Source organism: Salvelinus alpinus, chromosome 5 (assembly GCF_045679555.1).
Source record: "Salvelinus alpinus chromosome 5, SLU_Salpinus.1, whole genome shotgun sequence".
In the NCBI taxonomy this organism is placed as follows: domain Eukaryota; kingdom Metazoa; phylum Chordata; class Actinopteri; order Salmoniformes; family Salmonidae; genus Salvelinus; species Salvelinus alpinus.
Window position 1 is genome coordinate 15,851,617 of NC_092090.1, and position 251,874 is coordinate 16,103,490.

Consider the following 251,874-nt stretch of genomic DNA (forward strand, 5'->3'; position numbering starts at 1 on the left):
GGCTAGTAGTTACATGGTAACTACTTTACAATAGTGTCCTTAATGCCCATGTATTTACATGGCTAGTAGTTACATGGTAACTACTTTACAATAGTGTCCTTAATGCCTATGTATTTACATGGCTAGTAGTTACATGGTAACTACTTTACTGTAGTGTCCTTAATGCCTATGTATTTACATGGCTAGTAGTTACATGGTAACTACTTTACAGTAGTGTCCTTAATGCCTATGTATTTAAATGGCTAGTAGTTACATGGTAATTACTTTACAGTAGTGTCCTTAATGCCTATGTATTTACATGGCAGTAGTTACATGGTAACTACTTTACATTAGTGTCCTTAATGCCTATGTATTTACATGGCTAGTAGTTACATGGTAACTCCTTTACAGTAGTGTCCTTAATGCCTATGTATTTACATGGCAGTAGTTACATGGTAACTACTTTACAATAGTGTCCTTAATGCCTATGTATTTACATGGCAGTAGTTACATGGTAACTACTTTACAATAGTGTCCTTAATGCCTATGTATTTAAATGGCAGTAGTTAGCATCATGATTTTGATGTAACCCTCTGTGTTCTCCAGATGGATGATGGGAAGAGTATCCGCTATAAGGACCTGTACGCCCTGTTCGAGCAGATCCTGGAGAAGACCATGCGCTTGGAGCAGAGGGACTGGAGCGAGTCGCCCGTCAAGGTCTGGGTCAACACCTTCAAGATCTTTCTGGATGAGTTCATGACCGAGTACAAGCCCATGGACAGCACCATCAGCAAGGTACCACCTCCACCGCTGACCTTCTGTCTGGTGCAATTGATTGTTATTGTAGCCATTGGCTATGTAGCTAAGCATCACACTGTGTACTGTATGCAATCTGAGCTAAAACCATGGTTTAGGTGGGCTGGCAGTAATGTTGGAAGCTGGTGGCTAATTCAAACACTGTACTGGTCACATGAAGCCCTTGGCTACTATACTAAGCCCCTCTGGAAGAGAGTGTTGCTGGAAAAGAGCATTGTGGTCTTTACGATCTTAGTAATTGGTAAGCTACCAGGGTATTACAGTATTTGTTGTTGTCAGAGCTCTGTTATATTTGGTTGTCTTTCCCAGCAGGTCCCCAAAACCGAGCGAAAAAAGAGGAGGAAAAAGGATGCAGATATTGTGAGTGCCTGCTCTTACTGTTTTTTAAAACTAGTAGTCAACCATTTTGGTATGAGACTGAAGCCAGACTGATCTTAAAGGTATAGTCAGTGGGGGCCTCCCGAGTGGAGCAGTGGTCTAAGGCACTGCATCGTAGTGCTAGCTGTGCCACTAGAGATTCTGGGATCGAGTCCAGACTCTGTCGCAGCCGGCCACGACCAGGAGACCCATGGGGTAGCGCACAATTGACCCAGTGTCGTCCGGGTTAGGGGAGGGTTTGGCCGGCAGGGATGTCCTTGTCCCATCGCGCACTAGCGACTCCTGTGGCGGGCCGGGCGCAGTGCACGCTGACACGGTCACCAGGTGTACGGTGTTTCCTCCAACACATTGGTGTGGCTGGCTTCCGGGTTAAGTGGGCATTGTGTCAAGAAGCAGTGCGGCTTGGTTGGGTTGTGTTTCGGAGGACGCACGGCTCTCGACCTTCGCCTCTCCAGAGTCCGTGCGGGAGTTGCAGCGATGAGACAAGACCGTAACTACCAATTGGGGAGAAAAAGGGCTAAAAATAATTGCTATAATAAAAATACAAAATTACAATTACATTTAAAAAAGGTATAGTCAGTGATGCACGAGGTAAACAGAAATATCGGGCCAATTTCCACACAACTAAAATCATTGAAGCACGAGGCGAAAGTTCTCCGCTGTTTTGTTCCCGCAGCTATCACACTGTTGCAGATTGAACTGCATCCGTGGACATGCGCAGATACTCTGTGATACTCTGATATTCTGTGAGTGCATCGTCTTGCATTGCACTACTATGCAACATCTGCGTTGCTGCTCGTCTCCATTTAAAACATATTAACCGCCTGTCAGCCATGCTTCTATCTGTCGTAACTAGAATACACAGGCGAGTCGGAGACTATAGAAAGAATTCATGTCAACATAAACTCTCCTTGGCTCTTTTCTCACCTGCTCTCTGCTGCCACCTACAGGTAGAGGAACACAATGGCCACATCTTCAAGGCCACCCAGTACAGTATCCCCACCTACTGCGAGTACTGCTCCTCTCTCATCTGGATGATGGACAGGGCCTGCGTCTGCAAATGTGAGTACTTGTGCGCACACACACACACACACAGGCACGCAAGCACACACACACACGTTATTACTGTGCATGTCCTCAGCGGCCCTTTGGCCAAGCCTTGAGCTGTGGCCCCTCCTAACCCCTCCTACTAATCAGATTGTGTTCAACTGGACTCATGTGGTCTGCAGCTCCTCATCCTCCACAGTTTTCTCAAGCAGCAGTCAGAAAGGATGTTTTCTTCTCCCTGGTCAATGCTGCATCTGTCTCTTAGACCTGTAGGCAGTTAGTTAGCGGCCATAACCTTTTGTTTTTCATCCCATGTTAACAATGCGGAGGCACTGTCTTTCCGTGGAAAATGGCGCTGACTTGCATTTCTCTGGCTGTGTTTATCCAGTGTGTCGCTACGCCTGCCACAGAAAGTGCTGCCTGAAGTTGACCACCAAATGCAGCAAAAAGGTAAGGCTACAACGACTAGATCAACGTACATTGATATTTATTCGGTAGAAGCTGTGTGTGTGTGTGTGTGTGTGTGTGTGTGTGTGTGTGTGTGTGTGTGTGTGTGTGTGTGTGTGTGTGTGTGTGTGTGTGTGTGTGTGTGTGTGTGTGTGTGTGTGTGTGTGTGTGTGTGTGTGTGTGTCCACATGCGCTCCTACATCTCTTTTTGTGTCTGTGTGTGCGCAGTACGACCCAGAGCTGTCGTCCAGGCAGTTTGGGGTGGAGGTGTCCCGTCTGACCAACGAGGAGAGGACAGTGCCCCTGGTGGTGGAGAAGCTCATCAACTACATTGAGATGCACGGCCTCTACACCGAGGGCATCTACAGGAAGTCTGGCTCGACCAATAAGATCAAAGAGCTCAAGCAGGGACTGGACACAGGTACTGTATACATGCTAACAGAGACCAGGGTGAGGCACCTAGTTACGCTAATGGCTATTTGCAAATGAAAATGTCAACGCTATGGCTAAAGGCTAACGCTAACTTCAACCCGGGATGCTTGTTTCATTCTGACATTTTGGCCATTTGTCCACACAGACGTGAACAACATGAACCTGGATGACTACAACATCCACGTTATCGCTAGTGTCTTCAAGCAGTGGCTCCGGGACTTACCCAATCCGCTTATGACCTTTGAACTATACGAGGAGTTCCTCCGCGCCATGTGTAAATACTCCTACCTTCCTGTCATTTTAATTTCTGATAAATGTATACTCCTTACTTATTTTATTTATGTATGTAGTTCAACATCATTGTTGGACATTGAAAATAACTTCTCTCACTGACCTACAACAGGAGATTTTTATTTCAGATGAATATATCAAAAACGGATTCAAAACCCCATGAAAAATGTCATCAATATGTTTGGTGGTGAATGTGTTTACAGGCCTGCAGGACAAGAAGGAGGTGATTCGAGGGGTCTACTCTATTATCGACCAGCTCAGTAGAACTCACCTCAACACTCTGGAACGGCTCTTCTTCCACCTAGTTAGGTAACAGACTTTCTCCTCCCTCTATTGCACTAGTATCTGCTGTAGCATTTGTACGTCAGGTCAAATCAAAAGGCAAATGCAAGAGAGAAGATTCATCCAATAACAGAACATTTCTGTAATGTCCTAACTCTTAAGCCTATCACCTTTAGTAAGAAGTTGGAACCAAACTTCACACATGTATTATACTGCAGTGCCTTCACAAAGTATTCACCCCTTGACTTTTTCCACATTTTGTTGTTACAGCCTGAATTCAAAATGGTATAAATATTTTTTTACGCATCCATCTACACACACTACCCCATAATGAAAAAGTGAAAACATGTTTTTATTTTTTTATTTTAGCAAATGTATTGAAAATGAAATACTCATATGTAATTTACATACAGGACCAGTCAAAAGTTTGGACACACCTACTCATTCAAGGGTTTTCTTTATTTTTACTATTTTCTACGTTGTAGAATAATAGTGAAGACATCCAAACGATTAAATAACACATATGGAATCATGTAATAACCCAAAAAGTGTTAAACAAATTCTTTGAAGTAGTCACCCTTTGCCTTGATGACAGCTTTGCACACTCTTGGCATTCTCTCAGCCAGCTTCATGAGGTAGTCACCTGGAATGCTTTTCCAACAGTCTTGAAGGAGTTCCCACATATGCTGAGCACTTGTTGGCTGCTTTTTCTTCACTCTGCGGTCCAACTCATTCCAAACCATCTCAATTGGGTTGAGGTTGGGTGATTGTGGAGGCCAGGTCATCTGATGCAGCACTCCATCCTCCATCCTTCTATCCTTCTTGGTCAAATAGCCCTTACACAGCCTGGAGGTGTGTGTTGGGTCATTGTCCTGTTGAAAAGTAAATGACAGTCCCACTAAGAGCAAATCAGAGGGGATGACATCGCTTCAGAATTCTGTGGTAGACATGCTGGTTAAGTGTGCCTTGAATTCTAAATAAATCACTGACAGACTCACCAGCAAAGCACCCCCACAGCATCACACCTCCTCCTCCATGCTTCACGGTGGGAACCACACATGCGAAGATGATCCGTTCACCTACTCTGCATCTCACAAAGACACAGCAAAAATGTAACATTTGGACTCATCAGACCAAAGGACAGATTTCCAACAGTCTAATGTCCATTGCTCGTGTTTCTTGGCCCAAGCAAGTCTCTTCTTATTATTGGTGTCCTTTAGTAGTGGTTTCTTTGCAGCAATTCGACCATGGAGGCCTGATTCACACAGTCTCCTCTGAACAGTTGATGTTGATGTCTGTTACTTGAACTCTGTGAAGCATTTATTTGGGCTGCAATCTGTGGTGCAGTTAACTCTAATGAAGTTATCCTCTGCAGCAGAGGTAACTCTGGGTAATCCTATCCTGTGGCGGTCCTCATGAGAACCAGTTTCATCATAGCGCTTGATGGTTTTTGCGACTGCACTTGAAGAAATGTTTAAAGTTCTTGACATTTTCCGTATTTTCTTTTTTTTCTTTTTTTCTTTAACCTTTATTGAACCAGGTAGGCCAGTTGAGAACAAGTTCTCATTTGCAACTGCGACACGGCCAAGATAAAGCAAAGCAGTGCGACAAAAAACAACACAGAGTTACACGTGGGATGAACAAAAGTACAGTCAATAACACAATAGAAAAATATACAGTGTGTGCAAATGGAGTAAGGAGGTAAGGCAATAAATATGCCATAGTAGCGAAGTAATTACAATTTAGCAAATGAACACTGGAGTGATATATGTGCAGATGATGATGTGCAAGTTGAAATACTGGTGTGCAAAAGAGCAAAAAAAGTTAATAAAAACAATATTGGGTTGAGGTAGGTAGTTGGATGGGCTATTTACAGATGGGCTATGTACAGCTGCAGCGATCGGTTAGCTGCTCAGATAGCTGATAATTCAAGTTAGTGAGGGAGATACAAGTCTCCAACTTCAGTGATTTTCCCAATTCGTTCCAGTCATTGGCAGCAGAGAACTGGAAGGAAAGGGTACCAGAGGGGGTGACCAGAGAAATATACCTGCTGGAGAGCGTGCTACGGGTGGGTGTTGTTATGGTGACCAGTGAGCTGAGATAAGGCGGGGCTTTACCTAGCAAAGACTTATAGATGACTTGGAGCAAGCGGGTATATGTAGCGGGCGCCAGCCGACGAGGGCACACAGGTCGCAGTGGTGGGTGGTATATGGGGCTTTGGTGACAAAACGGATGGCACTGTGATAGACTGTATTGACTGACGTTCATGTCTTTTAGTAATGGTGTACTGTCGTTTCTCTTTGCTTATTTGAGTTGTTCTTGCCATAATATGGACTTAGCCCTATTTGGTAAAAGACTATCTTCTGTATACCACCCCTGCCTTATCACAACACAACTGATTGACTCGCATTAAGAAGGAAATAAATTCCACAAATGAACTTTTAACAAGGCACAACTGTTAATTAAAATGCATTGGTGGTGAAGGTTGAGAAGGTTGAGAGAATGCCAAGAGTGTGCAAAGCTGTCATCAAGGCAAAGGGTGGCTACTTTGAAGAATCTCAAATATAAAACATATTTTTGATTTATTTAACACTTTTTGGGTTACTACAGGATTCCATATGCTATTTAATAGTTTTGATGTCTTCACTATTATTCTACAATGTAGAAAATAGTAAAAAATAAATGAAAAACCCTGGAATGACTAGGTGTGTCCAAACTTTAGACTGGTACTGTAAGTATTCACACCCCTGAGTCAATACATGTTAGAATCACCTTTGGCAGAGATTACAGCTGTGAGTCTTTCTGGGCAAGTCTCTTAAAGATAATTGTATGTGTGGGGTACAGAGATTAGGTAGTCATTCAAAAATCATGTTAAACACTATTATTGCACACAGACTCCATGCGACTTATTATTTTTCTCCTGCATTTATTTATTCTTACCATAACAAAGGGGTTGAATAGTTATTGACTCAAATGTTCAGCTTTTCATTTTTAATACATTTTTAAAAAATGTATCTAAAAACATAATTCCACTTGACATGATGGGGTATTGTGTGTAGGCCAGTGACTCAATCTCAATTCAATCTAATTTTAAATTCAGGCTCTAAACCAACAGCATGTGGAACAAGTCATGAGGTGTGATGAATACTTTCTGAAGGCACTGTTTTTGTTTGGTGTATTCTCCAGGATCGCAGGGCAGGAGGACACCAACCGTATGTCGGCCAACGCTCTGGCCATTGTCTTCGCCCCCTGCATCCTCCGCTGCCCCGACACCATCGACCCCCTGCAGAGTGTCCAGGACATCGGCAAGACCACAGCGTGAGACCACAATCCTGCTGCTGCTACTATAGTATCCTGCTGCTGCTGCTACTATAGTATCCTGCTGCTGCTGCTACAATAGTATCCTGCTGCTGCTGCTACTATAGTATCCTGCTGCTGCTATAGCATCCTGCTGCTACTATAGTTTCCTGCAGCTGCTGCTACTATAGTTTCCTGCAGCTGCTGCTACTATAGTTTCCTGCAGCTGCTGCTACTATAGTATCCTGCAGCTGCTGCTACTATAGTATCCTGCAGCTGCTGCTACTATAGTATCCTGCTGCTGCTGCTACTATAGTATCCTGCAGCTGCTGCTACTATAGTATCCTGCTGCCGCTGCTACTATAGTATCCTGCTGCCGCTGCTACTATAGTATCCTGCTGCTGCTGCTACTATAGTATCCTGCTGCTGCTGCTACTATAGTTTCCTGTAGCTTCTGCTACTATAGTATCCTGCTGCTGCTATAGCATCCTGCAGCTGCTGCTACTATAGTTTCCTGCAGCTGCTGCTACTATAGTTTCCTGCTGCTGCTACTATAGTATTACATAGATGTAGTACTAGACTGTAATGTGACCATGGCTCTTCCTGTTCTAGGTGTGTGGAGCTCATCATCGGAGAGCAGATGAATAAGTACTGCGCCCGGCTGAAGGACATCAACAGTCTGGAGTTTGCCGAGAACAAAGCCAAGTGCAGGTTGACCCTCATTCGGAGATCAATGGTAAAGTCAAAAGTTATAGCTGTTCATCACCACTATCCACAGACTGTATTTGACAAGACATCAACTCCCATCAACTAGCTAACCTATCCTGTTAAAACACTGTTCTTAAATTAAACCCTCCAACTAGCTAACTTATCCTGTTAAAACACTGTTCTTAAATTAAACCCTCCAACTAGCTAACTTATCCTGTTAAAACACCCTTCTTAAGTCAGCCTACCTTGAACTACCTCCTCTTCACACTAACTCTGTTTTCTCCCATTTTAATCCTGCCATTCCCCTTCCTGTCTTTCCTTCCTAATCCAGAAACCTGTACTAATTGCTGTTAGATTTATGACCATATCCCGCAGTACTGTCCCGGTATGTATCCACTCACTGTTACCAAGCCCAGGCTCGCCTAATCATAGTCAGCTGTTAGCTATTTTGTTGTGGCATTGATCACTGCTCATCGTGCCCACCTTGTCCTAATGCCTAGGTCTGCCCGGTGTCCTCCATCCTCACAACATGGCGCCACCTCACTTTGTCCATGTCTGGCTGACCTATCTCTCACTTTCTCTCTGGCTCTCCTCTCTCGCTCCTCTCTTGATCCATCTCTCGATCCATCTCTCGCCCCCTCTCTCCTCTCTCGCTTTTTCCTCTCTCACTTTTTCCTCTCTCTCTCCTCTCGCTTTTTCCTCTCTCTATTTCTTTGTGTGAGCCTGACTGTATAATATAACGGTCTCTTGTGGATGAAAGTTCAAGACATTGACATACTGTAATTTAATCATGCAAATGTTTGTTCATTAGATTTTGACTATGCTGTACTCTGACAGGATTTTCTGTATTTGAAAGTGTTCCAACTCAAATACGTTATAATGATTTCATAACCTATAGTTCCATATTTTAATGACATATTTTATGTTTGTCATCGTCTGGTTTACTATCTACTAAACCCACGTTGGGTTGTTATTTTTATTGTATTTGTAAGTTTATAGAGTATATTGTATAAAGTATAAAGTGTATCATCACACTTAATCAGTTTCATCCTAAAATACACATTTGAGAAATGTGATTATTTACTCCATTTCCTCCTGACCTTGGGGTTAAAATTTGGGAAATGATGTCCTACAGTAGATGACTTATGATGTAATATAACCTATTCATAATAGAATTGCTTAGATTTGCTGCCTCTTGTCCCATGACTACGGTTAACCAAGATGACTTATTATGTAATATCATGTATTATAACCTATTCATAATAGCATTTCTTAGATTTTTCTGCCTCTTGCCCCATGATCCAATCAAAGATCGTCCCAATTACATGTGCTGTAGACCGTAGCAGCTCTTTGGTATTAAAGCAATTCCAGGAGAAATGTCCTGGTGTATCATCACAAGGTAACATTATGGAGGACTTTGTAAGAGGTTAGGGACCATATACTGTCCAGTGACTTTGGCCTCATTTTCACTTTTATATTCTCTTTTGCTTCTCAATTGTTTGTACCACGCAGCCAAACGCAGCCAAAAAGGTAACCCATGCTGCACAGCATCCAACATGATATCTGCTGTGACTGCTGGTTGCTAGACTGCATGTGTGGGGAGCATGAGTCTTGGGGTCGTTATGGGTTTAAAAGGCGAACTATGAAACATTGATGTTTCAAGTATTACAAAGTGTCTTTTGCATGTGATTGATGGTCTGTCGTCCCGTCAATGTAACTTGGTGGAAGGGCCCTCCTAGGTAGTAGGAGTAACGGTTGCTGGCTATACAACCTGAAATAGAATTTGCTGCCAGACGCTGTCATTTTCCGCTGCTTTGCTATTCTTGTCATGAATCAGAACAATCCTACACCAAGACAAACGCTGGCATTAGCCTAAGCTAACATAAGCTAACACTAACTTCTCCCTGACTGACTGTTTTGTGCTTTGTTTCGCAGGGCAAGGGCCACGTACGGCGGTTCAGCTACCACACGCCCTCGCCCCCGGTTAGCCCACGCCTGCCGTCCGTGACGGGTGCAGTAATGCAGGAGAGCGGCGGTGAGGAGGTGGGGGCAGGGCTGGAGCCTGAGGTATCGGAGCACCAGCAGTTGGCCATGCAGCAGGAGGAGAGGGTGCTGACGGAGCAGATCGAGAGCCTGCAGAAAGAGAAGTACCTTATAGCATTACACCTACAGTAGCATTTAGGGGGCGCCCTCAGTCAATGTGCAACTGATATTGTTGTACAATGAAAAGCATGTTATAAAATAAATGTAGAAATACAGTATTATACCTTTACCTACAGGATATTTGAGGAATCTTAAATGAATGGCAAAGTGTACCTAAAATGAGGAAAATGAATGACTAAAACTGTCAGTGTGTTTTCCTTCTGCATTGACCTGAACCAATGTTTGTCACCCCAGGGAGGAGCTAACCTTTGAGATGCTGACTTTGGAGCAGCGAGCATCAGACGATGAGACCCTGGAGTCGGAGGCGTCCATCGGCACGGCCGACAGCTCTGAGAACCTCAACGTGGACTCTGAAGGAGCCACCTCCGACTTCTCCGGTATGCCATGATATTAAACAGTACCATGGTCAACCTGTTTGGAAAATGCTTGTTAAAACTTGTGGTTATATTTTAAGTTTCTCTCTACAATTCTGTGTAGCACAAAGAGACATGAGTAAAACATTAGTTCTATTTAGTTGAAACATATAGTTTTCTACTGCTGCTACTATAGTATCCTACATCATGGTCTGACCGCCGACCTTTTTAGGTCCCTCAGAGAGAGAACCCACGCTGGCCCCCGTCGCCCGAACCAAGAGGTCGGAGGGGAAGAGCCACCGACGCCGCAACCTACGCAGGCAACCAGACTCCCAGGATTCAGTGGAATCCTGTTCCACCATCTCCTCCCTCTCCTCCTCCTCCCACTTCCACCCGTCCTCTTCCTCCTCTGTGGCCACAGCTCGCCACTTTCGCTACCGCTCCAAGTCGCCCTCTTCTGGCTCTGGCTCTGCCCAGGGCTTGTACCTGACCCAACCTCCCCGCCGCGACAGCATGGACTGTCCCCCCCCGGCCAAACAGGAGGGGGCGTTCGAAGAGAGGTCACAGTTCACCAGCCGAGGCACCTTCAACCCGGAAAAGGGCAAACAGAAACTGAAAGGATCCAAGAACTCACCCTTGAGGCACTCCCATGACAGTGGGGGCCGCAGCAGGGATCCGCCTGACTTACCCCAGCAGCGGGTTTTGTATGGCAGCAATGAGTTCATGGTATGAAGGACAGTGGGAACACCTCCTTCGTCACAGCCCACTCTCCCTAAGAGCATGCGATCTGACCCCCTTCCTCAAACACTCCAGCTCACCCTTTCTCAGTCCACGTCCGCAACGATGCAGCACTGTCCCCCCAAGTGCCATGTACACACAGTACTGTGTACAGTACACCTCAAAGAGACAGGAGAGGGACAGGCTGGGAGTGGGAGAGGAGGAACCAGTAGAAGGGTTGATCTCCTGTGGCCTTAACTGCCAACCACACTCCCCATGGTCCCTCTGCAGGTTTGGGCCTCCCTCAGCCCAGGGGAGAGGGGACGTGTGGAGCAGGAAGGCAGAGAAAAGGGAATGCTGGGACACTGGGAGAGGACTACTCAGCATCCGGGAGATCTCCCGAGCTGACGTCCCAATGCAAACTAGGAGGTGGAACGAAAAAAATAAAGGCTACCGAGCCATTGACAGTGCTGCCGTGTCCATGAACTTGAGATCTCAATCATTGGCTGCTTTAAAGTTTACAGTTAAAAACAATCAATGTAAGCAGTGGTTCCTCTATTATTACAAATGTATTTTTCCCTTAAGCCTATTTAATAAATTTTTTATTTCATGGAAACTATAAATCTATATAACTATATTATAAAGGTATAAATACTGTACAAAGCCGGAACACCAGTAACTGCTGGGTAGTTGAAGTCAAATATTTATCTTTTTCTTGAGTATCTTGGGCAGAGATGTATGGTATTGGACAAAGGCTGTGTGCGTGTTTGAGTGTCAATTTGTGTGTATGAGAAGACCACTTCATGTGTTTTTAAGTTTGTGCTGCTTTATTCCTCTCCTGAGGGAAATACGGCCATGAAACGGACCAAGTTAGCTGGTGTGTATTCCAGCCAAGGGGATCCCAGCTCTGTAAAGAATGTCGGATGTGTATAAAATCACTGCATTCACAGCTTAACAGCCATACAACAATTAGAATGTACAGTACAATATGTATTGGACAAATGCCATTCTCCTAGCTCTGGATACATGTTACCCCCAAATCCTTGTCTTCCTGAGATATCAGTGTTGGACTCAATAGCAACCAAACAAGGACATGCACTTTCTTGTCTTCTGTCATTATTCGTACCATTTCTTGTTTTTTTCTGGGTGTATTAGTTTAACATTTTTATTGGGATAGTTTTGTGGAGCTGTCATGTTGGACAGTCAGCTGTTTTTCAGGCAACAGTCAAAAGACTCCTTTCAGTTTAAAACATGCTTTTTGTAACACTATCAGTGTTGAAATATAAATTCCTTATCAGCTATCAGAGACTCAAAGATAAAAAATAAAAATAAAAAACACGATATTCAAACACCTCACAGTTCTAAGTGTTTGAGGGGGAAAATGTCAAAAGGCCTCATACCTACAGTGTAAGAAAAAGTTGTTAGTTATATACCAGTCAAAAGTTTGGACACACCTATTCATTCAAGGGTTTTTTCTTTATTTTTACTATTTTCTACATTGTAGAATAATAGTGAAGACAAACTATGAAATAACACAATCATGTAGTCACTAAAAAAGTGTTAAACAAATCAAAATATATTTTAGATTCTTCAAAGTAGCCACCCTTTGCCTTAATGACAGATTTGCGCACTCTTGGTATTCTCTCAACCAACTTCATGAGGAAGTCACCTGGAATGCATTTCAATTAACAGGTGTGCCTTGTTAAAAGTTCATTTGTGGAATTTCTTTCCTTCTTAAGCCAATCAGTTGTGTTGTGACAAGGTAGTGATGGTATACAGAAGATAGCGCTATTTGGTAAAAGACCAAGTCCATATTATGACAAGAACAGCTCAAATAAGCAAAGAGAAACGACGGTCCATCATTACTTTAAGACATGAAGGTCGGTCAATCCGGAAAATGTCAATAACGTGTTATTTCATAGTTTTGATGTCTTCACTATTATTTTACAATATAGAAAATAGTACAAATAAAAGAACAACCCTGGATGAGTAGGTGTGTCCAGACATTTGACTGGTACTGTAGTTGTACCATACAATATTTTTCTTATGCATGGTACTGGCATGAGCTTTAATTCAGAGGTTCAGAATCAGATTTGCATTTGTCATACAAGAGGAAGACCTTGGCACAGCTCACACATTGCATACACAAAACATATTATTATTAATTAGGTTGATTACACTAGTGCAGTGTACATGATCACCGAGCAGTAGAATAAAGTATTGTTATTAATAAATATAATATATGCCATTTAGCAGACGCTTTTATCGAAAGTGACTTAAAGACATTTTACTTATGGGTAGTCCTGTAATTATTATTAATAATACTTTACAATAATTACTGTATTGATCAATCAGTTGGGATGGAATATCTCCACCAGATGCGATATGAGTGCTTCACAGATGCTTAATGTTGATGGGTCTTATTTGTTCTTCTTTCTCTAACCATAACAGTACTTGTCCTAGTATATACACTTCCTGACAAAGCTCTAACCATAACAGTACATGTCCTAGTATATACACTTCCTGACAAAGCTCTAACCATAACAGTACATGTCCTAGTATATACACTTCCTGACAAAGCACTAACCATAACAGTACATGTCCTACTATACACTTTAAGGCAAAGCTCCAAATAGTTTTGACATTTGCAAACTGTCCATTCCAGCCATGTAAGTAAATAACACAGTCCCTCTACCCAAATCCATTGACTTGTACATCAATTATGATACAGAATAATACGTCTGTTGGCTGTTGAAAACTGGGGGCCTACTGGTCAGTGTGACAGACAAATAGACATGTACACTAAACATATACTGTCTGTGTCTACTTTCATTTTCCATGTGTAGTGAGACACACATCTGCAGTATATTTTCCCATACATATATACATACATACTTATGTGTTGCATTAAAATTATCTCAAACTCTTAATATCAAACACCTTGATTCATCTGCAAGGTAGGTTAGTTCCTTTTTATCTTTGTCAGTCAGCGTGGTCCACAATTCTGTGCTCTGGTCTGAACTCTCTGGAAGAAGATACTGGGACAGTGTCCTGTCTGTGCTCCTCCGATCTCTGCATAGTACTTGGTGTTCTCCATCTCTCCACTGGTCCGAAGAGTGACTCTGATGGTTCAACCCTGAGCTGACCACTGGACTGCACTGAACAGGACAACTGCCAGGCTGATTTGTCAAGATACAAATTTACCAAAGCGATATGTTTAGACTTTAAAAAGCCTAAGATAATTAATGAATTTACAGAGCTGTGTAACAACTCTTGTTACATCCATGTATAGAGTGGGTGTCTGTTAATGTGATTTAGTTTTAAATCCTGACTCTTAGGTAGATATGAGCCACGTTACAATTCCCACCAAGTGGGTTACCCTTATTGGCGTGATGCGTAGGATGTTTGCCTTCTGCTTCCCTGTCCCTCCGTTCTCTACATCGGTGTCTAAAAATGGGATGGTAGCCGTGAGGCCATCGGAACGTATGGCCGTACGTGTGAGGGGCTAATGTGGTCGATGCACGGGACTTGCCATCCCGTTTAGAGGGGGCAGTGTAGCGATCCTCACTAATATGAACAACATTACATGTACCACCAAATGGTTTAACCCTATCGGCATGATGCGTAGGATGTTTGCCATTTACGCCAGCGACACAGGTTCGCTTCAATATCAAACCATTTGACATTACTTAAATAGAACCATCAAGCTTCATGTCAGATTACAGTCCAGATAATGTATGCAGTGCAATATAATTAAGGCATGTTTCGTTTAAACTAATACTTAAAAAAAAAAATGTATTTATGGTTACAAGCCTACCATAGCCTACAAATACTTTTCTGAACTGGTTTCAAGACATGCTTTGGTAAATGACTCCCTAATAAAATAAAGGTTAAATACAATATCAATGAAATGGAATCTTCACTGTACAGCTCTGAGACATAGGAGTAGGATTTAGGAAGTCACGAGAATGTCACACATTTGAAACCAATTGTACCCTATTTTCTAAAAATAAAGATAATTGATTTTAAATGAACGCTCGAGACTGCCCCAGATCAGCTGACGCAGTGTGCGTATCCTGCAACGCCTGCGCACATGAGCACTGTCAAACAGCACCATCAACAGACTGAGGGACAAACAGCCAGAGGAGAGGCACAAGCTGGCGTTTTGTTTACCTCCAAAAGAAGATAAAATTATCTCAACATGTCGGGATTTGACGAGAACCCCTTTGTAGATGCAGTGGATGTCAATCCTTTCCAGGTGAGCAATTTATTTAGACCTAACTGCAAGCTCTAACTTGCGTTGTCCTTATGTTCCCAGCTAAACGCTGTAAAAGATATGCCGTAACAGAAACCAGTTTGGTTGGTTGCTGGGTTGGGCATGGGTCTACTTCCTTGTTCAGATGAGAGAACGTAGCATGATTGACAATGTTGTGTGCCAGTTATTTCAGTCAATATATTTGGTAGGCCAATAAGGACACGTATAAGGTGTTCTATTAGCCTTTACCTAAGCAGGTAGCTAGGCCCCATTGACTTGTATAGGCCCATAGATGGCTGGCTATCAACAACCTGTCCTGTCATCCCCTCAATTAAAACGACTACTGGGAGGAAGTTGTTTTAATAGACGAGTATATGCCATTTATTGGCTTACGCATGTAAGAAGGTCAGGACTAATTTCCTGCCAATAATGATTGTTATGCACCCGTAGTAAGTGTACCTGTCAATGGCAGCAACTCTGCCAACGAATATAGCCCCCTGCTATTCTCTGTTTTCACATATTGTAATTCTAGCCTAATGAACTATCCCCTATAGGTTTGCGTGGGATTTTATACCTGAAAGAACCAACTATCAGTCAAATAACCCGAGGGAAGTTGTTATTTCGTGTTTTTACTGTAAGAAAATATATTGTTGTCTCTAATACAGGATGCCTCAGTCACACAAATCACCAGCGGTGGGATTGAAACCGTTGAGGAATTCAACCCATTCTCAGCCAGTGCTATGGTAAGATGAGCCAGGAGAAGTGGTGTAAAAATACTTTAAAGTACTACATAAGTCGTTTTTGGGGGTATTTGTATATTTATATGTTGGACAACTTTTACTCCGTCACATTCCTTAAGAAAATAAGTGTACTTTTTACTCCATACATTTTTACTCCATACATTTTCCCTGACACCCAATAGGACTCGTTATATTTCAAATGCTTAGCAGGACAGGAAAATGGTCCAATTAACACACTTATCAAGAGAACATATGTGGTCATCCCTACTGCCTCTGATCTGGCAGACTCACTAAACACAAATGATTTGTTTGTAAATTATGTCAGTGTTGGAGTGTGCTGCTGGCTATCCGAGAATTTAAAAAATAAAGAAGAAAATTGTGCTGCCTGGTTTGCTTAATATAAGGAATGTTAAATGATTTATACTAAGTATATTTTAGCAATTACATTTACTTTCATTCATTTAATGTGGGCACAGTGATGTAATCATCTTCCTGAAAAGAAGCAAATGCATCTGACAAACATCCAGAGGAAATATGTTGTTAAAGAATGTTGATTTGGGAGCGTCTTATGATGTGAATGAGGCTTAATTTCATTTCGGACAAGAGTATATGTACATGTGGTTTTCTATATCTACATGCAGATTTCTTTTTATTTGTGATTTTGACGTGTGTGTGTTTGTTTGTTTCAGGGCACCCACACTGGGACCACCATCCCTATCTCTGCTGCCTCCTCCCAACCAGCTGTCCTACAGGCTTCTGCTGTGGAGCCCACCCCACAAGTGAGTAACAGAGACCTGGAGGAGGGAGGTTGGCAGTGTGGTACACTGACAATTTTAGACACAACAAGGACATCCTTTTGACTCTATCTATTGCTCAAAGCTGAATACAACACTCTTGAATTTACTGAACTCCTGAATTGTTTGTGATGACTAAGTGTCTAAGCGAGGCCACATGAAGGCAAATCATTTCAGCTTGTTTCATCTTGTTCTTAATACTATGTCTTGTTTTGACTGATTTCATGTCGACGCTAATATGGCAAATTTGCTAGTTAGCTAACCAACATTATAACGATGTATTTGAGAGAAAAGTACTCATTGTGCAAATATATTTATACTTTCAATAAATATTGGAGATGAAATATAGTTGACATGTTGTCAATAATCTAAACCAACACCACCTCTTTCGCCCCATAGTTGTGCCTCGGTTTTGTTGCTAAATAACCAACCCATCTGTGCATTGATCTGAATAGGCTCATTAAAACAAAGGTCAGAGAGAACTGGAAAAGCATCCTGACTTGGTCATACTATTCAAGGCTTTTTACAAGGGCCCTGGTTTTGGTCCTACTTTACCTTAAGTGGACAAAGTAGTATTTACATAAGCCAGTACTGTGTAATGACAGTGTAGTTTAGGTACACATTCTTCCAATTGTTGTTTGAGACTTCACATGTCCCATTTCCAAGTTACCTCACAATATAGAGATGAGAAAACAATTGCCCTAGGGTTATGGGAGGTTTAGTTTGTTTAATCGAATGCATATGAAAATGCAACCGTGTAATAAACAAATTGCACGAGTTGGTATGAATTTTCTCTGCAAATGGGCAGAGAAGGAACTTCTAATTAAATGCATTGTACCCACCAACTTGATGCCTTGCAACCATTTTGTGCCAGAACACTCCATCTTGGTTCAAGATGGTTTGTAACACAGCTCTTTCCCATTGTCCACCAGGCGACTGCGGCTGCTGCCCAGGCTAACCTGCTCAGGCAACAGGAGGAGCTGGAGAAGAAAGCTGCTGAACTGGATCGGAAAGAGCAGGAGCTCCAGAACAGGCCTGGAGGCCACATTAGTAAGTTATAGATTGTCACTTGATTATGTTCAATTGAAATCTGTCTTGACCAAATTATAAATACAAAAGTTGATTCAACTTCTGTTAAAAAGTAAAATCTTTTTGCAATGAGGAATTGAGACCAAAAGCTCAAGAGAAGTTTCAAGTGTTTAATACCAAGGATGCCATCAGCTGAGTGCATACATTTAGAAAGCTCACCACATCTTATGCTCTTCCCTTGTACGTGTCACCTCCCCAGCTGTACATTTTATGACCTCAATGAGTTTCCCTCCTTTCTCCTGTGGAATGTCCATGATCCTCTTGTTTACCTAGATGTCAGAATCACACCCCGTCCATCTTCATCCTGGGCCTGACCCTGCTCTCTAATCCTAGGCAATTTCCTTTTATCTAATTAGGTCAACCTTCCTAAATTAGCATACACACAGTTTCATGGCCTGAACTCCATTAATACTCACAGTAATCATTCACTAAACAGGATACTAACAAACTGCAGTTTAACTTGAAACATGTTACATTTTAACAGAATCCATCACTGCCTTTTAAGTTGACTCCCTACTGTAGTGTTTTATCTTTCTAAGTTACGTTGTACTTGTATTGCTTCGTCTAATTATGTACCCGTGTAACTCTTCATGGCAGTAAACTCTTTATTTGGCAGCAAAAGAAAACAACTGGCCGCCACTTCCCAAGTTTTCCCCCATAAAGCCTTGTTTCTACCAGGACTTCAACGAAGACATCCCTGAAGAGTACCAGAAGATATGCAAGAGGATGTACTACCTTTGGATGTGTACGTACACCTTGCATCTTAAAGCTGCACTATGTAACTTTTTGGGCAACCCACCAAATTCACATAGAAATGTGAGTTATAGATTTCTCATTCTCATTCAAGAAAGTCTAAGAAGCAGTAGATCTGTTCGATCTGTGATATTTCTATGTTCCCGGTTCTTAAGTTTTGTTTTTGCCTCTTTTACTTTCGGGTTTCCACACCAGCTTCAAACAGCTGAAAATACAATATTTTTGGTTCTGGAAAAGATATAAAACTGGTTTAAATGCTACAATGATTCTCTACACTGTACTTGTTTTGTCACAAACTGAAATTAGGCGAACTATTCAAATTTTAGCAACCAGGGATTGGTGGAGTGATTTCTGCATATTGCACCTTTAATTGAGTAAGACTTTGTACAAGTTTTTTATGATATTACATGCTTGTCAATGACAACAGTCAACAATCCCAAAGTACTAGTCATAAGATATTAGTCCCCAAGCTCCTCTCCAACACTGCACCAGTTTCTTCTAGTCTCATATTCATTTGTTTTGTCTCTCCAGTTCACAGCATCACACTCTTCCTGAACCTTCTGGCCTGCCTGGCCTACTTCACGGCCGATCCAAACGCGGGGGTGGACTTTGGTCTTTCCATCCTCTGGTTCGTCCTCTTCACCCCCGTCTCTTTCGTCTGTTGGTACAGGCCAGTGTACAAAGCCTTCAGGCAAGTTCTTTGCTCAAATATTGTTCTACTTTTTTCTTTTGAATAAAAGTGTTTATATAAGTAAAGTCCCTTGTGACGACGATGAAGGAGTTGCTAAAGTCAAAACAGACTGGAACCTACTTAACACTGTAGAATGTCTTAATTCATTACCTAATTAGTTTTATTGTGAAGTCCATATGATATGTGCGGGTGATTGTTAACCCTTTGTCCTGGTTTCTTCTTCAGGTCGGACAGTTCCTTCAGCTTCTTCTTCTTCTTCTTTGTTTTCTTCTTCCAAGTGTCTGTCTACATCATCCAGTGTGTTGGGATCCCCAAGTGGGGGAACAGGTCAGTGAAACAACATGATACACTAGATAGCACCTCAGGGAATTTTCTTTGCGTGTGAGAGTGAGATAAAGTGTGTGAGTGCGGTATGTTTGTGTATGTATTTGCGCACACAAGTACAGGTGTGTGTGTAATATGTACTGTGTGTTTGGGAGTGTAATATGTACTGTGTTTGGGTGGGTGTAGGTCTCCCTTCACATCTTTGTGTGTGGGTGTGTACGTGTGTGTGTGCATCTGGTCCTGCATCTTCTCTCTCGCATCTCTTTGACAGATCTCCTGCTGGCTAATCTGTTGCTGTGCTCTTTGTCCTGGGGGCTGCTTTGTAAGTGTGTGACAATCGGCTCATCTCTCTTACCTTATTTCACACTGTCGTGTTGACCCAAACCAAATTGTGTTGGTGCAGATATTTTATTTTCACATTGTCATTTTCAACATGATTCCAGTAACCAGGCCAGCTCAGTAGTTTGGTTCGGCTTAGTAGTGGGAAAAGCCCTTCTGGCTCCTCAAACCTTTGGTCTTGCTTCTTTTGTGAAGTAGGCTTCACTGTCCCGTGTCATCCTAAATTATCATTCTAATAAACTTTGCCTGTCTGTTGGTCATCGTGTGGGTTTGTGACTGTTTGCTAAAAAATAATTCTGTCGACAAAGGGTTTTGTATGCCTCATGGATTTATTTTCTGAAGGTGTAAATGAGGCTGTGTTATTTGTCTTGTTTTCCAGTGGATGGATTTCGTCCATCACCATGATAAGAAGCAACATGGCTGTAGCTGTGGTCATGATAGTTGTGGCCGGCTGCTTCACTGTGAACGCTGTCCTCGCCATCATCCTACTCAAAATGGTACATTTTGCGCTATCTCAATCCTTCAGAACTGATTCAAACTTTATTGCAAAGTGTTGAGGTCATACATCCACCCACCAAGGTCAATACAGCCTGAAAAGATTCAGAAGGGAACTCCATTCCCTTCAATAATCCACTATCTATCGTGCCTGACCCCTGCCTTCTCCCCCTTGTCAGGTCCACTCCAAGTATCGTCGGACGGGGGCCAACTTCACCAAGGCCCAGCAGGAGTTCTCTTCGGGGGTCCTCACCAACCAGACCTTTCAGAGCGCCGCGGCCAGCGCCGCCTCCTCAGCCGCCCAGGGGGCCTTCCAAGGACGCTAGTGATCCTAAAGCTACAGGGCCAGGTTCCTCCTAACCTTCCTAGGCACCTCTCACTCACTCAAAGCCCCGTTTTGTCTCATGGCAACAGAAATGGCTGACAGGACAGAAACTAGACTGGTATACAGGAACATTACAATTTACTGCTGTATCATGGACATTCTCTAACCACGGCCATTGATGCATAAACCCAATTCAACCTCTAGCCCCGTGTATTCAATGTGGTGGAAACTCTGCTTAGCTGATCAGAGGGTATAAATGGAGCTATTACCATGTTGATTGGACTTATCCAAGTGTCTGGGGGGTTGGTTTGGGGTGTCTAGCTGGTAAGGGGGTTTGGATTGGGGTGTCTAGCTGGTAGGGGGCTAAGGTTGGTTTGGGATTGGGCACCAGAGTTTGGCAAAGTGTCCTCCATGTTGGTACCAAACATTCCATGACAATAATGTAAACTTTAATTCTAAGTAGAATGTGATACGTTAAGAATGCGAATGCGTAATCCGTCTTGCTCGTCTCCTGTAGGTTTTAATGCTATTACACTATGCTCCTAGTGAATGAGGAATGCTCTTCCTAGAATACTTTACATTGTCATTTTAATCCTCACTAGAATGAAATAGTTTGGTACCAGCATGGCGCTTATTATCATAAAAATACAATCTCAAATTAAGTTGTGTTCAGTATATCAATTGCGATGTCCCATAGTCTAGTCTTTACCTCGTTATGTTCTCTTCCTCACTGTACTGCCCTATCCAGACACTCAAGTCCTCTTCTCAGGACATACTGTACCTTTTAACGCAGAGATCTCCAACTCTAGTTGTGAAGAGCCACTGTTAGTGCAGGAGTCTGTTCTTTCCTAACACTAAAAGGGTTTGGGTACAAAAACATTACTGAAGTGGGTATCTGAGGGAAAAACACTGAAATGTCTACTGAAGGAATTACATTTTGTGAAGTTTACATTGTTGTTGAGGTTTATTTTTGCTCTGATGATATATTGAAGGGATGAATGGTTTTATTTTCCTTAGATTTTTTGTTGTGATTTCATATTTTACTGTTCTTCAATCCCTCAGTAGGATTGGACTTGCTGAAGTATGTTAAGGCAACTGCTGTGTTTTTGTAGATACGATAATGAAGATATTGGGTGACGGTTTAACTAAATGGGAATTACTGTATACTCAGATGTTAGTGCACCACCCCCTGTATCCTTCCTACTGTACTTTAAAGTAACTGTCCAGTGAAAATCTCACTTTTAAAAGTTCATGTTTTGTTAACTCCTACCCAAATAATGTTGTTGACTCATCCTATACTCATATTTTTGTCAAAACCATAAATTGGAGAAAAAACACTTAAAAACCCACCTCAAACAGTTTAAAAAATGCTTGCTATTTCCTCAGAGGAGGATGAGCTGGCCAATCAGTGGTCTACTCGCAGTCATATTTTTAATAACCGGTATACGCCCACACCATTCCAACACAGAATAGCTGTTTTGTTTATCGTACTTATTTATTTTAATTGGAAGGAAAACTATTTGTCATATTGTGAATAATAATAGGTCATATTTCATAGAAATATTGAAACACGGGACAGTTTCTTTAATGAACATAGAACTACATTTTGGAGGTGGTGGCTTTGGTATTATGACGTCAGGACAGGTGGGATCTTTTCTTACAAACCAGACAAAGGACTCTAGTTAGTCTTAAATTGACACTTAATTCTTCTTTCTCTATGAATGAGATACAGACCAGTCAATGTGGGTACTGTGGCATGCTCATAGACATTTTTGGAAGATTGAATGTATTTAGTGCATGAATGAACAGGTGAATGTAATTATAGGTACAGCCATGTGAGAATGAGTGCGTGGATAGAATGAGCTGACAGGACAAATGAATGAATGATTTGACTAATTACATGATGATTTAAATGTATTAATGAATAGTTAGTTATTGATTGTGGATATGTGCCTCAAGTAAAGTTCAGTACAATAACCCTAAAGATTGCAGTAAACCAAGTCACGACTTCTAATACAGCAACGTTCAAAAAATAGATTTACATTCTTGATTTTAGTTGTTGGGTAGTAGTTACAACACCGGGCATATTATTATTTTTATGTACGGTTACTTTCTGAAATGTCACTATGCTGTCTACTGGACATTTGCTACACTACCGCTGTTGGTTCCTGATATGTCAACTCTGATGTTATGTAGCTGACACTGGTTTACTGGGATTTCTTTTTGAGCCTAAAACTCACTGAGACATGACTTTAAATGAGCCTCACCTTCTGCCTATTAACTACCATTATGATCCATCTGTGTTCTGAATGTTTGTCCAGATACTTCTGTATTTATCTGATCCTTCTATTGGGTAGTGTACTGTTACTGGGTGTTATCTAGCACAGGGGTGTCCAACCCTTCTTCTGGAGAGCATCTAGCACAGGGGTGTCCAACCCTTCTTCTGGAGAGCATCTAGCACAGGGGTGTCCAACCCTTCTTCTGGAGAGCTACTGGGTGTGCAGGCTTTTGTTTTAGCCCTGCTCTAACACCTAATTCAACTGCTCATCAGGGCCTTGCATGATTAGCTGATAGCTTCTGATTTGGTCGAATCAAGTAGGGATGGAATGGAAGCCTGCACAGTGCACACCCAGTAGCTCTCCAGGATGGCTGTCCTTCTGGAGATCAAGGGTCAAATCTGTTTGTCACTGTACATGTCTGACATGTTACAAAGCTGTTATTTTGTCTGAGGGATTTTTACGACTTATCTCTGAAGTAATTTATAGATCTATTGTTACCGCTATTATTCAATAAATGGATGCATTTCTTTTCTCTCGAACGTCAAATATTTTTTAAATATGTTTTTTTTATAACAAAAAAGGTACATGCCCAGGCTTTCTGTCTGCTTGTGGGGTGTTCAAGTGCTGTTGGAACTAGGAAAGTCATTGTAGAAAGATGCTACCCAACTTTTTCACTTGGAAAGTATCAGAATCAACCAATAGGAAGCTCTACGTATATAACGTACGTTAATTTTAACTCTGAGCCGGCGGTTCCTAGTTTCCGACTTGTTATGAATGTGCCAACAGCCCTACATGTCGTAGGGGGGATGATGTCTCCCCGCTTTCCTCTCGCTCGCGAGAGGGGATGGACGGCACTTGGATCCTGATTCAACCATTTGTATCTTCTTAGGGGTTTTACAGCAACATGCAGCCTGGCTTCTATCATGCAGCATTACTGCAGCCTATTGTAGCTAAACTAGCTGACCCATCAACAGTCCCATTTAGTCACAGATAATTAGTTATCTAAAAACATCTATACAATTAATGAGCTATCTGACAGCACAACGAAGGGAAAAATAAATAAATATGACAGCGAACTCTAAAATACAGATCATTTGAGAAATTGACTATGGGTTATTAAATTTGATTTTATCTAATCAGATTCTTTTTTTAAGAAGTGTTTTATTGTTTATTGTGACAGATATGAATAAAGGGGAGATACAGGGGGCGGAATTCGATCCCACACAGGCAGGGGGACCATATGAATGTCGAACCACAAGGAGCTATATCAAGTTACCATTTAACTATTAAATCGACCGCTTTTCATGGACTAAGAACTGGAGTGGTTTATCTTTAGAGATGTGAGTTAAAATCCCCCGTCTACTAACACACCAACCACCCCAAAAACAACACACTAACCACCAAAAAACACTATTGCCAATTACAATGACATTACAGTCTTGGTGGAAACAACAAAAACTAGTAGTAAACAAACAAAAGTTAGTACTAAAAACTATTTTTAAAAGCAAACAACCAAGAGCTCAAAAGTTGTGCAGGTTATAACCAAAAATATGAACGTGATTCAAGTGTTGCAATAGAAAAACGTAGTCCCACATCATTTTAGCATTCAAACATGTTGATTATAACAGTCAGGAGGAACGTTTGGACTGATCTCGAAAAGCTATTTTCAACTGCCGTTTCATGCCAGCATGATAGCTGTACTGTTCGTTTATGGTTGACCTCGGTACCTAGGTTGACCTTGGTTCAAGGTACGTGAATGCATGCAACATGATGCACCGAGTTTACACGTCTTATTTCCGAACACTCTGAGAGGTCGAGAACAATGCATTACATCCAACAAAGCTGTGGGCCTCCAGGGACACGCTGCTGCAATGCTTTCTGGGTGATGTAGTCCCTCTTCACAAATCAGTCTGTTTCCTGTGACCTCACTTCTACTGTGTCTGGTGAAGTCTGTTCTGGTTAAGATCCAGGTCAATCATCCCATGGTGTGGAGTTGAAAGACAACCAGTACCTCCCTCTAGTATGGCAAGCAGGAAATCTGTTCATGAAATAAGAACACACCTCTGCTCCTGTCATACTATAGATGGTCTCCTTCTCTGGGTGAACACACCTCTGCTCCTGTCATACTGTAGATGGCCTCCTTCACCCCCACTATATGGGAATAACAGTAATATAAGCAGGGATGAAATGAGCAAAACAATAAGTATTTAATCAATTATTTGACTAAACTGTGACTAAAAAGATTGACAACACTCCTTTAGGGCTTTGAGGTATTCACTTAAGAGTTGAACATGAAGAAGGAACGATAAGACCCTGCAGCTTCAGGGACACTGCTGCTGGAAACATATATTAGCATCACCTGTGAAAACACGTGTATGACGTTATCAGAACAAGCAATTACAATTAGCCTACATTAATTACAAGTTTAAGTCGATGTTATTGGAACTTCAGTCTGAATAGGACATGAATAAATAAAATAACAATTACTGTATAAATTTAAAGAATTTGATTAGCATTATTAGCTACAATAACTAACAGCACACAGATGGGTCATGAACACACTGCATTACCTTTTGATCCAGTGAAACTCATCCTTTTCAAGAATATCTTCTTCTTTACTTTGAAATCGTGGATTAAAGAAGTGTACTTCCTTAGGTCAAAAATGGATGAATATAGACTTGATGAAAACTTGATAACTTATTGATCCCTCCAACAAAAATATGAAAAGATAAAACAGCCTGTCCCAGTCCAGTAAAAATCTATAATAAAATAAAGCAATTCAACTTTTTTGCCTTTCAGTCTCCAACTTCGACTTTTCATTTTCTTCTTGACTGATCTTAAGTTATGAATTATATTTTCAAGGAGATCTATTTTTTGGGAGAAATCAAGATCAAAATTGTACTCGAGAACAGCAGAGACTATCTGCCTGTAGGTTCCACACACATCGGCCGCAAACTTTGCAACTTCGAGCATTACACCTCTAGTCAATAAACGGAAGTCAAGTTTTTCTTTTCCCTCGCCTTTTGATTTCACGTCAAGGTCTAAACCTATTTTCTTACAAAGGGGGTAGAGGTCCGTTGTTTTATCTTCTGTTGCAGATGTCATAAAAGATTGGTCCCTTGTAGGTCTGTGTACTGCTTCCTCATCAGATAGTGATACATCTGTGTCAGTAGAGATGGTCTCAATCTTAACATGCTGAGTTGATACGAGGTCCAGATTGGGTTCATCCTTAATACAGATGTTAGTAGGTCCATTCTTGAGGGCAAGTGTTGCTGTTTCAACATCTGTTTCATTAAACATGGTCTCTTTGACATGATGAGGAGATACCTTGCTGGCATCAAGGTCAAAGTTCATCAGAGAGACAGTGTTGTCCTTTTGGGCCTTTTCATACTCAACCAACCCATCTTCTTCAAAGGACATTATAGAGACACATTCCTCCTCCTCCTTCTTTATAACCAATTGCTGTATTTCTACATCTTTATTCAATCTCAGACTAAATGACACATTGTCATTTAAAAGGTTGGAGCTTACATGTGTTTTTGATACAGGTATTGCCCTTGGATCAGGAAGTTCGAAGACTTTTGTTATCAAGTCAGGTCTTTGCAGTCTGGACTTCCCCATCAAGTACTTTACTTTCGCCATAGTCCGAATTGCGAATTCATGGCGTTGATCATTTTGCAAACCAAGATCAATGTTGTAATCTAAAATATCACAGATGACATGTGCGTGAGATCGATTCATCTCTTCGGCAAAATGTGAAACCTCAGTCATTACCCCATTAGTCAGTAGACCTATGTCAAGTTTCTGTTTTGCTCCAGATCCAACATGGAAATCTACACCTATTTTCTTGCAGTTGGGGTATGGGTCCTCAACCTTCCCTCCAGCGGAGGGCTGCTTTAATTCTGTTATTTTTGAGTCATTTACTGAGCAGATGTCATTGGCCATCGTCTGATATTTCACTTCCTTTATGTTATTTGCTTTCTGTATCCTGTTAGAAACTAATTTTCCTTGACCTGACTTTTTACGCCTGACATTTCTTTCAGATTTCCCAGGTAGGGCAGCTGTTTTTTTCCACTGTGGAGACCATTAAGGATTGGTTCATAATACGTCTGTGCACTGCTTCAGCATTACACTGTATTACATCGGTCTCTGTGTTGATGGTCTCCATCTTAACATCCTGAAGAGATATAAAGTCCAGATCAGTCTCTTCCTTTATGCAGATGTCAGCAGATCCATTCTCATGGTCAAGTATTGCAGTCTCATCTGAAAACTGTGTTGAATCAGTCACAGTAAAGACACTCTCTGTCTTAACACACTGAGAAACTTGTCTGGCTCTTTCAAATTGGTCTGTCTTCATCTTCCTTGCTGTGAAACTTTCTCTTTCTTCCTTTTTCCTCATTAAATCTAGTCGTCTTCTTTTTGTTACTTCTTTAAGTCTTTGATCTTTTGACACAGCCGATGCCCTAGTGACCTCCATGTCACCTGAAATTACTGCATATTTCCTTTTTTTGGGAGGCACAATTGTTAAAGTTTCCTGTAACAATTCATGTTTTTCTTTACTTAACATGCCTTTCAAATTCGGCCTTGTTTTCTTTTCGACTAATCGTAAGTTGAGGAGAATGTTTTCAAGAAGATCTTTATCCTTTTGCAAATCAATATCAAAATTGTACTCGAGGACATCCATGATAATCTGCCTGTAAGTTCCATACACTTTTTTGGCAAAATGGCCCACTTCAATCATTGCACCTTTGGTCAATAAACACAAGTCAAGCTTTTCTTTTGCCTCACCTATTGATTTCACATCAAGATCTAAACCTATTTTCTTACAGACGGGGTAGAGGTCCATCGTTTTACCTTCTGTTGCAGATGACATAAAAGATTGGTCCCTTGTAGGTCTGTGTACTGCTTCCTCATCAAACAGAGATACATCTGTATCAGTAGAGATGGTCTCCATTTTAACATGCTGAGTTGATACAAGGTCCAGATTAGGTTCATCCTTAATACAGATGTTTGTAGGTCCATTCTTGAGGGCAAGTGTTGCTGTTTCAACAGCACTCTGTGGTACATCTGTTTCATTAGACATGGTCTCTTTGACATGATGAGATACCTGGCTGGCATCAAGGTCAAAGTTCATCAGAGAGACAGTGTTGTCCTGTTCAGCCTTTTCATACTCAACCAACCAACAAAATCTTCCTCAAAGGACATTATAGGGACACATTCCTCCTCCTCCTCTATAACCAATTGCTGTATTTCTACATCTTTATTCAATCTCTGGTTAGCTGACACAATGTCATTTGAGTACTTTACATATGAGTAGCGTGTTTTTGATACTGTCATTGTCATAGGAAGTTCAAAGACTTGAGTTAACAATCCAGGTTTTGAGACTTTGGACTTTGTCAATGTCATTAAGTACATTACTTTTTGGTTAGTCCTACTTGTGAAGTCACGACGTTGATCACTTTGAAGACAAAGATCAAAGTTGTATTCTAGAATATCACAGATGACATGCTGAGAGGTCCTAAAGTATTTGGCTAAATCTGAGATCTCAATCATTACACCATTAGTGAGTAGCTTTAAGTCAAGTTTCTGTTTTTCTCCAGATCCAACATTGAAATCAATACCTACTTTATTGCAGTGTTCCAAATGGATTCGTTTTGAGGCATTTACAAAAAACTGCCAGTTAGTTTTTTTACTCTTTGGATTGTAGTCCTCTAACTGTGCAGTTGGTTCGATTTGATCTCCAGAACAAGCACTTTCTGCAGCTGACAGTGGTGATTGAGACAGTGTAGGTCTAAATACATTTCCAATTTGAGTTTCACTGGGTTCAAAACATGATTCGTCTTTGATAGAGGTGCTGGGGTTATCTTGCTCTGTATGGACAAGCACATGTTTACCTTCAACGTTTGTAATCAGAATGACTCTCTTTACACCTACGGCCTGTGACACAGAGTTGATACTCGATACAAGCACATTATCTGTAATCTCCCCGTCTTGAGCACCAATATTGGTCAGGCCTATTGATTCTGCTTTAATCTCCACATCTCTTGCTCTACTATCTTTTGACAAAACACCACATGTTTGCTGTGATGTCATTTCATGAGGATTTATATCATATCCATAACCTGCTTGTGTATCAAAAAGATCAGCCTTAATAACAGATGGGGATATAGGAATATCCGTCTCATCCACCTCAAGCTTTAGTTCCACATCCATCTCACTCCAAACTAGGCTAAATAACGTTAGTTGGTGACAGGGTTATTTCTAAGGAAATGGAGTAGACTTGGTCATTCTTATTCCTTGTTCCACTTCTTATCAATACCATTCAAGTGAGTTTTAGTGGCATTAGAGGTCGCAGATCAAGTAAATTCAATTGAAAATGAATGGGGGTCTAATAGAGCTAAAGCTATTTTGATCATGTAAAATCAAACGTTGTTGCAGTGTGGTTCTCACATGTTTTTCTCGAATTAAGTCCTGGTTGCAATAAAAACATGTTATTTTTGCGCAACACTATTGGAAAAAGTATTTGTTACTGCAACAGTCGACACTTCGCTGACACCACGTGACTAAAACAATGAAACCAAAACCAGTTGGATAGGTAGATAGCGACATGTTCTTAGGTCCTTGCTAATATGCTAACGTTACCATTCCAAATTTGTAGATTACACCTATACATGGAAGGTCTGTTGACTACATACAAAGCAGCTTATATTATACTACATTATAGTCCATGAAATAGATAGCTGTTTATGGCGAGTGTAGAGAGTATAGAGATATTGTTATCCACGTCGGCACCAACGATGTTAGGATGAAACAGTCAGAGGTCACCAAGCGCAACATAGCTTCAGCATGTAAATCAGCTAGAAAGATGTGTCGGCATCGAGTAATTGTCTCTGGCCCCTTCCCAGTTAGGGGGAGTGATGAGCTCTACAGCAGAGTCTCACAACTCAATCGCTGGTTGAAAACTGTTTTCTGCCCCTCCCAAAAGATAGAATTTGTAGATAATTGGCCCTCTTTCTGGGACTCACCCACAAACAGGACCAAGCCTGGCCTGCTGAGGAGTGACGGACTCCATCCTAGCTGGAGGGGTGCTCTCATCTTATCTACCAACATAGACAGGGCTCTAACTCCTCTAGCTCCACAATGAAATAGGGTGCAGGCCAGGCAGCAGGCTGTTAGCCAGCCTGCCAGCTTAGTGGAGTCTGCCACTAGCATAGTCAGTGTAGTCAGCTCAGCTATCCCCATTGAGACTGTGTCTGTGCCTCGACCTAGGTTGGGCAAAACTAAACATGGCGGTGTTCGCCTTAGCAATCTCACTAGGATAAAGACCTCCTCCATTCCTGACATTATTGAAAGAGATCGTGATACCTCACATCTCAAAATAGGGCTACTTAATGTTAGATCCCTCACTTCAAAGGCAGTTATAGTCAATGAACTAATCACTGATCATAATGTTGATGTGATTGGCCTGACTGAAACATGGCTTAAGCCTGATGAATTTACTGTGTTAAATGAGGCCTCACCTCCTGGTTACACTAGTGACCATATCCCCTGTGCATCCCGCAAAGGCGGAGGTGTTGCTAACATTTACGATAGCAAATTTCAATTTACAAAAAAAAAAATGACGTTTTCGTCTTTTGAGCTTCTAGTCATGAAATCTATGCAGCCTACTCAATCACTTTTTATAGCTACTGTTTACAGGCCTCCTGGGCCATATACAGCGTTCCTCACTGAGTTCCCTGAATTCCTATCGGACCTTGTAGTCATAGCAGATAATATTCTAATTTTTGGTGATTTTAATATTCATATGGAAAAGTCCACAGACCCACTCCAAAAGGCTTTTGGAGCCATCATCGACTCAGTGGGTTTTGTCCAACATGTCCCTGGACCTACTCACTGCCACAGTCATACTCTGGACCTAGTTTTGTCCCCTGGAATAAATGTTGTGGATCTTAATGTTTTTCCTCATAATCCTGGACTATCGGACCACCATTTTATTACGTTTGCAATCGCAACAAATAATCTGCTCAGACCCCAACCAAGGAGCATCAAAAGTCGTGCTATAAATTCTCAGACAACACAAAGATTTCTTGATGCCCTTCCAGACTCATTCTGCCTACCCAAGGACGTCAGAGGACAAAAATCAGTTAACCACCTAACTGAGGAACTCAATTTAACCTTGCGCAATACCCTAGATGCAGTTGCACCCCTAAAAACTAAAAACATTTGTCATAAGAAACTAGCTCCCTGGTATACAGAAAATACCCGAGCTCTGAAGCAAGCTTCCAGAAAATTGGAACGGAAATGGAACGGAAATAGCTAATTTAAGAGATTGGGTTATTAAATCAGATTTGATTTAATCAGATAAAAAAATATATATTGTAATGAAACCATGCAGGGAGCAGGTCTCGAACCTTCGACCTTCTAGACCGAAGTCCAGTGTGACCAACATGAATAAAAGGGGAGATACAGGAGTGCCGGGAATCAATCTCACACAGGCAGGGGGACCATATGAATGTCGAATTATGGTAATTTATCACGAAGTAGTTTGTGTTGTGAACTACTACTCCTGTAGTCAACTATATTTTTCTTAAGGGTAGATTTAGTGCAGTTTAACTTTTAGTGTTTAGTAATTGGTAGCTTGGTAAACTATATTTTCAGAGTAACTTCCCCAACCCTGCAGTGCCAGAGACAATAGAAACAGAAGTCCTTCATAATCTCTGGTAAGGCTTTTTGAAACAGAGCTCAAAAGTACCCCGTTCTAGCGTAACCATGGCAACAGCCTCCTGTGCTGTCAAGATGGCGGACGAAGAAAACACACTAACTGTGAGGATAATTTACTTGCTATGAATTACAATGGTAAACCGAATAAAATGTGCAATGTCTTGGATATAACTAGCTGGGATATTTGTTGTTAGCAGTGTAATATGTCTACAAACGTTTTGCTGAGCATTCTCCAGCTCTAGGTAGCTGAAAACATAGCAACTAGCTAACGACTAGCTTGTTAATGCTAGCAAAGTCGTTACAGCAGTGATTGTTGACGTTACAGCTCCGTATGGGGCCATGGCTAAAAGGGATCCAGCTTTGGTCAAATTAACGTCAAAAGTTGGAAGGTTTTGCATTTTAACTAACCCTAACCCTTTTCCTAATCTTAACCTAATTATCACAAAATGCTACATTAACACGTTTTGCTTAGCTACATAATTAGCTAAACTCACGAAATTAATGTCATAACGTTATTTTTCGAAATCAAGGGGTATGCCTTTATTCCAAATGTCGATAATTAGTGTACATTCAATTCAAATAGTTCAATGATTTATCTTGCGTTATTAATGACGCCCAATATTACTGGACGCCACAAGCAGATGTAAAGTCGTCATTACTAGTCGGCGACACGTTGTTATTGTTGGACAGCAAACATGGCGGATGAAAGTGTTGCTGGAGCCAGCCTTCTTAAGGTACTTTCGTTCATACATTTGGTAAATAATGCTGTAGTAAAGTTGCAATAGAGCATGCTGAGTCTACTTTCTAGTAGTCAGAATAATCTCACTCAAAATATACGCCTGAGCAGACAACGATATGACGTTGAACGACAGCACAGACGACGACAGTTTTTGCGTTTACGCGCTACAACCACTATATGTACTGACGAAAGAAGCAGCAATCGATGGAACATGCGAGGTGTGTTGAAGCGGGATCGAAGACGCGGTGAAGATGTTTGCAGTATGACGTTGGATGATTTTGACGACGATCAATGGCGCAAACAGTTCCGCATGACTCAGACCACATTTGAACACCTTGCACAGTTAGTAGAGTCTGAGATAACTAAACGGACCACCAATGTCTGAAACACAATTGAATACCGTCGAAGGCTTGCTCTATTTTTGTGGTGGTGTGCAACACCAAGCGAGTACCACTTTATTTGAAGTCGGTGTCTCCACTGTTTGCATCATTCTAAGACAGGTGACTGCAGCTGTCGTGTAGACAAGTACAACCGCTTTATTTCGCTACCCGGTGGTGAATGCATCCTAGCCACCATCTGTGGGTTTAAGCAGCTTGGGTATCCGGTGACCATCGGTGAGACACACATCCCCATCACTGCTACCAAAATAATATCCAAAGGGCAGCATTATTCTGTGTTGCAGGCCGTTGCTGATCACAACCTCTGGTAAGTGTTCTGCTGCTCATCTCATTTCTGTTTTGACAAACAAATAGAGGCCATGTTACCACTTGGTGATATAAGCCACATTTGAGCAGTTTGTCTTTTTCTAGCTTCACTGATGTCTATATGGGGTGTCTAGATCGTACAGGGGGTGAGAGTATTGGCCAACTCTGATCATTTCAGACTGGCAGGGGGGCCATCTTTTCCCCAGGAAGTATCTGATTAAACATCTGATTTTGATTCAGTTATAGAGAATAAGCACATAACTAAAACCTCTGCAAGCATAGTAATGACATATTTACTGCATGTATACAATTGTTTCTGAATCTACAATTATTATCCTCTTCCACAGAGTTCAGGATTTGTCATTGGTGTAGAGATGCCAGTTCATCCGGTAGGAGACCCAGCGTACCCACTGAAGAGGTGGTTAATGACAGGCTTTTCCCAGGACACATCTCTGAATAACCACCAACAGAAGTTTAATGACCACCCGAGTTCTGCCAGGGTGGCTGTTGACGACTTCTTAGGACTCTTAAAATGTTTGGTGAAGTGCATCAACATTGACGTTAAGTTGACGACAGACACTGTAACAGCGTGTTGCATACTGCACAATGTGTGCGAACTGAAGAAAGAACCGTTTCTGGCATGAATGGAACCGGGACATCATTGGTCAGGATCATCAGCAGACAGAGGCTAAGCTCACAGAGCAAGACCATAGTTTACTACAAGGGCCAGTGGAGGAAAGTGTTGTTACTGTACGGGATGCAATTATGACCTCTTTACATGATGTAACGGATGTTACACCATCATAACTGTGCACTGATGTTTTAGCTTTGTGGTGCAAGCTGTTTGTGATTAGTGTTAAGTACCGCGGTGCTCAAGTTGTGGCTATGCCAACAAAGAACATTTTGTAACAACGTTGTGAATTTGCAGTGCAACACTTTTTTGTTGTTGCTTGAATGCTATTTACTTTTGCACAGTACGTTTTCAAGATGTTCGTGAATGTTATGTTAGACTTTGTATTTGTAAGATTTTTTTTTACGTGAACGTTATGTTACATTACTTTGTACTTTTAAGATGTTTTTATGTGAACGCTTTGTTCTTGGAAGAGATCCTCAATAAATGTGTTTTATGAACATGTGTAGAACAAAGTCTTCGCAATGCAATTTAGTCCAACCAAATCAACACTCAATGAAATGAATAACATTTTTTAGACTTAATTGAATATTTTAAACCCATACAAAAAACCTATCGGTAATAGAAAATGTAAAAATAAACTTGGCAACAAAGCACAGACAAATCTTGCATTTTAACAAATACCAAACACATTATTTTGTATTTGTGTTTATTCCGGATCCCCATTGGCTGCAGCTACTCTTCCTGGGCTCCAATCACAATTACATAGAATAGTGTGTAACAATGTGTTATTGTTACACACTACTCTACTGTTGATGTTGCTGTATTATTGATTTTGTATTGTAGATATGTTATGTTAAAGTGAGTTATAAGGGAAGCGAAAGCCCCACAACAAAAGGTGGTGAAAGAGGTAATGAGTGTATTAAAGCTCCTACATAAAAGGACACAGGCATGTCATCTCTAGATCCATGCCTAGTAAAGGGCCTGCTAGCTGCATCAAACTCACTTTAAGTGTTCTAGTCTACCAAAGATCGCTGTCTGACCAAAAAAGTTTGATGGTCCAGGTGTAGTGTATTATGGCTGTCTGTGACTGAAAGAGTCTGATGGTCCAGGTGTAGTGTACAATGCATCCTCAGAGGGGAATGGTGAAGAAGGTGGCAGGATGCAGGCCAGGAGTTGCTCCAAAATTGAGACTCCCTGACCACATCCCAATTTGTTGCCTCATGGATCTCCCTCTTTTTCAGCTCCCAGTGGCCCCTGAGACGAAGAAACGCCAGGCTCCAAAAGGTAAATGTCTAATTACACAACAGTGACTCTACAGTTTTCCATTGAAATGTCACATACACCTGTGTTTTAACATGACAGTGGAGGGCATTAGTTATACAAAAAAAAACACATGATGCTATAGGCCTATTTATTAAGGGGAAATGGTTTGGCTAACTGACAGCATTTACTAAGGTCACGATAGTCAAAATTACTCTTGACATCCAGGTTCCCTCCAGCAATTAAAAAATGCTCCGGCATAACAGCGTCTGTACGTAATAGAACGTCAGTTTGACATAGAGGAACTACGTCACTGCCTACCAGTGGAGACTGCTGAGCGGAGGATGGCTCAAAATAATGGCTGGAATTCAGTCATTGGAATGGCATCAAACACATGGAAACTACTTGTTTGATGTCTTTGATAGCATTCCATTGACTCCATTCCAGCCATTATTATGAGCCGTCCTCTCCTCACTACCTTTTCCGCTTGAATAAAATACAAAATAGTAGCTAGCAAGGTGAAGATCACGTAGGTTATTTTTTATGAGTGCATTTCGCAAGTGGCTAGTTTGCATTAACTACTTGAACTAAAACCACTGTAAATGTTTTGCATGCAAACTTTGGTTTCGAATCACGACATTCTGGCATGTCTGCTTCGTGATCTGTCTGAAGAGGACCCACCGCGGAGAAATTTTTTCCCAGTTATCGTAGTTGCCTAAACAGTCCGTCATTGAAACCTGACCCTCAGTGTTGCATAGGGACGAGACTAAGTCAAAATGTCAGAATTGAATTAATGCTCGCTGCAGTGTGTTACAGACTTTAAACAAATAGTTTATTTGACTAAAGAGGGCGCCCTTACCCTTCTTCCAATGTTTAAGCTGACAAACGTACAACCATATTCCAGAACACAGTAAAAATATATAGGCCTAGCATTCGTATAGAATAGCTTGTAAATATTGTTTTCATCCATCCCACAGAAGTTAACCTTTTAATAAATAAAAAAAAGGCCATGATATCACCCTTAGGCCCCCTCATACATCACCCACTGTATTTTGTGTGCCAACTCATATTGTTGTGCAGCCCACTACAGAAATCATGTTATTGATACAAAGCAATTGTAGGAGAAACACTAACGCACAGTTCTTACACTTGACCTCAATTTCCGAAGAGGTGACAAGTTGAAGAGTGAACTTGATCCGCTTCAGGGGTCTTTTGATCTCGACAGGCTTTTCTTCAAGCATTCTCCTCCAACTTATCCTCTTTGCTCAGCTGGACTTTTTTTTATAGCGAACAGAATAATACAAAGCTGTCTCTTCTCTCTCTACACATTACTGAGATCATGCGTACAATGAGAGGATTTTTTTTTGGGGGGATGAAATCTTTTCGCTGGCTATATTTGGACGGTTCCATGCTGGGTTCCTCTTCCTATTGCTGCTTCTCTCTTTATTGTCCCATGAAGACATGTCACAGACGAACCCCTCCCTCCTCAAAATCTTCCCAGCTTTAGTAAGAGTGGACTTAAAGTGCCACAGGGCCGCAGCTGAAACCCAGAGACAAGAATATTATTGCTGTCTCGGCAGGAGCCAAAGCGGATTAAGCCCACAAATAAGGCCACTCCAAATCTGATGCGGCAAATATGAGAGGGGGATGCAGTCTCCATACACTGCAGTCTACCACTCAGCGAACAGGGGAAAAGGGAAGGCTTTCTCTGTGGGGTTAGAGTGGGGTTCCAGTCGAGGTTCTTGCTGTGAGACACTGGAGCTCCGACTTAACAATTGGCGAGATAAAACAGAGGGGAGCTTTGGTGTAAATCACAGTTTTTCCTCAGGCACTAACCTAACAACATCCACCCAATACCCTGTAGTGTAGTCTCAGTCAGCTTCATTTCATATAGCCCGTGTCCTATTGCTGCCTCACAGGTAGGTACAAGATAAAAGGATTACTGAAATCAAAGAAGTCACTCTATTTGGAATTACAATGGCAGCTATCTTGAATACAATTGTGTTCTGCTAGAGGAAAGGTTTCCAGTACTGTTATACAGAAGCTTGGTTGGCATGGCCATCTTAGCTCACCAAATATATCCTACTGTATTGAATTTCATGTTCCCCATTGTCTGTCTGTCTGTAGCATGTGCTGCTTGTCATTCCTGTCAGGAACACTGAGCTTGTTAAAGACATGGTTGCCTGGGCAACAAGGATAATATCTTAATGGCAGAGGTGTAATAAAACAACATAATTGTCTGTAACTAACATTTAGCAGTATTGTAACTATTATCTAACTTACTGAGGTATTATGTCTGAGGAAAGTAGCCTGAAGGGTTTTTGTTGGAAAATGTTGCATCAGTCCTTGTCTTATTAAAGACTGATGCAGAGCACTGTAGTTTCAGGTAATAAAATGACCATACATTTTAAAGAGAGAGTCTCTTCTGAATTATCATTGAAAATGCTATAAATATTTCTTAATTTAATTACATATCTTATTGATATTTCTACATTTTTCTTTTTACTTTTTTGTTAGATATTACTGCACTGTTGTAGCTAGAAGCACAAGCATTTCCCTGCACCTGCGATAACATCTGCAAATCTGTGTACGCGACCAATAAACTTTGATTTGAGATAGTATAACATGAAATGGCCATTCACTGGCAGCATGACTCAACTCATATACAGCAATGTTAGCTTCAGTTGTTCTGAGAGGGCAGAATGAGACCGTTTTTGCTGTACTTGATTTCTGACCACGTCATGGATTGTTCTATTAAATCTATTCTTATTAGTGCGGGTCAACAAGGGCCTTAAATGGGAAAGGGTGGAGGGGTTTGTTTGGTATCGAGCCAATATGCCGTCTCCTCATCACCCCTGAATGTCTACTCTGCCTCTCCTCCTCAGCTCCGGAACTTCCCATTCTGGAGAGGAGGAACTGGCTCATCCACCTGCACTACATCCGCAAAGACTATGAGACTTGCAAGGTATGCTCCCCCCGCCGCGCTGTCTCTCCCGGTGGTCCGGTCCAGTCCCTGACTGTCATTCATTCCCCCTTGTTTAATGTGCATTGGTGTCACACTGACCTTTGTCAGCCTAGACAGCATGCAGTTAATGAATGAAGGCATCAAGGGCTCCCTCCCCCTCACTTTGTCTTAGTGTCTTCTGCTGAGAAGATAGTGATGTAATCTTCTGTTTCAAGCTGTGTTCCGTCTGGAAATGTGAAAATGCTACTAGCGCATGCTATTTTCTCCTACCCTGCATGCGTAGATAAATAAATAAAATAATGAATGAATGAACCCACTACACAATCTCAGAAGTACAGTTTTGTAACAACAGCTGTTATAACACTTGTTGTGGGTGAAAATGGGAATGAACCAAGAATGTTGGTTTACTACAGGTAACTGCCAAAATAAAGGAAACACTTAAGTAAATGAGAGATACAAAGTATATTGAAATGGGTGATTCCACACAGGGGTGGTTCCTGAGTTAATTAAGCAATTAACATCCCATCATGCTTAGGGTCATGTATCAAATGTTTTGGCTACCATGGCCATGCCCCCATAGGATGACAATGGCCCCATCCACAGGGCACGAGTGGTCACTGAATGGTTTGATGAGCATAAACCATATACCATGGCCGTCTCAGCCACCAGATCTCAACCTAATTGAACACTTACACTTATTGGAGATTCTGGAGCGGCGCCTGAGACAGCGTTTTCCACCACCATCAACAAAACACCAAATTATGGAATTTCTTGTGGAAGAATGGTGTCGCATCCCTCCAATAGAGTTCCAAACAATTCTAGAATCTATGCCAAGGTGCATTGAAGCTGTTCTGGCCCTAGGGCCTAACGCCCTATTAAATCAAATTTTATTGGTCACTTACACATGGTTAGCAGATGTTAATGCGAGTGTAGCGAAATGCTTGTGCTTCTAGTTCCGACCGTGCAGCAATATCTAACAAGTAATCTAACAATTTCACAACAACTACCTTATATACACAAGTGTAAAGGATTGAATAAGAATATGTACATATAAATATATGGATGAGCGATGAGCGATGGCCGAACGGCATAGGCAAGATGCAGTAGATGGTATAGAGTACAGTATATACAAATGAGATGAGTAATGTAGGGTATGTAAACATTACATAAAGTGGCATTGTTTAAAGTGACTAGTGATACATTTATTACATCCAATTTTTAATTATTAAAGTGGCTAGAGATTTGAGTCAGTATGTTGGCAGCAGCCACTCAATGTTAGTGATGGCTGTTTAACAGTCTGATGGCCTTGAGATAGAAGCTGTTTTTCGGTCTCTCGGTCCCAGCTATGATGCACCTGTACTGACCTCGCCTTCTGGATGATAGTGGGGTGAACAGGCAGTGGCTCGGGTGGTTGTTCTCCTTGAATTTTTTTTGGGCCTTCCTGTGACATCAGGTGGTGTAAGGTGTCCTGGAGGGCAGGTAGTTTGCCCCCAGTGATGCATTGTGAAGACCTCACTACCCTCTGGAGAGCCTTATGGTTGTGGGCGGAGCAGTTGCCATACCAGGTGGTGATACAGCCCGAAAGGATGCTCTCCTGTACATCTGTAAAAGTTGGTGAGTGTTTTTGGTGACAAGCCAAATTTCTTCAGCGTCCTGAGGTTGAAGAGGTGCTGTTGAGCCTTTATCACCACGCTGTCTGTGTGGCTGGACCATTTCCGTTTGTCTGTGATGTTTACGCAGAGGAACTTAACTGTCCACCTGCTCCACTACTGTCCCGTCGATGTGGATAGGGGGGTGCTCCCTCTGCTGTTTCCTGAAGTCCACGATCATCTCCTTTGTTTTGGTGAGGTTATTTTCCTGACACAACACTCCGAGGGCCCTCACCTCCTCCCTGTAGTGCGTCTCGTCGTTGTTGGTAATCAAGCCTACCACTGTAGTGTCGTCTGCAAACTTGATGATTGAGTTGGAGGATTGCATGGCCACACAGTCATGGGTGAACAGGGAGTACAGGAGAGGGCTGAGAACGCACCCTTGTGGGGCCCCAGTGTAGAAGATCAGCGGGGTGGAGATGTTGTTTCCTACCCTCACCACCTGGGGGCGGCCCGTCAGAAAGTCCAGGACCCAGTTGCACAGGGCGGGGTTGAGACCCAGGGTCTCAAGCTTAATGACGAGTTTGGAGGTTACTATGGTGTAAAATGCTGAGCTGTAATTGATGAACAGCATTCTTACATAGGTATTCCTCTTGTCCAGATGGGTTAGGGCAGTGTGCAGTGTGATTGCGTCGTCTGTGGACCTATTGGGGCGGTAAGCAAATTGGAGTGGGTCTAGGGTGTCAGGTAGGGTGGAGGTGATATGATCCTTGACTAGTCTCTGAAAGCACTTCATGATGACGGAAGTGAGTACTACGGGGCGCTAGTCGTTTAGCTCAGTTACCTTAGCTTTCTTGGGAACAGGAACAATGGTGGCCCTCTTGAAGCATGTGTGAACAGCAGACTGTGATAGGGCTTGATTGAATATGTCCGTAAACACACCAGCCAGCTGGTCTGCGCATGCTCTGAGGACGTGGCTAGGGATGCCGTCTGGGCCGGCAGCCTTGCGAGGGTTAACACGCTTAAATGTTTTACTCACGTTGGCTGCGTTGAAGGAGAGTCCGCAGGTTTTGGTAACGGGCCGTGTCAGTGGCACTGTATTGTCCTCAAAGCAAGTAAAGACACTTTTTAAAAAGGTATTTTTTACATTATTTTGCCAGTTACCTGTATGTCTGTCTTAGTTGTCATAGGAATGCTTTTATCTGTCAATCACAAAACTGAGTGTAGCCAATGTATTAGTCTTCCTTGCCAGACTCATGGCACTCCACCCCAGTGTGTTGGAGATAGCGGCTGTGGGAAGAGACTACCAACTTAGGAAATACTGTCGATATTCAGTTCTTGCAATATTCTTGTAACATCAGTTTGCTCTAGGAGCAGAGATCATGTTTGTTGTTTCCCAAAGGCAATGATCAAAGAGCAGCTACAGGAGACCCAGGGAATGTGTGAATATGCCATATACGTACAAGGTAAGAAGCCATACTACATAACGTAACGTTCCACATCCTTCATGTGTTCATCACGTTCAAATAGTTTATCCCAACCACAACAGAGCTTTAGTCTATTCCAGTCAAAACCAAGCTTTAGATGTAACATTTCCTCCCCCAAAAAAGGCTTCTACCCCCTACTGCGCCTTAGATTTGAATGTGTCGGTTTAACGCCTTTTCACGCTAACATAAAAGCCTCTTTTCTTGCAATGAAGCGCTAATCTTGCGTCTGGAGGGGCAGATCCAGCCATCCCTGGAGCTGTTCCAGAGTTGTGCCATCCTCAATCCCACCAGCCCCGACAACCTCAAACAAGTGGCCCGATCGCTGTGAGTAGAGAGTACCCCTGCCTCAGCCCTGAGCCTGCCTGGGGGAGACACTGCCGTTGATCAGATCACTCTACAGGCCCAGGCCAGGAACGGGTCATACAGAATATAATAATGATATAAGATTGTGTTAGTGCAGGGTTCCTTACAAGATCAAAGTAGTTTATATGGTATGAGGGATGGGAACTGTTCGGCATTTGCCTTGGAGATGCACGTCTACCATTTTGCAGCAGAATACCCACCGGGCATTAGCTGATTTAGGAGATGTTGAATTTAGGGTTACTCTGTGCGTGTACTTCCATTTATAGTTGTTTATGCATCTTTTTTCCCTTCAGTTTTCTGCTGGGGAAACACAAGGCAGCCATTGAGGTTTATCATGAAGCTGGGAAGCTCAATGAAAAAGACTGGGTAAGAGAAAAGATTGTGGTTTCCTCTACTCAGTAGAGTTGCTTATCTTTGGCCTGTACCCGTAACCATTGGCACCGGGGGATTTATCCATCAGCATTGCTCTTCCTGGATTTACACACTGCTTCTCAGCTATAGGGTTGAACAATGAACTATATGCATAGTCAGGCGTTTTGATTTGTGTTGTAGCTCCATATAGCCACTCTGATATTTTCCTCACTCCAGGAGATCAACCATAATCTGGGTGTATGCTATTCCTTCATAAAAGACTTCCAAAATGTAAGTATGAGCTGGATTTTGACACACTGTTCATAAGGAAGTAATTAGACTAAAGGGTTATTTTATAATTCAAATTTCAATATGAAATGGTGTCTCAGCCAGTGTACAAGTATCTGACGGTGGATGATAGAGTAGAGATACTGTATCTGTTGTTTTCCAGTCTGAAGAGCAGTTGAATGCAGCCTTGCAGTTGAAAAAACACGACAGGACATTCATGACACTGGGAAAGGTCCATTTGTTGGCGGGAGACACGGACAAAGCCATCGAAGTGTACAAAAGTGCAGTGGAGTAAGTTTGGATGTAGAGATTGTTAAAACAAACTGTTCTAAAAGTTGGGGAACTTTGCACCACTTCTAATATGCCCTAGAAAATATCCTAAGGGACATTTGTTTTTTAAAGAATTGTGAATAGGTGACATTTACGGAGAACATTCACTGTTATTAAGTTTTGTTTAAAAGAAGTTCATCCTCATGGAAGAAAATTTAGATTTTTTGAAAGGTTGCTTTGTTATTAAAAACCCAAATGTGTAGGTTTTTAATACTAGAGGAACAACTTTCACTGAACTTACATTATTCAAAAAACTGGAAGCACTAAAGCCTTCATTAGGGAATTGTTTTTTAATAATAGAGCAATGATAATATATACGAGTTTTAGACAACCTTTTCACAGTAATGATTATGCAGCAGAAGGGTAATTTTCCCTACATAGCTATTAATGATGTTCATTGGAATAAAAGAGGAGTAAAAAAATCCCTAAAGACGAAGAAAACATGCTGTGCTTTGAACAGTGGGATCTGTTCCTGGTTGTAATCACACTAGTTTAACATTTTCCGCTCTGGAATTGTTGAGTTCAATCATCTAAACAACTGAATCAAGCTCACTTATCATCTCTGACTGAAGGCCACCCATGGCATTGTTCAACGTACTGTACAAGTCCAAATCGGTTTCAATATCCTCACTAGCATATTACTTAGAACGAAGCAATACATGTGTGTGCATCCATACTAGCAAATGGTATTTTAGTATGAGTAAGTGTTATGTCAGTATGGATATTAGTATGGATGTAGGATCAAAGCCCAAATAACCATTAAATAATCGTCCTATCCAGGGCAGCGGAGGAAATAAGGTAATGACAAAAGTCAGTGTATATATGGGGTCGCCTTGCCGTGTTCATTATTACTACTGCCTATTGGGTAAATTAATTAATCAAGTTGCCCAGCTACTCGGTTTGCTTTTAATTAGACTAACTCAAGGCTCCTTCTTTAAGTCTTTTCTTCCCCCCAGTCATAATTAATACTCTGCAATTATGCTGAAACGAAGTCATTAAATAATCAGCAAATTCCAAGCTCTGTTCTTCTATTTGCATTAGACATTATTATGTGTAATTACATGCGTAAAGGTGATATTAGAGGTGTCTTTCCCTCCGTGTAGGTTCTCTCCAGAGAATGCAGAGTTGCTGACCACTCTGGGGCTCCTGTATCTGCAGGTGGGTCTGCAATCAACTCTGAACACACTCTTAAGAGTGGAATGTTTTTTTTATTAGGAAATGGGTTAGTATATTATGTTGTGTCCCAAAAAAATGTAAATTAAGTTTTTCCAGAATGGTGATGTTTGTTCGCACTGATTGTTGATATTCTTTCACAGTTGGGAAAATACCAAAAAGCATTTGAACATCTCGGGAATGCACTTACTTATGACCCTAATAACTATAAGGTAAGTGGCCACAATTTTATGAGCTTGTTTCGTTTTTTATAAACCCCTGACACCAATGTACTGTATAACCGCAACATTGAATCTGATGTACTGTATGTGTAAAATGTACTGTAGGGTTCCCCAACTGGCGGCCCAAATCGATTTTATTTGGCCGCCCAAATAAAAAGTGTTTTCCCACAAAAAAATTATACATTATATATATATTAGTTCCAGTCAAAAGTTTGGACACACCTACTTATTCCAGGGTTTTTCTTTATTTTTACTATTTTCTACATTGTAGAATAATAGTGAAGATATCAAAACTATGAAATAACACATATGGAATTATGTAGTAACCAAAACAGTGTTAAACAAATCTAAATATATTTTATATTTGAGATTCAAAGTAACCACCCTTTTCCTTGATGACAGCTTTGCACACTCTTGGCATTCTCTCAACCAGCTTCATGAGGTAGTCACCTGGAATGCATTTCAATTAACAGGTGTGCCTTGTTAAAAGTTAATTTGTGGAATTTCTTTCCTTACTCCGTTTGAGCCAATCAGTTGTGTTGTGACAAGGTAGGGGTGGTATACAGAAGATAGTCCTATTTGGTAAAAGACCAAGTCCATATTATGGCAAGAATAGCTCAAATGGTAAGTCAACCCGGAAAATGTCAAGAACATTTACAATTTATTCAAGTGCAGTCGCAAAAACCATCAAGTGCAATGATGAAACTGGCTCTCATGAGGTCCGCCACAGGAAAGGAAGACCCAGAGTTACCTTTGCTGCAGAGGATAAGTTCATTAGAGTTACCAGCCTCAGAAATTGCAGCCCAAATAAATGCTTCACATAGTTCAAGTAACAGACACATCTCAACATCAACTGTTCAGAGGAGACTGCGTGAATCAGGCCTTCATGGTTGAATTGCTGCAAAGAAACCACTACTAAAGGACACCAATAAGAAGAAAAGACTTGCTTGGGCCAAGAAACACGAGGAATGGACATTAGACCGGTGGAAATCTGTCTTTTGGACTGATGAGTCCAAATGTGAGATTTTTGGTTCCAACTGCCATGTCTTTGTGAGACATAGAGTAGGTGAACGGATGATCTCTGCATGTGTGGTTCCCACCGAGAAGCATGGAGGAGGTGTGATGTGTGGGGTGCTTTGCTGGTGACACGGTCAGTGATTTATTTACAATTCAAAAGGCACACTTAACCAGCATGGCTACCATAGCATTCTGGAGCTATACGCCATCCCATCTGGTTTGCCATTAGTGGGACTATCATTTGTTTTTCAACAGGACAATGACCCAACACACCTCCAGGCTGTGTAAGGGCTATTTGACCAAGAAGCAGAGTGATGGAGTGCTGCATCAGATGACCTGGCCTCCACAATCACCCGACCTCAACCCAATTGAGATGGTTTAGGATGAGTTGGACCGCAGAGTGAAGGAAAAGCAGCCAACAAGTGCTCAGCATATGTGGGAACTCCTTCAAGACTGTTGGAAAAGCATTCTAGGTGAAGCTGGTTGAGAGAATGCCAAGAGTGTGCAAAGCTGTCATCAAGGCAAAGGGTGGCTACTTTGAAGAATCTAAAATGTTTATTTGTTTAACACTTTTTTGGTTATTACATGATTCCATATGTGTTATTTCATAGTGTTGATGTCTTCACTATTATTCTACAATGTAGAAAATCATAAAAATAAAGAAAAACCATTGAACGAGTAGGTGTGTCCAAACTTTTGACTGGTACTGTAGTTGATGATCCCTGCAGCTGAATCTAGTTGGTGATCCCTGCAGCTGGATCTAGTTGGTGATCACTGCAGCTGAATCTAGTTGGTGATTCCTGCAGCTGAATCTAATTGGTGATCCCTGATGTACAGTATGCCAGTTATGTGTATGCGTCCCTACTAGGCCATCCTGGCAGCAGGCAGTATGATGCAGACCCATGGGGACTTTGATGTGGCCATGAACAAGTACCGCGTGGCAGCGTGCATGGTCCCCGAGAGCCCCCCGCTTTGGAACAACATCGGCATGTGCTTCTTTGGCAAGAAGAAATATGTAGCAGTGAGTATTCTCATACTTCATGTACTGTACATATAAAATGGCGTCAAGGACAGATGTATGTCATATGATAGATCAAATATGACAGATGTCATCTCTTTCCATGGCATCAAAGGGGGCATACTAAGACTACAGTACCTCAAATTACATTTTAAGGACAGTTGATGTTTCGTTGTCTAGCCATGTTAAACCCCTCTCCTTTCCTGTGTCCTTTCTGTGTGAACCAGGCCATCAGCTGTCTGAAGCGGGCCCACTACCTGTCTCCGTTTGACTGGAAGGTGCTGTACAATCTGGGCCTGGTGCACCTCACCATGCAGCAGTATGCCTCTGCCTTCCACTTCCTCAGCGCTGCCACCAACCTGCAGCCCCGCCTGGGAGAACTCTACATGCTACTAGCAGGTAATACTAGCCTGGCCTGGGAGAACTCTACATGCTACTAGCAGGTAACACTAGCCTGGCCTGGGAGAACTCTACATGCTACTAGCAGGTAACACTAGCCTGGCCTGGGAGAACTCTACATGCTACTAGCAGGTAACACTCGCCTGGCCTGGGAGAACTCTACATGCTACTAGCAGGTAACACTAGCCTGGCCTGGGAGAACTCTACATGCTACTAGTGTTAGTAAAACGTTTACTGTTGACAGGAGAACAAGAGGAGACAATAGGACGAGGTGGATAATTTTATAATAAGGCCGTTTAATTACGTGTAAAGATATCTTAGTAAAATCTTGCAGCAAGGCTCTTTCAGTCTGACTCCTAGTGAATCGTCCGGAAAAGAGACCAGTTTCCAGAAATGTACAGTACTATATAGACAACAAGCAAAGTAGGTAGATCTGCGAGTCCGGCCTTCCGATTGGTCGATCTGGGTCTTGGGTAGTCCTGATCAGGCCTGGTGTCCACGTTCCATTGGTTCCTGAGAGTTCTTTGTCCTGAGGTCCAACCATGGGTTGGGTGTGTCTGTGTGATTGTCATGGGGGAGGGGAATTGTGGGTGCCGTGTATATGTCCTATGTGTCCAGCATATGTCCAAGAGAAAGAGGGGGTGTGTATGTTGTGTCAACTTATAGGTAATGTTGAGAAGTTGTTAAAACAAGTTACCAATATCTAATACAATTTCTTACACTAGTAGGTAACACTAGCCTGGCCTGGGAGAACTCTACATGCTAGCCTGGCCTGGGAGAACTCTATATGCTACTAGCAGGTAACACTAGCCTGGCCTGGGAGAACTCTATATGCTAGCTTGGCCTGGGAGAACTCTATATGCTACTAGCAGGTTACACTAGCCTGGCCTGGGAGAGCTCTACATGCTACTAGCAGGTAACACTAGCCTGGCCTGGGAGAACTCTACATGCTACTAGCAGGTTACATTAGCCTGGCCTGGGAGAACTCTACATGCTACTAGCAGGTAACACTAGCCTGGCCTGGGAGAACTCTACATGCTACTAGCAGGTAACACTAGCCTGGCCTGGGAGAACTCTACATGCTACTAACAGGTCACACTAGCCTGGCCTGGGAGAACTCTACATGCTACTAGCAGGTAACACTAGCCTGGCCTGGGAGAACTCTACATGCTACAAGCAGGTAATGCTAGCCTGGCCTGGGAGAACTCTACATGCTACTAGCAGGTAACACTAGCCTGGCCTGGGAGAACTCTACATGCTACTAACAGGTCACACTAGCCTGGCCTGGGAGAACTCTACATGCTACTAGCAGGTAACACTAGCCTGGCCTGGGAGAACTCTACATGCTACAAGCAGGTAATGCTAGCCTGGCCCGGCCTGCTCCCATCTGGATTGGCTTTATGTGTCACTTTCCCCAGATACAGATCCAGCCTAGTCCTTTAAGTCCAAGACCAGGCTAAATCTGTGCCTAGGGCATTATGAGTACTAGGTAACGTGCAACCTTAAATACTTGGTTCAAGGTACCACATTGCGTTCCCTTATATTTACCATGGAATAGTGTTCATGTAATGGGATCTGTTTTATAATGTGTTTATGGATGTTTTACAGGTTTCTATAGGTTTTATAGGTTTAGTTTTTGTAGTTAACACTGAACTGACCACTCTCCTCTTTCAGTTGCACTGACCAATCTGGAGGACGTGGACAATGCCAGGAGATCCTATGAACAAGCTGTGGCTTTAGACCAGTAAGTTCCTCTCAATCAAACTTCCGTACAGTTTGAACTTATGTCCTGAGTCAATCCACGAAGTTCAAATTGTGTTGAATGTAATTCATTTCAAATGAGACTGAGAGATATGACATTTTCACGAGCAGCACCGCAGGCCGAGGGGGAGGAGCGGAATCTGTGGATTGGCACATTATTATGTGCCATCCTCCCCTCAGCAGCCTCCTGTGATCAGAGTACCTCACACTTTAATGCTCTTAGTTGTTGCAGACATCAACCCAATATTGCTGTTTACTTCGTACATCGCTGCCTCTACCTTTGATTACTGATCTACCTATGACGTATCAAGTCCATCTGTTTTGACTGGCTCCTTGTTCCTCACAGGTCCAACCCTCTGGTCAACCTGAACTTTGCCATTCTGCTGTACAACCACGGGGACAAGAAGGGAGCCCTGCAACAGTACCAGGAGATGGAAAGTAAAGTCAACATACTGAAGGACAGCAACACTGAGTTTGACCCTGAGGTACAATACAGTAGCTTCCTCTATACTCTGACATGGCACATACAGTGTAGGTCAAACACAGGAGGTTGTTGGCACCTTAATCGGGGAGAACGGGCTTGTGGTATTGACTGGAGTGGAATAAGTGGAATGGTATGAAATACATCAAATACATGGTTTGATGCCATTCCATTTGCTCTGTTTCCGGCCATTAATATGAGCCGTCCTCCCTTCAGCAGCCTCTTGTGAGGTCAAACTACTGATGGAAGAGACAAACGTTTGCCAATGTTGCATTAACGTGATGTTGATGTTAATATGACGCAATTAATGTAATACAATATGGTCAGTATATTGTACCACATTCTCACGTCGGCTTAATAACATCAACAACAATAAATGCCCTCTTCAATTTCTTGACTTTTCCTAATACAGCCATTTTGTTTCCTTAGCTAATGGACATGGCTCAGAAGATGGCTGCTGCCTTGCAGGTGGGAGAGAGCCTGGAGTGGACCAAGCCGGTCAAAGACCCCAAGTCTAAGCAGCGCTCGGCTGGGGCCCCCAGTAAAACCCCTGGCAGCTCCCAGCAGCCCCTAGGCACCAACCAGGCCCTGGAGCAGGCCATGTCCTCCGCCGCAGGCTACAACAAGAGCATCACACTCCCCACAGGTAAAACATCACACCATCCTTATATTTTTTTATGCATTTTCCGTGATATTTGGGTAAACGCTCGCTTAACATAGTGTTTACCACTGGCAATTAACTAGGGTATATGGATGAGATAGAGACGTGTCCAGTTAACATAATAATATGATCTTGTCAGTAGACTGTTAACTTGACTCACATCTCTCTGAGAGCTCCTTGAAGTGTAACACCAATACAAAATGAACTGTTTACAGAACACTGCGTATATTTAGTAAAATGTTCAATTTCTAATACCTGTCTCTCAGGAGTGTCCCCCCACAGCCAGCCCACACCCCCCTCCCTGGCCTTGGAGGAGGAGCCTGATGTGGAGACCACCCCCACCTCCCGAGCCCCTCAGCCAGACGAGTCAGACCCCTCCACCACCCTGCCCCCTCTGGCAGCCAAGCCCAAAGTCAAGAAGAGCAAGTTGAAGCAAGAGCTGAACTAGACAGGGGCCCCTATCTAGTCCACAGGCTGGTAGTGTATCATCACTCCCAGAATGTCACTCAGCCGATCTAGTCCACAGGCCGGTAGTGTATTATCACTCCCAGAATGTCACTCAGCCTATCTAGTCCACAGGCCGGTAGTGTATCATCACTCCCAGAATGTCACTCAGCCTATCTAGTCCACAGGCCGGTAGTGTATCATCACTCCCAGAATGTCACTCAGCCTATCTAGTCCACAGGCCTGCAGTGTATCATCACTCCCAGAATGTCACTCAGCCTATCTAGTCCACAGGCTGGTAGTGTATCATCACTCCCAGAATGTCACTCAGCCTATCTAGTCCACAGGCTGGTAGTGTATCATCACTCCCAGAATGTCACTCAGCCTATCTAGTCCACAGGCCTGCAGTGTATCATCACTCCCAGAATGTCACTCAGCCTATCTAGTCCGCAGGCCTGCAGTGTATCATGACTCCCAGAATGTCACTCGGTCTCTATCCGTTTTGGTTTTCATCAAGAATAGTTAGTCGAAGGCCACAAGGCGTTCACTTGCTTTTTGATTTAGCTTGTTACAAAGTGCTTTATGTTGCTCTTTCTTAATGGTCTTACTAACCAAGGTGAGCCAGCCTAGTGACAGAGGTGTCATAATGAGTTGACTTCCTGATCATCAAAGGCCTTGACATGATCTCTTTTCAGTACGTTTCAGATACTTCCTCTGTTCAACTTTCTCTATCGGGCAGTGTCAAATGCAGCATATGATTTTTTACTTAGCCTTGGTCAGTGGCAGGTCTGGATTGTTGTTTATAATGACACTAAATATACATTCCTCCATTTTAAGTAACCTCTAAGATATGACAATCATGAATGAGATGAGGGAAATAAAGATTGTAGTGTTTTATACCTAATATGAGATGGATTTATTAAGGGCCTTTTTTTTAACTATTGTTGAATTTTAAGATGTTTCGAAATTGTGATGTTTGCCTTGACAGAATAGATGTGTATTTATTGTTGCAAAATCCAAAGTGTCATGAATGTGATTGATAGTGTTCTGCTCTTTATTTTAGTCACAGTAGTGTTAGGCTAAACGACACGGTTGGTTGGGTAAACCATGCTAGCGGGATGAGTAGCCTTGTCTGAGACGAAAGACTTGACTTAGCTCCCCAAGCTAAGGCCTAGACTTTAGCTCAGCGGCTAACAGTTGTGTAAGTGTGCGTGAACATGCACGTGATATACAGGTAACTGACAAAATAAACGATACATCAAATCAAATGTTTTTGTCACATGCGCCGAATACAACAGGTGTAAACCTTACCGTGAAGTGCTTACTTACAAGCCCTACCAACAATGCAGTTCAAGAAATAGTTAATAAAATATTTAAAGTTTTTTAAAAATCGAATCAAAAAGTAACACAAGAAATGTACATAACAATAACGAGGCTATATACAGGGGTTACCGGTTAGTCGAGGTAATCTGTAAAGTGACTATGCATAGATAATAAACAGCGAGTAGCAGCAGTGTAAAAACAAAGGGGAGGGTCAATGTAAATAGTCCGGGTGCAGTGTCGCTATATTTAGCGAGTATTCAGACCCCTCTAGCGACACATTTTCCCCCAAAAAATCGACGAGCAACAAATCTAGCGACTTTTTCTGGTGTTATTGGAGACTCTGACGTGAAAGCACGTATCGTTCTTACACGAGCAGCGGGTGATGCCGTGGCCCCCACCCCCGGGCCCCCATCCCCACCCCCGGGCCCCCACCCCCGGGCCCCATCCCCACCCCCGGGCCCCCATCCCCACCCCCGGGCCCCCATCCCCAAGCACTCACGGGCGGCCCAGTCCTCGCGCAGCAGTCCCTCCTAGCTGCAGTCAGAGCAGGAGATGTTCACCCCTCCGCGTCCAGACTGCAAATGAATCGCGCATGTGGGAAGCCGCCGCTGGCTGATCCCGCCCTGGCTTACATTCAGGGCGGGATGTAAATGTAAAATGTTCTTTATCTAAAATAAATCAATGTATTTGACTCACACAGCCTTACTCACCTTGTCCACTGTGTGTGTGCCTCTGTGACATAAGCTAAACATCTAGCTGGCTAGCTCATCATGGCTCAGTCTAAACTGTACACTCAAAAATACAGAAAGGAGTGGGAATGAAACTCTGAATTCAAAGGCTGGTTGAAGCCGTTTATTGGAGATGATACATGGGCATACTGCCTGTATTCTAAGGCTGATTTCTACGCCAAACTTAGTGATGTAAAAATACACATGACAACTCAAAAACATACTCAAAAGGCAAAGCCTTATAACAGTTCCACCCAAAACAAGCAGCCATTTATGGTTAAAAGAATTGACTGCAAAAAAGGCTGAGGCCACCATGGCATGAGCGAAGCATGTAGAGCTGCTTTCTCAGACTCCACTGCTGCTACCCACTTCAAAATGCACAGGACAAAGTGCACAGAAATGATTAATGGTGTTCTAGCACCATACTTTCTGAAAAAGTTGGTCGCAGATGTGGGTGACCAGCGTTTCAGCCTCCTCCTTGATGAGTAGTACCTGGGGGTTGTGATAAGGTACTTTAGTGACACCAAGCAGACAATTGTATCAACATTTATGGGGCTTGTTGAGTTGGAGGGAGGAGATGCCAAATCTATAGCCCGTGCTGTTGTGGCTTTCCTCGAGAAGTGTTGTCTTAAAAAAGAGAAGCTCCTGGGGATAGGGACTGACAATGCCTCTGTTATGACGGGAATTAACAATGGGGTCCATAAAGTGCTGAAGGAGGAGTATGGCCTCAAATATCTGGTTCTTATTTGCTGTGTGTGCCACTCTCTGCAGCGTAAGTCATGCTTCCAATGACACCATCCCCCGTAGTGTGGAGTACTTGGTACGAGAGACTTATAACTGGTTTTCAGTGTCTCCAAAGCGCAGGGAGGCCTACAAGGCCATATATGAGACCATCAACTGTGGGGAGAAACCTTTACAGATAACCAAGGTGTGTGCCACACGTTGGCTCTCCATTGAACCCGCGATTTCATGCAGTTTGGACCGGTGGGAGGAGCTTAGGCTGCATTTCGCAGTCACCAAGTCCAGTGAACACTGCTACATGGCTGAGATTTTATACTCCATGTACAGTGATCCTCAAAACATATTGTATCTGACTTTTTTGAAGTCAGTGCTGGGTGAGGTACAGTTGGCCATCAAGGCTTTTGAGGGAGAGCAAGTAGATCCTCTTAAGCTACTCGACAGCTTAGTTAGCCTGATCAAGTCTGTGAGCAGCAAGGTGCTGAATCTACTGGCAAATGTTGATGTACTCAAAGGGCCAATAGATGGATACATCAGTCCCAAACCGTACCTTGGTTACCTTTTTGAATCAAAGGCAGCTGAGCTCCACCTTGTGCCTGAGGATGAAAACGATGTCCGAAAGCGGTGTGTAGCCTTCACCATCTCCCTCACTAATGAGTTGAGGGTGAGACTGTCGGACAACATCGAAGCATTGCAGTACATGTCAGTTTTCAATGTGGAGGAAACTCTAAAGCACAATAATAGCCCTGGAGAAATAGAAACAATAGCCAAGCTCCTTGGCTACTCCCCTGCAGAGATAGACAAGATTGTCCAGCAATGGCGTGCCATCCATCTTAGTAAACGGAATGAGACAAAAAACACACTGGGCTTCTGGAGTGAGATTTGGAAGTTCAGGGATGCAGCTGATATCAACCCGTTTCAAGAACTTGCCATGGCTGCTGTGTCTGTGTTGTCCTTGCCACACTCGAATGCTGAAGTCGAGAGAGTATTCAGCCAGATGAGTGTGGTAAAAAGCAAACTTAGAAATCGGATGTCCTTGCAGACCCTTAACTCCATCCTGTACATTCGATATGGACTGAAGCTGTCTGGTGAGGCTTGCTATGAGCACCAGCTGCCTGATAATGTTTTGCAGCTTTTTGGCACATCAGCTGCTTAGTTATTTAAGTCAGCTCCCTCAGTTGCTGAACCTGCCATAGAGAGCCTTGACCAGTCTTTCTGTGAGCCAGCACAGCCTGTGTGTGTGTGGAGGGGGGGTCTGGAAGAAGAAAATAATTAACCTGAATTAGGGTCAGACTAGTTACCATAATTTTCTCACATTGCCATTGACAATTTTTTCTATTGTCTCTTTTTGGTCCATTTAGATTGTATACAATTTTTTTTTTTAAATTATGGTTAAAAATGTTAATGTTTTACTGTGACTTGTTGTAGGCTCCTAAGTGGACCATAAGGTTAAAAACGAAACCAAATTAAGAAAACCAAAATTTTAAATTAAAAAACTAAGTAACTCCGCCAGAGTGTCTCTTTTGGGTCACTTTTGGCGGTCCCAAGCACGGATAAAGGAGGAGGGTTGGAATTGTGACATAAAAAAAAAAAAAAAAAGAATCGACAGAAGAAAGTTCATTTGTAGTTCTAAACATATTTAGGGTGTTATTTACTCACTTTTTGACTCTCCTACAGCGTCCATCACAATTACGTGCACATGGCCAATTATGCAAATTGTGTGATGACGCCATTTAGAGACTTTTAGGACAGCCAATAGCTACTTTGCTTACTGAGGAGTTGGCAACACTACCGGGTGGCCATTTGTGTCTTGGTGTCTTAATAGGGCGTTTGGCCACCAAGAGCCGACAGAACAGCTGCAATCTACCTATGTGTCTGGAACTCTATCGGAGGGATGCGACACCATTCTTCCACGAGAAATTAATCAGTTGTTGTTTTATTGGTGAAAAACGCTGTCTCGGGCGCCACTACAGAATCTCTCATAAGTGTTCTATTGGGTTGAGATCTGCATCAAGGCCCAGTTTTTCTAAAGTTATCTATCCCGATTTTGGCTATTTGACAGGATTAAATGCATAGAAATAGAACGAGAGTCCCCATTCAGATCAATGATTTGTCCGTTCTATTCATTATTTATATGCATTTAATCCTATCCGATAACATTTGAAAAACGGCCCCGGTGACAGACGGCCATGGCATATGTGGTTGGGGGCATTGTCATCCTATGGGGACATGGCCATAGTAGCACAAATAATGTAATGCCCATCATTTTTATACGTGACCCTAAGCCTGATGGGATGTTAATTGATTAATTAACTCCCCCCAAAAGTATTGGTCACATACTCATGGTTAGCAGGTGTTGGCTTGTAAGGACCACACGTGTGAAAACACCGGATTTCAATATACATTGGCCTATTATGAATTTGATTTGCTCACCTCGTCCTATCGCGGCTCCTTCTGAAAAAGTGTCAATGAATGTTAATCGAGGAGAGTGAACGTGGATGGAATGCGCTTGCTTACATTTTAGACGGTCCTTCTCCACTCGTGCGTCATTAGGCAAGTGACGTTTACAGGGGTGGATCCCAAAATAATTGAAGTTGTACAATACATTTTATAGATAAAACAATAAGTAGCATATGGTTTTTAAACGTGTGCATATTTTTCCTCATCGGACAAAACAAAAGCTAATTCAAAGGGGGTGTGGCAGATTTTAAAACTCTTCCGTGATAGGATACACATGAGTATCCTTGATGGAAGCTTTCTATTGAGGGGGGGAGGACATTCTTACGTACGTTTGCCTACTAACAAAGAGGATGGATCTTCCTCTCTGCTACTAACTAATTGACACACTCCTCGACTACTTATCTGTTTCTGGGTCACGGAGGAGAGAGGAAGGAGGACGGTATTTTGCCTAAACGAGAAACCCCCTTTGTATCCCTAATTTACTCAAGTGTTTCCATTATTTTGACAGTTACCTGTACATTCGTTATACCTTACCTCAGAGACACAGCTTCTGCAGTGTTTTGACTTGCCAGTAGGGAGCAGTGTTGGATCAGGACGGCATACAGTATCTACACTGAGTGTACAAAACAACTCAATATTAGGAAGTTGTTCTTAATGTTTTGTACACTCAGTGTATGTCTGTATGAATAGTACTACCTATTACAAAGACAACTGGCATTTGCTCTGTTTTTCATCTGGTTAAGGAGGTATACTGCAGTCTAGAACCAGCACAATCCTAACAAATGCCACACTTGGAATGTCTGACTGAGGAATGAGAATGTTGTCTTGTTCGATTAGGAGAGAGCTAGTATGGGAGTGTTTGGAATGAGTTAGTAAATGCCTGGCTCGGTAAAGGACTGTAAATGCCAAACCTCATGGATATTGGAAAACAGTAATGAATGTAAATCATGTGTACGTATTGACTAAGGGTACCACACACTGGCAAATTGAATCCTTGAGGAGCGTGGGATGGGGATGTTAAGGCCATTCAGAGTATTCATAATTCAATCTCTGTTTTGCTTATACTGAATTTATACTAAATACTCATATATCCAAAAATCATAACGACGATCAAACCACATCACTTACCAACTCTAAAATGACCAGTCTGGAAGGTCTCTCAGAGAGACCAAAGCAGCCAGTTGTTGTCTTGTGTCTGCACGTCATCGCCAGGGACAAGGTATAATAGAAAACGAAGGTTACGTATGTAACCACGGTTATGTGAGCTATATGGATCACTCCAATATATTGGTATCACCCTGTGGCTGAGGGATACATCCGAGGTGAGGATTTACAGATTTATTTCCGTGTACACCTGTGTCACGGCTGGGGTCCGCCCCTATATATAGACCCCATGGCCGCGACACACGTTCTCAACATTTTTTGAGGCGCCTCTAGCACCGTAGAGGATTGGAGTGATCCATATAGCTCACATAACCATGGTTACATACGTAACCTTCGTTATGTTTCCCTATATTGGATCACTCCAATATATTGGTATACCGGTACCAGATTAGTCAGTGGTAGAGGGACCTGGCCAGCCAGCGGCACAGTCCCAACGCGGGACCAAGATGCAGGGGCCGTCAATGTGGAAGGGGGGTCCCGGCACAGTCCCCGGAAGGGGAGGCAACGTCCAGGACCTCTGAACCAACTGCAGAGGGAGGTGCCACATTTACCCGACAGTACCTAGGAAAGGTGCAAGAGGAAGCCCAGCTAGCCGCAGAACAGATATCAGCGAGTGGCACACATCTCAGTATTGCCCAGGACGCAGCCACACCTCGTGTTGAATGTGCCACCACAGATCCCAGCACTGGCCTCCCAGCCAGGTGGTATGCTGTCGTAATCATGTCTGCGATCCAGTGAGGGAGCCTCTGCTTTAATAGCCCAGCCCCCAGGACTCTCTCACCATAGCAGACAAAGAGCTCGTCTGTTGTTCTCATTGACTGTGTCTGCTCCACATAGGCAGCCAGTGCCCGCACAGGGCACAGCATGCCGGAGGGAGGCCCAGACTCCCCTGTCACTGCCGGGGGGTCGTAAGCAGAACCTTCGGGATGAATGAAGGGTTGGGGCGGAGAGATATACTCCTCCCACCGGGATCCATCTGGTAGCCCTCAGAACTTACCAAAAAGCATGGCGCTCACCCACCCTCTTCGTGGAAGTAAACGCTACCAAGAAAACCACCTTCATAGAGAGGTGTTTCAGGGAGGCAGACTCCAACGTTTTGAAAGGCAGCTTTGCCAAAGCTGCCTTTCAGTTGTCTCAGTATGTAAAAAAGAAAAGAAAAATGTAATAAAATGTATGCACTCTACTGTAAGTCGCTCTGGATAAGAGCGTCTGCTAAATGACTAAAATGTAAAATGTAAATGTAAGACCACATCCAGATCCCGGCCCGCCATTGAGCGGGTCCTAGCTGGACGCAGGCAACGAACCCCCTTCATAAACCTGGAGAGCAAGGGATAGCGCCCCACCAGCCTGTCCATCCACCCCACATGTCAGGCAGATATAGCGGCCAAATACCCTCTCAGTGTAGAGGCTGCCAAGTCATCATCCAAGCGAGACTGTAGGTATTAGAGGACATACTGCACCCCGCATGACTCAGGGAGGCACAACCTCGATACCAGTGCACCAAGAGCAGAACAACTGGTATGCCGCGGATGTAGCCTGTGCCCTTGCGCTCTGCATGGTGTTCATTACACCCTCCTGTAGTCCTAACATGGACCATTGGTGCCGTTCAGCGGCCAAGCCCACAGACTAAGGCGGTGAGGTCTCGGACGCCACAGAGTTCCCCCGGCAAGTCAGGTCTCAGGGGCAGTTGCCAAGGTGTCCCAGACAACAGGGACAGGAGAAGGCTGAACCAGGGTCGTCTGGGCCAGTATGGGGCCACCAGCAGCAGACGATGCTCCGCCATCCTGGTCCTGTCCAGCACAGCCTGGATTAGGGGAAAAAGAGGGGGGAATGCGTAAAGCTCCAGCCCTGGCCAATCGTGAGCCAGAGCATCCAAGCCCAGAGGCCCTGATGGACCTGACATGGAGTACCACAGGGGGCAGTGTGCATTGCCCAGGGAGGCAAACCGGTCCACCTGCGCCCTCCCAAACTTGTCCCACAGGTGCTGCACGACCTGGGGATGTAGGCTCCAGTCCCAAGGTGGCGGGCCCTCCCTCGAGAGCATATCTGCTGCCACATTCAGGATACCAAGTACGTGTGCTGTGCGTAGAGACGCTAGATGTCCCTGAGCCCAGAGAAGGAGCTCCCGTGCCGTAAGATGGAGGCGGTAGGACCTCAAGCCACCCTGATGGTTAATGTAAGCCACCACTGTGGTGTTGTCCGTTCTTACCAGGACATATCTTCCCTTCAGATGTGGAAGGAAAGACCGCAGAGCCAGCAGTACAGCTCGGAGCTGTAGTGTATTGAAGTGCCTGCCGCTCCAAGGGGGTAGCCAACAGCCGCTGGCTAGACCTGCCCTTGGTCACACCCTCCCAGCCGATCTGGGAGGCGTCTGTGCTGACCAGCTCCCGGCGGCACTTCAAGGGACGGCTCAAGGTGACGGTGGCGCTTCGGGTGCAGCCGGTGGGAGTTGAGCCGCCGCTGAAGAGGCCGGAGATGGAGCAGACCCAGGGGAAACGAGGTCGCCGTTGCAACGAGGCGTTGGCAGGTCAGGGCGGATACCACCCACTCCTGCCAAAAGTGGTTGAGGCAAGATAAGATCACCTGAAACCTTCTGGTGGGCAGGCGTGCTCTCATGAGGACTGAGTCCAGTTTGGCCACCCTCTGGGTGGGCATCAGACGACTCTTCTTGTTGTTTACAGTAATGCCCAGCCCACCGATGTGGGTCAGGAGCATGTCTCTGTCTGACAGGATCTTGGTCCTGGTCAGGGTACAAATCAGCCAATCGTTCAGCTAATTGACGATCAACAATCCTCGAGACATGAGAGGTGCCAGGACAGCATCCATGCACTTTGTGAAAGTGTGGGGTGCCAATGAGAAGCCAAAGGGAAGAACCATGAATTAGTAAGCCGTCCCTTCGAAAGCAAATCGGAAGTACTGCAAATGAGCTGGGTCGACAGAAACATGGAAGTACGCATCCCTCAGGTCCAGTGTCACAAACCACGGCCTGCAACACGCGGGCTGGGGAAAGCATGTGGAACCTCAGTACCTTCAAGTACCCATTGAGGTTGCAGAGATCCAGAATAGGTCAAAACCCTCCGTCTCTTTTTGGGACCACAAAATAAGTGGAGTAGAACCCACCTAGCCGTTCTGATGTCAAGATCCTGCGGATGGCACCCTTGTCCAGGAGTGAGTAGATCTCCATCTGCAGGATTTTCTTCAGGGGGTCGGCCCCTGAAGGACGGTGGCCGGCACCGAAATTGGAGTCGGTACCCCTCGAGCATTATGGACAACAACCATGGGTACTCCACACCCTCCTCCCACTTTACCCTTTGATACCGGGAGAAGCGGCCAGGGAAGGGTGTGTAATGGGTCCTGCCGGGGCCCGCCTCTCCTCTGGCACCCTGTCACGTCCTTATGGCGGTGACAGTTGACACCATCACACCTGTCACAAAGGGAAGCCATAAGCTCAGCCAAGCCAACAAGGCCACAGAGCAGAGGTCCGACGCCCTGGGAGAGCTTATGTCGTGACCCGCTTGGAGGAATAGGAACCCGGTAACTCTGCAAAAACCGGGGAAGACCCGTGTGGGAAAAACAGGCAGCCAAAAAAAACAGCAACCAGGTAATGGATTTGATTTATGTATTTTTTATTTTTTACTGTAATATTACCTTTAATATCCAAGCAGTAAAAGCAGCACCATATGATGGAGTAACTCAATTAAGGAACTCCAAAGTTAATGTCTCAACGTAGTGGAAGTCCACCACGATACTCTTACACTCTGCAAGGGTAAGAACAAGAAAAACCCCTGCAGGATAATTAGCTGAGAATGTAGTTTCGGGGAGCTTCATGTTAAAGCAATTCACAACACACACATAGAACAAGCCAGTGGGCAAGTTGTGTAAGGTAAATTACTGTTTGTGGCAGCAAGAGCCACCATACTAATGGATGCACACGGACTCGTAGTGTAACACTAACAAAACACAAGTAGGACAAACCACAGGCGGAAGAAAACAGAACAACCACGCTCAGCGAGTGGAGCACTCAAGAGGAGGGGCTGGCCATGTGGCCAGCTGCTCCAGGTGGCAAACAGCCAGTGAGTATACTTCCATGCAAGATATTACAATTACCAGTGACTGACCAAGCAAACTTCAGAAAGTTTGTACCTCAAACCATATAGATGTCCGCCGAGAAAATTAAAGAGAACGTGTGTCAGACAGTAGACAATGGACCTGATCGGACAGCGCAGAGCTTCTGCTCTTTTCTGTCCATAAAAAACAAATGGATTGGTGGAAGAGGCAGGGCAGGCCAGGAGCAAGGAAGGAGGGTGTGGTCAAGCAAGGCATCCCCCGAGGCTAAATGCCCTAAGGTTTTTATCAGAACAGGCGTAGATTAGTTTCACCTTTTTCTTTTCCCGACTTGAGTTTGTGGTGTTTAAAAAATGTAAAAATATAAAAAATAAATTTTAAAAATGTAATTAAAGTTATAGCTCACAACTGTGCGGGGGGAGAGGGGTGGGGACGCTAAGGAGTGCATTCACATATATCTACACACTTTCATACACACACAATTTTTGTATTTTTTGTATTTTGTAAAAAAATGTTTAAAAAAATAAATAATCCCTTCTCCCTTTTCCTCTCTTCTTGGTCAGTTTCAGCATTATGGACATGGGTGTATCTGTGGTCCATTCGGCCTGTCCCACAGCTTCCTTCAGTGATGGGTTGTGAGTGGCTCTGTTGATGAACTTCTGGCCAATGATTGACTGTCTATTGTTGATGGATGTCAGTCCAGATATGCTGTTAACGTTGTGATTGCTGATGTATCTTGGTAGTCTGTAAGCCATTTTTATTGTCATGTTTTGGATTATCTGTAGCCGATTCATCTGCTGTGGTGAAGCTGTTATCCAGGCTGGTAGGGCGTATTCAAAGAGGGATCGGATGTAGCTGATGTAGACTTTCAGCACTGTCTGAGGTGAGGCTCCATATTTTCTTCCGCACAGCGTTTTTAGGTGGTTTAGTCTTTTTCGTCCCTCTCTCTCTATGAACGTGTGGGTCTATATATAGGGGCGTACCCCAGCCGTGACACCGGTGTACATGGGAGTAAATCTGTAAATCCTCACCTCGGATGTATCCCTCCGCCGCAGAGTGATACCAATATATTGGAGTGATCCAATATAGTGAAACATAACAGCTTGATATGAAGCTCACGTAGGATGTGGTTTCTCTGTTATTAGTTGGACTGGGTGGTTGGGTTGTGGCTGGACTCTGTTATCTGCTAATAATGTCTGAATGCAGTGTTTCCTGTATCATTACAATTCACTTTGTTGCCCCAAGGCCAAAATGTTTGGTGTGCCATGAATGTTGCTTGAAGGAACTCTGTAGCCCTTCACAGAAAACCTACGGACCAAACACTTGAATGATCCTGAATTTTGAAGGATTTTCTTCTTGTACTTAATGTACTCTTGTCTTATTTCATCTGATATAATGGATGACCAACTATCACATTACACATAAACTCTCCTTGTTCCAACTACACCCACCACCACGAAATTTGATTGGATTAAATCTAACAGGCTTTAACTTTTGACCCAGGCTAAGTTTATTCTCCAAAACGACTGAGTTAGTTATTCTGTCTCCAAGTAAATAAAAGACTCCACTGATTAACTGTTCAACCTCTCCAATTTCTGATTAAATTGTGTTTCTGTTAATAATTCCGATTTAATTGCTGATTGCTACGATTGCCTCGTTTCAACTGGATTTCATTGCATTACAAAATACCTCGGTGTGTTTTTCCTGGGTCCAGGCCCAGAGCTCTGGTTTATGAACTAAATCTCCCAAATTGAAGCTGAAGTCTCGGGTGGAGAGATGTCCATTTCAGAGCGTGACTTTGTGCTTGATTGGAGCCAAAACCCCCAAGACCCTTTGGGTCCTCTTTAATGAGATTGATGACCTTGCCTGAGATGAGCTTTCCACCACAGCCCTGTGTTTACTGCCTGCTAAAAAAAAACGGATGAGGAAAGGCTAAGCTGCCCATGTGTGTTTCACACGTCATGGGCAACAACTTTTACTTGCTGTCACGTTCAACCAATGAAAGGTGGTGAAATCTTCAAAAGCTATAGATGGAAACTACGTATATTTCTTCTCTAGGCTATCTATTTGGTTTGGAAGGAAGCACTTTCACACCTGTGTATTGATAATCAGTGGCCCACAACCTTGTTCCTGAAGAACTAAAGGATATGCAGGGTTTTGTTCCAACACAGCAGTAACACACCTGGGTCGCGTTCAGGATCCATGTTGCAGAGGAGTAATGCCATCTGTTCGAAGACAATGACTTACGACTGCGTACAACACAACTTTTTAAGCTAATTTGACACACTCACGTCAAATTGAGTAGTTGTGTGTAATGTCTTGGCTCGAATATTCAAGAGCATTGAATGATCTGTACAAAGTGTCTTTGAGAATTTTTTTAATCAAATGTACCAATAGATGTATTGCTACAAGCGCAAAAAGCTCTAAGGAAATTCTCAATATCCCAAGGCTGTAGTCGTCGTAATATTGCCAACGTCGCTATGATCCATGACGATGGGTCATGTTTATTGCTTAGATTAAATAGTTTACATTCCATGGCGGAATACTGTACACCATATCATGATCAGGAACTACAATGATAAGCTGCTTCCTCTCCAAGACAATGTTGATCAGTGGTGCTGTAAAAAAACACAACCAGTCGGCTCGTGAAATGGATCTCTTGGCTTCAATCAAGATTTTGTGTGTAAATAAGGATTTTGATGGTAACGTATATTTTTCTCTATGTGGAATACAATATAGGCCTGTATTTTGTCTTTTACCCCATGTCTTATGATGAGTCATTCACAACAGCCTTCCTACTCTCCTTATCAAATGATCCTCCTCTCGTTGCCCTAACCTGGGCTCGAACCAGGGCCCTCTGACCTCATCGACTCATGATGTCAACCATGAAGTAGCGCTACAAAAGTCTCAACCAAAGGAAACGACTGGGTTGTTTCACCAATTCGGTGCCTTTTTGAGATGTGTAACTTGGTTAATTCTCATAATTTGAAGATGCTGTCATAAAGAGCACATGTTCAACTTAGTCCCTATAAAGGCAGGAACCTAGGAAGAAACCTAGAGAGGAACCAGGCTCTGAGGTGTGACCGTCACAGGGTTGACGATTTCATCTTAAATCAGCCATAATCCCCTTGTGACAGGGGAAATGGAAGCTTTTTGTTTACAACAGGGAGGGGCAATTGAATGCAAGCATTACAAAACTAATTACATTTAAAATGAATGTCTACCCTGTCTATCTATGGGTAACAGGGGTGATGTGTTATGCTCAACCCACTCCGTTTTCCACAACAAAACACCAGAAAATGGCCAAAAAAAGTAGAACCAGCTCACCTGTTTTTACTCGATGATTTGACTATTAGATGTTCAATGTTTAAAATATATATATATTTATAAAGAAATAGTTTCACCATATTTAAACAAGTTCACGTTACAGGGGTCACCTTAAAATGAGGAACATGTTGTTTTTTTACTTTAAACTGGGAGGTCTCCCGAGTGGCGCAGTGGTCTAAGACACTGCATCGCAGTACTAGCTGGGCCACTAGAGATTCTGGGTTCGCGACCGGGAGACCCATGGGGCGACGCACAATTGGCCCAGCATCGTCCGGGTTAGGGGACGGTTTGGCCGGCAGGAATGTCCTTGTCCCATTGCGCACTAGGGACTCCTGTGGCGGGCCAGGCGCAGTGCACGCTGAGACTGTTGCCAGGTGTACGGTGTTTCCTCCGACACATTAGTGCGACTGGCTTCCGGGTTAAGTGGGCATTGTGTTAAGAGTGTAACTACCAAATGGATACCACGAAATTGGGGAGAAAAAGGGGGGGGGAAATAACAATAACTTTGAAATGAATCACTAATCACATTAAATAAATAATAATCGGTAACACTTCATTTTGAAGGGTCTTATTAGTGTAATTGCATGTGTAAATAGCAAGTAGCAAGTATTGCATTTAACTGCAACAACCAGTGGTGGAAAAAGTACTCCATTTCATATAAGGTAAAGATACCTTTATAGAAAATGATTCAAGTATATTTAAAACCAAATACTTATAGACTTTTACTCAAGTATTTTTTTACTGGGTGATTTTTACTTTTACTTAAGTATCTAAAAGTAAATGTAATTGCAAAAATATACTTAAGTATCAAAAATAAAAGTATAAATAATTTCACATTCCTTATTTTAAGCAAACCATACAGCACCATTTTCTTGTTTAAAAAAAAATATATATATATAAATAGTATAGTACAGATACCCCCAAAAAACGACTTAAGTAGTACTTTAGTTTAAAGTATTTTTACTTAAGTACTTTACACCCCTGGTAACAACCAATAGTTACAGAGTAATAACAACATGTAACTGGTAGTAATTGCAGTCTGTAATTACAGAGGTGTATCAATGAATGCTTGTTATCATGCTTATTGCAAATAGGCAAGTTCCCACCACATTCACAAACTGTGTTTTGTTTGTTCTCAGCTGCATTCCGATTCAGTAACAACTATCACAAAGGTTTATTTTGGGGGCAAGCGCTAGCAACAACACTGAGTGGAGATATAGTTTGAACAGTGCACATTCAAGGGTAAGTAATCAGAGCCTATTGAGCATCTCTCAGACACTCAGCGCATCCGCAAGGGATCACAACCTGTGTGACAGTTGTTACTGTACGCAGCCGAGAAGAAGTGAAACACTTAAGTTGTTGAATGTAGTGGAAACCTGCCTATTTGTTACAAGCATGGTAACAAGCATTCATTGTTACACCTCTGTAATTACATACCGCAATTACTACCAGTTACATGTTGTTATTACACTGTAACTATGCGTTGTTACAGTTAACTACAATACTTACACATGCAGTTACACTGTATTAAGGTCCCATTAAAATGAAGTACTACCCAATCATTTCCACAAATGACTTTGTAAAGGCCCAAAAATAACTAGGGCTTTAAAAGGATGGTGAAAACTTGGAGAAATTGTAGGGATGAGTGTGTTAAACTCTTCCTGGAAGTCACAGAGGGTGCACGAAGGGACGTGTCAAAATCCTGAATTTAATATAACAGGCTTTTAAAAATCTATGTCGGTGCACAATTTGTAAATAGATGTAGCAATTAAGGATTCTACCCTTTAACTGCTAAAACACATTTAGTCCCTCAAGTCGCTGTCTTTTAAGTTTAGTCACAAACCTGTGTTTTGGATTAGGCAGAAAACTGATGTATTCAAACCTTGGGTTGGAATACAAAACGTCAAGTAGCCTAAACCTCATATCGGCACAGTGCACTTCCACATAATTAATCCGCCTAGCTTCAGTGGCTTTATCTCATATTTCATGATGACACTAATAATGCCTAATTTTATAATGTTGCAAAATCTTGGCTGGTGTTTAAACATGTCATTTAGCTAGTGTAATGATGCGTATAATGTATTTTCATTTTAATCGCCTCGTTTTTTCGTCAGGGAAACCGAGAAGCTAGTCTTTGCATCTTATTAACGAAGCTTTCTTGATTAAGGGACTGTTGTTGTTGTTGTTTTTAAGAGATACTGTTTACTTCTCGGCTCTGCCTCCCAAACTCACCCCCCGTCTCGCAGAGTAGACCTAGACTCACAGAACCCCTGCTGGCTGCTCATCGGAGTGGCTTTATCAGTGTGAGTTCTCTCCTCTCCCCCTCGTCCTGATCGTCTTGAAGTGTCAGCCGCAGGCTACGAGTGACAGTCAGAAATAACAACCTACCAGAGTCTCTGAGATGAAAGACCCAATTCATTAGAGCTCTACTGCTCACTCTCAACAGAATGGTTCACTTGTTTATTTGTTTACTGATAGAACCACTTTAGTCTGTATTTTGTCATTGTCTGTGTAGGTGTGGCTGTATGGGTATAGCAACAGGAAAGGGAGAGCTATACAGGTTCATGCACTTTGCTGGAAACAATACCTGCAAATATTCAAAGTTCCGTCCTGCATACATCTCAACCAAGGTGATAACAATATAATACACTTCAGTTTAGTTCAGTTTCCCCTACAGCCCTATATCCCCTGCAGCCCATCTAGCATCTCCAAACATCCCGTGAGAAATCCAACTCTCTGATTCATAGGCCCATTATGACTTCAATGTCACCTTCAAGTTTCTAGTGTATATTTGGATCCCATGTCTCCAACGTGGCCAAAGAATCCCGCTGCTTAAAAGAGCGGATTATCCCCTTTGGCAGTTTGAACAGGGAGCCTGAAGTTCCATTTGATGGTAGTTTAAGCAGTACTTAGATTACAATGATATCACAAAGCCTGCTGACTCTGAAGAACACGATCACAGGAAAGGCAGGGGTTCCTTTTCTGCAGTTTACAGGAAAACTTTATTTGAACTCCCAGTCATACAGCCTACAAAGTATGAAGCGTGACATTGCAGATGTTATGAGCTGTCGTGAGAGTTGTTTGTTGATTTTGGAAATGGCTGTCATGCCATGTCAGTATGTCTCGAGTCTCTCCACAGTGTTACATGACTTGTTATAAAGCGTTCTTGTAACAGTATGATTTGAAATGACCTGGCATGATGCGTGAAGGCTATTACGTGCCTGGCCGATGACTCCACACACTTCCAATTGAAGATGGCTTACATCTGCAGCTGATTGAGTTCATCACCAGCAGCTGCCAGAGAATGTCACAAGAGACTGAGTTGGTGAGGAGAAAGGTCATGACTTGTGTGACATGACTAACCTGTGGCCAACGTACTTGTGAAATATGTACCTGTATGACCCCCGCCCGGAAGAAAATCTGCTGTGAGCAACGACCCTGGAAGCTTACAGGATAAAAGTATACCAGCCTCCTTTTGTATGAACTTGTTCTTTAAGGTAACTACCAGTAGTTCAGTATCTGAGTGGGACTTTCAGTTAGGCTAGGTTAGGAGCTACATTTATCTTTATGCTATCCAATCCTTTCAGATCTATACAAGTGTCTAAGGGGTAAGGGGCTGGTTTGAGATCTATACAAGTGTCTAGGGTGTTGGGGGCTGGTTTGAGATCTATACAGGTGTCTAGGGTGTTAGGGGCTGGTTTCAGATCTATACAAGTGTCTAGGGTGTTGGGGGCTGGTTTCAGATCTATACAAGTGTCTAGGGGGTTAGGGGCTGGTTTGAGATCTATACAAGTGTCTAGGAGGTTAGGGGCTGGTTTGAGATCTATACAGGTGTCTAGGGTGTTGGGGGCTGGTTTCAGATCTATACAAGTGTCTAGGAGGTTAGGGGCTGGTTTGAGATCTATACAAGTGTCTAGGGTGTTGGGGGCTGGTTTCAGATCTATACAAGTGTCTAAGGGGTTAGGGGCTGGTTTGAGATCTATACAAGTGTCTAGGGCACAGGTGTCAAACTCATTCCACGGGGGGCCGAGTGTCTGCGGGTTTTCGCTCCTCCCTTGTACTTGATTGATGAATTAACATCACTAATTAGTTAGGAACTCCCCACACCTGGTTGTCTAGGGCTTTATTGAAAGGAAAAACCAAACACCTGCAGACACTAGGCCCTCCGTGGAATGAGTTTGACACCCCTGGTCTAGGGTGTTAGGGGCTGGTTTCAGATCTATACAAGTGTCTAGGGTGTTGGGGGCTGGTTTCAGATCTATACAGGTGTCTAGGGTGTTGGGGGCTGGTTTGAGATCTATACAAGTGTCTAGGGTGTTAGGGGCTGGTTTGAGATCTATACAAGTGTCTAGGGTGTTAGGGGCTGGTTTGAGATCTATACAAGTGTCTAGGGTGTTGGGGGCTGGTTTCAGATCTATACAGGTGTCTAGGGTGTTGGGGGCTGGTTTGAGATCTATACAAGTGTCTAGGGTGTTAGGGGCTGGTTTCAGATCTATACAAGTGTCTAGGGTGTTAGGGGCTGGTTTGAGATCTATACAGGTGTCTAGGGTGTTGGGGGCTGGTTTGAGATCTATACAAGTGTCTAAGGTGTTAGGGGCTGGTTTCAGATCTATACAAGTGTCTAGGGGGTTAGGGACTTGGGCTGGTTTCTGGACAGGGCCAGAGTTTCATAGGAAGCAAACATATCCAATCCCCCTCCCTGCCACTCCTCAGATTCCTATAGATTTGTATGAGTTATGATATCAATAACAACAGGCCTCTCTCTCTCGCTATCTATCCACTTGAATATCTCTCTTTCTGTTATCAGTCTCAGAATAAAACCTGTGTTCTATTTCTCTTTTCAGATTCTATTCATCTCTCTCAGCCCTGTAGAGAAATATAGTGTGTTGTCTCAGACCGGAGGAGGGCAGAGGCGTGGCAGTGTAAACCAGCATGTCAGCCATGTTGACTGAGCTGTCGGTCAACAACATGGAGGCAATGAGGCAGGGCCGCTAAGCTTAACAGGAAGATCAGGTCAACAACATGGAGGCAATGAGGCAGGGCCGCTAAGCTTAACAGGAAGATCAGGTCAACAACATGGAGGCAATGAGGCAGGGCCGCTAAGCTTAACAGGAAGATCAGGTCAACAACATGGAGGCAATGAGGCAGGGCCGCTAAGCTTAACAGGAAGATCAGGTCAACAACATGGAGGCAATGAGGCAGGGCCGCTAAGCTTAACAGGAAGATCAGGTCAACAACATGGAGGCAATGAGGCAGGGCCGCTAAGCTTAACAGGAAGATCAGGTCAACAACATGGAGGCAATGAGGCAGGGCCGCTAAGCTTAACAGGAAGATCAGGTCAACAACATGGAGGCAATGAGTCAGGGCCGCTAAGCTTAACAGGAAGATCAGGTCAACAACATGGAGGCAATGAGGCAGGGCCGCTAAGCTTAACAGGAAGATCAGGTCAACAACATGGAGGCAATGAGGCAGGGCCGCTAAGCTTAACAGGAAGATCAGGTCAACAACATGGAGGCAATGAGGCAGGGCCGCTTAACATTGAGATGTTTTCCTTCCTAATCATAGGAAGCCTGGACTTCCAAGACTACTTGCTTCGTTATTTCCCTTTCACTGGTCTGATAGAAACATATTTCGAAGTAAGGTTTCCACTTCAACAAGACAATATAGTATACATGCATACCTATAATACATTACTAAACAGGTGGCTCATGGAAAGTGCTATTGATGCTTTTTGTAAATAAAAGATCCCATTACTGGTTGGACAATAATGTCACATTTCATTACCATTGCTAGTGCCCATCGCAGCAATATATAGTCCTTAGCTGTTGACAGTTTTCATCTGGACTTTGATGGTCCTTTGATTGGGTCAGTTTGAGATTGAATGAATCTGTGTTTATGGCCATATGACTATGTACATCATTTACCCCGGAGAAGAAGTCAATATCACAACACACCAGTAATGATGGACCAGTGGTTAGAGCACTGACATGTACACTGTATGGTAGGAGTATTGATATTCAGATATCAGTTTGAGTTGCGACAAGAATACTAGATGTGCTGCATGTTTTTCCAGTACTTTATGGTCAAGAGGAATAATAATGGTATTAATACACAACCGTAATGTTTGTCTTTATGGTCTCGATAAAAACTAATCCCAACAAGGCCCCACAATGCATTATCAATGACCTGAACATAACAGAATATGACACTGTTCTATCATCATATTCTGATAGGCAACATAACACCACCATTTCTTTATTTGCAAATACATTAAAGACCGACACACTAATTGTGTTTCAGAGTAGAGTAGAAACACTAACAGTGGAGAATTCATACAATTCATCTTTCTCCACAGTTCTGTCCCTGGCAATGGTCTCTAAGAGCAGATATCTCCATCTTGGATATGACTTGACAGTTTCCTGCTGATACTGTGCAATTAGGAGAAATTGACAAGTTCCTTTTTTTCCAGAGGATACCAGAAATGGCCAATTTTGTATTTAGCATGTTATTCTTCTTGTATTTTGTCTTCTCTCCACTGGGCTGTTCTTAATGGTGTTTCTTATTAGGCTTGTTGTTTGGCCAATTTGAGTGGAGAACAAGTGTTGTCATAATGAGTCTGTCAGTTGCAGACAGCAGCTATCTCAAACACCAGCGGAACAGACACCATCTATTCTACAAGACACCAATATGTACAGTACATGTCTGAACACTGCATAACAGAAGCTACAACAACATAGTGACATTTTGTCATAAATAGGCTACTACAGATTTCAGAGACATGCGCATCATATTCAACAAAATGATTGAAAGGAATGAAGAAACTCAATGATTTATTTAAGTCACATTGATCTGACTGGCTATAAGAATCAACCAACAACCAGGTATTGCTTCGTCTGAAGACACTCAATTATCAGCTTAATTGCATCTTAATTAGGCTAGATGTGTCTCTAAGTCAACGATATGTCAGACCGTGACTTGTGCATGCTGTATTATGTTATAAATGTGCCAAGAGAGGCACTGATAATTCCTAGCTTGATCTCTACCAATTACTCCAAATCCAAAGTCACTTTGGCTACTTCCCAAAATGGTGGCTGCAGACAGTAGTACTGACTCATAAAATATCCAAGCTCAGCGAGCTCAGTGCTTGTGGGTGAGGTGAGGTATAGGACAGGACAGAGGACATTGCAGCTCGTGCTCTGAATGGTGAGAACACTTGAGGTAAGGAAGAAGTTGACTTCTCCGGGGTGTGTTTTTATTTATGGATGCAGTGAGTGAGTAGAGAGATGTGGTCGTCTGACCTTGGAGCACCAAGCGGTGAATAATGGAAAACTGGCCTGGCTGTTTTCTTGTCTCTGGATCAATGGGACAATGACATCACTGGCTCAGGAATGTGATACAGCCAGGTCTCATTTTAGATGTCCAGGTGATAGATGACAGACGTGTCAACAGCCTGGAGCCCTGACATTGTTGAGACAAGGCAACCTGCAGCAGTAGATTGTGTGTGTATCAGTACAGCAATGATTCACTACAGACATAGTAGGAGGTAAGGATGTTGTTTATTATTGTGAGAAGCCTTGTATCTGGTGTGTGTACATGAAAAAGTGCATGGGTAGCGTACATGTTTGTGTGTTTCTGTGTGTACATGTTTGTACACATTTATGTGCATGAACATGCACACCACGGGTTCTTGTGTGTGTCCTAGCGTGTGTGTGTGTAGTGTGTGTGTCCTGGCGTGTGTGTTGCAATAGGTCATCAATCAGGACTAACCCATGGCGTTAATTGCTCCCAGAGCAGTCATTGCATTGTTTTAAACTTCCTGTTACAGCGTTTAAAGACGAGCCAGTAACAAATGCCGGTTTGGGGCGGAATAACATTGCTGGGGCAGAGCTAGATGACCAAGCATGTCATTACAGTTCTTCATGGAATCTATTTCTTTCCAACAAACATTATCTGAATTAAGCATGGGCCACTTTTATCACACTAAGGTGGTCAAATGTTTATTCATCTGCATTGGCTGTTTGTGTGGTAGGCAACAATCAATACACAGAGATTAAAAGAGAACCTTTTAATGAAGACTGTCTTTTCTGGCCTGAAAATCTTTGCTTTCATAAAGAACCGTGACATCCTCCAGTACCGTTGTATGCTCAAACCGCATATCTACAAAAATGTCTGGTTACACAGTTCCATTTAAGGAAACCTTTAAGTTACAAGCATATTATGTCCCACACAGCTGACTGAGCTATGAATAACCATGACAACCATGTATGAAGTCACTCCCAGCGTAGATGACTGTATAGAAGTGCTGTAGCAGGTTCCATGCACAAAGCCAACCAGGGCCTTTCTCCTCTGTCCTCCTCCTTCCTCCAGGAGCTCACAGCTAGGATGAGCTGTACAGATGGAGCAAATGATAGTGTGTGTGTCCCCTTCCACTCATCTCCTCTAATGCAGCTCTCAGTGGAGCTCTGGACAGTCCTCTTCCTGGCAAATCTATTCCACATCCTATTTCACTTCAGGCTAATAAGAAATCTGGCGCAAGCTTCTCTTCTCCCTCCCTTAGTTTCCTTCTCTCGCTTTCTCCCTTTCTCTCTCTCTCTCTCTCTCTCTCTCTCTCTCTCTCTCTCTCTCTCTCTCCCTCTCTCTCTGAATAAGCTATCCCCCTCCATTTACTTGTGTGGCTGTGAAATGAGAGAGTAGGAGCTGCGAACCAGCGGCAGTCCTTTATTGGTTAATTAGGATGCAGCCGGATGAGGGGCTCGGGGCTTTATTGAAACAGATGACCTCTGATGCAGGTTTCATACATCATTATCATTCCACCTCTCTCTCTCTCTAACACATACAGTATATACATACAAACACACACAATAACACATGCATGTGCTTACAACACACACACACACAACCTCTCTCCTCTCTGCCCTCTCTCTCTTCTCTCTCCCAACTCTCTTTTCTCTCCCCTCGCTCTCTTCTCTCTCCCCTCCTCTCTCCTCTCTCTCCTCTCTCTCCTCTTTCCCCTCTCCGCTCTCTCTCTGACTAAGCTTCATAAGGATATAGAGTTGGACTGCACTTAGAGGCCTAACAGCCATTACCCAGCGGGCTGCAAGACGGCATGTGGAGAGAGTCCTGGGGAGATCCATCAACATTATGCTGGCCTGGTGAGCCAGTAATGAACTAGCATGCTGCTGCACACAGAACACCACAGCCAGTAGACTAGCATGCTGCTGCACACAGAACACCACAGCCAGTAGACCAGCATGCTGCTGCACACAGAACACCACAGCCAGTAGACCAGCATGCTGCTGCACATAGAACACCACAGCCAGTAGACCCGCATGCTGCTGCACACAGAACACCACAGCCAGTAGACCAGCATGCTGCTGCACACAGAACACCACAGCCAGTAGACTAGCATGCTGCTACACACAGAACACCACAGCCAGTATACTAGCATGCTGCTACACACAGAACACCACAGCCAGTAATGAACTAGCATGCTGCTGCACACAGAACACCACAGCCAGTAATGAACTAGCTTGCTGCTGCACACAGAACACCACAGCCAGTAGACTAGCATGCTGCTGAACACAGAACACCACAGCCAGTGGACCAGCATTCTGCTACACACAGAACACCACAGCCAGTAGACTAGCATGCTGCTACACACAGAACACCACAGCCAGTAATGAACTAGCATGCTGCTTCACACAGAACACCACAGCCAGTAGACTAGCATGCTGCTGCACACAGAACACCACAGCCAGTGGACCAGCATTCTGCTGCACACAGAACACCACAGCCAGTAGACTAGCATGCTGCTGCACACAGAACACCACAGCCAGTAGACCAGCATGCTGCTGCACACAGAACACCACAGCCAGTAGACCAGCATGCTGCTGCACACAGAACACCATAGCCAGTAGACCAGCATGCTGCTGCACACAGAACACCACAGCCAGTAGACCAGCATGCTGCTGCACACAGAACACCACAGCCAGTAGACCAGCATGCTGCTGCACACAGAACACCACAGCCAGTAGACCAGCATGCTGCTGCACACAGAACACCACAGCCAGTAGACTAGCATGCTGCTGCACACAGAACACCACAGCCAGTAGACTAGCATGCTGCTACACACAGACCACCACAGCCAGTAGACTAGCATGCTGCTACACACAGAACACCACAGCCAGTATACTAGCATGCTGCTACACACAGAACACCACAGCCAGTAGACTAGCATGCTGCTGCACACAGAACACCACAGCCAGTAGACTATCATGCTGCTGATAAATACTTTGAGGGAAAATGTACCTGATACGATTGTGATGTGGGGTTGTCTCACCTAGTTATCTTAAGATTAATGCACTAATTGTAAGTCGCTCTGGATAAGAGCATCTGCTAATTGACTAAAGTGTAATGATCCGAGGCCAAGAGAGGTCTAAAGGCCCATGTGTATATTATGAGACAAGGTTACTCTTTAGTTAAGGGGAGCTGTATTTAAGAGTTGTATGACATTAGCAGTGCAAAATAGGTATATCTAGAAATGCTTAATAAGTGCATATTTCAACAGGTTATCTATTCCACAGGTTGGAATGGGGTATGTCATATACCCCTCAAACTCACCGCTGGACCTGGAAGCCAGTTCCAATGTAGTTGTTCATTGTTCCCCTCTAATCAGAGACTGATTTAGACCAGGGACACCAGGTGGGTGTAATTAATGATCAGGTAGAACAGGATAGCAGCAGGCTCCAGACCTGCAAGGGTCAGAGTTGAATATCCCTGTCATATACTAACGGGTGGTAGTTGGTGTGATCATGACCCATTACTGTGATAAATGTGACACGTAGTAGTCAATGATAGTAATAGGGAGTAGTAGTCAATGATGGTAATAGGAAGTAGTAGCCAATGATAGTAATAGGGAGCAGTAGTCAATGATAGTAATAGGAAGTAGTAGTCAGTGATAGTAATAGGAAGTAGTAGTCAATGAAAGTAATAGGAAGTAGTAGTCAATGATAGTAATAGGAAGTAGTAGTCAATGATAGTAATAGGGAGTAGTAGTCAATGATAGTAATAGGAAGCAGTAGTCAATGATAGTAATAGGGAGTAGTAGCCAATGATAGTAATAGGAAGTAGTAGTCAATGATAGTAATAGGAAGTAGTAGTCAGTGATGGTAATAGGAAGTAGTAGTCAATGATAGTAATAGGAAGTAGTAGTCAGTGATGGTAATAGGAAGTAGTAGTCAATGATAGTAATAGGAAGTAGTAGTCAATGATAGTAATAGGGAGTAGTAGTCAATGATAGTAATAGGGAGTAGTAGTCAATGATAGTAATAGGGAGTAGTAGTCAGTGATAGTAATAGGAAGTAGTAGTCAGTGATAGTAATAGGGAGTAGTAGTCAATGATAGTAATAGGGAGCAGTAGTCAATGATAGTAATAGGAAGTAGTAATCAATGATAGTAATAGGAAGTAGTAGTCAGTGATGGTAATAGGAAGTAGTAGTCAATGATAGTAATAGGAAGTAGTAGTCAATGATAGTAATAGGGAGTAGTAGTCAATGATAGTAATAGGAAGTAGTAGTCAGTGATAGTAATAGGAAGTAGTAGTCAGTGATGGTAATAGGAAGTAGTAGTCAATGATAGTAATAGGAAGTAGTAGTCAGTGATGGTAATAGGAAGTAGTAGTCAATGATAGTAATAGGAAGTAGTAGTCAATGATAGTAATAGGGAGTAGTAGTCAATGATAGTAATAGGAAGTAGTAGTCAGTGATGGTAATAGGAAGTAGTAGTCAATGATAGTAATAGGGAGCAGGAAGAGCATGTGACGTCTTGTTATGCAGCTAAGACAGCTGTCCATTCTAAAGCTCAGACACGTTTTGCTTGTTGTCATTGCATTAACGATTATCTTTTCAAATGGATAAGTCATCCTATCGTCTTTTTTTTTTTTTACCAAACATGATGTGACTTTCTCTCATTTAATGGATCAAAGTTAAGGCAATAACGTATTTAAAAATCAGAACCATCGATGCTATACTTTCCAGGCAAAACGTCTCTGGGTTTTAGAATTGAGAGCTGTCCACGAGATTTACTTCCTCCTTCGGCTCCCAATTACACATGTATTACATGTGTGGATGTATTTGGGGAGCCAGTCCCATTTTTGTTAAGTCTAGACTCATTCTATGTTCTCTTGTCATATTGTGTGCAGAGAAGTATGTCATCAGATGTGTATACATTTACTTTCATGACGCGATGTCAGCTTTGTATCTGTGATATAGCCTTCACAACAGATAGACAGACAAAACACTCAGATTACGTCTAAGGATCAAACTACTGAGTTACTGATCGTACAACTTTATTTCATCAACATTTTCATAAGTCCCTTTTTTTGACAGCAGAGCCAATCTAATCCAGAGGGAAATTCAGCCGATTCATTTTCTCTCCCATGTTGCCATTGTGGTATTACCCAGAAGGCATTGTGTTGCATTGAACCAATTAGCATCTCTGTTTTCCATCAGCCAGAGCTAATGGGGTCCACATTGACTGGATATGATAATCTGTGGTTCACCTGTCAATCAACTTCTTGTCAGAAGCCCTGGTGGGGAAAGGCTGGACAATACAGGCTTGACAAGATTGGAAGCGGCAAGGTTATTCAACTTACCTTTCCTCAACTCCGTCATAGTAAGAGAGTGGTGTGTGTAACTTGATCTATCACAAAGTACCATCCAGTTTATTTACTGTGCGTGTTTGACAATGAAAACTACTTAGTGCTGACATACACCGTAAGATGGATCCACTTAAAACAGATCATTCTGACTCTTTTTGGCATATCGCCAGCAATAACATCTTACCAAATCACATTGTATTTGTCACATGCTTGGTAAACAACAGGTGTAGACTCACAGTGAAATGCTTACTGACGGGCCCTTCCCAACAATCCAGAGAAAATATTGAAAAAAATAAATAACACGAGGAATAAATGTACAATGAGTAACGATGGACTGTAATTTCACTTCAGACTAGAACAAATAAGGGCCTGCTTGAATGCACCAGCCAGGCATTCAACAAATTCAATCAGTCAGGGGGAGATTATATTTCCCCATTACAAATATAGGCCACCTATCATTTTCACAACACATTTGCCCTAAGAATTTTATTTCAATAGATTTGTTTCACTGAGATTTACTTGGGACTTGGTATTGCAGGCCAAAGCGGGACTATGGGCCATGATGGTGAGTTGTTAAATGGACACATGGCAGAGCCAGTGTGAGTCCCGCCTCCTTGTGTGCCTGTGGGTTATCGATGGTGGACGGGGCAGGTGGAAGGGGATTGTGGGATGCTGGAGGGCAGAGGGAGAGGCGCTGAGCCCTGGCTGGAGTCTGAGGGAACCAACGTCTGGTCTCTGAAACACACACACACACACACACACACACACACACACACACACACACACACACACACACACACACACACACACACACACACACACACACACACACACACACACACACACACACACACACACACACACACACACACACTAGGCACTCTTTCTTTCCCTCTCTCTCTCAAACACACCACATACACACGTCCACTCTCCCTAACACACACACACACAGGGCGCTCGGGGGCTCAGAGGGTAGTGGGGAAGGCAGATGGGGTAGGCCATGACCTGTATCTGCAGGGACAGCTGTAGACGTCTCCTCCTCTCTCACCCATACACCTGTTACACATCATGTCTGCTACAATACACAGGGCCCAGGGCGCACCCCAGCATGATCCCATACACAGGGCTCAGGGTGTTAACACACACACACACACACACACACACACACACACACACACACACACACACACACACACACACACACACACACACACACACACACACACACACACACACACACACACACACACACACACACACACACACACACACACACACACACACAGGGAGAGGACGTGACTTCTGATATTGTGCTCTATTAGAACAAGGCTTGTCATGGTTGTGCTTACAAACTAATTACCTGCATGTTTATCACATTCACATGTCATTGTTTACAGGTTTCATGATGGAGGCTTCCAGTGTTTACAGACAAATGGTCTGACTGTTACAGCTGATTGTCTTCTCTCCGTTTAGATCACGTGTCACCTTCATTGAAACGCTGCCCGCATATTAATTGCATGGATTTGAAAGATCCCTCTTTTGCAGTAGGATAAACATATTTCTTTATGTCACTGAGATATTGATGTTAGCCACTTTTATCTTTTTGCAAATTTCCCTGAATGATTTCAACTGAACTTTTCTCCCTTATCTTTGCAGTACTATTCACCACAGGTCCAATGATGCATATCTTGGGATCTCTCTGTAATGTCATATTGCTTACATTTTCTGAAGATGATAGGGAGAAACTGGGCAGAAACTGGTAGAATCTATGTTTTTTCGATGTAATTTGTTAACTTTTTGTGACGTGGAAAATACGTTAGATTTGAAAAAAGTCAAAGTTGTTTTGAGGGTGAAATTTCCATCACAGGATTATGTCATTATGGTAACCAAATTTCAACAGACAAACCTTGTATAATATATATAATATTTATACCTTTAAAACAACATCAGATTTTCAATGCTATATCCACTTTAAGGAATAAAACTATAGGCTGGGCAGCACCTCCTACTGGAGAGTTGATCTATCTACAGTTATCCCTTTGGTCTCCTATCCAGGGTTTTAACCAAGCGCAGCCCTGCTTAGCTATGATGTCACTGACTATTACCAATATGCTATCATGAGAATGATTGTTGAGAAATCTCCACTTAAACATGTAATGATATTTAGTGATATTGAATTGCGTTTGTTTGTCCTTGTAACCAAATATGACCATTTGAAGGAGATGTACCTTCTGCTTGGATAGTTTCATCTGTACCACTAACGTAGTCTGGCTTTAATTCCAGTTTGTCTACAAATTAATAATTTAAAGTTTAATTTGATTTAGTCCTATTCTATAACTTTTGGTTGAGATGGAGACGTGACTCCAACATATCACTTATTAATTTCTAAACTGGAATTGTTTTATTCAAACAATTGCTACTTTTGAAATACAATAAATAGCCTATTAACTTTTCAACAAGTTAGGAAATTATATGTTGGATTCATGTCTCCAACTCAAACAAAAATAAACAGTTAAGGAATGTGATTAAGCCAGTGGCTCAGATGGAACTAGCCGCAGTCTCCTTTGAATGATAGTATTTGTTTTCATTGTCAACCAAACACAATTCCATATTACTTTTGTAAGACAGTAAATAGCCTAAAGTTAAGGCTATCTTACAAACTAATGTAACATTCAACTTTAAAATGAGTAACACATCTACGGCCAAATTTTGAAGTTAGTGTAACTATAAATGTCTTCTTATGTTATCATATAAAGTGTGTATGTTCAAGATAGCATGAATAGGTCATCGCAGGTCTGTGGAAATCTTCACAATTCCTGTAATAATCTGACCAGAATCTCCAACAGTATTGATCACTTGCACCATGTACCTTTTAATGTAATCTCAACTGCAATCCAGATCATTTGGTTCTGCTATTCGATCATGGTTTCCTAAACTCGGTCCTCGGGACCCCAAGAGGTACACGTTTAGGCTTTTGCCCTAGCACTACACACCTGATTCAACTAATCATCACGCTTTGTAGTGATAGGATAAACTGTGTAGTGATAGGACAAAAATAAAAGGTGCACCCCTTGTGGTCCAGAGGACCGAGGTTGGGAAACCTTGTATTAGATGAAGCACAGCGATTTCAAACCACAGGAGGTTTGGGGCACCTTAATTGGGGTGGACAGACTCGTGGTAATAGCTGGAGTGGAATTAGTGGAATGGAATAAAATACATCAAACACATGGTTCGATGCCATTCCATTTGCTCCGTTCCAGCCATTATTATGAACCGTCCTCCCCTCAGCAGCCACCTATGGATATCACATTAATCTGTTGTACACAGTAAATAAACTAAATTATTCCCATTTGAACTTTGCTGTGCTTTTAAATGGTTGAACGCGCATTGATAGACATTTGGGTGACAACTAAACCCAAAATCAGACATTGTTTTTCCATTGGTTGTGCTTTAAGATGGTTGAAAGCATAGTGATAACACATGGGAAATTCAACTAACTTTTGACTGCGTTTTTGAGTGGGTAAATATAGGTAGTGATCTCATTGATCAACGTCTCAACCAAATATTACCCAATTATCCATGTTTAAATGACGTAGTGTGCCCAGTGGGTTTGGCCTTGCTGCCTCTTACAGACGCTGCCTTTCAGTATTGAATGTTATGTGAATGGTATGTGAAAGGGCGAGTGATAGTCAATAATGCTGCTCCTAATGTTTCCCTCTGTAGCATGCATGCCCATTCATTACTCTGTGGGAGTGAAAGTGGAGGAAACTGAACATTAGTTCCTGTAATGCCTTGGAAGGTTAACATAGTGAGGGGACAAGATTACATTTAACCATGTCCTTGAGAGGATTTTCTTGGAAGATGTTCTACCTGCACTCCTCTGTATGACTAACACCTTATTGAAACCTTCCAGAGAATCATTTCAGAGGGAAATTTGATTTTGTTCGTTTTTGTCACACTGTTATAAAGGGTCGGGAGACAGGCGCATGAATGCGTAATAGGGGTTTTTATTTACCCAAATTACAGTGTACCATGTACAGACACGGGGACGTGACCAAACAAACACGTACACAAAACACAGGGTAGAAACCCCCCAAAAAGATAGAGGAGTACCTTGAATAAATACACAACTGCACAATGATTATCACACGGGACGAGACCCGTAATCATCTGCACAATACACATGGCACGAAAGCCAAAACAACATAGCACAGGTACTCACACGACCAACGGACATTGGAACAATAATCGACAGGACAATGGTAAACAAAGGGCACACTTATACAATTACTAATAAATGGGAAATAGGGACCAGGTGTGCGTAATCACACAGTTCCGGAGGGATCCGTGACAGTTTTAGATTTTCGTTCAGAGTTACCATAACAACTGTAAACACCTCCAGGGTTTGCTGGCACTTATCCCATCAGCATCTAACAAATCAATGTATGAATGTTCACTTGTTCAGAGTCGCTAAATTACTGTTCCCTATATGTGAGAAGATTGCACATTATTGAAAACATTCAGACACTCACCTTCTAAGGAAATATGGTTTTTAGAAATAAATACCTCTGCAGACATTTACCCAGTTTAAGAAACTTAAAAGCACTGCTTAAAACCTTGCTGGGATATTCAACAACAGCCAGTGAAATTGCAGGGCGCCAAATTCAAAACAACAGAAATCCCATAATTAAATTCTTCAAACACACAAGTATTTTACACTATTTTAAAGATAAACTTGTTGTAAATCCAGCCACAGTGTCCGATTTCAAAAAGGCTTTACGACAAAAGCATACCATGCGATTATGTTAGGTCAGCACCTAGTCACAGAAAAACACAGCCATTTTTCCAGCCAAAGAGAGGAGTCACAAAAAGCAGAAATAGAGATAAAATGAATCACTAACCTTTGATGATCTTCATCAGATGACACTCATAGGACTTCATGTTACACAATAAATGTATGTTTTGTTCGATAAAGTTCATATTTCTATCCAAAAATCTTAGTTTACATTGGCGCGTTATGTTCAGTAATGTTTTGCCTCCAAAACATCCGGTGATTTTGCAGAGAGCCACATCAATTTACAGAAATACTCATAATAAACATTGCTAAAAGATACAATTGTTATGCATGGAATTATAGATAAACTTCTCCTTAATGCAACCGCTGTGTCAGATTTCAAAAACACTTTTCGGAAAAAGCACACCATGCAATAATCTGAGTACGGCACCCAGACACAAAAACAAGCCATACAGATACCCGCCATGTTGTGGAATCAACAGAAGTCAGAAATAACATTCGAAATATTCACTTACCTTTGATGATCTTCATCGGAATGCACTCCCAGGAATCCCAGTTCCACAATAAATGTTTGTTTTGTTTGATAAAGTCCATCATTTATGTCCAAATACCACCTTTTTGTTCGCGTGTTTAGTACACAAATCCAAACTCAGGAGGCGCGGGCAAGTCCAGGCAAAAGTTCAGACGAAAAGTCATATTACAGTTCGTAGAAACATGTCAAACGAAGTATAGAATCAATCTTTAGGATGTTGTTATCATAAATCTTCAATAATATTTCAACCGGAGAATTCCTTTGTCTGTAGAAATGCAATGGAACGCAGCTAACTCTCACGGGAGCGCGCGAGACTGAGCTCGTGGCACTCTGCCAGACCCCTGACTCAATCAGCTCTCATTCCCCCCTCCTTCACAGTAGAAGCATCAAACAAGTTTCTAAAGACTGTTGACATCTAGTAGAAGCCTTAGGAAGTGCAATATGACCCCATAGACACTGTATATTCAATAGGTAATGACTTGAAAAACTACAAACCTCAGATTTCCCACTTCCTGGTTGGATTTTTTCTCAGGTTTTTGCCTGCCATATGAGTTCTGTTATACTCACAGACATCATTCAAACAGTTTTAGAAACTTCAGAGTGTTTTCTATCCAAATCTACCAATTATATGCATATTCTAGCTTTTAGGACTGAGTAGCAGGCAGTTTACTCTGGGCACCTTTTTTTCCAAGCTACTCAATACTGCCCCCCAGTCCCAAAGAAGTTGTTAAGAAACTGATTTGGAAAAGTAGAGACCGTTTGAAAGCTGCCTTTCATTAACGGGTTAGGACATGGTGTAAACATTACTGAGGAGAGGAGGGTAATCGGGTCAGATAGGGGTCAAGGAGAGGTGGAGAGGGCCAGAGAGTCTAGTGGAGAAGAGGTTCTGAATTAGAGCTTCAGGCTGGAGTTTATGATCACCTGAGGGTGCCTCATCTGGAAACACCCTAATGAATGACGGAGTTATTCCGTCTTTACTGCAACACGTGGGTGACGACAGTTAAAAAGACAGCATTGGTTTCTTCTGAACATCTCCCATTTGAAATAAGTGCTCAGAACAGCTGTGACCCATATCACATTTCCAAAGGGCTGTATGGAATAGATCATGGAATCGATATCAGTCATCCTAATTGTTAATGACAGTACAGTATTAGTAGATAACCTGTTCAATTCTGAGATAAAACATAGAAAGGCATTGTTTAGCTTTTTTGTCCAGTTGCTGTGCCACATCTGGATATGGAAAGAATAGCGAGAGAAAACAATACAGTTTGCTGCTCTTCCAAGTGACCTTTACACTCCACAGTGTTGTGACCAGCATGTTCTTCGTCAGTTCAGGAGATATACAAAACTGTCCAGCCTCCAACCAACAGAACAGTATCAGGTGGACCTTGAGTTGACTCCGACAGCTGCCTGGCGGGGCGGTTAGTGGTTAGCCAGGCAGGAGAGCTCACTGTGACATTAAGCTGTGATCTCAGCGTTCACCTTCGTAAATCTTTGTCCACTCAACAGGTATTAAACCCCAGGCAGTGAGTCTTTACACAGGGTGCCCAACACATCTATTTCTCCCCACAGATAAGATTCTGCAGCACCGCCACCCTATCTAACTGGGCCAATTGTAGGCTTACAGAGAAAAACAGAATTGTCGAGAAAGCTCAAGTCAACCTGTAAGTTATCCAAAGGGCGGACAACTGCTGTTGGTCAGGAGAAGTCATGTAAACACTGGTGTTTTTCACAGCTTGGCTGCTTGGCTGTCAAGCAATTCAGTTCGGCATGTAAACAAGGATGTTTTCGAAAGCTCCTTCCTCTTCAAAAGCTAAACATTCCTTATTATTTTTCTGTCGTAACTTGCCGTGTGTGTGTGTATGGGGGGGTGGGGGGAATCATAGTTTTGACCACTTGAAAGTGACCTAATTCTATCCACGGGAGGATAATGTAAACTATGCATTTTGAATGGTTTTGATTATGGGGAGATCCGTCATGCTGCTGGCAGGGTTCACAGTGAACGTCCCCCTAACATCCTGCTGGAGAGATCTGTTACACCGCTGGCAGGGTTCACAGTGAACGTACCCCTAACATCCTGCTGGAGAGATCTGTTACACCGCTGGCAGGGTTCACAGAGAACGTCCCCCTAACATCCTGCTGGAGAGATCTGTTACACCGCTGGCAGGGTTCACAGTGAACTTACCCTAACATCCTGCTGGAGAGATCTGTTACACCGCTGGCAGGGTTCACAGTGAACGTACCCACTTACGTTCTGCCATACACCAAGCAAACAAACCTGGAAGTCAATACACTTCTTTAACCAATCCAACAGACACACTTCTTTAACCAATCAAACAGAGGGCCAAATCTATCTTTTGGCTGTTGTTTATCTGTAAAAAGTATCTCTAATTTATCACTGGTCTTTTAAATAGAGGTGTCCATGTTTTCTTTTTTTTAGGAGAAACCCTTTGGTCCCGAGGCAGTTTTTTCAGGCTGGGAATAATTTTTTACCCTGGGGTGGGTTGAGTAAGTAACTGAATACACCTGGCCTAAGATCCACCTGGTGTGTGGTATAAAACATATGTACATATGATTGATATTAGAGCCAAATCTTTTCAGGCTAAATTTAAGCATTGCTTTTGCAATCCAACAAACCTTAAATCTGGTTTGTATAAAGTAATGCTGCATTATTGCACTTGGTATCAAACAGCATCAAAGCTCTCTGTCAGCTGCACCGTATTTCACAGCCTCATCTCCTTCATCTCACTTCACCTCTCCCCCTCCATCACCCCCATCCCTCTTTCATCCACATAGGAACATCGATTAACCATCCGTCAGCCAGAGAGGATGCTGGGTAATGGAGCGCTTGGTAGTGTACAGCAGCCATGATGAAAGGAGGTGAAGGTGGCGAGGGTCACTCCAGTGTTTCTCTCCCTGGCTCTATTCATTCTCCCCCCCCCCCCGTGTACAGCATACCATAATGACTGCACTCCCACCAAGGTCTGAACTTGAATTAATATTCTATATTACCTTCAAAACAGAACAATTTGAGGAGGACTGGGCATATGGTCAAAGGAGAGGGAAGATGCTCTGAAGATGAGCTGGGATGATGAGAGGGATTTGGTAGGGAGGTGTTCAGTGTAGAGTTCCCTGTCAAGGGGGAATGAGGTGGCATGGTAATGAATTGCCTGGTTGAGTCCTCTGTTTTTTCCATTCATGTTTTGGGTGGTTAGGCAGAGAAGGAAAGCTAAAATAACACCCACATTATTTTTGATAGAGACTAAACTCTATTGATCAAAACTGTTCAAGTCAAGTCAAATACAATGAAGTTATGTAAATGTGTTGCCCTTGAGACGAGGCATGTGCAGGTATGTATCTCTGATGGTGTACTGACTGCATATATCGCCCACAATTCTAAATGTGGTGTATTTCACGTTTTTATGCACTCTGGTATGTTACAGGCCCAAATGCTTAGTGGAATGGTTGGATGAGACAGCCACTACATCTCTGCTACAGCTAGCCTGAGGGGCTGGCCCTTTGACACAGGCTTTGTAATCTGAGCAGAGCAGGTACTCTAACTGGCAGAGAGAGGAACAGGGGGAGGGAGAGAGAGAAAGGGAGAGAGGTAGGTAGGGGGAACTGATGTGTCAATGTCCCCTGATATGACTATCTAGGAATAGCACATTTGTGCCACTGTGAACCTCACATCATTCAGTGGAAAATGTTCCTGTTGTAGATGTATGGAAGATGACACTTCCATGTTGAATGTCATTGAGAATAGCCTATGTTCCATGTTGAATGGGAGTAGCCTATGTTCCATGTTGAATGGGAGTAGCCTATGTTCCATGTTGAATGGGAGTAGCCTATGTTCCATGTTGAATGGGAGTAGCCTATGTTCCATGTTGAATGTCATTGAGAATAGCCTATGTTCCATGTTGAATGGGAGTAGCCTATGTTCCATGTTGAATGGGAGTAGCCTATGTTCCATTTAGAATGGGAGTAGCCTATGTTCCATGTTGAATGGGAGTAGCCTATGTTCCATGTTGAATGGGAGTAGCCTATGTTCCATGTTGAATGGGAGTAGCCTATGTTCCATGTTGAATGGAAGTAGCCTATGTTCCATGTTGAATGGGAGTAGCCTATGTTCCATGTTGAATGGGAGTAGCCTATGTTCCATGTTGAATGGGAGTAGCCTATGTTCCATGTTGAATGGGAGTAGCCTATGTTCCATGTTGAATGGGAGTAGCCTATGTTCCATGTTGAATGGGAGTAGCCTATGTTCCATGTTGAATGGGAGTAGCCTATGTTCCATGTTGAATGGGAGTAGCCTATGTTCCATGTTGAATGGGAGTAGCCTATGTTCCATGTTGAATGGGAGTAGCCTATGTTCCATGTTGAATGTCATTGAGAATAGCCTATGTTCCATGTTGAATGGGAGTAGCCTATGTTCCATGTTGAATGGGAGTAGCCTATGTTCCATTTAGAATGGGAGTAGCCTATGTTCCATGTTGAATGGGAGTAGCCTATGTTCCATGTTGAATGGGAGTAGCCTATGTTCCATGTTGAATGGGAGTAGCCTATGTTCCATGTTGAATGGGAGTAGCCTATGTTCCATGTTGAATGTCATTGAGAATAGCCTATGTTCCATGTTGAATGGGAGTAGCCTATGTTCCATGTTGAATGGGAGTAGCCTATGTTCCATGTTGAATGGGAGTAGCCTATGTTCCATGTTGAATGGGAGTAGCCTATGTTTCCACAGCATGTTCACCCCGCTGCCATCTAGAAGGTGGAGACAGTACAGGTGAATCAAAGCTGGAATCTAGAGACTGGTAAACAGCTTCTATCTCCAGGACATCCGACTGTTAAACAGTCACCAATGGCCGGCTACCACCCGGTACTCTACCCTCAACCTTAGAGACTGCTGCCCTATGTACATAGTCATTGAATTCTGGTCACTTTAATAATGGTTACATACTGTTTTACCCACTTTGTACACTGAGTGTACAAAACATTAGGAACACCTGCTCTTTCCATGACGTAGACAGACCAGGTGAATCCAGGTGAAAGATATGATCCCTTATTGATGTCCCTTGTTAAATCCACGTCAATCAGTGTAGATGAAGGGGAGGAGACAGGTAAAAATATTTTTAAGCCTTGAGACAATTGAGACATGGATTGTGTATGTGTGCTATTCAGAGGTGAAAGGGCAAGACAAAATAACGAAGTGCCTTTGAATGGAGTATGGTAGTAGGTGCCAGATGTAACCAGTGTGAAATGGCTAGCTAGTTAGTGGTGCGTGCTTGTAGCGTTTCAATCGGTGACGTCACTCGCTCTGAGACCTTCAAGTAGTTCTTTCCCTTGCTCTAAGGTTTTTGTGGAGCGATAGGTAATGATGCTTCGAGGGTGACTGTTGTCGACGTGTGATGAGGGTCCCTGGTTCAAGCCCAATTTGGGGCGAGGAAGCAGTACTACATTTACATTTAAGTCATTTAGCAGACGCTCTTATCCAGAGCGACTTACAAATTGGAGTACTGTTACACAGGAGCAACGGTTTGAGTGTGTCAAGAACTGAAACGCTGCTGGGGTTTTCACACTCAAGTTTCCCATCTGTATCAAGAATGGTCCACCATCCAAAGGACATTCAGCCAACGGCAAGCCAGTGGTCAAAAATGGGCCATTGATGAAAGAGGACAAAGGAGGCTGACGTGAATTGTGCAGAGCAACTGATAGGTTATAGTTAGTCAACTGACAGGTTATAGTTAGTCAACTGACAGGTTGTAGTTAGTCAACTGACAGGTTGTAGTTAGTCAACTGACAGGTTATAGTTAGTCAACTGACAGGTTGTAGTTAGTCAACTGACAGTCCAGTACAACATAGGTGCCCAAAGACCCATAAGAAGAGTGCACAACTCATCGTACCTTGACACTAATGGGGTATGTCAGCCAACGACCTTACAGAGTTCCACTTCTTTCACCATAAAACAAGAAACTGTGGTTGTTGTAGGCTAATGAATGAGAACATTGGACACTGGAAAAACATTGCCTGGTCTGATGAATCCTGGTTCCTGCTGTTTCACGCTGATGGGAGGACTATGGTATGGAGAAAACCACATGAGTAGATGCATCCATAATGCCGCTTGTCAACATTGCAGGCTGGAGGTGGTGTGATGGTGTGGGGTGTGTGTTTTTGCACACATTGGGCCCCTTGATAAAAGTGGAGCAACGCTTGAATGCCACAGGATAGCTGAACATCATTGCCAACCTGGTGCATCCCTTCATGGCAGCAGTGTATCCAACAGTGAATTGATTTTTTCAGCAGGATAATGCCCCATGCCACGGGGATAGAATTGTCCAGGAATGGTTCCACGAACATGACTGTGAATTCAGCTTACTGCAGTGGCCTGCCCAGTCACCAGATCTCAATCTAATTGAGCGTCTGTGGGAGGAGATGGAACAAGCTATTTGGAGTAGAGATCCACTACCAGCCAACTTGACACAACTGTGGGAAGCATTGGAGTCAACATGGGCCAGCATCCCTGTGGAACGCTTCTAGATTCTTAGTGTCCTACTGATTTTAACACTCAGTGTATGTAAATAGTGTATTCTAGTCAAGGCTCATCCTATATAACTACTGCTGTACACACTTGTTCTATCATATACTGTCCATAATATCTATACACACCATTCACCTTCCTAATATTGAGTTGTGCCCCCCCCCCCCCTTTTTGCCCTCAGAACAGCCTCAATTCGTCAGGGCATGGACTCCACAAGGTGTCGTTCCACAGGGATGCTGGCCCATGTTGACTCCAATGCATCCCACAGTTATGTTAAGTTGGCTGGATGTCCTTTGGGTGGAGGACCATTCTTAATACACACAGGAAACTGTTGAGCGTGAAAAACCCAGCAGCGTTGCAGTTCTTGACACAAACTGCACCTGGCACCTGGCACCTGCTACCATACCCCGTTCAAAGGCACTTACATTTTTTGTCTTGCCCATTCACCCTCTGAATGGCACACACACAACCCATGTCTCAATTGTTCCAAGGCTTAAAAATGCTTCTTTAACCTGTATCCTCCCCTTCATCTACACTGATTATATATATATATTGCAGACTGACATTGCTCGTTCTGACATGTCTTAATTTCTTGTTATTTTTTTACTTTTGGGCTGTGTGTGCATTGTTATTGTATTGCTAGATATTACTGCACTGTTGGAGCTAGAAACATAAGCATTTTGCTGCACCTGCGATAACTGTAATGCAAAACGAATACAATTTGATTTGATTTTCATTGAATAGCCTGTGTTCCATGATTCATTTCATTGAGAGTAGCCTGTGTTCCATGTTGAATTTCATTGAGAACAGGCTGTGTTCCATGTTGAATTGTGTTGAGAGCAGCCTGTGTTCCATGTTGAATGTCATTGAGAGCAGGCTGTGTTCCATGTTGAATTTCATTGAGAGCAGGCTGTGTTCCATGATTAATTTCATTGAGAGCAGGCTGTGTTCCATGATTAATTGTGTTGAGAGCAGCCTGTGTTCCATGTTCAATTTCATTGAGAGTAGCTTATGTTTGTGAAATGAACTACATTCCAATCTGTCAAATCGCTTAACAGATTCTTCACCTTTGAGACTGCCTACAGACTACTGAAGACAAACCTACAGGGGTTTGGTTCAGTATTGAAAAGAGTCTTTACAACTCCCCCAGAGACAGAACAGCGTTCATGTTTTCACGCAGAGGAATTCCTGCAAAAGCAAACAACAGTGCTGTCAACATATGACATTAGACATTCCGGACGGGTAGCTGAAATAATTAGCCGCTGAGTGATGATGATGATGATGATAACAGAGTCGCAGAGGGGGGTAGATGTTACATTGTGTTCGTAGCGCCATTAAGACTGCGTTGTCGTTCAGCGGAGTGTTTTGCAGTCTACTCCTCTCTCAGACATCCATCTCATTGAAGCAGCCACCTGTTAGCTGTCATGCTGACGGAGAAGACTGATGCAGCCCAGCAGCGGGAGAGTCCCACCTGGGTCGATCTTCAGACCTCTTTGTTTCTGCCAGCTTCTATAACAGAGCAGCCAGAAAAAGAGACACATTTATGGAGTATCTCCCGGCCGTGTTGCATTCAGTGTGCTCATTAATCATTCTCTGTCTATCACACAGAAGAATCTTCAGCCAGAGCCAGTCATCGACTAGCTGGAGCGATCTGCTTCATCTCACTGCACCACAGGTTGCTCTCATTAAGATGGTGAGGAAGTGTGAGGATAGACAGAGTAGGGAGAGTCTCTATAGATGGACCCTGCCAGGAATGTTGGGATATGTAAGTTGTTGATCTGAGTGATGGATGCAGTCGTAATGTGACACTAATCAGGGCACGTTTATAACCCAATGGGTTTTTTTGCTCTCCGAGTCAAATCGCTCCCATTCTCCCACCGGATTAACCAAAACCAGAAAACTGTTACTCACAGACAGGCCTCATTCAAATTCCCTCCTCGAATTCCCCACGAGAGGGAGAGGCAGACCTTAATGCATTTTACTGTAAAGCCTTTTTATCAGTTTAGAGCAGCCGCTGCAAAGCTCTCCCCAACTTTATGATATAGATGTGTCAATCTAATCATTGATTTGTGGCTAGGTAATCCATCCCGCGCAGAGATTAGTGGGTCTGCGCAGCACATGCTCTGGGCTGATGCCCATGAACAAGATGGCTGTGTTAATCTGTATAGGATGGAAGTCTCGTAAATGGAATCAAGCACAGGAAGTCTTAAGTCCTCTGTAAAATGTCTTTACATTGTTTTAATAGCAGGCTAAACAGCAATTCTGAAAGAAGGACCTTACTTTAAACCCCGCTTTGTATCACTGCATGACCTCTGACTACATAACCTCTGACTACATGACCACTGACTACATGACCACTGACAACATGACTTCTGATGACATGACCTCTGACTACATGACCTCTGACGACATGACCTCCGCCTACCTTCTTCTTTTACCCATTGTCCTAGAGTGGAACCTTGGTGTCAGAGTGAAAGACTCAAGACTGGAAAGGGGGGGTGGGCGAAGTACTTGTGACTATTTAAGCTGGGCTTGCAAGGTAACTCAACCCAGCTACAGTGGAGCCATCACTAAGGACTGGGTGAACCGAGGTGTGCAAAGGATCATGGGTTATCAACTATGGAGGCCTGGGAAAAAAAGAGTCCAGATGGCAAACACATCATAGATGCTTGAATGACTTTCTACTGGTAACCGAATTCGGATCAACTCTCCATCACTCCCAGTCGGGTTCTGAGCCAATCAAGAAATCACTGCCATAGCCTAGTTGTTAGGGGCATAAAGCTGGCCAATGGGAGAACAGCTGACTGCTTGTCTGACCACTTTAAAACACCAACAAACATTAGCAGTCATTAGTCAGCAAACCATAGCTTCCCCATGTCATCCTGGAGATCTGGAGTCAAGCCATGGCTTCCCCATGTCATCCTGGAGACCCGGAGTCAAACCATGGCTTCCCAATGACATCCTGGAGATCCGGAGTTAAACCATGGCTTCCCCATGTCATCCTGGAGATCCGGAGTCAAACCATGGCTTCCCCATGTCATCCTGGAGATCCGGAGTCAAACCATGGCTTCCCCATGTCATCCTGGAGATCCGGAGTCAAACCATGGCTTCCCCATGTCATCCTGGAGATCCGGAGTCAAACCATGGCTTCCCCATGTCATCCTGAAGATCCGGAGTCAAACCATGGCTTCCCCATGTCATCCTGGAGATCCGGAGTCAAACCATGGCTTCCCCATGTCGTCCTGGAGATCCGGAGTCAAACCATGGCTTCCCCATGTCATCCTGAAGATCCGGAGTCAAACTATGGCTTCCCCATGTCATCCTGGAGATCCGGAGTCAAACCATGGCTTCCCCATGTCATCCTGGAGATCCGGAGTCAAACCATGACTTCCCCATGTCATCCTGGAGACCCGGAGTCAAACTATGGCTTCCCCATGTCATCCTGGAGACCCGGAGTCAAACTATGGCTTCCCCATGTCATCCTGAAGATCCGGAGTCAAACCATGGCTTCCCCATGTCATCCTGGAGATCCGGAGTCAAACCATGGCTTCCCCATGTCATCCTGGAGATCAGGAGTCAAACCATGGCTTCCCCATGTCATCCTGGAGATCCGGAGTCAAGTCTATCGGGTTATATCAGTGCCTTCCAAATGTCCCTTTTTTACAGCTCCTGCGTTTCATTATGGGCCCCATAGCTTGCATACAACAGGCCCTCACTGTGGAATGCACTCCCTCCACCCCTTCCACCCTACACACCCCCAACCACAGCCTTTGTGAAAAGTGACATGTTGTGTAATGGAGACAGTTGTATCGGGTGACAATGTTATTTGGCATCGTGGACGTGTTCGTACGAGTGTGTGTTGTTATTGGAAGGAGAGAGAGCTGAGTAGGGTCATGGCCATTGCGTAGCACCTAATCAGTCAGCCCCCAGTCCATAGGAGGGTTTGTTTAAATGTGGCTCTGCGCTGTCTTGAGTTACACACCCAGATGGTTGACGGGACGTCGAGAGACAGGCCCCATTCCGTTGCTCGGAGCGGTCCTCGATTTCACAAAGGCAAAGTCACTTCACATGACAGCCAATAAGGTTCCCTTTGAAAACAGGGAGGAGGAGAAAAACCTCGGCTGGTTCTCATATGAAGGTAATGCATTGTTTGAGTTCTCTGCACAAGGTCAGAGAGATGTGGTCTAGCTTGATTCCCTCAGCCTAGTGCTGTTCTACCTCACTCCATATGGCCACCGGGGCCAGACAACTGTATGGTTTGCCTTGAAGGCAATTGGACATTGAGGCTAAACCGACTCGTAAAAAAAACTGCTGGCACAATATGCTGGTACTGTTCGGCTGCTTAGCATTCAGGGAATGTTACCCATATGCTTTTTGTTTGGGATCACACTGTTTATGTGTTGTTCTGTTTGTGTTGTTTTGTTTATGTGTTGTTCTGTTTGTGTTGTTTTGTTTGTGTTGTTTTGTTTATGTGTTGTTCTGTTTGTGTTGTTTTGTTTATGTGTTGCTCTGTTTGTGTTGTTTTGTTTGTGATGTTTTGTTTGTGTTGTTCTGTTTGTGTTGTTTTATTTATGTGTTGTTCTGTTTGTGTTGTTCTGTTTGTGTTGTTTGTTTATGTGTTGTTCTGTTTGTGTTGTTTTGTTTGTGTTGTTTTGTTTATGTGCTGTTCTGTTTATGTGTTGTTCTGTTTGTGTTGTTTTGTTTATGTGTTGTTCTGTTTGTGTTGTTCTGTTTATGTGTTGTTCTGTTTATGCCTATGATTGTTTATGACTCCTCCAGACCTCAGCTGTTGAGCTTAGCCAGTTGTACTGCGCTTGCTCCAATAGTAACTATTCCCCTGTAACTGTGTGTCAGTCAATGTCACGTTATGAACGGTTTTGAATGAATGCTTACTTGCGAAAGTCAACAATGTAAAATTACTTTTAGTTCCAGTGAATCAACATCTATTTCTATGGCAACCGCTTACTCCCTAAAGCACCTTGAAGAGTACAATGACTCGGCTCTGAGCTCGCATGTTGGAGGGTGACTTTTACGTTTCTCTTTTCTTTCACTCTCATAGATAGGCCTACTACCACATTAAGTAGCATACATGGACTATAAACTGCTGAACAGAATAATTGTCTTCAAAACAGGTCACCTTGAAAAGTTATTGCATTAGATACAGTAATAGTCTTGGCTTTGCTCAAAGTGTTTTTGAAACTAAGATTCCCTTTCCCTAGAGAAAATAATATCAGATGAAGTATCATGATGGACAGCACTGTTTCACCTGGACTCCATCACCTCCTTGATTACCTGCCCTATATATCTCACTCCCTTTGGTTCCTTCCCCAGGCGTCATTGTTTCTATTTCAGTTTCATGTCTGTGTGCTGTTTGTGTTGTTTTGTATTATGTTTTTATTTATTTATTAAATGATTCACTTGCTTCCTGACTCCCACGTTACAGCTTCATTAGATTGTAAAATTGAAAATTGGTCAGAAACAAGAAAGAGCATCATTTCACTCTTACTTTTGACTGTTGACTCTCCCACATAATATTCGCTGGACCTCCCATGGTCAAGGTAAAGTCTCACAATGTATACTTCATATGATTGTTCACAGTATTGAATCAGTACTTAAGTCACTCCTTGTACACATCAAAGACACATGGCGACCGGCCGCTAGTGTACAATCTTCATTCACACGCTGACAGAGTATTACACTGGTTTCGCACAGCCCAATCCATCATGGCTTTCTCTCGTGGGCTGTAGTGCGTCTTCCTATCTGGGGGAGCACACAGTTCTGCACTGTCCACAAGATGAACAGCAGGCTACACAGCCAGCTCAGTCTAAGCTACCTAGAGGGGTATACTACAAAGCAAGATCCGGGACTTAGCCAGTTAACTTATCTAAATATTCTGAAATAACGTTTTAAATTTTTTAGAAAGATAAGCTTGAAACGGGCATGGTCTGATTGACCCAACAACCAAAAGTACAGTACATATCTTAGTTTAGCATTCCTAATGAACGAGAAAATCTCTAGTTATTTCAGTTTGTTTATCAAAGTTTGCGGGCTAACTCATTGAGCCTGCTTTGTAGTATACCTCTCAGCTCTGTCTCACTCATAGAAATATAATGTACAGACTGGACATTCTCTTTGAAGTCCACGTTCTGTGATGGGTGGACCGGTGGGCATATTGAGTGAGTCATTCTATTTCTATGGTCCCACTCCTTCACAGATGCATCATTCTCTGAAGTGCACTGGCATCTCTGCAGTGATGAAAGGTTGCCAGCTTGAGAAACCCACCAATCATCCAGGCATGTTCTGGCAACGTGACTGTGGTTTGTGGTTTGGAGACTGTTCAATAGAAATCTGAAGAATCGACACGTGGCTTGACATTTTCTCTCTGCATTCCCTTTACAGTAGAGGCAGATTATAGTAGCGTATAATTGTCCTTTTGAGAGTTTATGACATTAAGGTTCTATCTGCTTTTGAGTCTAAATGTAGTTATTGACATTTAGCCTTGTTATGTTCAATGTTCTCTCCCTATATAGTACTCTAAATTACCTAGTTCATGTTGTTAAGTTCAAAAGAATACAATATAAAAATAGCTGACACCATTCAAACCAATGACAGTTCGACACATTAAAGCCAATTATCTCAGAATCATCTTTTTGCAGATTGAACCTTATATTCCTAAACTCTCACTTTGTCAATTCTATGTTTTCTATGCTCTTCTAGGTAATCAAACTTCATTAAACCATACAATGGTGCTAAAGCCCTTAACAGTAAGTAGCCTGTATATCAGCACTATGTTGTTAGCCATGCTGGCTTGGTTGGTTGGAGCCATTTCCTGTTGTTTTGGCAGACCAATGACAATAGAGCCGGGCCAATTCTGAGCACGAAAATCTTTTATCCGAAAGAGCTCCTTCTCAATTATCTGAATAATTGGATCAATTAGATAATCACGATCATTTAAGTTGATTACGATAATTAGTCACAATCATTTCAGTTACACCAACAGCTTTGGATTATTGTATCTAAGTTCCCTTAGTTCTGAATAAGTTTATTAAGAAATATCAGTGCATTTATAGTTTTTCAGATGGAGCATTATTCTAGTATGTTCTGTATCTGAATGTAGCTTCTTCCTTGTTGTTAGCGTTGGTAGGGTACAGGTGGATGTGTACGTGCATGTCTGTGTATCCTAGAGGTGTCTGTGCTAATACAGGCATGTATATTTATGTCTGTTTGTGTGCGTGTGTGTGTCCATGTAAGTATGCATGTCTGTCTCTCTGCTATTATGTCGGTGTGTGTGTGCACATACATATGCAAGTATGCGTGTTTGTACTGTATGTTAATGTTCATTCACGTCTGTGTGTGTGTGTGTGTGTGTGTGTGTGTGTGTGTGTGTGTGTGTGTGTGTGTGTGTGTGTGTGTGTGTGTGTGTGTGTGTGTGTGTGTGTGTGTGTGTGTGTGTGTGTGTGTGTGTGTGTGCAGGTGTGTGTGTGTGCAGGTGTGTGTGCAGGTGTGTGTGTGTGTGTTGCTGTGGGCCTCAGAGCTACGAGGTGATGAATAACACATTATGGTGATGTATCCAAGGCTGTTCCCTGCAATCACTCAGGATAACTGGGCCTGTGAATCCAAGCAGGCCTTCTCTGTAATGGCTTTTCTCTACTCTCATACAGAAGGAACACAAGGGCCTCCTGGACCCAATAAATCTTACCAAAGAAGATACAAGTACCAGATGAACTGATTTCAGAGGATTTCATTACGCAGTCCTTTCATGCACTCAAATGACCTAGTGGCCTCATGGGTGGAATGTTATTAATATTTTTCTGTATTATTTCAAAAAAGCTGCCGAAAATCGGTTTTGTTATATTTCAGTCTTCTGTAATGTATAGAAAGTGTGATATTGGAACGCAAACTCAAAATGTAATACATTTCAACTCTATATCTGACATTATTTTTTATGAAGGCCAAGACCATGTGTGTGAGGTGTATACATTTGTTTGAAAGTAGATTTGTTTAAGAATACCAAGAAGCACTCTGTGTGACCCTGATTTAGCCCACCGCAGTAAAAGGTTTAAAAGATTGGATAATACAAATACGTGGGTGGTTAAAACATTTTCTCAGTTCTGCTGTTCCGACCTTCATCGTCAACGTAATCTCAACATGATGTTCATCTGCTCTTTTCCTTGGGTTATTAACCATTGTGCTGGTGTCCTTGGTACAAATGTGCTTGTAAGTACTGTATTATAAAATGGAATACAGATGTAGGATCTTAATTTGATCGCACTGTTGCAGGATATTTTAAACGTGTAGTGTATTTGAGGTTTAAAAGGCTTCTGAGGGGGCCTCCCGAGTGGCGCGGTGGTCTAAGGCACTGCATCGCAGTGATAGAGGCATCACTGCAGACCCGGGTTCGATCCCAGGCTGTATCACAACCGGCCGTAATCGGGAGTCCCATAGGGTGGCGCACAATTGACCCAGCGTCGTCTGGGTTAGGGGAGAGTTTGGCCAGGGGCTTTACTTGGCTCATCGCCCTCTAGCGACTCCGTGTGGCGAGCTGGGCGCCTGCAGGCTCACCTCGGTCATCAGGTGAACGGTGTTTCCTCCGGCTGGCTTCCGGTTAAGTGACCGGGTGTTAAGAAGCACGGTTTGCCGGATCATGTTTCGGAGAACACTCGACCTTCGCCTCCCGAGCCCGTTGGGGAGTTCCAACAATGAGACAAGATCGAAATTGGGGAGATATTTTTGTTGTTGAAAAAAAAGGCTTCTGAAGTTCCACTTTGAAATTTCAGACTTGATTTTCTCTTACAATTTTTTTTATCAAACAAAAAAAATGTCCATTAATTATAATCCACATGACAATTCACATTTCCTGTTGCTGCAGGATTTTTTCCCTGATGGAATTATACATATAAACATTATAGCCACTGACATACATTTCTTCCCTGCTGCCCAAAAAATAACAGATATAAATATCCTTTCCTTTGTTACTAGAGACCCTATGAGTGCACCAAATGACTGTCGTGTTAATTAGCGTATGATTGAGTTGTTGAGCATAAATCCTCCTTAAATAGCGTAATTTGCCATCCTATTGGATAAGTGACTGAGGTCGGCATGGGCAACATATTTTTGATTAGCAAATGGTTGAGGGTTTTGATTGATGGCAGCTGAAATGTCAATCTTAAGTGCTGGGTGGTAGAACCAGGCTGCTTCGTGTCCCCCCCCCCCCCCCCCCCCTCCATGATGTGTATGGGCTTACACAGGGAATTATAAAACAATGACTGTAATGTGTTGATGACGGCAGTCACCTGTGGGTGAAATGGCATGTGAGTGATGTATGGATATTTGATGTATGGATTTCTGGGTATAGATATATATGGATATGCTATACGATGACAGGAACTAAAGGCTCTATTTTCCCATATATCTTGTAGTGTAGTGCATTGAATAATGAAAAGAACATTCAGTACGATGACTGCCTTTTAGTAACTACATGTAATTACATTATGATAAGTCAGTAAGTACATGGGGTTATATACTATACTACATAAGTATACTAACCTCTTTCTCAATATTAGCCTATTGCATTTTCTTGAGAAACACAATGGCCTCTTCGTACATAGATACAGGGTAACTTTAATTCTTCCAAGGACTAATGTCTGTCATTTTCAGTGTTTTCGGGGACCATTTTCAGTCTAAGTGTGTACTGTGTATGAACTTTTGTCCTGTGTCTTTTTTGCCTTCCGTGTGGAGACCATGTTCCACATGAGGGCTTTATTCCAATGTTTCAGGCTGTGTTGTGTGTATTCATGCGGCCTCTACTGATGGTCCCTCTAACAACGGTGTCGACTGAAAGGATAGACACACACCGCTACGTCTCCGAGGGCTCCACCCCCCCTTCTCTGGCACAGTTGTCGGTAGCGTAGCTGTATGCCTTGGCATGCCGCTCGGCATCTCCCTGGCACGTCTCTGGGCGCACAGCGAGATGCAGCCAGTGGGGGCTCTTCCGATTATTGAAGTCACCCCCCTCTGAAAAAGGCTGTTCCACCTGTTCTGTAGGGCCGGGGGGGGCTTCACCAGTGGGTCCCCATATGTCACCCAGATTCTGACCATCCACAATTGGTTCTAATCTGACATGTTATTCTGCTTCAATAACACTTTACTTAGCTTGGCTTAGTAATAGACTACATATCGCCATATTATTCAATAGAGAAATAGGGAGACTGAGCATGTGTTTGAATGGATTATACATGGCAGTGAATGATGCAACATTGTATTCATCGTTGCAGTGACATACTGCATATGTCTGGATCCCAATAACAGATATATTGTATGGTTCTTGTAATATAATAATAATAATTATTATTATTATTTGGTGGATGCTTATATTTGTCCTAATTTATACATGTACAAGTGTGTATTAATACGCATGTGTGAATTGGAAATGTGTTTTGTGCATATCAAAATTACCCCTGAGACTAATTGTCTTGTCATGTTGTCATGTCATGTGTACTCAAGCTTTCAAAGTACTGAACTCTATTGGTACTCGGTGTGATATCACAATATTGATACATTCAACCCCATCATACATTTTGGAACAGGCAAAAAACTTAAATATTCTCTTTCTGGTTCCCATTAAAGTCTAAACTGAATTTCAATGGTCTCTTTTATAGTGACTCATCCTTGGAACTCTCTGTGGGACTTTAATAATTGAAAACATGACGGGTATGAATTAACCATAATAAATGTGAAATATGCATATTGTTTTCATAACGCAGCTTCTCTTTTCTAGTTGTGATGTGATATTCCAGTCCTAGGGAGTTGTTTAGTCACGATCAGAGCCACACTAATGTTTAACAGAGGGAATGGTATTACTTTAAAGACTGCAATTCATAAGGAAACTGTCTCGGCATCATCTGACTTGCATTCATTGCCGGAATGTAAAGTAAATCTTCTTAATTTATGAATGCCTTAATTGGCAGGGGATCAAAAAAGGATAAAGAACTCATAGAGCCGCAGAAAAGATGAAACCAAACCCAAACAGACGATTGAGAGCGTTGAACTATAAAATATGGAGTTGGATTGTAAGGATGGAGACAAGTGAGGGCACGAGCGTTTAAAGCTGTCTGCTCTGATTTCCTTTCTGATGCAAACAGTGACAGTATTGGCTTCCCAATCTTACCAACAACGTTTCACTTTACTGAATGAGCTAACAATTGAGGTGAACTATACTGTCCTTACCAAGAGTGAACTATACTGTCCTTACCAAGAGTGAACTATACTGTCCTTACCAAGAGTGAACTATACTGTCCTTACCAAGAGTGAACTATACTGTCCTTACCAAGAGTGAACTATACTGTCCTTACCAAGAGTGAACAATACTGTCCTTACCAAGAGTGAACTATACTGTTCTTACCAAGGGTTAACTATACTGTCCTTACCAAGGGTTAACTATACTGTCCTGACCAAAAGTGAACTATACTGTCCTTACCAAGAGTGAACTATACTGTTCTTACCAAGGGTTAACTATACTGTCCTTACCAAGGGTTAACTATACTGTCCTGACCAAAAGTGAACTATACTGTCCTTACCAAAAGTGAACTATACTGTTCTTACCAAGGGATAACTATACTGTCCTTACCAAGGGTTAACTATACTGTCCTGACCAAAAGTGAACTATACTGTCCTTACCAAAAGTGAACTATACTGTCCTTACCAAGAGTGAACTATACTGTCCTTACCAAGAGTAAACTATACTGTCCTTACCAAGAGTGAACTATACTGTCCTTACCAAGGGTGGACTATACTGTCCTTACCAAGGGTTAACTATACTGTCCTTACCAAGGGTTAACTATACTGTCCTGACCAAAAGTGAACTATACTGTCCTTACCAAAAGTGAACTATACTGTCCTGACCAAGAGTGAACTATACTGTCCTTACCAAGAGTGAACTATACTGTCCTTACCAAGAGTGAACTATACTGTCCTTACCAAGAGTGAACTATACTGTCCTTACCAAGGGTGAACTATACTGTCCTTACCAAGGGGGAACTATACTGTCCTTACCAAGAGTGAACTATACTGTCCTTACCAAGAGTGATCTATACTGTCCTTACCAAGAGTGAACTATACTGTCCTTACCAAGAGTGAACTATACTGTCCTTACCAAGAGTGAACTATACTGTCCTTACCAAGAGTGAACTATACTGTCCTTACCAAGAGTGAACTATACTGTCCTTACCAAGAGTGAACTATACTGTCCTTACCAAGAGTGAACTATACTGTCCTTACCAAGGGTGGACTATACTGTCCTTACCAAGGGTTAACTATACTGTCCTTACCAAGAGTGAACAATACTGTCCTTACCAAGAGTGAACTATACTGTTCTTACCAAGGGTTAACTATACTGTCCTTACCAAGGGTTAACTATACTGTCCTGACCAAAAGTGAACTATACTGTCCTTACCAAGAGTGAACTATACTGTTCTTACCAAGGGTTAACTATACTGTCCTTACCAAGGGTTAACTATACTGTCCTGACCAAAAGTGAACTATACTGTCCTTACCAAAAGTGAACTATACTGTTCTTACCAAGGGTTAACTATACTGTCCTTACCAAGAGTGAACTATACTGTCCTTACCAAGAGTGAACTATACTGTCCTTACCAAGGGTGGACTATACTGTCCTTACCAAGGGTTAACTATACTGTCCTTACCAAGGGTTAACTATACTGTCCTGACCAAAAGTGAACTATACTGTCCTTACCAAAAGTGAACTATACTGTCCTGACCAAGAGTGAACTATACTGTCCTTACCAAGAGTGAACTATACTGTCCTTACCAAGAGTGAACTATACTGTCCTTACCAAGAGTGAACTATACTGTCCTTACCAAGGGTGAACTATACTGTCCTTACCAAGGGGGAACTATACTGTCCTTACCAAGAGTGAACTATACTGTCCTTACCAAGAGTGATCTATACTGTCCTTACCAAGAGTGAACTATACTGTCCTTACCAAGAGTGAACTATACTGTCCTTACCAAGAGTGAACTATACTGTCCTTACCAAGGGGGAACTATACTGTCCTGACCAAAAGTGAACTATACTGTCCTTACCAAAAGTGAACTATACTGTCCTTACCAAGAGTGAACTATACTGTCCTTACCAAGAGTGAACTATACTGTCCTTACCAAGAGTGAACTATACTGTCCTTACCAAGGGTGGACTATACTGTCCTTACCAAGAGTGAACTATACTGTCCTTACCAAGGGTGAACTATACTGTCCTTACCAAGGGGGAACTATACTGTCCTTACCAAGAGTGAACTATACTGTCCTTACCAAGAGTGATCTATACTGTCCTTACCAAGAGTGAACTATACTGTCCTTACCAAGAGTGAACTATACTGTCCTTACCAAGGGGGAACTATACTGTCCTGACCAAAAGTGAACTATACTGTCCTTACCAAGGGTGGACAATACTGTCATTACCAAGAGTGAACTATACTGTTCTTTCCAAGGGTTAACTATACTGTCCTTACTAAGGGTTAACTATACTGTCCTGACCAAAAGTGAACTATACTGTCCTTACCAAGGGTGGACTATACTGTCCTTACCAAGGGTTAACTATACTGTCCTTACCAAGGGTTAACTATACTGTCCTGACCAAAAATGAACTATACTGTCCTTACCAAAAGTGAACTATACTGTCCTGACCAAGAGTGAACTATACTGTCCTTACCAAGAGTGAACTATACTGTCCTTACCAAGGGTGAACTATACTGTCCTTACCAAGGGGGAACTATACTGTCCTTACCAAGAGTGAACTATACTGTCCTTACCAAGAGTGAACTATACTGTCCTTACCAAGAGTGAACTATACTGTCCTTACCAAGGGTGAACTATACTGTCCTTACCAAGGGGGAACTATACTGTCCTTACCAAGAGTTAACTATACTGTCTTGTGACGGCCCTTCCCTGCTCTGTCTACTGGGTTTTGCTGTGCTTACTTCCTGCAGGAGATTGGTGGGCGGAGTAGGAGAGGTGGGCGGAGCTGGGAGGGTCGTCAGTGCTGATGGGGCACACCTCTGGAAGCTTGGCTGTGGCATAAAGCCACTGTTTCCCCATTCAGATTCCTCTCTCCATGCATACCTTTGGTTGTTTCGTTGTGTCTTTGGCAATTGACACCTAATTTACGGACCTTCATGCCTCATCTGATTGTTTACTTTATTCATGGTATAAATCATTTTTGTTATTCCTTTACTCAGTGTGTGGTGTCCCATTGTTTGTTACAATCTTGAGCCAGGTTGTAACAGTCTTTACCAAGGGTTTAGTGGTAAAAGCAAGAGAAACGCTAAACATAGGTGGAGATGAAGGGTGTTGAGTTCACGGACCTCACACTGTCACGGACCTCACACTGCTTGCTTAGTGGCTTCATTAATAAGTGCATCAACAACGTTGTTCCCACAGTGACCGTACGTACACTACCATTCAAAAGTTTGGGGTCACTTAGAAATGTCCTTGTTTTTTAAAGAAAATCACTTTTATTTTGTCCATTAAAATAACATCAAATTGATCAGACACTGTTAATGTTGTAAATGACTATTGTAGCTGGAAACGACAGATTGTTTATGGAATATCTATATAGGCGTACAGAGGCCCATTATCAGTAACCATCACTCCTGTGTTGCAATGGCATGTTGTGTTGGCTAATCCTGTTAGTTTATCATTTTAAAAGGCTAATTGATCATTAGAAAACCCTTTTGCAATTATGTTAGCACAGCTGAAAAGAGTTTAGCTGATTAAAGAAGCAATAAAACTGGACTTCTTTAGACTAGTTGAGTATTTGGAGCATCAGCGTTTGTGGGTTCGATTACAGGCTCAAAATGGCTAGAAACAAAGACCTTATGTAAGTCTATTCTTGCTCTGAGAAAGGAATGCTATTCCATGCGAGAAATTGCCAAGCAACTGAAGATCCCGTACAACGCTGTGTACTACTCCCTTCAAAGAACAGCGCAAACTGGCGCTAACCAGAATAGAAAGAGCAGTGGGAGGCTCCGGTGCACAACTGAGCAAGAGGACAAGTACATTAGTGTCTAGTTTTAGAAACAGACGCCTTACAAGTCCTCAACTGGCAGCTTCATTGAATAGTAACCGCAAAACACCAGTTGTCACGAATACTACCGAAGGTGACTCCCCTTCCCGTTCGGGTGGCGCTCGGCGGTCGTCGTCGCCGGTCTACTAGCTGCCACCGATCCCTTTTTCCTTTTCGTTTATGTCATTCTAATTGTTTTCACCTGTTTCTTGTTGGGGTTTTGGGAGGTGTACTATTTAGGTTAGTTTCGCCCGCTAGTGTTTGTGCGGGCTTATTTGTGTGTTCATGTTACGTCGGGAGTGGATTATTTGATTGTGGGTTTTTCGCTGTCCAGTTTATTTTAAACAGTGGTCTGTGGGTTGTGTTTGCGCCTGTGTTTTGGCGTCACCCCTTTTGTACCTGTTCCTGTTTTCACTGTGGACATTAAAGCGTTTTGTTCCCGTAAAACTTTTGCTCTCTCTGCGCCTGACTCTACACCCATCATTCACCTGACGTTACACTCGTCAACAGCGAAGAGTTGACTCTGGGATGCTGGCCTTCTAGGCAGAGTTGCAAAGAAAAAGTCATATCTCAGACTGGCCAATAAAAATAAAATATTAAGATGGGCAAAAGAACACAGACACTGTACAGAGGAACTCAAGGCTCAAACCCAGGACCTCTGCCTTGCAAAACAAACGTGACCGCCCTCCGGAAGCCTCTTACTCGTCACGCCACAGAAAAGCTAGCTATTCGGCAGCTCAAGTGGAGACACTTCAGGCTGAGTAGTGAGTTCACATCCCAATGTGTTACATTTACCTCTCAAACTCACTCCACAGCGACCCCAGAGCTCAGCTGAGTGCAACTGCAGATCTGGGTCATGACACTGTCTGTAATGGACGTCACGCTGCTTTGCCTAGCGAGTACCACTTCCTCCTTGAATAAAAAGATGCATAAACAATGTTTATGTCACACCCTGATCTGTTTCACCTGTCTTGTGTTTGTCTCCACCCCCCACCAGGTGTCTGCCATCTTCCCCCATTATCCCCTGAGTACTTATACCTGTGTTTTCTGTTGGTCTGTTGCCATCTTGTCTTGTCAAGTCTTACCAGCGTTTTTTCCAGTATCTCTCGTTTCTGTTTTTTAGTCCTCCCGCTTCTGACCATTCTGCCTGCCCTGAGCCTGCCTGCTGTTCTGTCCCTTATTGACGCCGCTTTGGATTACCGACCTCTACCTGCCCTGACCCTGAACCTGCCTGCCGTCCTGTCCCTTATTGACGCCGCTTTGGATTACCGACCTCTACCTGCCCTGACCCTGAACCTGCCTGCCGTCCTGTCCCTTATTGACGCCGCTTTGGATTACCGACCTCTACCTGCCCTGACCCTGAACCTGCCTGCCGTCCTGTCCCTTATTGACGCCGCTTTGGATTACCGACCTCTACCTGCCCTGACCCTGAACCTGCCTGCCGTCCTGTCCCTTATTGACGCCGCTTTGGATTACCGACCTCTACCTGCCCTGACCCTGAACCTGCCTGCCGTCCTGTCCCTTATTGACGCCGCTTTGGATTACCGACCTCTACCTGCCCTGACCCTGAACCTGCCTGCCGTCCTGTACCTGTCGGACTCTGACCAGGTTACCGACCTCTACCTGCCCTGACCCTGAACCTGCCTGCCGTCCTGTACCTGTCGGACTCTGACCTGGTTACGAACCTCTGCCTGTCCGCGACCTGCCCTTTGCCCCATGTTATAATACATTATTGAGAATTGTACTATCCGTCTCCTGTTTCTGCATCTGAGTCATATCCTGAGTCGTGATAGTTTATGCTCCACTACACACCTAATACTGAACATTTATACCTCCATAGCCGACTTCTCTATTGTACAGTTAAATAAGCAGACGGTCAAGCATTTATTAGAAAATAAAGTCGGTCGTTGTAAGTTACTTACAGCAGCTAGGGTACGCTAACAGTGTGTGGGTCTAGCACCGACAAAAAAAAACTGATCTATGCAGCTGGTGCTGTAAATGCACTGTATTTGCATAATCACACACGGATTCAAGTGCAGTGTAGTGTCACACACCAAACCCATTCATTCACAGGCCATGTGATAATGATGTGCGGCGCGTTGGTGCCATGTTCCTCCCCACAATTGATATTCACCGTGGTTAGCACTCTCAATGTCAGTCATTGAAGAATGCCTCCCATGATGCTCGGTTGGTGGGGCCTGTGGCAATGAGCTCACTGAGCTCTGCCTTCTGATTGGGTGTCGGTGGCATTCGCCTCGGTAGTCATAATGACCCAGTGAAGGAGGTGTTAGGAGGAGCAGATTCGGAGGCGCTACTTTGTTAACAAGGAGACATGTCGAGACAAGCTGCGATCAGCGGAATTCTGGGATGTGTGATCTCAAGCAGGGGCTGTCAGTGCCAGAGACAGTTGGTTCATCTGCATTTGGCTTCTTCTCTGTAACACGTGTAAAGACGAAGCTCTTACTTCAGCAGACAGTGGAATAACACTCATTACTGTTTCCTCTGTATTTAAACGTGTGTCTCACTGTCTGTAGCCTACACACTGCCAGTGGTTAAACAGCGGACAAGCACAACCTGGCACGGTGTTAGGACTTCTTTTTCTGTCTCCTTACACGAGGAGTAGGCCTAGTGACCGTATCTCCTTTTTGCAGGCACAACCTTACACCGACATGCCCGATGCTTCTGCTGGTGAGCATCAATTGAATGGCGACCTACTCTTAGTATATACAGGCCGTGAGGCGTTGGTCATCGAGATCTAACATTTCTAAGTCTAGGAATGAAGCTGGAGTGGATGAACACTAGACTCCATTGATTAGACTCCAGTGACATACAGATGAAGGATCTTCATTTGAGCCAGTTTGCTACAGCAGGAATATAATCCTGCAGCAACAGGAAATGTGGATTATAATGAATGGACTTTTTTTGTAGAGGTTGATCCATTTTTCGTTAGAGCAAATCAAGACTGACATTTTAAATTGAAATTGCAAACTTTAGAAGCCTTACTAAACCTCAAATACATTACAAGTTTGCATTTTCTGCTGTGCAGGAAAGTTCTCAGCAACAGAAGTGATCAAATTAAGATCCTACATCTGTACATTGCAATTAGATGTGGTGGGAGGAGGCGCGTCACAGACTTGAATTGATCCACAATGCCTAAATCGGCAGATCTATTGACCTCTGTCTCCGTGTCATCACAATACGTCACCCACTGAAACCGTAGGCATACTTAGTATGACCTTTAGTGATGCTAACATTACAATCATGGGCTGGTAGTACACAACCATAAAGGTCATAGTTCATTCACACTTTCACTCACACTGCATTTAAATGTGCAAGGAACCATCTGCATTTCACCCATTGACACCATGGATCATTTCAAGGGAGGGTGCCAATTGTCATGAGCAAACAATGGCAGTCTGGGCGAATTAGAATTCTGTTGGTTGTTGTCTAATACTCTGTTGATGATCGTGATGATGTCATCTTGTACCTTTAACAGATATTAATCCCCATAGATATTTATGAAAATAGAGGGCTCTATAGTCCCAACCACAGTAGTCCTTATGACCTTATGACATTTCTCTGACTGAATGAATGAGTGAATGAATGAATAACATTTTATTTTCGTGTCAAATCACCCGTTGGCAACCCATCCCTTACGGGATTAATTAACACATTAACAAACATTACAATAATTCACTGGGATAATTCAGTGATACAGTGAGTTATAAGTGAAATAATCTGTCTGTAAACAATTGTTGGAAAAATTACTTGTGTCATGCACAAAGTAGATGTCCTAACCGACTTGCCAAAACTATAGTTTGTTAACAAGAAATTTGTGGAGTCGTTGAAAAATGAATTTTAATGACATAAGTGTATGTAAACTTCCGACTTCAACTGTATATATTTAATTAGTCACGCTTTTTTTAAATTCCAGGCTTTATCTAAAAATTCCGCAAATGGAAATACACAAAGGACAAAAAAACATTTAAGTTTCTCCTCATGGCTCAGCCACATAATTCCAGGGTGTATCTGGTGGGCTTTCTGGAATAAGGTAGAATAAGGTAAAAACGGCAATAGATAAAAAAAAAAAATGTAATTCTCTGTTTCTTTAAGGTCACAATAGTTACATAGTCTATCCTCTTCCATTTCACCATTATACCGTACTGTTTCAATACACAGGGGCAATATCCCTGATCTTACCTGTGCACATAGCGATCTGCAGCTTTAAGGTAGGTTATACATAATGTATCTCTCACACACCAATTCACCCTTAATCAAATAAAAAGTTCTCAATTTGGGTTTATGATTTATCTCCTCCACCCATTTCTTTTGATATTGCATCCTCAGTTGTTTGTTAGTTGTGTCTATGTCTCCCTTCGTTTGATCACAACTGTTCACAGTCAGACTGTTGGAAAGTCTCCCCCTATGGAGAGGTACCATTGAAAAACTTTGCGGGCTATTTTGGCAATTGGCATATCCAACAGTCTCATCATACAGTACACACCGTCCATCTCACCTCACAGGGTTCCCAGCCCATGTCCCCAATTATTGTCAGTAGAGGTGCAAACTTGTGGGTACCTAAAAAACATTACGTACACTCAACCCTCAGGTGTTCTGACTGGAAGCCCGCACTATATTCAAATATCACAGGTACTGTACATGCAAATGAGCATGACTGTGACGTGCAAAGGCTTGACGGATTCGGTAGTATGAAGAGAGGGAACCTTAAAAAGAAAAAAGCGGGAGCTACCTATCACGGTGGAAGCTGAAAACAACCTCTTGGGGCCGCTCCATGCCTACATGCAGTAATTCCTCTTGGGGCCGCTCTCTGCCTACATGCAGTAAATCCTCTTGGGGCCTCTCTCTGCCTACATGCAGTAAATCCTCTTGGGGCCTCTCTCTGCCTGCTGCAGTAATCCCTCTTGGGGCCTCTCTCTGCCTACATGCAGTAATCCCTCTTGGGGCCGCTCTCTGCCTGCTGCAGTAATTCCTCTTGGGGCCGCTCCATGCCTGCTGCAGTAATTCCTCTTGGGGCCTCTCTCTGCCTACATGCAGTAAATCCTCTTGGGGCCTCTCTCTGCCTGCTGCAGTAATCCCTCTTGGGGCCTCTCTCTGCCTATATGCAGTAATTCCTCTTGGGGCCTCTCTCTGCCTGCTGCAGTAATCCCTCTTGGGGCCTCTCTCTGCCTACATGCAGTAATCCCTCTTGGGGCCGCTCCATGCCTACATGCAGTAATTCCTCTTGGGGCCTCTCTCTGCCTACATGCAGTAATCCCTCTTGGGGCCGCTCCATGCCTGCTGCAGTAATTCCTCTTGGGGCCTCTCTCTGCCTACATGCAGTAAATCCTCTTGGGGCCTCTCTCTGCCTGCTGCAGTAATTCCTCTTGGGGCCTCTCTCTGCCTACATGCAGTAATCCCTCTTGGGGCCGCTCTCTGCCTGCTGCAGTAATTCCTCTTGGGGCCGCTCCATGCCTGCTGCAGTAATTCCTCTTGGGGCCTCTCTCTGCCTACATGCAGTAAATCCTCTTGGGGCCTCTCTCTGCCTGCTGCAGTAATCCCTCTTGGGGCCTCTCTCTGCCTACATGCAGTAATCCCTCTTGGGGCCGCTCCATGCCTACATGCAGTAATTCCTCTTGGGGCCTCTCTCTGCCTACATGCAGTAATCCCTCTTGGGGCCGCTCCATGCCTGCTGCAGTAATTCCTCTTGGGGCCTCTCTCTGCCTACATGCAGTAAATCCTCTTGGGGCCTCTCTCTGCCTGCTGCAGTAATTCTTCTTGGGGCCTCTCTCTGCCTACATGCAGTAAATCCTCTTGGGGCCGCTCTCTGCCTACATGCAGTAAAGCCTCTTGGGGCCGCTCTCTGCCTACATGCAGTAAATCCTCTTGGGGCCGCTCTCTGCCTACATGCAGTAAATCCTCTTGGGGCCGCTCTCTGCCTGCTGCAGTAATGCCTCTTGGGGCCGCTCTCTGCCTGCTGCAGTAATTCCTCTTGGGGCCGCTCTCTGCCTACATGCAGTAAATCCTCTTGGGTCCGCTCTCTGCCTACATACAGTAAAGCCTCTTGGGGCCGCTCTCTGCCTACATGCAGTAATTCCTCTTGGGGCCGTTCTCTGCCTGCTGCAGTAATTCCTCTTGGGGCCGCTCTCTGCCTACATGCAGTAATCCCTCTTGGGGCCGCTCCATGCCTGCTGCAGTAATTCCTCTTGGGGCCTCTCTCTGCCTACATGCAGTAAATCCTCTTGGGGCCTCTCTCTGCCTGCTGCAGTAATTCCTCTTGGGGCCTCTCTCTGCCTACATGCAGTAATCCCTCTTGGGGCCGCTCTCTGCCTGCTGCAGTAATTCCTCTTGGGGCCGCTCCATGCCTGCTGCAGTAATTCCTCTTGGGGCCTCTCTCTGCCTACATGCAGTAAATCCTCTTGGGGCCTCTCTCTGCCTGCTGCAGTAATCCCTCTTGGGGCCTCTCTCTGCCTACATGCAGTAATCCCTCTTGGGGCCGCTCCATGCCTACATGCAGTAATTCCTCTTGGGGCCTCTCTCTGCCTACATGCAGTAATCCCTCTTGGGGCCGCTCCATGCCTGCTGCAGTAATTCCTCTTGGGGCCTCTCTCTGCCTACATGCAGTAAATCCTCTTGGGGCCTCTCTCTGCCTGCTGCAGTAATTCTTCTTGGGGCCTCTCTCTGCCTACATGCAGTAAATCCTCTTGGGGCCGCTCTCTGCCTACATGCAGTAAACCCTCTTGGGGCCGCTCTCTGCCTACATGCAGTAAATCCTCTTGGGGCCGCTCTCTGCCTACATGCAGTAAATCCTCTTGGGGCCGCTCTCTGCCTGCTGCAGTAATGCCTCTTGGGGCCGCTCTCTGCCTGCTGCAGTAATTCCTCTTGGGGCCGCTCTCTGCCTACATGCAGTAAATCCTCTTGGGTCCGCTCTCTGCCTACATACAGTAAAGCCTCTTGGGGCCGCTCTCTGCCTACATGCAGTAATTCCTCTTGGGGCCGTTCTCTGCCTGCTGCAGTAATTCCTCTTGGGGCCGCTCTCTGCCTACATGCAGTAATCCCTCTTGGGGCCGCTCCATGCCTGCTGCAGTAATTCCTCTTGGGGCCTCTCTCTGCCTACATGCAGTAAATCCTCTTGGGGCCTCTCTCTGCCTGCTGCAGTAATTCCTCTTGGGGCCTCTCTCTGCCTACATGCAGTAAATCCTCTTGGGGCCGCTCTCTGCCTACATGCAGTAATTCCTCTTGGGGCCGCTCTCTGCCTACATGCAGTAAATCCTCTTGGGGCCGCTCTCTGCCTACATGCAGTAAATCCTCTTGGGGCCGCTCTCTGCCTGCTGCAGTAATGCCTCTTGGGGCCGCTCTCTGCCTGCTGCAGTAATTCCTCTTGGGGCTGTTCTCTGCCTACATGCAGTAATGCCTCTTGGGGCCGCTCTCTGCCTGCTGCAGTAATGCCTCTTGGGGCCGCTCTCTGCCTACATGCAGTAAATCCTCTTGGGGCCGTTCTCTGCCTGCTGCAGTAATGCCTCTTGGGGCCGCTCTCTTCCTACATGCAGTAATTCCTCTTGGGGCCGCTCTCTGCCTACATGCAGTAATTCCTCTTGGGGCCTCTCTCTGCCTGCTGCAGTAATTCCTCTTGGGGCCTCTCTCTGCCTACATGCAGTAATGCCTCTTGGTGCCGCTCTCTGCCTACATGCAGTAAATCCTCTTGGGGCCGCTCTCTGCCTACATGCAGTAAATCCTCTTGGGGCCGCTCTCTGCCTACATGCAGTAATGCCTCTTGGGGCCGCTCTCTGCCTGCTGCAGTAATGCTTCTTGGGGCCGCTCTCTGCCTGCTGCAGTAATGCCTCTTGGGGCCGCTCTCTGCCTGCTGCAGTAATGCCTCTTGGGGCCGCTCTCTGCCTACATGCAGTAAATCCTCTTGGGGCCGCTCTCTGCCTGCTGCAGTAAATCCTCTTGGGGCCTCTCTCTGCCTACATGCAGTAATCCCTCTTGGGGCCTCTCTCTGCCTACATGCAGTAATTCCTCTTGGGGCTGCTCTCTGCCTACATGCAGTAATTCCTCTTGGGGCCGCTCTCTGCCTATATGCAGGAATGCCTCTTGGGGCCTCTCTCTGCCTACATGCAGTAAATCCTCTTGGGGCTGCTCTCTGCCTACATGCAGTAATGCCTCTTGGGGCCGCTCTCTGCCTACATGCAGTAATGCCTCTTGGGGCCGCTCTCTGCCTACATGCAGTAAATCCTCTTGGGGCCGCTCTCTGCATGCTGCAGTAATGCCTCTTGGGGCCGCTCTCTGCCTGCTGCAGTAATGCCTCTTGGGGCCGCTCTCTGCCTGCTGCAGTAATGCCTCTTGGGGCCGCTCTCTGCCTGCTGCAGTAATTCCTCTTGGGGCTGCTCTCTGCCTATATGCAGTAATTCCTCTTGGGGCTGCTCTCTGCCTGCTGCAGTAATTCCTCTTGGGGCCGCTCTCTGCCTACATGCAGTAAATCCTCTTGGGGCCTCTCTCTGCCTACATGCAGTAATTCCCGGGGGAACATATTCAAGACATAACAAGATATAACGTCAGGGTAAACAAATTGGCTTCTTATGCAGGCGGACCTAATTAGAGGGCAGGAAATAAATAACGTTTTGAGAAAAGACGGCACACCAGCAGTAATGCATTGTAATGTACGACAGGGGATTAATGCTTCATTTCTCTGCCTGACATGTTACTCCAGCCGTAGCATGTTGAATGGGGCTGGGAACAAAGCAAGGTTGTTTGGGCTGTGTAGCCTAAATGATCCACGTCTGTGTGGGGGGGCTAAAGAGTTGAGTTGTTCCACCTCTGTGTGATATGGAATGGTTTTAGTTCTCCTAAACTGATCCATTGGCTAATTCCAAGAGTTTGGACACAGCGTTAGACTAAACGGTTGATATTCTCACTGAGGTAATGGACAGTCTACCTCTGGGTGGTTCAGTCATATGAATGACTCACATATTGTTCATGTAGGCCTAGGGACTGAAAGAGGTGATAAGCCAGTGGGATGTATTGAGGGACAGCAGTAGCATAGGGACACACTGGGGCACTGGATGGCCATTGACCTCTTGACTGGCGACACAGATGACAATGAACAAAAAGAAAGGAGAGGAGGATATGACCTGAGGGATCCAGTTCATCCCTAACCCTGTCACAATCCCTAACCCTGTCCCTATCCCTAACTCTGTCCCTATCCCTAACCCTGTCCCTATCCCTAACCCTGTCCCTATCCCTGTCCCTGTCCCTGTCCCTGTCCCTGTCCCTGTCCCTGTCCCTAACCCTGTCCCTGTCCCTATCCCTAACCCTGTCCCTATCCCTAACCCTGTCCCAACCCTAACCTTGTCCCTGTCCCTGTCACCCTGTCACGATCCCTAACCCTGTCACGATCCCTAACCCTGTCATTATCCCTAACCCTGTAGATCAATGGTTCATCTCTAACCCTGGCACTATCCCCAGCCCTGTCACTATCCCTAACCCTGTCATTATCCCCAACCTTGTAGATCAATGGTTCATCTCTAACCCTGTCACTATCCCTGACTCTGTAGCTCTGGGCAAACTGTCCATGCATTACTAGACAGATGCAGCAGGTTAAGATGAATTAATATTCCCCCCAGAGTAATTGTTCCAGTCTGTTCCGCCAGAGCAGATTGCGATATTTTACTTCTCTGTTGGAGCTCTCTGTGTTTTATATTTTCTCTCTCTCTCTCTCTCTCTCTCTCTCTCTCTCTCTCTCTCTCTCTCTCTCTCTCTCTCTCTCTCTCTCTCTCTCTCTCTCTCTCTCTCTCTCTCTCTCTCTCTCTCTCTCTCTCTCTCTCTCTCTCTCTCTCTCTCTCTCTCTCTCTCACACTCTCTCTCACACACACTCTCAAACTCTCTGTCTGTCTGTGTGTGTCTCTCTCTCTGTCTGCGTGTCTCTCTCTCTGTCTGTGTGTGTCTTTCTCTCTCTCTCTCTCACTCTCTCTCTCTGTCTGTGTGTGTCTCTCTCTCTCTCTCTCTCTCTCTCTCTCTCTCTCTCTCTCTCTCTCTCTCTCTCTCTCTCTCTCTCTCTCTCTCTCTCTCTCTCTCTCCTCCATTACTGCAACATGTCAGGCTCCATTTCATTGTCTGTCTGGACAACTCTGCTCTGCTGTGCTCTGACTCGTCTCATTGTGTCGACGAGATCCCGCTGACCGGCTCCCCGTTGGAAAGGTATGATCCTCCATCAGAAACATTACAGTCCAACCTCCATCAGGGATAAAACATTACAGTCCAACCTCCATCAGGGATAAAACATTACAGTCCAAACTCCATCAGGGATAAAACATTACAGTCCAACCTCCATCAGGGATAAAACATTACAGTCCAACCTCCATCAGGGATAAAACATTACAGTCCAACCTCCATCAGGGATAAAACATTACAGTCCAACCTCCATCAGGGATAAAACATTACAGTCCAACCTCCATCAGGGATAAAACATTACAGTCCAACCTCCATCAGGGATAAAACATTACAGTCCAACCTCGTGGCCAGGAAAACCCGCTCAGTCTCAGAATGGAAGATAAGAGAGGCGAATGGATAAGGGTGAGGCATATGTGGTAGGGAATTTACTTCCCCTATCAGAATCAAACACTTATGGAAAATCCGTTTTGTATTTATCAGGGTTGAAATGGGTTGTGATTGGGTCTTGTAGATTTGTTTCGGAGGCCGGGAGATGCGCCAGGCGTTTACGAATACGTATTACTTCTCATTTCATATTCCCTCGCTGTCCCCGCCGAGTCCCTTTAAGGAAATGCAGTCACTGTTGATTGAGAGTGCCCCTTTAAGTGGTCGTAGTGATTCCAACAACAACAGCCAACCTCCTCTGGCAGGAAGAAAGCCCTTAACCACAAGAGCTGCCGGGGCCGGGAGCAAGAGGAAGGGGAGCGTGTGGTCACACGTCTCAGGCTGTTAGTGTTAGAGGGCTCCATGTGTCCCCCTGAAAACCTCTTGAGTGATTTTACCTTATATCAACTGCTACTAATTACAACCTATATAGAAACCCATCCATTCAGCCCTGGCTTGTGTCATGAACTCAAAACCACCTCATCTGGACAAAGGACAAAGAGAATGTGTCAGTTGGATTGGGATTTGAATTTGTGAAGTTATTCCTTATGATGAGGTCACTGTCTCAGAAGCGACTTCTATCAATCGTTGACTTATCCTTTGTATCCCTTGAACTTCCCAGCTTCACAGATTTTGCACTGTGCTTTAACAGTGCTGCACTGTATCAACACTGACACCCGAGAGACTCCTAATATTTGCTCGTTACAGAAATAAATTCAGAGGCCCACACAGCTGGTCTCCGTAAACATATTTCAGTAGCTAATTCAAAGAAGGCCAGCGGCTGAAACATGTAAACAGCACTGAGTATTCGTTTTGAAGCCCAGTGTTTACGCTGCTCGGTTTGTTAGCATAGCTAGTGGAAGAGCTAGCCTCCTGCTGGGATGTTAAAGAAGCCTGCCTTCACAGCGTTCCACGGCAAGGAGGCTAGAGAGGGGCCGAACACTTTCAAGACTGCATTATCGTTCCCACTCAAACTCTTTGAAATGTCATTTTTGACAAATTACACCTCTCACCCTTATCTTCCCTTTAAATGCCCTTTTTCCCTTCAAGAATTGCCGAGCCGAGAAGTAACAGCGGTCTTTGAAGTGCAGGGGAGTGGCCATCTTTCATAAATGAGTCGGAGATTAACTACTCTCTTGCCAGTGAAATAGCTATACTTATACAAATGCAGTTCTACTCCATTTTAGAGGGTGAAAGGATACATGCGGCTGTGTACTGGTTGGTTTAATGAGGGCCAATTGAATTGAATTTCCTTTTATTTCAAACCATTGACATTTCAGTTGGACCTGCCCTTCGTCTGTCACTCACAGTCCTTTCACAGTGTGAGTTGTAACTTGCTACCTTTTGTACCATCCACACACTAACAGCAGGTGAAGGAAGGATTGCATTCCTGTATGCTCTTTGTTCTGCATTGTCCAACTGTATTCCAGCTGTTCTACTATGCACTCCATCCAGAGCTACAGCCAACCTGTATCATCCAGAGCTGCCTTGTACTGTTCAGCCACTAGGATTTTCTATTGAAGGTGTACAGAATGTAAATAACGTAAACAACATGTTTCTTGGATGACCTCCTCCAGCACACCAAATCAAAACTCTGTTCTGCAAGTCTGTTTTGAAATGAAAGCAGGTTTGATGTCTGTGTGTTTTACTGTATGTGCATTTATTATTTGATCCCCAGCTATTGAAAGCATTGTAAAATAAACCTGAAGGAAAACCATGAAAGGTGCCATACAATGCACTGTATCTTTAAGGTATTCTCAAATGATGAACAGTTTACACAACATGCATGAAAAATGCATCAGACTTGTTGTGAAAAGGTCTCAGGCCACCAAACCACTAGACTAGAGTAATCCTCCAATGTCCAATTTAATAATATAATATATACCACAGACCCTTTTATCCAAAGTGACTTACAGTCATGCATGCATACACCTAGTTCTAAATTGTACTTTTTGTCCTTTATAGCTTTGTTGGCAAAGCATTGCGCTTGTAACGCCAGCGTAGTAGTGGGTTCTATTCCCGGATCCACTATCCTGGCACTACAAGCGTGTTAAATCACCATGCTAGAGTGAACTACAAAGGACCATGAATACAACCTAGAAGTAGATGTTGTGAGTCATTTTTTAGTATTTTTTTATTACCCCTTTTTCTCCCCAATTTCGTGCTATCAAATTGGTAGTTACAGTCTTGTCTCATTGCTGAAACTCTTGTATGGACTCGGGAGAGGCGAAGTCGAGAGCCGTGCATCCTCCAAAACACAACCCAGCCAAGCTGTACTGCTTCTTGACACAACGCCCGTTTAACCCGGAAGCCAGCTGCACCAATGTGTTGTGTCGGAGGAAACACCGTACACCTGGCGACTGTGTCAGCGTGCATTGTGCCCGGCCCGCCACAGGAGTCGCTAGTGCGCGATGGGACAGGAACATCCCTGCCAGCCAAGTCCTCCCCTAACCCGGACGACGCTGGGCCAATTGTGTGCCGCCCCATGGGTCTTCCGGTCGCGGCCGGCTGCGACAGAGCCTGGACTCGAACCAGGATCTCTAGTGGCACAGCTAGCACTGTGATGCAGTACCTTAGACCACTGAGACAGAGCCTGGACTCGAACCAGGATCTCTAGTGGCACAGCTAGCACTGTGATGCAGTGCCTTAGACCACTGAGACAGAGCCTGGACTCGAACAAGGATCTCTAGTGGCACAGCTAGCACTGTGATGCAGTGCCTTAGACCACTGAGACAGAGCCTGGACTCGAACCAGGATCTCTAGTGGCACAGTGAGCACTGTGATGCAGTGCCTTAGACCACTGAGACAGAGCCTGGACTCGAACCAGGATCTCTAGTGGCACAGCTAGCACTGTGATGCAGTGCCTTAGACCACTGCGCCACTCGGGAGGCCCTCATTAATTTTAAATTCAGTCATTGAATTTCAAATCATTACCTAAATTGACCCAAACGCAAATGGAATTGACTTATTGGAGTGATCGTACCAGTTGAAGGTCTGTCACGTCCTCTGCTCTGTCTCCATCTGTGGGATCCAGAGGTGAGGTTTTACACTGGCCCAGGTTTGATGCTGCAGTATTTCAGTAGCACACTGTTTGATACGGACCGCTGCACTTCAAAGAAGGAGTAATTAGAATAATTATCACCTGCAAAAGAGCTGTGAAAGAGAGAGAGCAAAAGAACGAGAGAGAGAGAGAGATGGAGAGAGAAAGGAAGAGAGAAAGCGAGAAACTGCTGACATGTGTGAGGTGAGGTGTGCCAGGTCTTAAAATATGCCTGTGTAAGCACATGTATCATGGGACGTCTCGGTGTACTCTGGTTCCTGCTGAAGTATGTGTTGTGCACTGGCAGGTGAGTTTGCTCTATGAGGCGATGTGCTGCCATCTTCACCCCTGAGTGGGAAGCCAGGTACACAGCAGCTGTTTGTTTTACAGGTCCAAGCGTACGACACACACACTCCCCCACGCAACACAGACAGACATAGACATGAATGCACAACCCCCTGCCCCCCTAAACACACACACAAATCCTTGAACTCTTACATTTGTAGCTAATTGAAATGGAATTAATATCACCCCCACTGTACAATCTCTAAGACAATGGGACAACTGATTGTGCATAATCCCTTAATGTACTCACATACGAGGGGAAATCACTCATCATCCACCCCCATAAAGTATGTACTAGTCCTTGTCATCGCCACTAAGCTATTTTGGGCCCTGGTGTGTGTTTATGAGTTTATAACCTGGTCCCACTGTGTTTACTGGCAAGTGAATGAGGTAATGCCTCATAGCGCGTTCTCTACAGGAAGTGAGCATGTTACCACCCGCCGTCAGGCCAGAGACCACGTCCATCTGACTCATAGTGCCCTAATCCCCCACACCACCTAATCTGACTCAGAGTAATAGGATCTGATTCCGACTGGGATCGCATTAATTCTGGTGCCAATGCATGTAATCCACACCAGTCTCACTGCCGTGGGATAAAGTAAGAACTGGAATAACATCCTTATTATTGTCTTTATTATGTCTTCCAGCGTTCTCCAATATCCAAGATGGGGCTGAAGGATGTTCTTTTGTTGTCTCTGTAACAGACCATTGGTGGATAATGAGCTTTCTTTGTGTGTAGGTAGTCGATATGAAACGGTGATTTAGGTTAGCCCAGAGGATACTTCACAGTAATTGGTAGCATCTTTGATAGCTATTCCCACATGAAATCCCCTCTCTTGTTGTTGGCCTAGATTTGTTTGAGACAGTGACAGTACAAAATTCACAGCACAATAATACTCAACCATGTCATCAAAGTCAATATGCTTCCTGTAACAGTCCACTGTTTAAAAAAGGTTCAGAATAGTCCAAACGATTCAGAAGGGTTCAAATTATAGTCCTTTATGAACCTCCAAAGATCAATAGTTGTATATCTATAGTGCCTAATCTAGTGGTATAATCCTATGACGGTTCCCTTAGACCTATAGCATATAGAAACACAGGTTCAAATAGCCTCCTGTGCTTCCATATGCCTAATGAACTCTCCTTTACATGCCAGAGATTAGGTATAACCTCTTCATAATCTGGGTGGAAAATGCTTCCTGAGCCGTAAGCATCAAGCTGGTGTTTACAAACCCAAGCATCTGGAAGGATTGATGTGGCCCCTCCTTAACCTTCATGTGCAAATTGATTTTTAACGCTTTCCTTCTTTGGTGCAGTAAACTGGAACAGCTTTCAGGGCATCGTTGTGTAGACAATTCTTAAACTGTGAAGTTGTATGCTTTCTTCAGTGTGTTTTCAACCCTTCAACCCAACAGTTACATTGTACATGCATCAGTTCTAATAACACATACATGTTAACGTCATCAAATTGTATATGAATAGTAGCCAACACATGACATGTTAATAAGGTGATAGTAATGCTATTGCTTCTTCTATTTCACCCTCAGGTCTTTTTAAACCATTCCTCATATCTCTCTGGTTTCCGAGTTGGACATTTCAAACCCGACGCCACCTCTAAGTCATGAATATAGATCTCATATTGAGGGTAATTGAGCATGGGGATAGGTCTAGACGCCTTCATTTCTCTACAGCTACGAGACGTAGCTGGCCTGGAGAACCATAATATATTCCAGTGTATGGTTCATAGGGCAGGAGAAGCCTTGCTTGAAATGAGACTGTAGCATCTCCCAACAGTTACACAGGGTTGATTCTGCAAGTCGTTGCTGAGTTTTATTCTAAAGCCATAGCTTTTGAGGTGTATCATTGCTCCAAGGCAGAACTGCAATTGGATTATTCACATATGAATTTAATCTAGTGATATAACAGCACAGGCGGTTGGTGGCACCTTCATTTGGGAGGATGGGTTTGTGGTAAAGGCTGGAGGGGAATCAGTGGAATGGTATCAAATACATCAAACACTGGTTTCCATGTGTTTGATGTCATTCCATTCTCGCCGTTCCAGCCATTATTATGTGCCATCCTCCCCTCAGCAGCCTGCACTGTTTAACAGGTCACAGATATCAGAACACAGCTACCTGATACTGACTTTTCCCACATATTTTTATATTCTAGAGCAACAACAAAAACAGGGCATTTGCATACTGTATATTGGAAGGCATTTCAGTTCTTCTTCAAATACAGTGCAAAGCTGTGTGTAAAAAAAAGAAATAAAAAAAAGAAACTACAATAATTTCAAAGCTTTAAAGGGGGTGATGTGTTGTCATGTGAATGGGGTGGGTATAGTGCTGCTGGCATTAGAGGGGGATTTGCATGGTCATGTGAATGGGGTGGGTATAGTGCTGCTGGCATTAGAGGGGGATTTGCATGGTCATGTGAATGGGGTGGGTATAGTTCTGCTGGCATTAGAGGGGGATTTGCATGGTCATGTGAATGGGGTGGGTATAGTGCTGCTGGCATTAGAGGGGGATTTGCATGGTCATGTGAATGGGGTGGGTATAGTTCTGCTGGCATTAGAGGGGGATTTGCATGGTCATGTGAATGGGGTGGGTATAGTGCTGCTGGCATTAGAGGGGGATTTGCATGGTCATGTGAATGAGGTGGCTATAGTGCTGCTGGCATTAGAGGGGGGTTTGCATGGTCATGTGAATGGGGTGGGTATAGTGCTGCTGGCATTAGAGGGGGATTTGCATGGTCATGTGAATGGGGTGGGTATAGTTCTGCTGGCATTAGAGGGGGGTTTGCATGGTCATGTGAATGGGGTGGGTATAGTGCTGCTGGCATTAGAGGGGGATTTGCATGGTCATGTGAATGAGGTGGCTATAGTGCTGCTGGCATTAGAGGGGGATTTGCATGGTCATGTGAATGAGGTGGCTATAGTGCTGCTGGCATTAGAGGGGGGTTTGCATGGTCATGTGAATGGGGTGGGTATAGTGCTGCTCGCATTAGAGGGGGGTTTGCATTGTCATGTGAATGGGGTGGGTATAGTGCTGCTGGCATTAAAGGGGGGTTTGCATGGTCATGTGAATGGGGTGGGTATAGTGCTGCTGGTATTAGAGGGGGGTTTGCATGGTCATGTGAATGGGGTGGGTATAGTGCTGCTGGCATTAGAGGGGGGTTTGCATGGTCATGTGAATGGGGTGGGTATAGTGCTGCTGGCATTAGAGGGGGGTTTGCATTGTCATGTAAATGGGGTGGGTATAGTGCTTCTGGCATTAAAGGGGGTGATGCATTGTCATGTCAATGAGGTGGGTATAGTGCTGCTGGCATTAAAGGGGGTGATGCATTGTCATGTGAATGGGGTGGGTATAGTGCTGCTGGCATTAAAGGGGGTGATGCATGGTCATGTCATTGAGGTGGGTATAGTGCTGCTGGCATTAAAGGGGGTGATGCATTGTCATGTGAATGGGGTGGGTATAGTGCTTCTGGCATTAAAGGGGGGTTTGCATGGTGATGTCAATGAGGTGGGTATAGTGCTGCTGGCATTAAAGGGGGTGATGCATTGTCATGTAAATGGGGTGGGTATAGTGCTGCTGGCATTAAAGGGGGTGATGCATGGTCATGTCAATGAGGTGGGTATAGTCCTGCTGGCATTAAAGGGGGTGATGCATGGTCATGTCAATGAGGTGGGTATAGTGCTGCTGGCATTAAAGGGGGTGATGCATTGTCATGTCAATGAGGTGGGTATAGTGCTGCTGGCATTAAAGGGGGTGATGCATTGTCATGTCAATGAGGTGGGTATAGTGCTGCTGGCATTAAAGGGGGTGATGCATTGTCATGTCAATGAGGTGGGTATAGTGCTGCTGTCATTAAAGGGGGTGATGCATTGTCATGTCAATGGGGTGGGTATAGTGCTGCTGTCATTAAAGGGGGTGATGCATTGTCATGTGAATGGGGTGGGTATAGTGCTGCTGGCATTAAAGGGGGTGATGCATGGTCATGTCAATGAGGTGGGTATAGTGCTGCTGGCATTAAAGGGGGTGATGCATTGTCATGTAAATGGGGTGGGTATAGTGCTGCTGGCATTAAAGGGGGTGATGCATGGTCATGTCAATGAGGTGGGTATAGTGCTGCTGGCATTAAAGGGGGTGATGCATGGTCATGTCAATGAGGTGGGTATAGTGCTGCTGGCATTAAAGGGGGTGATGCATTGTCATGTCAATGAGGTGGGTATAGTGCTGCTGGCATTAAAGGGGGTGATGCATTGTCATGTCAATGAGGTGGGTATAGTGCTGCTGGCATTAAAGGGGGTGATGCATTGTCATGTCAATGAGGTGGGTATAGTGCTGCTGTCATTAAAGGGGGTGATGCATTGTCATGTCAATGGGGTGGGTATAGTGCTGCTGTCATTAAAGGGGGTGATGCATTGTCATGTGAATGGGGTGGGTATAGTGCTGCTGGCATTAAAGGGGGTGATGCATGGTCATGTCAATGAGGTGGGTATAGTGCTGCTGGCATCTCTATTCACATGCTATGGAATGCATGAGCCAGTGGATGGAGCTCTCCATATTTCTGAGTGCTTGGGTTCTCCTCAATACACGAGTGAACAAATTAGTGAGTGGGACTGTCAGACTGGTTTCAGGCACCATTTTCCCCAAGTCCTTATGGGTTAAATGCTATGGCCAGAGGAGCAACCCTGGTAATGTTCACCTGCTTCATAACTAATATTCCATGGTCAACCTAATCAATACCACTGGTTCTATACTCAAAATACTCATACATATTGAGATAGATGCAGAACGGAGGTCATTCTGATATTTTATATGATCAGTTTAGTATATTATCATACTGATGTTACTATATTGCTGCAGTATTGTCTAAACTCAATCTAAAATAGCTTAATCTTGTCCTAACAATACGTTAATTATCAGGATTATTGTAAGGCAACAATCTCTGATCACCTGAGATCCAGCCAACATGTGAAATAATCTGCCAGCATCAAATAGAGCTACAACAGTATTTAGATGCCTCGGCCAATTAGGATGATGTATACAATAGATGTTTGTCTTGTTGATCAACAGGAAGAACTCATCATGCAAATATTTGAAATGTGCACAAACCTTGGTTTATGAGGACAACACACGTGTTTCTCTCTAAGATGATTCATTGCCTGGGGACAAGGGGTTGAACATCCCCTGGAAACTATTTTGCATTGTAACATGGGTGCAGGAATATTGATTTTTATACAGTTAAAAAAGCCTCTATATGAAAATACTACAATTACATTCACCAAGGTGGTATGCTACTATAGCTGGGAGTGAATCAATTAATATTCTACCGTTGCCTTTCATTGCCTATAAAAAAAAAATCCATTCAGCAATGTTACAAAGGCCTACAACAAAACTTGACAATTATATAATATCTAAGCATATTTATAGCCTAACATATTTTTTTATGAATACATTGAATGGAGACTACATTTAAGACATTCTATTGAAAAGGTAATCTCACCATTTTGTAAACTACTTGCTGTCACTCACTGGATATACGTTTTCTTTATTTGCTATGTAATGTATATGCTAAATTCATTTGCAGATTGCACAGGTAAAAATGTAAGTGGTTTACTGATCCAATCACCAATCCATAGTTTAGATTTTGCCAACATATAGCCTACGTCTACAATCCTGAATTCCGCATGACTCCACGCCCTGTTTTCCGGGGACCCACATAGATTTCCAGCCCTTCCACGCTGCTATTACGTTCCGTTCGCGAGCAGAAGCTGGCTGCGGTGTCGTTTTTTCCGATCAGTCGGACCTTGATCAATCTTTTCAACTGTCCTTGTTCTCCAGGTTTTACGCATTTGATTGCAATTGGAATAGCTTGGATTCGTGTGTGACTGTCGATTCCACAATTTCTTTCGACCGAATTGGCTCTGAAGCAATGGATTGACTTCAATTTTCCTTCAACCCCTCCACCAAGTTGAGAAAACAGTCTAACCTGCGGTCTCTCCATACTTCGAGTTCACAAGCCAGCTACATGTTTCATCCGGACAGTTTCAAAAGTAGCTGGTACCGGATGTTTTTAAAAATTTCGTAGGTGAAACATTGAAGTTCTTCGTTTGTCTCGGAAGTGTATGGAAATAGGTGGCAGAGGATTTTAAACACGGATTTTCTCCGGGGTTCTTGAAGCCTGCAAACATTTATTTTTGAAAAGTGATGGCGGAGCGGGGAGCAAGGTTGCTCCTCTCTCTCCTCTGTCTCACCTTTCTTTACCCGGCGACCACCGTGTCAAGACATGCCGAAAAAGGTAAGCGTTACATTAGCTAATCAATTGGCTACTTTAATAATTTGTTGGTATTACAATGTAACGTGTTTCAGATTTTGTTGGGAGTTTCTGTATCGCGTGTACAACAACAGCTCGAGCTACTAGGTCCTGCAATGCACTACTAGCAACCGACATGAAGCATTGACTTGTAGCTTCTAGACATCTGCAGGCTACGCAAGCTAATTAGTCAGATGAATTTCACTCAACTAAGGGCCAATGTTTTTGAACCATTTGATTGTTAGGAGTACTTTTCAGACCACAACACGAACATACAGGTGGTAAATCAAATGAAATGCGGTTGTTTGAGCCATATCAAGTGTTTATTGTATTTATTTGTTTGACCTTTTAGCTATTATGTCTGGATTTGGCTCCCACGTCACGTTTGTCTCTACGGTCATAATTGACAGATTTATTTATTATGCACTGATTTAAAAACTCGGGTAGATACATGTATGGAAATATTTGTCTGTTTATATTTGTCTTGTCTCAAATCGACATTTTGTTGCATTGCATTAGCACAGGTTCAGGTTGCTCTCCTCAAAATCATTACAGTCTCGTAATTAATTGCAACGGGTGGCAAGAACCCGGCTCTATAACAACAAATTAATGACTCTCATTTGGGTTTACTGTCAAGCAATAAGCTAGCATCATCAGTCCGCCAGACATCTCATTACCTGGGCGTCAATACACGTTTGGCTGATGGATAGAAAGTACACAATTTATACCCCCCTTTTTTTGTTAATTGGCTACAGTAGAGTAGCTACTGCAATACGCAATTTTAATTCAGTCTCGTGGTGTTTGTGGTGACTTCAACTTTAGTAGTTTGTTTGTGTGATTTTCATTGTCAAAATGAATGTTGATGAAATAATAAACATAGGTAACGTCTTGACCCCATGTTTCCTGCTTTATAATAGGGAATCTGATAGCCAATACATTCCAAGGACTATGAGCGACTGCGACACATTGAATAGTTATAATGGATATTAAACACACGGCACATGTTGAATAGTTATAATGGATATTAAACACACGGCACATGTTGGAGTGCACACAACACATGGCCGCCTTTATCACATGCTTGGTCTTAGCAAATTCACACCCCTGATAGCCCTGTAAGAGATGAGACGATGTATTTATTTTCAAGCCCTCTGCCGACTATGTTGAAGACTGGAAAATAATAAACAGTTGAGCAATACAACAGTCAGTATGACATTTTTCCCACAAATCCAGTAAAATGTGAAGTTGTTTTTTAGGGGGGAAATGCAGACTAGCTCTCTTTTTAAAGGTTCGCCTCCGTTAAAAGAATGCATGTGAAGTGAACAGCCTTAGTGGAGAGACGGGCCTCTGCTGGCTGTTGTGCTCTCTCTTGTGTCAGGAGGCTGATGAAAGAGTCTCTCCTGCATGAAAAGCGCTCTGCAGCGGTGAAGGGGAGTGGGGGAAAAAAACCTAGGCTTTGCTGGAGATCAGTACAAAAGGGAGAGATGGGGGTAGGGTGGAACTGGCCTGACTCTGTCTGGAAAGTAATAAAACCAGGAGATTAAGGGGTGCAGGGAGTATCCTTTGGGAGCTCTGATTGATTCCAGGGAATTGGACTGAGACCTACACACAGGGAGAGAGTCTCAAATTACTAATTGTGGGGTCCCCCTTTCTGAAAATCTGTTTATTCGAAACACATTTCTCTGAGGTCTCATGTCTTTTGCGAGTAGGTCCACAGATATAACTCGTCTTTATCAAAGTTGTGGGTTTGCAGTGCTAGCTCAAAGGAGATTTAATGTTTCTTCATTCGGTTCCAGCCGCCTCTGGGAATGGGCATACTCGTTGCTTTTTTTTTTGTCCTACTAAAGAATTCAATCTTCACCCACACATAGGAGTAGAGTTCTTCAACATAGCTGCTATCCTATGCCCCGCCCCATAGCGGTTTAAAGTTCCTAAAGCTCAAGTTTGTCTTTGTAAACAGCTCCTTTTATCTGCCTGTCAGAGGAGTGTAAAATCCATTTACGTTCCATTTTAGCTCCATAATCCTGCTGGGAGGGAATTGTGTGCTAATTGTCTCCCCGTGGACAATGCAAATAACTTGGTGAAATGTGTAAACATTTGGCAACCCCCCCTTCTGCTCCCACAAACCACTCTCCAGGGTTGTATCCCCTCTCAGACCACCTCGGCTGCAGGCCTGCAGCAGAGACTTAAAAACAACATCCATTTTCTGTGACGCTCCTAGGATTCTTCTGAGGGCTAAACCACTAAGAACCACATTTTCTCCATTTATTTTGCCAGTGTTCATGGGAGTTTAAAAGTATGTGTATTTTAATATTTCATTGTCTTTATGTGCACTAGGATTTAATGGATGCAACACGTGGCACTATTTCTTGTATTTTTTATATATTTTGTTCCCTTAGTATAAAGGCAATGCCTGTGCATGCTACACTACATTAATGATTCATTTCAAATAAAGGTGTAAATAGAAAACCTGCTGGTAAATGGAAATGGACTTTGGCTGCTCAAATGACCCTTGAGATGATCGGATGAGGCCTTCCCTCCAACTCCTACTGTTGTCACACTGGCATTGATTTCAATAGAGACCTTCCTCACCTGCTGTCTTTCCTATATATCATCTTGTCACACTGGCATCGATTTCAATAGAGACCTTCCTCACCTGCTGTCTTTCTTATATATCATCTTGTCACACTGGCATTGATTTCAATAGAGACCTTCCTCACCTGCTGTCTTTCTTATATATCATCTTGTCACACTGGCATCGATTTCAAAAGAGACCTTCCTCACCTGCTGTCTTTCTTATATATCATCTTGTCACACTGGCATTGATTTCAATAGAGACCTTCCTCACCTGCTGTGTTTCCTATATATCATCTTGTCACACTGGCATCGATTTCAATGGAGACCTCCCTCACCTGCTGTGTTTCCTATATATCATCTTGTCACACTGGCATCGATTTCAATAGAGACCTCCCTCACCTGCTGTCTTTCCTATATTTCACGCAGTTTATGGATAATTTTTTTGTGGGATATAATTGCTCATAAAGTCCTAATGACCTCTTTCCACTGAGAATCGGATAATTGCACGCTTTGGCAAGTGTTTGATTCATCTGGTCGGCTAATGACACCCTCCCTCATTAGGAGATACTGATGTCCTATGGCCAGGGCTGGGGGGGGGGTTGGGCGTGGCGCTGCTCAGTCTCCTCTTCAGTGTAGTTGGGAACTGAAAGATCAGTAGATGGATTCAAATACTCAACATGACTGTGCGCTAGCTGTGCTAATTGCTACATTAGTACATTAGCAATGCGGTGAACTTTTTTGCAGTGATCATTTTCAGTATGTTGTTGTCAACCTACTGGTGAAATGGCATCCAGGGGTTATTGTCGTAATTTACAGGAACTACTGCAGCAGTTTATTTGTAGTTGGCAGGAAGCTAGAAAGATCAATATGCCTTGATAATGGCGTTTCATCTGCAATGGTATCTTTTTTTGAAGGCGGGTAAATATATAACCACCAGCTGTGCCTGCTTTGCTTTCAAGTGGCTTCTGTATTAATCCAAATAGACTATTAGCCCTTTTTTGCTAACTGCCTAATGTGCAAATTAGATGTTGTAAACAAAACCTAAATTGAATCTTGATTGTGAGAATTGTATTCTGATTGGATGACATTACACACAACCAACTGTCAGATTGGATGCTTATCACAGTTCTCTGATTGCTATGCTTTTGTCACTATGTTGATTGTTTCCACCATCAACAAAATGAATAAATAGTAGTGCTCTGGGGTGCAGCCATGGATGCACCATGTATTCCCCCCTATTTAATTCACTGTGGGATGTGCCAGCAAAGGCTCAGATTCATCGATGGGTTACTTCTAGAAACACAACACCCATTCATTACCCAGCACAGCCTACAGGCCAGTCCATAAGACACTCCCTCTTGGTACTGGGTGTATTTTAAAACAATGGTTACATATAAGCAAGATTTACAATATTAGAAGATAATTTTTGCCAGCAGTCATTGTACTGTGTGAATGACATTTGTGTCTATGCTTTGAAAGCTACCCCACAGTGTAGCCAGCGTTGCTATAGAAATGTGAACAGACTGCAGACATGGCAGAGCCCCCGTCATCAACACCGCCACAGAGAAAGTACATGCCTTGGAACCTACATTGTTTGATCACTTCAGTTTCCCACATTAGACATTTTTCTTCAGCTATTGGTCTTGCTCTTGAACGTCTGCGGACTGTACTGATGTAACCTAGTAGGGTTCAGCGGTATCCAGATGTTCATACCTTTTCTGTGCCGTACCGGGGTATACGGTATTACTGAATGTGCACCTAATTTTTTTTTGTATATATAGAAGAGCAAGACAATTTAGGCAACAGGGATCTTGATCCAGGAGAGGATTGAGTGTCTCTGCTGTAACCAAGAAGCTTGATCTTGACTCTATTGAAAATCATTCCGTCGGTATTTCGAATACCCCGGTAAACAGTATATCGCCCAGGCATGTAACCTAGGCCTGCTCCATGTAACCTAGGCCTGCTCCATGTAACCTAGGCCTGCTCCATGTAACCTAGGCCTGCTCCATGTAACCTAGGCGCTCAGACAACAATTTTGTCTGTCCGCATTGACCCCCCTCTTCCAAGAGAGCCAAACTACAAAATCAACCCCCTTCAGAAGGCATTGTTTCTACTCTGAATGTTCCGTGTTACTCAACAAAGTGCTTGTCATCTCTTTTGATTAGGGTGATGAGCAGTGAGGCCTGCCGGTCGGTTGGAGACAGAGAGAGAAGGCTGTTGTGTGTGGAGAGAAGCCAGACTTCTCCCTGCTCCCAGGCCCAGACCAGATCATTGACATGGCTTTGCTATACCCCTGCTGAGATGAAAGGGTTTCTCTGTCTGAGCTGTGGTCTCGTTCTACTGTGGCACAGCACACAGTGAAACATGGCTAGTGCATCGTTCTCCATCATCCACTGCCAGCGTGGCGCCAACTTATTCCCTTCTTTCCAAGGCCTGTTGTTCCTCCGATTCTGGTTGGCCTTTCAAAGTCCTTCAAAGGCTTTTGGAGCAAGCTATCGCTTTTAGCTCCAAATGCTAACTTTAGCCCTAATTACTCCGGGGCAAGCTAGCTAGAACATTATGTGCCTCTGTGTTGCTATTGTAGCTAATGGTCTCTGAGAGAACATGACATGTCTGTGTTTTTATCCGTTACTGTGCATTAAGGTTCAGTGCAGCCTGGCTTACAATGGTACCATTCCCTCTAGTGGCTGTAATTGTGGATCTTTCTATGGCTTTTGGATCAGAGGTATGTGGGATAGTGGCTGGCTATTGAAAACACAGGCTTTAAGGGTGAAATTGAAATGGATATATTGGTGCAGTGTCTGATGGATACAGGAGAGAACCCACAGTCTACCCTCTCTGCTGTCAGAAGGGCATGCATTAGCACCATAGTAAATCTCTAGTGAAGTTATTGGAATAACAAGCATTAGCCTTTGTAGCACATTCATTCACTTTCTGTAATCTAGGTGTGATGCAAGACTGTAGTCACAGTCGTGATGGATGCTGTCATTTCATTCTTTGTTTATAAAGATACAAGGGGAGCCATGCATCCCGATGCCCCATTTGGTAAACAAAGCACACTCGACAACAGCAAAACGACAACAGCAAAATGACTGCAGGAAATGGCTGTTATGCACATGAACATGAGATACGTGCAGTGGCTACGGTTAGCAACGAGACTTTATAAAAAATAACATTTTGTCCCTCCGTACTCGGTGTTCATGCCAAACTTCATAAGCTTTGTGGGCTGTTCCAAAGGCATCTTTCTGCAAACTCGGCAGGACTGCTAGGACAGTTTCCCCCAAATTTCCTCAAACTTTTGGGTTCTGCCCGAGCTCCTGCCGTGGTGTCCCCTGCCAACGGTGGCAGCTGCAGAGGATTATGACACATGCAAGCTGTGCTAGTCAGCGAGGCTCGTCCTAACGAGAAACTAGGTCCTGTTTTACACAGAGCCCATTTAGAGCCCTCTTCCACAATGAGGAAAAAAAGGGGATTGTTCATGGATTTCTACTCTGCAAGTGCCGGAGGAGGCCTGGAAATCTGACCTTGAAGTTTCAAAGCAGATCTATTCTCTTTAGAAGATGAACAATATGGAGTCCATCTTTTTGTTGAGTCGTGGTTCCAAAAACATGGTGTGGTATGATGCTGCTTTGTTCTGAATGCTTTTAAAGCATTTATACGGTTATTTCTCTACACAAGCGTCTCTCTTCTGTAGTGCTAGCATAGGCCTATGTGATAGTTACAATTCAGTCATGTTCTCCATTTTACAGTAAAAGGAACACCGAAGGAAGATTTAAGGGTTAACCTGTTTGGGCTAGGGGGCAGAATTTTCACTTTCGGATGAAAAACGTGCCCAGAGTAAACTTCCTGCTACTCAGGCCCAGATGCTAATATATGCATCTTATTTGTAGTATTGGATAGGAAACACTCTGAAGTTTCTAAAACTGTTTGAATGATGTCTGTGAGTATAACAGAACTCATATGGCAGGCGAAAACCTGAGAAAAATCCAAACAGGAAGTGGGAAATCTGAGGTTTGTAGTTTTTCAACTCATTACCTATCGAATATACAGTGTCTGTGGGGTCATATTGCACTTCCTAAGGCTTTCACTAGATGTCAACAGTCTTTATAACCTTGTTTGAGGCTTCTACTGTGAAGTGGGGGCGAATGAGAGCTGATCGAGTAACAGGTCTGCCAGAGTGGCATGAGTTGATCACGTGCGCTCACGTGAGAGCGACCTGCATTCCATTGCTATTCTAAAGACAAAGGAATTCTCCGGTTGGAACATTATTGAAGATTTATGTTAAAACATCCTAAAGATTGATTCTATATATCGTTTGACATGTTTCTATGGACTGTAACGGAACTTTATGTCTTTGTCTGGACCTAATGATCGCGCGTCATGAATTTGGATTTGTGAACTCAAGGCGCGAACAACAAGGACATATTTGGACATAAATGATGGACTTTATCGAACTAAACAAACATTTATTGTGGAACTGGGAATCCTGGGAGTGCATTCTGATGATCATCAAAGGTAAGTGAATATTTATAATGCTATTTCTGACTTCTGTTGACTCCGCAACATGGCGGGTATCTGTTTGGCTTTTTTTTGTCTCTGAGCGCCGTACTCAGATTTTTGCATGGTTTGCTTTTTCCGTAAAGCTTTTTTTAAATCTGACAAAGTGGTTGCATTAAGGAGAAGTATATCTATAATTCTGTGCATAATACTTGTATCTTTTATCAAAGTTTATTATGAGTATTTCTGTAAATTGATGTGGCTCTGTGCAAATTCAAGGGATGTTTTGGAGGCAAAGCCAAATGTAAACTGAGGTTTTGGATATAAATATGAACTTGATCGAACAAAACATACATGTATTGTGTAACATGTTGTCCCGGGAGTGTCATCTGATGAAGAATATCAAAGGTTAGTGATTAATTTTATCTCTTTCTGCTTTTTGTGACTCCTCACTTTGGTTGGAAAATGGCTGTATGCTTTCTGTGACTAGGTGTTGACCTAACATAATGATATGTTGTGCTTTCGCAGAAAAGCCTTTTTGAAATCAGACACTGTGGTTGGATTAACGAGAAGTTTATTTTTAAAATGGTGTCTAATACTTGTATGTTTGAGAAATTTGAATTATGAGATTTTTGTTTGAATTTGGCGCCCTTCCGCTAGCGGAACCCCGTTCCCAGACAGGTTAACATGACAATGACAAACGTCTCCCTGGCAATTGTTTCATTACTTGAACACTTATCAATTGTAACTCTGGAGAACTTTTAATACCTTTTTTTTAAGGTTCTAAATATCATTCTTGCATCAAGCCTCTCTACATAAATTAAGGATGATTGTAATATTCTCCTGGAAACTATGATTTAATAACTGTAATTTGATTCCACTACACGTTCTGGAGTTTTCCACCCACAGCACGCACACGTTAATTTATCCTCCACTGTTTGTTGGATGCCATCCAGGTTATGAAGAATTAGCCTGAATGGGTTTTGGGAAGTGAGGTCATAAAAGGTACATGCATCAAAATGAATTCATCACTAGTAATTAGACCACTTGAACACGATCAAGCTTGCTCCTCCATTGATGTTTTATTGGCATGGGCATTCTCCAATTTGGCCAGCCTAGTTAACACCGACCCAGCTTGTCAGAATTATTTTAATGGGTTTGCTGGCTTCTCTGTGTCTAAACAATACAAGGGCAGCCCCACAGCGACCTAGTTCGCTGACCAAATGAACTCATTGTTTTCTCTGAAACCTCCGTCTCCGTCTCTGCTCTTGATACACCAGTCATACCCAGTGGTGCTCTGCTTAACATAGTGTGCATGACTGAAATCCACCCCACACTCTCTGTACACCCCCCTCCACTCAAAGGAGCACTTCTTACGCTGGAGGGTGTGGGGCCAGTCCGTCACAGAGGGAGGATTGTGATGGCTGCTTAAATAAACCCCCTGTCATCGTCTTGTGCCCAGCCTATGGCTTTTGGCAGCTTCAGATATGAAGAGGTGTGTGGTTGTGGGTATGTGTATGCGTGCCACCCGTTCTCGGATGAACAGCTGTTTTATCAGAGTTGCACGGCATTAAAAAAACGATTAGTTTACCTGGTCTAGCAGAAGGGTGGGCATAGAAATTAGTTTTGCTTTTGACACAGCCATCAGCAGAGATTTATCTGGTTTAGTTCCTGAGAAGACTGTCAACTAACAGAATTGCGCCCTCAAAGGAGGGAAAGGCAAGCTTTGATTCTACCACTTTGAATCTACCAGTTTTTTATATAGGAGAAGCCTCTCTTAGGCAGAGACAAAATTGTAGATTTGCAGGCAGCTGTGAATAACAAATGAGAGAGATTGGTAGTTGTGTGGTTTGGGCATGTTGCTTTCAAACTGCTCTTAAAGAGCTAAAAGGTGTGTGTGTGTGCCGATTTTTAAATAGTTTACAAGAGCCACAGACATGAAACTTTAAGCCTCAACGTAGCGACTTGTCAAATGCGGAGATGGATCACACTGGAGGTTAGAAACTCTTGACTCTCAGATAAACTACCTGAGAGAACTCCCCTTGCTTTCATGTCTAATTATAGTCTTTTAAATAGTTAATGAGACTCTGTGAATTTGGTGAGCAGGTCCCGCACCATTCCCTTTGAAGTAGCAATGGTTTCCGTCAGAAGTAAAAAAAAAAAAAAATTTTACAAGTAAAGTGGTTAAGTCTTTGTAGTACAATTTCATCTTAACCGCCACCCATTTTGTCTCAAGTGGGTGTAGAACTATTTTAACTTTTGCAAGAAAGTATGTAGGAGTCAGAAATGTCAACTGCCTTGGCAGTGTAATTGTAAGTATTATTTTGGAACTAAAGTTCATCTGCATCCAAAGGACTGCCCGAACACTACATCAGTTAGAGGTAGAGTTCTAGACCAGCGGTTCCCAACCTGTTCTGTTCCGGGGACCAACAAATCACTGTCAAGCTCTTGAGCACCACCATTTGTGCAGTTTTATTTTTTTTACATTATATCTTGGCGGTCAAATTTAGTTAATTTTAGCAATGAATGTAAGAAATTATTATTTATAAACATTTGACATTGTGAAAAGCAATGTTAAATTGCTTATAATACTCCCAGCTGTTATTTTTAGTAGAGAAGGAAAAATGTAAAACAAATGAATTTGTGGGCCGCCTGCAGTACCCCTGCGGACCACCGATGGTCAGGTTGGGAAGCACTGGTCTAGACCAGTTGCTTTTGGTTATGTGACTAATCGAGTTGCAGATGCTGATGAAGCCATTCCAGTGTCTACGTTGTTGTCAGCTTTGGTACACTGTCCCTTTAAATCTGCATCACGTCTCCCTGAACCTCCCAGATTTTGTTGTGATTTCATTTGCTACCATGGCGACCCTGCAACTCCTCCTGGTTGTTTATATTAGCTTGTGTTTCTGTGGGTAAATCCGGACAAGGATGGATGTTCTGTTGTCTCCTGGAGCTCCCCTCCCCTTGTTTCTCTTCAAAGTTGAGCTCAGCTAAAACTAACAGGTCCAGAGTGGTGGCAGAAATGGCTAAATGACAGTCTGAACGTATTTAATGCGCTGTTATGTAATAGAATTGCCCGTCTTTAGTGACTCTTGCCTGGGCCTGAACTCATCAGAGCTGAATAGATCTGTCTGAACACCACTCACAGCAGGTTATTTAGCTTTTCAGTTCCTCTTTAGAAATGGTCAGTTGCACCTCTTTACTATAGAAATGGTTGATTTCGAGCTTTGCTATATGAATGAGCTGATGGTAATGGAACGCGATTGGGCTGGGTAACTCAAGACATTAACTTGTGCATAAAATGTACAGCTTTGGCTGAGGTGCTGACTTGGTGTATTGCCATAATAGAATAGTTTTTTTAATGGATTATGGAGACCAGTCTCTACTGACTTTTGTATACAGTGAGAGGCCCCCTCGGGGACAGGAATGTTGAGGTTTTCAAAGGCATTTTCTTTGAGGTGGCCTCGAGCCTGCGTGAAAATACTACGCTTCCCAGGGGGCCATGCACCGGAGCTCAAGGAGTGATGGGAAAGTGAAGACGGCACCCTAGTTGTCTGAATGAGTACCAGTCTCGTTTCTCATAGGCCGGTACTATTCTATTCTGAGAAGTCTGAATATTTTACATCCATTTTCATGAAAGCCATACAAATATACCAATACACCGACATGAACTCAACAGCACTGATTTCACAGTTGGAAAAATATGTATATTATCTCTGTTTCCTCTATCTAAATACAGATATGACCTTCCTCTGCTGCTTAAAGGGAGGAGGAGGAGAGCGAAACGGAGGAGGGAAGGCCTGCAGAGGTGAGGTTGTTTCAGAGTGATGGAAACCAGCTGCATCGGCTCCCTCTGACTCCCTCAATGTTTTCATTTTTGAACCTTTATTTAACTAGGCAGGTCAGTTAAGAAAAAATTCTTATTTACAATGACAGCCTAGGAACAGTGGGTTAACTGACTTGTTCAGGGGCAAAAACTATAGATTTTTACCTTGTCAGCTCTGGGATTCGATTCAGCAACCTTTCGGGTACTGGCCCAACGCTCTAACCACTAGGCTACCTGCCGCCCCTTAAGCCTGACTTCTGACCCCCTCCCCCATCCTCATGACAGGTCATTTAGTGACAGGAGGCAGCACAGTTAGAAAATGGAGATGGAGAGAGCTCAGCGGGAGCACCTGCAGAATGGCAGCAGCATTCCAACACTGACTGGGCCCTGAGAGACAGATGTCATGAGACCATGGGGACAGGTTTGGATTGGAGGAGGGGTGGAAGTTTGGGGTAATGGGGGGGGCAGTTGGTGGAGGATCAGGCCAGTTCTTACCATGCAACCATAACAAGGCGTCCTATCATGAACGTAGGAGGAAGAGCATTAGTGACGCACGGTGGTAATTACCTTTACGAGAGCTCCCGAGGCAAAGCCTGCATTGTTAATATATTAATGCAGTCCGTAAATGAAATGCTAAATGAGTGGTCAAACATTTCATTATTTGTCGACTCTACTTTTTTTATTTTCAAAGCAGGGCTTTGTGAGATTCATGAAGTAGGCCACTGTTGGCAGACGTATCAGAGATGTCCTGTAAAGGGGACTATTCCTTATGGTCATGGAAGGACAAAGCGGTAGTACCAGACTGTCACACTGACTGGTGACTGTGTCTGTGTGCCAATTCCCTCATGCCCTTTCTCAAATCACTTTCATTTGACCACTGAATCACGTTTGAACTGTGTTTGATGGCCCTGGCTTGTTCAGGTTTGTACTAAACCACAGATGGATTATTGGATGGATGGAAGCTAAATAGTTTCTGCTTGAGGGCTGCTTTCATACTCCATTTACTAGAATGGTCTAAATTAGTCCTGAGTGTGTAACCATGTCGATCAACCTTCCAGAACACCTGCTGTACATATGTTCGCAAGTTACACCCACACACACCCACACACCCACCTCTCAGTTAATGATTCTTAGAGTATTTCCTCCAGTCTGTTACTTTGGTAAACGGCTTGAAGTTTGTTCTTTCTTAATGAAAATTCACTTGGAATTATAAACATCTTATGCAAGTGTCCGTCAGTTTTGCTGCTTCTTAAACACACCTATTAGCATATTCAGAGTTTAACAATGTAAGAGTTGAGTCCTGTTCAATATGCCGAAAGTGTCCTTTTCATAATCCCAGCCTATTCTGCCTTTTTCATTTCCTCTTACAATAATCCCACACTGGGTTACAATGGTTAGAGGTTTTATTAGCTAGCGCTAGCTAGCGGGGTGCTATTTGTTATAGAAGAGTCTGGAGTCTTAATGATGAAGCTCTGTAGGAACCCCTTACCATGTTCAGCCTTAAATCAATGGACCCTATCTCTATCATCCCCCTACGCCTGCTCCCACACCCCACGGTGCCACTGCATTCCCAGCCTGGCATGGCAGTGTCTGTAGGCCAGGGCTATGTCACGCACCCCTGTCATCCCCCAACCACCACAGAGGGGCGGGTCACAGGTTCAAGTGCTCCCCGTGAGGTAACGCCTGGGATGCCTAGCGCCTGTACGCCGGCCCACACGCCGGCTACCGTGGTAATTAATTTCTAATGAGAAAGGAATTGCTTGGCTGCCTCTCCTTTCTTCTCTCCCCTCACACTCACTCACACACTTTCTCTCTGAAGTCTGCGTGGGAGAATAAGGGAAAATACGAACCTTTCCTCTCCTAGCTCATCCCTGGTGAAGGGTCTGAGGGGAAGCTATCCTCTCCTAGCTCACCCCTGGTGAAGGGTCTGAGGGGAAGCTATCCTCTCCTAGCTCATCCCTGGTGAAGGGTCTGAGGGGAAGCTATCCTCTCCTAGCTCACCCCTGGTGAAGGGTCTGAGGGGAAGCTATCCTCTCCTAGCTCATCCCTGGTGAAGGGTCTGAGGGGAAGCTATCCTCTCCTAGCTCACCCCTGGTGAAGGGTCTGAGGGGAAGCTATCCTCTCCTAGCTCACCCCTGGTGAAGGGTCTGAGGGGAAGCTATCCTCTCCTAGCTCACCCCTGGTGAAGGGTCTGAGGGGAAGCTATCCTCTCCTACCTCACCCCTGGTGAAGGGTCTGAGGGGAAGCTATCCTCTCCTAGCTCACCCCTGGTGAAGGTTCTGAGGGGAAGCTATCCTCTCCTAGCTCACCCCTGGTGAAGGGTCTGAGGGGAAGCTATCCTCTCCTAGCTCACCCCTGGTGAAGGGTCTGAGGGGAAGCTATCCTCTCCTAGCTCACCCCTGGTGAAGGGTCTGAGGGGAAGCTATCCTCTCCTAGCTCACCCCTGGTGAAGGGTCTGAGGGGAAGCTATCCTCTCCTAGCTCACCCCTGGTGAAGGGTCTGAGGGGAAGCTATCCTCTCCTAGCTCACCCCTGGTGAAGGGTCTGAGGGGAAGCTATCCTCTCCGAGCTCACCCCTGGTGAAGGGTCTGAGGGGAAGCTATCCTCTCCGAGCTCACCCCTGGTGAAGGGTCTGAGGGGAAGCTATCCTCTCCTAGCTCACCCCTGGTGAAGGGTCTGAGGGGAAGCTATCCTCTCCTAGCTCACCCCTGGTGAAGGGTCTGAGGGGAAGCTATCCTCTCCTAGCTCACCCCTGGTGAAGGGTCTGAGGGGAAGCTATCCTCTCCTAGCTCACCCCTGGTGAAGGGTCTGAGGGGACGCTATCCTCTCCTAGCTCACCCCTGGTGAAGGGTCTGAGGGGACGCTATCCTCTCCTAGCTCACCCCTGGTGAAGGGTCTGAGGGGACGCTATCCTCTCCTAGCTCACCCCTGGTGAAGGGTCTGAGGGGACGCTATCCTCTCCTAGCTCACCCCTGGTGAAGGGTCTGAGGGGACGCTATCCTCTCCTAGCTCACCCCTGGTGAAGGGTCTGAGGGGACGCTATCCTCTCCTAGCTCACCCCTGGTGAAGGGTCTGAGGGGAGGCTATCCTCTCCTAGCTCACCCCTGGTGAAGGGTCTGAGGGGAGGCTATCCTCTCCTAGCTCACCCCTGGTGAAGGGTCTGAGGGGACGCTATCCTCTCCTAGCTCACCCCTGGTGAAGGGTCTGAGGGGACGCTATCCTCTCCTAGCTCATCCCTGGTGAAGGGTCTGAGGGGACGCTATCCTCTCCTAGCTCACCCCTGGTGAAGGGTCTGAGGGGACGCTATCCTCTCCTAGCTCACCCCTGGTGAAGGGTCTGAGGGGAGGCTATCCTCTCCTAGCTCACCCCTGGTGAAGGGTCTGAGGGGAGGCTATCCTCTCCTAGCTCACCCCTGGTGAAGGGTCTGAGGGGAGGCTATCCTCTCCTAGCTCACCCCTGGTGAAGGGTCTGAGGGGACGCTATCCTCTCCTAGCTCACCCCTGGTGAAGGGTCTGAGGGGACGCTATCCTCTCCTAGCTCACCCCTGGTGAAGGGTCTGAGGGGACGCTATCCTCTCCTAGCTCACCCCTGGTGAAGGGTCTGAGGGGACGCTATCCTCTCCTAGCTCACCCCTGGTGAAGGGTCTGAGGGGACGCTATCCTCTCCTAGCTCACCCCTGGTGAAGGGTCTGAGGGGACGCTATCCTCTCCTAGCTCACCCCTGGTGAAGGGTCTGAGGGGACGCTATCCTCTCCTAGCTCACCCCTGGTGAAGGGTCTGAGGGGACGCTATCCTCTCCTAGCTCACCCCTGGTGAAGGGTCTGAGGGGACGCTATCCTCTCCTAGCTCACCCCTGGTGAAGGGTCTGAGGGGACGCTATCCTCTCCTAGCTCACCCCTGGTGAAGGGTCTGAGGGGACGCTATCCTCTCCTAGCTCACCCCTGGTGAAGGGTCTGAGGGGACGCTATCCTCTCCTAGCTCACCCCTGGTGAAGGGTCTGAGGGGACGCTATCCTCTCCTAGCTCACCCCTGGTGAAGGGTCTGAGGGGACGCTATCCTCTCCTAGCTCACCCCTGGTGAAGGGTCTGAGGGGACGCTATCCTCTCCTAGCTCACCCCTGGTGAAGGGTCTGAGGGGACGCTATCCTCTCCTAGCTCACCCCTGGTGAAGGGTCTGAGGGGACGCTATCCTCTCCTAGCTCACCCCTGGTGAAGGGTCTGAGGGGACGCTATCCTCTCCTAGCTCACCCCTGGTGAAGGGTCTGAGGGGACGCTATCCTCTCCTAGCTCACCCCTGGTGAAGGGTCTGAGGGGACGCTATCCTCTCCTAGCTCACCCCTGGTGAAGGGTCTGAGGGGACGCTATCCTCTCCTAGCTCACCCCTGGTGAAGGGTCTGAGGGGACGCTATCCTCTCCTAGCTCACCCCTGGTGAAGGGTCTGAGGGGACGCTATCCTCTCCTAGCTCACCCCTGGTGAAGGGTCTGAGGGGACGCTATCCTCTCCTAGCTCACCCCTGGTGAAGGGTCTGAGGGGACGCTATCCTCTCCTAGCTCACCCCTGGTGAAGGGTCTGAGGGGACGCTATCCTCTCCTAGCTCACCCCTGGTGAAGGGTCTGAGGGGACGCTATCCTCTCCTAGCTCACCCCTGGTGAAGGGTCTGAGGGGACGCTATCCTCTCCTAGCTCACCCCTGGTGAAGGGTCTGAGGGGACGCTATCCTCTCCTAGCTCACCCCTGGTGAAGGGTCTGAGGGGACGCTATCCTCTCCTAGCTCACCCCTGGTGAAGGGTCTGAGGGGACGCTATCCTCTCCTAGCTCACCCCTGGTGAAGGGTCTGAGGGGACGCTATCCTCTCCTAGCTCACCCCTGGTGAAGGGTCTGAGGGGACGCTATCCTCTCCTAGCTCACCCCTGGTGAAGGGTCTGAGGGGACGCTATCCTCTCCTAGCTCACCCCTGGTGAAGGGTCTGAGGGGACGCTATCCTCTCCTAGCTCACCCCTGGTGAAGGGTCTGAGGGGACGCTATCCTCTCCTAGCTCACCCCTGGTGAAGGGTCTGAGGGGACGCTATCCTCTCCTAGCTCACCCCTGGTGAAGGGTCTGAGGGGACGCTATCCTCTCCTAGCTCACCCCTGGTGAAGGGTCTGAGGGGACGCTATCCTCTCCTAGCTCACCCCTGGTGAAGGGTCTGAGGGGACGCTATCCTCTCCTAGCTCACCCCTGGTGAAGGGTCTGAGGGGACGCTATCCTCTCCTAGCTCACCCCTGGTGAAGGGTCTGAGGGGACGCTATCCTCTCCTAGCTCACCCCTGGTGAAGGGTCTGAGGGGACGCTATCCTCTCCTAGCTCACCCCTGGTGAAGGGTCTGAGGGGACGCTATCCTCTCCTAGCTCACCCCTGGTGAAGGGTCTGAGGGGACGCTATCCTCTCCTAGCTCACCCCTGGTGAAGGGTCTGAGGGGACGCTATCCTCTCCTAGCTCACCCCTGGTGAAGGGTCTGAGGGGACGCTATCCTCTCCTAGCTCACCCCTGGTGAAGGGTCTGAGGGGACGCTATCCTCTCCTAGCTCACCCCTGGTGAAGGGTCTGAGGGGACGCTATCCTCTCCTAGCTCACCCCTGGTGAAGGGTCTGAGGGGACGCTATCCTCTCCTAGCTCACCCCTGGTGAAGGGTCTGAGGGGACGCTATCCTCTCCTAGCTCACCCCTGGTGAAGGGTCTGAGGGGACGCTATCCTCTCCTAGCTCACCCCTGGTGAAGGGTCTGAGGGGACGCTATCCTCTCCTAGCTCACCCCTGGTGAAGGGTCTGAGGGGAAGCTATCCTCTCCTAGCTCACCCCTGGTGAAGGGTCTGAGGGGAAGCTATCCTCTCCTAGCTCACCCCTGGTGAAGGGTCTGAAGGGAAGCTATCCTCTCCTAGCTCACCCCTGGTGAAGGGTCTGAGGGGAAGCTATCCTCTCCTAGCTCACCCCTGGTGAAGGGTCTGAGGGGACGCTATCCTCTCCTAGCTCACCCCTGGTGAAGGGTCTGAGGGGACGCTATCCTCTCCTAGCTCACCCCTGGTGAAGGGTCTGAGGGGACGCTATCCTCTCCTAGCTCACCCCTGGTGAAGGGTCTGAGGGGACGCTATCCTCTCCTAGCTCACCCCTGGTGAAGGGTCTGAGGGGACGCTATCCTCTCCTAGCTCACCCCTGGTGAAGGGTCTGAGGGGACGCTATCCTCTCCTAGCTCACCCCTGGTGAAGGGTCTGAGGGGACGCTATCCTCTCCTAGCTCACCCCTGGTGAAGGGTCTGAGGGGACGCTATCCTCTCCTAGCTCACCCCTGGTGAAGGGTCTGAGGGGACGCTATCCTCTCCTAGCTCACCCCTGGTGAAGGGTCTGAGGGGACGCTATCCTCTCCTAGCTCACCCCTGGTGAAGGGTCTGAGGGGACGCTATCCTCTCCTAGCTCACCCCTGGTGAAGGGTCTGAGGGGACGCTATCCTCTCCTAGCTCACCCCTGGTGAAGGGTCTGAGGGGACGCTATCCTCTCCTAGCTCACCCCTGGTGAAGGGTCTGAGGGGACGCTATCCTCTCCTAGCTCACCCCTGGTGAAGGGTCTGAGGGGACGCTATCCTCTCCTAGCTCACCCCTGGTGAAGGGTCTGAGGGGACGCTATCCTCTCCTAGCTCACCCCTGGTGAAGGGTCTGAGGGGACGCTATCCTCTCCTAGCTCACCCCTGGTGAAGGGTCTGAGGGGACGCTATCCTCTCCTAGCTCACCCCTGGTGAAGGGTCTGAGGGGACGCTATCCTCTCCTAGCTCACCCCTGGTGAAGGGTCTGAGGGGACGCTATCCTCTCCTAGCTCACCCCTGGTGAAGGGTCTGAGGGGACGCTATCCTCTCCTAGCTCACCCCTGGTGAAGGGTCTGAGGGGACGCTATCCTCTCCTAGCTCACCCCTGGTGAAGGGTCTGAGGGGACGCTATCCTCTCCTAGCTCACCCCTGGTGAAGGGTCTGAGGGGACGCTATCCTCTCCTAGCTCACCCCTGGTGAAGGGTCTGAGGGGACGCTATCCTCTCCTAGCTCACCCCTGGTGAAGGGTCTGAGGGGAAGCTATCCTCTCCTAGCTCACCCCTGGTGAAGGGTCTGAGGGGAAGCTATCCTCTCCTAGCTCACCCATGGTGAAGGGTCTGAGGGGAAGCTATCCTCTCCTAGCTCACCCCTGGTGAAGGGTCTGAGGGGAAGCTATCCTCTCCTAGCTCACCCCTGGTGAAGGGTCTGAGGGGAAGCTATCCTCTCCTAGCTCACCCCTGGTGAAGGGTCTGAGGGGAAGCTATCCTCTCCTAGCTCACCCCTGGTGAAGGGTCTGAGGGGAAGCTATCCTCTCCTAGCTCACCCCTGGTGAAGGGTCTGAGGGGAAGCTATCCTCTCCTAGCTCACCCCTGGTGAAGGGTCTGAGGGGAAGCTATCCTCTCCTAGCTCACCCCTGGTGAAGGGTCTGAGGGGAAGCTATCCTCTCCTAGCTCACCCCTGGTGAAGGGTCTGAGGGGAAGCTATCCTCTCCTAGCTCACCCCTGGTGAAGGGTCTGAGGGGAAGCTATCCTCTCCTAGCTCACCCCTGGTGAAGGGTCTGAGGGGAAGCTATCCTCTCCTAGCTCACCCCTGGTGAAGGGTCTGAGGGGAAGCTATCCTCTCCTAGCTCACCCCTGGTGAAGGGTCTGAGGGGAAGCTATCCTCTCCTAGCTCACCCCTGGTGAAGGGTCTGAGGGGAAGCTATCCTCTCCTAGCTCACCCCTGGTGAAGGGTCTGAGGGGAAGCTATCCTCTCCTAGCTCACCCCTGGTGAAGGGTCTGAGGGGAAGCTATCCTCTCCTAGCTCACCCCTGGTGAAGGGTCTGAGGGGAAGCTATCCTCTCCTAGCTCACCCCTGGTGAAGGGTCTGAGGGGAAGCTATCCTCTCCTAGCTCACCCCTGGTGAAGGGTCTGAGGGGAAGCTATCCTCTCCTAGCTCACCCCTGGTGAAGGGTCTGAGGGGAAGCTATCCTCTCCTAGCTCACCCCTGGTGAAGGGTCTGAGGGGAAGCTATCCTCTCTAAGCTAGTCTCAGGGTGGCTGTGGAGAAATCTTACACCTCGTAAGTTGTATGGAGGGCCCTGTGAGATGGGGATGGAAGAGTCTACAGGGTAAGGTTTTACTCTGTTTCGAAGTATGTGACTGTCTTTTGTTGGTTTTTCAATTCTGTCCAAGCTCCACCAAGCATCCATTCACATTCATAACTCACATCTGGCAAAGTGCTATTAGCATCATTCAAACAGCGTATCATTTTTGCCAGACAAAGGGAGGAAAAAGGATTATTCAGCCTATTCAATGTTACTTAATTAAAGCCGGTGTGTGTTGTGGTTTTTGGTCAGCGTTGCGGCGGTCTGTATTGATACAAATCCCTGAAGGAAACAATCCTGTCAAATGCAGAAAGCCATTAGGTAGCCAGGGCCTCGCTTCTCTCTCCCTGCTGAGTCAGTAGTAGCCAGGGCCTCACTTCTCTCTCCCTGCTGAGTCAGTAGTAGCCAGGGCCTCGCTTCTCTCTCCCTGCTGAGTCAGTAGTAGCCAGGGCCTCGCTTCTCTCTCCCTGCTGAGTCAGTAGTAGCCAGGGCCTCGCTTCTCTCTCCCTGCTGAGTCAGTAGTAGCCAGGGCCTCGCTTTTCTCTCCCTGCTGAGTCAGTAGTAGCCAGGGCCTCGCTTCTCTCTCCCTGCTGAGTCAGTAGTAGCCAGGGCCTCGCTTCTCTCTCCCTGCTGAGTCAGTAGTAGCCAGGGCCTCGCTTCTCTCTCCCTGCTGAGTCAGTAGTAGCCAGGGCCTCGCTTCTCTCTCCCTGCTGAGTCAGTAGTAGCCAGGGCCTCGCTTCTCTCTCCCTGCTGAGTCAGTAGTAGCCAGGGCCTCGCTTCTCTCTCCCTGCTGAGTCAGTAGTAGCCAGGGCCTCGCTTCTCTCTCCCTGCTGAGTCAGTAGTAGCCAGGGCCTCGCTTCTCTCTCCCTGCTGAGTCAGTAGTAGCCAGGGCCTCGCTTCTCTCTCCCTGCTGAGTCAGTAGTAGCCAGGGCCTCGCTTCTCTCTCCCTGCTGAGTCAGTAGTAGCCAGGGCCTCGCTTCTCTCTCCCTGCTGAGTCAGTAGTAGCCAGGGCCTCGCTTCTCTCTCCCTGCTGAGTCAGTAGTAGCCAGGGCCTCGCTTCTCTCTCCCTGCTGAGTCAGTAGTAGCCAGGGCCTCGCTTCTCTCTCCCTGCTGAGTCAGTAGTAGCCAGGGCCTCGCTTATTTATCCACTGTAAATGAGCTTAGCGCTTGTCATAATGAAGGCAGGAAATGAACTGTACTCGCACAAGTGAATGCAGGATGCTCATTGTGCTTCTAATTGACCGAACTGGGTTGGGAGAAGGTAAGGTCAAACTAGAACACTGATCAAGGTAAGAAAAAGAAAGGGCGCTCTTAATAAGACAAAGTTTTACATATGCATCTAGAGTACTATAAAAAATATTGAGGAAGGCCGTGCTTTTGATTCAAACACAACGTATGCAAAAACATCACGTCACCTGAGTTAAGGTATGAACTGTATGGGGCCGACTTCATTCCTCAGGACCAGCCTGTTTGTCTTGGCTAACCGCACCTGGCTGTCTTCATCCCTCAGGTATTTTAGCCTGACTCCCTGTTGTAGTTGGTTACCTCAAATGTCACCGCTGAAGCATTTTAGAGCTCGAGTTTTAGTTTGAGGTTGTTTTTTGACTGCATCTTGATCAAATTTAAGTGTTTGGGATATACCTTTTAAAAGCCAGGCATCATTGTAGGTTACTTTTAACTTTCACCTCCAAAAGCCTAATGCATTTGCTAGCAGTCAATGCTAACTAGCTAAACGCTAACTCCTGGAACAATTTGGAAATTGTGATTCTATTTGCATCCTGAGGTGATGGATCAGAGGATATCTGGCACACATATGTGGGCTAAGTCTAATTGATATTTAGCCCTGCCCAGCTTAAACTAGCGGTAAGCAGATTTCTATTCAGGATTTTCCAGATTAAGTCCAGGAGTTCAATCTCTCCTGCTTTTGTCTATTTTCTCTTTGTCCCAAATGCCCCCTTAACCTGGGATTTACTAGCATATTTAGAGGAAATGAGGAAAGATAAAACTATAAATTCAAGGCAAAGCCCCTCTCAAAGTAAATATACACTCTGCATCGTCTGTCACTTCAGGCACACGTCCTGTTTTCCATCAATTGATTTTGTATCCCTTAGCAGCTCCATATTCCTTCAAAGTGGAGCTTCATCAACATCTGTAAGTGAATTACTCAAGGTAAACCCATCCAAATGGAATCGCAGGGTCCGGCCATGCATTTCTCCCAATTAGGTTGTTCTTTCTTAATAATGGTGGAAATGAGATTATGACTGCCTTCCAATTACCTGTTTGGGTGGATGGAGGGGAAGTGGAGGCGGATGGGGCCGTCTTGTTTCTCGGGTTTTCTCTAGCGATACACCTCAAACCTGGAGGCAACTTTCAACCAAAATGCTGCCGTGTCTGTTTACGGCTGCGAATCGTCCCAGTAGAATCCCAGGCAGGCACTTCATTTAAGCGTAGTTAAGTGATTTAGCATCTGTTTTTTATAGGGCCCTTGTGAGCCACAACATCTCTGTCCACCCCTGTGGCGTCAGGGCTCCTATTTGAATTTCAATTTGGCCCTGAATATTATTGCAAGGGTGTGTATTTAAAAGAACAGGTTGGGGGCTAGGAGCTGGTGTGTGTGTGTGGAATATTCAGCGTGACCAATGGGTGGCTCATTTTGAGGCTTGTTGGTGTGTTCTCAGGGGGCGCATGGCTTTATCTACTGCCCGCAGGGCAAAACCAGCCTCCATTCTTCACATCCCCATTCCCCCCCCAACTATCCATAGAACACAGTCAGCACAATCAATAACAACCTCGCCCCCTCCCTACTCCCCCTACCTCTTCTGTCCTGGCACCCCCTAGTTTCCTGGTTTCCATTTATCAACAGTGCGTTTGATGTCGCTTCATCACTCTGTCCACCATCACCTCAGTTTGTATAATTGTATTACATTATCTACGGTGGCAATATTTTTCGCCCCGCCTCAAGTCTCTGAGAATCCAAAGGGCTTTTTCCAAAGCACCAGCCATATGTTGTAAGTATCTTTGCCGCAATTTATTATACATTTTTTCTCCATATGATGTTGCTTAGTCATGGTTCATTGAATTCCCCAGTTTTCCCCACTGAATGAAATTGTAATGTTCTTTATTTCAAATCCATTTCCATTGACTCTATGGGTTCTCAGTGGTTTTATCACGTAGGAGGGCATCATGATTCCATGAAAAGCAGAACCCAAGCCACTGATGGTAGAAAAGGAGGAATTCACACTAGAAACGAATCACCTCCACTGTATTCATACAGTGATTTGTATTTTATCTCACTCATTTGTTCTAACATTATTTGAAACTCTAGCTGGTAATGAACATGTAGGCTGCGACAATGTTGAAGGAGGACTTTATCATGTCCGCTATTATTACAGACCAGAGGTGACTGTCAAAGGATTGTGTTTGAGTTTGTAGAATGCTGTGGATCATGCTTTGGCGAAATAATTTTATGGAGACTGTGTTTAAAAATCTAACTTGGGCATCTGCCTTCTTGTGAGACGCTACACCTCTTATCTCTGGTTTGTATAAAACAGATGCCACCTGATAAACGGTCACCTGAAAATACTCCTAGCACCAAGTCTGTCGCAACATGATGAAGATTTATACTAGAAATAACATGGCAGACAGAGGGGGAGATGAGGGGGGAGGAGGAGAGAACCCTCTTTGGCTATTACGCGCACGCTACCACCTTGAAAGCCACATTAGATCTCTTTCCCCATACAGCACACAACCATTAATAATGGATACAGCCGTCTCTGTCCACCCCTCCCCCACCACAGCCCTTCAAGGCGTCCCCCCCATACCTACCCTTCCCCCTGCATTTCAGCTGTGAGTCCTCGCCAGCAGACATGGCAGGTGATTCTACATTACACAGACAGGGCCACACAGCCTGTAGCTCACAGACAGCAGTGAGCAATAATGTCTGCCTGGGAATACAATTAAATGCGTGCTACACATTTGGTTTTTCAGGGCTTGTCTTGCTTTTACTTACTAATGGATGAGGTGCATTGAGTGGCGACTGCACTCATCACAGGCCCAGTCAGTTTGGTTCCCCAAAGGAGATGACTGGGGGCTACCGAATGGCGTAGCCGTCTAAGGCACCACTGCATCTCAGTGCTAGAGGTGTCACTACAGACCCTGGTTTGATTCCAGGCTTATCACAACCGTCCGTGATTGGGAGTACCATAGGGAGGTGCACAATTGGCCCAGCGTCGTATAGGTTTGGCCGGGGTAGGCCAAATAAGAATTTGTTCTTTACTGACTTGCCTAGTAAAATAAAAAGCTGAGTACGTGTATAGTACATTGATGTAAATGTTAGCGTTTTAAACAGGGTCTCATTGTGATATGTACAGTAATGATATTCAATCATCATGACATGTCAGCACTGCAGATATCATTTATGCATGACAAAGAGGATGATGTTTAAGAAGACACTGGGCTCTACACATGTCTCTGGGAGGGACTTACCCGTCGATGTGTGGGCTGATCTTTAGTCTTCTCCATATTGACATGGTCCTGATAGTCCACTTCCTGTCTGGAGATGGAAGCCATCTTATTGATTGGTTTTTATTTGCCAATTAATCTTAAATGAAAAGGAGTTGACGCAAACTCAGGATTAATGCACAGTTTTCAATTTATTAGGCTGGGCTTTTGGTCTTCAGATCTTCATTTTTTATATTTGAGTCATTTAGCAGACACACTTATCCAGAGCGACTTGCAGGAGCGCTTAGGGCACATCGGCAGATTTTTTCCCCACCTAGTCAGCTCGGTTACGGGCCCAACCTCTTAACCGCTAGGCTACCTGCCGCCCTTCATCAGAATATTTGCCAGTTTATCTCCATATTAGTTATGTAATTGAAAGTAATGCTTCTGGACATCAGAGCAACCTTGAGGGTATTGATTTTGAGTCAGAAAAGGATGTTCATATGATGGGTAAGATATACAAAACCTTGCGGAGAGCCTATCCAACTGACAATCTCTTAGAAGAAAAAAAAAATGAACTATTGGAACCAAGACTTAGAACTGATGTTGGCACAAGATGGAGTGAATGTTGGAGCACAACTAATGAAATTACAGTTAACTAAATGTAAGCTTAATCCAGTATTAACTAATGTATAGACTGTATTATACAAACGGCAGAGTCATGTCTAAAGTGTAAAACTATAATGATTCAATAATCCATGCTGGTCAGGGTTTTAGACAAACTGTGGTTTATCTGATAGTACTGGTCAGGGTTTTGGACAAACTGTGGTTTATCTGATAGTACTGGTCAGGGTTTTAGACAGAAGCGGTTGTTTTTCCACAGCACCACGGACTCCTGGTCACGGTGCAAATTAAGCGCCTCGGTGGCAAGGGGCCTATTTCCTCCAATATAGAGACCGTGTGAGACGAGCCTGTCTCTTATTAACGGGAGAAACTGGGCACTGCTGGATCCCGCTGTCCCAGCCAACCAGAGAGGACGATTTAAGAATCTATGAGTTGAAAGTCAACAGTAACTCCCAGTGACATGATGAGTTCATGTTTACAATACCCACGCAGGCCATGGATAGGGGATACACTGCCAGAAGGGTTCTATGATCCTTAATGGAGTCAACTGTTCTATCATTTCCAACAGTAATGCTGTGCGGTGGTGGAATGACACCTCTTGTTGACATGTCCTCCACAGAGAGGAAGTGGCTACTACTTTACATCAGGGCACGATCCCTATAGGCTTAAGTAGAATTGTCTGTCTAAAAGGTGACACAGCCACACTAAACTGTCTTTAAGAGGTCCACTCCCGAGATTATGCTTTTGCCAATCGTCACACTTTCTCACAGAGAGATGGCACACAAAGGGCAGCTCATGCACATTGCCTGTGTGGTATGATGGAAGGGCCAAGTCCTATTTGCACCCAGCTAAAGCTCCTCATTTGGAATTGAAATATTGTTGACCTTTTGTTGACTGAAGCCTAGACTACAGTGTAACTGCACCGCAGACAAGATTTGAGTGATTGTGCATACTGTGTGTGTATTTGTGTGACTGTACACATTTAGTGCACCAAAGAATCTGTCTGAATAGGACTATAATGCCCATAAATAAATTTTGCGTTTTTGGAATGAGCAGTTCTAGGGGTAGGCCTTAAGTTGGGTCTTAGTTCCTACAAGCTATCAGTCTGTGTTAGCCTGGCCTCTGGAGACCATCCTCGGTCCCTCCCACCGTTTCTCTCCTCTCTCCCTGAGGAGATCTGTCTTCCTGTCGTCCCATTGATCCCTGGGCCTCATTAACATGAAGAAAATGCTATTGAGCCGGAGATGGGAGGTTCCAGTCTGCTTGACATTGAGGTGTGTAAATAGAAGGGTTATCATTTATCTGGGAAGAAGAAACAAACTAACACCTCAATGGATATTTTTTATCCTCCCTAACATTAGGAAACATATAGGCCTATATAGACCAAGGAAATAAAGCAGTTTTACAAATAGAAGGTAGCCTATTAAGTGGTTGGCAGGAAACTGGAGTGCTGTAAATGTGTAGCCATTGATATTGAAGATGTTTAAGCTTGCCCATCTCATCTGGCCATTGACAACACCCCCTTCAGAGGGAAAATACATGTAGCTTGTAGCTCACTTCAACTAGCCTCATTCTAAGCTAGCTAACCGTTAAGTAGAGAACAGAGACTTTCAAATTGCCGTTAGTTAGCTAGTTAGTTAGCAACTATCGGGTCAGTCTAAACATATCCACAACATATCCGTTACCTTCACTCTCCCAAGGCTTGCTCCAAATGTTGTTTTTTATGTTCCGCCTTCTTGTTGATTTGCTTAGACGGCTGTAAATTAAACACACGTCTCCACCGTGCTTCTGGGAACTCACATGTCTTTTTTTTTTTGTCAGATGTTGTATTTTTAATTTGCTGTTCATTTACATTCATATTGGATTTGTTGCGTGCCATATGCTCCATGTTGTCATGGGATACCGGCTTTACTGAGGCAGCTGAACCTCTCGATCATATTTGTTTTTAAAGATGAGATAAGGAGAGGAAATGTTCCTCCTGAAGCCTTAGTTAATGTTTGACAGGCCGGACACCCTCCTTCTTTGTTTCATGTTGTGACTGGTGGCAGCAGGTTATGTGTTATGCGTCCAGTAAGGAAAAACGGTGTTATATTTTAATGCTAAGGAATGAAGTTGCAACGATCACAAATACAGTGATTTACTGAAACCAGTCGTTGCTAAGAGACAAACATACATTGTTGATGAGGAACACAGGAATTATTTACATGTTCTCCTTTCTACTTTAAAACCCCCAAACCTGTTATCCCTCTAATTCACTCTGTCCCCCTGTGGACGTGTGTTAGTAAATGAGGCATTGTTTGATGGGATCAGGGGAAGCCAAGATCTGTCCATTTAATAAGCACTATGCCTAGTGAAGTGTTACAGAGAGTAGAAGAGGCAGGCCGAATCATTACGCCTCGTCCACTTCCTACCCAGCCGAGCTACAGGTCGCCATGGCGACACCCTCGGATGGAGACCGGGGCCAGCGCAGACGGCCATTAACAGCCCGTTCCCTCTTAATTAATGACTATTCCATTGGCTCCGAATCAACGGCCTCGGGAAAATGGACCTTGTACTCACACTCGCGAGACGCGAACATCGTCTGGACAAAAGAGAAAAGAGCGGCCGACATGTTTGAGAAAGGGGTTATGACATGTTTTGTGCTGTATGAAATTGTTTCCACAAAATCCCTAGCAGTTACCCAGGATCCTGTCTGGGAGGGCAGAAGTGAGATGTTGAAAAACAGAAATCCCTAGCAGTTACCCAGGATCCTGTCTGGGAGGGCTGGAGTGAGATGTTGAAAAACAGGAAGGGTGATGGATTTGAATGTGATGTACGGTAAATGTCTAGACACTGAGTCCGGAATATTCTGGCACATTTGCATAACCATTCCTCCTCCATGTAAGACACTTGTGTTATTCAAGGACACAGTGATGGACAGGAATAGCTTAGTAAGCCGTACCCCTTCCTCCATCCATATACACACACATACACACATCTTCCACCCGTGTATATCTGACTGCTCTCACATAATCACTGCACTAATCAAGTTATGAACGGCAGCCACATAGTAAATATGAGGCAGACATTATTGGGTTTGTAATCAAATCTGAGGTCTTCTCCCCTGGGGGGATTTCAGTCAGTCATAGCGAAGGCTTTGAAGTGCCGGTAGACTAGCCCGGCAATCGCAGCCTACCCTCCTCCCTACCCTCTCCTCGGCCAGACAGTGCCCCCCCAACACACACACACACACACACACACACACACACACACACACACACTGCAATCAGTGCCACACAGACACAGGAACCGGCAGTATCCAGGCTCTGCCAGCCCGACTAACCAGGAACAATACTGTTACAAGCGTGCTCTGCATTCCCTGTGCTCTACTTCTCTGTGGTGAGGACAGATAGTCACAGCCGCAGCATTTTGGCTCACCAGCTACTCTTATCACAGGTGGACATGTTTACAGATTAAAGGGGTTGATGTTGATGCTCCACATCTGTAGGTGGGCTCCCGGATGCAACGGTCATCCGTGTTGTTGTTTACTTCCTGTTGTTTTGAAAGGCAGTTGGATGCCTTCCCTTCACCACACATTAACGATACAGCATCAACCCATTATTCAAACGAGGGTGCAACTGAATGAATCTATAGGGGAACGCTTCCTGCATAGATGGATAGCTACAAGACGTGAGATAATGATGCATGTTATGGTGATTTCCGGTTATCCCGGCAGATACTTCCTATTGTCTGTGCGATGTCCTCCTTTCCCCGTGTGGAGCATATCCAATTGACAGGTGTACACTCTTTTTTTCCCCCTCAACCTCTCTTCAGTAAATCAAAGGCTGTGGACAATTGGCTCAGTGCTTCCTGACGTGATAAAAGTAGAAGTCATATTTAGTCATCCTACTTCTATGGCCACACTAAACCCTGTGTTCATTCACTGAGCAACCAATGACCGGCAGCCTCCTATCAGCTCCCTGCGCCATCAGGCCTTCAATTAATGTGGTTATTAACAGGATCCCATCATCCCACAGCCGTAACAATGTGGCGTGGCGCCACCACTGTAGCACACATGTGTCATCTCTCCATCTCCCCACCCAGCCTCCGACATCTATTTGCATTCTAATGACACGGGTAAATCCCCTGTGCGTTCATGTGAACTTTCACCCCTGGCGTGTGCACGGTCTGCTCGGCTCATCTCATGGCCCTCGCTACATATTCGTTGCCAAATCCACTGGCTCCAGGTCATCTATAAGTCTTTGCTAGGTAAAGCCCCGCCTTATGTCAGCTCACTGGTCACATTTACATTTAAGTCATTTAGCAGACGCTCTTATCCAGAGCGACTTACAAGGTCACCATAGCAACACCCACCCGTAGCACACGCTCCAGGAGGTATATTTCACTGGTCATCCCCAAAGCCAACACCTCCTTTGGCCACCTTTCCTTCCAGTTCTCTGCTTCCAATGACTGGAATGAATTGCAAAAATCACTGAAGCTGGAGACTCATATCTCCCTCTCTAACTTTAAGCATCAGCTGTCAGAGCAGCTTACCGATCACTGTACCTGTACACAGCCCATCTGTAAATAGCACACCCAACTACCTCATCCCCATATTGTTATTTAATTACTTTTGCTCTTTTGCACCCCATCATCTATACTTGTGCATCATCTGAACATCTATCACTCCAGTGTTAATGCTAAATTGTAATTATTTCGCCTCTATGGCCTATTTATTGCCTTTCCTCCCTACATTTGCACACACTGTACATAGATTTTCCTATTGTGTTATTGACTGTACGTTTGTTTATCCCATGTGTAACTCTGTTGTTTTTGTCGCACTGCTTTGCTTTATCTTGGCCAGGTTGCAGTTGAAAATGAGAACTTGTCCTCAACTGGCCTACCTGGTTAAATTATAATAAATATATAAAATAATATATGTGCCTCTGTCAGCTGCCTGGCTGGAGATGTAGCCTAGACTCCATTAAGGCAGAGGGAGAGAGGAGGTATGCATATATGTCTGGTGTATTGTTTTACCCCCTGAATCCCTCATGCTCTGCCATGGCCTTTGGCTACACGGGGGCCAGTGGTGCGAGAGTGAAATGTGAAGCCAGCTCGTTTCCTATTGAGCCAGTGACTCTACTAGGCCCATGTGCTGTTTATCTGTTTTCTTCTCTCTGACCACAGTGATCATTGCCCGGCGCGCTCTAGCGTGCCCTGAGAAACTCGACTCCATTTAAATTCTAAGTGCGTCTCTCTCTCCAAGATATTTATGCATCTCACTCCGAGTCGAGAGAGAAACCAATTATTGGCATGGCCAAATTCCCTAAAATATATTTTCAAAGATTTGTAGCACTCATCTAATGGCTGAATCTCACACCCAATCATTTGTTGTGATAAACCACTATCACATTTACACTGAGTATACAAAGCATTATGAACTCTCACGACAGACTGACCAGGTGAATCCAGGTGACAGCTGTGATCCCTTATTGATGTCACTTAAATCCACTTCAATCAGTGTAGATGAAGGGTAGGAGACAGGTTAAAGAAGGATTTTTAAGCCTTGAGACAATTTAGACATTGTATGTGTGCCATTGAGGGTGACTAGGCAAGACAAAATATTCAAGTACCTTTGAACTGGGTATGGTAGTAGGTACCAGGTGCATCGGTTTGTGTCAAGAACTGCAAAGTTGCTGGGTTTTTCACACTCAACAGTTTCCCGTGTGTATCAAGAATGGTCCACCACCTAAAGGAAAGCCAGCCAACTTGACACAACTGTTGGAAGCATTGGAGTCAACATGGGCCAGCATCCCTGTGGAAAGCTTTCGACACCTTGTAGAGTCCATGCCCTGACGAATTGAGGCTGTTCTTAGGACCAAATGGGGGGGAAATGGAAATAAATGGTAAATAATGTACTGTCATTTTGGAGTCACACTTACTATACATTGGAATAGAAGGTTTCTAAACCACTTATACATTAATGTGGATGCTACCATGGTTACGGATAATCCTGAGTGAATCGGGGAATAATGAAAATTAGTGGGTCAAATATGATACCCCCAAGACATACTAACCTCTCACAATTACCAAGAACACGGGGAGGTTAGCATGTCTTGGGGTTATGATGGGTGAGTCAGACTCAACTACTCAGGAAAACTAAACACCCCTTGGAAAGCCATTCTGGGGTGTCTTTTGCATTCAAATGTGTAAATTCTTTCACTGAGAAATATTATTTTATCTCCGGGTTAGGTTTTCAAAAGACAGGTGGGTTTTCCTAAAACTTAGCAGTCTCTGCCAATGACAAGCATACCCATGACATGCTACTGCCACCACACTACTTGAAAATAGAGTTTCACTCTGTTGTATTGAATTCGACCCAAACCTGTAGGTTTTTAGGCCAATGACTTAGCGTCTTTGCCATGTTGTCTTGCAGTATTACTTAACAGCCTTGTCGATTTGGAGTAGATTTTAACACCGGCTTCCTTTTCACATTGTCAGACAGGCCAGTTACAGTATATGAGGTGAATACATTGCTGTTGATCCTCTGTATTTTCAAGTATTGTGGTGGCAGCATGTTATGGGTATGCTCGTCAGGGTCTGGGGAGTTTGTTAGGATCAAAATACATATGAAAGGAGAGAAGCCCAGGTAAAAGATTAGAGTCTTCTGAAAACCCTGGAATAGTTTTATTTTTCCGTGGCACAGATTTGAATCGCAGACATACCAGAATGGATAGAGGTGTTGACTTCCTGAATGTCCAGTCTCCCTCCTGACTTAAATCATCTGCCCCCCCCCCCCGAAAAATCTAAGACATGGTTTGAGTATTGCTGTCCATCAATGATTCCCAACCAAATTTACTGCACTTGAGCAATTTTGACCAAAACAATGGGTTGCCCTAAAAGTTATTCAATGTTGGTAGAATCTTATTCAAAATGATTCACAGCTGTAATGGCTGCCAAGGTATTAACTGTAGGGTGTGAAAACATAAGTAATCAATACATCCTCATTTTGTATTTTTTTTGTAATTTGGGTAATGTTCCTTCATTTAATCCCTTTTTTTAATGTGAAGACTGAGCAAGGGGTGTGTAGATTTGTACTAGTGACTGTACTTGGTGAATTACACATTTCATTTGTTAGGTATGTTTGCATTTGGGATTTTAAATGTGTCCATGCAAATTGACACATCCCCTCTTGCTTTGATAAAAAACACTGAAGCCTTTGGTCTGACAGGTAAGAGCCTAAATTGAGTGTCTCCATGGCTGCCAATGCCAACCGACATGGCGGGTACCGTGTCCTACATGCAGACAGACGGGATTACAGCAGAAAATACCCCCCCCCCCCCGGGGTTCAACCCTCACTCTACACCTCACCAGCGTCCGTGTGTTAGGGGCATGTATCCTACACCTCACCAGCGTCCGTGTGTTAGGGGGAAGTATCCTACACCTCACCAGCGTCCGTGTGTTAGGGGCATGTATCCTACACCTCACCAGCGTCCGTGTGTTAGGGGGAAGTATCCTACACCTCACCAGCGTCCGTGTGTTAGCGGCATGTATCCTACACCTCACCAGCGTCCGTGTGTTAGGGGGAAGTATCCTACACCTCACCAGCGTCCGTGTGTTAGGGGGAAGTATCCTACACCTCACCAGCGTCCGTGTGTTAGGGGGAAGTATCCTACACCTCACCAGCGTCCGTGTGTTAGGGGGAAGTATCCTACACCTCACCAGCGTCCGTGTGTTAGGGGGAAGTATCCTACACCTCACCAGCGTCCGTGTGTTAGGGGGAAGTATCCTACACCTCACCAGCGTCCGTGTGTTAGGGGGAAGTATCCTACACCTCACCAGCGTCCGTGTGTTAGGGGGAAGTATCCTACACCTCACCAGCGTCCGTGTGTTAGGGGGAAGTATCCTACACCTCACCAGCGTCCGTGTGTTAGGGGGAAGTATCCTACACCTCACCAGCGTCCGTGTGTTAGGGGGAAGTATCCTACACCTCACCAGCGTCCGTGTGTTAGGGGGAAGTATCCTACACCTCACCAGCGTCCGTGTGTTAGGGGGAAGTATCCTACACCTCACCAGCGTCCGTGTGTTAGGGGGAAGTATCCTACACCTCACCAGCGTCCGTGTGTTAGGGGGAAGTATCCTACACCTCACCAGCGTCCGTGTGTTAGGGGGAAGTATCCTACACCTCACCAGCGTCCGTGTGTTAGGGGGAAGTATCCTACACCTCACCAGCGTCCGTGTGTTAGGGGGAAGTATCCTCACATGCATAATATCTCAGCGAGATGCCTGTCGTCTCCTCACTGTGTTTCCCTCCACTGATTAATGACACTTCTTGTGTTTCCTTTGTGTGTTTATTACCCTCCTGTCACTTCTCTCTCCATCCCTCCCTTCTTCCCTCAACCCACTGCCACCTTGCTTCGCTCTCTGAAGCCAGCTGCCGCTCACCTTGGGTACGCTCCCTTCCTATCCCTCGTTGTCCACCTCCCTTCCCCCGTCTTTAAATGTACTCCCTCACCTCTTTCCTGTCCTCTCTCCTCTCCCTCCCTCTGTCCTTACCACCCTTGCCCAAGGGGCTCCATAAATATCATTTCATCCAGTGGAGCTGCTGACATGCAGCAAAGGGTCTGTGATAAATAATTCATCCCGTGGCGCTGGCTGCCTCCTCTGTTTAGGAATTCAGTGTTGGGGAGGAGGGAGGGCCATCTGTGATACGAGAGGGGAGCTGAGGCTACAAGGGTGAGCTGTGGACGAGGCTCGGACCCATGTCAGTCTGTCTGATACAGCCCCCTAACTTTCTCCCCTTCACCACACACAATCACACCTCCACTGTCCTCCACATGGAAACCTTGATCTTCACCATACTAGCCAAGTAACTATTTCAAGGACCTTCCGACTTCAAGTTTCTTCTTTTCCCTCCCCTGGTTGTTACTTTCCCTCATGTCCACAGTGAATTCTCCCACGCTGCTGATGGTGCTGGTTTAGTTGATGATTTAACATGACGGGTCTGATTGTGAGTGTCCATCAGTGGCTCTAAAAGGTTTCAAAGGGATCCTCCATGATTTATTGATGACGGTCTGGGTTATTGTTCATGTCAGAATGTGTGGATGAAATGACCGTAAAGTGGTTCAGGTATATGGGGTATGCCTGCGAGAGGCTCGGCCCAGCTATGTGCTCTACAAATTAGAGGTTGACCGATTTAATCGGAATAGCCGATTTTTTTATTTTTATTTATATATTTTTAATTTTTTTAATTTTAAAATTAGGGCCGATTTTCAAGTTTTCATAACAATTGGTCATCTGCATTTTTGGACACCGATCATGGCCGATTACATTGCACTCCACGAGGAGACTGCGTGGCTGGCTGACTATCTGTTTTGCGATTGCAGCAAGGCGCCAAGGTAAGGTGCTAGCTAGCATTAAACGTATCTTATAAAAAAACAATCAATCTTAACATAATCACTAGTTAACTACACATGGTTGATGATATTACTTGTTTATCTAGCTTGTCCTGCGTTGCATATAATCGATGCGGTGCCTGTTAATTTATCATTGAATCGTAGCCTACTTCGCCAAACGGTTATTTAACAAGCGCATTCGCGAAAAAAGCACTGTCGTTGCACCAATGTGTACCTAACCATAAACATCAACGCCTTAATTAAAATCAATACACAAGTATATATTTTTAAACCTGCATATTTAGGTAATATTGCCTGCTAACATGAATTTCTTTTAACTAGGGAAATTGTGTCACTTCTCTTGCGTTCTGTGCAACCGAGTCAGGCTATATGCAGCAGTTTGGGCCGCCTGGCTCGTTGCGAACTAATTTGCCAGAATTAAACGTAATTATTGCATAACATTGAAGGTTGTGCAATGTAACAGGAATATTTAGACTTATGGATGCCACCCGTTAGATAAAATACGGAACGGTTCCGTATTTCACTGAAAGAATAAACGTTTTGTTTTCGAAATTATAGTTTCCGGATTCGACCATATTAATGACCTAAGGCTCGTATTTCTCTGTGTTATTATGTTATTATTAAGTCTATGATTTGATAGAGCAGTCTGACTGAGCGATGGTAGGCAGCAGCAGGATCGTAAGCATTCATTCAAACAGCACTTTAGTGCGTTTGCCAGCAGCTCTTCCCTGTGCATCAAGCATTGAGCTGTTTATGACTTCCAAGCCTATCAACTCCTGAGATTAGGCTGGTGTAACCGATGTGAACTGGCTAGCTATTTAGCGGGGTGCGCGCTAATAGCGTTTCCATCGGTGACATAACTCTCTGAGACCTTGAAGTAGTTGTTCCCCTTGCTCTGCAAGGGCTGCGGGTTTTGTGGAGCGATGGGTAACGATGCTTCGAGGGTGGCTGTTGTCGATGTGTTCCTGGTTCGAGCCCAGGTAGGGGCGAGGAGAGGGACGGAAGCTATACTGTTACACTGGCAATACTAAAGTGCCTATAAGAACATCCAATAGTCAAAGGTATATGAAATACAAATGGTATAGAGAGAAATATTCCTATAATAACTACAACCTAAAACTTCTTACCTGGGAATATTGAAGACTCATGTTAAAAGGAACCACCAGCTCTCATGTTCTGAGCAAGGAACCTAAACGTTAGCTTTTTTTACATGGCACATATTGCACTTTTACTTTCATCTCAAACTTTGTTTTTGCATTATTTGAACCAAATTGAACATGTTTCATTATTTATTTGAAGCTAAATAAAGTACTGCCATATCGCCCAGATTCAGGTGTCATCCGACCAGATTGGGACAGTACTGCCATATCGCCCAGATTCAGGTGTCATCCGGCCAGATTGGGACAGTACTGCCATATCGCCCAGATTCAGGTGTCATCCGACCAGATTGGGACAGTACTGCCATATCGCCCAGATTCAGGTGTCATCCGGCTGGCCGGTTTCTTTCAGACTGTTGTCAGTGTATTGCAGTTTGCCTTGGCTTCCCCTGCCTCTGGAGCCAAGTGCCCCCGTGGCACATCGTTCTCTCATGGCACATCGTTCTCCTCTTCTCCTGCGCTCCCCCTCCAGCAGGGTTGGCTCCTGTAGGCCAGATTACCGCTTTTCCACAGCCGCCTCTTAATCCTCAAACAGGATTGTTCCAAGCCCTGAACAAGGTAATATGGCTTGAACGGATTGAACCGGGGCACAATTGGGTTGTGTAATGCCACACTGCAAATCGGGGTTTATTGTATTAGCCTGTAGCATTTTGAAAAGCTTACTGTACGATTCTTAATAACCAAATGGATAGGTGACATGTTTGTTCAATATTTGATCTCATAGGGACCATCTGCATTCTGAATGGTTTTGGCTCGCTTTCTCTCTCAACTGTCAAGTCTCCCTTTTCTATTCTTGAAGAAAGATGCACTGTTTTTCTTTTGTTGACAACTATCTAGTCTGGGTTTTGTCAGTTTATACCCTTGGACTGTAAAGGCAAGGAAACGTTATAAGAAGTTAATGGCTTGACGTAGACCATGAAATGTACACATAATGGGCAACATTTATTTTTTGCGTGATTAGTGTCAGCTTTTATGGCTGGTTTTATTTGGCTGGTAACGGTACCGAGAGAGGGGCCAAATTGATTCTAAACTAGACACGTTGGCTCGTTAATGAAAGCGGTTAATTGAGTGTGTAACGGGGTGCCATAACACGGGGCAGCTAAGAGCAGCAGCCCAATCCTCCATCTCCGCAATCTGTGTTCACGTCAATCCGTTTTTATTGATTGGCTGCTTGCTCCCCCATCCCACCCACCCCCCTTCCCCATTTACAACCATTATGCCCTGTGAAATTACTCCCATTCCGCTGGAAACGATTAGGCCTTTGGTCATCGTTGTCATTATAACTACCATCAGAACGTGTAGGCTACATCTTGACACCCTTGTAAAGTGATTTCCCTCCCGGTGCTGACGTTGGCCTCTGTGTACTTTAGCAGTTCCCCCCCAGGGCAGCCACAGATGGACAGGCCCACTGGAGGGAAAGAGACAAAGCAACTCCAGGATAATAGATGATGGAGGGATGCTCTGTATTACCATGTCCATTTTTTCATTCCACCTCCCTCCCTCCTAGGCTACAGGGTCTACCTCCCTCTCTCCCTCCTAGGCTACAGGGTCTACCTCCATCTCTCCCTCCTAGGCTACAGGGTCTACCTCTCTCTCTCCCTCCTAGGCTACAGGGTCTACCTCCATCTCTCCCTCCTAGGCTACAGGGTCTACCTCCATCTCTCCCTCCTAGGCTACAGGGTCTACCTCCATCTCTCCCTCCTAGGCTACAGGGTCTACCTCCATCTCTCCCTCCTAGGCTACAGGGTCTACCTCCATCTCTACCTTGTACCTCTCTCCCCTAGCTCCATCCCCAGCCTCACTGTCTCAGGTAACTGTCTGTTTGTCTGTGTATTGACTGTGTTCAACAGGGGCTGTCTGCCTCTCTAGCTCCATCCCCAGCCTCACTGTCTCAGGTAACTGTCTGTCTGTCTGTGTATTGACTGCTCAACAGGGGCTGTCTGCCTCTCACTGCACATCTTCAGGTCACCGCTATCTACTCATGGAGAGATTGTATTACTAACAGAATCCCAGGCCCCCAAGTAGCTCACAGTGGATATAGTCTACTCTCATTTTGACTTGTTTAAATTCTCTCTCTCATACTCCCTCCCCCTTTACTTTCCTTGCTTCCTGTCCTGATATCTCCCCCCTTTTCCTGCCTTCTTTCTTTTATGCAGTCTCCCTCTCTCTTTTATTCCCCCCCTATTTTTCTCTCGTTCCCGCTCTCCCTCGTCCAATAAGCAAACAAATATTACTTCCTGAGCCGTTGACTCGGCCGCAGTGATTTGCCGTGGTTGTCAGGTTGGATATGGAGTAACACCGCGTGTATCCCCTTTTCCTCTCCCTATGAAAGGGAGGCGGAAGAGAGGCCTGTGTTCTGGGGGGGATTACCGGCCGCGCTGCCTGGCTGCCGACTTCCATTGTGTGCCGTGTCACAGCGATGCAGCGTGTCCGTGCCAGGATGGCTCCCATGTGGCTCACATCAGGGCTCAGTGCCCGCTGCCATGTTGTTCCTGCTTCCTGGGTAGAGGGTGCAGTCCTCATTCACACTACCACCCCCCCTGTCGTTTCCACTAACCGTGAGTGTCTGGACAGTGTCCAATGTCACTTCCTTGATTGAAGGTAAATACCCTGGGGGAGTTGGTGTGTGGACAACGTGGACCCTGTAAGGCTTATGAGCCGATGCAACACATGTTTCACGGTCCTGCTTCCTCATTAGCAAAAGGCTCCAATATGGGGAGAATATTGGATGTGGGTGTACCTTTTATTTGGTATTACACACGTGTGTGTGTGTGTGTGTGCATTTGCTGCCTGCAAGCCGCCCTCTGTCTGTGCCTATGTTGAAAGGGAGCATTCAAAGCCTCCGACCGTGAGGACACACCCTAGCTGGTAAGACCACAACTTCATTTCGAGCGGAGGTCTTGGACAGAGTAGCGAGACGTCCCCTTCAACGCCTCTGGTTAGTCCCTGCTCCGGTATCAGACTCACAACAATCAGCGCCATCCTTTATCCCCCCCCCCCACCACACACACACAGCCTTGTCCGCTCCAATGAGATGCAAATATAGGCGCGTGAGGCTTAGTGGACGCCAAGCCACAGGAGGAGGGGACGGGAAAGGAGTGTGTGGGAGGGCGGCATAGACTTACCACGAAACCCAGCAGACAAACAGAATTCACGGTGGGGAGCAACACGGCGTGTCGGGTGTCATGCCAAAACGGGATTTTGCACCACCAGTTGTGCCGGGGGGCCGGGAGGAGGCACAGCACAACTGTGTGTGGCACCTGAAATCTACTTTTTATTTTAATAAATCTACTTTTTATTTGATAAATACTGCTGGTAACAACAGATGGAGTCTGGAAGAGGTTTAGAGGGTGCAATACAATGTCATATTATTCACCTACATAGTAGGATGCATAACAGGACCTGGGCGGCTCAAAGGGATCCATACTACTCTATCTATTACCCTTTTACTCAATACTTATTCTTTTTTTGTTTTTAATAAAATTGGACTGTAATTTAGGCTTTAAAATGACTAAATTGTCCCTCTGACCCATTGGAAAATGTGTAGAGTTTCAGGAAAATGGCTTTAAAAAGGCTAAATATTCTCTCCGGTGTGAAGAATTTTGCACTGCAGCAGTCAAAGTAAAATTCCTTTTGCTATTTTTATCGCGTTCTGAAGTCAGAGTTGTGTTCTGATTTTGAGGTGATTTCTGGTGAATTTGCTATCACAGAAGGGGCCCCCAAAATTGTGGGTACCCCCGTCTTAGACTGTTAGCCTGGCGGATTGTTTCTCTTGTAGTATTGTGGGATGTAGGCTAGCTCAATGCAGAAAGGGCAGAAGGAAGACTTTAGTTAAGCCATCATGCCGGTGTGTCTGGTGGATCGGGAGAGCAGGTCAGGTTGTTGACTTGCAACACTGGCTGCAGGCAACAAGGTTGTTCACAGGAAGGATTATGGCTGGAAGTTGTGGGTTCTCACCAAGCCAGAGAGGGTCAACCATTGTAAATACAACTCATATTTCTTTATTTTCCCTTTTGTACTTTAACTATTTGCACATCGTTACAACACTGTATATAGACATAATATGGCATTTGAAATGTCTTTATTCTTTTGGAACTTCTGAGTAATTTGTTTATCTAGTTCACTTGCTTTGGCAACGTAAACATGTTTCCCATGCCAATAAAGCCCTGAAATGTGGTAGAGGGATGAGGAGAGAGTAATGCAGAGAGAACACTGCCCCAAGGCAGACACAACTGTCTTTCCACTGTGTTGTATCAGTCTCCTGTTTTGAATATGCTTTTAATAATGTACCACACATAGTGATATTCATGTTTATTGATATCTGCAAAGGCCGTGTTAGGCAAATAGATGCAAACGTATTCTAGTTTATCCCTAGCCAGAATCTGACTAGACCTTCATTACATGCGTTCTCTAGTGGGAACGTGGATATGTCACGGACAGCGTGGAGCCGGCGCAAGTTATGGCTCGGAAAACATACCTCAATCCATGGATGGGAGATTGCGGTGTACTCTTAATTATCCCAACTGACAAAATGAGAAGATTGAAATACTGGTAGTTAATGAAACTGCATATTTTGTCAGCATGCTAGGCTAGCTAATGCTAAAGTGTTGAGAGATTATTTACCTCAAACACCAGGACATTGGTTTATATTGAACAGCCCTCTGATAGGTCTCAAGCAGGCCCCTCTTGACCTGTCAGCCATAATTCACTATACAGCAAAGAGGAGCTTGGAGCTTCAGGGCCTGCTGCTTGACCCAGAGCACCAGCCGGGTCTAGCTACATAATACCCCTGGTGGGGGTCCTGCAGACAGACCCCAACCAACCGTCCTTGCAACTATCCCCCCCAGTGGTGCTGCCAGAGCGAAGAGACCCCAGGCTCTGCTCGGTCCAGTGACACTGACAGGGATGAAGACGTCTCCAAACTCCCAGCTGTTTACAGATGACCGCTCCACTCGGCAGCTCCGTGGCCTGTCCCTCTATGGGGAGGGGCCACATTACAGAGGACCATCCCACAGGGCACTTCAGTGGTCCTCCTGCCTGCTGGGAGATCTGTCATCATCTCTGTCATGTCAGTGTTTTTATGTGGCTCTGAGTAACACGACTGTTTCGGGTGAAGATGGGTTGAGGTGATTTGTGTTTGTTCCAACACGAGGCAGGACTGTTTCGGGTGAAGATGGGTTGAGGTGATTTGTGTTTGTTGAATTCAGGGGATTTGTATAGTCTGAGGCAGTTTAACCTCATGATTTAAGCATCTCTTTTCTTTTTTAGATTAGACAATTAGGTCACTAAAGACTGTTTCAAGCAGTTCTTCTGTCGGTGTGTGTGTGTGTGTGTGTGTTCCCAACCAGGGAATTATTGCAGCTGTGTTTCTGGTCCGTCTCAGTTGAGATGAGCTCAGTGGAGAGACTGGGAGACTGTTGTCTAAAGATCAACCAAGCCACCCTTGATGCTAGGCACTGAAACAACAGCAGAAGTGTGTGTGTGTGTACGAGACATTGTATCTTATTATTATAATATATTTTTTGTATTCGCTGTACTGTCTATGCGTTCATGTGTTTTGCCTGTGTGTGTGTCTTGTTAGTGTGCTGCATGTTTGAAAGCACCCAACAAAAGTGAACTGCTACGAGACTGGAAAAGAGTGGGGCAGACTCTCCCTTCAAACCACCTCCCTCCAATTTCTAACTCTTGGATCAAGATCTGTCTGACGAGGCCTGTAATTAAACTAGGAGGGGAAACAAACTTGTGCCTTCAAGAGTTTTCCACCCCTCCTTTTTCTTTTGGAGGGTAGAGTAAAAAAAAAAAAAGTATTTTTCATCTCCTAGTCTCACTCCTTCTCCCTGAAACAACAAAAACCAGCAGAGGAATAGGCAACTTGCAACAGTTGTAAATAAATAATATTTCTGTGTATGTAAATGCAAGGCTGCTTGTTGCACCAACATGCTAGACGCTTTCTGTTACCCACATTAACAACTGACATTGATTTGTGTTGATTTGATTGGAAATGATGGACCGACCACTTTTACGCCTCGGTGTGACAGCTAATCAATGGCCCTGCCGTCAATCATCTCCACACGTGGCATTTTGAGCTCCTTGGGTCTGGTAATTAATCAATCGCATTTTTCAACCTTCCTCTTGTTTCTGTCCCTTTTTGTCTTTCTTTCCTCTCATTGACTCTGGATTTCTTTGTTTATCTAACTTGAGGGAAAGGGTGGTTGGTTTTTAGAGAAGTCAGGAAATACCGTAGTCATATCATCGACTGCTCTACTCATCTCTGGCAAGTGCAAACAGGCAGGAAACGGTTAAAGAGCCATTTTTGGAGCAGGCTTTGTGTTGTGTGGCAGAGCAGAGGCAGGACTAGCCCCGGTGACTGAGGGGAGTTGGCCGGGTGCCAGCAGAGCCCCACACCACAGACAATACCCACCTGTGTTATGCCAAGGGGGGGTTGCTGTGTGCGCGTACGCATGAGCGCATGGTAGTTATGGCGATCTCAAACAGGCAGGATCTCCCCCTCTGTTTCCCCCACCCCCTCTCTCTCCGACCCCCTCATAGGCAGGGCCAGGCCTGCCTGTCAATCAACAAGCGCCAGCCTTTGTTTGGGTCATTGTGTAGGAGGCAAATTTCAAACCAAGAAAGCGATGGAGACTGGGATATAAAATGGGGTCTCAAAATTCTTCCTACCTCTAACTAAACCTGCCTCAGGCATGGAGGTTAGAGGGGAGGGAGAGAGGGGGGAGGGGGGTCCCTTGGGGTCTTTGCTCTCTGGTTACTGTGAAGAGCCTGTCACTGCCAGAGGGTCGCCATGGAAACGCCTGCTATTTGATTCCTACAACAATGCCAAAGCAGCCCCTCCTCCCAAACCACACACACACACACACACACCAATCAACACGAACACCAACACACTCTTCTAACATGCTAGTTTAGGTGGTTAGCTAATGGTGCAGACAGGACAGTTCTAGTTTAAATGTTCCATGATGGGTAATGCTGCCAGAAGAAAGAGATTTGGAGAGGCCCTCTGCTTTTGAAGGTGTGTGTGTGTGGTCTGAATGTGAACAATGGGGACATGGGTATGGTTGCATGTCTGAGACGATGTGCAGGTCGGTGTGCTTGTATCTGATGTTCAAGGCGAGAGTTTGAGAAAACATAAAGCCATAGAATGTTAGAGCTCTGCACGGCTTAGTGATAGAGGAGAGATGCTGGAGCGGTGGTAGAGCTCTGCACGCCTTAGTGATAGAGGAGAGATGCTGGAGCGGTGGTAGAGCTCTGCACGCCTTAGTGATAGAGGAGATATGCTGGAGCGGTGGTAGAGCTCTGCACGCCTTAGTGATAGAGGAGAGGTGGTAGAGCTCTGCACGCCTTAGTGATAGAGGAGATATGTTGGAGCGGTGGTAGAGCTCTGCACGCCTTAGTGATAGAGGAGATATGCTGGAGCGGTGGTAGACCTCTGCACGCCTTAGTGATAGAGGAGAGATGCTGGAGCGGTGGTAGAGCTCTGCACGCCTTAGTGATAGAGGAGAGATGCTGGAGCGGTGGTAGAGCTCTGCACGCCTTAGTGATAGAGGAGAGATGCTGGAGCGGTGGTAGAGCTCTGCACGCCTTAGTGATAGAGGAGAGATGCTGGAGCGGTGGTAGAGCTCTGCACGCCTTAGTGATAGAGGAGAGATGCTGGAGCGGTGGTAGAGCTCTGCACGCCTTAGTGATAGAGGAGAGATGCTGGAGCGGTGGTAGAGCTCTGCACGCCTTAGTGATAGAGGAGAGATGCTGGAGCGGTGGTAGAGCTCTGCACGCCTTAGTGATAGAGGAGATATGTTGGAGCGGTGGTAGAGCTCTGCACGCCTTAGTGATAGAGGAGATATGTTGGAGCGGTGGTAGAGCTCTGCACGCCTTAGTGATAGAGGAGATATGTTGGAGCGGTGGTAGAGCTCTGCACGCCTTAGTGATAGAGGAGAGATGCTGGAGCGGTGGTAGAGCTCTGCACGCCTTAGTGATAGAGGAGATATGTTGGAGCGGTGGTAGAGGAGATATGCTGGAGCGGTGGTAGAGCTCTGCACGCCTTAGTGATAGAGGAGAGATGCTGGAGCGGTGGTAGAGCTCTGCACGCCTTAGTGATAGAGGAGAGATGCTGGAGCGGTGGTAGAGCTCTGCACGCCTTAGTGATAGAGGAGATATGTTGGAGCGGTGGTAGAGCTCTGCACGCCTTAGTGATAGAGGAGAGATGCTGGAGATGCTGGAGCGGTGGTAGAGCTCTGCACGCCTTAGTGATAGAGGAGAGATGCTTGAGCGGTGGTAGAGCTCTGCACGCCTTAGTGATAGAGGAGAGATGCTGGGGCGGTGGTAGAGGAGAGATGCTGGAGCGGTGGTAGAGGAGAGATGCTGGAGCGGTGGTAGAGGAGAGATGCTGGAGCGGTGACAGGATTAACACCGTTTAGTCAGTGTCTAATACTGGTCCTGTAGCCACACAGACAGGAGAGGGTTAGCCTTGCCTGGCAACACTGATGACCAATTAGGTCGACCTTGTAGTGTGGAGGTTCTTACTCGGATATATCATGCATAATCAACTGTTGAAAATCAATCCTAATATGCAGCTATTTTAAGCTATCAAGCCTAATATGCAGATGTTTTAAGCTATCAATCCTAATATGCAGATGTTTTAAGCTATCAATCCTAATATGCAGATGTTTTAAGCTATCAATCCTAATATGCAGATGTTTTAAGCTATCAATCCTAATATGCAGATGTTTTAAGCTATCAATCCTAATATGCAGATGTTTTAAGCTATCAATCCTAATATGCAGATGTTTTAAGCTATCAATCCTAATATGCAGATGTTTTAAGCTATTGTCTTCATGGTTACAGCCCCACAGCAGGTGTGTGATGTCATCAGGGGATATGATATTTACCTGCTGAGCCTACTCATTTGTTCCCCATAAGATTTGATGAAACACAATTTTTAGTGGTAATTTACTCCTGGAAAAAATGGGATGAACTCATTTGAAATGCTTGTCACTGTGAATAATCCATGAAAGACAAACAAGGATGTAGAGGATGCCAAATGTTGTTTAAGGTGTCGTATGGGCTTCCTAGAATCAGGGGGCCTTCAGGAAGTGCCATATTGGCCTCAGTCCAGTGATATCACTGGCTAACCCCCCTAGGGAGTGGCCACATGCTCTCATTTCCTAATCATCCTCTGTGACCCACTGATCCAGAAAGGCCTGGACGGGTGAAAGCAACTCTCCTGAACTACCATTAAGCTATTATTTTCATCTGTCCTGGCCTCCTATAGACCAGTGTTCACTAGTGTGGATGATGCTGAGAATCACTGGCACAAATACAGGAGGGATAGATGTGACATGCCTTGTGTCATAACTTGAATGGAAATTGAAACCAATTTTAAACATGCAATCTTGAAGTCAAATATTTCTAATGTCAAATTTAACTGTTTAGTCTTTAGGTTTCAATCCTTTGTCGTCTGTCGTTGAAACGTTAAGGTAAGACGTTTTGTTGATTCATACCGTTCTCCAGCGGGTTCGGAGCTGACTGCCGGAGCATGTTGCCTATATCTTGCCTGTGTACGGTCAGACGGCCCTGGCCGGCCAAGATGGGTCCCATTAATATGATTTTGGAGGATTACAGCGTAGCGTCTGCATATCAAATGAGCCAACACCAATTAGCGCCCCCACCTTTCAACACCGCAAAAACCTTGTGAGAGCTGGGATTGAGCAGGAGAGAACAGAGCTCAGGTCCTGTCATAACAAAGCCTCTCCTCAGATCTAATGGACATATTCATCAGCTTTTATCCAGCCAGTACTGTGCAGTGACAATGCTCAGATACCACTGGCAGACACAGCGCTTCAAGGCTGTTGTCTTGTCGATTTTAGAGTTGAAGCTAATTACTGTAGACTCGAGGCATTTGAAAACAAGACTTTACGACGCTTTACGTTGACACCGAGTCAGGGGACTGGGGAGTTGAAAAGAATCGACATCCAGGTGTGTGTGCTAGAGTGTGTGTGTGTGTGTGTGTGTAATCTTGGTCTCTCCAGCAGCCATTACCATAATCTCTGTCAGAGCAGCTCTTCTTTCCATTAGCCCCTTTGTGGCCGTCGGAGCTCATGACAGGAAATCAAATGGACGGGGGAAAAGTTCCACCAAATTGTCATAGTTTTGACTCTTCCGTGCCGAGACTGAACACTCTGAACAAAAGTTCCCCCTGGATTCCTCCCATCAAAGACAGATTCTGGAGTCTACCCAGAGCCCTGTCAGAGTCAAATGAAGCCCTTAACATCTTTTCTCCCGTTGCCCTGACGCTCACTCATTTCTTTAAGCGCCTCACATAGAGCCTGCCTGAGAACACTCCCTTTGTTCCCTCAGAGGCATGTTTCAACTAATGGGATAGATCAATATTAAGAGGCTCTCTTTTTCTGTCGTTGTGCAGAGACTGTGAACCGTCTCTGAGGCACAATACAGCATCAACTTTTACCCACTTTCTCAACTTAGTCCTATTCTGTCCCGGTGAATATAGTCTCTCTCACACCGTTAATATGGATATAGTTTGGTAAAAATGTTTTGAGACAAGAGCTCTCTTTCATTGAAACCCCCACACCTCCCTCCCCCCTGCATTTTAGGAGAGGACACTACTGAAGCTAAGCCTGTTAAAGGTTTGGGAGATCAGGAGGGAGAGTCCAGGAGGGACATTACCTGCTTCTCTTGCCGTCCTTCCATGTAGATAACATAAAGATACAAAGGTAGCTAAACCAAACCGATTGAAACCGGTTATTGTCATTGACTGGTAAGAGATCATTATTCTGTTGAGTCTACCTGCCACCACTCTGGATTGACTCTTGATTCTCAGACCACCTGAAGAACACTGACATTTGATGACGTCAGCCTGATGGAGCCTGTAGGTCCAGCCTTTGTGGTGTGTGTGTGTGTGTGTGTGTGTGTGTGTGTGTGTGTTAGGTCCATGTAACTTCAACTTGTTCTCTGTGTCATTCATGCCGACCATGTTATCACACCTGACGACAGGCGTACTTCACCTAGTCCTGAGAGCATGTGAACACCTCCACGGCCGCTCACCGCCGGCTACAGCCTCATGCTCACGTCTCTCTCCTCGCTAGCGGCTACCCTGCAGCCTGCAAAGCCAGCGTGAATAATTAAAGCATCACTCCGACGTGATGGAGGGGAGAGCGAGGCCAGGCGAGAAGCTCTCCAGTCGAGAGTCCTTTTTAAATATAAAAACGGTTTGTGGCCGCTAATAGTTTAGTTTTCCAAGGGCTTCTGATGTCTCTGCATGCTCTGGTCAGTAGGTGAAGGGTTGGTCAGGGTAATGGTTTTGAATTTGAAGTGATGTTGGTTTTTGGATATGTTGGTGATGGAGTTGAAATGAGTACAAATCCAGTGTATTACAGTGCCATGCTACCCCCTTCAGTTATCCTTTGGTGTTGGGCTCCTTTGTTGCGTCTTGTTTTCTAATGGCTAATCTGCATGACTGAAACATAAGTCTCCATAGAGGTGTTCTCTGTTTGACCTCGCTTTCTCTCTTTCTCTCCCGCTTTCTCTTTCTCTCCCTCTTTCTCTCCCGCTTTCGCTCTCCCGCTTTCTCTTTCTCTCCCTCTTTCTCGCCCGCTTTCGCTCTCCCGCTTTCTCTTTCTCTCCCTCTTTCTCTCCCGCTTTCGCTCTCCCGCTTTCTCTTTCTCTCTCCCGCTCTCGTCTGCTCTTTTCTCTAGCCTCAACTCGCTCTCCCTCTTTCTCTCTCTGTGCAGATTGTGGACAGCAGCCACTTGTGTATTTATACATTCATGAGTGCTGCTGCAGCCCTGTGAAAGCACACACACGCACGCATATGAACAGGGTGTATAAATAGGCTTGTGTAGGGGATTAGGTGGGTTCAGGGCCAGAGCGCCCTTCTAGTTTGGGCTCTGGGCTAAGGGGGAATGCAGGGAGCGGTGCTCCTTAGGGGAAGGACTGCACTGCACACAAATCATTACCGCTCATCAGCCGCTGCCACTCTGACACTTACTCACGGGCTTGCATGCTTTCTCACACGCACTGCTTATTCAAGAGGGGCTATAGGCACTGTGCAAACTGGCTTTTCTGTAACTAGAAGGATCTGGTAATGCCCAGTTGTTTGTCAGTGCACACGTCACATAAACATGCACACTTGCCACTTTTGTCCCTGAAAGGCCTTTTTAAAAATGTATTTATTTATTTTTAAGCAGTTGGTGAATTCCTGGTGGGTAGGATATTTATCTCTGACCATCTGTTTAATGAGGAGTGGAAAGTATCTCAGTTCAGACAGTTTTAAAATCCTTAACCCATCAGGCTTTAAGTAAATACCATCCATTACATCCTGTTGTTTCTAGAGACCGGTGCAACATAGATGAAAAAGTATTGCCTCAGCAGAACAGCAAGGCCCCTATCCAGTAGCTGTCAGTAAATAATGTATGACTTCTATCTCACACAGACTGCATGTAGCCTATTAAATACACAACCCTCATCTCTTATTGATATTATTGGATACATTATCTGGGCCTTTCTGGCTGCTTTGCTGAGATTTAGGATCAAGCTCTGTGTATTCCAGGAGAGAGATTTGACTCTTGAGATGAGCTAATAATGATGCAACGTCTCATAGCCTGTCAGTGGTTATGAGATTTAAACGGAGGTATTTGAGTCAAATGTTACATGCTGCAGCAGGATATAGATTAATCAGCTAGCAGATAGCTTGCACTGTAAACACACACACACACACACACACACACACACACACACACACACACAGAGCTGGGTCATATCCAGCGGTTGACTGTTTACACACCTCGGCCTGCAGATAAGGTGGAATTTCTGTCCTCTCTGATCCAATCTGCCGGAGGACACGTCTGTGTCAAGTGCCCCTGATTCCACTTCCTGTGTTTTTGTTGTGAGAAGCACAGAGATAGCATAGGGGAGAGAGAGCTGGAGTGTCTCCTCGTGGTGCAAATCCCTCAATCTCTGGACACAGACACGTTGCGCACACACTACACACGCATACAAGGACAGAAACAGAAGCTAAAAGACTTGCCTGTTGCCTTTCTGGCTGCTAAGTTTAGGAGTCTCTGTTTCTCAGCTCTTATCTCTCCCAGACTGATAAAGGCCATGTAGCTGTAATTCTCTGTGTAAACAAATGAGACATTGTTTTTCTTCTGCTGTGTGAGACCTACACACACACACACACACTTTCGCACTCTTACGTGCACACTCTCTCACACACACACACACACACACACACACACACACACACACACACACACACACACACACACACACACACTCACGTGTTGCTGGCTGTTGCTGCTCTGTAGGCCAGTCTGATGCTCCTGAGGGTCACCCTTCCTGACTGCATTACAAAAAGCCCATTACTCCGAGCGTTGCCACATGGCTGCTCCTTTTACCTGCGATACGATCCACATTAGCATCAACAAAAGCCCTCCGAGCTCCGTGGCTCACTGGCAGACAGGAGGGAGAGCACAGATAAGGCCAGGCAGTGATGCATTCAACCTCCCTCCCTTTAAAGGGAAGACCTGCTCACACTGCATTGTGGGGTAAGTAATCAACAACAGGTCACATGCGCATATTTGTTTCATACCCAGTCTCTACGACAAATATTGCGTTTGTGTGGAGGGGGACGGAGACCGTGCGAATATTGCTAATAATATGCCATATATGCACACACACACACCCCTCCACACACTACTTGCTCGCCGCTCTTTTGTTGTAGTTCCACCATATGAGGCTCCTGAAGGCTCAGCGGCATAGTGCTAAAGCAACAAAAGAAAAGTCTGGTTGCTAGAGAACAAAGGGACAAACAGAGAGGTGTAATGGGGAACAGAGAAGTGGGGGGGGATTGACTGAGGAGAGGGGGGGTGGGTGGGTTTAATGCCGGACCCGGCGAGAGAATGTCATTCCAGTGCATCTCAGTGGAACAGGGAGCCCGGCTTTCAGCCTCTGAGAGTGAGATATGATCAGTACAAATAACTCCTGCTAATGACGCGGCGATCCGCTCCGATTCAGGTGCCCTTATCTCTGCATCCTAGACTGACTTTTACACACACACACTCAACCCTCTCTCCACATCTACACAAGTTTACTGGAAAAGGGCACTAGCCACCATTGAGGCCTCCCAAGTGTTTGTGAATAGCTCTGGTCTGCTCAGTTGTTTGTTGGGGGCAAAGTATGAGAGGAAATGTGACGTACTGGCCTCTGTGTTGCTACGCTACTGGCCTCTGTGTTGATACGCTACTGGCCTCTATGTGTTGCTACGCTACTGGCCTCTGTGTTGATACGCTACTGGCCTCTATGTGTTGCTACGCTACTGGCCTCTATGTGTTGCTACGCTACTGGCCTCTATGTGTTGCTACGCTACTGGCCTCTATGTGTTGCTACGCTACTGGCCTCTGTGTTGCTACTGTAGGGTCCTTATATAGAACAGCTGTATTACTGTAGGGTCCTTATATAGAACAACTGTATTACTGTAGGGTCCTTGTATAGAACAGCTGTATTACTGTAGGGTTCTTATATAGAACAGCTGTATTACTGTAGGGTCCTTGTATAGAACAGCTGTATTACTGTAGGGTCCTTGTATAGAACAGCTGTATTACTGTAGGGTTCTTATATAGAACAGCTGTATTACTGTAGGGTCCTTATATAGAACAGCTGTATTACTGTAGGGTCCTTGTATAGAACAGCTGTATTACTGTAGGGTCCTTATATAGAACGGCTGTATTACTGTAGGGTTCTTATATAGAACGGCTGTATTACTGTAGGGTCCTTATATAGAACAGCTGTATTACTGTAGGGTCCTTATATAGAACGGCTGTATTACTGTAGGGTCCTTATATAGAACAGCTGTATTACTGTAGGGTCCTTATATAGAACGGCTGTATTACTGTAGGGTTCTTATATAGAACAGCTGTATTACTGTAGGGTCCTTATATAGAACAGCTGTATTACTGTAGGGTTCTTATATAGAACAGCTGTATTACTGTAGGGTCCTTGTATAGAACAGCTGTATTACTGTAGGGTCCTTGTATAGAACAGCTGTATTACTGTAGGGTCCTTGTATAGAACAGCTGTATTACTGTAGGGTCCTTGTATAGAACAGCTGTATTACTGTAGGGTCCTTGTATAGAACAGCTGTATTACTGTAGGGTCCTTGTATAGAACAGCTGTATTACTGTAGGGTCCTTGTATAGAACAGCTGTATTACTGTAGGGTCCTTGTATAGAACAGCTGTATTACTGTAGGGTCCTTGTATAGAACAGCTGTATTACTGTAGGGTCCTTGTATAGAACAGCTGTATTACTGTAGGGTCCTTGTATAGAACAGCTGTATTACTGTAGGGTCCTTGTATAGAACAGCTGTATTACTGTAGGGTCCTTGTATAGAACAGCTGTATTACTGTAGGGTCCTTGTATAGAACAGCTGTATTACTGTAGGGTCCTTGTATAGAACAGCTGTATTACTGTAGGGTCCTTGTATAGAACAGCTGTATTACTGTAGGGTCCTTGTATAGAACAGCTGTATTACTGTAGGGTCCTTGTATAGAACAGCTGTATTACTGTAGGGTCCTTGTATAGAACAGCTGTATTACTGTAGGGTCCTTGTATAGAACAGCTGTATTACTGTAGGGTCCTTATATAGAACAGTTGTATTACTGTAGGGACCTTATATAGAACGGCTGTATTACTGTAGGGTCCTTATATAGAACGGCTGTATTACTGTAGGGTCCTTATATAGAACGGCTGTATTACTGTAGGGACCTTATATAGAACGGCTGTATTACTGTAGGGTCCTTATATAGAACGGCTGTATTACTGTAGGGTCCTTATATAGAACGGCTGTATTACTGTAGGGTCCTTGTATAGAACGGCTGTATTACTGTAGGGTCCTTGTATAGAACGGCTGTATTACTGTAGGGTCCTTATATAGAACAGCTGTATTACTGTAGGGTCCTTATATAGAACAGCTGTATTACTGTAGGGTCCTTATATAGAACAGCTGTATTACTGTAGCGTCCTTATATAGAACAGCTGTATTACTGTAGCGTCCTTATATACAACGCTTTCCCCGACTCCCCCCCCGTGAAACGGCCTGGTTATTTTAAGTTATTTGGGGAGCATCCGGTTTCAAGTAAATTAGTAATAGTTCCCCCACTGCTAGTGGAAGCCTTTGATCTGTTTTGTGCTCCAGTATTAAATGTTTTCCCTCCAAATCGTCAAGAACATGCAGACACCGGCTGCTCTTTTATCAGCGGCCGCTAACAGGGCTGTCCGCTAACAGGGCTGTCCGCTAACAGGGCTGTCCGCTAACAGGGCTGTCCGCTAACAGGGCTGTCCGCTGACAGGGCTGTCCGCTGACAGGGCTGTCCGCTAACAGGGCTGTCCGCTAACAGGGCTGTCCGCTGACAGGGCTGTCCGCTGACAGGGCTGTCCGCTGACAGGGCTGTCCGCTGACAGGGCTGTCCGCTAACAGGGCTGTCCGCTGACAGGGCTGTCCGCTAACAGGGCTGTCCGCTAACAGGGCTGTCCGCTAACAGGGCTGTCCGCTAACAGGGCTGTCCGCTAACAGGGCTGTCCGCTAACAGGGCTGTCCGCTAGGTCCCAGGCTTTAAAGCATGGAATACTTCACTGTGAGAAGAACAGACTAAAAGATGGAGCCTAACACTTTCCCCCCAGTTACTCCCCAGAAGTAGGTTCCTTCGCTCATCTTTGCAACTCCTCAATGGGCTCGAGAGGCAAAGGTCGAGTCATGAGTCCTCCGAAACATGATCCGCCTAGCCGACTACTTCTTATCAGTAGTGGGCCAATTGTGCGTCATCCTATGGGGCTCCCGGTCGGTTGTGACAGCCTGGGATCGAACCCCAGGCTATAGTGGTGCCTCAGCACTGCGGTGCTTTTGACCGCTGCGCCACCTAGGACCCATAACCCTTCCCACGTCCTGTGTTACTTTGTAAGACGAGGAGAAAGCAACATTCTCATTTTTAGGGGTGAAATGGAAACGGTGAAGGCTCTGTACCTCTTCTCAAAGGATGTCTTCATATGAAGTGAGTTGGAGATGGTGGGTGTGATCATGGAGGAAGAGTTTCTTTTAACTTGTATTTTGAGTTCAGTTGCAAGTGAGGGATTATGAAGGTGTTTCGGTTGTTGGTGACATGAAAGGGCTAGGCTGTATAGCATAGAGAAGTATTTCTAGACTTTATTGAAGAAAAGTTGATTCCAGTTCATTACTCTTTTTCATGCAACATTAATGAATCTCGTCTAGTTGCGTTTGTCACCGTATTTTGACAATGAAACCGTTTCGACATTGTAAATTCAATAAAAGGCATTAATATTGAAAACAAACATTGTTAACGACTTGAAAATGGACTCTTGTGATTCAGAAACAAAATTCTGCTTTATTTCAACTTGTTGAAATTACAGGACTTTGTACACTGTGTATATTAACACGGAGTGGAATTAGGATAGTTTTTGTGTCTGGGTGGATAATTGCCAAAATTTTGTTTTGCCAAGGATTACTGGGAAGACTAGACTACACAGGTCCGCTCTGCGGAAACAGTCGCTGGGTTGAGTAGGGTGACTTACTGCAGGAACCAGTATGAGTGGCTGGGTTGAGCAGGGTGAGTTACTGCAGGAACCAGTATGAGTGGCTGGGTTGAGCAGGGTGAGTTACTGCAGGAACCAGTATGAGTGGCTGGGTTGAGCAGGGTGAGTTACTGCAGGAACCAGTATGAGTGGCTGGGTTGAGCGGGGTGAGTTACTGCAGGAACCAGTATGAGTGGCTGGGTTGAGCGGGGTGAGTTACTGCAGGAACCAGTATGAGTGGCTGGGTTGAGCGGGGTGAGTTACTGCAGGAACCAGTATGAGGGGTTGTGTTGAGCAGGGTGAGTTACTGCAGGAACCAGTATGAGTGGCTGGGTTGAGCGGGGTGACTTACTGCAGGAACCAGTATGAGGGGTTGTGTTGAGCAGGGTGAGTTACTGCAGGAACCAGTATGAGTGGCTGGGTTGAGCGGGGTGAGTTACTGCAGGAACCAGTATGAGTGGCTGGGTTGAGCGGGGTGAGTTACTGCAGGAACCAGTATGAGGGGTTGTGTTGAGCAGGGTGAGTTACTGCAGGAACCAGTATGAGTGGCTGGGTTGAGCGGGGTGACTTACTGCAGGAACCAGTATGAGGGGTTGTGTTGAGCAGGGTGAGTTACTGCAGGAACCAGTATGAGTGGCTGGGTTGAGCAGGGTGAGTTACTGCAGGAACCAGTATGAGGGGTTGTGTTGAGCAGGGTGAGTTACTGCAGGAACCAGTATGAGTGGCTGGGTTGAGCAGGGTGAGTTACTGCAGGAACCAGTATGAGTGGCTGGGTTGAGCGGGGTGACTTACTGCAGGAACCAGTATGAGGGGTTGTGTTGAGCAGGGTGAGTTACTGCAGGAACCAGTATGAGTGGCTGGGTTGAGCAGGGTGAGTTACTGCAGGAACCACTCGTACTTTCCCCTCTGGCTGTTCACACCAATGCTGCAACTGGCCTCCACTTCCATTCCGGAGTATTATGGTTAACTTCTCTAGGGTAGGGGGCAGCTTTCAGAATTTTGGATGAAAAGCATGCCCAAATTAAACTGTCTGCTACTCGGGCCCAGAAGATATGATATGCATATAACTAGTGGATTTGGATAGAAAACACTAATGTTTCCAAAACTGTTAAAATAGTGTCTGTGAGTATAAAATAACTGATTTGGCAGGCGAAAACCTGAGAAATCCATTCAGGAAGTCTTTTTATTTTTGGTTTTGTAGTTTTCTATTCAATGCCATTACAGTATCCATTGACTTAGGACTCAAATTGCAGTTCCTATGCCTTCCACTAGATGTCAACAGTCTTTAGAAATTGTTTCAGGCATGTATTCTGAAAAATGAGGAAGTAAGAGCAGTCGGAATGAGTGGACCCTAAAGTGTCACAGAGCTTTTTCATGCGCACGACCGAGAGAGTACCTTTCTTGTTTACCTTTTATATTGACGACGTTATTGTCCGGTTGAAATATTATCGATTATTTAGGCTAAAAACAACCTGAGGATTGAATATGAACATCGTTTGACATGTTTCTATGAACTTTACGGATACAATTTGGATTTTGGGTCTGCCTGTTTTGACTGCGTTTGAGCCTGTGTATTACTGAAGAAAACGCGTGAACAAAATAGGTTTTTGGATATAAAGAGACTTTATCGAACAAAAGGAACATTTATTGAGTAAATTAATGTCTGCTGAGTGCAACCATATGAAGATCATCAAAGGTAAGAGATACATTTTTATCTCTTTCTGACTTGTGTAACTCATCTACTTGGCTGGTTACTGTTTGTAATGATTTGTCTGCTGGGCTATGTTCTCAAATAATCGTAAGGTATGCTTTCGCCGTAAAGCATTTTTAAAATCTGACACCGTGGTTGGATTCACAAGAAGTTAATCTTTGTAAAATATGTTTTGTTTTCTGAATTTTTCTAATGAGTATTTCTGTATTTGAATTTGGCGCCCTGCAGTTTCACTGGCTGTTGAAGAGGTGGGAAGCTACCGTCTCACGTACCCTAGAGAAGTTAAAGCTTCCCTTAAGTTTCAGAGAACGGGCCAGAATGTACCAAACTATAGCACCGAGGATCAATTGGCGGAAACCCAGTCTTTGAAATCCAATGCTGACAAATTGCCTGGTGGTTGACTTTGCTAGGCATACTGGACTGTATAGATTTGTTCCTCTTTGTGTATGATTGTGAAAGAGCAGGGGCAAAGAGAATGCAATATTGTCTTTAATTAAATAATCCATAGGATATCTCATAACAGGCACATAATGTTCCTTGGTATTGAGAGAAAAAGTAAAGATAAATGTTTTTTCCTTTGTCATCTATGGTTGTTCTGGGGGAGAGGAGAAACTCTGCCCCAGTATGTGAACCCCTCTTCCTGGCCAAGTGCTCTCGATGCCCAGCACATACTTTATGGTTTTATCACATCCTATTATCTCCAAGCTCACTAAAAGGAAATCATGAGATCTGAGAATAGCAATTTTCATGATTTATTCCAGGAAAGCTACATATTTCCCAAAGGCCTAATTTCCATAGAGATATCTGCCAACACATAATTGCTGTTTTGCACCTTAATTGCAAAATGTCCAACATTTGTACCTTCGTTCAGGAGGTTCCTACATTGGATATTTGTTTGTTTGCAAGTGACGACTAAACTGCATTTAGGCCGATCAGGTTGGTTCTCGTCTGAGGTGTCTGTTATTGGGGTTTTAACCAAAAGGAGAAGCTCTCGGTCTGTAGAAGCTCTGCCGACCCAGACGGTAACCCGGAGGAGAATAAAACAGATCAGAGCTGTCGATTGGCCCTTCCAGCTGACAGGTTCATGAATGGAGAGGGCAGATCTGAAGGTAGTCACGCTGAGCAGGCCTGCAGTGATAGGCCTGTAGTTCAGACCTGTCACCAAGTCAGACAGAGCCACAACCCTCCACACCCCCTCGCCCCCCCACTGAGTCTGCTACTCCCAGCCCTGAAGGATACTCTTTATTTATTCATCCAGTTGGTTCTTTCACGCAGGGCCACCTTGGGGCAAATTTAATTGTGCACCGTCTGGGCTTTCGTTTGTCTCTCGGTCTCTGTTTCTCTCACAATGGATTTCTTTGGATGGCACTTCACTGTCAAAAAAGGTTAGGAAAACAATGAATTCCCACCTTGTCCGTCTTGCATTTGTTGAAGATGTAATGATACCTTTGCCTGATGGCGTTGTCTGGGGCTGGTTAAAAGTGCCCAGTTCTGTCGTGTCTGACAGCTTGTCCCAGAGTTCTCCTTTTAATTTAATTTTTTTTTTAACCAAAAAATAGCAGATAATTGCGTCTGTTGCCATATAGTACTCTTGAGTCAGAGGTTAGGAGGTCAGGGCTGTAGCAGTAACATTAAAGTAGTTGTTTTTGTAGTCTTTCTGTTGTAAGGGTTGTCAGACTCAGACTTACACACCGGGCCTTGTTCAATTGAAAGTACCCCTGCTCTGTTTTTGAGGCTCATGGTTGTCCCTAACCTGTCCTTCAGCATTTCGTAGTGGGCCCACTGTGATGGCTAAGGAACCAGAGGAAGAATGAGGCTTATTCAGGGTGGTTAATTAGCTTGTCCAGTGGAGGTGAGAGGTGCTTCAGTCAGAGGGATGAGCTTGTTGTTTGAAATGAACAGGATACCACAGGGATTTGCTATCTGGGAGAGGCAGATTTAACTAATCCTGCCAACAGCAGTCCTCTCTCTCCTCTCGCTTTCTTTTTCTCCACCATACCACACTTATTTTCACTCTCCCCACACCCGCCCAGACTCTCTCCTCTCCTGCTGCACAACACATTTGTGTCAGCCTCACTTCATTGACTAGCTCCTGGTGGGTTCCTCCCTGTAGCCAGAGGGTGAATCCTCTCCCAGCACTGATAGAAATGTGTCGCCCGCCGCGTGTCCTGGCCCGGCGGAGACCCGCCGCGTGTCCTGGCCCGGCGGAGACCCGCCGCGTGCCCTGGCCCGGCGGAGACCCGCCGCGTGCCCTGGCCCGGCGGAGACCCGCCGCGTGCCCTGGCCCGGCGGAGACCCGCCGCGTGCCCTGGCCCGGCGGAGACCCGCCGCGTGCCCTGGCCCGGCGGAGACCCGCCGCGTGGCCACATGCTTGTTGTCATCCCTGCTGCTCCCCAGATAAATTGGCCTTGTATACTGGGATTTACAACACCTCAGGCTAAAAACTGCAAATGAAAAGATTAGTTTATTCATCATCAAACTAGTCTTGAAACAGTACAACACGTTGATCAAAATACCGTATAGTGGACCCAATTGTAGCACTGTTAAAGACACTAGTTTACTGAGCCATATCCCAATTTTTGTCTCTCGTGGATTGTGTCTCCATTGGATTAAAATCTTCCTGTAAAAGTTATTTTTTCCTGCACTGTTATTGAAGCACAGCTGATGTAGTCACTGTGACCCGAGGCCAGAAAGCGAACCAGCAGTGTTTTCAAACCGCCGGGGTCCGGTGGTTCGCCGCTTTTTGCCTGTAGGCAAGATGACAGAGCACCGCGAGCCGCGAGAATTGGATCCTTCCTTTCAATCTGCCAGCTGAGCCGGTGCCAACCAAGGCAGTAAAGCTGGTGTGGCTGGGCATACCAATCATTTTGTCCAGCCTTTTTATTGCTTGGCCTCCCCCACCCCTCAACAGCTATCAGAACATCCAGCTGGATCCAACAGTCAACGGGTCACATCCCCGGTCCCAAACCCAGGCAGGCCTGGCATTGTTCCTGTCAGAGGGTTCACAGGGAAGGAAACTAAAGTGGGCACACTATAGCTCCTTGAGAAGCGCTGGAGGACAGGAAAGAGCCTCCCGTACAGCAACAGTGGAGATCAATTCCATTTCTGTCCCTTTTTCTTGTATTTAGGGAATTTGATTATTTTGCTGATGGCAAATACTCCCCACCGTGTAGTTATCTTTGTGTGGAAGACTTAAACATATATATTTATGTAACTAGGCAAGTCAGTTAAGAACAAACTCTTATTTACGATGACGGCCTACCAAAAGGCCTCCTACGGGGGTTGAGATTAAAAATACGTAAATATAGGACAAAACATCATGACAAGAGACAACACTACATAAAGAGACCTAAGGCGACAACACAGCATGGTAGCAACACATGGCAGCAGGCCAGCAGCACAACATGGTAGCAGGACAAAACATGGTACAAACATTATTGGGCACAGACAACAGCACAAATGGCAAGAAGGTTGAGACAACAATACATCACGCGAAGCAGCCACAACTGTCAGTAAGAGTGTCCATGATTGGGTCTTTGAATTAAGAGACTCAGTTTTAGTGTTTTTTTGCAGCTCGTTCCAGTCGCTAGCTGCAGCGAACTGAAAAGAGGAGCGACCCAGGGATGTGTGTGCTTTGGGGACCTTTAACAGAATGTGACTGGCAGAATGGGTGTTATATGTAGAGGATGAGGGCTGCAGTAGATATCTCAAATAGGGGGTAGTGACGCCTAAGTGGGTTTTATAAATAAGCATCAACCAATGGGTCTTGCGACGGGTATACAGAGATGACCAGTTTACAGAGGAGTATAGAGTGCAGTGATGTGTCCTATAAGGAGCATTGGTGGTAAATCTGATGGCCGAATGTTAAAGAACATCTAGCCGCTCGAGCTGACCCTTACCTACCGATCTATAAAGTATGTCTCCGTAATCTAGCATGGGTAGGATGGTCATCTGAATCACGGTTAGTTTGGCAGCTGGGGTGAAAGAGGAGCGATTACGATAGAGCAAACCAAGTCTAGATTTAACTTTAGCCTGCAGCTTTGATATGTGCTGAGAGGACAGTGTGCCATCTAGTCATACTCCCAAGTACTTGTATGAGGTGACTACCTCAAGCTCTAAACACTGAGGTGGTAATCACATTGTTGGGGAGAGGGGCGTTCTTCACACACCTGAGGTGTGTGGCTGTGCGTGTGTGGCTGTTTTTTCCAGTGAGTTGGGGGGTAATCTAATATGGCAGGTAAATATTTTTTCATGAGACTTCTCTCATTTTATCCATTGCTACAGCTACAGCTCTACCCTCGTAATAAAACGTTTCCCCCCCCCACTCATCTCTTATTGACAGAACTTGTATCTAGTCAGTCATTGAATACACGTGAACGTCAGGCTCAGTTGTTAATCGTCTGTTAGTCATCTGCACCACAGGTTTTAAAGAGGACAGGTCTGTTGTCTATTTCCATGACAGCTACTCAACTACCAACTACTCTATATAGCCACACTTCTAAGCGTTTGTTTGTTCGCTCGCTCATAGAGAACCTTTTTTGAAACAGACATTTTGATTTCAATGGATATCCAAGTCAGTCTGAGGAGCTATTAGCCGTAGCACTACCCTCCTGCTGGAAAGACAAACCCTCCCCCCTCATAGGTTTACTCTCCAGATCACTGTTATTTCCCCCACGTGTTTCCTGGTGACAGATGGGCTTGAAAACGAGTGGGATGGAGAGATGAAGGGGAGTCTGTGAAGAGGGAGGTGGCCAGACATGAAAGGGAGAGAGAGAGAGAGAGGGGCATTTCCAGCCTGACTAAAGAGACTTTGACACAGTGGGCGGTGGGACAAAGAGAGAAGAGGGAGGAAGGTGTAGAGATGTAGAAAGAGACAAAGAAGAAACTGACTTCTGTTTATCTGTAGCAGCAGACTTTTCTCCTCCCTTCTTATTACCAAGCATATTTCACATCTATATTCCTATATTCACCAGTCCTTACTGTTATAAAGGATATATTCTTGGAGCGTGTTAATTCAGCTGAAGGTCAGTGTGCTGACTCAAAGCAATACCATGGGGTGGATATTTGATGCTAACAAAGGGCAGTGTGAGAATTTTCAAACCTCCTACCAACTATCTGTACAGTATACCAGTCCATTGAACTAGACTTCTATTTTATTGGTACAAATACTCAGTGTTATTTAAAATAAAATCTTTCCAGAACTGAGACGGGGAGGGCCTTTGGGGAAGGTGTTAACTTTGAGAACTCTTTCTCTCCTCTCTCGCCCTCTGAATTGAATTTCCTGAGAGACAAAGGGCTTTATCGGTAAGGGAAATATATGTTTACATTGCCCAAGAAAATGGAATAGGCCATGAAGAAAAGGGAATTGTAAAAGGGAAACTTTAATAAACATTACACTCACAAAAGTCTTAAAAGAATATAGACATTTGAAATGTAATATTATTGGCTATGTACAATGTGGTAACAATGAGCAAGTAAGTAGTTGAAGTATGAAAGGGAAGGGTCTGTTCAGGCTCCAGGATGGTTAGTGGTCTGTTCAATAGGTGTCCAGCAGTTGGAGGGGTGGGGGAAGGAGGCTTCCTACTAGGGGGGACAGGGGGGGACAGGGGTCCTTGTGTGGAGGGTTAGAGACCCTCTGGTTTTCTCTTTGGATTTCAACATGACTTTGAGAGGTTCACCTTGGTAGCTGCTGATAAGTATGAAACGTTATCTGTTCTGTCAAGAATTTTCATCAGAGGCCTATATTCCCCTTTTCATTATTCAACCAGGCATTGATGCTGTTTGATGCGACTAAGCCCACCGTTGATATGAGCAGATCCTCTCCATGTTAAATAGCCTCTACGTAGATTCCCCATCCTTGAGCTGATTAGTGTGTTACTTTAACTGACGTGACTTTGTGCCATCAGGGTCCTTCAGTTACCTTGCAAAAGCCCAACCAAAACACTCAGAATGCACTTCTTCAGCTACTCTGAGAAGTGCACTTATAACCAAATATTATCCTGTGAACACCGCGCATGCACACGCACACACGCACACTTTCCCAGCCTTGTAATGTCCCTGAAAGCATTTCTCGAACAGCAGCATACGAGCATTTTTCAGCATCGGCACACCGGCCTAGTGATGTAGCACATCCGCCGGTGTGAATCCACTCCTCTCCCATTCCCCCGGCTCGGGGAGAAAGGGCTGCCTATCAGGACACTGCCGTAAGCCGCGCTTCCAATCCCAAACCCTTTCTGACTGCCGAGTAAAGTGGATTTCGGAAGCGGCGGGACCGAGGTAACAGCCTATACTTATCAAGCAGACAACCTCATTTTCTCCTCTGCTCCCGGCTTGGCCAGGGCTGCAGACAGTCCATGTTTTCAAGACAAACGGTGGGCCCCACAACGCAGGGCAGAATAGATTAGACCTCGCTCCCTGTAATGCGGTTTCCTTCTGACACCTCCCATCCCTGCCCATAACACTCCCTCCCCCCTGTAACTCCGCAGCTGTGTGAAATGAAACTATTTCAGCACAGAACTATTTCAGGGCCCAATGAAGCTCTGGCATAACGATTGGTTGTAGTCCATAGGCATTGGAGGAGTATATACGTTTGTTGTTCACTAGCTTCTCTCTGTGTTCCCAAGTAAACAATGGAGGAATAGTCTGTAGCCCTGCAGATATCAATCTATCTGTGGATTAAAATAACACAACTCTCTTCACTGGAAGAAACACTTTCTTTGACTTTGTTTGCAGCTCAGACATGAGGAAAGTGTTGCATCTTTTTGCCAACGACAAGTTCAGTAGTGTGTGCAACTCTCTTCTCTTTTCCCAGGTATTCCTTTGGGATGCAGTTATATAAGCCAAAGTTAAGTTTGCCTCGGGTTGTCAAAGATTGAGACTTTTCTCTTGTAGAAGTTTTGATGGTAGAGGTGCCTTTTTGTGTAGTTTCAAAAGTATTTTTCTGGCCTCGTTGTTGGCAGAGCTCTCTCCCTGGCTGAGAGGATTTTGTCCTCGTTGTTGGCAGAGCTCTCTCCCTGGCTGAGAGGATTTTGTCCTCGTTGTTGGCAGAGCTCTCTCCCTGGCTGAGAGGATTTTTACCTCGTTGTTGGTAGAGCTCTCTCCCTGGCTGAGAGGATTTTGTCCTCGTTGTTGGTAGAGCTCTCTCCCTGGCTGAGAGGATTTTGTCCTCGTTGTTGGTAGAGCTCTCTCCCTGGCTGAGAGGATTTTGTCCTCGTTGGTAGAGCTCTCTCCCTGGCTGAGAGGATTTTGTCCTCGTTGTTGGTAGAGCTCTCTCCCTGGCTGAGAGGATTTTGTCCTCGTTGTTGGTAGAGCTCTCTCCCTGGCTGAGAGGATTTTGTCCTCGAGACTCTTCTTCTTTCCCTACTTAACCCCTCAGGGTCCTCCTCCCCTCTCCTACATCCAACTGCTTCTTAATCACTCTGTTCTCTGGCTGTAGACTGCGTGGCTTCCCTGGTTTTGTTGGACAAATAAGGTGTATATGTTATCACTAAAACATTCATCCACTCCATATTTATAGCACTGTTGCACTTTCAAAATGTAAAGCTGCTGTTGTATACTCTGCTATTCAATGGGAGGATAGAATTGGGCTTGTTTCATCTTTTATCTGTTGTGTTTGGATTTGTAATGTTGTTTCTCAAACATTTGCTCATTAACCTTTAATGATAACCAAAAAACACTGAAATTCTGGCTGCACTGTAAATAGGATTTTAAAGTTGGGGTTGAAAAAATGCTTACGGCTCAAGTCTATTCCGGTCTCATAGCTGTTTGTGCTGTGTTGTAATCCCTATGGGTCTCTATAAGGGTGTGCTGTAGACAGTTGTAAAATGTTGTTCACCCTGAGCACTGTGGTAATAGCAGTGAACATACACACATTGTAAACCAAACAAATGGATGCTGATTCAGGATGTTTATAATGGGGGGGTCTGATGGAATTCCAGGGTGCTAATGTGTAGCGAGCAGGGCGCTATTGTGTAGCGAGCAGGGCGCTATTGTGTAGCGAGCTAGCCACCGAGCAGGGCGCTATTGTGTAGCGAGCTAGCCACCGAGCAGGGCGCTATTGTGTAGCGAGCTAGCCACCGAGCAGGGCGCTATTGTGTAGCGAGCAGGGCGCTATTGTGTAGCGAGCTGGGCGCTATTGTGTAGCGAGCTGGGCGCTATTGTGTAGCGAGCTAGCCACCGAGCAGGGCGCTATTGTGTAGCGAGCTAGCCACCGAGCAGTGATGAGGTTTGTGTCTGCTGTATTGCTCCAGCCTCTGCATCAGCAGAGTGTTGGCCACGAGATGAATGACCCTGGATTGAGTGTGTCAAAGGAAGAGAGGCAGCTGTGCTCCAGCCCCATTCCAGTCACTTTGCTCTGCTGACTAGGGATGTTGTGTGTCTGCGCTTTAAAGCATATGGTCAGCCAATTTGACACCATCGCCCTTAGAAAAAGCCTCGGCTGAGCCCTCTCTCTTCCACTGCTCCTGCTTGAAAGCTGCTAAAGGCGGTCATTTTGGCTCAAGCGGTGTGATTTGGACCCCCAGAGCCCAGCTTCCCCAACTGTTCCAACAGCAGCTGAAGACGGAGATGATTAAGCGTGTGATGGTGCTCGAGGCCTGCTGGAGAGGACAAGTCCCAATGCAGTAGCTCCACACAGGTCTCTCTCCATCTGTCTCACAAGCCTACATAGGAATACACAGCCTGCTGTTGTGCCACAGTCACAGGCCTGCCCATTACAGACACACGGGTCCATTAGACCTATTGATGTGGTGTGATCAACCTCTTGCTACAGTTTTAAGGAGCTTTTAAGACCACTGTCTCCATATATGTTATGATGGAACATGTGTAGCTCCTTTCAGGAAGTTTACTATTTTGCTTCCCATAGTTTCTCCCTAATGGTCTTTCTAAGCAAAGAGATCCTGTCTTAACACTTACAATAAATGGAAAAGAGAGAGCAAGAGGGAAAGACGGAGCCAGTTTCATCTTATCTGTTGTCTAGCTTGTGAGGTGTGAAAATTGCTACGTGTTGCTTGTCATATGTTGCTCTGCGCGCCACGTGTTGCTCGCTCTGTCTGCGCGCCACGTGTTGCTCGCTCTGTCTGCGCGCCACGTGTTGCTTGCTCTGTCTGCGCGCCACGTGTTGCTCGCTCTGTCTGCGCGCCACGTGTTGCTCGCTCTGTCTGCGCGCCACGTGTTGCTCGCTCTGTCTGCGCGCCACGTGTTGCTCGCTCTGTCTGCGCGCCACGTGTTGCTCGCTCTGTCTGCGTGCTACGTGTTGCTCGTCCTATGTTGCTCTGCGTGCTACGTGTTGCTCGGTATGTCTGCGTGCTACGTGTTGCTCGGATTGTCTGCGTGCTACGTGTTGCTTGTCCTATGTTGCTCTGCGTGCTACGTGTTGCTTGTCCTATGTTGCTCTGCGTGCTACGTGTTACTTGTCCTATGTTGCTCTGCGTGCTACGTGTTGCTTGTCCTATGTTGCTCTGCGTGCTACGTGTTGCTTGTCCTATGTTGCTCTGCGTGCTACGTGTTGCTTGTCCTATGTTGCTCTGCGTGCTACGTGTTGCTTGTCCTATGTTGCTCTGCGTGCTACGTGTTGCTTGTCCTATGTTGCTCTGCGTGCTACGTGTTGCTTGTCCTATGTTGCTCTGCGTGCTATGTGTTGCTTGGACTGTCTGCGTGCTACGTGTTGCTTGTCCTATGTTGCTCTGCGTGCTATGTGTTGCTTGGACTGTCTGCGTGCTACGTGTTGCTTGTCCTATGTTGCTCTGCGTGCCAGGTGTTGCTTGGTATGTGTGTGCTACGTGTTGCTTGGTCTGTCTGCGTGCTACCTGTTGCTTGGTCTGTCTGCGTGCTACCTGTTGCTTGGTCTGTCTGCGTGTTGCTTGGTCTGTCTGCGTGTTGCTTGGTCTGTCTGCGTGTTGCTTGGTCTGTCTGCGTGTTGCTTGGTCTGTCTGCGTGTTGCTTGGTCTGTCTGCGTGTTGCTTGGTCTGTCTGCGTGTTGCTTGGTCTGTCTGCGTGTTGCTTGGTCTGTCTGCGTGTTGCTTGGTCTGTCTGCGTGTTGCTTGGTCTGTCTGCGTGTTGCTTGGTCTGTCTGCGTGTTGCTTGGTCTGTCTGCGTGTTGCTTGGTCTGTCTGCGTGTTGCTTGGTCTGTCTGCGTGTTGCTTGGTCTGTCTGCGTGTTGCTTGGTCTGTCTGCGTGCTGCTTGGTCTGTCTGCGTGCTGCTTGGTCTGTCTGCGTGCAGCGTGTTGCTTGTCCTATGTTGCTCTACGTGCTGCGTGTTGCTCGGTCTGTCTGCGTGCTACGTGTTGCTCGGTCTGTCTGCGTGCTACGTGTTGCTCGGTCTGTCTGCGTGCTACGTGTTGCTTGGTATGTCTACGTGCAGCGTGTTGCTTGTCCTATGTTGCTCTACGTGCAGCGTGTTGCTTGGTATGTCTACGTGCAGCGTGTTGCTTGGTATGTCTACGTGCAGCGTGTTGCTTGTCCTATGTTGCTCTACGTGCAGCGTGTTGCTTGTCCTATGTTGCTCTGCATGTGTTCACTGCTCATTGTTAAAAAAACATTTTTAACCCTTTTTCTCCACAACTTCGTGACATCCAATTGGTAGTTAGTCTTGCGTCCTCCGAAACACGACCTGCCAAGCTGCACTGCTTCTTGACACAATGCTTGCTTAACCCGGTAGCCAGCCATACCAATGTTTTGGAGGAAACACTGTACCCCTGGCAACCGTGTCAGCGTGCATTGTGTCCGGCCTGCCACAGGAGTTGCTAGAGCGCGATGGGACAAACCCTCCCCTAACCCAGACGATGCTGGGCCAATTGTGCGCCGCCTCATGGGTCTCCCGGTCGCGGCCGGCTGCAACACAGCCTGGGATCGAACCAGGGTCTGTAGTGATGCAGCTAGCACTGCATCCTCACTGGTCATTGTTTGTCTGTACTGTTATTGTAACAGTTTTTAATAACCTGCCCAGGGACTTCTGTTGGAAATGATCCGGCTGGCTGAAACAGTCACTTTTACTGAAACGTTGATTTAATGTGCACTGTCCCTGTAAAAATAAACTCAATAAGTCAACAGAAGAAACTATTTTTTTAGTTTAGGGTTACCTGGCTGCAGTGAAGGGGACTGAGCGGTCATATTGCCTCTAATGAATACCATGTATAACTTCTCCATGGGAACGCGACGGGGAAACTGACGCTTTGAGAGAGAAATTACCCCCAGAAGATAAATGGTAGAACTGATGCTGCGATCATGCCACAGACCTGGTAACTCCCTCTCTCGATTTTTCTCCATCTCCCTCTGTCTACCTCTCTCTCTCCCTCCTTTCCTCCTCTCCTGAGATGTCACCTCCTTGGAACATAACGGGCATAATTTAAACTACATTTAACATGCAGCCACTTATTTTAATGCTTTTCGTTGCGTTATTAAAACTGGCTTCAGAATTCTTTAATTATTCTGTTTCTCACCCCTGCAGAACTGGTAATTGAGGGTATTTATCTAAACAATACCACTGTGTGACTGTGGGTGAATGTCTGAATTATTTATGAGGGCAAATGCAGAGCAATTGTTGTCAGTGAGGTTTACCATTACGCAGGGATAAATGGCTGGAAGAAAGCGTTCCAACACCTTCCTTTCCCTTCTCATCAAGAACTTTTGTAGGGAGGGGACTTGGGAACGGGAGAAGATTTGTCTCTGCCTTGCCTCTTGCCAGTGAATTCTTGTGGGCTGGTTTTGGCTGTGGTTTGTTGTGAACTAGCAGGAAGATATTTTGTACTGAATTTGACATTGAATAGTTTGTGTTCAGATCAGTTTTGTACTGTCTGTTTTAAGCTTTAGTTATGAATATAGAATGGATGAGTCAGTAATTGTGTTTTGTGTTAGTCGTTGATGGTTTTGAAATGTGACTTAACGCATAGTGATTTGATTGAAGTGGAATGGCATGTGATCAGAGGTCACAGCCTGAATCTAAATGAAAATACCTGAGTTACTGTGCTAGGGACGATACTGTTTTGCTTCCTGTCAAAGGCTGTTCAAGTCAACAAGAACGTACTGCCATTGTTTAATTACAACTAACTAATTTCAACCCCTCTTCCTCTCCAGGCACGGCGGCGCGGCCCTTCAGCCCCTTCTGGTTCTCGGTGGAGCCGTGGGACACACTGGCCGTGAGAGGCGCCCCAGCACTGCTCAACTGCTCAGCGCACAGCGGGGACCCTGCCTCGGAGCCCACTGCCCCCCAGGCCCGTGTGGACTGGAAGAAGGATGGAACCTTCCTGAGCCTGGCGCCAGACGACGGGCGGCGGCGTGTTCTGTCTGACGGCTCGCTGCTCATATCTAGCGTGGTGCACTCCAAGCACAACAAGCCCGACGAGGGAACGTACCAGTGTGTGGCCACCATCGACAGCCTGGGAACCATCGCCAGCCGCACCGCCCGCCTCACCGTGGCAGGTAGGACCCATACACAGAACATATATAATACTGGGTTCTATTTCATTCTCTGGGTAAGACTGAGGAGGGAGTTGACAGGGAGCAATAAATGATGTATGTCATGAGTGAGGAAGAGATTGAAGAAGAAAGAAAAGAGGAACTGGCATACGGTGTCAATTAAAGTGTGCACTAATTGATCCAGGCTGACCACATTACCGGTCCTAAGAACACAGCATGCACTGAGAAAAGGCCTCTGTTGTGAAACTCTGTTGTCCAACTGTGGTATTGGTGCTTATTTTCAGTATATGTTGCTGCACTGTCAAAAACATGAGGGGGGTCTGGTTGTGATGTCGCTGTGGGCTCTGCAAGCTGCAGGGCTATACAATGTGACCTTGTTTCATTTGGGTGAGAGAGCCGAGCAGAGCAGCAGGGATTATTAGGTGTTTGAGCTGGGTCTTGCCCTGAAATTCAATTTGCAGGCGGAGGAGCGCAGGAATGCAATTATGTTCTCCCTCAGCCCTGTTATGTTGGAGAGGGGGGTGTGGACGACTGGAGAGGGCCTTCATCTTCGACTCCGCCAGAGTAGCCTTCTCAGGTGTGGGTGTAAAGTCACTCTCACTGTCTATCTCTGACTGCATGTGTTATCATAACCTTTGGAGCTAATGAGCTCGTCTTGTCAGTCGTTGAGGAGAGCGGAAGACCATTGGCCCATAGATAAATGGATGTACTACAGCAGTGTTTCCCAACCAGGGCTGCCTGGCCTATCCACTGGGGGTACCTGTCCAATCTACAGGGGGTACCTGGCCTATCCACAAGGGGTACTAGGACACCTGGGGGTACCTGGCCTATCCACAGGGTGTCTAGGACCCCTGGGAGTACCTGGCCTATCCACAGGGGCTACTAGGACCCCTGGGGGTGCCTGGCCTATCCACAGGGGCTACTAGGACCCCTGGGGGTGCCTGGCCTATCCACAGGGGCTACTAGGACCCCTGGAGGTGCCTGGCCTATCCACAGGGGCTACTAGGACCCCTGGGGGTGCCTGGCCTATCCACAGGGGCTACTAGGACCCCTGGGGGTGCCTGGCCTATCCACAGGGGCTACTAGGACCCCTGGGGGTGCCTGGCCTATCCACAGGGGCTACTAGGACCCCTGGGGGTGCCTGGCCTATCCACAGGGGCTACTAGGACCCCTGGGGGTGCCTGGCCTATCCACAGGGGCTACTAGGACCCCTGGGGGTGCCTGGCCTATCCACGGGGGCTACTAGCACCCCTGGGGGTGCCTGGACTAGCCTCTGGGGCTACTAGGACCCCTGGGGGTGCCTGGACTAGCCTCGGGGGCTACTAGGATCCCTGGGGGTGCCTGGGCTAGCCTCGGGGGCTACTAGGACCCCTGGGGGTGCCTGGGCTAGCCTCGGGGGCTACTAGGACCCCTGGGGGTGCCTGGGCTAGCCTCGGGGGCTACTAGGACCCCTGGGGGTGCCTGGGCTAGCCTCGGGGGCTACTAGGACCCCTGGGGGTGCCTGGGCTAGCCTCGGGGGCTACTAGGACCCTTGGGGGTGCCTGGGCTAGCCTCGGGGGCTACTAGGACCCTTGGGGGTGCCTGGGCTAGCCTCGGGGGCTAGTAGGACCCCTGGGGGTGCCTGGGCTAGCCTCGGGGGCTAGTAGGACCCCTGGGGGTGCCTGGGCTAGCCTCAAGGGCTACTAGGACCCCTGGGGGTGCCTGGGCTAGCCTCGGGGGCTACTAGGACCCCTGGGGGTGCCTGGGCTAGCCTCAGGGGCTACTAGGACCCCTGGGGGTGCCTGACCTATCCACAGGGGGTTCTTGAGGGGTACTCCAGGCAGAGCAGAATTCAGTTGGTGCTACAGTAACCGAAAAAGATTGAACCACTGTACTACGTTACCCATCATTCCACGTGGAACATTTCCTGTTTTATCACAGTGAAGAGTGTTCTACCTAGTGTCTGTTTTACCTAGTGACCTAGTAATCTATACTGCTGAAAAGAGGCTACCTGAAAGCATTCATTCCTTGATGGTTTTAGCCTATAGAATTAGCCGCTGTGATCCGATGACACATGCATGATATGTCATTGTCTTTAGGCCTTTCAATGTTAACACTGTGATGCGATGGGACACTGAATAAACGATGGCGTCAGACGACTTGACCATGTTTGCAGCCCGCGGGAGGTGTGTGTGTGTGTGTGTGTGTGTGTGTGTGTGTGTGCGTGTCCACAGCTATCCCCCACTCCACTCGATCACATGGACTGACCCGACACTATTATCATGGGAAATCTCCTGACCTATCAGGTCACACTGCCGCATCAAAATAATCAACCTCAAGAGAGGAAAAGCTTCATTGGCTGTGAGAGAGAGAGAGTTGCTGTGTGTGTCAGTTTGAATCTGTGTGTGTGAGAGCGCGCACGTCTGTGCATGTTCGTGTGTGTGTGGCTTCATGGTATCTAGTGGAGTCTGACTCTGTACAGCCGTCCATCATTCTGTGTCAGTGTGGTCAGTGCATGTTTTATGTAGACAGCAGCACTCTGAGGGAAAGGGCCTAGGATCAGGTCCTGCTATAAAATGATACAACCACAGAGTCAATGAGTTTCACCCGGGTCAACTGTTATGGGATTTAAGTCCATTTTACAGAGGCATCGAGCTGGGCTACATCTCCTACTTGTCCTTACAGAGGCATCGAGCTGGGCTATATCTCCTACTTGTTCTTACAGAGGCATAGAGCTGGGCTACATCTCCTACTTGTCCTTACAGAGGCATAGAGCTGGGCTACATCTCCTACTTGTCCTTACAGAGGCGTAGAGCTGGGCTACATCTCCTACTTGTCCTTACAGAGGCATAGAGCTGGGCTACATCTCCTACTTGTCCTTACAGAGGCATAGAGCTGGGCTACATCTCCTACTTGTCCTTACAGAGGCATAGAGCTGGGCAACATCTACTACTTGTCCCTACAGAGGCATAGAGCTGGGCTACATCTTCTACTTGTCCTTACAGAGGCATAGAGCTGGGCTACATCTCCTACTTGTCCTTACAGAGGCAGAGAGCTGGGCTACATCTCCTACTTGTCCTTACAGAGGCATAGAGCTGGGCTACATCTCCTACTTGTCCTTACAGAGGCAGAGAGCTGGGCTACATCTCCTACTTGTCCCACATACAGTGCCCGCTGTAATTATTAGGACAGAAAAAGCATTTTGGGCTCTATACTCCGAAACTTTGGATTTGAAATAAATGACTATGAAGTTCAAGTGCAGACTGTCAGCTTTAATTTGAGAGTATTTTCATCCATGTCAGGTGAACTGTTTAGAAATGACACTTTCCAACATTTTTAGGGAGTCTAAAAGTATTGGGACAAATTCACTTATGTGTATTAAAGTAGTAAAAATGTAGTATTTGGTCCCTTATTCATATCAGGCAATGACTACATCAAGCTTGGGACAAAGCTTGGGACTCTACACATTTGTTGGATCATTTGCTGTTTTTGGTTGTGTTTCAGATTATTTGGTGCCCAGTAGAAATTAATGGTAAATAAATGTATTGTCATATTTTTATTGTAAATACATTTAATTAATTGTAAATACATTCATGTGGATACTACCATGATTACGGATAATCCTGAATGAATCGTGAATAATGATGAGTGAGAAAGTTAGACGTACAAATATACCCCCAAGACATGCTACCCTCTCACCATTACAATAACAGGGGAGGTTAGCATTTTATATCATACCCCCAAAACATGCTACCCTCTCACCATTACAATATCATACCCCCAATACATGCTACCCTCTCACCATTACAATAACAGGGGAGGTTAGCATTTTATATCATACCCCCAAAACATGCTACCCTCTCACCATTACAATATCATACCCCCAATACATGCTACCCTCTCACCATTACAATAACAGGGGAGGTTAGCATTTTATATCACACCCCCAATACATGCTACCCTCTCACCATTACAATAACAGGGGAGGTTAGCATTTTATATCACACCCCCAATGCATGCTACCCTCTCACCATTACAATAACAGGGGAGGTTAGCATTCTATATCATACCCCCAAGACATGCTACCCTCTCACCATTACAATAACAGGGGAGGTTAGCATTTTATATCATACCCCCAAGACATGCTACCCTCTCACCATTACAATAACAGGGGAGGTTAGCATTTTATATCATACCCCCAAGACATGCTACCCTCTCACCATTACAATAACAGGGGAGGTTAGCAATTTATATCATACCCCCAAGGGGGAGGTTAGCATTTTATATCATACCCCCAAGACATGCTACCCTCTCACCATTACAATAACAGGGGAGGTTAGCAATTTATATCATACCCCCAAGACATGCTACCCTCTCACCATTACAATAACAGGGGAGGTTAGCATTTTTGTGGGGTATGATACTTGTGAGTCTAACGTTCTCACTCATCATTATTATCTGTAATCGTGGTAGCATCCACATTTTTGGTTTGCATGCAGACACACACACACATCCTGCCCACGTCGCCCAAAGATCTGTCTCCAGCAGGCTGTCAGGTTGGCAATAAAAAGGTTAATTGCGATGTGGCGGGAGCAAGCCATTACAGTGGAGAATGGCCTGGAAATTGGGCCGTGGGTGCGACCTCTGAGATGTAATGGCGATAGCGGGCATGGCACGCTGACAAATGCAGGGAGTAATATCAGTGATTGATGGGAGGAAGGCATGTCATTCCCCTGATCCCTCTCTAGAGAAGTCTTTGCTTCAATACCCCACCCCCCTCGGCTGGCTGGCTGTCTCTGTCTGTCTGGCTGGCTGTCTGTCTGTCTTTACCTCCACGTCGCCTGTTTCTTTCCTCTCATCTCTCCCACTCTAGTTTAGGGCTGGGCGATATGGCCAAAATATATCACTGTGTTAAAAAAAAAAAGATGGTATTTGACTTTTTGTTTTTGAATAATAAAAGTTGTACATTTTACTTTGAGTAGTGGGCGACACTAGGGTGGCAACACATAGACTCATTGAAATCACTTAGAATCTTTCTCCATTCTGATTGTTTTATACTGTTCAATTCAACCCAAAATCATTTTCAGTATTATCATACATTTCTGCATTTGCTGCACTCATTTGACACACCTTCTACACTGCCATGTAGGGCTACACGATATGGGCAGACAAGGCATTATTTTTAACCAAATGTTGCAATTGCGATTTGACTTGCAATTTAGAGCTAAACACTTGGGTGAACTGTTGGAATCATGGAAATTGAATGATTATTCTAATTCTATATTTAAAATATAATAGTGGGCACTTTTAACTAGTGTAGTTTGACATGAAAATAAAAAAATGCCAGGGAGGAGTTATTGTCTCAGGGTAGGAACCAAAGTGCTGATAAGTGTTCACTAGGGGGCTACATTGAATGTTTTCTCTTAGCTGCTTTAAGTAGCTAACATTCTTTCTTTGCGTATTCCTCTTTTATTTAGAAGATACTGTTGCACAAACAACATGCTGATTTCGGTCTACACCATCACTGGTATTATCAGGCTGTATTGAAAATTACGTTTGCTCTGACTCAGTACATTTATTAGCTAGCTAGCATTAGCGGCTAACACGATTTAGGCCCAACTTTCTAAGAAAAGACAAACTAGCTGTTTGCAGATGTAAGAAACACAAACTAATAGTGTAATTATAGAACGCTAGTGGATTTATATTTAAGAAGCAAAGTGAAAACAGCATCGTTTTCATCAACATCGTTGCATGTGCTGCATTGACCATGCAGACTGAACGCAAGTGTCTCTTGGTAGAGGAACGACACATGCTGTCCTTGAGGGGCGGGGCAAGGTCTGTGTGGAAAGCTGCTTGGAGAGAGATGACTCTATTAAATCAAATCAAATGTTATTTGTCACAAGCGCCGAATACAACAGGTGTAGACCTTACAGTGAAATGCTTACTTCAAGCCCTTAACCAACAATAGTTTTAAGAAAAATACCCCCCCTCCCAAAAAAGAAATAAAGTAACAAATAATTAAAGAGCAGCAGTAAAATAACAATAGAGAGGCTATATTCAGGGGGTACCAGTACAGAGTCAATGTGCGGGGGCACCGGTTAGTCGAGGTAATATGTACATGTAGGTAGAGTTATTGAAGTGACTGTACATGGATTAATAAACAGAGTAGCAGCAGTGTAAAGGGTTGGGGGGGGGGGGGCACAATGCAAGTAGGCTGGGTAGACATTTGATTAGATCTTCAGTAGTCTTATGGCTTTGGGGTAGAAATTGTTAGATGTCTCATGGACCTAGACTTGGCACTCCGGTACCGCTTAGCGAAGTAAACTATAAAAATGGACATTACACACAGCGTATCACATTTAACAAAGCAAAGTAAAAAATCTAAACCGATCTGTGCATCAATACTGGTATATCGTAAAAAATATGGTATGGTACGGTATATCACCCATCCCTACTCTAGTTTCACTCCCTCACACCATTCTGTCTCACTCTATCGCTCACACCATTCTCTCTCTCTATCCTTCACACCATTATAGCTCTGTCTACACCTCACACCATTCTGTCTCTCACTCTACCCCTCACACCATTCTAGCTCTCGTTATTCCCATCCCTCTCCTCCACCATCCTTCTTTTGTTTTCCCATTCCCCCTGTTTTTAAAAACTATTTTTTATATTGAACCTTTATTTAACTAGGCAAGTCAGTTAAAAACAAATTCTTATTTACAATGACAGCCTACCAGAGAACAGTGGGTTAACTGCCTTGTTCAGGGGCAGAATGACAGATTTTTACCTTGTCAACTTGGGGATTCGATCCAGCAACCTTTCGGTTACTGGCCCAACGCTCTAACCACTAGGCTGCCTGCCGCTCCTGTTCTCCCCTCTATCTCTCTCTGTTTCTTCCTGTGTGTGTGAGGGGATAGAAGTCATAGCCACACACACAGATGGGGGTGGATTATAGCGTCCCTTGGCTAGGCAGCGTCATGTATTCCACCTACAAGAGAGGGAGACAGAGGGGAGGGACATAGGAGAGGGAGAGAGAGGGGAGGGACATAGGAGAGGGAGAGAGAGGGGAGGGACAGGGAGAGAGAGGGGAGGGACATAGGAGAGGGAGAGGGAGGGGAGAGGACAGGAGGGGGAGAGGACAGGAGGGGGAGAGGACAGGAGGGGGAGAGGACAGGAGGGGGAGAGGGAGACAGAGGGGAGGGACATAGGGGAGGGAGGGAGGAGAGGGAGACAGAGGGGAGGGACATAGGAGAGGGAGGGGAGGGACATAGGAGAGGGAGGGGAGGGACATAGGAGAGGGAGGAGAGGGGACAGGAGGGGGAGAGGGAGGGGAGGGACATAGGAGAGGGAGGGGAGGGACATAGGAGAGGGAGGGGAGGGACATAGGAGAGGGAGGGGAGGGACATAGGAGAGGGAGGGGAGGGACATAGGAGAGGGAGAGGGAGGGGAGAGGACAGGAGGGGGAGAGGGAGGGGACGGACATAGGAGAGGGAGAGAGAGGGGAGGGACATAGGGGAGGGAGAGAGAGGGGAGGGACATAGGAGAGGGAGAGGGAGGGGAGAGGCAATGGGGCGGAGTGCGAGACTCCAGTAATGAGAATCACTTTAGGTGAGCCGCACCCCACCACAGCACGACGGGGGAACCCCGAAAGGAGACCTAATCTCAATCTCTGTCCCGCTCCACCTTCCCTCTCTGTCGATTTTTTTATATTTTTTTATACCCCTTCTTGGTCGCCCTAGACAATTGAACGATCACTCTTAGTTACTGTCACTCCTCAACCATGAGATTACAAAGGGACAGTCAGAGCCACTTGTCAGTGTTGTTCAACATCCTCCCTGCCTTAGAGATGGTTACCAACCCCTACAGGAGTAGAAGCTGTAAGGTATAAAAATACTCCTGTGTTATTTCTGTCATATTTATTACACATTTAGTGAGCTCGCAGGTTTGAATAGATTTTGGAACATTTTTAAGGATTTAGGGGGGTCTTGTGCAGATTCTTTGCCTCGTGAGATTCTTGAATCTTTTTTTCTGTATTTCTTTTAATCCCTTGTCTGTCCCTGGGAGGTGGCACTTCCAAAATGGTGGCCAACCGAGGTAATACTTCTATTGCTGGAAGCTTCTTTAGTGTTCAACTAGGACAGGCAATTATACACACACACAAACACCTCCCTCTCCTCTCATACCAGTGACCTGCCATCTCATAGAGGTCTGAGCTATTCCCTGAGCTGTCTCCCTCTCAATCAATCAGCTTTTCCTCTACCTCTCTACCTCTCTCTACCTCTCTCTCTCTCTCTACCTCTCTCTCTCTCTCTCTCTCTCTCTCTCTCTCTCTCTCTCTCTACCTCTCTATACCTCTCTCTACCTCTCTCTACCTCTCTCTCTCTCTCTCTCTCTCTCTCTCTCTCTCTCTCTCTCTCTCTCTCTCTCTCTACCTCTCTCTCTACCTCTCTCTCTCTCTCTACTTCTCTCTACCTCTCTACCTCTACCTCTCTCTCTTCCTTTTCACTCACTCATTTTGGGAGCAACACATCGTAGCTGCCTCACACAGCCCCATTTCACAGTTCCACAGAGACTGTCCCCAAGTCGTCAAACACAACACAATAAACAAACAGCGGTGAATCCTCCCAATCACTACTGCAGCCCCCAGTGAAACGCACCAGCCGTGTCATCTATTCAGTTTCCCTCTAGTTGTAATCAAGTCACTAAGGATTCAGAATATGAACCACCACTGAAATCCCTCCTCCTTAAAGATGCTCTATGCAGAAATCTCTCCATTTCCTGGTTGCTAAAATTCTAATAGTTTGGCTAATTTCAGTTTGTTAATAAACAAGCATTCATTGTGTAGTCATTGTACCATCTAAACCGCTGTGAAGTATATTTTCCATAACCAAATATATTGTATTTTCAGCTGTTTGAAACTGGTGTACAAAACCGAATGTAAAAGATGCAAAAACGAAACTTCAGAATGGGAAGCATAGAAATAGCACACACAGAACACATCTACCGCTTCTTAGACTTGCTTTCAACGGGAATGAAAGATCTATAACTCACATTTCTATGTGAATTTGGTCATGTCGCCCGAAAAGTTCCACATTGTAGCTTTAATGATTGCTCACATGCTGCCGCTGGTTGCTTGGACTGAGGCCGAGGTCGTCGTCATGACAAATGGCTCCGACCTGGAAACCAGTTCAGGGTCACATCAACCTTATATTACACCAATTCTCCTCTGTCACTGATGAGCTAGTGTACCAGAGTTAGTGATAGATATGAATTCAGAGAAGGACAGTAGGACAGACGGCGGTAGAGCGAGAGACTTGGAGACAGACAGACAGTGAAGAAGGAAGAGGTGGGAGGAAGTTTCAGGACTGGATTTATTCAGTATGGACATGACAGCCTCCATTTTCTTTCCATCCACTGACTGATTGGGTCCACTGGCCCTGTGGAGTGGCTGACTGAGTTACTGCTGTATCTCTGCTGTCCAGACACCAGGCACAATTACACTGCCTGTGTGTGTGTGTGTGTGTGTGTGTGCGCACAAGCACACACATGCTTGTCTGTGTTGGTGTAGGCGTGCTGCTTGTCTGTGTTGGTGTAGGCGTGCTGCTTGTCTGTGTTGGTGTAGGCGTGCTGCTTGTCTGTGTTGGTGTAGGCGTGCTGCTTGTCTGTGTTGCTGTATGCGTGCTGCTTGTCTGTGTTGGTGTAGGCGTGCTGCTTGTCTGTGTTGCTGTAGGCGTGCTGCTTGTCTGTTGCTGTAGGCGTGCTGCTTGTCTGTGTTGCTGTAGGCGTGCTGCTTGTCTGTGTTGCTGTAGGCGTGCTGCTTGTCTGTTGCTGTAGGCGTGCTGCTTGTCTGTGTTGCTGTAGGCGTGCTGCTTGTCTGTTGCTGTAGGCGTGCTGCTTGTCTGTGTTGCTGTAGGCGTGCTGCTTGTCTGTGTTGCTGTAGGCGTGCTGCTTGTCTGTGTTGCTGTAGGCGTGCTGCTTGTCTGTGTTGCTGTAGGCGTGCTGCTTGTCTGTGTTGCTGTAGGCGTGCTCTGTATCTCTGTCTAGAAAGGAGGTGCATTTTGGTTCACCTGCTCAGACTTAATTTTAATCTGCACACATTATGTAGTCTGAAAAACAACGCTGAATGTCTGCTATCACCACTCTGTAACGCTAAGGCCTAACATGGGCATTTCAACGCTGCTAATGTATTCATGCTAATTCAATGCATGTTGTGTCATGAGAGATGCATGTGACCCATTCATTTAACATAGAGCTCCACAGCTTGGTCTTGTATGTGGATGTAGGTGGTAAGTGACATCTTAAAACAACGCCTGTTCTGTATTTACGTGCTGGACTGTCTGTTATTGTCACTGTTAAAATCGTGGATGTGGTCAGAGGGCAGGTTGCCACAGCAACCTAACTGACAGCATTATGTCTGCTGAACCTGCACTGGGGCCTTAGGGGGCAACCCTGAAACAACCACTGCTGGTTACAACAAGTGTGCCTATCAAACACTGGTGATCCTTCACTACCAATGTTATTGTACTGAAAGGTTAAGATGGACTTTATACAGCTTTAGATGCAGATAGCAAATATGCCTGTCTAGTTTGTCAACTTGAAAACAGCCTACACAAGATTATCAGGCAACACTGAGGAAGTCCATAAACGCTTGAAGATGGTGTCATGACGTGCATTTATTCTCTCTTCAACTCCATTTGTTTGAGAACACTTGTATCTCCATTGTTACATGAAAATAACCCACATTGACGTGAACCCCTGAGCCTCTCACCGTTAAACCAGCCCACATCATTCAGGAGCCCTTCTGCAGCCGAAGAGAAGCCAGAGACTGTTTGGACTGCGATTGCGCATAATGATTTGCCATAACTCCCCTGACTCCTGTGTGTGTTTTCCCCTCCCATTCGATGTTCAGTGAGCTAAGTAATGCATTCATTCCCACTGTATGAGAGGCAGCAGCACATCAATGAAGACGTGTGTGTGACTCAAGGCCGTTGGAAACACTGAAGCATTTTCTTTCCCCCTTACCCCTCCTCACTTTGACTGTTGACATGAAGGTAGGAATTTGATTATCCCGATTTCCGTGCCGACTGTTGACATGTTAATCGACACAGTTGGAGTGACAGTTGGGAATATATCTGCCTTGGTTGACGATGCATATCTTGCTTTGTTATTCATCACCATTCAATTAAGTCAGTGGTGCCTCGCTTTGTTAATGAAAGGACAATGCAAGTAAACACACTGTACATTCTATTCCCATGAATCACTATTTGTATTTTTTGGCCCTTTTGTGTTTGAATGACTCCTGATCGGCTTTCAGAGTTACAACAACTTTTGACTGGTATGTCTAAGACTGTCCAACCCGACGGCGTAACCAAAGTCTCTTTTCCCACGCAGGAAATCTATCAAAACCATCTGTTTTTTGAACATATTAAGATTGTTGGCCACGATGAGTCTAGTGATTTATTCCTTAATGTCTGCAGGAGACCAAAGTGCGCATGACGCACAAACAGCAATGCTTTTCTTTAAGTGTTTCCCGCCACTCATCCGTTGTTAGACAAACCGTCTCCCAGGGTTCCTTTGAAGCTCCCGTCGCTATGCCAGCTGACGATACGTGCCGCACTTCCAAAAGCGGATGTTCAAAGCGACAAGCAGAAAAAGGCATTACTCACCCAGCACAGCTCCAGTAGACTGTGATTAAACCACGTTGAGCTTGGAGCTATTTTGGTAGTCTGATTAGGTAGTCTGATTAGGTAGTCTGATTAGGTAGTTGAGTAGGAAGGAGTGTTAAGGATGGACCCCACATTCAGTGCATTCGGAAAGTAGTCGGACCCCTTGACTTTTTCCACATTTTAAGTTACAGCCTTGTTCTAAAATGTAATCGTTTTCCCCCTCATCAATCTACACACAATGACCCATAATGACACTGTTTGTTTAGTGAAAAGGAAATATAAAATGTACATAACTATTCAGACCCTTTACTCAGTACTTTGTTGAAGTATTTTTGGCAGCGATTACAGCCTCGAGTCTTATTGGGTATGACTCTACAAGCTTGGCACACCTGTATTTGGAGAGAGTCTCCCATTCTTCTCTGCAGATTCTCTCAAGCGCTGTCAGATTGGATGGGGTGCGTCGCTGCACAGCTATTTTCAGGTCTCTCCAGAGATGTTCAATCAGGTTCAAGTCCGGGTTCTGGCTGGGCCACTCAAGGAAATTAAGACTTGTCCCGAAGCCACTCCTGCATTGTCTTGGCTGTGTGCTTAGGGTCGTTGTCCTGTTGGAAGGTGAACCGTCGCCCCAGTCTGAGGTCCTGAGCGCTCTGGAGCAGGTTTTCATCAAGGATCTCTGTACTTCGTGCCGTTCATCTTTCCCTCGATTCTGACAAGTCTCCCTGCTGCTGAAAAACATTCCCACAGCATAATGCTGCCACCACCATGCTTCACCGTAAGGATAGGGCCAGGTTTCCTCCAGACGTGACGCGTGGCAGTCAGGCCAAAGAGTTCGATCTTGCTTTCATCAGACCAGAGAATCTTGTTTCCCATGATATGTCCTTTAGGTGCCTTTTGGCAAACTCCAAGCGGGCTGTCATGCCTTTTTGTTGAGTGGCTTGTGTCTGGCCACTCTACCATAAAGGCCTGATTTGGTGGAGTGCTGCAGAGATGGTTGTCCTTCTGGAAGGTTCTCCCATGTTCACAGAGGACCTCTGGAGCTCTGTCAGTGACAATCGGGTTCTTGGTCACCTCCCTGACCAAGGCCATTCTCCCCCGATTGCTCAGTTTGGCCGGGCGGCCAGCTCTAGGAAGAGTCTTGGTGATTCCATACTTCTTCCATTTAAGAATGATGGAGGCCACTGTGTTCTTGGGGACCTTCAATGTTGCATACATTTTTTGGTAGCATTCCCCAGATTTGTGTCGACACAATCCTGTCATGGTGCTCTACGGACAATTCCTTCAACCTCATGGCTTGGATTTTGCTCTGACATGCACTGCCAACTGTTGGACCTTATATAGACAGCTGTGTGCTTTTCCAAATCATGTCCAATCAATTGAATTTACCACAGGTGGACTCCAAGTTGGATAAACATCTCAAGGATGATCAATGGAAACGGGATGCATCTGAGCTCAATTGTGAGTCTCATAGCAAAGGGTCTGAATAGTTAAAGTACCCGTCCAAAGTTTGGACACCTACTCATTCCAGGGTTTTTCATTGTTTTTTATATTTTCTACATAGTAGAATAATAATGAAGACATCAAAACTATGAAATAACACATGGAATCATGTAGTAACCAAAAAAAGTGTTAAAAAATCTATTTTATAATTTGAGATTCTTCAAAGTAGCCACACATTGCACAATCTTGGCATTTTCTCAACCTGCTTAAGGAGGAGTGCCTTTCCAAATGTGTTGGTGTTCCCACATATGTTGAGCACTTGTTGGCTGCTTTTCCTTCACTCTGCGGTCCAACTCATCCTAAACCATCTCAATTGGGTTGAGGTCGGGTGATTGTGGAGGCCAGGTCATCTGATGCAGCACTCCATCACTCTGCTTCTTGGTCAAATAGCCCTTACACAGCCTGGATGTGTGTTGGGTCATTGTCCTGTTTTAAAAACAAATGATAGTCCCACTAAGGGCAAACCAGATGGGATGGCGTATCGATGAATTCATAAAAAATAAAATGCTGAAATGTCTCGAGTCAATAAGTATTCAACCCCTTTGTTATGGCAAGCCTAAATAAGTTCAGGAGTAAAAATGTGCTTAAGTCACATACGTTATATGTATTTACTATTTAACCATTTTTGAATGCTTACCTCATCTCTGTACCACACACACAATTATCTGTAAGGTCCCTCAGTTGAGCAGTAAATTTCAAACACAGATTCAACCAAAAGACCAGGGAGGATTTCCAATGCCTCGCAAAGAAGGGCACCTATTGGTAGATGGGTAAAAAATGAAAAAATATATTGAATATCCCTTTGAGCATGGTGAAGTTATTAATTACACTTTGGATAGTGTATCAATACCCCCAGTCACTACAAAGATACAGGCGTCCTTCCAAAGTCAGTTGCCGAAGAGGAAGGAAACCGCTAAGGGATATCGCTGAGGCCAATGGTGACGTTAAAACAGTTAGTTTAATGGCTGCGATAGAACTGAGGATGGTTCGATAACATTGTAGTTACTCGACACTACTAACCTAAATGGGAGTGAAAAGGAAGCCTGTACAGAATAAAAATATATTACAAAACATGCATCCTGTCAGCAACAAGCTTTTTGTCCTGAGGTTTGGTGCAAATACAACTCATTACGGAGTACCACTTTCCGTAATTTCAAGCATAGTAGTGGCTGCATCATGTTATGCTTGTAAGGACTGGCAAGTTTTCCAAGATTAAAAATAAATGGAATTGAGCTAAGCACAGGCAAAATCCTAGAGGATAAACTGGTTGTCTGCTTTCCACCAGACCAGTGGGAGATTTAATTCTGTCACCAGACAGTGGGAGATTTAATTCTGTCAGCAGGACAACAACCTAAAACACAAGGCCGGATTTACACTGGAGTTGCTTACCAAGAAGACTGTGGATGTTCCTGAGTAGCTCAGCTACGGCAAGACCTGAAATGGCTGTCTAGCAATGATCAACAACCAATTTGACAGAGCTTGAAGAGTTTAAGACAAAATGGGCAAAAAAAAGAAAAAAGCTCTGAGACTTACTCAGACTCACTGCTGTAATCTCTGCCAAAGGTGCTTCTACAAAGTATTGACTCAGGGGTGTAAATACTTATCTAAATATGGATTTCTGTATTTCATTTTGAATGAATTTGCAAAAATATCTAAACTTGTTTTCACTTTGTCATTATGGGGCATTGGATGATATTAATTTAAACCATTTTGAATTCAGGCTGTAACACAACAAACTGTGAAATAAGTCAAGGGGTATGAATATTTTCTGAAGGCCCTATTAGCAGGATGAACATGGTAAAGCTCTGTGTAGGCTGGCAGCAAGGGGCTGAGTTGATCATCTACCTGAGGGAATGAACACTGCGTCATTCACGGTCAGATACATACATAATCAGAGAGACTGGAGAGTGGTCTGAAATAGTTATTTTTGCTCACTCTCTCTTCATTCTCTCTCTGTTACCGCCATCTCCATTTGCATAAGATATTTTGACCAACTTCACTTCTGGGTGCTTTGTTTACGTTCCCTCTCCTCGTTGATATTCATATTGCACAACAATTCCATGTGAATCTGATAACTATAATGTGTAGACTTTCCACTGTACAGTTTGTCATCCTATCATTGATGAGAATGTCTCAGATGACAACCGAACTGACATCATATTCATTAAGTACCAACGCATATGTTCAACTGGTTGGATTACCAAAATATGGTTCATTTCCCCCCACATTCTGATGTTCCCAGAATCTCTGTTAACCAAGGGAAAAAAGGGGGGAAGAGGTATTTATGGCTGTCATAAACCTAGCCCCAGGCCAGCGTCATGACACTGGCATTAGTGTATAAGCCTAACTTTACTTTTGCCAAATAGCCTACATGCCAATCGCCTGTAAAACGGGCAGAAAAAGTTCACATTGATCCCAAAAGGACAATGTCAGAGTTTAATTCAATAAGAGAAAAGCTGACAATCAATTGAAGGGAGGGTCAGAGAAGTCATGTTTGGGAAAGATGTGGTGAAGTGAGGCGCTATACACATTTGTGTCACAAGATGTGGACTTCAAATAGGCCTATGGCACGTCAAGGGAACTGTAGCCTACTGTTCAGATTGGTTAAATGGAAACTGAAATCTGGAGACTGACTGTAGGTCTAAAACCTCTGTCTTAATATGAACTCCTGCAGAATGAAGCATTTCTTGCAGTAAAATTATACACCAAATGTACATTTTGACTCGGGAACAGTAGTGGAGAGAAATGATTTATTTCCGCAGCTTGAGAGAATGTGCAGTTAGGGAACCGTCTGTAAAGGTACTATCTTTATCAGCATCATAAAAGCTGTTAGTATTTAAACAACATAAAATATGCATCCAAGCCAAACTGGAATCTTATCACAAACGTTGCGTCGTTTTCACAACTTTCTATTTCCTTACAACTAATTAAACTGCTGTCATTTGGACATTTTGCACACAATCAAAAACACATTCTTTTGTTATTGCATTTTCTCCTTGGTCGCTAAACGTCTTTGCTCCCCAAAAGAAGCCGAGATGACCGAGGCAACTTTACTGACATCAACTTGATTGAAGCATTCATTCTATCATTTATGACATTCTGGTGAGGAAGGGTTTATGCCAGATGAGAAGCTGCATGTATCTAATTATAGAAGTTGACTAACAAATAGCCTTACAAAATGTTTGGAAATTATAAGCAAAAGCATATCTAAATCAGGCCCCAAAACACTGCACTCCCTGTCAAAAAAAAAGATTTGGCTGTCTGACTGTAGCCTGCATTTTCTATATTAGTGGGTTAGGGTCGACTGCGGGCCTCAGATTTTCACTATCACATATAGCCCGGCGGTTGCTGATGTGTTACCAGTTGTGGTCGGGTGAACAAACGGCTGACCCTACCACTAATGGGGATACCTAGGAGGTTACGGCTGTACCTACCCCTCCACCCCCTCTAATGGGTATACCTAGGAGGTTACGGCTGTATCTACCTCTCCATCTCTGTAAGAGTATACCTAGGAGGTTACGGCTGTACCTACCCCTCCATCTCTGTAAGGGTATACCTAAGAGGTTACGGCTGTACCTACCCCTCCATCTCTGTAAGGGTATACCTAGGAGGTTACGGCTGTACCTACCCCTCCATCCCCTCTAATGGGTATACCTAGGAGGTTACGGCTGTATCTACCCCTCCATCTCTGTAAGAGTATACCTAGGAGGTTACGGCTGTACCTACCCCTCCATCTCTGTAAGGGTATACCTAGGAGGTTACGGCTGTATCTACCTCTCCATCTCTGTAAGAGTATACCTAGGAGGTTACGGCTGTATCTACCCCTCCATCTCTGTAAGGGTATACCTAGGAGGTTACGGCTGTACCTACCCCTCCATCTCTGTAAGGGTATACCTAGGAGGTTACGGCTGTACCTACCCCTCCATCTCTGTAAGAGTATACCTAGGAGGTTACGGCTGTACCTACCCCTCCATCTCTGTAAGGGTATACCTAGGAGGTTACGGCTGTACCTACCCCTCCATCTCTGTAAGAGTATACCTAGGAGGTTACGGCTGTACCTACCCCTCCATCTCTGTAAGAGTATACCTAGGAGGTTACGGCTGTATCTACCCCTCCATCTCTGTAAGGGTATACCTAGGAGGTTACGGCTGTACCTACCCCTCCATCTCTGTAAGAGTATACCTAGGAGGTTACGGCTGTACCTACCCCTCCATCTCTGTAAGGGTATACCTAGGAGGTTACGGCTGTACCTACCCCTCCATCTCTGTAAGGGTATACCTAGGAGGTTACGGCTGTATCTACCCCTCCATCTCTGTAAGGGTATACCTAGGAGGTTACGGCTGTATCTACCCCTCCATCTCTGTAAGGGTATACCTAGGAGGTTACGGCTGTATCTACCCCTCCATCTCTGTAAGGGTATACCTAGGAGGTTACGGCTGTACCTACCCCTCCATCTCTGTAAGGGTATACCTAGGAGGTTACGGCTGTATCTACCGCTCCACCCCCTCCATGTGCCCCTTTGATCTCCCTGCGGTCAACCTGCACACTATCGCACGTGAGGCGCCGCTGGGTTTTCATATCAGAACTTGCCCCTTTATCAAAGCCAACTTGGGGCTTTTGAACTCTGAAAAGAGACTTCAGTATTCCAAAAAAAAGAGTGTTAAGCCTGCCTGGGCCCGAGGGAAACCTCTTCAAACACACCTATATTTTATCAGACGGACAGACTGGAGAGGGAAAGTAAACATTTTTTGCTTTTTCTTTTGATCAACACACTTGAACAGATGAGCTCTGAGTGTGAGGGGAGCTAGTTCTGACACCTGCACCAAGTCATGTTTAAAATGTCCACCTCAATCTGTGGGTACATTTACATCCACCTGCCTCTACCATCGACGGCTTTGTCCTTGTCTGTCTGTAATTTTGTGATGTCATGATTGGAAGATTAGACAGTCGTGTGTATGTTTTGGGGGAGCCCTCCCCCCGTGTGTTACATTGTAGACTCCAGATAGAGACTTGCCTATGGACCGACAGCCCATTGAAGTGGTACATGAAAGCGTTCTTGTGTTTCTCTTCCTCTTAAATGTAGTGTTAGTGTGTCCCCATAGACGTGGTATTTCAGGGCCTGTGATGGTCTATTCATGTATTTCGGGATAGGGGGAGGGGAGGGAGCTCTCGCGAGCCGTGTACCATTTCACACGCTTGCATACAGGGCAGACTAGGTGTGGAGGGGCTGACAGGGTGGCTGACACCTCAATAAGCACTGCTCAGCTGAGCCCCCCCCCCCCCAGACCAACTCAATACACTGGCATCTCCCTCCAACTGAATGCATTCACACTTTTCCAATCCAATACGAGTCTTCTCATGATAACACGCCTGCCTTATATCACTTTCCCGTTCCCCTCGATTCATGCCAGCTCCATTGATTTGGGCTGGTGGCAAGTCATAGTCGGTCTGGACCCAGGGGCTGCTGTTTGTTTGTTTGCTAGCCTTTAGCCAGAAGCTCATTTCTATTTTGTATTGTTGCACTTAGGAAAGACCCACTGTCTGGGCTCCTGTCTCTCTGTCACTCAGCACTAATAAAAAGAGGGAAAGGGGGAGGAGAGTCGTTGCCATGTAACAGGAGTCTTGTGTTTTCTCGAGCAGCAAGGGAATAAACAAAAGCATGGAATTAAACAAGCGTTGGACGCGTTTTCCATCTGAAATAAATCCTGTTAGAGAGCTGTCAGAGCCTGCTCACGCCTGCTGCGACGGGGGATTCTCTTCATGTGCAGGGGCGTTACATTTCTGTAGAGAGCGAGACTGTATTTGTGTGAGAGGGATACAGGAGAATGAAAGAAATACTGAGATACTGTGTGTGTGTACAAGAGAAAGGGAGAGTGTTTATGTGTGAGAGGAAGAGGAGGGAGACAGCGAACAAAAACGTGATGAATTAAATCTTACAATCAGCTATTAAAGACTTCCAGAACCCACTGGATTCTCCAATTACATTGAATGAGAACTACAGGACAAAATACAAACCTTCCAACCCAAAAAGGCCTGTGGTGTTGAAGGTATCCTAAATGAAATGATAAAATATACAGACCACAAATTCCAATTTGGATATTCTTAAACTCTTTAACGCATCCTCCACTCTTCTCAATATTTGGAACCAAGGACTAATCACCTCAAGTCACAAAAATGGAGACAAATTTGACCCCAATAACTACCGTGGGATATGCGTCAACAGCAACCTTAAATCCTCTGCATTATCATTAACAGCAGACTCCTACGTTTCCTCAGTGAAAACAATGTACTGAGCAAATGTCAAATTGGCTTTTTACCAAACTACTGTACGACAGACCACATATACCTTAATTGTCAAGGAAACAAAAGAATAGTATTCTTATGCTTTGTTGATTTCCAAAAAGCTTTTCACTTCATTTGATATGGTCTGCTATACAAATTGATGGAAAGCGTGTTGGGGGAAACACACACAACATTATAAAATCCATGTACACAAACAAGTGTGCAGTTAAAATTGGCCAAAAAACAGGGAGACAGGGATGCAGCTTGAGCCCCACCCTCTTGAGCCCCTCCCTCAACATGTATATCAACGAATTGGCCAGGGCACTACAACAGTCTGCAGCACCCGGCCTCACCCTACTAGAATCTGAAGTCAAATGTCTACTGTTTGCTGATGATCTGTTGCTTCTGTCCCCAAACAAGGGCCTAACAAGGGCCTAGATCTACTGCATAGATTCTGTCAGACCCTGACAGGGAGTCTCAGTAAGACTAAAATAATGGTGTTCCAAAAAAGGTCCAGTTACTAGGACCACACATACAAATTCCATCTAGACACAGTTGCCCCAGAGCACACAAACTATACCTACCTCGGCCTTAACATCAGCGCCACAGGGAACTTCAACAAAGCTGTGAACGATCTGAGAGACGAGGCAAGAAGGGCCTTCTACACCATCAAAAGGAACATAAAATTTGACATCCCAATTAGGATCCCAAAATACTTGAATCAGTTATAGAACCCATTGCCCTTTATGGTTGTGAGGTCTGGGGTCAGCTCACCAAGCAAGAATTCACAAATGGGACAAACACCAAATTGAGACTCTGCATGCAGAGTTCTGCAAAAATATCCTCTGTGTACAACGTGAAACACCAAATAATGCATGCAGAGCAGAATTAGGCCGATAGCCACTAATTATCAAAATCCAGAAAAGAGCCATTAACTTCTATAACCACCTAAAAGGAAGCGATTCCCAAACCTTGCGTAACAAAGCCATCACCTACAGAGAGATTAACCTAGAGAAAAGTCTCCAAAGAGAGTTGGTCCTGGGGCTCTGTTCACAAACACAAGCAGAGCCCCAGGACAGCAACACACTTAGACTCCACCAAATCATGAGAAAACAAAAAGATAATTACTTAAATTAAGGTTAAATAAATAAATACATTTAACTAGGCAAGTCAGTTAATGACACATTGGAAAGAATTCACCAAAAAACAGAGCAAACTGGAATGCTATTTGGCCCTAAACAGAGTTCACAGTGGCAGAATACCTGACCACTGTGACTGACCCAAAATTAAGGAACACTTTGACTATGTACAGACTCCGTGAGCATTGCTATTGAAAAAGGTCGCCTTAAGCAGACCTGGCTCTCAAGAGAAGGCTATGTGCACACTGCTCACAAAATGAGGTGGAAACTGAGCTGCACTTCCTAACCTGCCAAATGTATGACCATATTAGAGACCTATTTCCCTCAGATTACACAGACCTACAAAGAATGTGAAAACAAATAAAATTTGATACACTCCCATATCAATTGGGTGAAATACCACAGTGTGCCATGACAGCAGCGAGATTTGTGACTTGTTGCCGCAAGAAAAAGGTCAACCAGTGAAGAACAAACACCGTTGTAAATACAACCCATATTTGTTTATTTATTTTCCCTTTTGTTCAACTATTTGCTTGTTGTTACAACACTGTACATAGCCATACTATTTTGTGAGTAATGTTTACTGTTAATTTCTGACTGTTTATTTTACTTTATCTACAGTTGAAGTCAGAAGTTTACATACAACTTAGCCAAATAGATTTAAACTCAGTTTTTCACATTTCCTGACATTTAATCCTAGTAAAAATCCCATGTTTTAGGTCAGATAGGATCACCACTTTATTTTAGGAATGTGAAATGTCAGAATAATAGTAGAGAGAATGATTTACTTCAGCTTGTATTTCTTTCATCACATTCCCAGTGGGTCAGAAGTTTACATACACTCAGGTTTGTAGGCCTTCTTGCTTGCACACACTTTTTCAGTTTTGCCCACACATTTTCTATAGGATTGAGGTCAGGGCTTTGTGATGGCCACTCCTATACCTTGACTTTGTTGTCCTTAAGCCATTTTGCCACAACTTTGGTAGTATGCTTGGGGTCATTGTCCATTTGGAAGACCCATTTGTGACCAAGTTTTAACTTCCTGACTGATGTCTTGAGATGTTGCTTCAATATATCCACCAAATTTTCCTGCCTCATGATGCCATCTATTTTGTGAAGTGCACCAGTCCCTCCTGCAGCAAAGCACCCCCACAACATGATGCTGCCATCCCCGTGTTTCACGGTTGGGATGGTGTTCTTCGGCTTGCAAGCCTCCCCCTCTTTTTCCAAACGTAACGATGGTCATTATGGCCAAACAGTTCTATTTTTGTTCCATCAGACCAGAGGAAATTTCTCAAACGTATGATCTTTGTCCCCATGTGCAGTTGCAAACTGTAGTCTGGCATTTTTATGGCGGTTTTGGAGCAGTGGCTTCTTCCTTGCTGAGTGGCCTTTCAGGTTATGTTGCTATAGGACTCATTTTACTGTGGATATAGATACTTTTGTACCTGTTTCCTCCAGCATCTTCACAAGGTCCTTTGCTGTTGTTCTGGGATTGATTTGCACTTTTCGCACCAAAGTACGTCCATCTCTAGGAGACAGAACATGTCTCCTTCCTGAGCGGTATGACGGCTGCGTGGTCCCATGGTGTTTATACTTGCGTACTATTGTTTGTACAGATGAACGTGGTACCTTCAGGCGTTTGGAAATTGCTCCCAAGGATGAACCAGACTTGTGGAGGTCTACAATTTTTCTTCTGAGGTCTTGGCTGATTTCTTTTGATTTTCCCATGATGTCAAGCAAAGAGGCACTGAGTTTGACGGTAGGCCTTGAAATACATCCACAGGTACACCTCCAATTGATTCAAATTATGTCAATTAGCCTTCTAAAGCATGACATAATTTTCTGGAATTTTCCAAGCTGTTTAAAGGCACAGTCAACTTAGTGTAAGTAAACTTCTGACCCACTGGAGTTGTGATGCAGTGAATTATAAGTGAAATAATCTGTCTGTAAACAATTGTTGGAAAAATTACTTGTCATGCACAAAGTAGATGTCCTAACCGACTTGCCAAAACTATAGTTTGTTAACAAGAAATTTGTGGAGTGGTTGTAAAACGAGTTTTAATGACTTCAAGCTAAGTGTATGTAAACTTCCGACTTCAACTGTATGTCACCTGCTTTGGCAATGTACACATATGTTTCCCATGCCAATAAAGCCCATTTAAATTAAATTGAGAAGGAAAGATGGAGCGAGATGGAAGGGGAGGGAACAAAGTGTATCCGTGTCCTGGTTTCACTGGGCTGCCCTGAACTCTGTGTGTGAGGGCCCCAGGGAGGGTGTCGGAATTCCTCCTCTCTCACTGCATGGCGCCCTCCTTACAATGATTGGAGCAGGCAGGCTGCGGAGGACTGTCAGCCTCCGAGAGGGAGAGGGAGGTAGAGCGGGATGGGGGAGATAAGAAATGGTCATATGCGCCGAATACAACCGGCGTAGATGTTACCGTGAGCCCTTAACCACCAATGCAGTTTTAAAGTAATTTGCTAAATAAATTAAAGGAGAAATAACAGGGCTATATACAATGTGTACCGAGTCTGTGCAGGGGTACGTGTTAGTCGATGTAAAGTGACTATGCATAGATAATAAACGGACTAGTAGTGTTTGTGAAGGAATGTGAAAGTGTGTGTGTGGCGCCAATATGCATGTGTTTTGTGTGTTGGAGTGTCAGTGTAGTATGCGTGAGTGTGTGGTTAGAGTCCAGTCAGTGTACATGGAGCCTGTGCCAGACAGTCAGTGTACATGGAGCCTGTGCCAGACAGTCAGTGTACATGGAGCCTGTGCCAGACAGTCAGTGTACATGGAGCCTGTGCCAGACAGTCAGTGTACATGGAGCCTGTGCCAGACAGTCAGTGTACATGGAGCCTGTGCCAGACAGTCAGTGTGCATGGAGCCTGTGCCAGACAGTCCGTGTACATGGAGCCTGTGCCAGACAGTCCGTGTACATGGAGCCTGTGCCAGACAGTCCGTGTACATGGAGCCTGTGCCAGACAGTCCGTGTACATGGAGCCTGTGCCAGACAGTCCGTGTACATGGAGCCTGTGCCAGACAGTCCGTGTACATGGAGCCTGTGCCAGACAGTCCGTGTACATGGAGCCTGTGCCAGACAGTCAGTGTACATGGAGCCTGTGCCAGACAGTCCGTGTACATGGAGCCTGTGCCAGACAGTCCGTGTACATGGAGCCTGTGCCAGACAGTCAGTGTACATGGAGCCTGTGCCAGACAGTCCGTGTACATGGAGCCTGTGCCAGACAGTCAGTGTACATGGAGCCTGTGCCAGACAGTCAGTGCAAAAAATAATAATAGATAACGTGGTCAATGCTAATAGTCCATGTGATTAACTGTTCAGCAGTCTTATGGCTTGGTGGTAGAAGCTGTTAAGGAGCCTATTGGTCCCAGACTTTTGGTCCCAGTGCTGCTTGCCTGGCGGGAGCAGAGAGAACGCTCTATGACTTGGGTGGCTGGAGTCTTTAACAAGTTTTAGGGACTTCTCTGACACCGCCTGGTATAGAGATCCTGGATGGCAGGAAGCTCAGCCCCAGTGATGTACTGGCTCGTACGAACTACCCTCTACCCCCTTGTGGTCGGATGCTGAGAAGTTGCCGTACCAAGTGGTGATGCGACCAGTCAGGATGCTCTCAATGGTGCAGCTGTAGAACGTTTTGAGGATCTGAGGTCCAATGCCAAATCTTTTCAGTCTTCTGAGGGGGAATAGGCGTTGTTGTGCCCTCGTCACGACTGTGTTGGCGTGTTTGGACGGTGATGGAAAGAAGGTTTACCCAAAAATGCTTAAATGAAAAGGAAGGAATCAGGTGCTCCACTGAGGGACTTGAAAATCCCCAAAAAACCTTCCTTACCCCAGGATACTTCAACTTGTGACTATCTGGGAGAAGGAATAAAAAGGAGCGCTCTGTTGCTGTAAAAATCGGATTGTTTACTTGTCCCGTCAATGAATCTATTGGCTTATGTTTCGGCATGAATCTCATCAGAGCCTTGAGTAGGAAAGATGTGTGAGGCACCCAGGACCTCAATACCAGGCGGTGGAAAAAGAAGGCCCGGAAAATCCTTATACTCCAGCCAACCAAGCCCATAGACTGTTCTCTCTGCTTCCGCACGACAAGCTGCACCGGTGCATCAAGTCTGACACCAACAGGCTCCTGAACAGCTCCTATCCCCAAGCCATAAGGCTGTTAAATAGCTAACAGAATGGCTACATGGACTATCTGAGTGTTGACCCTTATATTTTTTCCCCGTCTCTATGCACAGTCACAGGACTGACACTCCAACACACGTAACATGCACACACACTTATACTGATTCTACACACGCACACACTCTCAAACAATCATAATTTACACTGCTGCTACTCTGTTTATCATTTATCCTGATGCCTAGTCAACTTACCCCTATACATATCTACCTCTATCACTCCAGTATCCCTGTCACCTTACCCCTATACATATCTACCTCTATCACTCCAGTATCCCTGTCACCTTACCCCTATACATATCTACCTCTATCACTCCAGTATCCCTGTCACCTTACCCCTATACATATCTACCTCTATCACTCCAGTATCCCTGTCCCCTTACCCCTGTACATATCTACCTCCATCACTCCAGTATCCCTGTCACCTTACCCCTGTACATATCTACCTCCATCACTCCAGTATCCCTGTCACCTTACCCCTGTACATATCTACCTCCATCACTCCAGTATCCCTGTCACCTTACCCCTATACATATCTACCTCCATCACTCCAGTATCCCTGTCCCCTTACCCCTGTACATATCTACCTCTATCACTCCAGTATCCCTGTCACCTTACCCCTATACATATCTACCTCCATCACTCCAGTATCCCTGTCACCTTACCCCTATACATATCTACCTCCATCACTCCAGTATCCCTGTCCCCTTACCCCTGTACATATCTACCTCTATCACTCCAGTATCCCTGTCACCTTACCCCTATACATATCTACCTCCATCACTCCAGTATCCCTGTCCCCTTACCCCTGTACATATCTACCTCTATCACTCCAGTATCCCTGTACATACCCCTATACATATCTACCTCATCACTCCAGTATCCCTGCACATATCTACCTCATCACTCCAGTATCCCTGTCACCATACCCCTATACATATCTACCTCCATCACTCCAGTATCCCTGTCACCATACCCCTATACATATCTACCTCTATCACTCCAGTATCCCTGCACATATCTACCTCCATCACTCCAGTATCCCTGTCACCATACCCCTATACATATCTACCTCCATCACTCCAGTATCCCTGTCACCTTACCCCTATACATATCTACCTCTATCACTCCAGTATCCCTGTCACCTTACCCCTATACATATCTACCTCTATCACTCCAGTATCCCTGTCACCTTACCCCTATACATATCTACCTCTATCACTCCAGTATCCCTGTCACCTTACCCCTATACATATCTACCTCTATCACTCCAGTATCCCTGTCACCTTACCCCTGTACATATCTACCTCTATCACTCCAGTATCCCTGTCACCTTACCCCTGTACATATCTACCTCTATCACTCCAGTATCCCTGTCCCCTTACCCCTGTACATATCTACCTCCATCACTCCAGTATCCCTGTCCCCTTACCCCTGTACATATCTACCTCTATCACTCCAGTATCCCTGTCCCCTTACCCCTGTACATATCTACCTCCATCACTCCAGTATCCCTGTCCCCTTACCCCTGTACATATCTACCTCCATCACTCCAGTATCCCTGTCCCCTTACCCCTGTACATATCTACCTCCATCACTCCAGTATCCCTGTCCCCTTACCCCTGTACATATCAATTCAATTCAATTCAAGGGGCTTTATTGGCATGGGAAACATGTGTTAACATTGCCAAAGCAAGTGAGGTAGATAATATACAAAAGTGAAATAAACAATAAAAATTAACAGTAAACATTACACATACAGAAGTTTCAAAACAATAAAGACATGACAAATGTCATATTATATATATACAGTGTTGTAACAATGTACAAATGGTTAAAGCACACAAGTTAAAATAAATAAACATAAATATGGGTTGTATTTACAATGGTGTTTGCTCTGTCACTGGTTGCCCTTTTCTTGTGGCAACAGGTCTACAAATCTATCGCTGCTAGTGATGGCACACTGTGGAATTATCACCCAGTAGATATGGGAGTTTATCAAAATCTGGATTTGTTTTCGAATATCTTTGTGGATCTGTGTACATCTGAGGGAAATATGTCTACTCTAATATGGTCATACATTGGGCAGGAGGTCAGGAAGTGCAGCTCAGTTTCCACCTCATTTTATGGGCAGTGAGTACATAGCCTGTCTATCACTTGAGAGCCATGTATGCCTACGGTGGCCTCACTCAATAGCCCGGCTATGCACATGAGTCTGTCAGTCGCTTTCCTTAGGGGTCAGTCACAGCGGCCAGGTATCCCTGTCACCGTATACCCTCTATTTAGGGCCAAATAGCATTCTAGCTTGCTCTGTCTCTCCAGTTAATTCTTTCCAATGTGTCAAGTAATTATCTTTTTGTTTTCTCATGATTTGGTTGGGTCTAATTGTGCTGTTGTCCTGGGGCTCTGTGGGGTGTGTTTGTGTTTGTGAACAGAGCCCTAGGACCAGCTTGCTTAGGGGACTCTTCTCCAGGTTCATCTCTCTGTAGGTGATGGCTTTGTTATGGAAGGTTTGGGAATCGCTTCCTTTTAGGTGGTTGTAGAATTTAACGGCTCTTTTCTGGACTTTGATAATTAGTGGGTATCGGCCTAATTCTGCTCTGCATGCATTATTTGGTGTTCTACGTTGTACACGGAGGATATTTTTGCAGAATTCTGCATGCAGAGTCTCAATTTGGTGTTTGTCCCATTTTGTGAAATCTTGGTTGGTGAGCGGACCCCAGACCTCACAACCATAAAGGGCAATGGGCTCTATGACTGATTCCAGTATTTTTAGCCAGATCCTAATTGGTATGTTGAAATTTATGTTCCTTTTGATGGCATAGAATGCCCTTCTTGCCTTGTCTCTCAGATCGTTCACAGCTCTGTGGAAGCTACCTGTGGTGCTGATGTTTAGGCCGAGGTATGTATAGTTTTTTGTGTGCTCTAGGGCAACGGTGTCTAGATGGAATTTGTGGTCCTGGCGACCTGGACCCTTTTTGGAACACCATCTATTTTGGTCTTACTGCAGTATTCACTGTCAGGGCCCAGGTCTGACCGAACCTGTGCAGAAGATCTAGGCGCTGCTGTAGGCCCTCCTTGGTTAGTGACAGTAGCACCTGATCACCAGTAACCTCTATACATATCTACCTCTATCACTCCAGTATCCCTGTCACCTTACCCCTATACATATCTACCTCTATCACTCCAGTATCCCTGTCACCTTACCCCTATACATATCTACCTCCATCACTCCAGTATCCCTGTCACCTTACCCCTATACATATCTACCTCTATCACTCCAGTATCCCTGTCACCTTACCCCTATACATATCTACCTCTATCACTCCAGTATCCCTGTCACCTTACCCCTATACATATCTACCTCTATCACTCCAGTATCCCTGTCACCTTACCCCTATACATATCTACCTCTATCACTCCAGTATCCCTGTCACCTTACCCCTATACATATCTACCTCTATCACTCCAGTATCCCTGTCCCCTTACCCCTGTACATATCTACCTCTATCACTCCAGTATCCCTGTCACCTTACCCCTATACATATCTACCTCCATCACTCCAGTATCCCTGTCACCTTACCCCTATACATATCTACCTCCATCACTCCAGTATCCCTGTCACCTTACCCCTATACATATCTACCTCTATCACTCCAGTATCCCTGTCACCTTACCCCTATACATATCTACCTCCATCACTCCAGTATCCCTGTCACCTTACCCCTATACATATCTACCTCCATCACTCCAGTATCCCTGTCACCTTACCCCTATACATATCTACCTCCATCACTCCAGTATCCCTGTCACCTTACCCCTATACATATCTACCTCCATCACTCCAGTATCCCTGTCACCTTACCCCTATACATATCTACCTCTATCACTCCAGTATCCCTGTCACCTTACCCCTGTACATATCTACCTCTATCACTCCAGTATCCCTGTCCCCTTACCCCTATACATATCTACCTCTATCACTCCAGTATCCCTGTCACCTTACCCCTATACATATCTACCTCTATCACTCCAGTATCCCTGTCACCTTACCCCTATACATATCTACCTCTATCACTCCAGTATCCCTGTCACCATACCCCTATACATATCTACCTCTATCACCCCAGTATCCCTGTCACCTTACCCCTATACATATCTACCTCTATCACTCCAGTATCCCTGTCACCTTACCCCTATACATATCTACCTCTATCACTCCAGTATCCCTGTCACCTTACCCCTATACATATCTACCTCTATCACTCCAGTATCCCTGTCACCTTACCCCTATACATATCTACCTCTATCACTCCAGTATCCCTGTCACCTTACCCCTATACATATCTACCTCTATCACTCCAGTATCCCTGTCACCTTACCCCTATACATATCTACCTCTATCACTCCAGTATCCCTGTCACCTTACCCCTATACATATCTACCTCTATCACTCCAGTATCCCTGTCACCATACCCCTATACATATCTACCTCTATCACTCCAGTATCCCTGTCACCTTACCCCTACACATATCTACCTCCATCACTCCAGTATCCCTGTCACCTTACCCCTATACATATCTACCTCTATCACTCCAGTATCCCTGTCACCTTACCCCTATACATATCTACCTCTATCACTCCAGTATCCCTGTCACCTTACCCCTGTACATATCTACCTCTATCACTCCAGTATCCCTGTCACCTTACCCCTATACATATCTACCTCTATCACTCCAGTATCCCTGTCCCCTTACCCCTGTACATATCTACCTCTATCACTCCAGTATCCCTGTCACCTTACCCCTATACATATCTACCTCTATCACTCCAGTATCCCTGTCACCTTACCCCTGTACATATCTACCTCTATCACTCCAGTATCCCTGTCACCTTACCCCTATACATATCTACCTCTATCACTCCAGTATCCCTGTCCCCTTACCCCTGTACATATCTACCTCTATCACTCCAGTATCCCTGTCCCCTTACCCCTGTACATATCTACCTCTATCACTCCAGTATCCCTGTCACCTTACCCCTATACATATCTACCTCTATCACTCCAGTATCCCTGTCACCTTACCCCTATACATATCTACCTCCATCACTCCAGTATCCCTGTCACCTTACCCCTATACATATCTACCTCTATCACTCCAGTATCCCTGTCACCTTACCCCTATACATATCTACCTCTATCACTCCAGTATCCCTGTCACCTTACCCCTATACATATCTACCTCTATCACTCCAGTATCCCTGTCACCTTACCCCTATACATATCTACCTCTATCACTCCAGTATCCCTGTCCCCTTACCCCTGTACATATCTACCTCTATCACTCCAGTATCCCTGTCCCCTTACCCCTGTACATATCTACCTCTATCACTCCAGTATCCCTGTCACCTTACCCCTGTACATATCTACCTCTATCACTCCAGTATCCCTGTCCCCTTACCCCTGTACATATCTACCTCTATCACTCCAGTATCCCTGTCACCTTACCCCTGTACATATCTACCTCTATCACTCCAGTATCCCTGTCACCTTACCCCTGTACATATCTACCTCTATCACTCCAGTATCCCTGTGTCCTTACCCCTATACATATCTACCTCTATCACTCCAGTATCCCTGTCTCCTTACCCCTATACATATCTACCTCTATCACTCCAGTATCCCTGTCACCTTACCCCTATACATATCTACCTCCATCACTCCAGTATCCCTGTCACCTTACCCCTATACATATCTACCTCTATCACTCCAGTATCCCTGTCTCCTTACCCCTGTACATATCTACCTCTATCACTCCAGTATCCCTGTCACCTTACCCCTATACATATCTACCTCTATCACTCCAGTATCCCTGTCACCTTACCCCTATACATATCTACCTCTATCACTCCAGTATCCCTGTCTCCTTACCCCTGTACATATCTACCTCCATCACTCCAGTATCCCTGTCACCTTACCCCTATACATATCTACCTCTATCACTCCAGTATCCCTGTCTCCTTACCCCTATACATATCTACCTCCATCACTCCAGTATCCCTGGCACCTTACCCCTATACATATCTACCTCTATCACTCCAGTATCCCTGCACATATCTACCTCTATCACTCCAGTATCCCTGTCTCCTTACCCCTATACATATCTACCTCCATCACTCCAGTATCCCTGCACATATCTACCTCCATCACTCCAGTATCCCTGCACATATCTACCTCCATCACTCCAGTATCCCTGCACATATCTACCTCCATCACTCCAGTATCCCTGCACATTGGGTATTGGAACTGACTCTGTATATAGCCTCTTACTTTCTCCTGTTCTTATTTGTATATCTTGTCTGTTTTTGTTCTACCTTGTGTTAGTTTTGGGGCTACATTGATATTAATTACTTTGTTCTTTGGAGCTGTCAAGAAAGGCATTTCACTGTACTTGTGCATGTGACGTTAAAACTTGAAGCTATTATTGTGTGTATGCCTTTGTGCATCTACAGCACAGTGTAGGCCTTTGTTTGTTGTATGCATGTTTTATTATGTGCCAGTGTGTGTGCTTGCCTTGCGCTCAGGTTTAGACAGACAGACAGAAGGCACACAGTGAGCCAGACAAGGTAAAACAACAGTGGCAGCTTGTTTCAGCCCTAGCAGCAGTGTTGGTCCCACCACCACCTCCCTCCCCCTCCACAGCATACTTCCACACACAGTCCCACTTCTCACACGTTTTCATCTAGGGACATGCGATTATGTGGTTATAGAATATTTCCTAGTACACACATGGATTTTGTTCCTTAAGGGCATTTGTAGTCTATGCAGGAATTAAGGGCATTTGTAGTCTATGCAGGAATTAAGGGCATTTGTAGTCTATGCAGGAAAGCGCTTAGACAATGAGTTGGTATTCTAATCAATGTCTCCAGCTGTCAAGCTTTGCCTTGTATGTTGCATACTGTAGACACATCCAGCAAGCATTTTCAGGGGTCGCTGATCAGAGCTTCTATTGGAAGCTGATTCTCATTCTGCACGTTGACTGGCGTCAGTGGAGAGCCCCAGCTGCACACCATTATGTGATCTCCAGATAGACGTGTTGAAATAATCATCTGTCTGACGGTCAGTCAGAGCTGTCCAGGTGTTGGACAGATTAGTGGATGTGTTGTGCACCTGCTGGTCTGAGCTGGTGAAGTCAGTCGGTCACAGCCAGACAGTGTTTATCTACCAATCAGAATGGGGGACAGGGAGATCGGAGGGGAGGTAAAAAACACATATTTTGGTCCTGCAGGCAGTTGTTGATCAAGTCAGCCCCATTCTCATAGTAGAAGGAGCATATTGTTTTTGGCTTGAACACCATAAGTTCCTGTTTTATCAATTTTGGTTGACTTGCACTTACATTCATTAACGGAGGTACAACGGTAGCATTAACCCGTTCCACGGTCACAGTGCAGCAGCCACCAGCTGGCTACAGAGTATGTAGTAATATGGTGAGGATCTCCAAACTGGCTATCTCTGCCCGGAGAAGTATGTGTGGGGGGGCTAACTGACAGTAATTTACCAGCTCATCATGCGGTAGACTGGGTAAATGATGATGAATTGTTGTTACCATGGTGAATGACATCATGGCTCCCACGTCACATTTGTGTGTTTCACTGACTCCAATCCAACATCTGCTCTTCCCAACCCGGTGTTGGGAAAATACACACACACACACGCGCACACACAAACAATGACGCACACACAGAAACACACAACGCACACATACACAGGTAGGCACTAGGGATGTGCATCTTCTGTTTCAAGACTGTTAGATTTGTACCTAGAATCATGGCCTCTGATAGGATACAGGAACGATACACATCTAGATACATGGCCTCTGATAGGATACAGGAAAGATACGCATCTAGATACATGGCCTCTGATAGGATACGGGTTTGATACGCATCTACGTTTTAGTTTGAAACGATTAGAGGTTTGACTAGAGGAAGGAAGGGATGTGATTGGCTGTGTCTGTATATGGTGTATAAGTCTATGGCCCTCAAACTCAACTCTGTACCTCCATGCCAATTCCACTGCCTTTTTTCTTTGTTCCCCTCTAATCAAGGACTGATTTAGACTTGGTACAATGAATGAGTGCAATGAATTATCAGGTAGAACAGAAAACCAGCAGGCTCAGAGTTGAATACCCCTAGACTATGGTGTATGTAGTCACCTGAGCTGAGCCATAACAAGACCCAAACCGCGCTTAACACCCGCCTGCTTAACCCGGAAGCCAGCCGCACCAATGTGTCAGAGGAAACGCCGTTCAACTAAAGACCGAAGTCAGCCTGCAGGCGCCAGGCCCCCCCTCCCCCGGCTAAACCCTCCCCTTACCCGGACAACGCTGGGCCAATTGTGCGCCCCCACCCTATGGGACTCCCAGTCACGGCCGGTTGTGACACAGCCTGGGATCGGACCTGGGTCTGTAGTGATGCCTCAAGCACCGCTATGCAGTGCCTTAGAACACTGTACCACTAAGGAGGCCTCAACACATTCTTTCTGATTTTGTCTTGAATAAAGAACATTTTTGACCAAGTTAATCTACACATGTTGTATGTGCGGTGAAATAACCAAAGGCAATCTACAGAAATTGTTGTAGCCTGATGTTGTGAGAGGCTGCTGATGTATTGATTTGTGTAAGGCGTGGATAGGTGAAAGAAATATCAGGACAACTTCTCTCTCTCCAATGAATAATGTTTTAGTAACTCTCTGGACGGAAGGCCTACACCGCCGTGGCATGAGTTACTTTTCCATCAAACCCACATCCAAACCAATCTCAGGCTGTTTAGGCTAACTCTGGAGGCCTAAAAGGATATCTCCATTTCATTTAGAACAAAACATTTTAGGATATTAAGAGTTCGTTATAGAAATAGCCTACCAACATAGGCCTAGGTCTTAACTCACAGCACTCGTTAGCCTCCTAAAATCATAAACATCCTGTAAATGTAAAACATGTGGTCAACAGATGGGGGTTTTTCTCTTCCAGATCTTTGAAAACCTCTAAATATTTATATCCAATTATAGAGTTGTCGTAGCGGGAATACTAACATAGATCTACAAATCCCAAATGTTGAACACGGGAATGCAGATGGAGGACTCCGTCCTTCCGATGGCCATTTTAAAATGGATTTGCTGGTGAAATACTGTAGCCTACATTTTTAGTCTTAATCAATGTTGATCAAAATCGTTAAATAAGCTATAGTGTGATGTTGCTCAGTAAAAGAATAGGCCGTGAGAATATTAAGTTACAGACAAAAGTGTTTGCTGCTCTTTCTGGCACGGGATGATCATCGCATAAAAAAAAGATTTCTACTCAAATATTTGGTCAACAGAACCTCAATGTTTTCCATCTAACTATAGGGATGTCATTATTAAAATAATGAACTGTAGACTAGATGCAATCGAAAATGTAATTTAAAGTTCACTGCCAGACGAGTCAAAACAATTTTGCTGGCTTGCACGGCAATACAGCTGCAGATCAGGTATTTTCTGAAGGGAAAAATAAAGTCATTATGAGCAAGAAAAAGAGTGAAACGACTTTTCGTAACGTAAAAAAGAATCCTAATCTGACCGACGCATGCTACATTTGGATTGGTTAAGGGTCCCGTTGACCAATGCACTTGTTTCTCAGACATTTGAACTGGGTACTGATCCGTATCGGTGAATCGTCACATCCCTAGTAGACCCACTACAGTTGTTTTATTGTAATACAGAGACGTTTGTGACCTTATGGCAGATTACTACTGGGAGATCACTACGTAGATCATTCATACATGTAAACCTGGTCGCTGACGTTGCTGTGGACAATAGATGTAGGGAGAGAACTCTCTCTTGCAGTATTTATGTGAAGGGACACCTACACATGTCCTATGGTTTCCTTTCACGAGCCACGTGTGTGTCGTTGTGTTTATGTGTGCGTTTGTGCAGGGTAGGTCTTTATATAATGTAGAGTCTGGTCTGTTGATAGCAACTACACAGATTGCTACATTACAGGGGACTCATCCCAGGATCCAATGCACTTTAGGTCCATGTGTGTCTGTGCATTGAGACCATGTGTCATCAGCACATCCCATCCACCTGGTATGGGCTGCCCTTTCCCCTACATATCCAAACACTCCTCCTCTCAACAGCCCTTAGGACGTGTGCTGTTTAATTAGATCCTCCCTCTCCTCCTCCCCTCCTCACATGTTAACATCCTCTCAGTTCTCCATTAGGCTTCCTGGCACAGGCCGAGCATAAACAGGCCGACAGAGAACTGATAACATCTGCAGATGGGCTGCTAGCTCCGCCGCGATAAGCACCAGCAGCAGGCCTTCTCTTCACAATAGGCCCCTGACTGAAATGTGTTAGCACAGCTAGCCAGACACAGAAAGAGAAGGGTGAAGGGAGGGCATTGAAGGGGCTAGTAATATTATCCCTCAGGGTTTTATCTGTCTGGCCATCAACTGGCAAAGGTTTTTTTGGTGTTTCTGCTCTCTTTATCCGCTATCAGGATGGCCTGTTGAGCTGGCTGGTGGAGGCTCCTCGTTCGGGTGGGGCTGGTGGAGGCCCCTCGTAGGGTGTGGCTGGTGGAGGGGTAGTGGGGTTTGAAGAAGTGACGGTCGCTGAGAGACTTGAGGAAGAAGGAGAGCCTCAGACAGCCACGGAGGGGGCCAGTTGTGATTGGATGGCTCATGGAGTCTTTGTCGACACTGGTGTTGGATGTGATTGACAGGTCCTTACCGGCGACATCACAGCCTTCTCTTTTGAACCTCTCTCTGCACTGCCGTCTCTCCTCTCTCTCCATCTCTTCTCTGATAAGAAACAAGGCAAGAAAGAGAGTGAGAGGTTTGCAGTCTGCCCCGACAAAACATTTACCTGAGCTTTTGTAACGGGAGCAGCCACTCCCCGCGGCGCCACGGTCTCCCCTGGCAACAACCTCTGCGGGAAGGTCGGCACAAATGGGCCAAGAATGAGCTAAGTTCAGAGGGATAAAATAAGACACTTTAACACGATTAAGGGCCCTAATGTAATCAGCATTGTTTCAGATACAACTCAGTTATCTGTAATGAAACAGGCTTTTCCTCTAGAAACAGGGCATTACCTTAGCTGGTGACTGGCAGGAACCATGCAGGGCTAGACGCACACAGGCACAAACTCGCTCATTCTTCTTCATCCTCTTCAGGCATATCAACAGACACAGATAAGCAGTATCAGGATCTGCATCCTGTAATCCCAGCGTTGAAAAATTTCAAATTGTTGATTTACATTTCATGAATACACAATACCTCGTCTCCAGTCTGTTGATTAGGACACCGTGAAGCACATTTACATCAACCTGGCCGTGTATAAATTAAAGAAGTCAGCCGAGACCCCCCACTGAGACAGCACTGTGGCTCACACACAAGATGGTTCCAAACTGGTATTGGCAGGTTTTGTTTGTGTGGAGAAGGTGCTGTGTACTGGTATTGACAGGTTTTGTTTGTGTGGAGAAGGTGCTGTGTACTGGTATTGCATTCCTTGCAGGACATAGATTGACAGGAGCCATTTTGTCTTGCGTGTCCTTGGCCAGGAAGAGGCTATACGGACACGCCTGGTGCCCTAATTGATGACGTATTTCACTCAGCTGAGAGTCGAGTGGAGATGAATGGCGTCATTTGTCAGTCGTCCTGATGAGCCCTACCCAGATAGCTAGTTTATGCTGGCAGCAGCATGGTGCTAGTTAAAAAAGAAAGAAAGAGCAATAACTTGTAGTATTGTTTACCGTCTGTAATCTGGATGTCACTGTGATATGCCAATTAGCTAACGTAACGACAAGCCGGTGACCATGGAGGTGCTCCTCAGTGGGCAGCTGTGGGCTATCGCATGTCGCTGATGGTAGATAACAAGGCCAAATTTGTTCCATAGAAAAAAAGAAAGAAACTCTGCTCATGTTCCCAGGTGGTATTTATTTCTAACAGCGTTTCCACCCGTAGCTCTTCATCAGGCATCCAGACCTCAGGGTGGAAACCTTGTTGGAAATGAAATCGCCTGGGAGCATGAGCAGCAGTGTGCAGCGTTTTCCTTCCTGTTTTCCAGGAGTTTGTCTACAACTCCAGCACCTGCTGAAAGTACCAGGATGTGTGTATGTTCTTCAGCTTTTGTTGCTTTTGTTCCATGCTCAATTATATTTTGAGTGGGATAGCAGCTTACATGACAATTCACTTTTAATATAGCTAGTAACCATCTGGATACCACTGTGATACAGCCCACACTGCCCAGTGGGGAGAGTCGCAAGCCGGCAACGCAAAAACACGGGTCACAATGTGTCCCTGGCTCCTTAGTCCCACTAGCCAGGCTACTGCTGTCCTGCAGTAACTTAGAGAAGTAGCCTGATGGTTTAGTTAATATCAGGTCAGTAAGGAGAGGGAAGTAGCTAGGTGGTGTAGGTAATATCAGGCCAGTAAGGAGAGGGAAGTAGCTAAGTGGTGTAGATAATATCAGGCCAGTAAGGAGAGGGAAGTAGCTAGGTGGTGTAGTTAATATCAGGTCAGTAAGGAGAGGGAAGTAGCTAGGTGGTGTAGTTAATATCAGGCCAGTAAGGAGAGGGAAGTAGCTAGGTGGTGTAGTTAATATCAGGTCAGTAAGGAGAGGGAAGTAGCTAGGTGGTGTAGTTAATATCAGGCCAGTAAGGAGAGGGAAGTAGCTAGGTGGTGTAGATAATATCAGGCCAGTAAGGAGAGGGAAGTAGCTAGGTGGTGTAGGTAATATCAGGCCAGTAAGGAGATGAAGTAGCTAAGTGGTGTAGTTAATATCAGGCCAGTAAGGAGAGGGAAGTAGCTAGGTGGTGTAGATAATATCAGGTCAGTAAGGAGAGGGAAGTAGCGTAGATAATATCAGGCCAGTAAGGAGAGGGAAGTAGCTAGGTGGTGTAGATAATATCAGGCCAGTAAGGAGAGGGAAGTAGCTAGGTGGTGTAGATAATATCAGGCCAGTAAGGAGAGGGAAGTAGCTAGGTGGTGTAGATAATATCAGGTCAGTAAGGAGAGGGAAGTAGCTAGGTGGTGTAGATAATATCAGGCCAGTAAGGAGAGGGAAGTAGCTAGGTGGTGTAGATAATATCAGGTCAGTAAGGAGAGGGAAGTAGCTAGGTGGTGTAGTTAATATCAGGCCAGTAAGGAGAGGGAAGTAGCTAGGTGGTGTAGATAATATCAGGCCAGTAAGGAGAGGGAAGTAGCTAGGTGGTGTAGATAATATCAGGCCAGTAAGGAGAGGGAAGTAGCTAGGTGGTGTAGATAATATCAGGCCAGTAAGGAGAGGGAAGTAGCTAGGTGGTGTAGATAATATCAGGCCAGTAAGGAGAGGGAAGTAGCTAGGTGGTGTAGATAATATCAGGCAGGGTGACAGGCAGTTTTGTAGTCCGATAAAAACTGAATGGTTCTGAACACTCCCAAGTCCCAACTTCAGGCAGACAAAGAATTTGAAATCATTCCATTTTTATAACATTAAATGTACATTTTCAGTGAAAATCACTACAATATATTGTAACACTATCCAGTTACTTCCTTCTCCTTACTGCGGAAAGCGAAGGACACTGTGCCCCATGTTGTTGTCTGCTCCCCATTGAGTAGTGTAGACATTTGCATTACATTTTCGTCATTTAGCAGACACTCTTATCCAGAGCAACTTACAGGAGCAATTAGGTTTAAGTGCCTTGCTCAATGGCATATCTACAGATTTTTCACCTAGTCTGATCGGAGATTCGAACCAGCGACCTTTCGGTTACTGACCCAGCGCTCTTAACCGCTAGGCTACCTGTATTATGCATCATGGTGACATCCAGATGGTAACTACCAAAATTACAAGTTATTTCTCATGTAGGCTGCTATCCTACCCAAAATAAAATCAAGTGGGGATGGTACAAATTGGATATGGTGGGTGACCAATACTACAAGTTATTTCTCCCTCACCCATCGACATTAACATCGCTTTGTTTTACCAGTTTTAACTAGCACCATGCTGCTGCTGTTGTGATCTAGCCTGCGTAAAGTAGATGGGAAGCGCTCATCAGGACGCCTGACTGAACCCAATCCATTCGTCTCTACACTAGACTCTCAGCTGCGTGACGTACGTCAACCGTTTGGGCACCAGGCGTGTCCGTATAGCCTCTCCTCCTTGGCCATGGGCGCAGGCCAATACATTTATGGTTATTTCTTCTGCTCAGGCATCTGTTCGGGACACCCCATCTAGATGTATGGGTGAATAGATTGCCGTCTTCATTTGAAGCATGTTGAAATGGATGTAAGTTGTTTTCCCCCACACATTGTCATGGTACCTTTTAATGAGGTTAGTGTTTAATGCCTTTTCATTGTAAAACCACACGTGTTATTAAAACCACTATAATCATTTCAAATGAGAAATTCTACACTCCAGCCAATTCTCACATTATCTTCACACAACGTGTGTGACGTTCCCATGGCAACCGTCCTGTCCCTTTTCGTCATCCGCAACATTTCTCTCAAAACAATGTATCTTTGTGCCCATGCACCCTGCTGCGCCTCCTCCCCCGGGCCCTCAGCAGGCACTGACAGGCTACCAGTGTGCCGACCAACCAGTGTGCCAGGGCAGCAGATTGATACATGGTTCTCTTATGTGCCATTGTCTAGACCGGATTGATAAAGTTGGATTTATCTTAAACAACTGTCATTCAGCCTATAGTGGAAATTCTAAGCAATGTTGCCCATCAAGGTAGCTCTGTGTGGTAAATTAGCCGTCATGCTAACTGTTTCTACGTTACGTCTCGCATTGACCCAGCAAGCCTGATTTATGTCTAAATGAATTTTCCTGAGCCCTTTGGTGTGAACACTTCTCTGAAGACTGAGAGGCTTTGTAAACACGATGCGACTCTCCGCTTAGAAGCTCCTATTCTGAGACTCAAGGCAGCTGGGCCTCTGGCCCAACATGCCACACACACGCACACCCTAACACAGCCCTCCTAAATGTTTATGAACTCGACGTAGCTCCAACATCTGGGCAGCACCTGAAGCGGTTTAACGGCTCACTTAGAAATATCTCCCTGGGACAAGAGACTAACAGCAGCTATGTGAAGACGCCATTGATTTCTGGTCACCTGCACACAAGCCAGGTTGTTCCTGTCAACTCCTCTGGTGAGAAGCGTTCTCAACCTTACGGTGCGCAAACGCTATATGTTAAGTTAGGGCTGTGTTTTGTGTACAGTGACCAGCCCCGACCTCCTCAAATTCAATCCAAATGGTTGAATGGGTGTCATTGTCTTTCAGTCTGTTTGGTATTCAGTCAGAATGTGTGATTGTCAACTGACCTGAAATACCAAGGTTGTCTTATGGGTTGTCTTATGGTTGTCTTGTATTTTCTCAAGTCTGAGATTGGTTACAAGCCCAGGGTGTACTCTTTCTTGTCACTCAGCACCCTGAAGTGATATTTCCAGTCCAATAGATAAAATAACTACCCCGTCTGAAGCTGCCTCTACTCCGCAGTGTCAGCCGTCCATCTTCTGTCTCTTACTTATGGAGTGTTCAGTCTATGAAAGGGTTGCGATGTGTGACGGCTCCCATGTTTTCAGGACTGAACTGACACAGGAAAAACAACCTGTTTGTGGTTCTATAGGTTTTAATGGATTGGTGCCAGCTGCTGGTGCCATCTGTATGATTGGTGTATGGCCTTTCTAATACTTCAATATCCCCCTTTTCATAGGGCATGGGTGTCAAACTCTGGCCCGCGAGACAATACCAAATTACTACTAGAGCTGGCCCGCCGGTATTATACAGCGCATTCGCCGCTAATACTACGAATCCCATAATGCTCTGCTGTTGTTTTCGCACGCCAATCAGGACAGGACCCAGAAACGCCCTCTCCTCTGTGACAGTAGTCATAGCAACATAGACGCTACAACTGTCAGCGCGCTATCCCTTCCCAAAAATGGCGAAAAGAAAGGCAGAAAAAAGGAGCTTTCTGGACAAGTGGGAGGCAGAATATCAGATTAGATCAGTGTGCAATAATTAACGTTTTCTTTGTGCACTTTTTCTTGCTACAAGGCATGGGCTTGAATGGTTGATTGATTTATTATCATTTTATTTGTAAAATTATTAGCCAGTGGAAAAAGTTTATTTTGGTATTTAAATCAGAAGGCTGCAAATAGAAAAGAGGCATACGATTTTTATTTAAATTTTATTTATTTAATAAATGAATGCCATTGATGTGTTTTTTCATTTGAAATTCGATTTTGCATGTCTCCACTATTAAATTATATATTGTATGGTAATAAGCGATGCTTGTTCCATATTCAATGTTAAAGCAAAACTTGTTTGGGTCCATATTAAAAGGTTCATTTGTTCAATGTTGGCCCGCGACTTTGTTCAGGTTTTACATTTTGGCCCACTGGGTATTTGAGTTTGACACCCCTGTCATAGGGTATCAGTAGAGGCCATTTTGGTTTCCTCTGTAAATTTGTGTATGTATGTAGGCTAGCATTGTGTTAGTGTTTTGTATCTGAGCTCTCACAATCACACCTGTTGCCGCACGCTTGTAAAGGACAAATGCAGGTGGGATACAATTAACCTCTCCACTACACACGTACAATAATAGCCTTGTGTTTTTTAGTAGGGGTTCTCTGTCGATTCCTTGTCAGGCTCGATGCCAGTTACCCTGTCTAGATAACATTGGTGCAATGTCGCTAGATTGATGCCAGTTACCCTGTCTAGATAACATTGGTGTAATGTCGCTAGATTGATGCCAGTTACTCTGTCTAGATAAGTGGTGTAATGTCGCTAGATTGATGCCAGTTACCCTGTCTAGATAACATTGGTGTAATGTCGCTAGATTGATGCCAGTTACCCTGTCTAGATAACAGTGGTGTAGTGTCGCTAGATTGATGCCAGTTACCCTGTCTAGATAACAGTGGTGTAATGTCGCTAGATTGATGCCAGTTACCCTGTCTAGATAACAGTGGTGTAATGTCGCTAGATTGATGCCAGTTACCCTGTCTAGATAACAGTGGTGTAATGTCGCTAGATTGATGCCAGTTACCCTGTCTAGATAACAGTGGTGTAATGTCGCTAGATTGATGCCAGTTACCCTGTCTAGATAACAGTGGTGTAATGTCGCTAGATTGATGCCAGTTACCCTGTCTAGATAACAGTGGTGTAATGTCGCTAGATTGATGCCAGTTACCCTGTCTAGATAACAGTGGTGTAATGTCGCTAGATTGATGCCAGTTACCCTGTCTAGATAACAGTGGTGTAATGTCGCTAGATTGATGCCAGTTACCCTGTCTAGATAACAGTGGTGTAATGTCGCTAGATTGATGCCAGTTACCCTGTCTAGATAACAGTGGTGTAATGTCGCTAGATTGATGCCAGTTACCCTGTCTAGATAAGTGGTGTAATGTCGCTAGATTGATGCCAGTTACCCTGTCTAGATAACAGTGGTGTAATGTCGCTAGATTGATGCCAGTTACCCTGTCTAGATAACAGTGGTGTAATGTCGCTAGATTGATGCCAGTTACCCTGTCTAGATAACAGTGGTGTAATGTCGCTAGATTGATGCCAGTTACCTTGTCTAGATAACAGTGGTGTAATGTCGCTAGATTGATGCCAGTTACCCTGTCTAGATAAGTGGTGTAATGTCGCTAGATCGGCATCACAAGACGTGGTGTTGCATCTTCAGGAAAGATATGATGCTTTCGAAATCCCTTTTTTTTAACAAGATAAATCTGTGGTGAAGATGCTGCCAGACGGTTCATCGCATAATGTTCTCAATGTGGCGGTTTGTCAGGTGTTTGTGTAGTATGACAAAGTACCTCAGCGGCTACTTTATTAGATTACTCCTCCAACTCATTAATTAATTCAGTGTTTTCACTCGTCATAAGACGCTGTCCAGAGCAGCCCCCCCTCAGAGAGGATGTTGGTTATTTTCCCTCTTGCTGGCTGCACTGAAACCTGGTTATGGAGGAGCCCCAAGAAAACAGCTTTTCAGGATGCAGTAGCTTTCCTTTAGATATACAGTGCCTTCGGAAGTATTCAGACCCCAGAACTTTTCCCACATTTTCTTACGTTACAGCCTTATTCTAAAATGGATTAAATCGTTTATTTCCCCTCATCAATCTACACACAATAAATACCCCATAATGACAAAGCAAAAAACTGATATCACATTTACGTAAGTATTCAGACCCATTTAAGAATGATGGAGGCCACTGTGTTCTTGGTCCTTCAATGCTGCAGAAATGTTTTGGTAACCTTCACCAGATCTGTGCCTCGACACAGTCCTGTCTTGGAGCTCTACGGACAATTCCTTTGACCTCATGGCTTGGATTTTGCTCTGACATGCACTGTCAACTGTGGGACCTTATATAGACAGGTGTCTGCCTTTACAAATCATGTCCAATCAATTACGTTTATCACAGGTGGACTCCAATCAAGTTGTAGAAACATTCCAAGGATGATCAATGGAAACAGGATGCACCCGAGTTCAACTTCGAGTCTCAGAGCAAAGGGTCTGAATTCTTATGTAAATAAGCAATTTCTTTTCTTTTTTTCTTAAAAAAAAAAAAACATCAAACATTTCTAACCTATTTTCGCTTTGTCATTATGGGGTATGGTGTGTAGATTGCCAAGGATAAGTATTTATTTAATCTATTTTAGAGTAGGGCTGTAACGTAACAAAATGTGGAAATTGTCAAGGGGTCTAAATACTTTCCTAAGGCACTGTAGGTGGTATATATCCCTCACTGCCTTTTTTCACTTATCTAACACAATTGTATAAGTGAACGAGTTTCTACAATGTCTTCAGCCATTCAATGACGTCAGACCTGTAATTCATTTGTGATTGGAAGGATGCATTTGTTTACAAACCAAGCTGGTGTATACAGCATCTCTTCCTCATGCTGATGATAGCCAGGCAAGCACATAGCTGTCTTAGTCTCTTTGCTGTATAAAGTATTCATTGTCCTGTGTTGGAGTCATGCAATATGCACAGCCTCTTAAGGCTCTGAACTCATCAGTGAACTGGGTCACGTCAGACACACACGGTTAGTGCTATTCAGTATCCTTGGGACGTCACTACCTGAAAGCTTAAGCCTTACCTATCCCTAACCTTAACCGTTAACCATTTTAAATGTCAACGTCAATGTGGTGACATCAGTGTGACGTCCCAAGGATCCTGGCTAGCATGGCCCACACACGTGGCTCGGCTCTCGTCTCCTTAACTCCTCAGTTAATAGAGAAAAACACTGGAACAAAATGGCCGCCTTTGATTCGGAGGGAGACGGCTGTGTTTGGATTTACGTAACAAGGCAATGAATGTTTGACAGCCAAAGCGGAGGAAAATGTAAGCGATTGTCTTGCGGAACGGTCGCTGGTTATTTATACTGCCCGGGAAGATGATTCCTCCCCCTTTTCCTGGTAATGTGAGCCCTGACCTCCCACAGAGCGCCATTTGGTGTTTACTACCAACCCAGAGGTTCTGAGGTACAGTACTGCCACCTTCCCAGCGACAGATTTATTTTCTCATACCATTGCTTTACAGCTTCTGTAAATTCTTCCCTAGCCGAGTCTCTCTGACACTTTGTGAACAGCCACAAAATGGATGAAAACATGAGTCTCTGCTGCTTGTGATTGTGTGAATCAGTCGGGCCTTTAATCCTCGGGCCTTTAAAGAACTCACCGTTGAGAGACTGGCTGAGTCATTGTAACAGAGGAATGATTGTGAACCTGATTGAAAATTCTCAGCGATGTCCTAAAACCTTGAATAAGTGAATTAATGACCTCTTATACTGCAGTATGGCCTCAAGGGAGCATGGCTGGGATTGGCTACGGACCATAGAATTAAAGAAACAATAGACTATGGATGCCTAGATGCGATTTTTAAATACCAAGGCAAATATCCCTGCAGTATGTACAAATTTACACGTGACATGACACACACCATAGCCCACACATGGCATATTTTCTGCATTATCAGCATTTTGTGAATGATGCTGCGTCTTCAATATCACTCAGTCTGGCACAGAGAAACGTCTGATCGATCGCATGTCTTCACACTGTTCTAAGTCTTCATATTGGGTAGGGTGTTGACAATATCCCCCGCAGTGACCAGGGTCATCCTATCAAATCACGGCTTGATGCTCTGAAACGGCGGGCTCTGTATGCCCCGTGGAATTGATCAAGCGTCCGGCCAATAAGAATGTGATTGTTCTGTTGGTGTGTTCAGCCAGTGTGTGAGAGTGTACCTGAGAGAAGGGGCATGCTATGGGGTGGTAGCACCAGTACGTTTGTCACAAGTCACTTAAACGAGGCTACATTAGGGGTCTTGATTTCAATGGCACGTTTCCTGTAAAAACGTGTTTATTTTATTTATTATTTTAAGGTGAATTATAAAGGAACTGACTCTCCCAAAATGTTCATCTGTGTTCCAGTGCCTCGGGCATTTCTCTCCCTGCCCCGTCCACACCACTGTTACAAACACGGGCCAGCTATTGCTCTTGGATGATTGGCATTGACAGGACCGGACAGGGAGAAGGATAGAACACCAGGTAGAAAACCAGTCCTGCTGAAACTCAATAGCCGTGTATGAGGTACAAACTTCCAATCCGTGGGCAATTCCAACCCCCCCCCCCCCCCCCCCAATTCGGGAAAGAAACTTGATCTTAACGGGCCTGGAAAAACAGGCATGACTAACTCTCCAGGAATGTCTCCTGGTCAAAAGGAGAACGCCAGCTATTTTCTGCCGTAAAGAGACTAATTCTGTTGAATTTCGTTGGAGAGATCCCTAAAGCTTTTCTGTATGTGTGTATGTGTGCTTCTAAAATTCCTAATTCTGTTGAATCGAGTATACGAAATCCCTAAAGCCTTCTGCATATTCCGTTAAGCTCTCTTTACTGATTCTAGACCTGCTTTTAATTAAAATGGTAGGAGCCACATTGTGTGATGCTCAGTTTGCTCAGAGGTGGGGAGATCCTCTGTCTTTTCACGGGTATCGTCCTTAAACCAGACATTGTGCTGTTTCACTAATCTCCAGAATGATGATTACTTTTACTACCAACAAATGCAGGTAATGTAGGTTTTTAAATCAGTGAATGATGCAAGATTAAGCAGATTTCTTAGTCATCTTCCCCGGTAGTTTGACTTGAGCTCCAAAAATGACATTTGTTAAGTATGTCGTTTGCAGTCTGAGTGGAATAGGTTATTTTAATTGCAGCTCTGTACACCACAGATAGTCCTACAGACCGACGATAACGGGGAAGCTGCCCTGCATTTGCACTGCATATCAAACACTTAAAACTCTCTATTGCTCTGAGTTGATATGGGCCCATCTCATCACTCAGTGTTAATAAGAGTAAAGATGGTCGGCGCAGCAGCGCCTCGTGATAGATACCGTCTGGCAGGCGGCTGGAACATGAGGAGCCACCCTGTCGATTAAATGGGACAATTGGGATTAATTTAGTGTTAGCTTTAGAATCTCCCTTCTATCTCACACACACACACACACACACACACACACACACACACACACACACACACACACACACACACACACACACACACACACACACACACACACACACACACACACTACCACAAATTGATGAACTCACCTCCGGTCCACTGTAGATCTGATGTGGCAACAGGAAAGGGAGGCCATCACTGTGGCAACAGGAAAGGGAGGCCATCACTGTGGCAACAGGAAAGGGAGGCCATCACTGTGGCAACAGGAAAGGGAGGCCATCACTGTAGCTCCAGGGCCTAAATACAAAGTGAAGAGCATGGAGAAGGTGCTCAGGGCACTGGTCATCCAGGCAGCCAGCCAGTCATCCAGCAAGCCAGGCTGGTAGAGAAGGTACACTCCCACCTGTGTGTGAGGTTGTTTATTGTGATAGTGTCTCCTTTCGTTTCCATTAAATGGACAATATAGTACAGGTTCTGTTCTTTCCCTCCCTCTGTTGACGTTCAGTCCTAACTAACCCCAGTTTCCTGCCTATTTTCCAACATAGCTATTTAATGACGTCCCTGGGGTCCTCAGGCAGCTGTGAGGCCTGGGGCAGCCATGTATATGCCAGGCTATATGCATCCCACATCTGGAGGCAGATCACCTTTCGGGCATTGTTTTCAAGGTTGTCTTTGACGTATCATGTCCTGTACCTAACACAGTGCTGCATTTACAGATCAGAATCTACCCGAGAGGCAGACATATAGGACGGATTCTCTGTCACTGCAGCCACATCAACTCAGAGGCCTTTGAGGTTTTATGTGAACTTTTTCTGTTAGAGTGAATGTGTAGTGGAGAAATCTGCAGTGTTTGACTTTGTCTGTCTTATACAGTATTACAGAGAGCATAGAAACCAGGCTGTTGTGTGTATGTATGACGACACCACTATGGAGGTGTTTGTTTGTTGCTGCTGCTGCATCTCCCACACACCAACAGTTAGAAGAGATGTGGTGCTGAGTGGAGACGGGGTCTCAGCGGTGGACGGGGGTCTCAGCTCTCAGCCTTCTCTGAAGTGGGATATATTCCAGAGCTGTCACTCTCTCACCACCCTCACCCCAACCCCCTGAGAGGGGAGCCCAAAGCCTGTAGTGACACACACGCACGCACACACACAGCTTCAACACTTCTTCCTGTCTGCGGACACACAGCTTCAACCAAGCCAGAACAAACAACAACCACTGACTCCGCATCGCCAGGGAAACAGCCCGGCCAACCAAAACATTCACACAGACCACCATCACATTAACAGGCCTCACATTGAATTCTTCCCCCATTTTGTGTGTGTGTGTGTGTGTGTGTGTGTGTGTGTGTGTGTGTGTGTGTGTGTGTGTGTGTGTGTGTGTGTGTGTGTGTGTGTGTGTGTGTGTGTGTGTGTGTGTGTGTGTGTGTGTGTGTGTGTGTGTGTGTGTGTGTGTGTGTGTGTGAAGTGGCCCAATGTTTTTAAAGACCAGATCGTCTAACTTCTATATTATAGTATACTTGCACCGTGTTTCCATTTCGGTCAGGCTTTCTTTCCAAATGAAATGTTGTCGCCGTGTCGTTTCTCGACATACGCCGCTCGGCATAGACCGAGGTTTCAGATCAATGGCTTTAAACGCGGGAAATAATTATCACAGATGAAAGTAGGGAGAGGAACACAAACAGCCTGTGGATTCAGCTTTTTAATTAGTGTTGTGAAATATTTTCTCACTACGGCAAATTAGCCTCCCTGGGTTCTGGAGCGTTCTGTCAGGGATGATAGACGCATTACTTTACACCAACGTGGATCACAGCCAGGAGTAGTTCAGGCTGGGGTTATTACCTCTTACAGATGGATTAGGAATGGATCGGATTTGGAAAAATTGATTTCTGTCCCACTGTTAGGTAATAATTGCAAATCACAAGGTCCGATTTGAGATCAGGCCCACTCGTAAACAGATACGTAGGCATATTTCCTGATGAAACACATGAAACTGGTTGTACAGCTGTGTAGCTGTAGGCAGTAGCATACTGGCAGAACTCAAGCCTCTTTTGATCTGTCTCCTCGTGCTCTCCTCCTCTTTTGCTCTCCTCTCAACTCAAACATGCTTATGTGTCATCAAAGCAACAGCAGAACAGAAATGAAAAACATGAACTTTTAACACCAACCTTCCTCCCTCTTCCTCCCCAGGTATGCCCCGGTTCTCCAGCCAGCCGGCAGCAGCCAGCATACGCCTGGGAGACAGCCAGGTTCTGGCGTGCGACGTCAACCCAGACCTGGTGCCTTTAGCCCGGTGGGAGCGTGAGCGTGAGCCCCTGGAGCTGAGCTCTAGGCTGGTGCAGCTACCCAACGGAGCCCTGGTGGTGAGCAACGCTTCGGAGGCCGACGCTGGGCTCTACCGCTGCATGGTGGAGAACGCTGGGCCCGCCAAGACCAGTGAAGAGGCCCAGCTCACAATAGTGCCAGGTAATACTATAGATACTATATAGCTCTACATACTGCCAGGTAATACTATAGATACAATATAACAAGGACCGATCTAGACGTCTAGTGTGTGCAATAACCTTTCTTCAGCATCTCTGCTTTGGCAGAGGAAAGAAAAGGTACAGTAGTTGTATAATTAAGCAATAAGGCCTGAGAGGATGTGGTATGTGACCAATATTCCACGGCTAAGGGCTGTTCTTATGCAAGACGCAACGTGGAGTGCCTGGACACAGCCATTAGCCATGGTATATTGGCCATATACCACAAACCCCCAAGGTGCCTTATTGCTATTATAAACTGGTTACCAAAGTCAAAAAAAAATAAAAAATCATGGTATACGATCTGATATGGCTTTCATTGGCTTTCAGCCAATCAGCGTTCAGAGTTCTAACCACCCAGTTTAGAATTAATAACAGTATTTACAGCATTCAATCGTTGGAATTGTAAGAGTTGTTGCCCTGTGCCTTTCTCTGCTGTTGTCATTCTAATGGAATCCAGAAAGAATAAAACCCTGTCCTCAAACGTTTACATCAAAAGGTTCAAAGTTCTGGGCAAAGACACAAAACATCCACATCAAATTAGATATTTTTCTTGATCAAATAACATGGAAAATAACCCCTCTTTGTGCAGTATTAATTTACCATCTTTACAAACCACTTAATGTACATTACTGTGTTGTATATAGGCAGGTCATCTAGGTTTGTACCTGTAGACTTTCTATCACCATGAAGAAAAACAATGTACACTACAGTAATTGAGTACTTTGAGACATCAGGTGGTTTGTGATGAGATTGTGATTGTGATGTGGCTCATCTGGTACGGCATGGTGCTTGCAATGCTATGGTTGTGGGGTGGATTCCCACAGGGGATCGGTACCAAAAAGTATAAAAATGTATGTGCTCACTACTGTTAGTTGCTGTGGATAAGAGCGTCTGCTAACATGGAAAAGGAAGGCATCGACCGTTTCAGTTTTCACATAGAAATAATTTGGATTTGCAAAGTTTTTCAAGAAACTGGAAAACGTATCAAGCAAGTATTTTTATATTCCACAAGTATTATCATATTAACTGTTATCAGACTCAAGTTACAAATGCTGGTAAACACTCAAATACATTTAGTTTTTTCAACAAACAAAAAAATATCACAGAATTAGTGCAGTGGACCTTTACTAGTCCTGTATTAGCGCCCCGATTCTAGACATCTTCAGCTCGCAGCACCCCCCCACGCCGAAACTACTTCCCGCTGCTATGGCTGTAGACTACTATTGGCCGATACTCGGAGCAGACCCCTCGTGGTCAGACATTACTGCCAGTTGAACACTGAGAGACTTGTACATGGTGTACCACTCCTCCACTCAAGTAATTTACCTCCAGCATGAACACATTTGACCCGGCCTCATGGAGAGAGAGACTATCCTCTGTGTACAACGTAGAACACTAAATAATGCATGCAGAGCAGAATTAGGCCGATACCCGCTAATTATCAAAATCCAGAAAAGAGACGTTGAATTCTACAACCACCTAAAAGGAAGCGATTCCCAAACCTTCCATAACAAAGCCATCACCTACAGAGAGATGAACCTGGAGAAAAGTTGCCTAAGCAAGCTGGTCCTGGGGCTCTGTTCACAAACACACCCCACAGAGCCCCAGAACAGCAACACAATTAGACCCAACCAAATCATGAGAAAACAAAAAGGTAATTACTTGACACATTGGAAAGAAGTAACAAAAAAGTAGGACAAACTAGAATGCTATTTGGCCCTAAACAGAGAGTACACAGTGGCAGAATACATGACCACTGTGACTGACCCAAACGTAATAAGGAAAGCTTTGACTATGTACAGACTCAGTGAGCATAGCCTTGCTATTGAGAAAGGCCGCTGTAGGCAGACCTGGCTATGTGCTCACTGCCTTACAAAATGAGGTGGAAACTGAGCTCCACTTCCTAACCTCCTGCCCAATGTATGACCATATTAGAGACACATATTTCCCTCAGATTACACAGATTCACAAAATTCAAAAACAAAACCGATTTTGATATCCTCCCATATCCTCCCGGGTGAAATACCACAGTGTGCCATCACAGCAGCAAGATTTGTGACCTGTTGACACAAGATTTTTATTAAATGTTTTTATTTGACCTTTATTTAACTAGGCAAGTCAGTTAAGAACAAATTCTTATTTACAATGACGGCCTACCCCAGCAAAACCCGGATGACGTTGGGCCAATTGTGCTTCACCCTATGGGACTTCCAATCACGGCTGGATGTGATGCAGCCTGGATTTGAACCAGGTACTGCAGTGACGCCTATTGCATTGCGATGCAGTATCTTAGACCACTGCGCCACTCGGGAGCACAAAAGGTCAACCAGTGAAGAACAAACACTGTTGTAAATACAACCCTTATTTATTTTCCCTTTTGTACTTTAACCATTTGTACATCGTTACAACACTGTATATATACATATGACATTTGTAATGTCTTTATTATTTTGGAACTTCTGTGAGTGTAATGTTTACGGTTCATTTTTTGTTTATTCCACTTTAGTTTATTCCAGCCCTTTGAATTGAGAGACGCACGCACACACGGAGAGAGAGCACCCAGTGGGCTTATCAGAGGGAACTGTAACTCAATCTCCACTCAAAGGGGGCTGAATTCCATTGTGTCACAGCTTCAACCGCCAGAACTTTTATTTAGTGGAGTTGTTCAGGGCTGGGGTCTGTCAGGCAACGCAGAGAAGATATTAGAGGTGGTAATCAGACTTCAACGCGTCCCAGCTGCTGTATTTTTCTATGTCTCTCAGTATGTGTGGCTGAGAGTGTATTCAAAACACACTACCACAAGCACACATACACACAAGATGTTTTGCATCATAGAAGCAACAAGGCGTTTCAGGAGTTCTTTGGTGGTACCATACATGGACTGAAACAGTTGACTGAGAGAACAATGGGGGGGTCCGTTGCATTTCAATTGAGTTAACTTCAAAAATCCGCATCGAAAATTAATGCAATTGTTTTCAATTCTTTGAAGGGAATTTCAACTAATTTCTTGAATTGACTGAAAAGGTCTTAAAATAATTAAGAGGTTAATCACACCTTCAGAGTCACTGTCTTTTCGCCATCTCAAGGGGTTAACTTTGGGCAAAGCAGTTCAGCCAGTTGGGCGACCTGAGTGGTCATCAGAGGTGTTGGTCATTTTACTGATCAGATCTCAGGATGGGAGTCTTTTGAAGTGAGGAATGATGACACACGTTAACCAGAGGTCGACCCTGCTCTTTGTTTGGACAGAAACCGGAGAGGAGAGAGAACTGGAGTTCCTGGTAGAGCCACTTCCTGTGACCAAAGTGGTGGGGGCCAGCTTGCTGCTGCCGTGTGTGGTGACGGGTTACCCAGCGCCCTACGTCCGATGGATGGTGGGAGACAAGCTTGTCGAGGAGAGGTGAGTTGGACCCGAAAGCCCTATTTTTAGAGAGAATTTTAAATGTGTATTCCTTGCAAACCCATTTCTTCCAACTCAACAGTATAAATCAAACAGCTCAAATGGCTGTCCAACTGGAAATACTTTTTTCATCTCCTCATTGCCATAAGTTACTTTGTTTATATCCATCCATGTTAGCACAGAAATCAAGTTGTGTTCATTTGTAGTGTTTGAATCATGTTGATGATTGAATCAGTCATTAAACATGTCCGTAAGGTAGTGTGACTGTGTTCCTCTAGCCCTCAGACGTTCCTAGTCACACTCCTATAGCAGTACCAGCTTCCTTTGTGCCTTGTGCCCAAAGTGCAAACACTTAAAGAGCTGGCGCCTGTTCCCCGAGGTGTTAACGCCACTGGGCCTGAGTGTCTGAGCGCGCCACCGACGGCGCCAAAAACACTGCCACTCCAGCAGGGAGACAACAAGGACGGGGCTGCCAGCCGTGTCAGGGAGTTCACAAATCAAAACCCCGGGAGAGTGTCACACTCTTAGCACTCCCCTGGGAGAGCTGTGGATCAAGCCAATCCCTTGGGAGAGCTGTGGCTCAAGCCAAACCCCTGGGAGAGCTGTGGCTCAAGCCAAACCCCCGGGAGAGCTGTGGCTCAAGCCAAACCCCCGGGAGAGCTGTGGCTCAAGCCAAACCCCCGGGAGAGCTGTGGCTCAAGCCAAACCCCCGGGAGAGCTGTGGCTCAAGCCAAACCCCCGGGAGAGCTGTGGCTCAAGCCAAACCCCCGGGAGAGCTGTGGCTCAAGCCAAACCCCCGGGAGAGCTGTGGCTCAAGCCAAACCCCCGGGAGAGCTGTGGCTCAAGCCAATCCCCCGGGAGAGCTGTGGCTCAAGCCAAACCTCCGGGAGAGCTGTGTGGACAGAATAGCTAACAGAGTGGTTACACGGGCTATCTGAGTTGACCCTTGTATTCATTTTCACTTTTGCACGGTCTCTATACACACACACACACACAGGACTCTACACACTCACGCACACTGACACACACAGGGTCGAGTTCTGGTCAATTCCAAAGTTCCTGCCTTGGTTTGTGTGGGTTTTACCTGGTTACCACACAGCCGTGTTTTCAGTTTGTCCCTTCCGGTAATAAGTATGTAAGTGAAGGGGACAGGCTAAGAAACAGAGACGAGAGATGAGGGCTCATTATTTTGGTTAAGAACGTTGTCTCGCACATTTAACACATCTCTTCTGAAGTTCAGCTTGTCAAGGACATTGTCTCCTTCTAACAAGAGAACATCTTCAACATAGTGTCAGACACTTTCATATCAGCTTCTGTCTCAGTCCCGGTAGAGTTGACTATCTCACTATCTTGGTATATTGGTCTTGGATGCAGTGTGTCATTTTTGAAAACCACAGCTGAGTGTGGCAGACTGATAATAAGAGTTATTAAGTTAAATATTCATTACAATATATGTTCTTCATTGCCCACATTCCAAATATCCCTGTGGTACTCTGGGATGGGGGGGGTTGAGGGGGTGCTTACATTGTTAATTAGAGCGTGTGCTGAACAAATGGGAGGTCCTCCCTTCTTACCCAGGCCACTTTACCCAGGAACACGCACAGCCGTGTGATGAATACATTAAGTTAGGCCATTCTAACATAGTAACACAGGATTGACAATTAAGCAACCGCTGGCAGAGTGGAGATCTGATCTTGTTTCTCCTCCAGCGCGTCCCTTCCCTCCAAGGCAGACTTCAGAGGAAGAGAAGCACTGTCACTTTGTAATAATTGGAACGGAGGGAGGAAAAGAGGAGGGAATCCGTACGGAGCCTCATAATTGGTTGACTGTATGGAACCGTATCGCAATCAGAGCTGTTGAAGTAGACTGAATCCCGTATCTCCCACGACAGGAAGTTTATGGAGATGTGTAGAGATGGCGATGACTCGGTAAGAGGACAAAGTTGATTTATGTTAAAGCTCTGGCGCTGACACTCGAAGGTGGTTGATGTCTCGCTGCGGTAGCATCTCTGGCATGGTAAAATACCCTGTTGATAGGATGAGTCAGAGAGAATATGTTTTAAGATGGAGAGTTGGAGGGAGAGGGGTCTACAGTTTCTCTACAGGGTCGCCTCTACAGGAACTCCTCTGGCTAGTCTGTTTCTTAGAGGTCTGGAGATTCATTCTACTCAACAGTGACTGTTCAACACATTGGTAGTAGTCGTTAGTGTGACTGAGGTTCAGAAGCCCTACTCTCGTTATAAGTCTCTCAGGACAGACATCGTAGTTCCATATTCTATCTGCATAGCCAACTCTTCTGACATTCATTCATTGTCATGCCATCGACCAATCAAACAATTGTCTGCAGCAGGAATGGGCAACCCCCTTTTGAAGGCTTTTTAATTTTATACTCAAGGTGCAATTTTTAAATTTGGTTGTGCATCAGCAGTTTTTCTCTTATGTCGGTCACTGATAGTCACTCCTTTAGCTCATGTCAGCTGACATTCTTTTGATAGATGGCTGCTAGAATAATTTACCCATCTAAACTTAGTAATCATGGTCAAATTAACGGCCGTGGCTCCCCCGTTGATTTTGTTAGTCAGTCTCACTCAGATATCATATTAAAATTCTAAACAGTTATCCAGGTTAATTTCCTCCATCAGCTCAATATCACCCCGTCTAGATTGCACAAGTTCAACCCTGATATCTCTTCCCTATGTTTTAGATGTGGCTCAGATGAAGGAACATTCCACTTGGCATTGTTCAAAACTACACGGTTTCTGGCAGGGGGTTTGAGATACAATATCCTCAATTCATGGGGTTGCATTCCCTTTAAACCTGGAGGTCTGTCTACTGGGTAACTTTACTAACTCCAATCTTAGGCAAAGCCAAACTATAAAGCTAACAGAAATATTGCTAGCGATTGCCAAGAAATGTATTGCCTAGAAATGGAAATCAGATTCCTCCCTGCCAGTTGCAATGTGGCTATCAGAAGTTAATAGTTGTATCCCACTGGAGAAAATCACTTACTGCTTGAGGAATAAGTTAGACATTTTACAGAATTTGGCAACCTTTTATTGACTATATGGAGAATCTCACAGCATATTGATTGCATCTCTATGTAACCCTGGCGTAATGTTTCACACTTAATGTATAACATGTAGCTTACGGCAGGTGACCATATGATCCAATGTCTCATTATTTTTTGATTTTGACTTTATTTTATTGTGTGTGTGTGTATAAAAAAAACAAAAAAAACATTTATGTACACACGTCTGTTATCTTGTAAGGTTATTGTCATTTTGTTATATTGTCTTATCTTTCCATTTTTGTTTTAATTGGAAAATGCAAAAAAAAAAATATATATATATCTTAACATTTCTCTCCACCTTATGGCAAAATGGGTAGAATTGCATTAAATGAGTTAAAGAATTGCAAAATCTTCTCTTCGCCCCCATGGCAAAATGTGTAGAATTGCAAAAAAATACTCTTAAACAATATCTATATGTTTTTATCTCTGCTGTCAAGAGGGGGGTAGGCAAAATGTTTTGATCTCAATTTTAGGGTGTGGGGGGGGGGGTGCACATGTGGGTCCGACCCAAACCACTGCGGCCCCTCATGATGAGTTCAGAGAATTTTGTGACAACCCCCCCCCCCCCACCCAAATCATAGTTGCCCATCCCTGGTCTATAGTCTACAGCAGGGCTACCCAGCCCTCTTCCTGGAGCTCTACCGTCTTGTGGGTTTTCAGTCCAACCCTCTTCCTGGAGCTCTACCGTCCTGTGTGTTTTCAGTCCAACCCTCTTCCTGGAGATCTACCGTCCTGTGGGTTTTCAGTCCAACCCTCTTCCTGGAGCTCTACCGTCCTGTGTGTTTTCAGTCCAACCCTCTTCCTGGAGCTCTACCGTCCTGTGGGTTTTCAGTCCAACCCTCTTCCTGGAGATCTACCGTCCTGTGTGTTTTCAGTCCAACCCTCTTCCTGGAGATCTACTGTCCTGTAGGTTTTCAGTCCAACCCTAATTTAATACTCCTGAGTCTACTAATTAACTGCTCAACAAGACCTTAACTAGCTAAATTAGGGTTGGACTGAAAACCTACAGGGACAGTAGATCTCCAGGAAGAGGGTTGGTCAGCAATGGTCTACAGTATAGGATGAGGTTGGGCCTATTGATATTGCTAGTAAACATATAAAAGACCATATAGAATAACCTCTCATCTCCCCCTTTTACATTTACATTTTAAGTCATTTAGCAGACGCTCTTATCCAGAGCGACTTACAAATTGGAAAGTTCAGACATATTCATCCTGGTCCCCCCGTGGGGAATGAACCCACAACCCTGGCGTTGCAAACACCATGCTCTACCAACTGAGCCACACGGGACCACTTTTGATGTAGGATGAAACATGGTGAAGGCATGAATGCAGCGATTTAAATGTAATGTAGGAGAATGGGAAGTTGAGTAAGAGCCATGTCTGTGTAGGAACACCGGCTGGCATTGTCTGGCAGTGTGTTAGTGCCAGCGCTGTCTGAGTGGTTTAAAAAAGGACGTCTGTAAAAACTGCCGGCCATGGTTTGGATGGAGGCAGAAAAAATGTGCAATAATAATAATTACTGCTGCAGTCAGCTCTGTATTTACTCTGTTAGACGTTTTGCAACGTGTAGCTGTTGCAAGAGCTGGTCATACCATACAACATGGTGTCTCTACCCTGATAATGTATAAAGGCAAAAAGGTGATGCTCAATGCTCAGCCTTTTACTTCTGCTATGGTGGCCTGTACATTCTAGCTCTGTGGCCAAATCAGTAGCATCAGCAAGGCTGTGTCGGTATGTAGCCCCCTGGTGGTGTGGATCTGCTAGTGTAGGGCAGTGGGATGAGGAAGTCATGAAAGGGGACCCTTTTAAAAGATGCTATGGGTGGGAGATAGCCTAGCGGGTAGGAGCGTTGGGCCAATAACCAAAAGGTTGTTGGATCGAATCCCCAAGCTGACAAGGTAAAAATCTGTCGTTCTGTCACTGAACAAGGTAGTTAACCTACTCTTCCCCGGTAGGCCGTCATTGTAAATAAGATGTTGTTCTTAATTAACTGACGTGCCTAGTTAAATAAAACCACTGTTCCCCGGGTACCGATGACGTGGATGTCGATTAAGACAGCCCCCCACACCTCTGATTCAGAGGGATTGGCTTAAATGAGGAAGACACATTTCAGTTGACTTCATTCAGTTGTACAACTGACTAGGTATCCCCCTTTCCTTTACAAGTGAAGAAGACTCGTTCCTAATTCTCTGACCCACACACACTGAAGCGTTGTAAAAAATACCTATAGCCAAAGACATAAGATTTTCCGTTTATCTGGTTTAAGCACTAGCATGATGGTATGTTGCAAGTCAGGTGTTGAATATAAATTGTTCTCCTCACCCCGTCTTGAATCTCCTACAAAATACCCAGGCTTGTAGCGACTCTTTGAATTTGCCCGTCAATCAGCTCTGTACACGCAAGGCCAACGATCATGAAAGCAACCGTCAGCTTTTGTTCTGGCAAATATCCTGCTATCACCTAATAGAATCCCCGGCAGTCAATAACCTGGATGAATAATGCATGACTGGCAAGCTACGGAGTTGACTGCATGTAAATCACGCCTCAAGCCTCTCAGAGCGGTCTCTTCTCCTTGTCTTGGCTCCCTCATTTCAATATGATTGGGTTTATGATATTTACTTATGTATGAATGGTGTTCAGCGGGGGAAATGTGTTTTGCAGTGGGACTGTAATGGGATTACTTTCTACCCTCTTTGGCTTTGGGAAGTCCTACTTCCCGCACTGGAGTGTGGCGTTACCGGCGGGGGCGGCAGTAGGACCTCGGTGCTTCTGTGCCACTGAACCCTCCCAGCTCACACTGTACCTTTATTATATACGCTCGTCTGTATCCTCCATGCACTGAACCCTCCCAGCTCACACTGTACCTTTATTATATACGCTCGTCTGTATCCTCCATGCACTGAACCCTCCCAGCTCACACTGTACCTTTATTATATACGCTCGTCTGTATCCTCCATGCACTGAACCCTCCCAGCTCACACTGTACCTTTATTATATACGCTCGTCTGTATCCTCCATGCACTGAACCCTCCCAGCTCACACTGTACCTTTATTATATACGCTCGTCTGTATCCTCCATGCACTGAACTCTCCCAGCTCACACTGTACCTTTATTATATACGCTCGTCTGTATCCTCCATGCACTGAACCCTCCCAGCTCACACTGTACCTTTTTATTATATACGCTCGTCTGTATCCTCCATGCACTGAACCCTCCCAGCTCACACTGTACCTTTTTATTATATACGCTCGTCTGTATCCTCCATGCACTGAACTCTCCCAGCTCACACTGTACCTTTTTATTATATACGGTCGTCTGTATCCTCCATGCACTGAACCCTCCCAGCTCACACTGTACCTTTATTATATACGCTCGTCTGTATCCTCCATGCACTGAACCCTCCCAGCTCACACTGTACCTTTTTATTATATACGCTCGTCTGTATCCTCCATGCATTCCCCACGTAAGCTTTTCCCATCACTGTAGCTGCGTCCTTGACATTCTCATTTTATGAGCATTGTTACTGCTCTATCAGAGTAGAGGAAATGACCTCCTCGCCTTTCCTCAAAGTTAGTGGCACACTGTAGCCAACACAGCCCTGAGGAAGTTCACCTGACCTGTACTTGTAGTAATCCCCAATAGATGCGTGAATAGGTTTGGTGTAGATGTACTGTAGCTGCTCAGACAGACATGATCATTTCCATCTGCTTGTTATGGGCGGTCGCTGGGTTGCCTACTGCTTTATGCCAGTTAGAAGTTCGCCCAGCCTCATTGTACACTGATTACAGCACTATTGCTCACTCCGCCCTCCCCAACCTCTGATTGATTTCTAGTTTGCAAGACCTCCGTTCTCGATCCAATTTTAGGTTAATCGCTACACTCTCCCTGCTGGCGCTATTAAAAAATGATTTTTTAAGAGGCCCTGAAAATTGCCACAGCGTAGAAATATATAGACGTTAGGCAGCAGTTTTCCTCGGCGTCTGGGAGAGGGCCCGTCAGACGCCGCCTATCAATGTTAATGGGCTGTGATTTTTGCTCGTTCTTTTGTGCAGCGTCAGTATTAACAAGATTAACGGCGAGTCCCCGCCTTTTGCTAGCTTGCCGTTTCTGCACGCCAGATTTATAACCCTCTTATTAAATGAGCGTGCGTGGAAACGCCGTCGTGGCGTCACGCTCTGCTGCGGTGTTGGTGGGCAGGCACAAATCATGTGTCATCGGAACACAAAACAAAATGGCTCCCTCACCTCGAGAGCTTTGGCTCGGAGAAGAGAATCATAAATGCTCATGTTATTGTACGTCCTATTAATACTGTCAGAGTTAAACACATTGGAGGTCATTGACGGTTTAGCAACAATTGTTAGCATTTTACAAACACTCTTTGAATGAACTTGGTCCCTGATTTAAAGTTTACAGTCACTTATGTTTCTATTACAATTGGCCAGTACCAATCAGCCACATACCTATGCTTGATTCTTACCAGACTTTCAGAGTTCCATGGCTGTATCTGTTATCGGATTGGCTGTTTCTTGCTGCTGCTAGAATGATAGATGAAGACTTGGAGTGACATCACTGCCACTGGAGCTGAGGAAACAGACAGACATGCTGTTTTCTGCCACTGGAGCTGAGGAAACAGACAGACATGCTGTTTTCTGCCACTGGAGCTGAGGAGACAGACAGACATGCTGTTTTCTGCCACTGGAGCTGAGGAGAACTCTTTACAGTCTGTCCGTTTAGTCTCTACACATCCTAGACATGGTTCTCTCCCCCATGGCATCCACTGTCCTTACCCTGCACTCAGTTACCAATGACAGATACAGGGCCTTCCTCCATACCCTAACCTTGCCAGAAGAACATTCATAACCTCTGATGTGTGTGTATATGTAGGTTGCAAGCTTTATCGTGATACGCTAATCCAAAGATCGGTACACCGTCGTCGCAGTGCTCTGGTGAAAAGGAAATCAAAATAAGGTATGCAGGAGTAGTTCCATCTTAGGGCCTTGTGGGTTTCCATTACGAGACGGAGAAAAACAAACACTTTCATGGATGACTCATTTAAAAGAGGCCAGGCCAAGGCTGGGTCTTTTTCGCATTGATTTTTATTTTACGTCTGTTCTTATACCGCTGTTAGCTCAGAGCCGTCTAAAGCTGGCTTGTCCTCGCAGTTTCCCCGCGTCCCATTGCAGATCAACAGACCTTATCTGTTTGCATAAAGAAAGCACCCATCTACTACCCCGATAGGGGCTCTCAAATGAAACGGAATGTTTTCTTCACCCCTCCACCCCCAAAAGCTCTTTCCAAATGCACCACAGTGCCGATTGTGCCCCAGCCAAAGAGGGCGGTTCAGCTTGCTTTCTCCCTGAGTGCTAACACCTGGGTCTGCTGCACAATAGTTTGCATTCACCATGCAGCGCAGCCAAGCAGGCAGGCGAGCGGGCGGACGGGAGAGAGAAGTATTACTTAAGTAGTTTTTGGGGGTATCTGTACTTTACTTTACTATTTATATTTTTGACAACTTATACTTTTACTTCACTACATTCCTAAAGAAAATATGTGCTTTTTACTTCCATACATTTTCCCTGACACCCAAAAGTACTTCTTACATTTAGATTACTCAGACAGGATAGCAATATGGTTCAATTCACACACCATCAATATAATGTGTTGTCATCCCTACTGCCTCTGGGGAAATGTAAGGTGAGACTCAGGGGATGGATGGGAGGGGGTGCTAGGCATGCTTTCTTCAGGTCGGGTGGCGGGGGGGTGGCTATGCAGGGTGGGAAGGGATGGGAAACATGGTTTTCAGTTGGGGAGGGAGGATGCGGGCGGGTGAATGGGGACTGAGGAGGTTGGGTGGAATGGGGAGGAGGGGTCTGGTTTGTTTTCCTTGCATACAGAACATTACTAAACTGTTGAAGCTGTTTCTCTTTGTTGCATTTCTCTGCTAGTTTTAGTTTCTTCTTTCGAGTGGCAGCCCAACAGTATTGGAGGATTGGAGGAAATATGTCATGCAAATATTCTGAATGTATGAATATATCTGAATGAACATGATTTTGAATGTTATACCTGTACCTTTAAATACCTTCTGGAAAAATGACAAACTAAAGAAAAATTTGGTCACAAAAAAAATGAAAGCGAGAGGGTGAGACATAAAACAAAAGTTGAGCTTGAATGACTGACTCCTGCCCATTTAATAATGAATGTTTTGTTATGACTGTTACGATTCCCCTCTGGTCCTGTTTAGACAGTGTGACCCGGGCCGGCCAACCAATGCCCAGTGCAGCACCGGATATTCCACTTCCGTTTCTAGAGACCGACAGCTCTATCAAAAATGAGAGAGATGAGCTCAGCACGTGTGTGTGACCTCTCCCAGCTTCAGATGCAGAGGCACAGCGCTGGAGTCACAACTCATATTCAAAGTGTTGTTCTCATATTGAACCTGGGCTCACTGGGAGCCTGGACAGAGAACAGATATAGGAACCTGGGCTCGCTGGGAGCCTGGACAGAGAACAGATATTGGAACCTGGGCTCGCTGGGAGCCTGGACAGAGAACAGATATTGGAACCTGGGCTCGCTGGGAGCCTGGACAGAGAACAGATATAGGAACCTGGGCTCGCTGGGAGCCTGGACAGAGAACAGATATAGGAACCTGGGCTCGCTGGGAGCCTGGACAGAGAACAGATATAGGAACCTGGGCTCGCTGGGAGCCTGGACAGAGAACAGATATAGGAGCCTGGGCTCACTGGGAGCCTGGACAGATATAGGAACCTGGGCTCGCTGGGAGCCTGGACAGAGAACAGATATAGGAACCTGGGCTCGCTGGGAGCCTGGACAGAGAACAGATATTGGAACCTGGGCTCGCTGGGAGCCTGGACAGAGAACAGATATTGGAACCTGGGCTCGCTGGGAGCCTGGACAGATATTGGAACCTGGGCTCGCTGGGGACCTGGACA

At 45.0% G+C, this 251,874-nt stretch overlaps 4 protein-coding genes and 1 pseudogene across 7 annotated transcripts in view; 4 read left to right on the plus strand and 1 right to left on the minus strand.

Annotated features, from left to right (window-relative positions):
• Window positions 1–12,261, plus strand: part of LOC139575166 (unconventional myosin-IXAa-like) — a 169,757-nt gene extending 157,496 nt beyond the window's left edge. The window contains exons 38-49 of the mRNA XM_071400167.1: window positions 586–774; window positions 1,108–1,155; window positions 2,124–2,235; window positions 2,609–2,670; window positions 2,896–3,088; window positions 3,245–3,373; window positions 3,594–3,699; window positions 6,859–6,990; window positions 7,582–7,705; window positions 9,613–9,824; window positions 10,075–10,217; window positions 10,435–12,261. Of these exons, the coding sequence (XP_071256268.1) occupies window positions 586–774; window positions 1,108–1,155; window positions 2,124–2,235; window positions 2,609–2,670; window positions 2,896–3,088; window positions 3,245–3,373; window positions 3,594–3,699; window positions 6,859–6,990; window positions 7,582–7,705; window positions 9,613–9,824; window positions 10,075–10,217; window positions 10,435–10,925 (1,941 nt within the window). The 3' untranslated portion in view covers window positions 10,926–12,261. The remainder of the gene's footprint in view (window positions 1–585; window positions 775–1,107; window positions 1,156–2,123; window positions 2,236–2,608; window positions 2,671–2,895; window positions 3,089–3,244; window positions 3,374–3,593; window positions 3,700–6,858; window positions 6,991–7,581; window positions 7,706–9,612; window positions 9,825–10,074; window positions 10,218–10,434) is intronic.
• Window positions 12,262–14,972: 2,711 nt separating this feature from the next.
• Window positions 14,973–23,521, plus strand: scamp2l (secretory carrier membrane protein 2, like). The gene is made up of 9 exons (XM_071400764.1): window positions 14,973–15,168; window positions 15,831–15,908; window positions 16,595–16,684; window positions 17,632–17,749; window positions 18,405–18,533; window positions 19,073–19,232; window positions 19,458–19,559; window positions 20,275–20,392; window positions 20,570–23,521. The coding sequence occupies exons 1-9, from the start codon at window positions 15,112–15,114 to the stop codon at window positions 20,714–20,716; spliced, it is 999 nt and encodes a 332-aa protein (XP_071256865.1). The 5' UTR covers window positions 14,973–15,111; the 3' UTR covers window positions 20,717–23,521.
• An 8,226-nt stretch (window positions 23,522–31,747) lies between these two features.
• Window positions 31,748–50,504, plus strand: LOC139574995 (BBSome complex member BBS4-like). Of its 4 annotated transcripts, none has more exons than XM_071399865.1 (16): window positions 31,748–31,817; window positions 35,034–35,076; window positions 37,938–38,017; window positions 41,009–41,072; window positions 41,306–41,417; window positions 41,750–41,822; window positions 42,045–42,098; window positions 42,259–42,386; window positions 43,529–43,583; window positions 43,742–43,810; window positions 45,705–45,857; window positions 46,082–46,253; window positions 47,928–47,997; window positions 48,361–48,499; window positions 48,925–49,141; window positions 49,423–50,504. In XM_071399865.1, the coding sequence occupies exons 1-16, from the start codon at window positions 31,764–31,766 to the stop codon at window positions 49,602–49,604; spliced, it is 1,665 nt and encodes a 554-aa protein (XP_071255966.1). In that variant the 5' UTR covers window positions 31,748–31,763; the 3' UTR covers window positions 49,605–50,504. The 4 variants fall into 4 exon arrangements, with proteins under 4 accessions (XP_071255966.1, XP_071255969.1, XP_071255967.1 ...); XM_071399868.1 differs by having other exon boundaries at window positions 31,776–31,850; XM_071399866.1 differs by lacking the exon at window positions 31,748–31,817 and adding an exon at window positions 31,857–32,449.
• A 7,115-nt stretch (window positions 50,505–57,619) lies between these two features.
• Window positions 57,620–96,571, minus strand: LOC139575167 (uncharacterized; annotated as a pseudogene).
• Window positions 96,572–122,532: 25,961 nt separating this feature from the next.
• On the plus strand, window positions 122,533–242,765 carry LOC139575168 (neogenin-like). The gene is made up of 5 exons (XM_071400169.1): window positions 122,533–123,282; window positions 189,339–189,683; window positions 238,121–238,396; window positions 241,702–241,852; window positions 242,381–242,765. Exons 1-5 carry the CDS (start codon window positions 123,192–123,194, stop codon window positions 242,763–242,765), a joined length of 1,248 nt encoding a protein of 415 aa, XP_071256270.1. The 5' UTR covers window positions 122,533–123,191.
• Window positions 242,766–251,874: the final 9,109 nt, after the last annotated feature.

What these genes read in the sequence shown, in the direction of transcription:
- scamp2l (XM_071400764.1), top strand. Translation starts at nt 15,112, where the DNA reads ATGTCGGGATTTGACGAGAACCCCTTTGTAGATGCAGTGGATGTCAAT. An exon ending in TGGATGTCAATCCTTTCCAG is followed by an intron (nt 15,169 to 15,830) that starts GTGAGCAATTTA and finishes TCTCTAATACAG; the next exon opens with GATGCCTCAGTCACACAAAT. An exon ending in CATTCTCAGCCAGTGCTATG is followed by an intron (nt 15,909 to 16,594) that starts GTAAGATGAGCC and finishes TGTTTGTTTCAG; the next exon opens with GGCACCCACACTGGGACCAC.
- LOC139574995 (XM_071399865.1), top strand. Translation starts at nt 31,764, where the DNA reads ATGGCAACAGCCTCCTGTGCTGTCAAGATGGCGGACGAAGAAAACACA. An exon ending in AAGACTATGAGACTTGCAAG is followed by an intron (nt 38,018 to 41,008) that starts GTATGCTCCCCC and finishes TGTTTCCCAAAG; the next exon opens with GCAATGATCAAAGAGCAGCT. An exon ending in AAACAAGTGGCCCGATCGCT is followed by an intron (nt 41,418 to 41,749) that starts GTGAGTAGAGAG and finishes TTTTCCCTTCAG; the next exon opens with TTTTCTGCTGGGGAAACACA.
- LOC139575168 (XM_071400169.1), top strand. Translation starts at nt 123,192, where the DNA reads ATGGCGGAGCGGGGAGCAAGGTTGCTCCTCTCTCTCCTCTGTCTCACC. An exon ending in GTCAAGACATGCCGAAAAAG is followed by an intron (nt 123,283 to 189,338) that starts GTAAGCGTTACA and finishes CTTCCTCTCCAG; the next exon opens with GCACGGCGGCGCGGCCCTTC. An exon ending in CGCCCGCCTCACCGTGGCAG is followed by an intron (nt 189,684 to 238,120) that starts GTAGGACCCATA and finishes CTTCCTCCCCAG; the next exon opens with GTATGCCCCGGTTCTCCAGC.